This window comes from Gavia stellata, chromosome 9 (assembly GCF_030936135.1).
Source record: "Gavia stellata isolate bGavSte3 chromosome 9, bGavSte3.hap2, whole genome shotgun sequence".
Classification (NCBI taxonomy): Eukaryota; Metazoa; Chordata; class Aves; order Gaviiformes; family Gaviidae; genus Gavia; species Gavia stellata.
This window is the reverse complement of record NC_082602.1, coordinates 36163518-36451875: the sequence shown is the minus strand read 5'-3', so window position 1 is coordinate 36451875 and position 288358 is coordinate 36163518. Positions and strand designations below refer to the sequence as shown.

Sequence of the window (288358 nt, the reverse complement as noted above, 5' to 3'; positions counted from 1 at the left end):
TTTTCACACACTCTCTTCACTCAGCAGCAAAGATAGCAAAACACAATTGTTATCTTGGAGGATGACATCTGGGAAAACTAGACACGAACATTTATAAAGAAGTAACTCGCATCTACCCTAGAGTCTGATTTGTTGACCTAAAGAAACATTATGAAATCTGGAAAGTAAACTGGTTTTACGTTTTTTTTAACTACCAAATTTTGAGAAGTGTATTCCATTCCAAACAAGATAGTAAAGAAAGGGCCCTGCCTTTCATATATCTTGGAATACATAGCTATTAGTAAATAAGATCAGTTTCATTATATAACTACCATCCACCTGAACGCATTCTTTCTACCTAGTTTCTTTCCTAGGAAAAACAAAGATAGGAAATTAGATTAGGGGAAGCATCAAACAAGGAGGAAAGAAAAAAGGGAAATGAATGGTATGAAGAACTATCAAAAAGCAAGGTAACAGTATACAGTAAAATTGGAATCTCATAAAACTTTTCTAAGTCAAGACGGGATACTACAACGTGGCAGTCAGCTGTCACATCAAGCAGCTTAGTCAAATTACTTTTAATGATGTATGTTGTATGGGTATTTTTGCATAGACCTACATATTAAGCTGAAAGCCAAGGGTCCCAAGAAGATAAAAACATGACTCTGACTGGATTCAGACATCTACTCCTTAACCATTTAAGGTTCTAGGAAAAAACCCACAGTACATAGGAAAATGAGTATGTGGGAAAAGAACATAAGAAAATAATACAGTCTGCGGCTAATTAGCTGTATTACCAGATTTGTTGCCTTCTTATATAAACTCATATAGATGAACCAAGTATATCAACTTCAGCAACTGCAACGATATATGCAGCTGCCTTGCACTAAAACTACCTGAAACTGTTTTCACAGCCACAATTACACTTCATAAGATGGTCATTATCTTTTAAAACTTAATACTGCAAAACTAAATTCAATACTACAGGGCTTTAGAACTGCTGTTCTTGTCCATTCAAGTACATTTCTCTTCATTTGAAGGTACCAAGAAAGTAGTAAATAAGATATAACAACTACCTGACCTTAACTTTTAATTCGGTTGTAAGTGTAACTTGGAGCAATTAAGAGTAAAATCCAGACCATGTATTCTACTGCCAGAGCCTCTATATTATTTCTATCTCTGGGAACAATGGGGCCCGCAGCCCTAGTTTTTAAATGCCATATCAGACAAAGTTTAATCACAGATAATCTTTAGAAATGACGGAAAAGCCAACCCATTTAGCAGCATAGTATACTATCATGTGGGAAGTCTAGATTTCATGAGGACTATTATTTCTGGTCTGTTTGCAAACTAGGACAAAAGATAAGGGAGATTGGTCGTACAGACATATTACACCCTATACAGCATAACTACATCCACAACAAAGTAGAGACAAAGAAAAGATTATTTTAAAAAGTAAATAAAAAAATATAAAAACTCGTCATAAGTAATTTTATTATAGGGCTGAACCTGATTTCCACTGAAATCAGCAGCAATCTGAGATCCAAACTGAGTTTACAACAAAATACAACAAGGGTCAGCAAATATTTACCCCAGGACACCATACGGTGCAATTTTTAAACACAGCAATGACCTAGGACACTTCTGCTATAAAAAAATATATTTATTTTAAAAATAAGTTGACTTTTAAAAATAATTTGTTAGGAAAACATCAGTTAGCATAAGGTCACATTTGGCAATCCCACATAATCACAGTTGGAAGCATTAATATTACACATTTCAGTGTGTTATGTTTTCCAAAACTAGTTTTCTTTGTAAAATAAATTTGCATAATGGAAGGTAAAAATCTTGATGTATTTCAGTAGCAGTAAGTTAACCACCAAAGACAAACTAATTGCTGTGTAATGTTTTCTAAATCTATTGCTTATGTCACCAAAAAAGTTTAACATTTACAGTTGTTTCAGTATTTTACTGTAACTTAGATACAGGAACAGTGACATCTAGTGGCAATTTAGTTTGTAATAAAGTATTTTCTAAACAGTTTATTCATATTAGCTTTAAATATTTTGTAAATGTCAATCCAAATTCAAAGTTATATATTGGCTGTATTCGGTATTAAACAAAATTACCCACCTGTGCAGCAATACCTATTCTGCCGGTATTTAGCATTCCAATTGCATACTTATAACCTTGTCCAACCTGTCCCAGGATATTGGTCGCAGGAACCTAAAGAATAAAACCACTCAATTATTCCTCTTCTATTCTGCTTTGCAACTGCTAGTACGGTTCACAGGTGAATAAGTGTACATGTTTTATTTAACGTACCTCATAAGTGAAGGCACAAAACATAAACCAGATATTTGAGTCCTAGAATATCTGATTAGAACATTTCCTGATACATGTGATTATAAACTGATGATTGAGAAAAACTATCAAAATTTAAGAAACCCAAACCCCCTCAAGACTTCTGTGAAAAAATAAGGATGAAAAAGTTAAAATATGCCAAACAATCAGTTATCTCTAAGGAAAAAAACATATTGGGAATTTAGTTAACATTCTTTCCTTGTATGTGCTCAAGCTCCAATTATATAGAAATGATGCTTCAATAGCTAAACAACTTACAATACCTTAACATTTTCAAATGTTACTGGGCAGGTAGAAGACGCTCTGATTCCAAGCTTGTCCTCCTTCTTCCCTACATGTAGTCCCTCTGTGTTGCGATCTACTATGAAGCATGTAATTCCCCTGTATCCCTAGGATAAATTCAAAATTAATCAAGAACTGGTTTTTATACTAATATCACCAAACAGTGGTCTAAATATCTCATTCCAGTACTGAAATTTTACACCTGCTTAATACTAAATTAACTAAATAAATCGCTGGCACCATCATCTGTTCCCTCTATGTCGGCTAATTATGGTTTAACAAAGGCCAGAGATACCTGCCTATTAAAATATTCCATGTGGAAAACACAATCAGAACAACCTTAAAAGTTCTCTTGGTAAGACAGGGGACTGGTATTATGTAAAAGAAATAGACAGGACTGCAGTGCCTGTCTGTACTGGAAATCACTGGGAAAGCAAGTTACTGCTGTGCACTGAAGTTACTGCTTGCTGTTGGAACACATCACAGTCAAACAATGGACTGCAAGAAGACATAGGGTATCTATAGACTAAAGCAGTCAAACAAATAATGGCCCTAAACCCATGTCAGATGATTCTACAGGATGCAAGATTTTACTTAAGCCCAATTACTTCAGCTACTCTTCTCATGGAAGGCTGCATATACACTCTTCCTTTTAAGGTTGTCCAAAGTAAGAGCACTGACTGATGAGACTGGCGTCACTGGGAACTGTGTTTGAATATTGAAAGTGCAGTATAATTGTAAGTATTATAACAGACCTCATCTAAACCCAGAATTGGTGCACACATTCTCCTTGTGATTCCAGTTTGCAGAACATTGATATCACTGTCTCTTCACTTTAGAGAGGTAGTGGGTATATAATTAATAAAGGAGTCTGAAATCATTATGATGGTTGTTATCAAAAAGCTCAAAGAGTTGATTTGGTATTCAGATAATGATTTGGACAGGTCACTAAATAATGCATGTGACAACACATAGATTGTATAGCCACTCTAAATTCTGGCATCTCCTACATACAGGCTTACAATCTTCACATCTTTGAAGCCTTACACTAGATTCTTGAAGTACAGAACGGTGATTCCTGATACCTGTCACTTTCTCTTTCTCCCTCTGTGTAATTCTTATTCCCAATTCTCTCTCCTTTCCACCACTCATTCTTGCTTCCTCAGCACCTCCCCCAGCCAGAACCACAGCAGTGTCTCTTATGCAACATACTACAAGGTCCATGAGAGAGAAATGCGAGGTGTTCCTGGCCATGTCTCCATCTCTTCCTGTCCCTAACATCCACAGCACCTCCTCTCACTACGAGGGTGACACTGAGAGGCAGGAAAAGTCCTGTGGTTCTTCTGGAAGAGTTGCCTCTTGTTAAAGAGAAAGCTGCGCTTTCAATCTCAGCTCACTGACAGCCCATCTCACCAAATGGGAGCTGCAAGCGCAGACTGTACATTTCAGTACACAATTCCACACTGGTCTGTTCTCTCATTATTTCTGACATTAACTGTTATTTAATCTTTGAGCAGCATTGACTTTTAATCTCCTTCTTGAATATTTAAAAGCAAATTTCTAACTTTAAGAAGAAAATGCATTACATATTTTTAAAATGTTACACTAATACAGAAACAACTCCAGATATATGGCAATGCACAGCAATTAACAAATATAGAAACTGGCTTATTAGATATATTTTCATTGTATGTAGTACTCAAATCACCCACCAGCTTATGAAGAAATGAGTAAAAATTCAGAAAGCGACATGATGTTCGAGTGCTCGATACAATGAAAGAAAAACACCTCTTCTTATTTAGTCAAAACCTGAAATTTTAATTTTAAAAATAAATGTCTTCAAGTTAAATTCTTAAGAAATAGATACTGGAAGAAGTTTGAAAAATGAATAAAAGTTTTAAACAATTCAGTTTTGCATTTGATTATCACTCTACTGTACTGGTACATTTTAAAGCCTGCAGCTGACTTTTCCGAAGCTACTACCCATACCCAAATTGCTGACAAAAATTGAAACATGCATATTCAGCTATGTATTTTTTTTACCTGAACATACTTTGCTGTTGCATTCTTGTTAGTTTTCCAGTGCATGTAGCCTAAGCTCTATTTTGCCTTTTAACAACAGCAACTTGTCAGTTAAGTCAGAAGAGTTGGAAAGAGTTAGACTATCTGTTCTTCATTACTCTGAATAACACCAATACATGCTGTGCTCTTCATCTAAGCAATTATGGTTCTGACATTTTTATTTTCCCTAGTGGGAGGAATTTATTTAATTGCTCAGCAAGTTCTCCATTTTTGTTGGGAAATATTTTAGAGGTTTGCTGCCAGCGAGGAAAAGGTTCAAAGAATATTAACCTTTAACATCAGATAATTATTATAAAATCCATAGTTTCATATATAATCAGCTGTCACTGAAATGCAACTATTCTTTAGCAACTTACTAAGGATGGATCTGTATTTGCCATCACAAAGAAAACTCCCGCGTGTTCTGCTAAGCTAATCCACATCTTTGAGCCATTGATAATATAGTAGTCTCCTTTCTTTTCAGCCCGAGTCTTCAAAGAAAAAGCATCACTGCCAGATCCAGCCTCCGAAAGACAGAAACTGCCTATCTGTCAAATGAAGGGAAAAATTAATTTTATATTTACTGAACATATTGGCACAACATATAACCAATTCTGCAACAAAAATAGTTATAAACAAGCACAAGTCTCTCAAATTCAAACATTTTAAACTACTGCATCAAAGTTACTAAGTTTCAGATATGGAGATTAAGAATAGAAACACTATATAATTACATGTCTCTCAAAGTCAACTGCTTTAAAGTTCTTTTCCACAGTAAATTAAATTTTAATGAAACTAATAAGTGCCTTTCCACTTTCACCTCTCAGCTACTGATGACAGGATGTATCTATATCACCAGAGATCTCAGCTCTAACCAGAGTTTCAAAGTTCACACATATTTTCCAATGCTGTAGTCACTCATTTAGTTACTGAAAAAACCCACCCCACTAACATTACTTAACTGTTAAAAATTGTATTATAGTTTAGTAAAGTGAGACTTTGACTCACTGTATCTTTAGCAACTCTGGGCAAGTAAGTTTTCTTTTGTTCTTCTGTTCCATATGTGATAAACAACTTATTTGTTAGTGTATTTTGGAGTTCACATAGAAGAGCTACAGCTGGATCAACTTTGGCCAATTCTTCTACCACCAATATGATTGAAAAAAATGAAGCTCCAGTTCCTCCATATTCTTCCCCAAGCTCAATACTCATCAGCTGAAATGTAAAAGATGCAAATATATCAATATGTTAGTTCTTGTCAAAACTTGTTAGTCCAAGCTGATACTTAAACCAAAAACTACAGAATGTAAGTATTTCCAGATCCTTCCCCAAAGACGTGTGTTCCTTCAATACCCTTAACAAACTAACAATTCTTCACAGAAGTGGATAGTCAATTCATGCAAGAAATAACTAACGTGCAGTATACAGGCCAATCATCACCCTAATTTGGTTACATTTTCCAGAACAATTGCCATCTCAACAGAAGTCTAATATTTAGAGTTGTTGTTTTATGAAATGACATTCTAAACACAGATAAGCTTTAGGTTTGATAGCAGGAAAGGCTAAAATTGAATCCAGGAATGATCAACAGGATATCTGCAACACAAATCCTTGCGGTTGCCCAGTAAGGACATAGAAGACTCCTGATACCCTTTCCCAGCAACACTTATCAGAGTCATGGCGGTTCTAGCATCCTATGCGATTACGCTTGTCCAATTAAAAAAAAAAGGGGAGGGGGGAGATAAGGAACTCAAAGATACAAAGAAGAATGTGGTACGGGACTGGGAGAGATGGAAAGAATATTACAGGAAAAGATGGAGTGATAATGCAGTAAAAAAAAAAAGAGAAAGTTGCCCTGCTGACGATAAATCCAAAATTTGTAATGATTCATTAGTTCATTTGAATTATATCCCTCAATCTTTCAATCTAAAAAAATGAAAAGTACACAGCTAGAAATTCACTAAATGATGTCACTTTCTGAATAAAAGATTAAGTAAAAGTGTGCAGACCCCTTGTTCAAACAATCCCTGTATTACAGAGTCTTCCATTTTTGAATTCTCATCCATTTTTTGTACCAAAGGTGCAACTCGTTCCTGAGCAAATTTTGTCACTGCAATGAAGAGAAGAAAGAAAGAAAGTGTGTAAGTATTCTAACACCCTTCTTGAAGATCAATGTAACAGTAATATGGTACTTCTGACAGGCTATGCATGTATTCCCTGACTCTCCCAGACAAGTTGTTAAAAGGACACAAAGCTGCCCGAGAGAAACTAGGTAATGTGCCACAAGGCTCAATTATCATTTCTTTCTGAACTCAGCTACAACTCTCTAAACCAAAACAAATACTTCCTATAAATTCAGAAACTTTGAAAGCATCTCAGCAACACTTACATAATGTTAGTTGACGAAAAAGATTATAGAAAATATTTGAAATACACCCTTTGTTTTGTTAGCTGTATCTTACTCCTTTATAAATTAAACCTGCAGTTTGGGAAGATGGTCTCAGGCTTTAACTATAACTATATATGCTATTTTGAGTGCACAAAGTCCTATAAATAAGACTATTTCTGTTTAACTGGAGCCTTTTATAAGCTCTCTCCCAGATGTGCAGGTCCTCACTCTTTCACCTTTGCTCTGAGGATTTCTTCTGAAACACTGTCGTCTTCGTGCAGGCCTGGCTGCATGGCAGTGGCAGACACATCACATCTGTCACCGTTCTGGGTATACCTGAAATCTCTGAAAACCAGCTGGAGCAGTTAATCGTAGCTGAACTAAACACTTTAGGAAGGGCACAAGTCAATGCCAGGCAACTTCACTTCTATGACAGCAACAGTTTTAAACAGTTAATATTTATTTATGCAGAGTAAACCGCACTGTGGTATGTGGAACTGTGCTATGGTAACATGGAAAAAGAACATTACAGTCTTCTCTTGTGAACTAAAGCAGTTTTAACATGAACTATAATTAAATAATCAAATTTCTAAGCTAAAATTTCCCTTCTGATTAGATATTTCTGAATTTTAACCACACAGATAATAGGTACCCATATTTTTCAGCATCGTCTCCTCTTCGGTGAATGTCTGAAGTGGGGCACAGACAACTCCATCACCGGCGAGATTTGGCACGAGTTCTGATTTGGAGGACCTGAAGACATACGGAGAAGCCCTCCAAGGAGCCAAGTACGCTGGCAAATTTCTTTTCAGCTGTTGACAATAAATACAGAACATGCAAACAGTTAACAGAATTTGTATTTGTATACAGACAACAATACACAATTTAATCAGTGTTTTTATTCAGTAAATGAATAGGAAATATAACTTACATTCAATGCCTAGTTTGAAAGTTTTTGAGAAGATACAAGCCCCCCCAGTGTCTTAAAAGAAAATATCCTTTAATTACTCTTCTTTTAACCCCAAACAATTTTCCTTCTGGAATTTTGCTAATACAATGTAATTCTACAAAGTATTCACAAACATTAACTTTAGTCAATTTTAGTGTTTACAGCAAATAAACCTTGCTGATAGTATTTATTTTTATAGATGATTTTGCAAGTCTGCTGCAAGATTCATAGTAGTAAGTGTATATTTTGACAGAATTAATATCTTCACTAACAAATATGATAAGACTAAATGTGAAATAGACATATGAATGTTTTTTACAGAAGACCTGTCAACTTTAATGACAGACTTAGCCTTCTCCCTGGTTTTCTAGAGGCCAGCAACTCTTGTTTTTAAAGCAATCTGATAGCACTTCATCTGGATTATCGGTATTTTGCTGTGAAAGGGCATAACTCTTAATATCACTGTGGATTTTTGTATTCAAACTGAGTTCTTATCCACCACTTACTGATTTTCAGAATGAGCACGCATTTCATAGACAAAGCCCTGGCATTTGAATGCCTCTGTATATTTAATTTCTATACAGTTAGTTTAAATCCTATAGTTAGTATGTTGATAGTACTATGTAACTAATAATTAATGTGTCTTATTTGGCTGATTTATTAAAAACATACAGGAAGGAACTAAAATTGAGTAATTTACGCTTAACCTCTCCCCATTCGTCCATGATACATAACAATCTCAAATGATATCAAGAAGCATTGGTTATCCAACCAAGAGAGCAGAGGTATTATAGAGTGTTTTACTATAGAGGGAATGGCATTAAGCATATATGGCAAAAGTCACAAAAATTAACAGAACAGACAGTGGCTTTTGGGAGCAAGCTATGCACAGTGATTGTCAGGTGGGTGGAGAAAGATACCATGAGAGGTAATTAGTTTTGTACCTTGGAGAACTATAAACCAGTTACTCAAGTAGGTAACAGCAGGCTTTAGAAAGGAACACGCTTGGTTTGAAAGTTAATATACTTTCTAACCACAGAATAATTTCTTAGGATTTTTAAAAAAGTTTGCATAATGAATATGATCTGGCTTAAAAATTAACAGGCTAACAAGCTAAACTGCTGTAAAATGTATTCCTGAAAAGCAGTATTCAAAAAAGAAAGCACAGTTTGACTGACTGATCTCAAAAGAGGCAAGACAGAAAAATGACTTTGCCCTCATAGCTCCCCAAACCCAACTTACTCTGTGGCTAGCATCTACAGATCAGATCTTTGCTACGGATATCCGTCACTACTGCTATGTCAGTCTAAAGCGTGGAGATATTAATGTCTTACCAAGACAACTGCTGACAGAAACCCCCATTAGAGACACAGCTGTGCCACAAAAATAATGTCTATACGAGCATATGCCTGCCAACATACATTTTTGCCAGCACACACCCTTAACCCCACAGCGAGCAGACCGACTGACTGTGCCGTAACCAGACTGCTATTTAGCTCACAGAATGCAGGATGATTTTGCAATGCACACTGTGATAGCAGCGTTCCTCAAAAAATGGCAGAAAGTTTGGGGTCAGGAAGGAAAAATTCCTTTGATCCTTCTAATAATTCACCCTCTTTCATGTTGGCTTTCAACACCTGTCATCTCCCTGGCTGAAGAACTGATGTAAAACAGATCTACTGACTCCTTTTGTCTCAGAGACAAGATGCATAAGACTATTACAGTAAGGAAACGCCGGCTTTAGCACAACCAGTCATGTATGACAAAAAAAAAGTAATAACAAGTGGCAATATAGAAAACAAATATTGCTGTGAACATTCAATGTTCATTCACATTCAACACCCCTGGTCAAATAAAACAAATACTGACTAGTGAGGCTATTTCATGAATACAAAGTTTGGATGATCAGCAATAGCTGTAACACTTTCAAATGAAGACTAAGTTACTGCAGTTGCCGTAGGTCTTCACAGAAAAATAAAGAAAGAGTTGCTTTAATAGAAATAAAATCCAAGGCAACCATGTTCTGGAAGCTGTCAGTCAGGAATGGACTATTTGCAGAACATCCAGCTATGGCAGGGTCACTCAACACCCAGATCTGTAAGTCTATTAAACATCCACTTGCCTAAGTCCATACTCTTAACAAGGTCTGAGAAGGAAAAACCTAAGTATATACACACAGAGACATATATATTTAACACAGCATGCTTCCTGAGCAGTTATAGAATTATAAATCACACATACTTCCTGCTTCTTCCATTACTTTATTTCCAAGTACAAAGAAAAGAACATTTTTCTTTTACAGTGGCACAACCAAAGATGAAGCACTGAGAATATTTCACCAGTACTGACCACGAGCTGTCAGGAAAAATGTACGGTGCCTTTTTAAGAATACGAAACTTTTTGAAAAGCTGCAAGTAGGTATGCTCAGTAGGCAATAACCCAGTACTGTTGAAACAACTGGTAGTACTCTGGGATTACCTCTACTTTTGTTTGCTGGCACCTGACACTTGGATGTAGAATTATCGACCACGCAGGTGAACACATCACTAAACGAATGCAGAGGGCTCTGCCCCATCCAAAGTGGGAAGCACAGATTTTCCAGACTAAAAAATACAGATTTTTCTCACGTGCTTTCATGAAAACGGGAAGCTGGACAAGCTGGATTAAAAGCATTTCAGCAAGGTCAAGCACAAGTGCACAGGGCTGTATTGGCTGAGGTGACCTGCCTATAGCCTGGCCAGCAAGTAGAAGCTTTGAAACACAGTAAACAGCTCGGTGTTTGTTACAGGTTACAGCCATTACAGCAGGCCTGCTCTTGGCAGCAATGCCAAAGGTTTTGAGATAGCTAGTGCTCACAGTAACTGCCCCTTAACTCACTTCCCCTCCCTCTGCTTTAGTAGAAACCACCCCAGGCTTTCCCCCCTCCCCAGAGCTTTCACTTGCAGGCTTTTTCACTGCAACCAACCCAGTGTTTTTATTCAGTAAATGAATAGGAAATATAACTTACATTCAATGTCTAGTTTGAAAGTTTTTGTGAGTGGCAGAGAAAGGTGTCCTACTGCGGCAAGAGAAACAAAGGCAGCCCCCAGCGTAAATATACAGACACGCTTTGATAAACGGTTGTTTGATACCTGATCGAGATGGCGCTACAGGACAAAAGGAATATTCATAACAAGGTTACCTTGAAAAGTCTTAAAACCAGTAGGATGGCCCCAAGGGACGGGACCTACAATGGCAACACCCACACGCAGAGCAGCAACCCACAGGTATTACATATTTCACTCCAGAGTAATACCACGGTGCAGAAGTGATTCGGTTTTGACTTAACATTTAGATTAAAAAAAAATCAAGTCACTACATTACCGTTTACATTTTTATTCTCAGAAGTCATGCAGTCATATAGTATTACTAACTTTCAGATAGTTAAAGTGCACATATGTTACTCAAATGCTTTGATACTGCTTCATGGCTTTTTTTTTCTCCTCTTTTTCTGTAGGTAAGGTAATGATTTACATTGCTACAAGATTCAGACTGCTTGCCCTGCTAAACACATGTATTTGAAAATTGTTTTCTGGGTTGCCGATAACATTGATTTTTCTGTTTATCTCAATTCTTACCTCCACCTCAGCTCTTTTAAGATTAGTTCTTTGGGTTTGCTTCTGTTTGTTTTACAATCTAAAATGAGATTTTAATGCTGGTAGAGCTGGCAGCAGCATTAAGTTATAAATAAAAAAAAGGCAAAAGCAATATATTTTCCTAAGCTCACTTTGCTTTCCTTGATGACTTCCACTCCTGTATCTGTCCTAGGTGGCTTCCAGACAGCTCCTATTTCTCAGCAGAGAAGCTCCATCACAGGAAGCTCACTTGCCCTCACTTACGGGGTTGGTTTTCTTTATTTCCATTGTCACAACACACCCACAAGCTGCTGTGAGGAGTTCCCAGGTCAGCAAGTCTTCTCACTTTGCACAGTAAAAGCATGTGTGGCACAAACCCAGGTTTTCTGCTTGTTTCCTTTGTCTTTTGATTACCCCTACAGTACCGTAAGTCTTTTATCTGTTTAGATAAGGAAAAGAGACATCAAAGCAACTCTGCTGCTAGAACTGTGCTGTTCTCACAGGCACACCAGCCCCGGGCTGCTCCAACCACAAGCCGTTTCACAAGACGTGCAAGAACTTTTCTTATCAAGAAGTTACCTAATAGCACCCCTCCGTACAAAAAAAGGCCAGAGAGGGGGAGAAGGCGAAGAGGCCTTTCCAAACCCACCCTCACCCGCTGCAGACCTGCGCTTGAACCGGCCGAGCAGACCCCGCACCTCGCCAGCTCCCAGCCCCAGCGAGCGGCTCCCCGGGGGCCGCGGTGGCGGCGGGCGGACGCGCCCCCGGAGCCGCCTTCGTCCCCACTAGGCCGCAGCCCGTGGAGAGCGCGGCGGAACGCGGCACCCCCCTCCCACGGTTGGGACCGGAGAGCCGCGTAACGGATACGCGGGGGCCTCCTCGGCAGCGCCGCGCACACACGGCCCCGACCGCGGCGCTCGGCGGCCCCTCAGCAGCCTTAACCGGCGGTTTGAGGCGAGGCGAGGCGAGGCGAGGCGAGATCCCCCGGCGCCCCGAACCCCCGCCCCGCCACTCCCTCAGGCGCCCGGCGGCCCCAGCGTCGCCCTGGCAACAGGCGCGGCCACACCCGCAGGCTCGGAAGCACCGGGGGACGCCGGCACCCCGGTAGGAGAGGGGGCCCACCCCGCTCGGGCGCCCCGCTTCACCTTCGCGCAGCTCCTCAGCCAACCGCCCGCCGCCGCCATGTTCGCGCCCACCGCGGCCCGGCCCCCGGTCCGCCCCCGCAACGCGAGGGCCACCGCCCCCCGCCCGCCGGTGCGCGCGCGGCCCGACGACCGGCGGGCCACGCCCCCCGCGCGGTCTCGCGAGGCTGCGGTGGGCCGAGCCGGGCTGCGGGAGGCACAACAAACATGGCGGCGGCGGTGGTGGCGGGTGGCGGCCGCGGTGCCGGGCGGCGGCGGTGAGTGGCGCCCTCTCCCCGCTGTCCCCCCGCTGTGAGGGGGCTCGGCGGCAGCGCGGCCCACACCCCCCCCTTCCCCGGGGCGGCGGCGGTAGCCGTGACATGTCTGCCCGGCGGCCGCGGCGTCCCCGCCGGGGCCTCCATTTGACGTGAGGGGGGCCGGGCGGCGGGGGCACCTCGCCGGGGGCGGCAGCTCTCGGCTCCCCACGCGGGGAAAGGCAGGCGGGCGGGGGGAGCCGCGCTCGCCGCGCTGCCTGGCCGGGAGCAGGGGGCCGGTTCAGCCGGCGCAGCCCCTCGGCTTCTGCCTTGGTTTGAAGCCGGCAGGGACGCGGGTTTACGCGGAGGTCTCCCGTGGCCGTGTCGCTTCCCGCCCACGCGTGGAGGCGGCGTGGGTCGGGGAGAGGTGGAGGAAACGCGGGGCTGTTCGTGCACTGTCTGCGTGGGAAGGAGGTGGCGGAGCAACCGTCCGTTTTCCGTGGCCGATGACAGGTCGTGGGGCTCGGCCCGGCAGCCGCCAACGCTGCGATTCCTCTTTCCCTTCCCACGCGCAAAACTCCTTGAGAAGGAGCAGGAATGGTTTGGATCGAGTCTGGGATCCTTCCTCCTTCGTTATTTTAATTTTAAGTCATTTGCACGGGAAAAGATGAGACTGGGGCAGAGAAATCCACACCCCCCCCTTTTTTTTTTTTCCTTGATTCCTTAAAAGAAAACAGCATGCATACGTGTGCTTGTAGACATATTATTTTATTTTCTTATAATTACTGCAGTATGAGTTCTTACTGTGGCTGTTAAACTGCTGGTGTTACTGTGTCTGAGTTGTTTTCTTTAGCAGAATTCTTCAGGCACAATATTTATAATGCCTTTCCTCCTAACACATCCTATGGCGCTTCTTAGACAGTAAACTAGTACGCATCAGCACTGTAACTAACGTTAAATCCAACAGTCGTGCCTCTGTAGGAAATGAATAACCAGTATCCTACCCGTCAGTGTATAAAGCTGGAGAAGATGCGGTTATCAGTGCAGAGAATGTTTTGTATTAATAGACCTTGAGGGACATCTGGTGCGATCAGCCCATTCGAGTGCGTGAAACACGAGCTGGTCTGCTCAGGTTCTAGTAATTAAAATTGCATTTACTAGTTTGCAGTAGTGACATAGCAAGCATCTGATCTGTATCCTTCTCCCCTGAAAAAGGGAGCTGCTGGTTGTATAGCTATAAAAAAAATACTGCGTAAAATCACAGAAAGTTCTTTTGTGCATACAAATGTAGAGGATTGAAGTGGTTGTTACATTGTGGCAATCTACCTCCAGTGACAAAAAAAAAAAGATAGATGAATGTTCTCAAATTAAATTGGTGAGGTAAGGAAAGGAAGCTTTATACAGTTGATCCCCAAACTAATGTCTTTTCCCCAATCAGATTTTTAAAAATCTGTGTAATTTTCTTTAAAAATTAAATGTCGTTATAAAAGTAGTCAATCAAATAAGTTTTTGTGCCTTACATAAAGGATACGCAGATTCTTCTATGAAAATAAGGACCTTTAGCATTGCTTCATGTTGAACCATTCAACGTTTAGAATGGTTTAATTTTAAATTGTTATTATTATAATTTGGTGAAAGTTGCCCCGGTCAGTACTCTACATTATGTTGTCCTACGTTTCTCTTCCATGTCTTTAATTCATATCCTCATATCTTTATTTTATTGCAGGAGACACCAACAAATGGAACACAAATTAACTTAAGCCTACACGAGGCTGGTGACAGCTGAAAGAGGGTAGGGAAAATTGATGTGTAAAGATGTGTTCAAAACTAACTTAATGGTGATTATAATGAAATAGGTGAGCACACTTAGGTATGATGTGAAAGAACATACTCATCTAGATGCCAAAAATGAACTAACACATGTAAATAACTTTGGAAATACAGGAGAACGTGTTTAAATGTGGTCTTGAACTCAGGAGTTGAGTTTTTGTAGGTCACCTAATGTTTTGTTTAGTAGCTGTTGGAAAACAAAAAGATATTCTTATTGAAGATGTAGCATTATAAATAATTTCTGATTATAATCTGCAGGAATAACAACGTGACTGACTCATTGCCCTCTTTCCAATTGAATCCTAAGCTCTGTCTTTACAAATTCATTGCAAATTGAGACTCTAGAGGTTTGTCATTTACAGTCCCAGAAAAGAGCATGACCAATGACTTCTAGTGAATATTTTTATTATTTCAATGCAAAATAATGAAATGGATTAAGACTTTTATGCAGGATAGGAAACGAAAATTTTGGGAGAACTATGAAATACTGCTTTCTATAAAGCTTCTTTCCATCTTTGCCAATCAGTGATATTCAGTTGGTTTCCCAACATTACAATTGCCATAACTGACTTAACCAACTCCGGGATTTTTTTGAGCCACGTGTTCACCAGAGAAACTACTCAAATGATCAGTGAGATAGAAGTGGCTTTCAGTGAGATACACGAAGGATTGGATGCAGTCTTTGATAAGTTTTTGCTGGAAGTGTAATTGTTTTATTAAAACTTACAGCAGCAGAGTGTTAGAACCAATCTTTCAAAACATATATTATTTGTCAAGTTTCTTTCTTAAAACTCACAGGGGTTGGGAAGAATAAAGGACTTGCATTTTCTTTTTTTCCTTCCAGAGAAAGTGGAGAAGCTGTGCTCTGTGCTTTCTATCTGACCTGTTGGGAGTACATTTTGGAACATGTTTGCTACTTAGCAGGGAACTAAAATTCAGGTATGATCCATTTAAAAAAAAAAAAAAAGGCAAGTTGATTTTTATTACTATGTCATTTTATCCAATTTGATACTGTCCTTATGTTAACTGTTGCTGAAAATGGTTTCCCCAGCAATACATATTTGGTGATCTTTAATGAGTTAAAAATTATTAAAATAATATTCTTATGGTTGTCAATTTGTGCATTGAGTCATGTTGTATGGTAAAAGTAATCCATCACTTAAAAAAAAGCCCCCAAACCAAACTTGTTTTTATGAATGCATTCAAATTAAATGACACTTGTGTTTTGAAAATATTTTTCCTTCTAGGCACAAGAGGTTGTAAACGTAAAGAGTGAATATGGGCGAAAAGAAGCCAGAACCTTTGGACTTTGTAAAAGATTTTCAGGAATATCTTACACAGCAGACTCACCATGTAAATATGATTTCTGGATCAGTTAGTGGAGACAAGGAAGCAGAGACTCTTCAGGGAGGTAAGCTGATTTCAGTGCTGTCAGATTTTTTTTTTTTTTTTGAGAATGACTGCACTAGTTACATTCCAGATGGTTATGCAGACTACTACAGTTGTGTAGAAGCATTTCTGATAGTCATTTTCACATCACAAAAGATGCGTACGTACCTTTGTTTTAATCAGGCTATGTTCTTACAGTTCTGTGTATTTAAAGACCAAGAGCGTAGAGAAGCAAAAGCTGTTTGGCACAGTCTCACAGCATGATAGATAGTATCCCACTGATTCTTGATTGAAATCTCTGTTGCATTATTCACAGCTGGGACAGAAGGTGATCAGAATGGTCTGGATCATCCTTCTGTTGAAGTTTCACTGGATGAAAACTCAGGAATGTTAGTGGATGGGTTTGAAAGGACATTTGATGGAAAGTTAAAGTGTCGATACTGCAACTATGCCAGCAAAGGAACAGCACGGCTCATAGAGCATATCAGAATTCATACAGGTATGAAATATTCTGCAGTACTTTGCTGTGAGGCATTGTGGTATTAACTCAATGTTGCGATTTGCATGTGAGGACTTAGCATCTACAAGCAGTGTGGTAGTTCTTAGAGTTAGTCAACAATTAGAACTGGTTTGGGGTTTTTAATAGGCTATGTTTTTGAAGGTGTGCCATGTACCTATTTAAATTATGCAAATTCCTACTTACATTTATTATTGCAGACTACTGAATTTGAAGTACCTATATATGGGAATAAAGTTGAGCATGAAAGCATCAGTGTCAGTTGAAGGGCCCTGAATGTAACTTTTAGTTTTTTCTTGCTAATCAGAAAAGTGAAAAACATACATGCTGTCATATGGAGATTTATAGGGGCTTTTCTTCCTCTATTGTTTAGCTATGAAAATATTCCTGTTTTGTACAACATTCTGGATGTGGAAGTACAAAACATAGTAATAAGAATAAAGTTTTCTTATTGGTAGAATATTCAAATGTCAGGGCATATGATCAAATAAGTGATAAATAACAGTAATTAAAAGAAAAAAAAGTACTTACTGTGGCTTGCTTAAGAGCATTTGCCACTGTGGGTTTATAAAGCTGAAAAGCAAAACTCGCAATAAAGGTTAGAATATTCTAAACTGTTCATGAAGTCAGGTCTGACTTCTTGGCAAATGAGAGAAAACAAAGAAAAGGTCCTTGTGAAGTCTGACTTTGGTCCCTGTTGAGTATGTTACACCAATACAGAAGACTTTATGGCTGTTAACTAGAGTAATAAGAAAAAAAAATGGTATTTCGCAAAGAATGGAAGTTTTTTACAGGTTTCCAGTCTGGTATGGGCCATCCCCAAACTTTTAAGTGTAGCATTTCAGGGGTCTTGGCTAGGTGGCATTCTGGGACTCTCTGAAGGAAATGCATTGTTGTAACTGGGATGTAATTGTAGCTCTCTTCATGTGCTATTATTGTTAGTCAGAGTCTTGCTTTGCTGTGAACCATTGCTTCTACACGGTAACTCCCAGGAAGTATTTTGGGGAAGTCAGTGCTCCTTGCACTGGCCTTGCAATGTTGGTTTGTTTCAACAAGGCGTAATGGTATAGAAAATGGCAACCAACTAGAAATCAAAGAGTTCTGAGGTTCAGACTCTGAAGATCTTGTAAATTCTTCTCTTGTGCTACCATGAGCTATCTCTGTGTGTAGCTGTTGCTGTTTTCAGATTTCCAGTGGAAATTTCGTGTAGTTCAAACAGTGGATAAAATACTGTGGCTTGTGTACCTGCATTTGACACAGTGTTAATGCCATGGCTTGCTGCAGGTCTGCAAAGCAGCAATGTGTTTTGGAGCATTTTTTTGTCCTGTTTTTCATAAAGATGTTACAGGTTCACCTACCATTTGCCTTGTGATATGTGGACAATGAGATGTGTTTTTCTTTTAACAGCTTTACTCTGTGCAGTGCTATTTCTGAGCTTGTGAAACGAGGGTCATGTAGTGAGAGAAACTGTACCGCAGACTTAGGCAGTTCACTGTAGCACTTTAGGATGACTTTTAAATGGTACTTAAAGACGTAGAAGTAACATCAACTTTAAAATTTCATGTCTTTTCAGTAGCATATAGCTATTGCCATCTAAAAACTTGCATCCCCAAGCCCACAGTTACTACTGGCCAGTTGTCGACATGAGCAGATGGACTGCTAGAGCTGTGACGGGAAACGTAAATTGCTACTAGAAGATGTTGGTATTGTGTGTTTGCTAATTCTTGAGATGTTTTTGATGGCTTTGGTGTGCATGGGGCCCCTCAAACAGAATGACTGAAATAATGTGTTGTTCTTTAATATCAAATGTAATAAATTTTAGACATACTAGAGAGCAAAAAACCAAATCTTCCTTGTTTAACTATCAAAATGTGGGTATTGGTATAGTGTCAGCATTCCTTCTCTTAATCTAGGAAGTTGCCTACCTTTTGTGTACTCTCAGATCTTAGGTTAAGAGTTCTTTTCTGTTTTCAGAATGCTTTCTTGTCCTGCTGCTGTGTTAGGGAGTAGAGGTCACTAACTAGCTAGAGGTAGCAGAACAATACCTACTGCAGATTATGAGCATTTCAGCGTGGTTATAGCATAATGTATACAAAAGCAAGAAAGATTCCGACCAAAAACTGGGATGCTGAGAAATGTCCTCAAAAATCTCTCGCCCAGTGGTCATTATTGAGAAGCAAACATTCCATGAGCTACACAAATCTGGTTTTTATGGCAAAGCATAATACTTTGGGCTTGTGCCTTGACTAACATTTTGGGTTGTTTCTTATGGTTGTAGTATATAATATTGTTAGCATTATACCAGAAGAACGGAGTTTTACGTGTGGGATGATTATTGTCTCAGTGCTGCTGCAGGTATTCCCATTATCAGAGGGTATATGCATGACTCATTTGATCAAAGAAACTTTCACAAAGGTGCTGGGAAAAGGTAGCCAAATCGAAGGCACACATCACTCTGCTGCAAAGTCATGCAGTCTGAATTATTTCTGTTTCAGAAAGCTAGCTAGCAGTGAGAGAGGGATACAGGGAGTGTCAGCCTACTGCGTATTGTAGAGCTTCGGCAATTTGGACACACCTTCACGCAGTCAACGCTTTATAGCCACATTACCGGTTCAAACGTGTCTGATGCCTAATGAAATACCAGTGGCTGTACAATGATAACAGTTCATTTCCATATACCAATCTGTTCAGTTTTATAATATAGATGAATCTCAGGCTGCCAGAAGCCTTTTTGTTTTCCTGTATAACTTCCCCTTTGCCTTTTTACAATATATTTAATATCCTTAATTTTAAGACAGCACTGCATGGTGTCCTGATGGCAACACCATTTTGCCATTACCTTAATGGCTCTTCAGAAAGCCCCACTTTGTTTCTTTGTACAGGGTACTCCAGAACATGGAAGGGTTTTTCTGTTTTGTTTTGGTTTTCTTGGTTTTTTTCACTCAAGGGCAAGGAGATCCAAGACCTGAGTGTAGTTCTGCTCAGAAGCATGGTGGGGAAGCATGGCAAAGGGCCAAGAGATTGGATTGCATGGACTGTGAAGGCTCAGGGTGACTGAAGCAGCATTAAAACAGGGAAGTGATAGCTGACTAGCAGCCTCCAAGCAACTAAACAGATAATGCATCCTGGATAACATACAAGTGCAGCAAGGAATCTGCCAAAGTAATTATGACCCAGGCATGATCACGCAACCGTTATTAAGTGCAACTTCCTGCAGAATTAACTTCATGCTGAGTCTGACAGCAGTGTAATTAGTAGTTCACCAGCTGTGTTGTATTAAGGGCGTGCAACATGGGATGCAAATCTTTAAACTGGTTACACAGAGATAGAATTAAATAAGACTGTTCAGACTGACAAGTTCTTCATGAATGCAGGGATTTTGTCAGTCTTTTTACATCGTTGTTTGTACCAAATCTCCAGATCTTTACACACACACGTGTGTGTGCATATATATTTGAAAATGTGTATATATATATATTTTACATCGTTGTTTGTACCAAATCTCCAGATCTTTACACACACGTGTGTGTGTGCATATATATATTTGAAAATGTGTATATATATATACTTACGGAGAAATAATGATTTCTGTTGGTGCAAATAAGGTACTTGGGGGTAGCACAAAAATGCTTTCTTTCCTCTTGAAGAGCCAGTGATGCAGGGAGAAAAATTAATCTTCTATTCAGTATCCCAGGCTGTGATTCCAAACTGTGGGATGCTCAACATGGGAAGGGCTTTCTGTATCAGTCACGTGCCATCTTACGGGGCCTGTGCAGTGCTTGCAGTGTCATAGTGGTCCTCGCTGCATTCAGATCTCTGGCTTTTACAGTTGTTCTAGGTGAATTTTGACAGCCACAAAACAGATATATTGCCCTGTATTTAGAATAGTAGAAAATGCTTCAAAAAACCCATAAAGGCTGAAGAGAAGGAGCCCACTCACTTTTTTTTTTTTTGAGTTTGTGGTGCTGTGTGGCAGAAGAATCAGTTGCACAACAGTGATTTAGAAACTGACCTCATGATGTTTCATTTCAGCACATGAGCATGCATCGAATCCTTCAGGCACTTCTAACATTGCAGACCTGGATCTAAAAACTCCTAAAACATCAGTCTATGAAAGGAAAATCAAAAGTCCCAAAGTATCACATTACAAACATGTTGGCCTGTAATTATGTTTGAAAGTTTTCTAAGTACTTTTAAAGGTGTTTTTTAACAAGTGTGAATATCTCTAAGTATCATATAATAGAAGAGCAAAGTTCTACCTATCAGAAAAGAGAATATCTGGTACTGTCATGCCTGAAAGAGCACATAATTGTCCAGGGAATAGCTAGCTTTTGTTTTCTTTGATAACTTTTTAGCCACAGGACCCTTTTGCAAAATTTAGTTCTTGAGTGGATGCATGTGTACATGGGTCATTTTGATAATAGTTCCAGTATGTTTAACAGTAGGAACGTTTGGAAGATATTGAAAGGGTACCCTCCCTCAATGTTTAAACACAGTTATCATTAAGAATGATTAGATTTTGGTGGTGCAGATGTTCCTGTAGCCAACTGTTTATGTGCTTTATAGGTGAGGTCGAGTTTGGATCCAGTTAAGAGCACCACACAAACATCCTTGCATTCAGTGCTTGACATCGTTGCTGTAACTCCTGGTCAGGTTATGTGTTATGCTAATTCTTGTCACATTTTTTTCTTATGCTTATTAGCACTTGGGTGGGGCAGAGGTGTCTAAATTTACTCCACTCTTCCACCAAATACCCAGCTAAACTCAAGACTCTGAAGCTGAACTGTTTGATTAGCAGCTCCCAGTTAGCTACCTTCTGTTCCATGAAAAGCCTTTTTCAAGCACTCTGAGATGCTGTAGTATAACCTATTTTAATTTTCCAGGTGAGAAGCCGCACAGATGCCATTTGTGTCCCTTTGCATCAGCTTACGAACGTCACCTGGAAGCTCACATGCGATCGCATACTGGTGAAAAACCATACAAATGTGAATTGTGTTCCTTTCGCTGCAGTGACAGAAGCAACTTATCTCACCACCGCAGACGCAAACATAAAATGGTGCCTATCAAGGGTACAAGGTCTTCCCTAAGCAGCAAGAAAATGTGGGGGGTTTTGCAGAAGAAGACCAGCAATTTGGGGTACAGCAGAAGAGCATTAATTAATTTGAGTCCACCTTCCATGGTGGTTCAGAAACCAGACTACCTTAACGATTTCACTCATGAAATCCCAAATATCCAGACTGAAGCATATGAAAGCATGACAAAAACAACCCAGAGCAGTGGGTTGCCCAGAGATCCACAAGACCTCATGGTAGATAATCCTTTAAACCAGCTCTCTACGTTAGCGGGACAGTTATCTAGCTTGCCACCTGAAAACCAAAATCCAGCCTCTCCTGACGTTGTTTCCTGTCAAGATGAAAAGCCTTTCATGATACAGCAGCCTGCTGCACCTGCGGTAGTTTCAGCTGTGTCAGCAAATATTCCTCAAAGTTCATCTCCAACCAGCCCAGATCCTCGGCCTACACACAGTCAGAGGAACTATAGCCCCGTGGCAGGTCCCAGCAGTGATCGCAGTGCCCACACCAGTACTCCCAGCATAAGTAACAGTCAACCAAGTACTCCGGCTCCGACCCTTCCGGTTCAGGACCCTCAGCTTCTGCATCACTGCCAACACTGTGACATGTACTTTGCGGACAATATCCTTTATACTATTCACATGGGATGTCATGGGTTTGAAAATCCTTTTCAGTGCAACATATGTGGGTGTAAGTGTAAAAATAAGTATGACTTTGCTTGCCATTTTGCAAGAGGCCAACATAGTCAACATTGACTGAGAACATGCTTTTATTTAGTTTTTTAACATATTACAGTATATTTTTCATACTTGCTGAAGGAAAGCTTGCACATTCCCATAAGGAATCTTCACATTAATCAATTCGACAAAGGGGGCAAACTTATTTCTATGTTGTCGTAAAACTTGCCAGGGAATTTTTGTATAAGATGTGGCTGTTATTTTATATGTAGCCTTTCAAAAAAGCCGAAAGAGTGCTATTGGAATCCAAATGCTTTGGTTGCTAAATTGCTAAATTTAAGTTGCTTGCACTTAATCCCAGTAAACATTCTACAAATGTAGAAGCAGAGCGTGTGTCCTGAAACATAGGATGCAATTATCAGACTATTTACTAGGCAAGACAAAATGTATTAACCATAAAATATGGAAGGTTACTGCAATGACACATACGGTTACTTTGGAGACATACTTATCCTTAAAAACTTGCTACTCCAAACTGGAAAAACAAACAGAAGCAATTTTCACATACAAATTCAATTTGATGTAAAACTTGCTTTAATCTGATGAAGGTTACTAATAAGTTTTTGCTTAGTATAGTCTAAACTCTTCATGCTAGGGCTCGAACACTAATTTAACTATTATTTTTAAAACTCATCACAAAACTAGAAGATAACAGGTTATTGTGAATGAAACTCTGGTAGGAAAAAAGAAAGAGTTAAAAGTTTGTCATTCACTAGTTATACAAAAGAAAAATTAAATATGACACCTTATTTTAAACTACACTTACCATATTTTACATGTCATTCTTTTTAAAAGGAGGTAGTTTTTAAACAGTCATAATAAAGAGCTTGTAGAACTAATATATATTCCGCGAGATTTTTAACTGCCTTAAACTAATTTGTACAGATATTTAAAATTTGCACAATTAGACTTCTGCCTTGCTGACAGAAGTTCTAATAGAAACAAACAAGAAGTTTACAAATTAAAAATCATTTGTTCAGTTTTATCTCGGGCCAAGCTACAACTGATAGGTTGCCTGTTCGTTTGAAAGTTGTATAATCTAACTTGTTGTAAACTTCAGCTAACTTGGAATTCAGTTTGTCTTGTCCCCTCTCCAAATGTGTTGTCCTTCTGGTGTGCTGGAAATAAGGGGAAGGGCTTCTGGGCTTTCTGAACTCTTCATGTAGTGGGCAAAGGAATACTGGCTGACTGCATTTGAAGTCATTGTGATTAAGAATTGTAGGTGGCAAATGGTAACTAAAGATGTACATGAAGTCCATTGCACATGTTTTTTTTTTTTATACTGTACATCTTACTTTAGAAGCACCTAGGCTAATGGACAGGCACTTTAATACAAACTTAAATGAAACATCCTAGCAAAATTAATGAAAGCTCTTAATGTGTTACACAGGAATTTGTAAGAACTGTTACTTTTCCCGTATTCAGACATGCACTTTTGCCTTAGTTTGTCTTACCTGTGACAAATTAAAGCTTCCCTTATGTATTCCCCTTTTACTGTCAGCAAAATATGGCAGCAAATATGTTTTATTAATCAGATCTTCCTGCTTTTAACGTTCTGCAAGTCAGAGGTTGGAATCTGAATAGCAAATGTTTGGCTTATTCAAATTTATATTGTTATGGGAGCTAAAGCTTCCTGAAGCCAGTAGAAAAACTTAACAATGACTTCAGTGTAAGATCAACATAGGAAAACCAGCCTTCTGAGAATTTTAGCTTTAGAAGTAATTTTGACTTTAATGAGAAATTTGGGAACGGAATGTGTTTCTTTCTACCTAACTTACCTACTGTTGGATTTTCTGTGCTTAAGTAACCAGTTGAAGGAACTGGATTCTTGGCTGCACATGGTCTTGTAGTAACGAGGTCAAAAATATGACAGTGAAGTATTTCCAATGTAGTGAAGATGAATGATAACACACTATCACTCCTAAAAATGTTTTTGGTTTCAAGCCTGGTTCAAAATCCATTTCAGTGGATTTGTTAAACAGAATGTAATTTCCATTTTTCATAAGGACACTCTTTATAATTTGAAAATATCTCTTTGTTACGTTATACTTCTAAAATTTATTTTATAAGTGAAATTGCAACTCTGTGTGCATAAAAATAGAGAGTCCTTTATTTTAAGGACTTAAAAGTTGACTGAACTGGAATCCAGTTGGAAGTTACTGCTCCTGTACAGGTTTTGTAACGTGATGCTTCTAGTCAAAGAATAATGTAGAAATGATAGCTCTCTTTTGATCACGTATTGACACATTCTAAAATCTAAGTTTGGCTAAAATACGATACTAGAACAACAGACGTTACTGTTGAAGACCATTACAATTAGTAATTTATTGAGGTAATTTTCCTTGCCTTTTGATAGGTGATGTAAACTTCTATTCTGGGGCTCTAGCAACTCCAAGGAAACTTCTGAAATGGCAGTGCTCCAAGGAGCACCTTCCAGTACTGAACAATGCCGATCGCAACAGCCAAGTTCTCCTTGGTGTGCGGCTTCAGCCTTTTTCCCCTCAGTATCAGTAGGGAGATTCACTCCAGCGTGCACAAATGTTTGCCATTTCATCCTTCCATGCCAGTTACGCGATTTCTGATCCATTAGGACTTTCATTGGCAGTGCTCCTAAACATTATAGACTTTTCTTTTTGTGTCGGCTTGTGATTTGGTGATTTAGAAAAATGAATTCTGAACCATGATGCCCCTGAATGAGATTTTAGATGGGAGAATAGTTAGGTCACTAATAGAGGTAGCTGGTAGCAAGAGGAAGCCCGCGTGATCTTACTGAAAAGGGGCCCCCATTTAGGAGGAGATCCTCTGTTGTAGGGGAATGTATGTTCTTAATGATAGAACTCAGTATGAAAAAAAATCTAATCCCAAACCTTGAAAATTGTTATTTAGCCGTATTTTAATACCGCTGACTTGCTATCATTGTTTCTGCTTTGAAGTACCTAAGGAAAATAAAACATCTAGAAACCGTTGAACAGTGATAAAACTATTTTTCCTTTTTTCCTTGTGCAAGCTCCTGTTTGCAGGGGGGGTTCTTAGGCAGCAGCAGGCTGTGGTGTTCATCCCTTGGTTCTGCAGCCAGAGCCGTGGGGTGGATCCCTGCCAACGTCCTAGTCCTTCACAGGACTAGGATTCTTCATTTTTTCAGCATAATACTGTGTGTTCAGTTGTGCCAAACAGTACCCTGACTACATTTATTTCCTTCTGTCTACTGAGTAGGTTTGGAAGGTGTCTTTTCCTATTAGTTTTTCATCATTTTGTACGTACTATTTACTATCATTTAAAGCCAGAATTAGTACTGGAAAATCGTTTCAGAGTACAATCCTGATGATTCCCTTGCACAAGCAGGCCTTACTCGGAATCAGTGAGGGATACTTGTCAGGAATTGTGGGATTGAGTCCTTGGTTAGTAGGACTTCTCATATTGACATCTCCATGTGCTACACTGCACTACCTTGTGGGTTTTTGTTTTTGTTTTGTTTGTTTTTTTTAAACCCAGATCCTTATATTATAAGGTGGTGGTTAGCATTTTAACTTGTATTAACAGGGAAGTTTGGGAATGAGCTGAAATTTTTCCATAGCTTGACTCTGTTAAGTTCTGTAGTTGCAAAACATTAACTTTGTGGGTTTTTTGTTTTTATTGTAATAGATTATTTTATAGATTTGTTGACATTTTTAACATGCACTATTTATAGTACTCTTAATACAGACTTATTTTGAGACTGAATATTCCAATGAACATGCAAATATTAGACTGAAGATCTTGGTAGATTATGTTGGTTAATACTTAAACCAATTGTGAAGCAGCTAGTAGGGAAAAATAGTTGTTTTTTCACAGACACAATGTTTAGATGAAGCGGATTTTGACATAAAATGTTGATTGGCATATTAACATAAAACTCAGTGCTGGAAGACACATTCCACAGTGTCTCCTAGCAAAATGATCTGTTGCTGTTTGTTTTGTTCCAGAATGTTTGGGGGGGTTTGCTTGTTTGCTTTTTTCCTTTTTTTTTTTCTTTTTGACGAAGGGAATGTAATTTAGAAGTCTTCACTGGCAAGTTTTCTATTAAAATTAAGCTTCTTTGAAAATCTACAGCAAATGGATGTTCTGCTGCAGGAAATCAGTTCCCTGCTGAAGAGTTATTCATCAAGCAGTCTTTGTGTATGTGCTTCTAAGTACCTGCTTTGTTAATAATATGTATTTCAGTGTAAAGAGCATATTTTGTATGCAAAAATGAAACCTGTTAGAGTTGTAAAATAAATTTTATTGTGTAGTGAATGTTTTCAGATTACAAGGTTAATTCTGAAATAACTTGACTATTATCTAGTGTAGTTCATGTTGTGAAGCTTTGCTTTTGTAAGATATGAATAAAATAACACTTTCTAATTAAGTCTCATGTTAATTCTTAATTGCATATGCTTCAACAGGTGGAACCGGTGAACTAGCTGTGGTCTAGATGCGGTAAGGAAGGTAAGCTTACCTTTTGGGTAAGCAAGGAACAGTGCGTTTATGGTTTAGTCTGCTGAAGCTGAGAATACTTAATTTTAGAGCTGAACCAGGACACACTCTAATTCCTTTCCACTGTTAATTTTTTGCATTTGGTCATCTTCCAAGTACTTTGTTTCCTCATGTTTCATTATCAAGAGTGCTTGTATGTCTGAAATCAGAGGTTTTATCATGATGAGGTGGTTGTCACTGCATATGGAACTTCTATGTATGTTGCTAGGTGGAGGCAGCACCATATTTTAAGTTCCTTTGGACATCGGAGTTAATCCTACACGCATGCATATGTGCACGCAACTCAAGAGCCTTAAAAAAACCTCAGCTGGAGGCTCTGGGAAAGCTGATCCAGCTTGAAATTAGTCCCGCTGTAAGCAGGAAACCGGACTACATGACTTCTAGGTGTTTCTCCGAAGCGAACTTTTCCTGTGAGTCTGTGACATTTAAAATCTAAGGATGGTTTCTTGTTGGCTTGATCTTCAAAGTCAAACACAGTGCACTAGACTGTATTTCTCTTCCGTAATATGGGGAGAGGAGTTAGAGAAGGCACGAGCCTCCAGAGGAGAAAGCTGTATCTCTCAGATGTTTTCAGCTGTACTGCTGAAAGAGTACTGCATTTTAAACAGTCTCGACTCTTAAAAAACACCAACATTCTCTGTCATCATTTTAAAATATATTTATTAACTACATTGGCTGCCTCATGTTGGAATGAAGAAATTACACTTGTAGCTGGGTCAGAACATGGATTTTGTATGCAACTTTGGTTTTTCAAATCACTTCCTTGCCGCAAGTCTTGCAAAAATTCTGCTTTGAGTTTGTTGAGTTCTTCTGCCAGGCTTTTCATCTCACTTGGGAGTATATTTTTATCTAAAAGAAAATTAAAGCTGAATTTTTAACTTCATGCTTAAAGACAAAATTTACAGACTTTGACTCACATTCTACAAATAACTGTGACCAGCCTTCTGAAGGCAACTGCCTCAGTCATGCCCGCAGGGTTGGGATTCCTTAACAATTTACCCTGCGGGAATTTCATCGGTTTAGTCTTGCGTTGCCAGCTAGCACCTAGAACACGCTACCCGTACCTTTTGCATCCTTCATTGTCTGAGAGATGATGCGTCTGCATGTCTGATCAGCCTGGTGGACAGTACTTGCTGCACAGATGGCTCGATCTGCTTCCTACCCAGGGTGCCCAGCAGAAAGGAAGAATACACGCAAACATATGAAATTTGATTTAGGCTGTCATGAGCTTTTGAAGTGCTCTTTGAAAACAAGTAACGCGTTAGCAGCAACTCAGAGCCTGGCGCAGTGCGCACCTGCTCCTTTGAAGTGGGAGGCAGGTACGTGTGCCTGGGTGCCTGCCAGACACAGGCGAGTGTGACGTTAGGAAGTGAACATTACTTTCCTCAGTGGGATGCGAGAGCTCCAACAGGCATTCTTTTTACTACTCTAGAACATATAACGGTATTCTTATTTCTCAAGATCTGGCATTTCTATTTTTCTTGCCATTAAATATGTTGGCTGGTCAGTGGTTTAACTTAGTAAGGTGCCAGAAGTACCCACTTCAAACAGGATTAACTTTTCTGTGGATGCTTTTGCAATCAAGAAATGCACTAGCTATTTCTCAATTTCTGGCATCATGGGTGTTCTGAATCCAGCTCAGGAATAACTAACTTAACTCATTCACCATCAGCTGAAAGAGCTGTAACTGTGAAGACGAGCAGTGCTACCTTTTGCTCAGTGTTTTCCTCATTTTGCTTCACTGGATTTTCCAAAGCAGTGGCCAGCAAACGAATTATCTGCTCACTAAGAAAACAATCAAAAGAGTAAATCACATTAATCAAACAGTTTAACTGAAGATTTTTCTTTCATCACAAAAAAAAAGCAAGTTTTCAGTTAAATTTATGAGGCAATCAGTGAAATAATCTTTATACAGCAAGTTAGATGAAAAAGAATTGGAACTAAAACTACAGCCAATTACTTCCAGTCTTAATGTTTCGGACATTTTACATAAATTTTCAACAACAGTTTAGAAGCGCAGTTAAGTTTGAGGTTAACTCTGCAAAGAATGATGGCTGTGAGTTCCCAAGAACTGGCGTGTAATTGACTGGCTTCCAAAAATCGCTATACGGAGTACTTTTTGCATGCTGTTTAGCTACAGTAAAAAGCTTCCACCCGCGTGTTTATGAAAACAGAACTTATTGAAAACCCCAGCGTCGATCCAGTAGCATACTTATCCTCTGAAGTGCAATCAAAACATTTCAGAATGAGGCTGTTCTGTTCCCAAGTGTTTTTCTTGAGATCTGGCATTTCAATTTTTTTTGCCATTAAATGTATTGTCTGGTCAGGTAACGGATGACTTCTTAGACGGTTTCTCTGCAAGCAGCATTCGAGTGGACACTCTAAAAATACCTGGCAGAAGCTCAAGGAATCTAAAAGAACATAAACAGACAATTTAACCTTTAAACTACTCAAGTAAGAATTTCTGAGAGCAATATGCATGAGAAAGGCTTTACGTGAATGAGGAAATTCTACACTAGTTCTGAGCCTGAAAAGAACACAAACCTAAACAGAATACAAACTATTTTACCTTCGAGGCTGCTCGAGTAGTAATTTCTGAGATCAACACACAGAAGAAAGGCTTTAAGTGAGTGAGCTATTGCTAATAATACAGTAATAAAGTTAAGTCGATGCTTACTGTACTGCAGGAATGCAGCGATTAACAAATACTCCGCAAGAGTACTTAGAAGAACGGCGGTTAAAGAAAACTGAATTCCCAACAAAGCTGAAAAAGCTCTTATGCATAGGAGCAAAGAGTAATTACATTTGCGAGCCAGCTGGTACACCTCGTTTCTCATGCTCTGATAATAAAAGTTGTCATCCAAGATCAGGTAGAGCGGCCTAGACGCGGCTGCCTGTGTCCGGTAACGGCCGGCGCCACTTCCCGCGGCGGAGAGCAGCCCCTGCCCGCGGCAGCAGGCCAGGAAGCGCTCCCAGGCTGGCTGGGCGGCGGCGGGGGCCGAGAGCGGCCCCCCGGTGACCAGCGCCCGCAGGAAGCGCTCCAGGCACTGCAGCAGCTCGCGCCGGCTCTGCTTCCAGCGGGGCAGCTGCGGAGGAAGGCAGCGGAGGGGTGAAGGCCCGCGCACCCACGCCGCCCCGCCCCAGCTGCCCCACCGCCGCTGCTGAGCTCCCCGCGGCTCCCGCGCCGCCGCTCGGCCCTCCGCCGCCCGCCCGCCCTCCCCAGGCCCCGCTGCGGGGGCACCGGCAGCGGCAGCGGAGCGGGGAGGCCCCGCATGAGGGACGCGCCGCGCTGCCCGGCAACGGCCGCCGCGCGACCAGTAACGCCGCTGAGCGGCGCGCCTCGGCTTGGCCAATGAGAGCAGAGAGCGCGCGGCGTGGAGGAGAACGGCACTGACCAATGGGGACGGCGCCGCCGGCCCCGCCCCCGGCTCGTGCGGGAGGAAGGTCTCCGGCGGGATGAGCTCGTCGTAGGTGAGGAGGGCGCAGGCCCAGCCCGGGCGCTGCGGCAGGCGGCGGCGCAGGGCGCGGGCCAGGGTGGACTTGCCGGCCGCCGGCAGCCCGCACAACACGCACAGCCCCACCCGGGCGCGCCCGGCGCCGCCCTGCCGCTCCTCCGCCGCCGCCAGCGCCGCCAGAAGCCCAGCCGCCGCTCCCGCTGTCCGCCAGCGGTAGGCCGCTGCTGTGCGCATGCGCGGGGCCGTGGCGGCGGGAGGCCCCCTGGCGGGCGGGTCGCGCAGGTTGCATCACGTCGGCGGCGGGAGCTCCAGGGAGCAGCCCGAGCGCGTGCGGGAAACAAGCGGTTTTACTCACTTTTATTTTGATAATAAATTCAATTATACCTTTTAGCGAACCCAGAAGCGTCAGACGGCTGAGTGATCCCGGGTGTGCCCAGCGGTGGTGTTTGTTATGATCATAAAATCAAGATACTACTAAGTGTGCTGACCGTGATGGTTTATTTTAACTTATATTAATGTAATATTATGCTTGTTAATAAGTTCTACATGACAGGAGTATTTAATAACAATCTAAGATTCTGAGGAATTAAGGAAGATGACGCTTCTTTGGAAGACACTCCTTGCCAGTGCAGATTTTTGCCTGCAGTATATTTTGGGTTCTTTTGTCCAGCTCTTTGGTGAAATGGCCATCTAAGGGGTTAGAAGTATTTTCTTGGTGAGGCGATTCCGTAATTCAGTCACGCTTTTTGCTAGTTCATATTCCCAGAGTTCGCATGTGAACGTGGCCAGGGTGTGATGCGCTCTCCGATGCACAGATGAGCAGCAGACACAGCTTTGTTCTTGTCAGTGAGTTTTTCTCACCATAGCAGCTGCTTTGCTATTAGTTGCTGTTTTGACAAACTGTGTAACTCCATACATTTTCTTTTAAACTGGTACTGTTTTCTAATTGTCCCAATTTAGAATGACGAAAATTATCTGTTGCTTTTGTAGTGGAATCAAGTTTCTAGCAAAAATCTCCAGCTGTAATAACCAGTAAACACTAAAACACTGGTAAGTTGTATAATGTATTTCCTGATATACCACATTTTCTGTTACAAGAGAGATGGCGTGTTTCTTTTAGACTCAGATACGTTCTCTGCAGGGTTTCTTTCCATTGCTAGTCTCCCTGTATGAGGTTACTTTATAAACTACCTGCACTGGAAAGTCACGCAGCTAGTAGGTAATGAGAGGTGGGATCCGGATCCCAGCTTTGATACGGTCGCACACTGGAGATGAGGCTGAGAGCAAGGCACAGGAACTGTCGGCCAGCCCAGCGTGCAGGGTCCGGCTGCCTTCAGCAGGTGCCAGGGAGGTCCCCGGCAGCACGCTGCTGAGGGGACGGTCTGGGAGGTAGACTGACTCCAGGCTTCCCAAGAGGTCAATCTACATTTTGACAGCAGCATATGACTAGAGGTGAATAAATTATGCCTGTAAATAACTGAATTTACTTCTCTTTGGCCTGCAAGTCAGGCTACGCTTCAGAATAGTCCTGTTCTCTGATGCTGTTACAGATTTAATCTAACAAGAGTTACTTCAGGCTTCTGATTTAAAAAAAACAAGAGGTGAGGTAGAAGAGGCACAAATACAGCCAGCAGCAATTAGCAAAATAATGGGATGTACCAAAATCTGCTTTCAGTGCCTCTTAGCATCAAGTCTTTTCCAGAGGTACGTGCTTTCAGAAGGCGTTTTGGCTGCACAAGGAGAGGACTGGAGGATTGCAATCTTTAATTTTTTTCAGACCAGTTACTGGTCAGAACTGGTTGAGGGTTCCCAAGAAACTTGTCAGACAGCTGGTCGAGGTGGGACTGCGGGTCGGTGAGGTCCTGAAGGAACTGCGGGAAACTGGGTTTGTACTGGCTGCCTGGAGTGTGGAAAACACATTTGGTGAGGTATTTCATGACTTCAGGCAATTGGTATTTCTAAACTGGTTCTTTACCATTTTTAAACAGTTGCTAGCATTTATACATATATTCTGCTCTCTCTGCTCCTCCCTCTCCCCAATAGCATTTACATGTCCCATTATGCTGTTTTTTATACAAGCAGTAAAACAGCATTTCTCCTTCAAGCATTTAATCTATTTTCTCTCACGTGATGCTGCATGAAAAATCCCCCTAAGCAGGACACGAGACATTCGGAACTTCACTTACCACGTTACAGCAATGTAAACGTAGCAAACATGTAAAGAAGGTTTTAAATACTACAAACCTTGGACCAGGGAAATGTGATACGGTAAAAAAATCAGGACTTGATGTGGCAGGCTGGAAAAGATGTCGCAAAAAATCAAATTAATAAAAACCCCAGATTTCAAAATTTGGCTAACTATTCAGTAGTAATGTTGTGGTATTTTAGAACTCATTTTCATTTCCTGTGACATTCTTCATATTCTCTTGCAACATTTTGTTCTGATAGTTTTCGTTTTATCAGAACTAGATCCACAGCCTGGCTAAGCAGTTTCTGTGGTATTTGTCCGCAGAATTCGGAGTTCAATCTTTGGCTGCTCTGCTAAGTAGCAGCCTGTTCCATCCCATAGTTTTCACAGCCTGTGTTGACCAGGCAGGCAATAAAGTTCATACTTTCCCCAACAGAAATCCTGTCTAACACATTATAAATTAAATACTGGGAAATTCAGATGGTTTCAATGTATCAAAAAGGTACGAAGTCATCAGTAACTATCTTAGAGAAAAGGCACTGTATAATTTGAATTACTCAACATGAAATAATGCAAGTATGCATCTATCTTACCTGATTATTTCTTGTGTTATGACTTGGTCTGTTATTTTGCTTTGGTTGCTGCACATTGTTATCCCTGAAATAGAAACCACGTCATCAGGCGAATCCCCATTTGGATTAGCTACCATCAGGGATGTGGTGGTTGCCAAGGGACAAGGCTACAGCTCAGAGATCTGGATTCTCTTTCTGATTCCACCCCTTCCTGGCCTTGGCAAATAATTTCAATTTGCTAAGCCCCTGTGTCCATGCAATACAGTTATCAATAACAATTAGGAAAGTGTAATGTATTTTGGGAAAAAATGCTTGAGAACTGACAGCTGGAGTATCTGGATTAAATGACCTAATAGCAGGGTACTGGCTATTAAACTAATTACTACTACTAATAGCAAGGACGTCTTGTCTTTTAGGAGGTTTGGAATTTTTATATAGATAAAGTGTCTAACTGGCTTGCTAAATTAATCTGGAGCATGCTCTCAAGTGATGAAATATGCATTTGTAGTAAGTGAAATACCTGTGTTGTCTTCTCCTTTTCCTGCAAAACTTTCTTTTTATTGCATCACGCTTAATTACTGCTAGTACAGTAACGATTACTATTGGCAACACAAGGAAGAAAAAAATAAGCAGACCATCCCGAAGTGATGTATCTAGAGAAAAAGAATTGAAATCGTGTAAAATAGTAATCTTGTTTAACCTCATATTAAAGCATTTTGTCTGCTAAAAATACGTTTCTGTTGTAAAAATGACGATCTTCAAATTATTATAGATTACAACTAGTAACTCCACTGAAATCTATAAAATGCTGTGATCAGAAAAGCAGGATTTGGCCTTATGTTATCACAAGTTCTTTCTGCCTTACCCACCCCATGTTGTATGATATACAAACTTTTTCCTTTTCCATCTATTTTTTCAAGAATTCTAAAGCAGACACATTCATTTTGTATCTGCTTACCCACAACTGATCTGCACGTCCTCTTTGTCTTCCTAAGCTATTAATAAATACAAAACATCTGCATGGTCTGTCAGTGTGAAGGCCAGCCAAATCTACTCCATTTTCCCCTTGCAGAATTTCATGGCTCTTACACGAGCCACCTGCTGCTGGCTGCATGCACCTCCTTAACCCTGCTTATTTCTGAGGCCCTTTCCACGTATAAAGGCTGCTGGTTTCATCCTCAAGCCATAGTCTTCCTCTATGACATCCATTTTATCAGAACTCTGTTTTAAATACCTAAGTAAAAATATCTAAATATCTATTTAAAACTGTAAGTTATGTATTGCTTTTAATTTCAGTAATTTAATGTATTGCTTTTTATCTCGGACAAAATAGAAGTCAAATTTTCCCTTGCACCAACTTCCTCGATGTCTGCAAACCTACGCATCAGATAATAATGTTTGTTCTTCAAGTCAGTCCATGATTACGTGTCCCATGCAGTAGAAAAAAACAGTTGAAAAGAGACTGGGAAAACCCCCTGTCATTAGTAGATTATTCTGTCAGATACTGGGGGCAGAATGAAGGCCAGTTTTCAGTATCTTACCGATGTGAGCTGGACCACTGTCAACACTGCCGCCGTAGCCTGACTCGTTACAGAACGGAGGTGCCCATCCAGAATTGCAGTGGCAGTTCCCGTTGTTGTTACACACCTACAGTCAGTACAACAGAGATTAGTCAAACAAACAACGCCTTTCTGGAAGGGGCCACTTTCAACCTCCAGTATATGTTTGGAGTTACACATTAAGAATTGCATGTGGAAACGAGAAATATTGCATAGTACTGCTCGGGAATAAGCTCTCCCCCTCCATAACATCCAAAACACTGAGTGATACTGATACCAGACGTTAATCCTCCATAGAAGTTACCCTTTGTTTTGTAATTTGCCTGCAATAGATTACAGTCCAAAAAACTTCCCAGTTTTACAACCTTTGGACTCCATTTTGATTTTTCACGGAGACATATATAAACTAGGCTGTTTATTTATGAATCACTAGGCTGTCCTTCTCAAAGGAATGTTTTCCTTTTACAATTCAACAGCTCAGTAATATTAGAAAATTCCCTAGGGAAATTCAGAAGAAATGCCTTTCAACGTTAGTGCTGAGAGGTTTACAGTATACTGGCAACATGAATTACAGATAAAAAAGTGGACTTAACTTTTAATACAGATCAGAAAAAAGCCAAAGCCATCTGGCTGGTTATTGCTTTTGTGCAGGGGTTTATATGCACCTATATCTGTCTTGTAGAAACAGGGCATGAAAACACTATCTACTCACCCCATTATCGTTACACTTCTGCTTTACATCACAGCTGTAGCCCAGGTGACTTGCATCAACACATTCAAAATCTACACAGGCCTGGAAAAAGTAATTAGTGTCTTTCAAACACAAAACTTCACAAAATCATATCCTTTTATAAATAGATTATATAAATGTATATGTTTACAAGTCTACAGCTTTTACTTAAATGTCAAGAAAAAGGGCTGATACAACATTCGGTATTTCACAATTTTATAGCTGTATTTGTCTGGGATTTTCTTAAGTATGTGAATGCATTTTGATGGAGTAATTTGAATAACTGATAATGTAGTTCACTGATTTGTAGCATCCCAAGTTTTGAAGATCTAATTAATCGTATGTGTATATCTCAAAAAGCAGATTTTTTTTTTATTATATTATGGCATACAAATAAGAGAGCTATGTAATGCTTTTGAAAGTTAAGAACTTTCCAGTTGGTGGAATGTATTCTGGAATGCTGCTGTGATTCATCTTACCTTCTTCTCTCCACAGGCTGTTCCATCATGCACTTGAGCAGGATCGGGGACATCTGATCCTAAGTCAAAGTCAGAAGACCAGCATAAAACCCCAGATGCGTTATTGACAACACTCCAAGCAGGAAGATTTTGAAGACTAAGAGATGTGCACTGGAGCTTGCCACACAGACTATGCCTGAATTGAACAAATGACACTCAGGGACAAGGTGAACATAGAAAAAACCAGTATCAGTGCAAATACACCATCCAGTCAAACTTTTTAGCTTGCATTTCAAGGAAATATTCTTTTAAATCTCATGCTCTTGAGAGTTTGTAACAGAATATATTTTTTACATTGCCGATTTTAGGCTTAGCTTTCATTTGCTGGTGACTTACTGAACAGGACATTTCTTGTACATTCCACCTCTCATTCCACAGTTTCCAAACCTATCTCCTTTAATATTCGCTTTTTCAAAGCATACATCAGGTGCTTTTCGTGCCCCTGTACAAAAAATAGTGAATCTTAGTAAGCCACTGTGCTGTCTTAAAAATATGAGAAAGAAAAAGAAAAATCGGAAATGTCTATTAGGAGACTACAAGTCTTTTTACATTGAATTATAAACATACCTTTTCCATATATAGATTCACATTGTGAATCAAAACTCTGGCATACTCCATAGTAGCAATATGCCTTCATGTTGTCGCATGGGTAACCATTCATGATATAAACGTCATCTGGACAGTAGGCATTGCTTCCATTGCAGTATTCAGGTAGATCACAGAAATCCATTTTCGATCTGCACTCTGCTCCTGCCACTTTAAACTAGAACCAGAGAGGAATGCCACCCTACTTTTATTTTGCAAAAGCAGACGTTCCAACATGAAACAATGACAACTGAGAACCTTTTGTGATTTTAAGGAAGACAAAATAGTTTTTCAGATCAGTATCTAACAAATATCCAAAACTTCCCTCAGTTTCATATGGTGCAGCTATAAAGTTTATGAGCTCTGCTGGCAGAGGACTAGGGTAGATCGTACAAATGCATACACAAGTACAAATGAAAAAGCAGTCGGCTATCATAGACTTTGGAGAAGCTTGGTGTTGCGTAATGGAGATGACTCCTACTGAGTCCCCTGATTGCTCCTGCCTCCTACAAGGGATAACGCAGAGATGACATTCCATTTCTAAGCTACTGGCTGGGAGTCACTAGACAGAAATTCTCTGCTTACGTGCTCTCTACTGGTGAATGTAGTTTGATAATGTGAAAATATGTCAAGAGTACTACAATAGCTCTTCGCAAACATTAAAAAATACTAGTAATTAGTATCAATTTAGCTTAATAAATCATAACCTACCTTGCAATTTTTGCAGCACAGTCCTTGAGCACACTGTGATCCAGGCGTGAGTTTGCAGGTTGCAGCATCACAACAAGGGTTAGTACATTCCTGAAGAGCAGCCATGGACAAGGGGACACAATGTTTTTACCTCCCTATATAGCTAGGAAAGCACATCACCAAACCAAGTGCACAGACAAACCAAACCTTAAATACACTGTCTCTCTTGCATGTTCTGAGGTTGACATTATACCGTTTGGCTGTATTTTTTTACTACAAGTCATCAGAAAAACATCTGTTTTGATGTGTTATGGTCCAGGGGTATAGGACAGGTTTACACTTTAAATGGACACTAGAAGAAGCCCAACACTTTGGTTTTTAAATAACAGCTCTTATCACCCCTTCCCCCACCATATTTTCCCACTACACTAGCAGTTTGATGTAGAGAAATGTGGGTATCTTTTCATGATGTAGAAGGCGGCCTATACAATGGAACCAGGGTTTGCAGACAGCCTTTCAATTTATTGGTGTCTTTTTTGAGACACCTATTTTCTAAAGAACAAGTCAATATATCCCATTCATTGAGGGACATTTTGACAATGCAGATATGACCAACAAAGGAATTTTGTTGTGGGCTAAGCTTAAGGATTACAGTTAGGAGACCTGTTAGTGCTCTATAGATAAGCAGTCTCTCTTACGTAACAGAAATATCCATGTTGCTAAAACCAGCACAAAACCCAGCGGCGTTTCCACACACTCGGCACTGAAATGCACTTCTTTCTTAAGCATTGGCTCAAAGTTCTGTGAAGTCCAGTAACCCCTAACTGAGTTCATATCAAAATCAAAGTATGATTGTAGGCTTTTTCTAAAATTTGTCTTCATATTGCTTTCAAAAATGTAAATTTACAAGGAAAACTCCTCAGGTTTTAATGCAAATCAGGTATACCAAAAGGCCAGTATTTTACAACAAATAACAATATAATATAATATAATATAATATAATATAATATAATGTAATGTAATGTAATATACAAGTATCCAGTTGAATTTCATTCATTACCTGCGGTTTGCCACAGTCGCATTCTTCATTGTTATCAACCACATTATTACCACAGACAGGTTCTTTGTAAATATTACTTGTTTTGGGAGGATTTCTAAGGCAGTTTCCTCCTCCATTCAGAATAAGCTTCTCAAAATCATCAGCACTGCAGGTGCTGAAATTCCTGGATCCACTGGAAAGCATAATATTTTTTTTTATTATAAATATTTTGCTTACAGGAAAATATACAGCTGAAGCCCTTAAAATATTGTCAATCTCTAATAAATACCATGTTTCATAACGTTAGGAGATCATGAGATACTTCATTTTTGCTTTATTTTGCATTAGAGTACAGTACTAGAAGATAAAAATACTATGTATAACATAAATGCAAGTACTTCAGCAGCCAAAGAGACCATCAGATTATCCATTCTGGTGTCCTATATAAAAAAGGCCTTAGAAATTCCTTGTCTGTAATGAGTCTAAAAATGCTTGATTAAAAAGTGCTTTCCAGACAGACATTCACCTTAACTTGGAGTCCCTAAAAACTCAGGAATGCATCTTCTTATAGTAGTTTTGTCCAGTGTTCAATTACCCAGATTTATTAATACAAATGTGGATAGATAAAATAATACGATCTTTTTCTCTTAAGGGGAAGCCAAAGAACAAATGTACTGAAACAAACATAGGCCTAGAGGTTTTGTTTAAATTAACTATTATGAGAATCTGTGCGAAGGATGCATGTTTGCACAAACCCAGTAAAGCATTCTCAGCAGGGGAAAAAAAAAGCAACACAATATCATTAAAAAAAAAATTAAGAAAATACAAGTAAGTTTTTAGGAATGCTACAAATAAAGAATGATTGGATTGGAAAACAGGTAACATTTCAAATAAACTAAAATGTTGTAAAGACCTAAGTCAGTGAATTCACCTCTGTGATTAAACGTTTCAAACAACTCCCCATTCACAAAAGTTCAAGATTCATGGGAGTTTCACAGCGTATAAGGCATAGTCACTGCAGATAAATAACAATTATTAAAATAAAATACTGGAAATCTTACTTATCTGTGCTGTGCATAATATAGGATGCAGGACACCTTTTATCGTCATGTTTCATTCCGAGATTATGCCCCAATTCATGTGCAACTACTGTAGCATGACGTAACACATTGTTATGATTCAACTAATAAAGAGAATCAGTGTTAAAAAAAATTGTGAAACTAAAGAAAATACTATGTTTCTACCTACTGTTTTATTCAAGCCACAAGTCTCTCAGAGACTATGAAGAGAGAATACTAAATTGTATTGCAAAGTGAAAGCAGCAAGAACAGACAATTTGTCACTTTTTATTTTCAGATAGGGCCAGATTCTGCCACTCTTTCTATTCCTTCCATTAGGATCATATTCTGAGTAATAACACAGTTAACCAGTGTGACAGTGTGCTCTCCCCTTCCCAACCTGACCTTTTCCTGTAACCCCGCTCAAGCGATAACCACCAGCAGCAGTCGTGATGGATGCATTCGGCTCAGAGTGGATTTGGGGAGACAGATAACAACACAATAGCCAAGTGCTAATTTATGGCAATGCGTCCACCTAACCACAGTGCTGGTCAATGTCCAACTCAAGCCAGACTTGGAAGAAACTAAAATCTGTCGTCAGTATGTAAACATGACTACGAGTCAATCGTCTTACCCCCATAACTAGTGAGCAGCCCAAGAGCCCTTTGAGCTCTCCTGCACAGCAGCGGGCTGCACACCAGGATCTCCCCTTGAATAGGGGCGCCTCTCAAGGTTACTCCTCGAGGTTGAGAGATTCCTTCCACAACAGATTCTTGGTAAATGACTAATTGCATGCTGAAACTTTGAAACCTAAGCTAAGTGACATAAAGGATTGATTGCGCATATATAATCCTTTAGACATAAACTATTGACCAGGTCTGGGACTAAGTCTGGATCCAGCTGCACCTAGACTCTTCTCTGAGGAGTTTGGAACGCAAGGGGGTCCTTTCTGAGCCTCATGACTCAATGGGAGGGTCTCCCTGACAGTTTTGTCTGACCCTGTCCTCTATGCAGTAAATAATCAAGTGTACCTTGCCATCAAATCTTGTTAAACCACTGTCGCATTTACTATTGAACATTGTTAACTCACTATTTTATATCAATAAAATATATTGTTGCTTCTCTCCTGCGAGTGAAGTGCACTCTCTCTCACTCCATCCGCGACAACCAGTCATGACACTGATTTCAATGGAGTCTTCAATGACAAATGTACTGTTAAAGAACAGAATCTGCTTCTGAGATTGTCCATGATGTTGTGGCATCCATATTTTAAGGACAGGAACCTGTGGAGATACTGGTTCTGCCCCCAGGGTGAAGGAGAAAAAAATAGTTTCTTACTAATTTTGCCAAATTTAAAAGTTTTGCCTCTTAACAGCTTTATTGTGGGGAATTCCCAACACTTGAGAATATAGTGCATTATGTTCACTGTCTATCCATGTAAAGAGTTGAAAAATATACATTATTTTGCAGCTGCATTCCCATCCCAAAGACACTGGGGTTATGAACTTGAATGGTATGAGGATGGGCTTTTCTTATGCAACCTTGAGCTAGATGAATTACAAAAGGTGATAAAAAAATTGTTTCAGGACTAAATCAGCCAGGTGGACTGGAAGTGATGAAGAAAGAAATTGGGAAATGCTTTTTTGGGGTTTTTTTAATATGTAAGTATAAAAATATGCACAAATCTTTACATAAGAAACCCAATGAAAGAAACCATACAACCAAATAGGTCAACAAAGTGCACATTATTTATGAGGATGTTCTGGAAGGTACCCCTGTGGAAGCAATGTCTGGCAATAGCAGTGTCTACAGCTCTGGGTTTTGTAAATGCACAGGGGAAAGCCTTCAATTGTTCAGGTACCTCTTTATCCCACACATCTAGGATAGTTTAGCAGCTAGTGATTGCTTTCTTCCATTGTGCTAGTTTCTTCCATTAACCACAACATTATGTACTTACAGTGCTGATTGACCCTCCCAGGACTTGCGAGCAGACAGTACCCACAAAAGCCATTCCAATGGATCCACCATAAGAACTTCTCCCTCTGCAACAAAAGCAGTTTGAAGGTGTTGAAAGAGGGGCTGAGACTTCACAATTTCTACTAAAAGACACTGATGAATTTGAAACAAATATTGCACAACAAAATTTGGTCTTCTTGATGTCAAGAAGAAATTTATCACCATATCAGGGTTTCACTGTAATTAATAATGAATATCTGAATAATATAGCTTGAAAAGAATGATCAATCACCTAAGTCTGCTGTGTCAGTACTTCTGAGTTCACAGAATCACAGAATGGTTGAGGTTGGAAGGGACCTCTGGAGGTCATCTGGTCCAAGCCCCTGCTCAAGCAGAGCTACCTAGAGCCACCTAGAGCTGATTAACTATAAAGAATTCATTATAGTTTCATTTTCCAGGTTAAAAGAGTTTGGAAGTTGAGTGATTTTACTCCAGTTATATTTTCATTCATATACAAACCCCAAATCATATACATTATCAACACTGGCAGTGTGGCTAGTTTTTCCACTGAATGAAAACTTACATTATGAGATGGCTAACATCACTTCTTGATCGTTTAAGGAGATCTTTCTGTCTCCAGGAAACGAATCTACTCAGTACATCTCCAGCTGAACCATCCATTACAGGTATGTGGTTTGTATCTGTCCAGATCTCTAATCCAACCAAAACAATCTGGATGTTTAATGCTCTATACATCTGAAAAAAACATAGTAATTACTGTCCATCAGTCTGTTCCAACTGAATTATGAAAGCTTACACCACTGCTAATGAATAAACAAGCTGAACATAGTGACTGAGACATAACTTTAGTTTCTTTGAAACTAAATGTATTTACATTTATAAACTAAAATATATTTATAAATCATAAATAAAATATTTATATTTATACTGTAAAACTAAATAAGGAAAGAATATATGACTGAAGGCAATCTACTTCATGAAGGTCCCTAAAACATATCTTTCAGTTGGAGAAGTTGGAAGGACTATGTTCATTCATTTCCTTAGCTAATTGTCTTGAGGAGAAACTGGGAACAGATGATCAGAGAGCTTATGGAATTGTTCACAGTGCTGACAGTTTGCTTGATAAAAAACTACAAACACGAGAAATACTTGTCCTGGAAATGTAATAGGTACTGGAGACCTCACGTTCCTGGAGCAGTCAAAGTGTAGGAGCACACAGAAGTGGTTTAAAAACATCTTGCATCTCTCCCCTTGCTTGCACCTCTACAAGACTTGTGCATAGATTCATTATGTGCCTTAAATGTGTTACAAATACCCGTAGGGCTTCCAAATACAGTTTCAGAACTGCATTAGCTGTTTTTTTGAAAACTACGATAGAGTAGAAACTACTGAATCTAGGCAACTTATCTGACCTACCCCATCAACATAATTAATCAGCTCAACTGTTTCCTTTTGCACTGCAGCAGGATCAGAATTCTTCAGCAAAAACTGTAAAACACCATATGAGAATGTCAGAGAAAAAAATTAATGCATTAATATAATGTATTTAGCATTGGATGAAATCATTACCCTGTTGTTATCCACAACCATAAATAATTCCACATAGCTCTTCTGTGGCAAGACAGCTCGCTTCTTCTGCAAATTAGAAAGCACAAGAAGTTAACATAATGAGTTCAAGGTTTTTCACTTACGTTTCTCATGATTTTAATGTCACGTATTTATAAAGCAATGATGCATTTTTCTAATGTGTCCTCAAAAGTCAATTTGCCTTAGATTTCCATGTAAATATCTGCATGTCAGTAATTCGTATCTGGTCAGACACTGGGATGCACGAGCTGAATGGCAGCTTCACGCCTTTCACATCATACCCACAATTATCGTGGGCAGAGCTGTGCTCTTCTCCTAAAGGATTGCTTCAGGCTCTCTTTAATTCCCATTGTGCTGTTCTTCTGTTTCAGGATTTCCTTAGCAGTACTCCCACCAGTCTGGGGTCCATGAAAATGAAGGCAACAAGGAAGTGGCCTGCCAGACCAAACCCAAACCCACCTGCAATGATACCATGCCAAAGCAAGAGCTCTGGAGACCCTTGGCTGCTTGAACAGGCTGAGGAGATGGCTTGGACTACAGCTCTCAAGAGAGAAACAGAAAGGTATTTACCCTCAAAAGCTTTTCCCTGCTAGAGGTACTGTTTGATAAAAACGCGTATTTCACAGACTGCTTCACAAACATCATCTCGTGATGAAGGCTGCCATTCGGCACACCACATTGGAAGGGGATATCCTGCATATCTTCTAACTGGTAAAACACGTGTTCAAATGTGCTGGATGTGTTGAGCGGCTCCATTCCATACCATTTGCCACCAACGTAGAGAATTCCTCTAATAATCATAAAAGAATGAAAAATTATTCCACAATTTTTCCCTTGTGGTTATGACTAGGTGAGTGAATGACAGCTGGATACTTAAAAACTAGAATTGTTCATACCATGGTGTTGAAATAAATTACTATCTTATATTATCTTAATATAGGGGGTAAGTTCAAATGCCTAACAGGATCTCAAAAGACAAAACAGAACTTATTTTAGATACTCGATCGTACACAAGTGTGGGCTCCTTTAATTGGTTAGCAGGAAAGCCAAATTGTTACTAAATGAGTCTGGATTGTGGGTACAGAGCTGATGCAAAGGGTCTCTTTTAGTCCTTATCTCTAGACTCATTCCTAGCCCCATGCAGCTAAAGTAGCCTAGCATTTTAGAAAGATATCTTCTAAGACAGGAAGAGAGGCTAAAAGCAATCACCAGGGTGTTTATGGGGGCAACAGCAGCTAAGCATAAAGATATTGCATTTGTCCATGGCTCAGAAACACCCAATACGTGCCCATTTGCTGTACCAGAATCTTTCAGAAGCCTATTATCTTGTTCTCCAGAATCTCAAAACTATATTTAGAACAAGAATTCTCTAGTTAATATCTTGTGAAAGAAGATCCTCAAAAATGTGAGTACAAGGTAACCGAAGGATTTGCGTCTGTGTAAGTTTGCAGAACAGCCAAAATGAAATATCTGTTCTGCGTAGTGAGATCCAGCGTTACCTGAAATACCAGTATGTTGACCGTTTTATTCTTCACCTAAAGAGATGCCAGGAAATGTCATTATTTATTGTGAGTGGCATCTCACTGTGAGACTATACATGAAAAATATGTGGGTGAACTTTATCCCATTTGCCTCTTCCTGCTTGTGAAAAAAACATCAAACTGAACAAGGCTACTACAACCGACAAATATATCCAAAGCCCAGCTAAAGAGCCAAGCTTAGTGAACCCAGGGGAGCATGGACACGCTCTAAGCACGTTCTGAATATCTGCACAATTTGCTGTGCATGCCATCTCATTTTGCCAACTCACACAGACTGATTCTGCGGGGAGAACACCACAATCTTCTATGCATTATTCTGGCCCCTTTATGTTTCTCAAATAAATGTAATTTTCTTGTATTTGAAACACAAAAACATTGTTTCAAATTTGGTCAAAACTTTTTCCACAGAAATGGTTTTTCTTTTGAAACATGTCCATTTGTAAGAGAATTGTTTGCAGGAGTGTGTTAAGTTTAGCAAAAGCTTCATCAGCGTTTCTTCTAGAGAGGTACCTCTGGTCAAGACATTCACATCAAGTAATAGAGGCCCCAGTTCATGCCCATGTTCTGTTTATATTTGGATTATGCTCTCTCTCATGTAATCTTTTTCTGTGAAGGAATTTTGGAAAAGGGGAAAAAAGTGGTAGTTGAGGGAAGATATAAAACCTCTAAAGAGTTTCAGCTTCATCAAAAGGCGAAATAGAAAAAAAAAATTGCAAGATAGGATGGTGTTTTCTCTCCAACTGTATGATGAATAGCAATTGTTTTTTTACTGTTTTACTTTGGTACTGCACAGTGAGTTATCCTGAAGTAAAAAGCAAGAGGTAATACCTAAGGCCATCGCATGTGCTAAGAGCAAGCACTGAGTCAGCAATTCCTTCAACAGTGCCATGGTAATAACAGTGTGTCTGAAATGCAACAAAACCACATAATTAATAACAAAATAAGGTTGTTACCTTCAAATGCAAACTCATTTCCTAACCAACCTTTTTATTTGCATGACATTAAGGCTGGCTGTTACAAATTTACGGAGTTCCCTATTCTAAAAGTAATCCCAGCCGCCTTGGAGTAAAATGTTACTGGACAGGAGTAGCTACAATAGCATTTGCTCCCTTGGTTCTAGAAAACAACCAGCTTTTTAGTTTAACCCATCACCATCTTTTAGCAAAATCTTTTAATCTACATTGCTTATCTTGTTCTTAAAGAGATCCCTCTCAAAGGCTGCTCTCTCTCCCATGCACAAAGCACCCAATTAAGTCTCACTGAGCTTACATGCAGTGGAAAGTTGAAATTAAATGCAAAAGCATTTGTAAGGTTTGGTTGATTCAGGACCTCAAAACTATAGAGCTTTGATGCTGCTGTTGTATCTTTAATTGCATACTATGCAAAGGTGACCTAATGAGGTAGCTCAAATTCAGTCTTGGCATGATGTCCTAGCATCTCCTTTCACACCTCAGAAAACAGTGATGCTGTATCACCATAAACTGCCCACTCCCTCATAAGACATAGAACCTTATGTTTTGTGTCAGTGGTAACTGTTAAACAGAAATGCTACTAATGTGAAAATTCACAAAAGCCTCTTTCCCAGCAAATAGATTTTTCTTCTGTAGCTATTTTATGTGCATCAATTGCATTTTTCCCTCCACTGCCAAAAATGTGAGCAATTTTCTCTGTCCTATTATAGAGATACAAAGACACTGAGAATTAATAGTTGTGCATTCACTTTTGCGTTGAACATATATTTAGAAGCATACACATCCTTGTTGTCATCCTCAGTTCTATCAAATTGTTAGTATGGCTTCAATTCATAAAGCTTGGCCTACCTGGTTTGAGGAAACTCTTACACAAAAGGGGAATTTTATTATGTACAATACCTTGTTTTTTGATTGTATTGCCTCCAGTTTCCCATCTTCCCCATATGTATAAAGCATAAAGTCTTCGCTAACAAGCTTTCTGTAAACAAAAATAAACTACTGCTCTTTTAACAGTCTAGAAAGCAAGCAATAAGTCAAGAATCCTATTAAGTACTACATGCTGTTAGCAGCACACTCATGCTAAATTATTATTAAAATCCACGGACATGAAAAAAAATACCTCAAAAATTAGCTGCATTATTTGGAAAATGTTATTTTGAAATATTTTAACTAAAATATCCACAGAGTAGGATCTGAACAGGCTATGTTATATCAGGGCCTGGACTATTACAGGCTCAGGAATGAGGAACAACAGTAACAGACAAATTTCTTCAAGTACAACACCACTAACAACCCTCCCCTCCCTGCTAGGAAAGAACTAATTTTTAACTGAATTCTGATTTTCCATAAGGTTTTCCTGAAATCTACTATCTTGTAGTGCTAATAAAAGAATAATCAAAATAAATTTCTGCACAACTAGAAAAAATATTATTCCCTTCTATTTGCAAGCTAGTACCGTAACAGAGATGCTACTTAACAGTCATTTTGTAATTACTACAGTCTGCCATTTAAATGATTTCTTCTGAATTTTTTCAGTATAAAAATACTTTTCTGTAGTTTTATACTCTGCATACTATATGCAACTAAATCCGTGGATGGAATGATTTCTTAGAACACTATCACATACTTATTTTTCTTCAGTTTTAAGAGGTATGTTCCATTTCTGGTTTTAATTGAGTAAGAAAGATTGTCATCTGAATGCTCCTGAAAACAGAACAAAAGATATCACTGAATTAGGTGATTTTCTAGTCAGTTGTGTCAGTTCCATGTTTTCTTTGACAAGAGAAGTCCAACTACTGTATATGTCTTAAGTATTTACCAGATTTACAAAACACACATTCCTGACCCTCACCCCTTTCAAACTCTCACCAGCACATTCTACATTCTTTCCTATGGAAAGTTTAAATTCTACTGAGCTATGAATTTTCATGTAGAAGACAGAATGAAAAAGTACACCAACTACACAGGAAATTAAATATGTCTGCCATTAGAGATTTGTAGAGGGAATGTAAAAAATACACTCTACAAAAAAAAGAAAATTTAAAACTTGAGCTATTAAAAGAACAAAAAAAAGGGTGTTAGTACAGCTAAACCTAGACTACCACGCTATAGCTCTATGGTCCTCAGACGCTAGTGGAGAGGAGGTAGATACAGCTTGGATGAAGGCGGCCAGACTTGGTTCCCCAAGAAGGGCATAGCGCATGTATGCACTCTTTGCCCAACTACCACATCACATTTTGTGACACTCCTTATGTAAATCATCGGCAGCTGGATGAACGACTCACAGATTCTTCCTTCCTTAATCAGTTTGCACAAAGATGACTAATGCTATTTCATTAACAGTTACTTCAGTAGTGGAACTCGATATCTGGAACAAAGCTAAGTTACCTCAGAATGGAAGAATTAAGGCTCAGATCTTTCTCTTTTAACTCATTCATTTAACCTGTGCGACTCTTTCTACAAAGTGAGCATCAGCCCTTTAGGTGCTGTGTGGTTGAAATCCTCTGGTTATCCAAAGACAAGGTACAATAGGCAAAAGAACATATACAGCATGGACGTCAGTTCAAGTTCGAGTTCAACATCTAATCTGACTTAGAGGAAATTGAAATATTCTTCATGTTCCTCCCCACTTCTGTCTTACAAGGCTGTTAACAGGACTAGAAGTTGGAAAGGTGTTAATCACAGACCTTTGTGGCAACAAATTTACTCAAAACTAGTTGAAAACACTAGGAATCTGAAGAGATAATGCAGGGCACATCTCTTCACAAAAATAATACGTATATACCATACATTGTGTGTGTGCAATATAGGACAGTGTTGTAAAAAACAGCAACATCAGAAGAAAAAACTCAGATAGGATAACAAACCTCGTGAAAAAATGGGTGATGTTTCTCTCTGCCTGTCAGACTTCGAGGAATAATTATTTCTAATGTAGAAAGTCTGGATGTCTGTTCAGAAGATACACCTAAAAATAAAGTTTGACATTTCTAAAGAATCAGAAAGGATAAGTTATACATTATCCAGCACAGGACCCAACTGCCCATGCTTAGTTTGGTCTATTCTGTCTTTGCCAGAGTTCTTGGGTTATGCTGGGAAAGCCACAGAAATCAACGTTTTCCTTCATGGCCAATGTACTCTGACTGTTTAAACTAAATATATGTGGCCTCATATATTTATTTTCAACATAGAGATATATTTTCAACATGCAGAAATGCTGTTTTGACTGTATTCAAGGTTAATGACTACACCACCCCAAACACAACTGATATAAAGTGTTAAAACCTGCAAATTCAAGCAAAAGTTTTCTTAAACTGGATGTCCAAAACTAGCTGGCAATCTTGGCTTTAACTCTTAGTCTTAGTTACTTACATTATAACTGGGATAATAAATTTTGGTCATTCCTTCACATAGACATTATCAAAACAAATTAACTACTGTTTGAAAAAACAAAACAAACCCCTCAACCGATATGACAGTAACATCACAGAAAATCCCAAGAACAAGAAAAATTAAAAAAAACCCCAACCCTCCTGTATTCAGTGCATACTTTGATGAGGACATAGTTTAGGAATGGTCAAACTGATTTAAAAAAAGGTCACCAGATTAAAACTGGGGTCTTCTGGAGCATGCAAAGAAAAACTATCAAATGATTTAAACACAATCTTAATTCTCACATATTCGAACCTGGATTATTAACTTTGCAACTTTGTCTATAATTTTTTAAACATTTTTTCTTCCATGACCTACACGTTTAACCTGATGTACCGCAGACAATTTATGCAGCTACCTTCTCTGTCCACCCATCTGTCCCCTCACAATAATTTTTGAAGTAGCGGGCCAGTTAAAATCAACTGTGCAAGAGCTGCTAACATCTCAAATAGAATTAAGTTCCTTCACACTTTGTGAAATCACCTCGTTGGCGCCAGGAAAACTATGCTGATCCGTAAATCTACAGCAGGGCCCTCTAAGAGTGGCTGATGGTATATAGCACAATGATTTTGAATGGTGGAGCCAACTTTGCCAGGATGTTTCAGAACTTGCTAGGCAGAGACTTGGAGAAAGTTGTATCTCCAGAAGACTAAATTCAGTCCCTAAATACTCTGGAGAATGTTTTTGACTGGTTACAGTGCCATTTGCTGTGGTCTCGCCTTCTAGCTACTGTTAGGTCCTGCACTTGCTCATCTTCTCCCTCCTGCTCACATCTCTAGTCTTTCTGTCCTTTCCTTGATTAAATCAACTCCTTCAGCCCTCTCCTTTCGTTTAAATCCTTTTACTCCTACTTCTTTCCCCATTGCCCTGAATGAGGAATACTTATAGTTGTCCTCTGGATATAATTCTGCAGCTGCTGTGTCCATAATCTTTGCTCACCACACTGCCTCCTGCCATTGCCTAACACTGTGTTTTGTTTGTTCCAGTGACAGTCAAACCTTTGTAAAAGGTTTGTAGCCTTTTACACTGTATCAGAATTATCTCCAGAACATCATGCTAATGCAGAAAGCTAAAGATAAGAAGTCTGCCGAGTATCTGGTTTCAGGTAAACGGTTTTATAAAGACAAAAACAATCTCCAGTGACTTTTTTAAAAATTGGCTGAACTTGAATTCATCTTCCTCTGCCCTGTCTGCTCATCAGTCTGGTTTGAGTATTCACTTTGGTTAACAGAGACACAAACATTGCTTTTAAACAGGTTACAGAATCAACAATAACATGGGTTTTAATAACAAAAGTGTTAATTTTTCTTTTATAAGGAAACAAAAAGATTTCTTCTCATTTATAGTAGCACAAAGTCACCCTCAGCCTCCTACGTTTCTGTTAAAGGAATTCATAATTGCAAAGAAGCCACAGAATCACCCATTCAAAGCAAGAAGGAGGATTCTTCAGTGTAATGATGATCTCTAACTATTCGATAACATCAGGATTTTTAAAAGCTAGGTGCAGGTTTAACATTAAAGACTGCCACTGCAATCAAAATGTGGAAGTTGCTATTAGCAAACAGGTCTGCAAAGAATATCGGCACTCGATATCTACTTCTGACTTTGCTCTTCACCTCTGATAATCTTATTGTCTGAACCACAAAAACCATTCTGTTTCATGAGTTAAGTGTATGTTGAACTAACAGTGGAAATGCAGTTCTAACAATGTAAATTTCGACATCTGAAAGCAGGAAACCATCTTTAATGCATGTCATAAAAATATCACTTCTAAGAAATATTTCAGGTGTTACATCTAAATCTAAAATCTGAAGCCAAACCATAAATGGAAATGAATTAAGGAAGAACTAAAACAAAACTGTAGGAATTCCCCTCACATTAATGAAGAGTGAAATCTTTTTCTCCAGTCTCTACTGTTGCTGAGACCGACAGTAACTGCAGTTGTCACAACCAGTGTCCTGTATGGAAGATGATGTATTTACATACCTACTACATCCTGGAGAAAAAAAAAATCAACACAAAGAGCTCAACTATAAAAAGCTTCAACCTGTAATATTTTCCAGACACTTCTTTTCTTGAGCAAGATTTTCTCAATTAGCAGGTCAGCTAATAGCCTAACACCTGGGGAGAGCGGTGACTCGATTTGAAAGGTGTGCATCATTACGATCAGGACCGGAAAGTACAAGAAAACTTGGAGAAACTTTCTGAATACATAACAAAACTGAAAGCTTACCTTTTATCCAAAAAGGTTTTCCAGTTAAAGTTAGTCCAAAAGTGAACAAAAATAGGCTGTGTTTTAACATCACGAGACTTCCTGGAGAAACTACTACAGTATCTGAGCAGACACTGTGTACCTGGCTGTTAGCTGCTCTACACAGGAGAACTAGAAGAACGAGAACCGTCTGCTCCGAAGGTAAACAACAGAAAAAGTACTCCGATACTTCATCTCTTCTAAGGAAATGGGAAGTAAAATTTAATCCATTAGGCTTGCAAAAAAACTGGTTAGTCAGCTTAACGCAAATAAAAAGCAGCACATTCTTAAATGCTGATTGGAGAAAGAGCACTAACCCATGCCAGGATCAAACTGGCTTATTCTAAAGGACTTTGACACCACAGTGAGATCATATGAGATTAGAAACATAAAATACTGCTACCAATGGATACAACTTTTAGGATGTTTATACTGGCTACTGTCAGCTTGGTAAAAAACTCCAGTATAAAACAATCTACTTTCAGAAATTTCAGCTTGTTCTTTGTTTTCCATTTTTTCATCTTTACTTTAAAAATACCAAAAATACAATGCATATGAACACATGGAAATCCCACAAACACACAGAAATCCCCAGAACAGGGATTTTACCCAGTCCCTTCTATGTTAAAAATAATTCTCCTCACCAAAAGTCTGTAGTTTTGTGCAGCTCATCGCTCTTTCAGGATCAGAATAATCTTCCAAGGCACCATGCAACCACATTGTCACCAAAAGCAGAAAATAAACGTTTCTAAAACTGGATGAATTTGCAACGCATTTCAGAAGTATCAAGCACATTTAGAAACTCAAAAAAGGAGACTGATACAACAGTTTTTATACTAAAACATTTACATTAATTAATTTTAATTAATTAATTAAAACAGAGCAAATCCATTTTTTCTGTTGCTAGTAAATCACATAAACCCATGGCCTAAGTGGGAAAAAAGCAGAGATGCCCACTGCATTTGTAATATTAGCTTGTACCAAGCCTGTTCAAGTCCGTCTTCCTATTTTCACAGACGTAATAAACGCTCCTCAGCCGAGCACGAAGCCGAAGAACTCGATATCCGCGTTCCCTGGGTTTACGTCTGTACCGCAGTGTCAGGAGCACCTTTCCCCGACTCCAGAAGCTGGGACCCTACTGAAAATTAAATGAACCCAATCTTTTATTTATAGTCTCTCTCCTATGTGGTACACTATTAGCATGCAACTCGGGAGAGAGAATTCCGTCGCTCCAAATTTTACTGTTTTATCAACTTCCGTAGCACTGACATACTTTTAAAGCTTTTCAACCCCTCCGACAGAGCTTTATTTTATTAGAAAAAGGACTAACACTGGCATTTGCCCACGCTGTGGGTGTTATTTCGACGAGACCGCCCAGGACTCGCCGCTCCCCTCCGTGTCAGACTTCGCTCCCCGTGGGAGGGCGGGAGGCGGGGATCTCATCAGCCCGCACCCGCCGCCACCCCTGAGGGCCGAGGTGGGGCAGTGCCCGCTGCTCCTGGAAGGCAGGCTCCGGGCAGGGGGGAACACCCGTTTACGGCCCCAGGGCGCACCGACCCCTTCCCGCCGCAGGCCCGGGGTGCTGCCGGTACCTCAGGCGCCGCCCCAACCGCGCATGCGCAGAGCCCCTGCCCCGCCACCTTGCGCAGGCGCCTTCTGCCCGGCGGCGGCCGGTGTCGGTTGGCGGCGCCGTCTCAGCCGCCGCCGCTCGGTTCCGCCCGCGGCGTTGCGATGGCGAGCGGCTGCGCGGCGGAGGAGGCGAAGGCGGCGGCGGACCCCGCCGACGGCCCGCAGGAGCCCTGCTGCGTGGCGGCGGGGTGCTCCTGGCCCTGCGCGTCGCCGGACGGCCTGGCCCGGGCGCTCTGCCTGCGGTGGGACGCGGGCGGCGGCGAGGCCAGGTGAGGGCGGTGGCGGAGGGAACCCCCCGCCGCCCCTGGGGGCCCCGCCGCCCCGCTGGCTCTCCTCATGCGGCTGCGGCCAAGCGGGCGGCGTGAGGGGGTGCCGCGCTGGGCCTGGGCGGGAGGGCGGGCGGCGGGGCGGGAGCGGGCCTGGCGGGGCAACGCGGCCGTGGCGCTTCCCCCCGCAGCACCGAGGCCGTCGTCGTGGAGAGGCGGGCGGGCGGCGGGAGCGAGGCGCCCTGCGTGCTTGACCTGGAGTGCCGGCCAGCCGGCGCCGGGGAGATGCTCTCCGTCGGTATCCTGAGCGAGGCCCGGAACATGGAGGTGTACGTGGGCGAGGAGTACTGCGGGACCGGCCGGGGCGAGAGCCTGGGCGCCGCTCGGCCCCCGGGGTGAGTGGCGGCCGCGGCCTTCGCGGGCACCGGCGGTGCGTGGAGCGGGGGGCGGAGGTCGCCCGGTGGCGGGTGGGGGGGCGGTGTTTGCTCCTGGGTCCCTAACGCCGTCTGGCCCTTCTCTTACTGGCAACGTCGTTCTCTGTGTATCTGTAAGGTGCGCCTACCGGTAAAGACCTGATGTCTGCACCACGCAAGCCATCCGGTTTGGTCTTTCTTGAAGCTCTGTGCAAAACCGGTGAAGGGGCATAGGCACTGCAGTCGCCTGGGATAACCCTGGTGTACTCCTCACAGTTACTGGTGACTTGCACAAATGCTGCCTCTTCGATAAAGATATAAGGCTGCAGTTCTGCTAGTTACCTTTTTGTTCTTTTGTAAGTAGTGAAACGTTTAATTCAGTAAGTTATAAAGTGCTACTCTGAAATTCTGTTGCCTAAGACTACAGAGGGAGTTAGGGAAGGTGCAACTTCTCTGTATTGTTTAATCTTTCTGGACAAGATATCTGGTTGTCTCTTCAGCAGTTCTCTTTTAGCTTATCTTTACTAAAAGATCCCTTGTCTTTGATATGTAGTCGTCTCACACTTTAAGAGCAAGAGAGGAAATAAAAAAAGGATTTGTTTTCCCCTTCAGTACTTCCTTCCATGTTTTGCCAGGGGAATTAAAGCAATGTCTTCTCTTTTGTTTTTAAGTCATTACATGGCACATCTGCTGCTTAATTAGCTAAGTAAAAACAGCCGACTCAGAGCCTCAGGGAAGATGTGTGAATAACGTACTGAACTGCAAAAGCTTCTCTAGTAGATAATGTACGTACACATACAAATCCTTTTTTACATACATATCCAATTCAAGTTGCATATAAGCATTAAAACTGCTATACCACATTAGAAATACATTCCAGTCAGTCTTGTTCCTTATCTCAATATTTACTGATATAGTGTATTTCTACTAAAGAAAAAAGTACTTTATACAGTGATGTCACAGCTCATTTATTTTATTTTTCTAGTGAAACTGAAAAGGTTACTTTATACAGAAAGTACCTTAAATTCGAATGCCCTGCAGCCTCCTGTAGAATTAAGGTAGGGAGTTGAACAGAATTGGTTTACTTTTCTTTGTCTTTTTAATCACTTAGTTGACTAAATTGCCTCGCTCTTAGTCAAATTATTGTTTTTATGCACTTCATGTAATCACTTAAAAATGTGTTAGACAGTACTTTGTCTTGACAGCAGAGTTCTCCTTTTGAATTTTTATCACAGTTTTCTTTTTAGGAAGACTTAATATGAGAAAGATAATAACCTCTTAGAGGAAAAAAGACTTAATAAACCAGATAAATTGCAGGTAATCAACAGTCACTCTGTAGTTAGAACTGTTAACTCTGATGCAGTAAAAAAACCTGCTCTTAAGTGCTTAGAAGATCAAGGCCTGATTTATCTTTGGGTCATGCAGGCACCTCTGTTCCAATCAGAATTTTTTGAAGAGCAATAGCAAGGAGAAATTGGCTTAATTTCCCTGGAAAAGAGTTCAGCATTGTTTTTCCCAAGACTCAAAGAATAATGCATTGTCCCATACATGCGAAGAAAACATGAAAGTATTTTTTTCCTAACCAAAATTTTTTTTTCCTTCTTGCAATAGCTTCTCTCCATTGGTGAGAAACAAAGAGTACTCATCAGTAAAATAATTGTACAAGTGAGAACAGTGTCTGCAAAACTAGCAACTGATTTTCCTTCACTAGGCTCAAGCATAGATCTAGACAGAGTGCAAACTATAATGGAATCTATGGGATCTAAGTTGTCTCCAGGTGCTCAGCAACTCATGGACATGGTCCGATGTCAGCAGAAAGTAAGTCATTGTGCTTTTCCGTGAACATAAATAGTACTGATCTGTGACCTTACCTTCTGTAACAGTTAAGCGTGTTCTAAATTGATTTGGTGAAAAAGATTTTTGATTTTTTTTTTTTAACCCAAACACTTTGTGCCATTTTAATCCTGGTTTAGCTATTGCCACCCTTAGATAAGGAGTGCAATGAATAAAGATTGTGTACTCAAAGAATCACTGTGCATACACCAAGTCCAGAGTTAAGAACTCTGCATCGTCATAATTTTAAACTCCCCTGCCACCCTACTCTCCTTTTGTTCGTTTCTATTGTCACTGCTTGTCAAGGATAGCGAGCATGTTCTCTGTAACATTTGGGGTGTAGGTAGATGGGCTGATTTGTCTCCTTTATTATTACTAAAGGCATGTCACCTTCAACTGAAGAGGACGTGTTCTTACAGACCATATATTTGATTTAGATCCTAATCCTGCCAAGCAGGCTATTTTAACAGAATCCTGAATCCGTCTGATGGGAATAATGTTCAGTCTTGGGGACACAGCATGGTAAAAATGAAGTCATTAAAACTGTTTTGTTACTTAGAGACTGGCAAGATAATTAACACATAGTATGTACAGGAAAAATCTTTTCCCTAAGAATATAATTCAGGACTATTTTAAAAATGTTTACATCACACTAGTAGAATGCTGAGTTATAAAGTATCTATTATTATTGTATTATTTCCAGTGTATTTTAATACTTAAATATTAATCCTGTTGTTTTTCTTCCCATCAGAACAGTTTACCTCTTGGAGACAAACTTAATTGGATCTTTAGGAAAAATTCAGACTTTGGAGATGACCACGCAATAGATGGATTGCGCAGTGCAGCTATTCAGGCATCACTAGATCAATCAGCCAGTGAACCTTTGTCTGTTAAAAATCATTTAACAAGTGAAACAGTATATGAAGACTTAAAAATAAGTTGTGATCGCAACATACAGGCACCTGAAAGAGGGAATACTTCTGATTCTGAAAGACTTACTACCCAGCAAAATACAGTTGACCTCAGAAATTATTTTAAAGTCACAGGATCTCTGCATATGCAGGAACAAGCTAGTGAAACCCCAAATGCAGCTAATCCACAGGTGCTTCTTCCTTTTCTCCAAAACTTATGTAGTCAGGTAAATCATCTTCGGCTAAAAGATGGCGATAGGCGTTTTGGTAAAAATGCAGCGACTAAAGAGGAAGGCATTCAGTGTGTTGGGTAAGTTAAGTTTGGTACACTTATTAAACTAGTAGTCTGACTATTTATTGACAAGTTTAAAAAATAAAATACATAATGTAAGCGTTCTCATTAACAGCAAGTGAGTCTTAAAATATGTGGTTTTGAAGACTGTGTGGTGATGAACATGATTACAATTTTTCAGATGAGCTGCTTGAATATAGGAGCTTTTCAGAAGAAATCACGACATCATTTATTGTTAACTAAACTGCTTGTATGTTTTGCCTCCATCTCACCATTTATGATTTTTAAAAAAAAGTGGTGTGGTCCTTCTGCAATTTCATGTACATTTAGTTTGTCTCTCGTCTGTTAACTACATTTTCATTTTGACTACTTCTACATCCTAAATTCTTCTTTCTCCTTTTTTCACACTATGTGCTATGATCTCTCTGCTGTACTTAGTGTACCTCATCCCACCAATCTTTCCTGTCCCTCCTCATTTGTTGGCGTTTACAGTGCAAACTTCACAGTGGTAGTAGTAGTAGTGCACGCAGTTTGATACCTAAGGAACAACAGTGGAAATAGTGAGATGTAGGAATCAGGGTTCTAATAGAGCCTGAATATCTCCAGCTCCTGGGAAAGTGTAGTATTTTTAAAGAATGCAGATGCAAAAATAAAGAATTGCATAGTTTGTATAACTCCTGAAACACTTTAGCTGAGAAGAATAAAGCCTGCCATACTGACAGAATTTGAACTCCGTGTATACTGTTGAGTTGTGTGGATTTTGTTATACATAACTAAGTTGTCTAATGCATAATTGAGCCTTTGGAAAAACAAAGTTGGAAGAAGATGACTATATACCATAGCATGTTTATAAAAAAATTCTGATATGTAAAATGTGGCAGGCAGGCAAGGTATTTTACTTGTGCTTAAAACTTAATTCCATCCAAAGTTTATTGTCTAATAAGTGAGATTTTACATTTAAAAGAAGTTCAAGTGCCCAGGTCTCTATCATGCTCCTTGTTATTAAGAAATAGGTTATACTTACTCTTGTATTTGCTCTTTTCACAGAGTAGAACAACAGCCTATTTGCTCCTATTTGGAAAAGATGATCTCAAAAAATATGGATCTGATGGAGAAGAAACTAATGGACTATATTGATTGCCAAATTCAGGCTCTTCAGACACATATAGATAATAAAATGGTTCTCTTAATGGACTTGGTTCAGAACTCAAAGCCAAACAAAATTTCACAAGCGCACTATGATTCTAACGAGGGGTTCTCTAATGGAGAGAGATAGATGTATATAGATATAGGACTTCCAATGTAAGTACTTTAAGGGCAATTATACTTTACAAAGCTTAGTATTTATGGAGTTATAACTGTAAAGAACCTCAGTGTTGTTGACTTGCATTTTGTTACTGTAATTCTATCCACTATTGTACACAGTTGTTAGTTTTATGAAGTATCTTAAGAATGTGGTTTTTTACAAAATTCTTATATTTAGGATGCCCTTTGTGGCTTATTTATTTAAAGAGCATTGCTAAAAGCCATATGAAACACAGTTTCCCAGTTTCAGTTTGAACAATGGAGAAGTACTCTAAATAAACTGAGTTACAGCTTATCTTTTTACCTACGTGTAATCAGCTCACTTTTTTGTTGTCTCTATTTTTGATGTGCAGTGTGTTACTAGTAGAACAGATTGTGGTTTCTTTGTGCTTTTTGGTTTATTTTAATGGCACCCCTGTTGAAGATGTTTAGTACTCCATCTGTCAGAGGAAGGGTAGTACCGGCACTGCCTAACTTAGACTGTTTAAGGAGTCAGATTTAGAGAGGCAGGCTGACTTGAACCCCAGCATGGCTTTGAAAGCCTTGCTGGCTGTACAGGCAGCTAAGTTAGGCATCTAGGCTCCTTAAGTGATACCTAAACCAAGACTGTCATTATACTTTTCTCCTTCTAAATTAATTGAGGCATGCAGGAACAACTGAAATGAGTGTATACTTAGTAGACCTGTATTTATCCGTGTTTCATTATCCTAAGAAATGTAAAAGTACTTCATTCATGGTTCCTGTCAGGGGGACCTTGTTGCTGCATAGACCATGCTGGGGTAGGATCTGCTGCATTTCACCAACCTTAGGCCAGAGAAGCAGCCTTATTGCATCATATTTACTTTAACCTGTTGATCAGTTCTGCTGTCATCTGGGGAGGTAGAAATGTGACTCGAAGTCCCTCTTTTATGGAAGGTGGAGCGTCATACTTCATTCTGTTTATGACTCTTTAAATGGTGCACCCCAGAATTCAACTTGGACTGTATAGAAAGTTAATGGTAAACTCCAGAAAGACATTGAGGTGCTGGAGCATGTCCAGAGAAGGGCAACGAAGCTGTTGAGGGGTCTGGAGCACAAGCCTTATGAGGAGTGGTTGAGAGGGTTGGGGTTGTTTAGCCGGGAGAAGAGGAGGCTGAGGGGAGACCTTATTGCTCTCTACAATTACCTGAAAGGGGGTTGTGGTGAGGTGGGTGCTGGTCTGTCTTCCAAGTGACAAGACAAGAGGAAATGGCCGGAAGTTGCATCGGGGGAGGTTTAGATTGGATATTAGGAAAAATTTCTTCACTGAGAGGGTTGTCAGACCCTGGAACAGGCTGCCCAGGGAGGTGGTGGAGTCACCATCCCTGAAGGTATTTAAAAGACGTGTGGATGAGGCGCTCAGGGACATGGTTTAGTGGTGGACTTAGCAGGGTTAGGTGAACGGTTGGACTTGATGATCTTAAAGGTCTTTTCCAACATAAATGATTCTGTGATTCCTAAGTTGGGCGTGCAGGCATCGGTTGTATTCGGTGTCTTAAAATGCATTGAGTACAAGCTATTGATGGGGAAGCAAGTGTTGACTGAACAAGCAGCATAGGCATGTATAATAGAGTATCTTTATATGGTCTACCTAATATTTTCTTTTTCTCCAGGAAAACTGATGTCTTTTGAAGACTGTCAGATCTTGATGGTAGCAACCTGCAGGAGTAGATTTTGAAGAGAGGATAACTTGCTTTGAACAGACATCTCGCAGTTGTCCCTCAGCTTAACTCATGCCAGGTGCAGTTTCAAAGTGATTTCAAAAGATAGAGATTTCTTTTTTTTTTTTGAACAAAAAAGGACCTAAATTATCTTGTACTTTACAAGTCACTTTACAGGTGTAAAGTTAGCTTTTAGATGCTTTGTAAGAAAGACCCTGAGGTAGACACTTGTATTCGTTTTCAACTCGGTGATTTAAGATACAGTACTAGGTTGAGAGTTTTGTAATTACAAAAAAAGTTGAAATATGTTTCCAAGTATTGTTGTATTCCAAGGCGCTCAGTTTATTGATTTTTTTGTTTGGTTTGGTTTTTCTCCCCTCTTGCCTCTTTGGGTGTCAAATCTGAATAGAAGTTGATGCTAATTCAAAATATCCTGAAATAGTTAATACGAGCTCTGGATTTTTTGGTAGCCATATCCTGCTTGGTGTTTGATGTGGTATTTTAGTATCACAGCTACCACAATGATAATATTTGAAATCAAAACCACAAATGAAAGCGTGTAGAAGCTGTACTGTTGCAGGTTTGGGGTTTCTTCAGCATCTGCTTTAGTGAGTGATTCTGTGTAGAGAAAAAAAGAAAGTGGGATGTTTGAAGTTTTGAATACCATGTCATTTCAGTTAAAATGAAATAAACATTTTTTTCAGATATTTTGGTTCTGAGGAGTTGACCTACACCGCTTGCAAATTCTGAAACTGTAGTACTGAAGAGTTGTAAAAATTTGTGATAAAACAATCGTGCAGAAGAGCATCGCAACGTTAACAAATTCTTTGGCGTCACTGCAGCCAAGTTTCTGCCAAGCAGTGCTGCCATTATATTTAGAACCGGCTAGATGGGGGAGACGTTGCTGAAGCAAAGCTGGGCCAAAAAGAAACTCGTGTTTCTAACCCTGTCCCTTCTAATGGTTTACTAGCTGGTCCTTGGTAAAATTCATTATTTTTCTGTAAATTGTGAAAGATACTGTGAGAATTAATCTATGTTTTATAACACTTTGTGATCTGTTTGCACTGGAATCCTTTCACATTATAGATGTGTCCAGTTTCTAGCATATGCATGCAAAATCTTTCACTATTGAAATAAATGGGAACATGTTTAAAATGCTGCTAGAGTTGAAAGCGGTTAATAATTATTTAAAAAAGGAAGAAAATGTTTATTAAGAGCATGATTGTTGCTAAATACTTCTTAGATCTGACACCTGAAAGCACATGGCACAACATGCGTTTCTCGGGTGAAGGTTTGTGCTCAATAGAAGTTAGAACTATGGGTGTAGTGGCAGTTACAATACAAGCCCTTTAAAATAGCTTTTTCATATTTTGCAGTCTGTTCTACATTAGCTCTTGGTACTTGTCTAGACTACTGTAGAGCAGAGTGCAAATTGTGCTAGAGTATGTCAGATTGGGGCACTAAAAAGCTTAGTTGTCTTTTAAACAGCTTTGCAGTTCTAAGTTAAAAGCATGGAGCTTTTGATTTCTGCTCCAATGGCCGTCCTTTTCACATTTTTCTTCTAATAGGCAATACATACAGTGTGAGGATTTAACCTAGCCTGGAGTAAGTCATCTATGTTTATCATCTGGCATAGCTTTTCTGTAGGACTACCAAATAAAACTGAGTGAAATTGAGTGGACTGTTGGAAGATACACAGGTTATAACAAAGCTTGACTGATTTGGAATGTGCTTTTTAAGTAGTCTCTGGCTTTGAAAAATGAGCCCTGGTCCCTCTGTATGCGTCATCAAAAAAATGTTACACTTGAAAATCTGAAATCTCTTGCCATTCATAACTTTTTCTCAATACATAGTCAGATCCTGCATACGCTACTTTTGTAACGAGGAGTGAGTGCTTCTTTTTCTACTTCAAAGAACACGCCTTAATCCAAAAGGCCATCAGTTTGTTGGTTTAAAAAGTATGTCTGATCTCGCAAAACAAGCTTCTGTGGAACCTGTTGCTTTGATGCCATGTTAGTTCTGAACTAGTGTAATTCACTTATTTCATTAGTGGAACGAAGGTAATGGATTTACACCAAGGAAGGGCTTAACCAGATTCTTAATTTATGTATTCCTCTTACCTGAGTGATCAGCAGACCTGAGATCTCTTTTCAGGCGGATGGGACCTACTACCGTATTAGTTTTCCATGCGTACGAAGAAATAGATCTCTTTTGCCTGGAGATACAGCCTTCGGTACAGCGAGAGTTTGCATTGTTGCTGTCACAAATTAAAATATCACACTGGAGATAAACTGATGGAAAGCTCTGCAGGAACCTGAAGGCATTAAATTTGAATCTTCCATAGTGTTCAAGTGGTGGGTAGGTTACCACAGTGTCATCTTTATTGCAGCTGCAACAGAATTTACAGATGTGTTAAAGCAGTCCACTAAAATAATGATTCTTGCTAACTACTGTTAACTAACCACAGCACTTCACTAGGGCATTATTTTTACACATGGGCGTACAGTGATGTGCCTTTTTCCTCTCCCTAGTAATGTAATGCCTTTAAATGTCTATGAAATTTAGTTTCCAACCACTGCCTACTAAAGAAGGTAAGTGGAAGAGAGACAAAAATAAAAACTATGGTTGACATTTAGATTATATTTCCTCACATATTAGGAGACAGTCATAAAATAATTTAGGGTCTTACCCACTTCTGATTAAGTCGTATGTTAGCGATACAAAATCAGGTTGTGGAGATGCTATACAGGTATCAACAAACACCAGAAGATTTGGGTCCGTGGAATGGAGACTGACTTGAGCAAAAAGAGTTTGGTTCAAGTCTACATAATACGGGGACTGAAGTACAGGCTTGGAGAACGAAGCGGAGTCATAGAATGACATGCTAACATTGTATCTTCCCACAGCAGTTGTGTTTTGGATTATATTATTTTTTGTGATGTAAATGACTTCTAAGGTTGAATTGTTTTCCATTTTGCATTTTGCAATAATCTGTATGCTCTTTTGACGGGTGATAATGTTCCCAGTTGTAGAGAGAGATATGATGTTGGTGTAAGTGATGCTGTGACCTTCATCCTGTAACAGGAATCACATGAAGTGCTCAGTTGTGACTATATGAGCAGTGCAGTTGAAAGCAATTGTACTGAAGTTACAAAGCTGCCCAGCTATGCTTATCAGAGGCTCAAGATACCTTTGAAATGTGAAACAGGTTGCAACCAAAAAACCATTAACAACCCTCCATTTTTCAAAATGCTGAACCAGCCCATGCAGCAAAAATACTGCATGGAGTGTGGAAAGTACCAAAGCTATGCTTTGGTCACCCTTACCAAAACAATGCTCTGAACTAGATCTTGGGAATCTTCATGTTTTGGGGTTTTTCCCCTTTCCTTGTGACCCCAGGGTAAGTGCAAGCTGTATCACTTGCAGAGAGTGTTTAAGTTGTGTACTTAACATTGTGCTACTTCTGATAACCTGGGTAGGAGAGGGAATGAAACATTTGGGGTTAATTTGTGTGGATCCTCCTGGACTTCCTTTGAAAGGCTCATTGATTATCGGGATCTTAAAGAGGAAAAATGTTCTTTCTACTTCAAGACTGGAAACATGCAATTGGATGAGCTATGTGAAAGCAAATCTGCTGTTAACTTACTCACATGCTATTCATAAATTGCTTTTACAAGCTCTAGTCATTCATAAGCTTGTATTAGCTTCACATAACTTTTTCCCCCCTTTACCTTTTTAGTTGTTCCACAGCTGGCTAATGGGAAGGAAAAGGTCACTGAATCTGTTACAACTGGACTGCAGGATGGATCATTCAGTTGTAGGTGAGTTTCATTATAACCAAGGGAGGCCAAATAAGACTTGCTCAGAACAATTTTCATGCTATCTGAAGAGCATGTAAGGAGTGCTGCCATTGAAAGAGGGGAAAAAAAAAAAAAACAAAAAAACAAAAAACGTTACCACAAACTGTGCTATGGTCATTTCTCAGTTGGTCTAGATCCTGTTGCATGGTTCTTGATTTGTCAGTCTGAAATGGCTCATGGGTGTTTGAAGTCATGCAGAAGTCAGAACAAAAATTCATGCTTGACTTCAAAAATGTTAGATAAGCAAAACCATATAAAACTCATGCTGAAAGTTTAATTTTAAACCCAGCAACACAGAATGAATTGCAGCCTTTATAAAAGGGAAAAGGAGTCAAAGTGCTAGTGCAGAATGTAGGGTGAGGAAATTGATTTATGCAGACATCGAGGCTTTAGAGGCTCCTTTTCCACCTCAGTTAATGAGAAGATGGGCATACAAACATATGGAACCAATAAAGAAAATGGTCCAGCTCTGGGGGAAAGGAAACCACAACGCACCTAAACCCTGTTTGACTAACCAGTGCAGACCATTTTCCTGAGTATCTCGGGGAACAAAAACATTTAAACTAACCAGTCAAAAAAAGTTTTATCTTCACATCTCTAGGGTGGTAACTGCCTGCTTTGTCTGAAAGAAGGAAAACCTCAGATTTTCAGTGGTGCCGGCCAGAAAAAGGACCAAAAAATGAACAGGCTTTCTTTTGCAGATGGGTCAGGTAATAGCTTATGCTCTATAGGTGAGACTGATGTGGGATTTTTGTATGTAAAGAGGGTTAATGACTACTAATAAAAAGGCTTAAATCCTCAGTATCAACCATCAGTTCTTTTCGATATTTATAAGGGAAGGGAAGAATCACATGTGAGAATAAGAAACAGCATCCTATTCATGTAGCAAGTGTACTTACTGTTGGGTTCCATGGGACCTGGCAGCGGAGCACTGGTATACTGAGCAGAAAATCCTCTGAAGGAGTTGGCATAGTCTGTAGACAACACAACTGTCATAACATTTGAAGAAGATTCAAATGTGGGCTGAGCACGACCACATACTTTTCCTATTAAGCCAGTGTTAGTGGTGGGGCCATCATAGACTGCTGCGAAGTCAAATCGGCAGGTTTGGTCTAGTTCCAGGCTGTAGACAGGAAAAAAAGTAATTACAGGGAAATCTGACTATAGAGAACATTGCTCATACTGGATAGAGGATCCAGTGCAGATAAAGTGTCTAATGAATTCCAGCTGACTGGAATAAAAGAATGGAGAATAAAAGAACACATAAATAAACATTATTAAAACCAAATGAAACATGGAAAACCCTTAAAGGCAAGAAATTCTAATAAGAGCTTGATTCTGCTCCCATTGAAATACAAACATTTTGCTGTAGCTCTCAACAGAAGCTGGATCTGCTATGTTTTTATAGCTCTGATGCTGTATATATCGATTGCTACTTATTTACTAAAAATAACCATACCTTCAAATACATATTTTTATATATATATAAAAAAAATTTTCCTGTATCTTAAAATAAAGAGATCTTAAAATAAAGAGCTCTTAAAAGTGTAGGGTTGACTTATGTGGGTCTCTGAAACCTCTTGTGAATGTCACCAGAGGACATCTCGTGCCCTGTTTTGTCAATCTGCATGTGAGCTCATCTTGGTGCTTGCTGCCCTTGATGAAAAGCACCAGCTATACTGTGGTGGGTGGATACCTCCAGAACAACATCTCTGTTCCTGAATCAGCAGGTGGACCCTGGCTGGGACTGGTGAGAACATACACAACACTGTGCAGAGTTCATCATCTGAGAGGGCAGTGCTCAAGGTAAGGATTTCCTATAGAATTCTATACGTTCCATACTGAATTCTTACACAACATTCTGCAGTCTAAGTATCTCAAGAAATGTTCTTGAAGATACTGCTCTTTGAGTTCCCTTCGTCTTGAGGCTTTTCTTTATGTGCCGTGTCAGCTGATGCAGGGAAAACCAAAAAAGGGCTACCAGCCCACTACATGTGGGAGACCAACCCTGATAAAGAAAAATACAGGTCAGGGAAGTCCATGCTGGTGTGGTTTCCTTATGCCAATGCATGCATTAGCATTTACACTTGGAAGTACTTAAGCCAGTGCTATGCCATCTTCTTTGCCCAACGGCCAGCAATACTGAGGAAGACGTACTTTGGGCAATATTTGCTTTATTCTTCTTTTGACCCTTAGTTCTAAATGGCAATTATAGTGCACATGATGGGTTTTAAACATGTTCCTTATGTAGCAAAAGCTTTATTTATACTGATGGATGTAAATTCAGATCGTTCAGGCTAGCTTAAAATGGACCTAAACCTCCTAGCTAGTCAGCAGAAATGCTTTCTGCGTTTCACTGACTGGCACTCCAGTAGCTATAGGGTAATGTATAGTGATGTGGAACACACTGCAATTACTTTATCATAAGAGTCAGCAAAGCACGTTTGTTTTCAAAGTGTATAGATGTTCTAAAAGTTTGAAAGTGCTTCTGCTTCCTGTGTTTAAAGTAATGTCTTTAAACAGAATGAAAAAAAGAGTAATAGGGCATTTACTCACAAAAAATCCTGGAACTGTAAGTTTATCTTTGAGTTTTTTGCTGTTTGTATGTGCCAGACGCAGTATGTAAATTCAGGGTAAGGTGCTGGGTAGTTGGGGCTGGTAAATGTCCCATTGGGACCGGTTAGTTGTCCCCCACAATTTTCAACTTCTGAAAAGAAGAGTAGATAGATAGGTAACATAATAGTATATATAATAAGCCATAAAAAATAAAGATCTAAAGTTATGTAACTAGCAGGATTGTTTCTTGAGGATTCCATTCCTTTGGAAATGATAAAAGGTTCTAAAGATAGAACTTCTACAGGGAATTTCAGGTCAAGTGGATGTTACAAAATGAAGTCTGTTGTCACTGTGGTATATCTGTGAGGCACAGTGTAATGGCTGTAGATGAGTTAGCTTTGATACCGTGAGCAATTTAGTTATATCTACATTTTGGGTAAATTAGGTACCAGCTTGAAAAACCTGGTAATGGAGATGCTATACCAACCAAAAGAAACCCTGAGAGACTTTATATTAGAGAAATCTGTGAGGCCTTAGTCATGATCGGTACGGAAGTGCAAAATCTTCAAGTTTGAGAGAGATTTTACTTGATAGACAAAGGCAAGATAAAATCAAGTCAGTGGAAAGCTCAGAAAGAGGAATGTAGATGGGAAATAGGGCACAATTTTTTGGCAGCAAAGTTAAACACTGGAGCAGCATGAACTAGAATGTGGTAACTACTCCGTAAAATTGAAGCTTTTAAGAGCTTAGTACCATGCCCCTCGGATCAGCAGAAGCAAAGGAGCTGGTCGCAAGCTAAGACTGATTTTGTCCAAGCTATTCCTACCTTTTAAGGAAAAAAAGTAAGGAGCTTGTTGAATGAAAACCCTCACTGACTTCTGCGACCTGTACTCGGCAGGAGTTCTGACTAGATGGTCATATTCTCTTTCTGGGTAAATGCTATAATATTTGCAAACTGAGTAAATTTAGTAGAAGCCTTCAAGTAAAAGTAGAGTCCCATAATGCCTCCTTCGCAATCCTTTTTCTGAGTAAAATTTAACTTTTTAGGCTCTCTGCAAGTGCACTATTATTTTGCTGCCTCCTTCCTTTCACTGATTTTTCCCCACGCCATTCTCTAAGGCCTGAAGAACTGAGTGAAACTAATTAAAGATTCTGTTAATAGTCTCTAATTGCAGTCCTAAACTTTCCCTTAATGGGAAAGTTTCTTTTAAATGGTGCAATTCAAATGGTATTTAATCACTTACTTGTTTCTGGTGAAAAGAAGTAATAGAAGACAAAGAAGTTTCGTGTGAAAGCCACGGAGTTTGTTGTTATGAGAAAAGTTAAACTGTCTGAAGATGACTGAAGTACTGGGACTGCATCAGTGCCGTTACATACTTGTCCAAGAAGAGGTGAATTAGTTGAGGGACCATCATATATTTTAATACTTTCTGTTTCACAGCTTGAAGAAGGAGCAAATCTATTGAAAAAACACAGAGAGAACTACCTAAGCTCACTGATAGGTATACAGGCTCATTGGAGTCCACAACACAGATTCCATACAGAGAAATACTTGGAGGCAATATTTTCCTGTGCAGTATTCTAATGGAATGAAGCAGGACAAAAGCATCTGGAGGAAATACTTACTTAAAATAGGAGAAAACGAGCCTAACTGTTTGATTTGTATTCCTCTGAATTTGCCAGACACAGTTTGCGTTTGCGTTTAGTTCAATCATTAATGCTTTGTTGAGCTCATGAAGTGAAGCACCGCAGCGAGGTACACCTACTGAAGAACAGCAACAACAAAAACCAGCTTGCAAAGATACCTCTCAAGTTTTCTCTTGCAATAATGTTTCATCCTCTGCTATGCAAAAACTCTGGGACAGCCCATTGTGACACAGACATGCAACATTTTTTTTTTTTTCATTTATGTTACTGCAGTTTATGAAAGAAATAGTAAAAGACTATTAGAAAACAGTTTTTATCCTCATTTTCCTAGTAGCAGAGAAAAGGGGAGTTAGGGCAATACATATCACAGATTAAGCCAATGGCAAAAAGGGAAATGCCAAGTCGTATAGGACACCTCAGCAACTCTTCTGCAAGGTTGGTCACCACAAGCACCTCAAGCTTCCCGTCTTCCTCCTACACTGAGTTCCTAAAGGCCATTAAATCCAGTTCTGAGGTTCCACCCTTGACTTAAAAGGATTTGTGAACCTATGCTCAGGGAATCAAAAAGGCTTTTCAGATTTGAGCTTCTGCAGGACTATGTGTGGGATTACTGTGTATTTACCGCTGCGTGCAATTCTGATCCTGCATCTCGAAAAGGGTACTGCTAAATAGGAAAAGCTTCAGAGAATGGCAATGAAGATGATCAAAGGTTTACAACAGCTTCCAGACAAGGAATAAGTAAACAGACTGAAGCATTTCACGTCAGCAAAGAGATAACTAGGGGGGAAAGGAGGTGCTAGAGCTCTGTAAATTCATGAAGAGGGTTAATATGAGATACTCTCTTCTGATACAGTAACTCAGTGGCCGGGAATGAAACCAACAAGTTGTGGTTTTGAAACAAACAAAAGGATTTGGCTCTTTGCACATGGATTTTTGCTGTGGGGTGATGTGGATGGTAAAATTAAAACATAAACCAGGTCAAATCTATGAAAGAAAAAGTCTTTGGTAACTATTAAACACTTCCTTCCTGTTTCAGAAGTCCTGAACCATGTTTGTTGGTGACTGTGAGAGTATTCTGGGGAAGTATTGTGCAGGCTTGTATCTCTATTCTTGCCTGAGGATCCTCTGTTGACTGTTACTGGGTTCAGGATGTGGGGCTAGCTGGGCTTTGACCCACTTCTTTTATGAAAAAAAACCCAAACCACCTGTGGTTGACATCACTAACAGCACTTAGTGAATGTTCATAAGCTGTGAAGTAGTTGCAGAAGTGGTCATTGTATAGGAAACTTAAGAGGAAGTTTATAACCCAGTTTGAGCATAAGATCTCCGTTCTACTTTAATATTAATCTAAAACTAATCGTCTAAAATAGCAGGAAGAATTTTCTATACAGTTTATGCAGTCCCAGATGAAAAGATCAGGCTTTCTGATGAGCTCTGGAGGGAAAAGAAAGGTTTAGGAGAGACCTTCTTTGTCACATACGAAACCTCCCAACTGTAAGAGCATTACAAGGTCAGCTCTGCAGCAATACTTCATCATCCCATAGTAGCTACCCACCATTAATCAGGTAAATCGCTGACCTGAGCACAGAGTGGTGATCCCAAATCGAGCAACAAACGAGACTTTATTGCGTCTGATTGAACAAAGGAAAAATGAACAAAGCTCTTTTAAAAAGCAACCCTTTCCCAGTTAAGTCACTTTATTCCTGTTATTCCAGTACAGTATTAATTTATAAATGCAAATTTCCATTCCAGAGTAGGATATCTTAAAAATGAAGTTCTTAAGTTAAAAAATTGCCACGGGGAGTCATATATTGCAATTTTTTAAAAATTTACCATTTTTAACACTTGCTGGCACATTTGGGTGTTACTATCGTGCAGCAGTACATTAAAATAAGATGCACCTTTAGAGATATGTTTTAATGTTTTTCCCTTCAGTTACCTATAAAATACCTATGCTGCAAAAATTAATAAAATCTCACAGATGAAAAAAAGACTAGATTTCCATACCTGGGGATTGTATTGATTTGTCTTCAGCGAGAGCTACAGCAGCTACGAGAGGCAGGAGGAGGAACTGTCTGAGCGCCTGCATTTTGACGGCAGCTGGGGAGGTTCGGCTTTTCTAACTTTTATACCTCCTGCTATTTCATAATCGTCTTGTATTACACGGTATCACAGAGGGCGGGCTTAATCTCTCAGTTACTGTTTCTTTTTAACAGATATAAATGAGAAAGTAACAGGTGTGCCCATTTTTTTAATAGGTACTGCGTGGAGTAAGTTTAACTGTGCTTTTGTCAGCTCTCGTGGGTTCAAAGCACATTTTTCAGTTGATTTCACTGAGCATCTGTTGGGGTGTGTTGGCGTTGGTTGGTCTGACACGAAGAGGAGTGTTCTGGAAGAGATTGACAGACTCCCTTGGGAGACACATTCAGCAGTTTGCTCTTAGCACTGGTCAGCGGGAGCTTAGTTTTTCCCACCTTCATTTTGACACCTATCCCTTTAGGTTACACTGGGTAAATCATTCCTTGTCCTTGCTGAGGATTCCTCAGGCTGTAAAGTGTGACTAACATAATAGAGTTGTCATGAGTAATAATTTCCTATCGCTGAAACAGTCATGGATGAGCAAGGTGAGATTCATGTTAGTCACAGATTTAAAAGAAGAGGATTGCACTGCAACCGCTTTGCAGATAAAACTTTCTTAGTCCCACAATAGAAGCTGCAAAAAAAAAAAAAGGAATCAGCCTTTCCTTCCCGAGGTAAGGAGACAAGCACAGTCCCAAGAACCTCAAGTCCTTCTAGCATGAGTCTAATGAGTATCCATTCCAATATATTTACGCTACTTTGTGTGTCTTTCCATAAGGACCAAAGCTCTTGAAATCCGGAGTATTTCCTCCTGCAGCAGCGGATACCCAACCTTTGAAGCTGCTGGAGGTTGTGGTAGTGCCAGTGCCGCAGATGTGCTGTTACCCTGACCTTGACGCGGTACCTGCGTGGTGTGTGAGCAGCCAGGGCTCACACAGGAGCCTGGCTGTGTGATTCTTTCCAATACAGAGAGCGGGCATCCCACAGCTGTGCAAACAAGCGTTCTTTCAAGTGTACTAGAAAAGTCAAAATTGCAATGCAGACCACCTTGAAACACATCCAGGTACTTTTGTTTCATAAAAACAGGGCTTTTGTACAAAACCGTTCTTTCAAAAAACAGGGGGTTTGTACAAAACCATCCTTTTAAAAAACAAACTGAAATATGATGCATCTGTAAGAATCACAGAAGGACAGGGGTAGGAAGGGACCTCTGGAGATCACCTAGTCCAACCCCCGCCAGAGCAGGGTCACCTGGAGCAGGTTGCACAGGAATGTGTCCAGGCGAGTTTGGAATATCTCCAGAGAAGGAGACTCCACAGCCTCTCTGGGCAGCCTCTTCCAGGGCTCTGCCACCCTCAAAGGAAAGAAGTTCCTCCTCGTGTTTAGATGGAACTTCCTATGGCCAAGTTTGTGCCCGTTACCTCTCGTCCTGTCACTGGGCACCCCTGAAAAAAGACTGGCCCCATCCTCCTGGCACCCACCCCTTCAGTATTTAGAAGCATTGATAAGATCCCCCCGCAGTCTTCTCCAGACTAAAAAGACCCAAGTCCCTCAGCCTTTCCTCATAAGAATCCTATATTTCTAATCTCAAACCTTTGAAACAATTCTCTCTGATTTTTAACTCACTTCAAGGATTGTGAATGCAACTCTCTTCCATCATGACAACGTACTTACACTGCCTGTAAACACGGAGGCATTGAATACATGTATAAAGATGTTGCATAGCATTTGAATTCCCTTTAGCTTCTGGAAATGCTAAATTTGCATTTACTCTGTATAGCCTTTCATTTCTTAAACCCACACACATACTTGCAAGGAATTTTCAAATGCTAACACCCATTTTGTATGCATGTAATGTGTGAACTGGTGTGTGGAGCCCTGCCAATCAGTGCTGTGTCCATCAGAACCAAGAAAAAAACACTTACGGCTATGATAGCCTGCTGATTTACTCTGGTACTTATAGGTTAGTAGTCAAACTGTTTGGAATTACTTGTATACGAATGATTAGGAAATTTTCTAGCGCTGGAGTTGATATTAAGGGACTGGACCCCTAAGCAGCGGCCCGGTGTTTCCAAAGGGCTGAGCTCATGCTCGTTTTTATAGCTGGCTGGCAGCTCCGTCTGCACGGATAAGTCTGTAAGCAGCTGTGCTGCTGCTGCTCCGCGTGCTCGCGCTACAAATCTGAGTGTTCAGACGGGTTTTAAATCTTGTGTGTTAAGCCCGTGTTCAGACAGTGATGTGTTCGGATGCCAGGTGATGCCGATATATTAACGGCCCGCTTTGAATTTCCTCTCCTGCCTCGAAAGAAAATGGCCAGCAAGTCTTCACGTAAGTTCTTTAAGGTGAGAAGAGTACAGAAGGTGTTTTAAAATAGCAGATCCTCAGAACAAATTAGCATTTTGGCACAAAGGAACAAGGATTCAGCTGTTGTGACACTGTTACTTACAGGCACTTTCACTGCCTGCAGCCGAGTGCAACAGCAGGGAAAATGTGATTTCAAGCACTTTAAATCATTACCTGTGAGAAGCAGAGCAGCAGGGTTACGTGTGTGATGGAGTTTTGTATGAGCTATGTGTGATTAGGACATACTCTGGCTCAGGATGGGCGTTACTGTCCTGCAGGATGAGGACTTTGGCTGTGAGCCTGTTCAGCCAATGCCAAGGTGTGTGAATAATTGCTGGAGGTGACTTAGAAATTAAATCTATATTTGCATTATATTATTATATATAATATTATTAATACTAATAGCATTTATTAATTCTTACGCATATTCGCAAATTACTTTGCCCTTTAACGTGACAAGGCATAACCACCAGATACGAGGTTTGATTTGGAGCCTTCATGGGAGAGCTGCCGGATTTTAACATTGGAGAGCTGGCTAAGTTACTGGTGGAGAAGCTGAGTTTCAGAATGACTCTAATCCCTTTTTTGAAGGGATGAAGCATAAAAGGAAAAGTTGCTGAAAAAAGTGGATTTTTTATCCTGTGTGGCACAGCCTCTAGACATCCTTATGCAATACAGAGCATCTCGTTACGAGTTTGAGTAATCTGCACATACTCGCCATACGGAAACTGAGTATTGGCCTTAAGGATGCTTTTCACAGGCCAAAATCATCAGATTATCAAAATTTAATCCACCTCTTTCCCTGAGATGACTGCTGTACTCCTCTGCAGTCGACAAGATCTTTTTCTCTATTATGAACTGAAAATTATTAATTCCCATTTTTTTTCACTAAGTCATTCCAAATAGGACGATTTAACATTAAAGTGCAGAAACACTTTCTTGGCTAAGAGTGATATAATTTGAACAGGCATTGTAAGAAAAAGGATGAAGCAAATGCTTTAATTTAGTAAGTAAGTGTAGATGTAAAATTTTTTATAGTTCTAATCTCCAGTAATAAAAACTGACATATGGAAAGATTATAATAGTTTATAGGTATTGCAGGATTACATCTCAGTACACGTCCAGTATTTTTTCCAAGTATTTTTGAGTTCCTATCTAAGATAATTGCTCAGACATTATTGGTTACAAGGGATGCATAGCCTTGGATTTATGCCTCTTTGTGAGCTCAGAAAGCAGCACTGTGACGTGTGCGTCTGTAAGGCGGGTTAATCTTCCCTAAATGCTCAGTATTTGAGCTATTTGGTACAATGGGGAGAACTGGAAGAATTGTGAGAGGGAAACAAAGTCTTGATGAGAAAAATCAGCCAGCTGATCCAATTACTCTTTGTCACTGAGAGTATTTACTGAAGTTTAGGCTTTTACAAATCTGGAATATAGATTCAAAAGATCTGAAATTAAGGAACACAAGTACAATTAAGACTAAAATACCTTTAGATTTACACCCCGTAGTATAATGTATTTTTAGAGATTAGTAGCAGATGTGCAACACACTGATCATGTATGTAAGCGATCAACATAATGTTCTGGTTAGAAGAAGCATTATTGGGGCTGTTATTATTTGGTGCGGATGATAATAATGACGTCGTCACTTGTGCTTCTTTTGCCTCTCCTCATATAGCCTGGGTAGCGTTGGAAAGGATAATTGTATCTGTTGCATGCTAATATTCTGCACTGCAGGCAAACTCTTGGGTATATGGGACCTCTGAACCTGAACTGGACAATCCTCTTGCCTGGTGAATAGTAGTTCCCACAGGTTGGGTCCCTTACGCACCTAAGAAAAGAAAAAGGAAAAAAACCACATAGAATTGTCAGACAAACATTGCGACATGGTCACTAAGCCCATTTGTTTCATTGGTTATGAGAAACTTTCCTTCAGAGATTTCTAACTGTGATGTTCATCACAATTTACAGTGCAGAACTCCTGAACACAGATGCAACTATATGGAATTTAAATATCTATGTTGGTATAGTATGTAACACAACATATATAAATATCACACTCGTATGTAAATGTATAAATGTAAAGCACCCGATGGAATTTTAAATATGTGAGAAAGAGTTACTGTGTAGGCCTGTTGTCTTTCCAAAGTTATTTTTTACTTCAACCTTAGAATTTCTGAAGAGCCATGAAGAAACAATTCCCTATCCCAAATCGACCTAAACCCCTTTCATCAGATGCTTCACCCTTCTGCAAATTTTTTATATAATTTGTGAAATACCTTCTGAGAATTTATACTGATTCTTCTTCCCTAGTGGAATATTATAGTGAATTAAATATAAAAAGCCAACTAACAAGACTGTGTGGTATTGTCCTAATAGCTAGTTCATTTAAAATCCTGCTGCTTCTTGCAAGCGGGTAACTCATATGTGTTTCAGGACTGTGTATCTTTGGTGTATGTATTTGTTGTTGTCCAAATGAGGTCAACCACATGTGAGGAATTACTTTGGAATGGTTGTTGAGATACTTTCCTTACCCTCTTCTGACTAAATCAGATGCCACAGTCGTAAAGGCATGAGGATTTGGAGAGACCATACGTGTGTCTGTAAATAGGATCAGATTTGGCTCTGTGCTGTAGAGGGTAGCACCAACAAACAAATCCCGGTTTGGCTGAGCATAGTATGTATGGTGAAGCCCTCGCCAAATTTGAAAGATGGTGAATCATAAAAGGCAAACTTGACAATAAATCATCTAAATGGAGTTTTCTGGCATGGAGACTCTACAACACTGGGTATTGTTTGGGCACCAGTGTTCCTGTGTGTTTTGCAGTTGAGGTTTGGCGAGAGATTGCGTATTTCTGCTGTAGAAGTTGCCAGAAACGGATCCTTCCGCTGTGTTGGGATAGGTCGTGGCTTGATGGGCTCTGAGTTTAGAGCTGCAAAGTATGGCTGAAACCTTTTCCTGAATGTCACTGGAAAGTCAGGCGAGCTAAGGGGTAACAGGGCTCAGCTCTCTGTGCTGGGGGGATCCCGGGCCACCCGAGGTGGCCCCACCGCAGGTCCCAGCTGAGGACATTGCCGAGTTGTGAGACAGTCTGCAGAGCCGTGCAAGATGAGAGGTGAGATTATTGAGGATCGATTACTGTCGATTCAGTTGTTAGCTCAAGGACTCAAGAGTCTATGCAGTGGGTGGCCCATGTCAACTTCCCGAGTCCTGGCGTTCACAAAGCCATCGGGTGGCATCATCCAGTAGCAATCTCTAAAAATACTTCTGAAATTTTTTTACACAAATAACTTCGGTAACGTCTTGGCATGCGACAATTTCAAACCCAAAGGTTCCTACCAGCCTCCTTGTGCCACAGGCCTCTGCATGACATGTGAAACATGGCATGGGAGTTGATCCCAGGCGTGTGTCGGGGGTTGTTCAGGTGTCTGTGCCCTGCACGGCAGCGTCTGGCATCGGTGTAGGGTCTTCTGGTGGTCACTGTTGCGAAAATTCCCTTTCCTAACTCTTAATCACTCTTTAAGAGGATGAAAGTGTATTAACTTTGTTAATATATGTTAGTTCACACTATAGACTGTAATGTAATGAGGCAGTGGAATTTTACTGGAGACTCTGGTGTTGTTTATGCTTAAGTAAAACAAACTAAAGGACGGCCTGGCCCTGGAAAGAAGGACTTTGCTTCATGGAAGCTTAGGGCTGTCCATGGAGGATTGCCCTGGACAGCTAAGATAACGCCAGCATCCCAGCCCCTCTGACACGTCTTCAAAACTCTCCCAGCATCATCTGGTGTCATAAATCAGTAACTCCAGCAGGATTGACTCCAGGGACGTCTGGATCAATAGACAAGCAGCAAGAATGCTGCAGAAATAGAGCTGTTTTGTGAAGTTTTACTGTGATCAGTAATCGGTGGCGTGGGTCTGAGTGATTAGTCAAATCATGTTGTACCTGAATGTTTGAAGGGTGCAAGAACCCAGTGTAAAACCACGTTCGGGGTGCCCCGGTTTGGCTGGGACACCTCATGCGCATGAATAAATATTTACCCTTGCAATTTTATACTTTGCATCCCAGGCCTCCTCGGTTGGCACAGGCCAGTTAAGAATCTCAGTAACATCACCCGCATGTATTTAGGCAGATAAGTCAGGTTTTCTGGAGAAGAAGAAATTTAATGTTAATAAACCATAGGTAAGCATAGAGTAAAATGCAGCAAGTATTAAATAGTAGTATGTTTTGCAAATGCAGATGTGGGCCTTGCTGCCGTACCTGGAAATAGCAGCTGAGTGGAGAGGAAATGAATTTCTCTTTCTTTGACGGTGTACCGTTAAAAGCTCGTTACTCCCTCCTACAACTAACCCCCAGGTTACACAAGTTAGTGCTGTCCGTGGTTAGTGCTTCTCTCGTGGGAAGAGGGTGAGCTCGCCGCGATCACGAGCTGTGTCTTCGCCTGCCAGCCCTCCAGAGCACACGGGCACGGGCTGGCCAGCAGCCTGGCAGGCTGTGGGCAGGTGTTTTAAATGTGTTTTCGTCCATAAATGGTGCAGACACAGGCCAGCTCGTCCCGTTGACGCTTGCCACCGAGGATGGTTGGGCTGCCAGCCCCTGTATCGGTGGCGTGTGGTCCCTGGGTAAGCTGTGGCATCCCCAAGCTCTCTGCCTGCTCCCGGCCTCTCCCGCTTCCCCCTTTCTTCTGCGCTCAGATGCCCGCTGCCATTAAACTGCCAGGCTTTCCCAGCTCACATCTCTTCCTCAGCGTATACTGCCCTTAGGAAGAGAAGTCATTAAAAAGACGAAAGAATGCCAATACCTTACCTGGGCTTATAGGTGCTGGGTCTGGTTTTGGAATGGCTTTTAATGCGGGGGGAAAAAAAAAAAGAAAAAAGAAAATAAGTGAGACTGAATGAGGAAAATGTGTGCTTTTACACAATCAATTAATATACATTGTAATCAGCTGAATGCGTTGAGACTGGGAAATGTTAGCAGCAGCAGTTCTGAGAAATACAGTTGTCATGGACAAAGGGCTTGTATTAAGAAAAGTGTAGGGGCTTGAATACTAAAAATGACATATCACTAGCATTAATGGGAACAAGATTTAATTCTGTTTATTCCTTTATGTAGGCAGATAGTCCCATGCTCAAATGCATGCTTTGTGTCTGAAAGTTCATTTTCCTGGATGTTGTCAACACAAGTATGTGTGTTTTACTGAGGCAGCCGAGTGCCCTTTACCGATGTGTGGCTGATAGGGCCAGACTTTAAAAGAAAACCTTAGTCTGCTATCTGAGCATCTGAGGCAGAATATTTGCAATTAGTGAGCAGAACTTGCAATTCAAATTTTTCAAAAGATAAATCCCATTGTACAAAACTAAGGTTCAAACCAAATACCACTGAATACGTCAGAAGGATTCCCACTGACCCAACTTCTAATGGGGATGCAACGTTGAAAGGGCAGGGTGGCTGATTTTCTAGGGGTGAGAGGATCTAGAGCAAATCTGAATTTATTCTGGTGTAGTGTGTCTACCTCAGCAGTTTCCCCTTCCCTAGTGCAGGTATTTCTCCCATATTGATACCAAGAGCATTTTTCATCCCTTGATTTGTATGGGAGCCAAAGGAATCATCCCCCAAGTTAAATACTAGATCCACGAGGTTATGCACACAGTGGAGACAGGGAGCCGTGCCAACACATCATCAGATCACAACTTTGATAGAGGACTAAGGATGTAAACCAGAGTGATGCTGCATTACTCACAAGTGGTAGTGGCTGCTGCTTCAGGAGTTGGGGAGACTGATAGAGCAGATGTGTTTGTTACTGTGAGAAGAGAAAGTATGAAATTAAGCATCGTCCACGTTTCAAATACATTGATGACTCACGTGAAAAATAGTAAACTGCTCATCATGGTTCAAGAAATGACCAGAAATAAATACCTGGTTTTTCAGCCGTTGTGGATTCTGTTGGGACTGTCAAAGAGAAAGCAAAAGGCACGCTTCAGTAAGCGTTCCATTACTGTGTTGTCAAAGCAAGGACTGTTAATGGGGAGGGAATGAGTAGTTTACTCCCAGGATGAGACATCAGACCAATTCTGCTAAAGCTGAAGTCCTACGTACCTGCTGCTTCAGGTGTCGTGTTTTCTGCAGGGGCTGATCCGAGGCGGGAGAGAAAACAAAACTGCAGGTTAGCCGTTGTCCCAGCACTGGGCAGGCGCGAGGTACCCGAACCACAGGAGACCCGCACGTCTCATTTGAGCGGATCGGCCACAGCACCTGGAAGATGCTGCCGCTGCCCAGGGCAGGCGCTGGCAAAGTCTGCCCGGAGCGTGAGCAGCCTCAGTGGGAGGAAAACACATCCCCGCATAGGCTGCCTCTGCCACGGCCTCCGACAGACTCTGACCTGCCGCGTGAAAGGCCCTGGAAACCTGGGGGATGTTTGCTAAGCATCAGTTTGGGTGCCGGGGGGTAACGAGATAAAGCTATGGTTGATACCGTGCAGTGCCCATAGCAGTGCCCTGCACTGCACCGATGGTGGTGAGGTCCGTGCTGCCGCCTCGGCGGGCGTTGAACCTGGCCGTTCCCATGGGAAGCGCAGCCCGGTTTGTGCAGGGGTGGGGATGCAGCTTTGGGAAGTGCAGGAAGGCTGGCTTTCTTGGAGTGGGGTGATCGGGTGCAAATCTGAATTTATTCCGGTGTAGTGTGTCTGCCCCAGCAGTTTCCCCTTCCCTAGTGCTTCCATCAGCGCAGGTATTTCTCCTGTACCGATACAAGCCCATTTCCCTCCTTTATTCTGTATGGAAGCCAAGGGAGAGCTGATTTGGATTTGATTTTGGATTTGGAAGCTAACGGTTAAATCCATGAGATTATACACACAGTGGAGACAGAGAGCCAGTCAATACATGGTCAGAACTTGGGCAGACAACTAAACATGTAAGCCAGAGTAATGCTGTATTACTTACAAGTGGTAATGTCTGCTGGTTCAGGAGTAGGAGAGACTGTTACTGTGAGAAAAAAAAGATGAAATTAAATATTGTCTGCATTTGAAGTGTATATTTTTGCCCTCAGACCCATAGCAGCAACCTCGGCTGCTTGCAATATCACCCGAAGCCACGTGAGTATCCGGGAAGCGCTTGGCCGCACGGCTGAACGTAGCCTGAGTATCGCTGTGTTCAGCTGTGAACACACGGGCCACGGTGACACAGCCGGCGTGACGGTGTGCGTCGCCTTGGGAAAACCCTACAGCGAGACCCTGAGCTTGGGCAGGGGAACAAATCACGCAGCTGGACAGGGCACGGCTCTGGCAGGCAGCGTTGCCGTGCCAGGAAGGCAGGTAGTCCGCTAAATCCTGAATTGAGACTGAAAATGTGAGTGCTGACAGTTAATTCCTCCACTCAGTCTGGGAGTGCTGTGTGAGCCAGGGATCCTGCTGTCCTTGGTGGTCTGACAGTACCTCTGCTCAGCACGCTTCAGGAAGTGACCAGAAATAAATACCCGGTGTTTCAGCCGTCGTGGACTCAGTCGAGACTATCAAAGAGAAAATAAAAGCCACGCTTTAGTAATTTTTCCAATACAGAGCGAGCAAAGCATAGACTAACAAAACGAAGCAACATTATCATTTAGGTGTAATTAGGCCTGGTATAACGAGATCCCCAATCCAACTACATTACAGCAGTTGACCCCATAATTTGGCATTTGTGTAAACCAGCTTGTGGTATTTCCACCGCCCTTGAGGGTGGATGGAAACCGCGTGTGTGGTTGTGTGTATCTCCACCGAGGCAAAAGAGCTCAGTGCGGCAGGACACCTCTGTCCACAGATCCCACCAGGAGTTCGTGTTCACCTGAGCGCCTGGAATTCTTCGGGGCTAATGATGAAGTAAGGGCTCTCTCACCTCGGAGGGTTGTATTTGACTACAGCCCAGATAAACAAACAAACACCGAAGTACTCCATACCTGTTGTTTCAGGTGTGGTGAGCTCCAGAGGGACTGTCAGGAGAGAAAATAGAAACCATCAAAAGAAGGAAAGCCGCATCGACGCTTTCAGTTATAAGGTGAGACAAGCAGCAGCACAGTCAGGGCTCTCCCCAAAACCGTGACGGAGGTGATGCTTTCTGAAGCCTTGGAGAAGGCTGTAGGTGTTTCTGCCATGCCGTTTTTGCTGCCACCCCATGCAACGAGTACGTCTGTCGACAGTGGGGCAGAGGAGCAAACCTGGTGGGGACAGGTACGATTTCTGTCCTGCCTCCTCACCCAGGCTGAAATCCCGTAGGAATTGCTGTTTGCAGTGGAGTAGCTCCACCACTGCAAGATCTGCCGGAGCCTGGAAGATGAGCCGTCCGGAACCCCTTTTTAAATTAAACAAATTACATGCAGCTTGGGAAGGTTAGTTGGGAAACAAACATTTTGTTCTGTAAATTACTAAAATGTTTAAGCAAGTATGACTTGTGCTGCAATACAGCCTCTTGATACATCGGAGGAGAAATGGTTTGCAGTGCGTGGACTATGGTGGACTGAGCAGGACTGAGTGAATTAGGAATGCAGGCTGATCGTCTGAATGTGATTTGTCCTTAAATGCGTCTCCTGGGTCTTGCAGCTTATGTATAGCACATCAAAGATTCGTTGCAATTGTTTCTCAAAGAATTGTTGTAATTATTTGTCAGTAACCATCAACTAAGACAATGCATGGTACCAGAAAAAGGGGAGAGGAGAAGAAATAAAAAAATAAAATCAAAGTGAATACATGAGCCTCTTCAGAGGGGTAGTAGAAGCCTTATTCACGTCTTTGGGAATATGTATGTCTCACGGCTATTGTTATTCCTTATATCGTTATAATACAATATGACAGCACAGCATGAGTATCTCTTCCCTATAGGATCTCACTTTCTCTTGGACAGAAACAGCCGAGTGCACAAAGATGCAGTGGTCTGCTAGCCTACACTGATGTCTAGGATCAGACACACCACGTTCACCTAGTGCCAGAATCTCCATCAAAACAATTTCCTTCTGCATCCTCGGCTGGCAGGAATTTTCTTCGTTTGCCTCAATAAACTTTATGTTCAGATCTTTGAAAATGAGTACAAATTTGTAAAGAGAAGAAAATACGTTTATAAAACTGCAAGTCTGATACAAATACTTTGACGCTCTTGGGCAAATAGTCTTTGTCCCAAAAGCAGATTCCAGGCTGGGCTGCCAAAATCTATGGGTGGTCCTCTCGGGAGGAAAATGCCTATAGCCCCACTCTTTCCTCTCTGCTTCCCCCAGACCTAGGTTGAGGAATCCCTTGTTGGAAGGACGAGATGTCCCCAGGATGTACAGAGCCTGTGGGGACTGGTCCCACCTGTGACCAGGGTGCCCCTGGCCATCCTTCTTGCCTCTCATCGGCCTCCTCTCTCCAGGCATGGCCAATGGCAAGGGTCCCCATTCCCATAGTGGCTCCAGCCTTGCGCCAAGCTCATCTTTCACCCATACCAGCTTGCGTGCATGGCTTAGCAAACTTAGCTCACATGAAATAAAATGGAAGAGGTGAGTACCTTCACAGATAACACCAGCGTCTTCCTTGTGGTAGCAGTCATGCGTGCCCAGCCCCCTGTGAGAGCACTGGTCCAGGGAGGACTCATCCCCTCTGCACACCACGTTGTCCAGGAGAATATCTCCCATGCCTTCCCCAAAAAAGGCATCAATTTTGGCTGAGACAGCATTTCCGCAGCCCAGCTGCCTGCACACAACTGTGGCATCCTTCATGTCCCAGCCATCATCGCAGACAGTTGCCCAGCTCCCGTTGTGAAAGACTTCGAGGCGTCCCGAGCACACGTCCCCTCCGTTCACCAGTCTCAGGGACATGTCTTGGAAAAGCAGAGGGAAATGCATGGGCACTCAGTAGCCTCCGAAATAGGCTTTCCAGGTGCATTTATCAAATAGCAAAAGCTGACTTTGTTGTGTTGCACAGAAAGTGGCAAAAACATGAAATTAATCTTATTGTAACAAGCCACATTGTGTCAGTTCATCAGCTATCATAAATCCTTACTTTCACAGTGTGCCATGTATACTTGGGAATACATATAAAGATATTTTTTTCTCTTTCGGGCTCTGATATACATGTCCGTAGCTAACATAACTGTTCCTATTGATACCAGTATTCTTTAACTCTCAGATAAACCTCAAGTATCTCAGAAACTCATCTGACATGCATTTACTTGCTTTGAAATTTTTACCTATAAAATTTTTGCCTTCCTACCAGTGCTTAAGTTACTATATAAAGTATATCAGCTGTGAAAGCTTTGCAGGACCCATCTAGGGAGAACTCACCAGCTGGAACAGGCTCCGTTGTGACCAGGGGAGTAACTGGCTCTGGGAAAGGAAACAGAAAAGGGAATTTGTAGTTTTGCTATAGAGGATGCTTAATAATGTTCTGCAGTTATTATGCGGAAAAAAAGAAAGCAGTAGTGCTATAGATCAACCCATTCATCTCTGGAAGCATCATCACCAAAAGGGAGAAGGCTGCAACCCCTTTTTTAAATGTCAGGTGTCAATGGTTGCAGTTCCCTTGCAGGTGTAATCTTTAATTGTTTTAGGTGTGGGACATACTCACCAAAGAGACACATGTCTGCTTGGGTCACGTCTTTAACTCCACTTGAGGTCTTTACTAAAAAACCTAACTCTATTAAAAATTTGCTTTGATTTTTCCCCAGGGAAAAGTATCACCAGGATAAGCTGCAAACCAGCATTCTTCGTGCCAGGTCTCCTCCACAACCCCTTTCAACCAGTTACGTTTCACCTCAGTCATTTCAGTGCTTGCCATGTGGATGAGCTTTGTCCGTGGACCACCACTTGCCGTGGCACCGGCCGCACAGAGGCTGCAGTGACCCGGGCTCTCCAACTGCACACGTGTTTCCAGTCAGAATGCAGAATTGCTGGAAAACTGGGAATTCATTTGGGAAAAATCCTAAAGGAAGTTACTAAAAATAATTTCTTACTAAATACAAGAAAAGGAAATTTGATTTACTAGTCATAGTTCATAATTTATGGGAAGTCAGGACTAGGAGGACTGAAATATAATAGCGATGGTGTAAAATTATCATTCAAATAGTAATTCATAAAGCAGTCAGGTAACAGAGTAGGAAATGGCATCAGATAAGATTGATAATGATGTTCCAGGTAGCTAAAGGATTTGAGAATTAAAAATTAAAACACAAACCTGTGTGAGTAAACCGCATGAGTTAACAAAAAGAAAAAATGTGGTAAAACACAGCGATTCTCATAGGTCTTAGTTTCATGCCTGAAACAATTCCACTGATGGAAAGAAGTTGTGCATCAAAATCCCAGCTGCAGGCAAGCTTGCGTTGCTCAGGGAGCAATAGTTTACGAGAGACGTGCTAGCGTACCTGCGCAAATGACGCCGGCATCCTCTTTATGTCGGCAGTCGTGGACAGCGATCCCTCTGTGGGAGCACTCCCACAGGTTGTCTTCATCCCCTCTGCACTGCACCTCATCGAGGAGGATGTTCCCAGAGCCTGGACCAAACTGGGCTTCAGACGCAGCCAGCAGAGCTTCTCCGCACCCCAGCCTCCTGCACACCACCTCGGCGTCCGCCAGCTCCCAGGCGTCATCGCAGACCGTTCCCCAGCTGCCGTTGTGATAGAGCTCGACGCGGCCCGAGCACCTGCCGTCGCCGTCTGCCAGTCGCAGGGACAGAGCAGAGGCATCCGCTGCGGAGAAAGAGCCCGCGTCGTGCCTCAGTGGCGTTTATCCGCGGCGGCGGCACAGCCTGTCTTCAGGCCAAGTACCACCCCGGTGAAGACAGGAGCAGGTAGCCCGCAACGTAGGGTGAGCTCATCCTCCCCTGAATTCCAGTTGTTGTAGGATATTACAAATGCTTGAACCCATCTTTCTACGTGCAATACCCAACGGACATGGACATAGTCCTCTTCCACAGTGTGCTGATCTCTGGGGAAAATGATCAGCTAGCTGCCGCCTCTCCCCACTTTGTGCAACAAAGGGAAGGTTTTCTACTCTCTCTTTACCATCGTTCTCATCTATACTGTAGTGCTGTCTAAAGGACGAACACAAATACCCAGAGCCAACCTTTTCCTGGGGTACCTTGCAATCTAAGGGATATGGTTTGGGTTTGTCTTTTTTTGTTTTTTTCTTCCTTTAAATAATGCCTGGTTCAGCTTCTTTTCCCATCCTTGCTAACCCTCTGGCATAACAGATGGTTGGCACAGCATCATTTCCCCAGAACGGCAGCAGAGCTATTTCTACAGACCAGGCTCATTTCTGAGAGCTGGGTACTTACAGAATACTCCACACATTTATCTCACTTTCAGAGGGAAAGGCTTTTAGAGATCTGAAGTTCCAAATTAGTTTTATGGGCTTGGAGTGTATTTTTCTTTCAGAGAAAGAAATCGGAGACACTGCCGACAACGAAATTGAGTTCCTCCTAGTTTGTGGCCATCATAAACTGTACCAAGTATACACACCTGTCTTACTCCTTGGTGGGTCGGTAATTACGAGGTTTTCATTTTGGGACATTTTGCTGTCACCTGGCAGCCATTTGTAACGAACTAATGCACATCCATTCAGAATGAGAGCCGTGTTTCCTAGGACTCTCTTTCTCCTTAATTCCTTTTTGCTGACCATGATCAAAGCTCCTTCCATCCGAGTACCATGCTTATCACTTACTTCTGCAAAAGTTGGCTGTAAAGAAATGCCAGCAGCAATGTCCTTGGCTCACTTCCCAAGATCTAGGTCTAAACTTCTGCAAGACTGCCAAATATGATTTCAGGGAGGAAAAAAGATAATGAAGACAAAAGATAAATAACCTGTTGATCCAGGCATTGAGTATTCACCAGTGATGGGGAAAGGTGTTAAATACAAAGTTTAAGAACTGGACTACATTAGCTACCTAAATCCAGGTGGGAATAGTGAGAAAGAGGCAGGTTAAAAATTCAGATCCAGATCTTGACTGGAATTACAGGCAGAAATAAATTTGTTGTGATTCAGTTGATATTAAAAATGGCTTTACTGGGAGGGAGGCATCTTCCCTATGAAAGTTTCCAAGTAAATGAAGTATTTTATTAATCTGAAGTATGAACATCAAGCTGAAATTTTGGGGGGCACTTTTTCAGAAAATAAAGGACTGATTAAGTAGCAGTCCCAAGAATCTTTAATGGTTTCTTGTGGGGGTGTCTACAGACAGATGAAAGGCAACTTTTCACTTTCAGCAAATTAATAAAATAATTAATATTTGTATCTCTTCAAAGTCAATGCTTTGTGCTTAATTAAGTGTAGAATATAATCAAAGGAATCAGTAAGCACTTGTTTTCCTGAGACTTTAACACAAACAACAGTTTACCTGCAGTATGTACAAATGAAAGTAATGAGATTATTATTAGTTAGAGCTATAGAAGAGCCTTTTTTTCCCTTTAACCATTGAACAGCATGCCTGTTACACACAGTATGCATAAATAAAATGAAATTGTTTGCTCAAATACTTGGTTGAGTAGACATAGGCAAAGCGCTTAATGCTTGCGAACACTAGTTCCATAGTAATTCTTAGGAAACCGTATATACACTGTGTATTAGGTTCTTTAAGCCTGCATAATAGTCAACAGATCACTCATTTAAGAAATTCAGGTTCAACTTCTGAAAGCCAAGCAAATAAAAGTAAGCCTTGAGGGACCACATTCATTTCTGTTTCACTGGTGTGTGCAAAGAAGTGCAAATTTCTTTCACTCAGCTGGAATAGAGCCCAGTCGGAAGAAGTAAGGCAAGCAGCAAAATCTGATCAAAGCTCTGTAAAATATTCTTTGAAGTAGGAAAGTTTTTTCCTTTCTGTCCTTTTGAAAGTGAAATGACTGGCAGGAAAAGGGTAGAACACTGACTGAAATGTCGTCTTCACTGCGCTGATGATTTGTCTGTTCATTTCTAAGACAACATTTGTAGAAATTAGGGCGGATAGATCCTAGATCTTGAACATGAAAATACTGTTCGAAATGAGGTTAATGGGTGGAGCAGTAAGCAAATCTGTATTACACTTTCTAGTGCTGCTACCACTGGCATTGAGTCACAGCTCCGAACTTCTGACAGCATAGATAAGGCTGTAGAAGACAAGCAGTGTTAAAAAAAGGTTGTAAAGAGAGGAGATACCAGTTGCCTTGGTAATTGTTTGTCATGTTATGCAGCATCTTGGACTAACAGATGGTATGGGTGTTAAACAGCCAGCCACAGCTACCGTGCGGTCATGAGACGCTCAGCCCTTGCCTCTGAAACTGGAACGGTACGGAGAGAGTGGCAGAAGGAAAGGCAAGATCTGTGTGCTCTCTGGAGGACACAGTGAGAATTCAAAATTATCTTCATAAGCTGAATAAATGTCAAAAATCAGCAAGCTCAAATTCAATAAAGACAGGTGGAGCGGGCTGCTCATTGGAAAGAGAAAACCAATGCACGAAGGCAAAATCATCCTTTCAGCTGGCACAGATGGACCATGGAAAAACTGGAAGTAGGAAACGTTAACGCTACAGTGAGCCAGTCCAGTCTCTGTCTGGCTCACAGAGTGATACACAGGAGCTACTTACTCTCCTTGGCACTAGAGACCTCAGCTGCTCAGTCAGTGATTGCACGTTTAAGAAAGATAGAGATAATGGGGAGAGCTTGGATGAATGAATCAAGAATATAATAGGCTTGGGAATCACGAGCTCTGAGGAAAGGTTTGAAGAGCTGAACTGAGTTTATGTGGCAAGTGTCTTTCACTATTCTGAAGAGGAGTCTAAAGAGGATGGCCGCCAGTTCCTCCGCTCCCTGGAGCCTATAGAGAGCTAAGAGAGCACCTGTAGGCACTACAGAAAATGTTCATCAATAAACAAGCTTTGAATATAGTGTCCAACGCATTTTTTTGTGTGTCTTGAAAATATCTGTCAAGTTCAGAGGCAAAGTACACACGGTCATCTCCCCTGATGGGGATTTGCATAGGAGTTTAAAGCCTACTGGTGCTATCAATTTCTGCTTCATTAGAAGAGGAGGTAGGGCAGCGTGTGGTGGATAGGAAGGTCCCAGCTCAGCTGATGGCTGATGCAAAATGGCCCTGTCTGGTGAAATTCTGGTTTTAAGAGTTTTTAATACCAAAGAAACTATTTCATAGATTCATGAAAACAGCTTGTTCATTAAAAACTTGCAAAGTCTCTCAGGTTCGTCTCCTAACCACCAACTCTTTGTAGCTCAGGGACTTTCTGAGCCCCAAATGGTGCCTTGCGTGGTGATGCAGGACACAGACGTTTTTGCTGCTAAACAATGCAAAGCACACAGGTTGTATCTGACTCTTTCTTACCTTCACTCAGTGTAGATAGTGATGCCGGAGTTGTTAATGGCTCAGTACTGTGTGTGACGGGGCCAGATGTGATGAAGTAATCTGTTTCTGGGGCAAAATAATCTATTGAAACTTTGAGGGAAAAAACAATAGGAACAATGAACAATAATGACCAAACAGGAATATGAACCAGAATTAAATTTTTGGTTAAAGTTACGTGGATTTGTCATTCTGCTAGAAAAGCGTGAAAATACAGGAAGCTTTGTTTCAGAGAACAAACATGGACTTATCCCTTGTACTTCTACATGAGTCTCTATCACCACATGATAAATAAATATTCAAAATTTGGATTTTTAGGCTTCTTAGCAACTGGAAAATGAAGCAACGTGTTCTTAGCCCTCTTTATTAAAACCTCATTGCATATATTCTCCATACAGTATGGCTTTCCCTTCGCTCACTTAGACTCAAAATGGATTTTCAACTATAACTTTGCCTTTGTAAGCTGTGCTTAGGATTCCTGGTGTGGATACTGCCTCAGTCTCTTCACTTATTGAAGTGGATCCAAAGGAGGAATACAGGACTGTTGAAGGGACTGTGAAAGAGTTGAGGAAATACATTATTGGAGAGAAACATCAATCTCCTTGGTGAGACAGTCCAACAGGGAGGAGTGGGAACCAGCTTCTGTGCTGTGTCAGGTGGTGGCATCTCCATCTTTAGGACTGGGAAAGAACCGTCGAAGATTATTGAATCTTTAAGGTGAAGATGTTACAGTCGGATTTAATCATTGATGCTTCCCACCATAAAGTATCCACTTTCGCCCAGACAAAAGCACTGATATTTGGGCACTTTTGCTGATGACTAAATTATGCAAAAAGTACAAGCAGCTTAAAGCCCCAAATTGTTCATAATTACATATTTCCCAAACTTTGACAGCCCAGTATTTTAGAAATGAAGGTTTTAGAAGCTGGATTCTTTCTTCACTGAGGTGATTAATTAGCAGTTGACTGATCTTAAACTTTATACAGTTATTGTAATCCTACCAATGTAATCTGTTTTAAACAAACTTAAACACTACTATTATTATTAGATTTTACGGCATAGTGTCTGTTCTTACCTTCAGCAACTGTGGAAGAGATTTCTGGAGCTGAGGTACCACCATCTCCTGTAAGTGGGGTGGGTGAAATGGATGATTCTGCTGTATTTTCAGAGGCTGTGAGAAGGAAGAAACATGTAAATGAGAGGGAGAGAGCATTCAGGTAAGGCTGAATGACTGAAATCAGTTCTTGATGAATTCAATTGCCTTTGGGCTTTGTGGCAAAGGGAGTCTGTCCACATCCACTGACATGGCTTGGAAATGGATCTTCATGTTAATGCTTTGCATTACAAGCATCAAAAAAGTTTCAGACTTCTCTCACTGAGAGTGAGAAAAGCAAAAGGAGTGTGAGAAGCAAAAATAGAAATGAGTGTTGTAATTTGGCAGTACCATTTATTGGTATATAGTTTCCCAACACTGCAACAGGGCGTGCTTTGTCAACTTTATTAAGAAGTTCAGAAAGTGAAATAACCAAGGATATTCTGGCTGTATAGAGGGAAATGGTTATTACAGCTATTCCCAGCTTATCTGACTGAAGGTCTTTCTCCCAGATGTACGATAGTCATTCACAGAATCACAGAATCACTACGGTTGGAAAAGACCTGTAAGATCATCAAGTCCAACCATCAACCCAACACCACCATGCCCACTAAACCATGTCCCACAGTGCCACGTCCACACGTTCCTTGAACACCTCCAGTGATGGTGACTCCACCACCTCCCTGGGCAGCCTGTCCCAATGCTTCAGTGTTTTCAGTGTTTCCAGTGAGGGAGACCAGCTCTCTCATCCCCTGCTCGCTGGGCTGAGCCTGCAACATCTGGGGCCACAGGTTGAGAGAGGCTGAATCTGAGCTGAGGAATCCTCAACAGGGAGTACAGGACCTGCCGTTCGTCCTGGACTGGCTTGATAAGAAAGCCCAAGCCTGGAGGCTTATAAATTGTTTGTAGGTAATATTACAGAGAGGTAATCCAGATAGGTAATGTTGCAAACAGTGAGAAACACAGACTGGGTGGCTTTTTCCTGAGTCATGCTTCTTGAAGAAATAAAAATAAAAATAACGATTTCCTTCAGATTCCGTGGTTCCAATTCTGCACCGTTCAGCTTGCTTTGAAGCAGGCATTGCGTATACCATTTGCAGCTCCTGACTGGAGTAGCGGTCGTGGTGTTAGTGAGAGCCTGCCCGTGCTGCCAGAAAGCCAGCAGGTTGGTACCAAGCAGATGAAATTCATGGGCAAGCATTAGCTGCGCTGAGGGATGGTGATTTTGCAACATTTCTTGGCATCTCCACTGACGTCCCCTCCTAACCAAAACTTATAACCGCGTTTTTCCAACACGCTGCGTGTTGTGCAAATGCTCTTTACCTGTCTGGAGCGTAGTCAGGATTTCTGATGTCCTGCTTTCCTCTGTGACGGCGGTGGAAGCAAGGGAGGTGCCTGTGCTACCAGAGGAGGCTATAAGGATGAGAAATTAAATGGTTGCAAGTAGCAATTAAAAGCACAAGTGTGATTCGAGGAGCTTGTGACTTGCTTTAGGTCTCAGGCTTGATAAAAAACTGCGTTATCAGTCTGCTACGTAACTGGAGAGGCAGAGGTCCAACTGTGGGAGATGAGTGCAAATGCCTGTCTGTGCTCCTTAATGTTTCCGGAGTTTTTATGAATCTTGGACACAAAAAATCACAATGGTCTGGACACTTTTGCTTTACAAAATTGTAAGTGTAGTATTTATAGCTACAAGCTATAAATCATTAAATGCATATATTATTATATTAGTATTATATATTATTATAGTATTATATTGTAGTATTATAGTATTATATTATAGTATAGTATAGTATTATATTATTGTTATATATAGTATTAATCATTAAATGCATATATTCCTGATATGTCCTGACAGCCTGATACTTTTAAAGTGAAGATGTCATAAGAAGGTTGTTCCTTCACAGAGATGTTTAATTTGTAGCTGTCTGCTATGAATATTTTACAGATTTACATGGTCACATCTTAATCCAGCTGAAAAACCCAAATTAACAGAATATTTGTTTTAAGTAGCACTTGCTGTTCTTACCTTCATAAACTGTGGTTGGGATTTTGGGAGCTGATGTGGCATTTTCCTCTGTGACAATAGTGGATGCAGAAGATGTAGCTGAGGCCAAGAGAAAGTTGAGGAAATAAAAGAGAAGAGGAGAGATTGGCAGCAATTAGGAGTGAACATGTTAACTGAAATCTTGATGAAAGTAAGTAGATTTCGGCTTTGCAGGACAGTGAGTCTATGCATAACCCTTTTTTTTTTGCTGAAAAAAAGACTTTCACCTTCATTTAATATTTAGTAATGAAGACAGTGGATATTTCTGACTGCATTCTTTTACTAGTAGAGATGCAATAGTCATTTGGAAAGATGCAAAGTGGCCGTTGTTAGGCGAAATAAAGAACGAGATTTGTCTTGTGCTTTGGAATTGACTTTCAGCACCACGTGTGCCTCACCTTCCTCGAGGGTTGTCAAGGTCCCTGGAGCAGACGATGTCTCAGTCCCTGCTGGGCTTGAGCTGGGTGCAGAGGAGGAATCTGCGGAGGTGGCCAGAGGGTGGGGAAATATGTTACTAAACAAAAACACCGCCATGTAAAAGAAAAGACATTTCAAGGATCTGTGAAATCATTAATACTTCAAGTTTTATGGAAAAGAAAGTCAAATCCCTGGACTTAACTTTTGGTAACGTGGCTCAGAAGAACATCTTCCAATTAGTAATTATAAGTGGACTTGGTAGTAATTATAAGTGAACTTGAGAGACTGATGCAACCGGTCCACCTCTCAGCAGGGTATAAACACACCTGATTTCCATTCTACCTTCGCCTTAACTTAAGAACCAGGAAAAATTAAGCAAGATTATTAAAAGAATTGAAGGTGAAGAAAATATCCAGGTAAGAGTGCCTCAGATGAACTGATTGTAAAGATCTCGCCATACATACATGCAGTCTTGGTAACTGTATATGCAGGTAGACTTAATCACATGCCCATTTTCCCTCCAACCACATTTTCCTATGAAAATGAAGATGGTGTTGGCCATTGGCTCTTCCAAGGCTAATTACATGCAGAGTTATTAAATATTTTTACTGAATTTCCAGTGTTCCTCCTGTCTGCTCTAAACAAATTGCAAATACTGCTCAAAATTTCCACACATGACATTTGCAGTTTGGTTTTTTCCCTTGCCTTTGCCAGCAGAAGTCAGGGGTTCTGTGGTAGATGTCACAACAGTGCTATCTGTGGAAAATGTTGATGTAGACATGGAAGTTTGGGGCTTCTTTGAGGATGCTGGAAGTTAGAGGAAATATATTATTAGAGAACTGTAAGAATGGTCATGAGAACTGAGATGTTGGTGAAATAATTTAAACATCAGGTTTTGTGCAGCACTGGGTTAATGCACCAGACCTTAAACTTCAGGTAGCTCGAGTGACATTTCTGTCAATTAAGGACAGTTGTAAATGAACTTCAGAGATATTTGCCAGTGCACAGAGTATGCAGCAACAGTTCACGGCTACTACAATGTGTTTTTGCAGGTTTAAGTCTTGAGAAGAAATTATTTTGGGAACCACTCTTTCACTTCTGAGCTGCATATGATCAAAAACTGCATTTTAGCGTCCACTCCTCTGTGGCTGTGCATTATGAAAAGCATTAGTAATTAACTCAACACTTAAAAACCCCAGGAAACATGAGCAAAATCTGCACTTTAAGGTTTCCAGGATGCTATGATTATTTCAGGAACAATAAAAAAAAAAGGAGTCAGAAAATTAGACCTGGAATGTTAAGACTCGCCTTATGTTTTCCCTAATTAGTAGTAGATGAGTGGCAGATATGGTTCCTATGAGCAATCCAAAGAACAGAAATAATGTTACAGTGAATGAACAAATAGTAATTTGGAGCAATAACTAGTAATTTGGAGCAGTAGCTAGCAATTTGGAGCATCTACCTTTCTAGAATGCTGTCTGCCAAGGAGCTGTAATCACGTGATTTTTGACTTAAAAATTAGTCTCTGAGCATTTGGGGAGACTGTGAAGAGCTAATGGACTTATGTCTCAAAAGCCCTGCCTTACCTGTTGGTGCAACTGTGGAACGTGCCACACCTGTGAACATGGAAAAAAAGCAAAAATTTACTTTTATTGTGCAGTTACTTATATTGCTTCAAAATAAGCTGCTTCTAGCTATGCAATCTTCGATTTCAGTTATGTTTATGACATAAGTGTTAATTTTTATTTTCAATTCAGATGTGCCTGGTTCACATCTGGATGGGCTTCTATCTCCTCTTAACTGGTTGCCTTTCTTATCCTGGGAATGGCCTGTAATCAGATGTTAACTAAAGTGATCCTGAACTACCTTCTTTTCACCATTTTCCTACTCAGTGCTTGCTGCTACCAATCTTGGTATTTTGTCCGCGACATCCTTTTGTTCCTTGATCACGCAAACCAGCCTAAATACAGTGAGCCTCCACATGCACACAGTTCAGCTCTAGTCTGATTTCCAAGCTCTACGCTGATGTTTCTTGCATTTCTGGTCAACAGGAAAATCCAAAGAGACTTTTAGGTGCGCAAAGCTTATTTTTTTTTTTACCTGAACAGATGACGCTGACATCCTCATGGTGTCCACAGTTATGTGTGTTCCAGCCGGCGTGCTGACAGTCCCAAAGGTAAGATTCAGTTCCTCTACACCGCACATCATCCAGGTGGATGTCTCCTCTGCCAGGGCCAAAGTAAGACCATCCCAAGACAGAAACAACTTGACCACAATCAAGTTGTCTGCATACAACACTGCCACTGTTCACAGTGAAGTGATCATCACAGACTGTCCCCCATTTGCCTTGACGGTAAACTTCAACCCTCCCAGCGCATCGGTCCCCTCCAGACACCAGTCGCAGTTGTAGATCTGAAACTAAAGCAAAAACTGACAGGTAAACACCTCAATTTGTTTATTCACAGGACATCTAAACTTCTTACGTCTAAGCTTGCATCCCCATCTGTGCAGGGATGGGCTGCCCAGCGTTTTCGTGTCCCCAGTACCCAGGGCTTACTGGGGAACACCTGCAGCGTGCAAAGCCGGGCAGGGAGCTGAACAGCAGAGCCCAAATCAGTGCAGTTAATTCAGCCCCGTTCACATGGCTCTGCTGCCTACAGGACCTGATCTATCATGGTAAGTTATCATTGGCCGTGCTGGTGAGATAGCCAGCTCACCCAGAGCTGGCTCATGTCACTCTGCAGGTGTGCCAGGTATGTTCTCACTCAGGAGCATGGCTCACCCTCTTACCTTTGGGTCTGAGTCTGTCTTTTATCCAGTTTGAAAATTTCTCCCATAGTAAGTTTTGACCTCCAGTTGCTGAGCTTCCCAGTGAGTTCCACCAGAAACCACTTGCTGTGGCAGATAAGAAAACATACTGGCATTGATGTAACATATCACAACTGTAGGTATATTTTATGTTTAGCTATGTGTTGATACAGAGTTAGATACAGTAAGTGTTGGTATGTATGTGGTATGTTTTCAAAGCAATTCTGCGGTTCCTCCCTGTGCCTGTAATGACATGTTCATTCCCTCATAGTTCAGTGGAAGATGACTGTAGAGGACCTTGTTTCATGGCAGCACAAAGAGCAAAGGGATCTGACCCCAGAAATCCTCATGTACATCCTTCACCTCCGGTGAAGACATGAGCTTCTGGGATCTGAGCTCTGCTAGATTTCACTGGGGCAGTAGAAAGGGTTACTTACCTTTGCCATATGTGATTACCACAAGAGCAGGGGAGACTGTGGACCACTTGTCTGTGCAGACCATGACAGTTTTGGCTGATAGCCCATGTTAGCTTAAACCACTCTCTTTGCAAATGCCTGCTCAGGTCTGCATGGGAAGCCCAACTTTATCTAACTCTGCAGTGAAGAATATTCTATATACTTCTTAAGGTATTTAAACCTGTATGTTTGATTAAACTAGACCATGGCATCATGGTTCAGATACCAGGGAATGAAATGGTCTTCCAAAACAGGATACAAACCTGTGGTCTGATTGTGTGGTTTTGATAATCTGTGGTTTTAGTCACATAAATACCTTTGAAAATCTACTTATATTCACTGAAAGGAAAAAGGATTTAGGCTGCCAGGGGTCAAAGCAATGTTTTCAAATGGCAGCTTTTTAAAAAAATATCCTTGCTCTTTCAGAATTAGCATGCTCTGAAGAACTGTGCCTGATTCAATCACTAAAATCAGGAGAAATTTCATTTGGGGATTTTTTTTTTTTTTTCAAATTGGCATTTGATCTTCAGACACTCACTTTCATAGACTTTTACTTCAGTGATACTAAAGTCTTGGGTTTGCAAGACAGGATCCTAAGTGATTTTTCCAGTCAAAGTTAATCCAGTCTACATCAGGTCAAATCAAAGACAAAAGTGAACCTATGGAATAAGGACAAAGATTATAGGGTTGCTGAAGTGCTGGGATTTGACCACCTTCTTGAAATGCAGCTTAGTCCTCTTTGACGCTGAACTTCCCTCTGGATTGCCTTTGCTCTTGTCTTATAAATAATTCAACATAGCCAATCCCTTAATCTACACTCCATGAATTACCTCTTTTTTATAAGGGATTGACAAGACTTTATTTGTGGTGTCCACGCTGATAATTAAAGATCAAAGTATCTCATTCAAACTAGCAAAATTATAAGGAAGGTTTGGGGTTATTGTTGTTTGAAGTTTGAAGGAACATGGCAATGCAGTGAAGTATATGTCCACCTGGGTCTGGAAGGCTGCTCTGTGTTTCTTTTTATCTCTTTCTCCACATTTTAAAATGTACAGTATAGAAGAATTTAAATTAAAAACTAGAATATTAGAAGAAGAACATTTAGAGAACCACTTCCCCAAACTATTCCCTCACAGAAGAGAAACAAAGAAAATATTCTTCAGCACCTCCACTTTTCGAATATAACTTATGGATTTGATCTGAATCTTTGAATTAGAAGAGAAATTAAACCAATGATTTTATGGTACAAAGCTTCTCAGCATTATTCTGGGAGACTCTTTGCCACCACTTCCTAGCAAGCCAGTCTGTATTAGTAACTAATTCTGTCTGTAATATTTCCCTGCAAGCATGAAGAAATTTTAGACACAGTACCTGGCTCAGATAGCAGAGTAGTACTTAACAGCAGCAACCAAGTGAGGCTCACTTGAAGGTCCATTTTCATCGCGGTTGTCTGTTCTAACCCAATGCAGGTTCAGAATTTATACTAAATGAGTTCTGGTCTATACCAAAGGTGTGTGCTGTGCAATTTGATCTTTCTTCCTGAGCTTCCAGATCAATGTCAAGGAAGTGATTTACTGAGTATTTTCATTTCACAGGGTACATCCAGACATCCGGATAAGCAGATCCAGATCACAGCGCTGTTCCAGACTGGCTACTGAGATCTTCCCAAACACTGCCCAGGCACCTTTGTGGCCGTGTGTTGATGATGTGGTTGTTCCAGGAAGCAGTGATTTACTTTTGGAGATTAGGCTGTTTGGTAAAGATTCTCATACCACCAGTTAAGTTGGTTTCCAACTTACAACCATACTAAACCAGATTAAATTGCTGTGAGAATTGTGCCAAAAGAAGATTAGCATCCTAAAAATGTCAGGAAAGTCTCAAACAAATTCTCTCTGTCCGCTATAGATTACTCCTGTAAGAAACGGTTTCTATATTTTTTCATATTTCTCTGACTCCTTTTTAACCTGGGACTAGATCCCTCCAGCATGTTTCAGATCTGCAGTTCTCTCTCTCTCGCTTGCAGCCTACAGAGCAATAAAACGTCTGTAAGAGATATTGGCCAAGGAGTGTTTGGGTAAGAAGAACTGTTTTGTGGGGTAAATAAGTGGGACTAAACTACAGCAACTGAAGAAACGGAGCAAGATAGGGCCAGAGGGTGCTAAATTAAGCTAAAACTGTGCAAGCCAAGGAATCTGTATGTAAAAGCAGAGGGGCATGACCAGCTGCCATGCCCGGTTCTGGGGAAGACCAGTATAGACTGAAGTCATGGGACCCTATGCAGTGATCTCCATCGATTTGCTGTAATCCCCAAGAAAACGGTGAGCACTGATGAAGCACAGTAGGGAAAAATCTAAATAATCCGTATAAGCCATGAGGTTGCCGAAGGGAATTAGTCATCTTCCTTACTTTACAGTAACTGTAAATGCTGGACAAGATGAAGACTCCACTGACAATTTATGCCCTGCTCTCCATCTACCAGTTTCACAGCTGGGATGTTTCTGATCAAACTAGACGGAGGTTTTCCCCTTGTCTTCAAAGGACAAGCACACATGCTATCTGACAGTCCTGTGTGTTACGACCCTCATAAACATAGACTGCACAGAGCCTAAGGAAGTGGAGCCTTTCTCTGTTAGGACCTATGAAATACGCTTTTGGCTCTGTGAGACATTGCACAAAAGAATCAAGGCACAACATATTTTTCAGGTGAAGGGGAGAAACTAAAACCAAGTTTTTATTCTACTGGCAAGAGATAAGTGATCGTAGGATGAGAGGCAGAAGGTATTGTAGTGCGAATATATATACAAATCAATAAAGGCTAGGAGAAAGCGTGGAAAAAAGCCATTGTGAAGAGGAAATATACAACAGGTCATGCTGGAGATTAACCTTTGCCACCTGTTTTCCTGGTATCTTTTCACATTAGGTGACTTGCATGAAAAAAGGGAATCCCACCTAGAAAGGCCATCCTATACAGCTGGAAGGATTTGCCTCTAGCAAAGCCACGGATCCAGCAGGATCCCTCCAGCCACACAGTCTTTTCCTTGGCATGAGGTGGTGGTGTCAACACCTCTGTGGCCTCTGATACCCCAAAGGATGCCTCCAGCTCTATCTCACTCTGTACATCAGGGAGAAGATGGCTCTCAGCTAGAGAGAGAAAAAAAGCAAAGCTAAATTTTCTTAGCTGATTTAAAAATGAACATCAATTCTTTCTTTCCGCGAATGCTTTTCTTACTTTCTTAGCACAGTACGATGTGTGATTTCTATCTAGATATCCATGCTCTTACCTTCACAGTACCTTCTTGAGCAAAACCAGTCATGTCAAGTACCTAAACTGCTAGTTCCATGTGTGTGTATTACTTGAATTCAGTGTCATTTCCTGAAGTGACTAAGTGGGTTTATGGTAGATCCTTATCAATATATTTCTATCCACGTAGCTCTAAGCTGGGCCTGAACAGTACGGTATGCACCAGTTTTCTTTCCTGACAGCAATTAAACTATTTTATGCAAACATTTTTCACTTTTGAATGAAAAAGAAAATCTAGAAACAGTCCAAAACTCCAACTGAAATCTCATTAAGATTTTATTCTCAAAACAACGACAAATTAATTGTATCTTGTGATTTGGCCCAGATCTAAGTGCTCTGGATTTAAAGATTTGGATCTGAACAACATCACATAGAAGGCTCAGAAGTCTGATATGCATGTGCCATTTCAGTGCAATTCATATCCATCTTATAATGGAAGTATTTCTTCTTCTGCTGCTGGACTTTCAATAATATTCTCTCTAGGAAGTGTAAAATCCTGTAGAAATAACTAATGTGTCAGTCTGGTGACTCAGCCAAACAGCAAGCTCAGCAGTAAAGCTACTTGTCCAAGAAATTCCATGCAGCAGGAGCATGGGTGGTAATGGAAAGTGGGGACATAATTCATATTATCTAGTCGTAGGCATCTAATCTACTTATAAACTAATTCTTAATCAGTGGCATTTCAGTGCATCTCTATTTGGAGCCTCAATGTAGGGATAGGAAAATATGGGGAACACGGCTGAATGCAAATATCTTGAATATGAAGAAGCATCAAGATTCGCTTTTTCAGCATTCCTCAGTCTCTTTTATTAAACAGGTGTCAAAGAAGACATTAGTCCCAGCGAACATGCGGAGGGCTGAGGACTCCAATATCACTAGCTCTCGCCTAGTGAAGCTGGATCTCACCTTAGGTTATTTTACAGCATATCTAAGAAGTAATGGTGGTAGGTGCGAATGCTAGCAGGGGCAGAAGATTTGTACAGCTAATCTGTAGTGATAGGTGACAAAGAATGACCAGCCTCCACATTAAACATTGCAGCTCCCGTCACGGACATTGAAGGCGCCATTGGAAAGGAGGTGGTAAGACTTCAGTCCAAAGCTAAGCAAGCAAACTAATCCTGTGTGGCAGGAACCAGCAGTGATGACAGGCAGGCTGACCTTTGTGGTCTTGGAATAGCTAAGCTGTTTCCCAGAACATCTTCTGAAAGAAATCTATCGAAATTTGCTCATAGAAAACAAACAGCTTTTATGCTGGAGGTTGGGCGTTAAGCTTTCCTCACGGATTGCTGGAGCTTTGCCACAGTGGCAAAACTGCCTCTCCCTGGAAATAGCTTCTTCCAGCTTTTTCTAACTACACATGAATTTCAGTGTGTATTTCGTATTTGAAATATGAACACACAGAGGTCTGTACACGCAGAGGTACATATATTTGTATACGTGACATATTCTCCATAGGACACCTTCTGCTAAGGGGCAAGTTCTCCATGAAGTCATGCTGCTCTGCAGCTCTGACTGGGCAACTTCTCCAGCATTTGCAAACAAAAGTAAGCTCACCAAAGGCATTTAATTATTATTCTGTAAGGAATTATTATGGAATTATAATTTCCGTAAGGAACTGGGTCTAACATCGTTTAAGGGGCTAAAAGCATTGGGAAAATGCAAAGCTGTTCTGGAGGCTCCTGCCACTGGAGGGCAGCGAGGCACTGTCCTTAGGGATAAGATGGTCTAACAAACGAATTTTGTAGGGTCCATAAAGAGGCCTCCACTTTAGCAAATGCCGTTAAAAGTAAGCAGAGGTGAAAATAAACATATGCAAAAGAGACAGCTACAAACAGCAGGACAGTTGTTTCCATTCCTCACCTGTCTCCTGCCAAGTTGGACGATGTGTTTCTGCCCAAATGGAGATCAGGAGAAACTCTGGCCCGCCTCAGGCATCCATCTATTTCATCTTCCCTTGCAGCTCTTCACTCCTTATCGCTTAAAGAGGTTATAGACCAGGACAGCTGATAGCTCTCCTATCTAATGTTTGTAAAGAATTTCACTGAAGTATCTTTGGAGGAATAAACTAGGGTCTCCTATATGTGTATTTCTTGTATGAATACTTATTTGTATTTCTTCTTCCCTGAAGTGAAAAAAAAAAAAATTACTTATGTGTGTGAACTCACAAAATGGTGCACTTTTTTCCATGCTATAGTAATGTATTCATTATTTATTTAAATGTACCTACTGCACTTTTGAGAAGATTTCTTATGCAACAAATCCCATTTTTTGCTAAACCCGTCCCATTCCCAACAGTCTGGTAATGGCCATGTCTAGTGCCCTGCCATAGTGGAGGTGTTTGCAGTGCCCTGCAGAAACAACCCCAGCAGCTCTCATCTAGTGGGGCTCTGGTGATGGACCAGCATGCCAAAACCTGGATCCCCACAGAAGTGAACTCATCTGCCCCTTCAGGGCTGACCTGGGGAGACAAGGGAAATATGTCTCTCAGGTCATGAAACACCATTGGTAAGGACATGCTTAGCTGTTTTAAAAAATAGTTAAATATAATAAGGACAAGCCAAAACATTGATTTTGGAAGAAATGTCATGCACTGTTTCATCAGTTTTATCTTTTGTTTCTAAAAGCAGAGAAGAAGAACCAACTTCAAAGGAACTTTTGGGACCCTCAAGATGTACATGTAAATGAAGGTTCCTTATTTCTTCTACTTTGAAAAACACCTGGAAACAAACATGGGAATGAAATAACACGTTGCCAAAGAGTGGCAAGGTGGAAAAGGCACACAAGGAAAAGTGAACAAGCAGAGGAGCCAAAGACTGCCTTTTTTCTACTTTTCCCAGCCCCAATCCCGGCCGCCTCAGGGCAGCAGAAATTGCCTGATAACAGCAGTCCTTGCTCCTGTGTACACCCATATCTCTGCACGCCTGAGGTTAGCAGAGGGCTGGGTGCAATGTGTGTGCAACAAAGGATGATGAACAGCTGTTGTACAGCTTTGTGGTATGAGTCGCGTTGGGAAATGCAATATTCTGTTGAAGTTTGGAGACCCTGGGTGTGTGCCTGGTTGCTTGCTCCTATTAAGGCCCATGATGTTGTGTATTCACTGCTGCGGTTACCCATGCCACCTGTATGAAGCTGTGTAGTGCCCTATTATTTGTTGCTTAGCTGTCCAGACATATACTCAGTTATAATTAAAATGCGTATTCTTTCAATGCATTCTTTTTTCATGTTTTCTTTCTGCCAGCCATTCCGCTAAATTCAACCCCGATAAGTTCTGAAGTGAAAAGTATTTTTGCACGCTGAAGAATGTATAGAGAAAAGGGCAAAGCCCAGGTGAAGTAAATCATGTCCCCAATAACATAACCTTCCAATAGGTTCCCTGCATTTATGGTGAATTTATTGGTAAAGCGAAGTGGAAACTTTACATGTGAAGCCATCTTCTGTGGACAAAACTGAGTACTGAGTGCTGGGTCCAGCTTCCCGGTCCCAGAGGAGAATTGCCTTGGGATAAGGATGTCACTGCCCAGCCTCTGGAAGCCCCAGTCCACCCCTGTGAATCCTGCGAGGGCAAATCTTTGTCAGAGATGAAGGCTATGCCAATGTAAATGGGTATCGGTGATCTTGGCTCTGCACACAGTAGGACAGGTCATTTCATCCTGTTACCCAGCTAAGGCTTTGTGTCAACACAGGTTGCTTATCTTGGCATGTGCTGCATTCTTGCAGCTCTTCCTGCTCTTCACGTTCACGTGGACAATGGTATAGTCTTAATAAAGAGGTTTTCTCAGCTTCTAGCAAATCCCTTCGATCTCAGCAGTACCATGGGTAGGGGTCACCCAGAGTACCAGCAGTGCCGGTGACTGTCTCCTGCACCCTTTAAGCATTTGTTATTACAAAAATGGAAGTGGCCTTCTAGTGCATTGGGGGTGCCAGGGGGTCAGGTGTGACTAATACTGCCTTTAAATGTCTTTTAAGTAGATTTTGATATCAATGCAATAAGAAATGGGGATTGAAGCACACAGTCTAACCAAATGCTAACTCTGTCAAAGTCTGATTCCTTCAAGAAATAAGATCCATTTATGAAAGCTACATTTCTATTTAGAGCTTTTTCTCCTGAAAGTTTGAGGAAACCGTAACCATTTCTCAGGATTTTGATTCAGAGACATCTCTACATAAGAATAATCAATACACTACCGATTAAAAAGTGCAGAGAGACAACACAAAACCCAGCACACAAATGGCCAAACCCCAACCCAATCAACTCCCAAATTAAAGTCATCAAAGCTCAAATCACAGAAGAGGAGAGAGGAGTACGCTGAGCCAATGTTTCTACTGATTTTGATTAATTGACTACATCTGATACTCCTTCCTATGAGTAGGGTTCAGTTAAGGAAAAAAATTGATTAGGGAAATTCACAAATGCTTCACTGGAGAAAACACTGGGAGCTGTGCCTGCGGAAAACTCAAGGAATTTTTTTTATGCAGTATGGCAACCCTAGTAGAGGACTGCAGCAGGGCCCTTGCATGGTTCCTGCTGTCCATCAGCCTCAGTGGCACCTCCAAGAGAGCAAAGAGAATGGGTCTGGCACTTCGATTTTCCTCAGAAAATTGACGTAGCAATGCTCTGGGTCTTGATTCATAAGGTAGCTGAATATAATAGATGTAGGTGCAAAGCTGCATCAAATTTTGATACATATTTACTGGAAATAATAATGATAAATAGAACTGATGCTGACCTAGCTTTGTTTTATTAGTTACTAATGGAGGATGATGAGTAAATAACAAAATAGGGAAGATGAAGTAGTAGAGAAAATAAACAACAAGAAACAATCAGGCTAACTACATCAATTAATTAGGAAAACTTTCTTCCCTGCTTGAGTCCTCAGTGGCTCAGATGTAAGAGGAGAAAAGTGCACATAAGGAGATGTGTAGATCTGTTTTGTCTCTACACTGTTATTTTCCACAGTGCAGGCTTGCACGTGTAAGGCTGTGCAGACACACATGCAATAGGTACGGGAGCTATTAAGTGACCAGCAACAAGTGCTTCAGTGGGACATCTCGGAGCGGCCCCTTCCCCTGCCCCACGCGCCTCTCTGCCCCAGGGAACAGCGCTGGGGGGGTGGTGGGTGTGAGAGGTTGGCAAGGCAGGACTGTGCTCTGCACAGGAACTATGCGAAAAAGCAGATATCCTATTTAACTGTGAGATTTGGGGCAACTAATGCAGTTAGAGACTTGGTATAGAAAAAAGACGGATGAGTAGTGAACAATGTTACGCAAAGGAAGAATTTATTACTTACTTATGGTATCTTATAACCACATCAGTCAATACATGTGCCTTAGGTATGTACGGAAAACATTTCTGACTATCGCACCTCCATGTATTAGGGTGAATTGTGCTGGATCTCCAGTCACAAAAACATTTCTGCTGGATCAATCTGCTTGTAATCAGGCTTATTTTCAGTTTATTTGAATACCTGATTGTTTCCAAGCATGAGGAGAGAATTAAAGCACAAGCCTGCTAGATTTCCAGCAGAATGCATATAGAGTGAGATTAATGCAGGAAAGACTTCTTGTTAGACGGAGAATATAAACATATTATTTTCTAAAGAATGTTTTGATGTGAACAAACAGCACTGTTAGCTAAGGTAAAAAGGCATGGGGTGACGGGAGAATAACACAAACACTGCTTCTCCGAGGAGCTGTGCTCTCCAAGAGAGGAGACTGTTAGGGGTGCAATGTGGACCAAGTATATCTCTGGAATGGAGGACTCCTGGCTCCCTTTTCTGATTCCAGATTGTAGAATGCTGTGTCAAACAAGTCAACAAAGTTTGTCTCACAGTTTTCTTACTGGGTGCATCAATCCTAGTGGACTCTATAGAGGGAAGAGAATAGAAACAGTTTGTATTCTGCAACTTAAACTAAAGATCAAGAACATTAGTCACAAAATACTCAGCCTTGTCAATCTCAGGTGATTAGCAGATGAAATCACCGAGACTTTGAGTTTGTAATAGATAAAATTAATTGCAAAAAAAGATTTCCTCATCATTCCTCACTGAGAAATACAGTTGTCACGGAGACTGGCGATCTGTACAGTGAAAGTGCCTGCTGAGATTTCTTGTAGATGCCTCAGCAATTTACCAGGCTTAAAGGTAATGTACATCTTCATCCCCTTTCTTTATTCTGCAGACCCTGTACGAACAACCAAAGAGAAAAGTGATGAGTTGAGCTGGCAAATAGGCATGAGATTCATATTTGCGAGGTCTCAAATAGTCCACAGAAGTGTAGCAAGAAATTATTTTGTATCACAGGCACAACTCCTAATGATTTTTCAGCTCTACTTTGAAAGGCACCTTATGGGAAATCCTTGAAATGAAAAAAATAAAGCAGCAAGTACCTGAACAGACAGCATTGGCATCTTCATTGTGGCCACAGCTATGTCTTGACTATCCATTGTGGGAACATTGCCACAACATAAGCTTCATACCCTCAGCACTGCACATCATTCGTGAAAATAACTCCAGAACCTCCCCAAACTGGGCAGCTCTTGATGCTGAGATGGGCTGCCCACACCCAAGCTGTCTGCACATGACCTGGGCATCGCTAATATCCCAGAAATCATGGCAGACTGTTCCCCAGTGTCCTTTGTAAAAAAGTTCAACATGTCCCTCACATCGATTTCTGCCACTCTGCAGCCACAGAGATATTTCTAGCAAAGACAGAGCAGAAGTAAATTACACCCTGCCCTGACTCTAACCTTACACTTGTGCTAGGTGCAGGTCTGCATTGCCAAAAGGACAAGACTTGAGAAAAAGCTATTCTGCAGAAAAGGGCCACTCATGCAGCCTGACATGGTACTTGGAGCAGGCCAACATCCCTTGGGTGCTACGTGGTACTTGCACCACAATTAAACAGTAAGATACAGAGGCCGGATTTTTGTAAGAATGACAGAAGTGGCCATTTGCTCTGTGCAGGTTCACTGAATCTTTGGAGTGGCACAACACTTTCAGGAAGGCTGGGTTCCCTGGGAACGACTTCTAGAGAGTCTAAACAGGCACGTGTGAGGGACACTTTGCTCTTCTGGGATGAATTTCTGAAAGTATGTCCAAGATTTTCATCTGCTTGCAATGCGATTTGCTAAGCAGTGAGATAGGCTAAGGGAGCCTGATTTTCATTCAGTGGTAAGTTCTTAATTGCACACCTTACACTCTTTTTCAAGGTGGTTTCCCAACATTTGAGTCCTCTATAATCGTCTATATCATTTGATGAACTATAGCGTGGAACTTTTCCATCCTCTTTGAATAAATGTTATCTTTTTCCCTTTGCATCAAACAAAAGTAAAATGTATTTACCAGTAAATACCCAATTCTTAGAATGATCAATTAAAGAAATGACAAGACTCACCAGATGTCCTGTCTCCTCTAGAAGCTGTGGATTAGAAATATGAAAATACGAACAGCATGAAAATTGTTATCTTAGCAGCTTCAGTTGTATTTCAGAAGAAATTAATTAATTAATTGCCAGCAGCAGAACAAACACTACAACAGACCTTTGCGGTACCTGGTGAGTACTGGTGAGAACTTTGTACCTCAGTCTGCTCTCTGTTAGTGGTGAGAAGTGTCTCTCTTATATTGGCTAATTTGTTCTAAAACTAAATGACTTTTTTATCAGCTGTGTGTACTACCTTTATCAAGACAAAGATTTTAGCTTGTGTTGAAAAGCCGGGGCAAGAGTTTATTCTTTAGGAATGGCTTCTAAGTTTAAAAATAAAAAACAAAACCAAAAAACCAGCCCAGTTAAAAAAGATATTCTGGAGTGGCATGGGAAGGGTTCAGTTTGAACACACACACACACACAAACACACAGACACACACACACACACACACACACATCTGGACATCTGTGCTACAGCTGGTGGTGTCTGATTAGCTTAGAATTCTTATGGGAGTACACCCCCGTGGAACCCAAAGTGTGAAGTGTTTGCCAAGCCACTTCCTCCTCCAGTACCTTGCACAAAACATAACGCATCTCCTTTCCACGCTCCCATCCATGGTGCTGACTCGCCACTGGTAGCATATTCTGAGCATCAGACCAGAAGTCCTTTCCCCAGCATGCAACACCAGCTCTTGCTCCCAGTAACCACCTCTGAAGCATGTGGAGGAGAACCAAAAGAGGCAATGGGGCTCGTGATTCACTTCTGCTTTCACTGTGCTTCTCTTGTGTCGCACCCTGACAGCTCTGCTGGCTTTGTTGCCATCAGCCTTGTCTCAGGCTGATGATTAGATTTGCAATTTACACAATTCACAATTGCACATAAACAAAATCATGCTGAATGTACCTGAGCAAAGCACACTGGCATCTTCTCTGTGCCCACAGTTATGTGTTGACCATCCTTTATGAAAGCATTCCCACAGGCAGGCTTAATTTCCATGGCATTTGCGCATCATCCAGGAAAATGTTCCTTGAGCCTGGAATGAAATGTGCATTTCCCACTGCAGAGGGATTTTCAACATCCCAGCTGTCTGGACACGACCTGCACATCAATTATGTCCCAGAAGTCATCACTGACTGTCCCCCAGCTTCCTTTGTAATAGACCTTGACGCGACCTTCACATCTGTTTTTACTGTTTATCAACCTCATGGACACTTCTGTGAAAGAGAAGACTGAAGGAGATGAGACTTTGTAGGATGCCAAACCACTAAGTTAAAATTCTGGTGGCTACTGGATTCTCTCCTGGCTTTTGCTCTGCAGGGAAGGTGGAGAGAGCAATGGGATTAGTGCCAGCAGACCTAGTGTCATTGTGGGGCAATTTGCAATCACTTGGTTTTTCCTGGGTCACTCTTTGAACCAAAGACCCCCTGCTTGGGCCAGGGAGATGTTCACAGTTACCTAAATCCGGTTTTCATTCCCAGCTGAATACTGGTTATGAGATTAATAGTAATGAAAGAACTGACCTATGTTAGATAAACACTAGTGGGTATTTATCTATTGATATATTAACACTGAAGTATTAAACTTAGTAGAGGCAGAATCAAGGTTTTACTCATAGAAACAAGGGTGACCACGAGATGAGGTTAATCAAGCCAAAGCAACACAATGTGACCATGACACTCTTATAATTAAATTCTCTTTTCTCTTTGCATTTTAATATCCCCTAAGGGCCTTTGAGTTTCATTAGAAAGTCGAAAAAATCTCTTAGATTTTTTTTTGTGTGTGAGGTAACTACTCAACAAATAAAATTATTAAAATACTGTTTTATTCAATGCCTTTTCTTTTTTAAGACTTTGGGCTTTTCGCAACCTGGTCCAGTGAAGAAGTTTTTCACACACAAAACGTCCCATCCTTTCAGCACTCTGGCAAAACAGATATACATTTCAGTTTTGATTATTAATTCTCCTTAAAGATTAAAAATCCATGGTTAGCCTCATGAAAACTATGTAAATCAGTATTACTGCTTTCATTGTGGTCAAAATATACTATCTTTTAAGAAGTTCTTCTCATGCATAAACTACTGAAGAAACTAAACAAGATGTAAATTGGTAATAATTTAAACAGGAAGTTGTTTATGCTAGGGAAAATTATTTCAAGATAGAAATGGTTGAATAAATATGAAATTGAAATTGCCAGGTATTTCAGTTCCCATAGAAGCTGTGAGAGGAGGAAATAGACAAAATACACATTTTAGCAATCACAGTTTTTGTAAAATTAACTATATTTTTAGAACAGGTTCTTCACCGAGAGGGTGGTCGGTCACTGGAACAGGCTCCCCAGGAAGTGGTCATGGCACCAAGCCTGTCAGAGTTCAAGGAGCATCTGGACGATGCTCTTAGTCATATGGTTTAGTTTTAGGTAGTCCTGCTGGGAGCAGGGAGTTGGACTCGATGATCCTTATGGGTCCCTTCCAACTCGAAGTATTCTATGATTCTATGATAATACTTCACCTTTCTTTGCAAAACCTGTTTTTGTTTCAGAAAGTGTTCAACAACTGGCTAATTAAGCTCTTTGTAATACATGTGTTCTGAAGGTGGCAAAAATTATGAGCCATGAGATTATGAGCTGACTTTCCTTGCTAGCAACTTGAAAAACAATGGAAAACAGGATAAGATTTTGCAACTTTTTTACCATCTGACAGATATTAAAAAATGTTGCCAGGGTTAAATTTGGGCAAGAACCTAGGGTGGCCAGAATTCTGAGCATGGCACTTCCTTCTGCAGAGGGATCTGACACAGCCCTGGTTCCTTCTTGTTGTTCCCTGCCCCTGGGCTGCAAGAGTCCTGACTCTAAATCTTCTGGTTTTGGTTTATCCTGATTATCTCACTCAAATAAATAATCTGCAGGCATTCAATAGAAGCTTTGTCAAGGTGTGGCATGTGGGATTAGGACCTTAAGTTCATGAAAAGTCTCCCATGTGAAAGCTTGTTAGTTCTGTAAGGGCAGAATGTGCCTCAGGATTGCTTTTTGCTGCTCCTCCCTAGTCTTGGTAGTAAGCAAATAGAATGGGTTAATACAGATTACAGGTGATTAAAATGATGTGAAGGTAGTATAAAAGTATTGGATGGACTTTGAGTGGCACTGATTAAAATGCTCTAAAACTTTTTGAATCTTAGCTGGATGGAAGTTTGCAATGCCAAATATTGATCAAAAAACAAAAGAGGGAAATTCTCTGTGTAGGGAAGAGCCTTGTTACTGGCAAGAGAGCCATAATGCTGTTGAGAAAAGGGTTTTCTAGTTCAGGGGAGCACTTTTCAATTTGACAAAATTAAAAATTAATTGTAACTCTTCCTGATAAAACAAAGATATCAGCCTGTACGTAAGCAAATGACACTGGCATTGTGGTGGCTGTCACACTTCTCTCTATACCACCCCCTGTGAGAACATTCCCACAGATAGTTCTCATTCCCTTTGCACTGCACATCATCCATGACAATATTTCTTGGGCTGTGAGTAAAGGTGACATCTCCTGAAGATGATACAGCATGTCCACAAACCTGCTGGTTACAGACATCTTCTGTATCACTTATATCCCAGAAATCATCACAAATGATCCCCCAGGTTCCTTTGTAAAATATTTCAACATGCCCTTCACACTGGTTCCATCCATTCACCAACCTCACTGCCACTTCTTTGAAAGAAAAAAGAGAATTTCCCTGAGCCTGGGCCCTTCGTGGAAAGACAGAATCAGAGACTTATGCAGGTTGGAAGGGACCTCCAGAGGTCTCTGGTCCAGCTCCTGCCTGAAGCAGGTCCAGAGCAGGTTGTTCTGGGTCATGCCTATAAGAGCACTGAATATCTCCAAGGATGGAGATCCCACAGCATCTCTGGACCCCTGTTCCAGTGTTTGACCACCTCATGGCAATAAAATTATTTTCCTTTATATCAAGGTGGAATTTCCCAGGTTCTGACTTGTGCCTGTTGCCTCTTGTCCTATCACTGTGCACCTCTGAGAAGAGACTGGCTCCATCTTTGCATCCTCCCAGTAGGTGACTGTAAATGGCAATAAAATCTCCCCTTCACACTCTTAAGACTGACCAAGCCCAAGTCCATCAGCATCTCCTTGTACATCTGGTAATCCAGATTCCTGAACATCTTGATGACCCTTTGCTGGACTTGCTGCAGGATGCCCTTGCCTCTCTCGTACGGGGAAGCCACACTCTTGTACTGGACGCAGTGCTACAGACTGTCTAATCAGTGTTGAGTAGAGGGGAAGGATCACCTCTTTTGACCCACTGGCAATGCTCAAGGCGCATACTCTTGGCTCATGGTCAACTTGTTATCCCCCAGGAACCCCAGATGCTTTCCTGCAATGCTGTTGTCTCTCCAGCTGGCTTTCTGCCTGTACTGCTGTACTTCGCAGTCTTTGCTGATACTTATTTTCAAAGATATTTTTTCCTAGGAGGAATTAAGGTAGTACAAAGCAGGTTAGAAGAGAGACTTCTATGCCATTCTCATTTCACCAGTTATGTATGAACACGCATTTTCAACTTGCTTAGATGTTCCTGCTTTTCAGGGTCCCTGGGGCAAGGCCATGCTCCTAAAGCACATACCTACAAGAGAGGGATATTCCTGAATAATCCACTCTCTGCATCATGGGATCCACAGCAGTACTGCTCTGAGTAAATGTTAGGTGTGAACTTTCATGTAACTGTGTGTATACAAAGTCAAGCCTAATTTATCCCGACTTAATGTTTAGATGGATGTAATTTGGGGAAGTTCTTGACTTTATTCTCTGTTAAGCACTACCAGAATAGAAAAGCTGGTCATCTGTCTGGTGCCTGTGCTACACTGATGTGTTATTTTACAGGGAAGTCACACCCAAAATGAAGACAGCAATGTTCAGACTTTTCAGTTAAGATCCATCAGTGTTTTTGACTGCACAAATTCCGTTCTAAAACATCAAAACCTGTTGATATTAAAGGTAATGACACAAACCGATGTTACTCCCAAAGCTCACAAAAACCTTGTCACAGACAAACACCTCGCTATAAGAACAGATCTGCGGACACTGGTGTATCCAAAGCAGTAATTCAGACCTAGGCTGTGTCTAAGCTCTAGGCTGTGACTGACCTGCAGCTCACCATGCTTTTACCAAATGCTTTTACCTGCTTGGTGGGGTCCCCTTTCAGCGTGTCATTATATTTTTGTCTAAGCCCCTCCAGTACACTAAAGAAAATTACTTATCGTTACGTATTTTTTCCCACCATACATTAAATACAATACAATATATGTGTTTTCTACATTAATTAAAGCGATAATTAAAATATCTTGTGGCATCTTCAGTCCTCAAGCCTGCTAAACGCTCATGATGTCTACTGGTTTGAGTGGACTTTGACACAGGTTACAAAATTTACCAATATTGATTTTAGAGGAAAACAGAAGAGAGAGGGAGGTAGTGCTGAATAACATAAGGCACAGTACCTGACCCCTGCAGACATCTTCCGTGCAGCAGTAGCATCCGAACAGCGGTCAGCATGGGGCTCATGTTAACCAGGTTCCCTATAACGCTGATAAAACGTTTCAGAATTTATAAACATGTAGATTTAAAGGGGTGTGCTCTGCAGTTTGACCAGCCTTCTTATTTCTTTTTAAGTTAGTGGTTTCATACAATGGAGATACTTTTAACTTTTAAAAACATTCTCGTGATTTTTTTTGGCAAGGGTTTGTTTATAATACCTTGATTTTTCGGTTACCTTACTTATTATTTGAAGCCCTTCTCTTCTATGGGACCAGCGGTTAAACCCTCCCCTTGGCATATCCGATGGCAGCCACCGGCCCAAGAGGAACCAGCTGCATGCAGCCAGGGAGAAAATTAGTGATGCCAAGTGAAAAATGATGGCAGACTTTTTCCACCTCTCAGTTTCTCCGTTGTCCCGAAGTCGAGCTGGGGGTGGCTGTGTTCCCCCCTCCCTTCACAGACCAGCCCCCCCAGGCCACATCCGCGGTGGTGGCTCTGCCCGGGGTCCATCGGGGTGGCTCTGTGGGCTGAGAGGGTTGCAGGGATTTACGGCACCTCTGCCCTGGACTGCTTGTGCTATGCAGGAGCCCAGACAGAGCGAGTCCCAGCAAGGAAAGCCCCATTTGGGACACCTCTCAGGGCAGGGGTACCACGAGCTGGCTGAGGTCTTAGCCCCATGCTCCCATGGCTCACACATCCAGGTCCTGAGCACCAGAGAGCTTGCAGCTGTAGGCATTACCAGGGCAAAGGACTGCCTTATCTGCTAGGAAACAAAATGCTTTTTTTCAAAATGTAATGCCAGAAACCCCTCAAGACTGTACAAATTCTAGTCTGTATTTCAAACAGTTAATTTTCAGCTTGATCTGTAAGTGTCATCCCAGCTGTCATACTTCACAGCCTTCGGGAAGCATCTCATGTGACGCCTGGATTAATCCTTGCAGTGTTGGCAGAGAGTAGTCCACTTGTCCTCCTCAACAATGCATTCCTTAGAGAAATCCAACGAACTTTTATGAAACAAAGAACGCTTGTTTCACACTGGCAAGGCTCAGACCAAGTGTTTACATGCGGTGTGCAGCTTGCAAATGCACGCTGCCCAAAGCTGCCCAGGAGCTCGAAAAAAACCTGAAGAAGCAGATTTTGGCCACCCTTCTGCAACGGGGGCTTCACAGTTGGCTTTCTGAGCCTGCAACTAGGGACGGCAGGATCCAGCATTTTGGAAAGAAGGCCTGGCTTTGCCACATTAGTATGAAGTCATGCTCCCTGCCACCTCTTTGCATGGGAGAACGGAGCCCTCATATCAGCGTAACTCAGTTTTCATCATATCTCATACAAAAAAGCTCTGCTTGACTCCAGGCTTAGCAATGGAAGACGGTGGTAACTAATGCCAAATGCTTCAGAAACGCCTCGACATCACTAGCTGAACCTCTATATAAACCTTTTTAACCAGTTAACTGCAGCAACCGAGGAGCCCTCAAGCTGGGGTCCTTTTGTGCTAGCAGCTGGTCAGGCACAGAAGTCAGTCTTTGTACGGAGTGCCTAATTCTACTCAGTGCCTAAATTAAAGAGCAATAAGCAGAAGTGAGGAGGGAGATAAGGAAAGGAGTAACAAGATCTTGACATGTACCTGGAATTTATCTGCATGGTTTTGAAGGAGCAGGGATGAGAGGGAGGGAAAAGAAGAAAGAAAGAAAGAAGTCATACAAGACCTCTACTAAAACCATAAGAGACTTCATCCCCATCCCAGTAGCTGGGTTTCTTTGCAGCCTCTGAGGCTACCAGGCAACAGTCATCTGACTGCAACTGTTCAAAACCCACATTTTATCTATTCTATTTAGTCACTCACAGACCCACAGAAAACTTCCTTAGACTCAACAGGTTTGTATGACTATGTCTAAGGACAAAGTACCGCCCTCACAGCCTTCATACAGAAAGAGGAGGAAGGAGAAAAGCTATCTCTCTGAAACTTTCAGTTTCTCAAAACTGAAAAAAACCCACAAAAAAATAAGATGACGGCCATTCAAACTTGGCAGGCTCTTTAGAACAGCAGCAGTCCAATTAATTTCTACATCACAGCCTGTGACTAATTCACTTATTTCAGAAAGAAGAAGGAAAAATCTGCTTGGATGGGTACCAGGTGATTCAGGGCAAAAGAGTTGATTCAAGTGTTATTCTAGGAAATGAAAACAAATCTCACTCTCAGTGACCCAGCTGGGTCACTGATGAGTTTCCTCAGCTAGGCGTCATTTTGTTAAAATATGCTTTTTGTGTCATAGTTCTGGAGCCTGAGATTGAAAACCTCCCAAAATACAAAAGCTACTGTGATAATTTAATCACCTTAGTTTTTCCCAGCTAGATATAAACTGCCAAACAAATAAAAATTAAATTAAAAAAACCATGAAAATAAAACTACCAAAATAAAGAAAAACATATGAATAAGGAAAAATCTCTTCTTCTTGTAGCATAAGGCATTTAATAGATATTGTGCAAAAAATTGTGCTTGGGTTCAGGGTTGATGGACGGCAAAGGACTGCAATTCTTTTTATCTTGAACAAACAAAGGGCAGCAGTGGGTCAGCCTCAAGAAATGCATTTGTCGTTTCCTCTGAGTTTATTAAGCGCAGTGGACAATTCAGCAACCCAGCTGCGGTGGCTGTCTGCCCGATTGCCCGTTCAAGGTAGATTCTAGTGCAATCCTGTTAAAAAAGCTTGCCCATAGTTGGTGAGTTTGATGGAGTCATTAAAAAAAATAAAGTGAAAGTGATCTCCAGACTATATTCTTTTAGTTATTTAACTGGAATTTGGTGCAAGCATGCAGTCTCAGGCATTAAAGGACACCTAAGCCAGAACTGTGAGCAGAAGATTATGCTTAACTGCTTTATTCAGCTTGATGTCAATGAGTATCTGTGGGCTTCTATGGCAAGGCATGGGGAGAAAGTAGTGAAAACAAGAAAAATTGTGTTTCTTACCCATACCCTGCAATCCCAAATTAGCTTTTTTTAGTCTCAATCTACATAAGGATTTGTTATTAACAACTGGAAAATGAATCAACTTGCTAGCTATGAGATACAGAAACAAAACAATGTTTATTTATTTATTATATAAAAATAGAAATATTTTTATAGTATGTTCCTGGGAAGGAGGACTGCAGAGTTGAATTATCTGCTTCATACTCCAAAATTAGAATAGGAAGATAAACAGAACACCAAAGCACAGGAAATTCAGCATACAAACAAGCAAACAAGAACTTTGTTTCTGAGCTTTGCTTTAACCCCAATGCTGGCCAAATAGGTTGCATGATAAGATTGGGAATGGCATAATGACAGCAACCTATAGAGTCTGCACAATTTTTTTACCAAAAAAGGTGTCTGTATTTGAAACCAAATTGCTATGGATCCATTCTCTTTCCATGAAAAAAACCTTCTCAAGTGCCACTTCCGGGGAGTTGTTCAGGGATGTGCAGTTTTGTTGGAGTTATGAAGGCTTGCAGCTATGTGGTCTGGCCATACGTGGTGTAAGTCAGTCACTATCCTCTCCTAACACAGCTCATACTACATAGGTTGACACTTGCAAGGGATTTTAGCACGATGTTGCAAACAACAGGTTTAGTTGGTGCTGAGACTGGTGGTTGAATACATACTACTGAGTGAAGAAGTACATACTACACAGTTGAGTAGTGACAGACAGACTAGGAAGAAATTAAATAATCTAATACCAAAGTCAGACAGTTGTTCAAAGCAAAAACTTACCAAGTGATGGTTGGTGTGTCTTCTCTGAGGGTGGAAGAGGTGACAAGCACAAGCCTAACTGCAGCCTCCAGAAAGCTCATTTAAAAAGAGCGAAGGCAGTGGCCTCCACACGCTCCTGGTTCTTGACATCCTTGTGTTTGCAGGCACCAGCCTTCACTATATGGTTGGCGTAACGCTGGTCCCACACAAAATGAATAAACAAGAAAACAAAACAAAAGGCCTAATAAAGAATTTTAGTTTACATTTTGGCTTTAATTCCCTGTATTTTCAACTAGGACATGAAAGGAAAAAAAGCCCAGACCTTGCTTTTTATGTTTTTATGCACCATTGGTAAATGTTTGTGTGGGATTTGGCTGTTTGCAATTCCAGCATATTTCAGCCTGATTTATGAATTCACACAACACACTGAAAGGCTGGGTAAGTCCTGAGAAGCCAAACTCCTCACAACCACAAAGCATACAACCATGGGAAAAAAAGAAATTAAATAATTTTATTGTGATCAGCAATCAAAAGTATTAAAAATTGAACAAATCTCTTCCTTCTCCAAAAGAGACATGAAATGTCTTCCAACATTTAGACGACGTTTTGGTGAGACCTGAAATGTCTTCCAAGAGATTGAATCTCTTGGATGAGATCTACAGTTTCACTTGGTTTAGGACACATGTCAATGGGAAGGCTTCCAACTGATTTGACAAGCCTTTAGATCAGATTGTGTGGTTCAGCCTTAAATATTGAAAACAAAACACCTTTAACAGCTCAGTCTGTTTTGAATCTGGATTTATTTAATGTAGAGAAATGAAAACTTAATGGAAAAAACATCAATCTTCAAATATGTAAAATGGACCTAAAGGAAAAGGGGAGAAAATGACTCCCCATGGCCCGGAGGGACACAGCAAGAACTAATGGGCTTGAACGGCAACGGTGAAAATTGAGGGTAGGCACTGTGAAAAGCCTTTTCAACGGTGATACTGATTTCAATATTGAGTCCCATTAAGCATGAGAAGAGATTGCCTAAGCAAGTTAGGGAAACATGTGTTGCGAAGATGTTGGGCTGAGGTGGTGGTGCTGAGGGTGCAGAGGAAGCTCCAGCTAATGCGCTTTTGGATGCTCTGGGTGAGCAGTGGTGCCCGTGGCCAAGGAGGAGGTGGCACAGGGGTGGCTGGCACGGAGGGACCTAGCAGCTGTGTGGGAAACAGGCTGTGGTGTTCATGGGGACAAGGACCACAACGTGGAGTGAGGAGACCAGGGCTATAGTAGGGATCTCCGGAGCAGGAGGTGTGTGTCATAAGGAGATAACAGAAATGACAGGAGAGAAAAAAGCAGCGGTAGTTACACTAAAATGGCTGGGGAACTTTTTCTAGACCTCTCAGGGCATGATGATTTCTGTGCTCTGTTGCTCCTTATCTTTGCAAATACGTCTACCATAGGTGAGGAACCAAGGAGCCTTTCAAGGCCTTCCCTGTGAGGTTTGCACATTTGTTTTACCTTTGCTGCCAGATTTCTTTTCATTTTTTACCCACCATTTACAGTTTAACTCCATTAAAATGCCTTGCTGTAGCCACACACACAGAGGCGTGCCCAACACTCGTACGAAACAGAGGTACCTCACACCTCTTCACAGTGCTATGTAGAAGTGTTTCAAAATACAACCGATGGGCAGAAAGTCAAATACACGGAGAAACACACTGGCTGTAGAAGACAGTTATTCCTCACTGGTGCGTAGGGGAAGCTCCTGTCACCTTTCCTGAAGTCCCCACCTTTGGTGATGCCGGGGGAACAGCAGCGGATGCGGGGTCTGCTTGGATGGGAGAGGATGCTCAGGGACTCCATCAGCCATCTGCTTTGGAGGGAACACCGAGAGGGAACACAGGGATGGGGGAAATGCAGATAGGCAGGTCCTCGGGAGTTCCCTGAACATCGTGGGGGGGGGACTGTGTGCTTTTGTGTGTTACGCCCGGGAGAAAGGAATGGAAGCCAAAAGAAAAGGCACTTCCGAACCAAGAGTCAGCAGTCTGGCTTCCTAGGGCCAGATACCTTCTGTAAATTTGCATGTGCAGAAAGAAAAAAGAATTAGCTCATTCCTTTTGAAACCTACATTAAGACATTTAAAAATTCCCTACGTAGTATTTCAGAAGCAGGGACCCAGTCCACCGCTTGGTGGATTTTTAATCCAACAGACCACGCTCTTCAACACAGTGAAACATTCATTTGTATTTTAATCATGACATTAATTTGAAAGACAAAATAGAATTATTGCTTTGTAAACATTCTCTCCTTTGATTTTAAATAGCATTCCTTATATAACAGATTACTTTAGCTTGGAAATCTCTGCATTTTATAAATAAGCACAGATCTATTACTGTTTCAATGAGAAATTTAGCGTTGAAAACAATACTCAGAATAATTAGAATATTGTATAGCCACCATTCCAGATGCCATGGTAAGATCAATTTTTACACTTCCTTTCCAGACATGACCTATTACTGCTCCCCAAATTAAATCTTCCTGCCTTTTAATAAACCTTGAAATATTTATTGATGCCTCATTCATATTTTCTCTCCAGCTCACAAAATTTTGAGGCATTAGACAAAAGGTCTTAGAAGGATGTGAGATGAGAATTAAAGAGGAGAAAAACGATACAATGATTGTACCAAACAACTTGTGACATGAATGTTGACATTATTTCTTAATCATTTAAGCGGTGTTAGGATTACAGTTATTCTAAAGCATTGTAACAGACTAGGATTCATTGTAGATAAAGATATCACAGCTTCTTACAAATGGCACATACGTGACTGTCCTCACTGAAGCATTTTGGCGGCCGATATTATGTGACGTTTGCCCTGTAGTTATTCAATGGACGATGCTGAGCTTTGATCTCACATTATCCCATGTGAAAGCTGTTTCTTCAGTGCAGGTCTTGCAAGGAAACCAGCAAGGACAAAAACGACAACTGCCAGGATGGCGACAGCAGCAACCACTGGCGCGAGGGGATTATCAGCAGCAGCGGGAGCCGCCTGGGGAGGAGGCACAGAAGAGTCCAGCCCTGCGAGTGAAGGCGGGGAGGGTTGACCTCAGTATATTAAAAATCAGGGCACAAAGAGCTGCTGCGTTAAAAGGGATGGTTCCCAGATCGGAGTCAGAAATCAGCTAACTTCTTACAGTTCCGTTGCTTTAAACTGTTTGAACAGGCTTTATATTAGCAGGGATGACAACTTAACTAGGCAAACTTCACAAGCAGAAGACAGCTGAGGGAATTAAATATTTCTCAAATAGGCTGGGATTTTGCTCCCGGCTGGCCATCACATTACACAAGCAGACTGGAGTTAATTCGTTCAATAGAGTTATAGCACTAAAATGGGTTACAAGCTACCTCTCCTTCGGGACAGCCAAAGCAGTTACACTTTTTATACATGCAGGTGAAAACAGGGGGTTTGCAAGGTGTTGAAAGAAGAAGAGATTTGTAGACATTAGGGTCAGCCAAACAATCCCTTCCCTTTTATGGGGAAGTTAGCAAAAGCAGATTTCAGTGACAGATGTCAAAAACGCGGAGCTATGGCTTTTCTTGAACCCCAAAGTAGTCTTAGAGTAAATACGAGAGAAATTTATTTGACTTTACCGGTATTCCTACTCTGACCACCCCCTTCTCGACGCTGAAGCGGTCCGACAACCACATTCACTCTTTCCTCGGCAGAACTTGCATCTCTCTTGGACCGATTAACACAGCCCCGGTAGCAGCGGGAGGAATAGTCCCCCAGCCTGCACACCACCAGCTGACACTGCAGGTAGACTGACGTATGGCGGCTAATGAACTCAAAGGCATTAAATTTGAACCGAGCAAAGTGGCTGTAGGGGGAGTAGTATGTGGCATAGGAAGAATCTCTAACACATCTAGAAAGAAATGAAAAAGAGAATTAGTCTTCGTGGGTACACGCATGTACATTCTGGAAAAAATATGATAGATTAAAACAAAATTATATCATAGCTAGGTACTAAGAACACAATGGGATAAAACTGCAACTTTCATAGCATAGTATAGACTTTTTAAATATAGACTTATTTAAGTCCTATGAAGCAGCTAGAGCATTAGCAACTCTTTTTTTTCCAAGAGAAGGAGACTAGAAGTGGTGAAGAGGGGAGAACAGACTCCTACTAAAATCTGCACTATATGAGGCATAAAAAAATGAGTCTAATGCTTGACCTGTTTTACTAAAATATTGACCACCTAGGATGATAGATTCCTGCTGCCAGTTTTCACTATTTCATCTCATCTACCTCACTCCCACTACTTTGAATTTTGCGTGGATGAAGTAAGTGAAATGAAATGGTAGTAAGGTCTAAATGCAATTTCTTATTTCCAGGTTCATACTGTAAAAATAAAAAGTCAAAGACCCCTTTTAACAGTCTCTTGAAAATGAGATCTAAACAAATTCATATTGGTTCTACTCTTTTAAATAAAGGCAGAAAGGGTATTACAGCTATGCTTCTCGTGACTTGAGAAAGTTCTTACCCATTCTTGATTATATCATAGACCAGAGTGTTAAAGTCATGAGGATCAGGTGATGCCACACATGTGTCCACAAACACGATCAGATTTGGGTCAGAGCTGTGAAGATAAGCTTGAAGGTACAAATTTTGGTTCAAGTCAATGTAGTATGGAGAGTCATGCACTTGTCGCAAGAATGATGAGGAATGATAAAAAGTGATGTTCATGTCATATCTTCCAAACTGATTTTCGTTCACGTCTACAGTATCCTCAGCAACATACATTATCTGCATCCATTTGTTCTGTAGCATTTTGCAGCTGATATGTAAGTGAATATTCCTTTTCCTCTTGATTATGTACCCAGAAGATGTAACTTTGATTATGTTGGAATAGTTGATTGTATCATCGTTCTCCTGTTTAACATGTAATTTGAAATGAGGAATTGCATTTTTGTCACGTTCCATGTTCTAAGCTTTGAGAGAGTAATATACAATTTGAAAATGTAGATTCATCTTAAACTCTTTAAACCAAGAAGTTTGATGTTGGTCTTTTCTGCTCACACATTGTAAATAAACTTGCTGAAATATGTAATTAAACAGAAATCAGTGGAGAAAAACTCTTTGTTAAATCCAAGGCAGAGCCAACTCATTGAACATCTGTACAAAACACCAATCGTGTAGTACACAGTCATCCCAAACCTGCATGGCACTTACAAAACTACATCTACTTTAAATCATGGAAAGTTCATGTAACTTCCTCCCATGCTTTCCTCCCTAGAAGCTCGTTTCTATTAAGCATGGGGATTCCCTAAGTCTTGGAAAGCTAAAGCACTAAAAACCTCTGGGTTTCACAGGTTCACTGTGCACCACAATGGCCCTTTCATGACTCTTTTCAAAGCGGGTCCTGCAATTCAGTGTGCAAAATGGTGAGCGTACCTCTCGTATCGTCCCACAGCCATTGTAGGGAATGTTGAATAAAACCTCATGTGACGTGATTGTTGGTTTACAGCGACTGTCGTTCAGGGTGACCATCTGCGCCGAGTAGCCTTGAGACTGGAGATAGTCTCTGCTAACCACTGCATGCATGTAGTCTGGCAAGCACAGAAGAGCTGGTAGAAGAAGATACAACGTGTTAGTGGCTTCAGGAATTTGTTAATGATTGAACCAAATGAATTAATTGAACCAAATGTTGGTTTTGTCTTAATTTAGAAGATAGGCAGTTCACACACCAACCCGGCATATTTCATATGCATCATTTCATTTCCCTAATATCTTTAAATATACACAAATAATTATTTTGCAAACAAAAGCAATAAACAGGCTTGCCCATTGAGAAACACCAACCAGGTACTTACTAGTGTTGTGATCTGCTGGAATGGAGGAGTAGTGAGCCTGAAACCCTCTGAAGGTGTATCTAGAATCGCTGTGAAAGCGAACGGTCATCATGTTTGAAGAGGATATGTACGTGGGAAGGGAACCAGAACAAATTCTCCCAAGAAGCGGGGAAGAGTGTGGAGGCCCATCATAGACTTCAACGTAGTCATACTGGCATCTGCCGCTTTGCATCCTGGCAAACAAACGTCAGCACCTTGTCAAATGCATTTCAGAAACTCTGATTTAACTGTCTAACACGTGATAAAATCTTTCAGCACTTAAAGTTACACAGCAGAGGTTTTACTTGTTTTGTATGTAGCTGTAGCAGAAAATTGCGAGCAGAAAATACTACAGTAATCCAGATTTTATTCTGGTCTTCCAACTGCTGGATGTTATTGAAAGTATCTTTAAAATTGGGAAGGTTGCCCGTTTCAAGTAAGTTTTCAAACTTCTCAAGTAAGTTTTGACTTAGTTATTTGACCAGGGAATCAACGTTTTACTTACGCAATATCTCTAAACATGAGCATAACACGGAAATTGTTCTCTACTTGTATTTCCCACACGCAGTCAGCGTTGTTTGGATAACTTCCAGGGTAGAAGGGACTCTGCAGCATCCCAGAGGAATTTGAGATTGAGCCACCACAAAAATAAGGTGCTGCAGAAAGAAATGGAAGAGAACTTACAGTAACCTCTACAAAATTGTACTTGAGCTGTACGTGTCTCATCCGCAGCTGCTGAAAAGCAGGTTTCACGCTGACTGCAGGTGGTATTCTGTATGACCCAAATCAAAACAAATATTTGTTTTTGCTTTAGGTTTACTTTCATGTTGGATTCGGGATTCCCTGTCACATCCATGGTGGCAGACCACCCTCTTCAGGCTGGGCTGGTAACACCTTGATGTTTTCTGCTCTGGTCTCTCCTTTCCGCAGTTGAGGTCTGATTCTGGGAGGTGTCATGACAGTCAAAATGGAAGTAACTTCCTGAACAGACAATATCCCCTCGGTTACTCTGCTGCTTCTCTTTATTCCCCTAAGGACTTTGGGGAATAAATAAGTTGCAAGTCTTCTAGGAAACTCTGCAATTTTATGGTCTCAGACTGAAATAAGCACTGCAGGCTGTTGGGCCAATTCTTAAATATATCTTATTTCTCCTATAAGCGTAGCTGCAAAAAGCTCTCATGTTCCTGCCAGCACGAATCCTCGTGTTAAACACACAGATAATCCTAAAAGTTTCCTTATCAGAAGGTGAGCACAAGCTCTGAACTTAATTCCTACAAGATGTGACATGTAAAGGCAACAAATCCCCATATTATATTCCTGCACAGGGACACCCCAACGTGCAGCACACTCCTCTCTGCCTCAAGATTTTGGGATTCTTGGGCTATTGCAAGCTTGGGAGCATCAGCTGTACCCAGACACTGCCCCTTCCTCTGATCAGAGTGGACGGGCTCTCAGGCACCTTCACTTTTGTACTATTTTCTACTGTGAATGGTCAAGCTCTAAACCTTAAATCCGCTTTCTAAGGCAAAAGTAACAGGCTAAAGACCGTAACAGCTCTAGTAAGCAGAAGAGCCAAAAATTACACATTGCAATACTTGAACACCACCCTGCCATTACTGACGTATGTGGTTAAAAGTTAGAGATTTAGACAACACTTCCTAAGCCTTGACCCAGCTGAGGAGCCTAGCGAGGAACTGGCTTGCCCACAGCCAACCAGCATAACTGCAAAATAAGCATCATTAAAATGCAAGGGGATATCACAGCCTGTCTAAGAATTATCATGTAAGTTTAAAGTGATATTGCCATAGAAAAAAAAAAATCAAATTAAAAAAAACACAACAGGGATACAGCCCACAAATAAAAAAGGTGAGACGAGCCACAGAAGAGCATTACCTGATGGAGGTGTCGAGGTGGCCAGAGCAGCTGTGGGTGTGGAGGAAAAAGAGCCACAAGTGAGACGTGTTGCTCAGGAGACAGGTGCTGGGGCACAGACATGACCCCACCTTGGGGCATAGGGTACCACGACGGGGATCGCAGCGAGGAGGGGATGAGGACATGGGGGGCTGGGCACAGAGGGCCATGAGCTCCACAGGAGAGCCGGTGGCCTCCGCTGCCCACGCACCTGCACAGATGACGCTGGCATCCTCCACGTGCCTGCAGTTGTGCACACCCCAGCCACTGTGCCTGCACATCTGGAGGGAGGGCTCGTCCCCGCGGCACTGCACGTCGTCCAGGAAGATGCTCCCGGAGCCGAGGCCGAAGAACGCGTTGCCCGGGGCGGCCATGGGCTGGCCACAGCCCAGCTGTTGGCACACCACCTGGGCATCACTCAGGTCCCACCGGTCGTCGCACACCGTCCCCCAGCTGCTGCCGTTGTAAACCTCCACGCGGCCCTCGCAGCTGTTCCTCCCACCGGAAAGCCGCAGGTGGGCACCTGGGACATGGCACATGGCACCAGGTTGGGGTCCCTCCAGCCCAGCACCTACGGTCCCCACCTCCCTGGCTGTTGTGGAGATTTGGCCACAGTGACCATGAGCTGGGGTGGTGCAGCCCCGAAGGGGCCAGGGGAGGACAGTGGCTGAGCAAAGACCCCGGGCAGGTGGAAGGCAGATGCACCGTGTGCAGGGACCTGCTGGGGTGTCTCTGGGAGCTGCCTGGGGGCAGAGGTGCTCAGGGCACTGGGGCATTTGCAGAAAACTCTTTGTACACCTTGAGTGCGGCCCATCCCCTGAGGGGCACCATTCATGCACCCTGGAGATGTCACGGGCAGAGGGGAGCAGCAGCCCTATGCCATGCAGGTGCAGGCCAGCAGGTCCCCCCTCCTCTCCTCTTGTGCTGGGTTGGGGCTCGCTGCAAGGCTGGGAACAAACTGGGTGGGCTTGAATTACCTGTTGTGTACGGCTGTTCAGCAGCAGGGCTTGGATGTGCAGCTGCAGAGAAGAAGAGAAAGTGAATGAAAGGGCAGTGAATGGAGCAGGCTTGTGGCAATGGATGGCCATGGAAATGGACATGGACATGGGCATGGACATGAACTTGGAAATGCAAGGATGGAGCACTAATGGGGGATGAGACCGTGGGGCTCTGTCCTGCCATTCCCCATCCAGACATCAGCCTGACATGTCCCCAGTGCTGCCCCATCCTCCCCGCACCGTGATCCCGCAATCCTGCTCTTTGCCACTGCACTGAGCACCTACACCTGAGAGCCAGGAGAGCCTGCTGTGCCCTCTGTGTGCAAAAATGGGGCTTTTGCATGACACATGCATCCAGCACCAGGCAGTAAAAGCCCCCAACCTCACCACGCCACCCCAGCTCTACCGAGGGAGGTAAGCCCTCCCACTCCCAGGGGAGGGCACGGAAACCTGTCTGGTGGGACCTGCGGGAGAGCCGGTGGCCTCTGCTGCCCACGCACCTGCACAGATGACGCTGGCATCCTCCACGTGCCTGCAGTTGTGCACACCCCAGCCATTGTGCCTGCACATCTGGAGGGAGGGCTCGTCCCCGCGGCACTGCACATCGTCCAGGAAGATGCTCCCGGAGCCGAGGCCGAAGAACGCGTTGCCCGGGGCGGCCATGGGCTGGCCACAGCCCAGCTGCCGGCACACCACCTGGGCATCACTCAGGTCCCACCAGTCATCGCACACCGTCCCCCAGCTGCTGCCATTGTAAACCTCCACGCGGCCCTCGCAGCCGTTCCTCCCACCGGAAAGCCGCAGGTGGATGCCTGGGGTGAGGCATGTGGAACTGGGTTAGGGTCCCTCCAGCCCAGCGCCCTGCAGTCCCCAGATGGGCCCCTACAGCAGCAGGGAGCCTGCATGGCTGCTGCAAGGCCAGCGATAAGTCTGGTGGGCATGAAATACCTGCTGAATACCGCCAGTCTGTGGTGGGCACTGGAGCTACGGATGCAAGTAAAAATTTGGTGTCAATGAAAAAGGCTCTGTACACATTCAGTGCATGTCATGCACCCTGAACTAGCCCATCTTTAAAGAGCCCCTGTCCTATGGCACTTCTTGTCATGCAGAGGTCTTTCATTCAACTGAAATGACCATTGTGACTTCTCTGTTTCACACAGCCATCTCCTCCCTAGGCAGGAACCACATGCCTATGGAGGTTTAATTTGCATTACAAAACATTTGATGCAGCAGCTCTCTCTTTTCCAGTCACATCCCAAATCCCAGAGCATGTCTAGGAAATAGCTGTATCCATGCAGGAACTAGAGGGGCAAAGGCAGAATGATCCCCTGTCACAATCCCCCAGCTGCAGTGACAGAAAATCCCTCCCTGAAGAGTTTCTTTCACCAGCAATGGCTACAGAGGTCCTGCCCCCAAGCCTCAGCCCTCCAGTTCACCAGCTCTTCTCCATGCTCCTCTTGCATCCTCACTGGGGACTCGGATGCCAGGAATGGCCTAACTGGAGTGGCCCAGGGATGGGAGACTCCCTGCAGTGCAATCAGGTCTGGGAAGGGAGATCAGAGGCACTAAGGAGATCAGTGAGTGACAGTGGACAGGTTACCTGATGTGCTGGTCTCTGCTGTGGTAGCCATGTGTGCTGTGGTGGTCGTCTCTGTTAGGGAGGATGTCTCCGCTGGGGAGGACGACCCTGCTGGGGAGGATGTTGGTGATGTGGTGGTCGTCTCTGCTAGTGAGGATGTCTCCGCTGGGGAGGAAGACTCTGCTGGGGATGATGTTGGTCCTGTGGTGGTTGTCTCCACTAGGGAGGACGTGTCCACTGGGGAGGACACCTCTGTTGGGGAGGATGTTGGTGCTGTGGTGGTCGTCTCTGCTAGGGAGGTCGTCTCTGCTATGGGGGTGACTGGCGATGTGGCGATTGTCTCTGCTAGGGACGTCATCTCCGCTGTAGGGGCCGTTGACGCTGTGATGGTTGTCTCTGCAAGAAAGGTCATTGGTGCTGTGGTGGTTGTCTCCTCTATGGACGTCAGCTCCGCTACGGAGGTTGTGTCCAGAGTTGAGGTTGTTGGCACAGTGGAGGTTGTCGGTGCTGCAGTGGTCTTTCCTGTGAATACGGAAGAAAAACATTTCCTCTTTGAGGAAATGTGGAAAACTGCAATATATATAAAACACCTGAACAACCTGTTGTCATCAGCCATGTCTCAGTTCATAACGATCTGTTGTTAATACAGGAGAAAATAACATACAGATGAACTACCTTTTCTTAAAAAGTAAGGGGAAAGTAAAATCAGAAATCAGCAAGGTTGCAGAGTACTCAAAATGGATGGGTATTTGTAAAAGAAAAGAATATTAATGGACCTAAACTTGAAGGAAAACTTGAAAAATACAGAAACAATGCAAAATGAGTTGTCAAGCTATGGCAGTTTGGGTTGTGACTGTGAAATTACTATTGCTCATAATGAACGCATTAAAGCTTGTGATAAGAAGATGAGTTTCACCTAGCCCCAGTCCTCCCTGATCCTCCCTGATCATCCCTGCCTATCAGACATAGCTTTGCCTCTAATTTTGACTTGTTTCCTTATTCTTTTTGTCACTGCTGTGTGATTAGATGGAATAAAAGTTCTGCATCTTGCAATGCATATCTGATCCTTGGGTTTTTTAATTGCTTTGCATGGAGTGAGCAATCACCGTTTGTACACTACCCTAGTGAGAAAAACGTGAGTCCACGCTGGCTCTGCAGGGTCAGAGGAGTGAAAAGACAGAGCTGTTGGAAGATCAGACTGCTGCCCTTCCAAAGATAGAGAACTCTTCATAATAAAGTAGAAAGAAAGATTAGACATATATCTGGTATAACTTTCCACCATACGTCTTGAATGAACGAAGTGTTATCTCAGGAGGAGTATGTCTGCGTAGCCCCATGCTGACCCATCTATATTGGGTGCAATTTATAGCAAAAGTATTTAGAAAAGAAAACTGTGACAGCACCTGAGCAGACAACACCAGCATCTTCATAGTGGGCACAGTTGTGTATCCTCCATCCCGAGTGCTCACAATGCGACAAGAAGACCTCATTCCCGCTGCACCTCACATTGTCCAGCAGGATGTCGCCTGAGCCTTGCCCAAAGTAAGCACTTCCTGGAGCTGCAATGGCCTGGCCACATCCCAGCTGCCTGCACACAACCTGGGCATCGGAAAGGTCCCAGAAATCATCACAAACTGTCCCCCGTCGTCCTTTGTAATAGAGCTCAACGCGACCTTCGCATCTGTGCCTTCCATTCACCAGCTGGAGACGGGGCGCTTTGGGAGGGAGGGAATTGAGCACAAACACACTCAGACAAATAAGGTGGAAGTGACCTTAAGAAGTCGCCTAGTCTGTCCTCTCGCCCCATCGTTCCCAGTAGGTGCTTGTCTAGCCCAATATTAAATGCTTGTGAGGACAGAAGTGATACAGACCTTTTTTCTTCCTCTCTTCTAGACCTCAAAATCAGCTGTACATATTTTATGCAAGAAAGGAAATTCTTTGATAATAGGAAAAGCATAACAGGAAAGCAAAGGAGAGAAAAAGAATTTAGTATCTGAATGAAATCTAAGTAAAACTGTATTAAGAAAACAGCACTTCATTTTTTTCACTTTGCTAATAGGAAGAAAATGACATCTTTTAAGAACATATTTCATACTTATGTATTTCTTTTATCCATTGTTGTCAAAATGTTTCATGCTAAAGAACAAGGAGATGTAGCAATTTGCATTGAATCCTACTGGAATTTAGGACGTACAGCACAGCTTTCCTGCCCTCAACCTGTGTATTACTAGAAGCACGTATGTGTAGCACTTCTACGTGGTGTACAAAGCCTCTGCTGAGCTGGGTGCAGGGGGGGAAGCAGAGCAGTGGCTCCTGCAGATCGCTGAGGCTTCAGGGAGGCAGCAAGATGCAGCCTGGACAGCCAAGACCACGGCTTTTTCCTAAACTTATGCTCATGGGGCTGCTACAGTGCTGCCATGTAAAAATTACCAGGCAGATAAATTGCAATTCACGAGATATTATACACTACTGAAGGACAAGAAGCAGCACACTACTTTTTGCTTAAAATGACGCCAGAATTAGGCCAAATGAATCCTTCAGAAAAACTGCAGAATTTTAGAGAAAACAATAGCCGTTCTTTATTTTTCTCCCTGGTTTATGCAATTTAACTAGAATTTCTCTTCTTTCTCTAAAATTTTAGCAGAAATTTAAGGACCTAGAGTCCACACATCACAACCAAATCCTGTAGATTTTAAGAGTAACTTTAGTGGAAGAATTCTGGTAAGTGCTCAACAGAATGGGCAATAGTCTCAATGGGATCATAAAAATGTCAGTACGAATCCAGTGGCTTTATTTCTTATATGCCAGTAAAATGTTATTAGAGTTTGAAATAAAGAAATACCTAATAACCTATCATGTATACATCTGATTACTGCATTCATTCAGGAAAAGCCCACCCGCTTTCCAGTTTGAGTTAACTTGTTTAGACAGTCTGCAGTGAACAGTATGAAAATCCTGATTTTAGAGATCCATTTTTGGTGAAGGAGTTTATTAAAGACTTTACCACTAAGTGTAAGTGAGCAAATAAATGTTGTAACTTAAGATCTGAAGTATTCACACTTTGAAAATCAAAACATGCACGCTGCACTTGTTATAGTTTGCATTTCTGCCAAATACGTATTTAGCTTGTTATTAAACACTGAATAAGTCATTCAAAGCAAAACAAATCTGAGAAGTTAACAGCTCCAGGATTTCTTCACTGCATCTAATTCTTTGTTGCTGGACTGGAAGAACAGTCAAGAGAGTGTCCAAACGAAATTTGTCCCTATTTGTACGCATTTAACTGGCAGTTCAAAGGGAGAAGGTACGAAAGTGCCCCTTGACTTGTATCTGATTTGTTTCTTCAAATATTTACTTGGACATTTTTGAACCACACTCATAGGATTTTTGAGAAGTGAAACAGCAAACCTGTCAAAAAGCCAGAGTGGGATTAGGATATTAAAGCTGATTGAAAACAGTTTTATTTGCTTTCATTCAGGGTCTGTCATCACTGAGAGCATAACCATCTGCTGGGCATGTAATTAGATAGGTTGCGTCCTGCCTCACACTTTAAAGGTGTCAAAAAGACAAAAGCCTGTGATTATACAAATACAGCACTTACTCTGACCCAGGAGACAGAGGCCAGGGCTGGGGAAGGAAGCCAAGAGCAGAGAGAAGAACTGGAGCAGCAAGAGTGAGACGGCTTATCACCGGGCAAGCAGAGGACAGATGAAGAAAAATGGATGAGGTGGATGATGGAAATATAAATTATCATAACAGTATTTAAATAACTAGTTAGAAAAATAATCTACAATTATTCTAGGATATACACAGAATTATTTAGCTCAAAGTCACCTAAGTCACTTAGGAGATAGAAACTAATCATGTAAGGAAAAAGTCAATAAACAAAAATTTGAACTAAAAGCGTTTCATGTCTTCCATTATTTTTAGATGTCCCTCATTTATCCACAGTGCTAGATTATGAAAACTAACTTCTTGTTATATTTCGTTAAATTGTACATAAAATCAGGAAGAATCAAATAATACAAACAATATTAAATATATAGCATAAGTATATGTGCATATACTCTGGAATAAATACACATTTTAAAAAAATAAATAAATTCTTCCATAATTCTTAGATGAAAATTTCTGGAATTGGAAAAATGAGTCATTCATAACATACTCACAGACACAAATATCACAATGATACAAGACACTAAGACAAGTACTACCCTGTGGCAGCAAAATGAACTCCACTAAATGGTTTAAATAATTCTTATCATTCACTATGATGTTTAGTTCTTAATTTTAGTAAACCAAAACTGTGCTATCTCTTTCATCCAATTTCCCCTTCAATCTTTTGCCCAAACCGATACCAGCACGAATGTGATTTCTATCCACGGAATCAATGGAGAGGACCCCAAAGAGTCTTTAGGGGGTTTTTTTATGCACCCTGGAACAAGTCTAAATGTTTTACCTGATTTGGTCTCCAGAACTGCTGTACCTAGCAAAAGTAGCCATGTCAAAATCATAGTGGTACCCATCTCATCAAGTGCTGTTGATAGAAAGGACCGTCAGAATATATAGTCTCTATTTCTGAAGGGGAGTGGCTCTATAGGTTTCTCTTTCTCCAGCAGAACAATAAAACAACCATAGTCCTATGATCTGAAACAAAAATATATTTGATTTGTTATTCAAGATGTTGTAACTTCCTGGATTTTGCAGAAAGATACTATCTCAAGAGTAACATTTTCCAGTGCCTGGAAGGAAATATTATGTTACTATAGGTTTCACAATCATCTCACTGTATAAAGAAAATGAGCTCCTGTCCAAAGATACCTTTCAATTCTGGCTGATGAATCTCAGTATTTTTCTTTTGTGGGGAGATTCCTTGGCAGGTCTGGGGAAGGTAGTGGAATCCTGAAACATAAATGAGTTTCCTCCAGCAAAGTAGTAAAAGAGCTTTATAACTTGTTTCCAACTGGCGAGGCAAGTCTCCCTGGGGGGCCATGAATTTCTTACAGCTTTGGCATACTCGAATAAAATAAGACTGGTGGCCCTGTTCAAGTGTGATGGGGGGGGGTCTGAGCATAACTCACCAGAACATTGGCTGTTGCTAAATGCAACGTGAAGATAACCGAGAGACACTTAATTGAGACAGTTGCGTCCTATCAAAATTGCTAGCTCCACCACACCATCAATTCCTCTGCCATCAGCAGCAGAGCCAACAACAAGAAGGTTAAGGTAGGAGGTGGCTGCAGCCTCTTGGTGGATGTAGGAGCCACTGAAGAGGCAATGTGGTGGAGATGCGAGGAAAGGAGAGGAGGCAATCAGTGGTCCTGGGCTGAGCTACCAGTCCAGGACCTGGTGAAAGAGAGTTGGAGTGACAGCAAAAGAAGTTGACTTGAAAGAGGAGTGAAATATTGTTTGCTAGTTTCCTTGCTTAAGAGCCACAGCTGTAAGCAGAGAGGAGCTCATACCATAGCAAGTGATAACTTTGCCTCAACACATGGGTAATTTGCTCCAGATAATTAAGGAGAGAAACAGAGCCAAGCCTTGTAAGCAAATCACTATGAGATACCTGAAGACCCTTGCAGTTGAAGTCAACACCTCCAGCCCCAATATGAACCCATTCCTTTCTGGCACTGTTAAGTTCAAGTCAAAAGTCTATTCACTGAGAGAATGTTAGATTGCAAGAAAGCGTCAAGAGAATCAGGGTCAGCTGATAAGTTTTTGTGAAAACTGTGCAGAAAAATCAGTGGATTTTATGCATAGTTAAGTAAATTACATAGGTTGCAACTTAACTTTATTCTAAAATGTCCTTTGATCCTTTGAACGATCAAATGGAAAAAAAAAGGTTCAGATTTCCATTAAGAATCTTTCTTAATATATTCCTTGTTTAATTTTGCATAGTGACAATTACAGCTGGGTCATTCTTTGAAGAATGAATCCAAAGCTTTCCCACAACATGAAATAATGCTTAATTCTCATTAACCACTTTCTTGCCAGAGTGGTTACTTTCCTTTGCTTCTGTGTTTTAACCATTTAATGAGAAAAGGCTGATGACCAGCCTAACACTGAAGAGCCAGAATATCGTTCTTCATCTGATTCCTACCTCTATAGCCATCATGGCTTGGATGGCATTATCAGGAGTTAAAATATGTGGCACAATTGTTGCCATATACAAATTTATTGCCTCCAGGGGCAGTCATCAAGGACGAAGAGTAAAGTCCAGGAGCCCAAGGCAAAAATGACTTAGCAGATCTTTCCACAAAGGCCAGCATTATTGGAGTGGAAGAAGGAAGTGCAAAACACAAGAGGCCAAAGATAATGTTGGAAGCCTTGAAAGTGAACATTGAGAAGGGTAAATATGGGGTTTTTTAATACAAACAACCGCATTCGCACATGAACGAGGAAACGTACACAAGACCTGGTATTCACTATTCATATTCTTCTGGTTTTGACATCTTGGCAAGAAGCAGAAAATTCCAGTATATTTGACTGACCAATCAAACGCTGCAATCAGTGAAGCAAGACTAAGTGATGGATAGGAATTCTTCTCCAAACTCTTGAAATAACTGAAAAGGGTGGAGAGGAAGGGGAACACAAAAGTCATTCCCAGATGGTTCAAGCGAAAAAAAACCCCAACATTTCAAACTATCCAGATAAATGAACAACGCTAATAAATTAATTCTTCCCTACGTTCTTCACTAATTCATTCTTTACTACAAACTTCAAAGATCTAGATATTTCTAGAGATCTTGATTATCAGACAACCTTCACAGTAGGAATAGATAAATGCTATGTTCAGATTGATGTGAATTATTTAATTAATGCAAATACCATACAGTACATGTTCTCATCCTTCCCATTGGCTAGGTAAGTCTCCTGCAGTAACACATTTTTGTTCTCTAGGACTTCTTCTGGCAGCTTGAAGTGTTTCTCAGCACATTACTCTGTGAAAGAAGCTTCACCGAGCTTTGAAAACACTTTCTGTTCTACTGACTATTGTTAGAAGACTTCTGCAGACGTACTGGCTTTTGTGAGGTGCAAATGAAAACCATTGAAAGGACACAGAATATTGATCAGCTTTCACCTGTGACTATAAGAAAGTGTCTACACTGGAATGAGGGTATCCATAGACTTCAGCACAAAGAAACGATAGTCTGAATCCATGTGTTATGATGCAACGAGGCAGCTTAGTCTAATTTATCGGGTTCCTTGATGGCCTCTTGGGCTCTGTTGCCTGTGTCATGTGAAACATGTCATTGCAAATCGATTTGCATTTGTTTAATGGTGAGGATGCAAGTGGATCAGAACCGTCTACCACTGAGAGTCCAATCCATTTTATTTACTGGTAGAAGCTTTATTGCATGTGGTGGGGCAGGAGGTGGGAAGGAAGTTTCTTGGCAGAGAGACGATTCACCAGGCACAGGTACTTTGGAACATGACCCTTTCCTCATCACCAAATCCAGTTTTCTTGAATCCTGCATTTCTATAATGCTTGCGGATCAAGGAAGGTGGCAGGAAATGAGGAGGATGATTCTGACACACCAACTACTTGAACAGATTAGCGGTGTTTTCTACTGCAACATTTAGTAAGGAAACCACTGGACTTGGTACTTCTACCTTGCATTCTGATACAAACTTGGTATATCTCCACCTGGGATCCCTGGCACATAGTATGAGAAGACTCAGCTCTGAACAGTACCGGCTTGTTGAAGGTTGGAGGCACCAACATCCTAGGCCTAGGATCTTTCTGCTCATCTGATCACAATAATATTCAGAGACTAGGAGAAGTAGAAAAAATGCCATCAAGCTATGTCCTGAAAAATGGTGGGATAGCAACACCGCAGCAGCAAAGCCCCAACAAGAGCAGGGGCAGAGGAGAAAACAGCAGGTCTGGGAAGAGCAGAGGGGAAGGTCCTCTTCTAGAGAGGTAGGAAAGCCCAGGTGCAGGAAAGTCTTCACTGTGCTGAGCAGGTCGCTAGACTCCTCCAAGCTTGGACAGTCTCTGGTCTGCACAATAGGACTAGATAGATGAAAGGCAGGTCAGCCTCCTGGGTTGCTCTGCCCTTCAAAGGTGGCTGTAGGCAGAGAGCAGGGGAGGACCCTTCTCAATGCTTGTTCCTCATGTGTGGACAACAAAATTCACTTTCACTCTCTGTGGGCAATGCCAGTCCCTCCTTCTATGGTCGCTTCTCCACAGTGTGGAGAGGTGATGAGAGGCCTGCCTGGGGTCACCAGGAAAAGGCAGCTTGAAGGAAGAAATGGTACAGACTATAATGATGATTCCCGTCAGAGCTGCCGCATCCCCCTGGTCAGGTCAGGGTGTTGCCCTAGAGTAGATCTCACCTTCCTTACACGTCACTACTTATTTCTGGCTCATCTCACACATGGTACATTATACTGTTCCCAACGAGATTTCCTCTTTCACAGCTGGCTAGAAAAGAGGAAAGTCTGAAGAGGAGCATTTCTCAATCAAATACCAGTGACCTTTCCACCTGTAGTAAGTATTATTGTCTTTATTTTGTTTTTGCATGGGGATAGGAGACAGGTCACATTTCCTTATAGCAACTTACGTACATTCTCTCTCCCCCCGCTCCCCCCATTATAGGTGTAGAAATGCGTAAGAACAAGAGCAGAAACCATTGCTTGGCAAAGTCACTTTGTCAGAAGCCATGTTCTCCAACCTGATAATGCAATAGCTGGGAGTTCAGACCATAGGTGGTATGTTTGCAAGCATAAAAAAAGAAGTATTGCTCAAAACCCAGATTTTATTATATTCGTCCTCTATACAAAATCTAATTTTCTCAGAGAAACGTATAATTGTGAAGAACCATACCCCCAAAAATAAGGAATGCTGTACAGGTGCAATTCCTTATGTGCAGCCCCTGTGCATTTTCACTTATGTCTCATTATTGAGATATTTTTACCACAAAGAAACATTTTTCTTGGACTACTTTCCAGAATATCTCATAGTGCTACACAGGTGTTGTATCTACTTATCAGCAATGGCAAAAGAAGTCAGTTCTTCTTTCTCAAGTTACCTAAATCAGTCTTCTCAGATGGACACTCAACCAGGAGCTCAACTGAGATGCTCTGAACTGTCCAGCGTCGAAGATGGTAGCTTATTTGGATACTGGGATGGAAGAAGTAACCTTTCTTTGGACCTTAGATATACTTGGACTTGAGGATTTTAAAGCCAGGCTCCTTTACAAGTTCAGTTCATGGTAACACTGGGTGTTATCTTGATACATTACATTCTTCAATCAAGATCTGGATGGTGGAATAGTCAAGTAAGAGTTACCCTCTACACAGACTGCAAAACCAAATAGTGAAGCAGATGGATGGTGAAAATATCTTTCCACCTGCAAGTCTTGGGTTGCCTCTCACATTATCTGGTACGGAATGGGTTCCTGCAGTTTACGCTTCAAAAGAAAACCTCCCACAGTAAGAACAGCAGCTACCAGCACCATGACGGTCACAGCCAGAGGAACATGGGAGCTGGCAGCAGGCACTGAGCTCTGAGACTCCCCTTCCTCCTGAATGTCAGAAGCCAGGTCTGTGCATAAAAGAGAAAAAGAGAGGCTTACATTTGTTTTCTTGAGCTAGTTAATCTCAAAGGTAATTAGGCAAAGAGAACTTGAATTAAAATGTTGCAATCTGGATCTGACCAGAAACCAAATTGCTTTATTGCACATTGTTTCACAAATGATCCTGTGGCCATGCCAAACAAGTGAAGATTATGGCAACAAATTAAAGTGCAACTAAGAATTTGCAATAATTACACTCTAAGACCATAAGATGCTGTTTTCTTATAGTGGAAACAGCAGCTACAGGACACTGGGAGACAACATTTCCAAAGGGACCTACAGATCGCTTGCTAGTAAACAAGAGATGTGCCAATCAGGCACAGACACCTTTGAAAAATGAATGTAAATCCTGCAGGGAGATGAGTTACATCTCATCCCTCTTCCCACAGAACTGAATCAATTGCCATTTGACATGTTGAGAACAAATAATGGGTCGAAACTATGATAGAAAGGAAATAGCTTGTAAATATTACAAAACAATTTTATAAAAATTAATTTTAAAAAATCCCCATAAGAAGTATAGCAGTTATGAACAAACCAGCAAAGGCATATTTCAGAGCTGGATTTTGTGTCTGAACTAACACACAAACATACAGTAATAACAGGGTCCTGTGTTATTTAAGTTATTTAAGCTCACCAGCGTTCCTGTTCTTGGCGTGAGCTTCCCGGAGTTGAATGGGTCCAATAACAACATTCCTTTTTTCCTGGGAAGAACCTGCATTCCTCTTGAACCTACTAACACAGCCTTGATAGCAGCGGGAAGAGTAGTCATTGGACCTGCACACCACCAGCTCACACTGCAGGTAAACTGATGGGTATCGGTTAACAAACGAAAAAGCATTAAATGCAAACCGAGCAACATCGCTGTATGGTGAATAGTGAGAAGAGTAGGTAGGATCCTTAACACACCTGGAAAGATACAAAATGAACAGATTAGCTATTGTGAATAGAAACACTATTACACTACCTCTGTGCAATATCTTCTGCGTTTAAATATAGAACCAGAAGGTAAGAGTATAAGAGAACTCAAAAGGATAAAAAAAAGCATGTTTTTAGCAAGAAGAGAAATTAAGAGACCAAAAAAAAAAAAAAAAAAAAGAGGTAAGAGCAGCAGTGATTTCTACCACAATAATGGGTACAGCACAGAATTTTCATAGCTCAACAAAGCTCACGTAAACATGAATAGCTGAAAAATAACTAGTGGTTCTGCTGGTTCCTGTGTTTCAGATGAGCATCTGGTTTGCATTTGCAGGATTATCTGTTTGCAAAGAGACTCCTGCAGCTTGTTGCAGAAAGAGAAAGGGCCCTTTTAAACTCTGGAAGGACAAAACTAATTCTAATAGATATCTTTTTTGGGAAATGAACATGGTCTTTAGTCCTTCAATGTTTGTAGAGTACCTTGCTTGAGGAATCTTGACACCTGACAGAGATCTCCAGATGTTTCACAGAGCAAGTTGCTAGATTAACTTTCCTGTCAATGAGTTTCGCTTCCTGAAATTACTAGCCTTAGAAGTGACCTGACTTAGAGCCTCGACATTCTGGTTTAATTTAACCACCATGAAAAAAAATCACAATAATTCACCCACAATTGTTACCCCAGAATATTTCAAAGTTGTCATTTATTTCTATCTCAAAAAAATTCCGTTGTGCTCATTTCCCTAATAAAGACCCCAAGGATTTTAAGTCCTCTCATTCTTAGTTTATTTTATACTACAGTGATATCCCAACACACCTAATATTTATAGAAGGATATTATTGATTTTAGATTCAGTAAATACATTTGCTTTTGATGCAGTTCCTTGTCACATGAATAAAAATTAACTGGAAAATGATCAGAACCTGTTTGCCCCATCTCCCTGGTGAGTGTCCTGCTCACAAAGGTAGAGAAACCTTCTGAGTCCTGCTTCATGAATATGCGTTTTTATAGAGAAAATCAAAAGAAACCCCAACAAGAGGCAAACCTCTGTAGGATTCAGATAAAGTGTAAAAGGGAGGACATTCACCCAGCAGGCAGGAGGCACTGTGTCACTTCATTCGCCTGACTTCCAGCTTAGCGGTAGGTTACTACACTGCTATGATTACTGATGTCAACACTATACCAGGAGGCAGAGAGATTCAAATCCCACCAAGCACAGAAGGGAAATAAATTAGTATGAGCCTTTCATTCCTGGAACAAAATGGGACACGTTTTTGCTTCTAGATCGCTGTCAGTTTTGCATTCCTTACAAGAGTCCACAACTTTTCCATTTCAAAGCAAAAGGCACATTTTGTATCAAATCAAGCAACATGGTTTAGGTTTTTACAACAGCAAGAAAAGGCTAAAGAATTTCCTTTCTTTTTGAACAGACTGTTTTGTATTCTAGTTATGATGCTGCACGGAACTATTTGCAAAACTAATTCTGAGATACAGAAACATAGAGCCATTGACATCCCTATATTTCCTGCATCTATTTCAGAAACAAGTTCAGATCTCAGTTTCTACACTGTCTCCTTGAGTGAAATCTCAGTGCTTGACTGCAACTTCTGAGTAGCACTTCTTTGTCATATTATATTTTATTCAGGCTTTGCCAAAAAGTCTTTCTTAGAAGTATATTTGTATTGAGAACTGCAACCAATGTACACTAGCCCTAAATCACCTCTTTCATAAATTAAGCTCTTTCAGAACTATGCAAACAGATACTTTTTAAGTAATTCTTTAGAAAGTCCTTACCCACTTCTGATCAATTCATAGGTCAGTGTTCTAAAATTGCTAGGATCAGGTGATGCCACGCATGTGTCCACAAACACCACCAGATTTGGGTCAGAGCTGTGAAGGGAAGCTTGAAGGAACAAATTCTGATTCAGGTCAACGTAGTATGGGAAGTCATGCACTGGCCACAGGAAAGATGAGGAATTGTAGAATGTCAAGTTCACATCGTATCTGCCATACTGGGTTTCACTGACATTAATGATGTCATCAGCAATGTACATTACTTGCACCCAGGTGTTCTGGAGCATTTTGCAGTTGATGTGCAAGTGAAGGTCCTTTTGCCTCTTGATGATGTAACCAGAAGCAAGCACTTTTATCACATTGGAGTAGGTGATCGTTTCATTGTTGCCCTATTTGACATATTAGAGGAGTACAAAATTATCACATGTAGTCATGTTCACAACCTGTACTATAAAATTCTGTATGTGCCAGGTCCTAGTATTAGTCAGAAAGAACATGTCATACTCAAAAGTCCTAAGCATCCTGGATGGGATTGTTCACTTAACTCTCTCCTATACTTTGTTCTCTAGAACATCACTCTGAAATAGATACAGGAATTACCTAAACCCTGGGAAGGATAAGTAGGAATGTTTAACAAACCTGAGCCTCCAGAAACACATGCTTCTTTTCTATGTTTTGAATACCTGTGGGCTACATACAACACACTTTGCAATTCATGATAATTTTTGAAATGTCTATTAAGTTTCCCTGCCCAGACTTGGAGAGCTCTCCAAAATATGTTGACACTAACCTGTCTACGTGTACCACAGCCATTGTATGGAACATTGAATATAACCTCAGTCGATGTAATTGTTGGTCTACAATAAGAGTCAGACAAGCTGATGTTCCACACCGAGTAGCCCTGTGACTGGAGATAGCGTCTGTCTACAGCTGCACGCATGTATGTTGGCAAGCACACAAGGGCTAGGGAAGAAAATATGAGTTATTAGTGATTTCAGGTACTTGATAATGCTTGCATGTTACAACTTCAACAAATGCAATAGCTGCTACCATTTAGGGGAGAGATTTCATAAGCCAAACCACTTAGTTTTACACCTTAGACTTAGGTATGAATAAGCAGCAGTCTCTGACAAACTTCAGCTGACCTTCAGTTACTCTCCTGACAAAAATACACAGCTTACAGTAGGCTTTTGCTGAGACCTTGAGCCTGTATCACCACTCACACAAAAGTGCTAAGAAATGGGAGTTTTTCCTGAATATGAATCCAAAAGCTATTGTGGAAGGTGCAGAGCCAAATGTGCACACTGGCCTGCAGAAACACTACTTGGGTGGGAGGGGATCCTAAAACCATCTCCATGATGGTTCACTGAGTTCGTGACATGAAAAGCAATGATCCCAGGGAGAGTTTGGTCTTTGTTAGAGAGAGAGATCTGATGACAGGGACCTACAGGCAACACACAGCCTCTTGGAAGGCAGCTACAAAGACAACAGAGCCAAATGTGATGGTCATTGTTTGTGCCTGGGGAGGTTGTGACTGCACATTAGATAAACTTTCCCACTGGGACTGCAGGACAGAACTGGAACAGGTCACCCAGAGTAGTTGTGGCTTTGAAGAGTTCATCCTTCGAATGTTTCTAGACATCAGCTAGACAAATTTGTAATGGACCTGACCTGGTGTTGGCAATAGCTATGCTTTGAGTAGTTGTGGGACTAAGAAGCCTCCAAAGGTCCTTTCTAACCAATATTTCTATGATTTTATGAAAATCTGTCAACAAAGGTAGAAAAATTGTATGAATACTGAGGTGATGAGAAGAAAGATTAATTTAGACTGGCCATCATAGGAAACATCTAAAAGTGATTAATTTGATACTTGAAGAGGTTTTTTAAATGAAAAAATAATTATTGTCTGAAAATTATCAGTCAGTAACCAGCTATGAAATTCATATAGGAATATCATTTATGTAGGAATTGTTCAACAACATTAACAAATACTTATTTAGCGAATAAAATCAGGGTATAAAAGCTTCTGAGCAAAGAAAACATTACAAACGGAATGGAAACTTACTGGTGTTCTGGTCTGCTGGAAAGGACTGATACTCAGCATGAAACCCCCTGTCAGAATATCTGGAGTCACTATGAAATCTGACAGTCATAAAGTTTGAGGATGATGTGTACGTGAGATCAGAACTAGAACAAATTCTTCCAAGCAGAGGAGAAGTATTGGGTGGCCCATCATAGACCTCAATATAGTCATTCTGGCATCCACCTTGCAACCTGAGGAAGAAACATGAATATATAATAAAATGCATTTGGTAAACTTCGGTTTTTAAGTGCTGAACAAAAAATAAACTAAGATACTGCACTCACACAATTCCCATTTAAAATTTATAATTCACATATAAGCATAGGAAATGTACTTGGGAACTGTGGTTGGAGCTGAGATTGAGGAGTCGTTTATTGCCCAAGCAGGAAGTGGATTACTTACTGAATACTTCCAAATGTGAGCATAATGCGGAAATTATTCGTTACTTGTATTTGCCACAAACAATCTGCATTATCTGGATAATTTGAAGGATAAGAAGGACTCTGAAGTGTTCCAGAGGAATTAAAAAGTAAGCCACCACAAATATACTTTCTAGCTGAAAAAAAAAAAAAAGACATTAAGATAAAGATGTGATTCATTTAAATTTATTTCTGATCAAATCTCCAGAGAAACCGAACAGTCGAGCTCTTCTCACTCAGGCTACAAGTGTAATGATCTCTTCAGCAAGCTCTGACTCTCCCTTGCTATTTTGCATTTGGCAAGCTTAAGGTGAACATAAGTGTGGGAGAAATCAATAGGTGCTGGCCCAAATAACAGAGAAAAGAAGACTTCCCACAAAATCAAAACAGCCTGAAATGCACCCCCCGTGACAGAATCCGAGAGGCAAAAAAAGAAATATGTAGGATTTGAACGCTAGTACCAATAATGATTTTTTCCAAAACTACTACAATGTAGAAATGATACAACTCCAACTTATAAACTAATAACTAATACACCTGCAAAGTAATGCATCGGAAAGAAGAAATAGGCATACACACCTGGAGTAGTTGGCGGTGGAGTGGAAACAGTGGTTGTGCTTGTGGCATCTGTTGGGGAGGAAGAGAAAGAAGCAGGTGAGCACCTTGTGGATGAAGGAGCATGGCTGGGATTTCTCCCAGTGCTGGGGATGCTGGTGCCACCCTGTCCGGAGGGCGAAAGAGAGCTTGGGGGTCTCAGCGGGGTGGTCGTCCATGGTGGGAGCAACAAAACCCACAGTCTTTGAACACGTCTCCAACACACGCCTAATTGTGGCCAACAAGGGCCACTTTTTGAAAGCAGACTGGTATCGAGGAAGGAAAAGCGATGGTACCTGAGCACACAACACCGGCGTCTTCGCTGTGGCCACAGTTGTGGACGCCCCAGCCGCTGTGGCTGCACTGAAAGAGGGAGGACTCACTCCCTGTGCAGTGCACATCGTCCAGGTAGATATTGCCAGTGCCTTGTCCAAAGTAGGCACTTGATGGTGCAGAAACAGCAAAGCCACATCCCAGCTGCCTGCACACGACCTGGGCATCGTCCAGGTCCCAGCTGTCATCACAGACGGTGCCGCGGCCCCCGTCGTGGTAAATCTCTACGCGCCCCTCGCACCGGCTCGTGCCATTCACCAGGCTCAGGGAGGCACCTTGGAAAGGAGGAGACAGGCAAAAAAATGAGAAAACACTCTAGCACGGAGACACCTTCTCTCACTGGGGCATTGGCAATGCTCTATGAGTTTCAGGCCACCAGGACAGCCACTGTCGGCTTAATCGGGCTCTGCATTTCCTTGGCTCTGCTCTCCCGTGGAGAAGACCAAACCCCACCCTATGAGCCACTATCCGGTACAGCCAAAAGTAGTGGCCAGAAAACCATGACAAAATCAGACCCACCTGGAGGAACGGATGTCGTGAAGCTGGCTGCGGTCGTGCTTGTGGCATCTGTTGGGGAGGAAGAGAAAGAAGCAGGTGAGCACCTTGTGGATGAAGGAGCATGGCTGGGATTTCTCCCAGTGCTGGGGATGCTGGTGCCACCCTGTCCGGAGGGCGAAAGAGAGCTTGGGGGTCTCAGCGGGGTGGTCGTCCATGGTGGGAGCAACAAAACCCACAGTCTTTGAACATGTCTCCAACACATGCCTAATTGTGGCCAACAAGGGCCACTTTTTGAAAGCAGACTGGTATCGAGGAAGGAAAAGCGATGGTACCTGAGCACACAACACCGGCGTCTTCGCTGTGGCCACAGTTGTGGACGCCCCAGCCGCTGTGGCTGCACTGAAAGAGGGAGGACTCACTCCCTGTGCAGTGCACATCGTCCAGGTAGATATTGCCAGTGCCTTGTCCAAAGTAGGCACTTGATGGTGCAGAAACAGCAAAGCCACATCCCAGCTGCCTGCACACGACCTGGGCATCGTTCAGGTCCCAGCTGTCATCACAGACGGTGCCCCGGCCCCCGTCGTGGTAAATCTCTACGCGCCCCTCGCACCGGTTCCTGCCATTCACCAGGCTCAGGGAGGCACCTTGGAAAGGAGGAGACAGGCAAAAAAATGAGAAAACACTCTAGCACGGAGACACCTTCTCTCACTGGGGCATTGGCAATGCTCTATGAGTTTCAGGCCACCAGGACAGCCACTGTCGGCTTAATCGGGCTCTGCATTTCCTTGGCTCTGCTCTCCCGTGGAGAAGACCAAACCCCACCCTATGAGCCACTATCTGGTACAGCCAAAAGTAGTGGCCAGAAAACCATGACAAATTCAGACCCACCTGGAGGAACAGATGTCGTGAAGCTGGCTGCGGTCGTGCTTGTGGCATCTGTTGGGGAGGAAGAGAAAGAAGCAGGTGAGCACCTTGTGGATGAAGGAGCATGGCTGGGATTTCTCCCAGTGCTGGGGATGCTGGTGCCACCCTGTCCGGAGGGCGAAAGAGAGCTTGGGGGTCTCAGCGGGGTGGTCGTCCATGGTGGGAGCAACAAAACCCACAGTCTTTGAACACATCTCCAACACACGCCTAATTGTGGCCAACAAGGGCCACTTTTTGAAAGCAGACTGGTATCGAGGAAGGAAAAGCGATGGTACCTGAGCACACAACACCGGCGTCTTCGCTGTGGCCACAGTTGTGGACGCCCCAGCCGCTGTGGCTGCACTGAAAGAGGGAGGACTCACTCCCTGTGCAGTGCACATCGTCCAGGTAGATATTGCCAGTGCCTTGTCCAAAGTAGGCACTTGATGGTGCAGAAACAGCAAAGCCACATCCCAGCTGCCTGCACACGACCTGGGCATCGTTCAGGTCCCAGCTGTCATCACAGACGGTGCCGCGGCCCCCGTCGTGGTAAATCTCTACGCGCCCCTCGCACCGGCTCGTGCCATTCACCAGGCTCAGGGAGGCACCTTGGAAAGGAGGAGACAGGCAAAAAAATGAGAAAACACTCTAGCACGGAGACACCTTCTCTCACTGGGGCATTGGCAATGCTCTATGAGTTTCAGGCCACCAGGACAGCCACTGTCGGCTTAATCGGGCTCTGCATTTCCTTGGCTCTGCTCTCCCGTGGAGAAGACCAAACCCCACCCTATGAGCCACTATCCGGTACAGCCAAAAGTAGTGGCCAGAAAACCATGACAAAATCAGACCCACCTGGAGGAACGGATGTCGTGAAGCTGGCTGCGGTCGTGCTTGTGGCATCTGTTGGGGAGGAAGAGAAAGAAGCAGGTGAGCACCTTGTGGATGAAGGAGCATGGCTGGGATTTCTCCCAGTGCTGGGGATGCTGGTGCCACCCTGTCCGGAGGGCGAAAGAGAGCTTGGGGGTCTCAGCGGGGTGGTCGTCCATGGTGGGAGCAACAAAACCCACAGTCTTTGAACACGTCTCCAACACACGCCTAATTGTGGCCAACAAGGGCCACTTTTTGAAAGCAGACTGGTATCGAGGAAGGAAAAGCGATGGTACCTGAGCACACAACACCGGCGTCTTCGCTGTGGCCACAGTTGTGGACGCCCCAGCCGCTGTGGCTGCACTGAAAGAGGGAGGACTCACTCCCTGTGCAGTGCACATCGTCCAGGTAGATATTGCCAGTGCCTTGTCCAAAGTAGGCACTTGATGGTGCAGAAACAGCAAAGCCACATCCCAGCTGCCTGCACACAACCTGGGCATCGTCCAGGTCCCAGCTGTCATCACAGACGGTGCCCCGGCCCCCATCGTGGTAAATCTCTACGCGCCCCTCGCACCGGTTCCTGCCATTCACCAGGCTCAGGGAGGCACCTTGGAAAGGAGGAGACAGGCAAAAAAATGAGAAAACACTCTAGCACGGAGACACCTTCTCTCACTGGGGCATTGGCAATGCTCTATGAGTTTCAGGCCACCAGGACAGCCACTGTCGGCTTAATCGGGCTCTGCATTTCCTTGGCTCTGCTCTCCCGTGGAGAAGACCAAACCCCACCCTATGAGCCACTATCCGGTACAGCCAAAAGTAGTGGCCAGAAAACCATGACAAAATCAGACCCACCTGGAGGAACGGATGTCGTGAAGCTGGCTGCGGTCGTGCTTGTGGCATCTGTTGGGGAGGAAGAGAAAGAAGCAGGTGAGCACCTTGTGGATGAAGGAGCATGGCTGGGATTTCTCCCAGTGCTGGGGATGCTGGTGCCACCCTGTCCGGAGGGCGAAAGAGAGCTTGGGGGTCTCAGCGGGGTGGTCGTCCATGGTGGGAGCAACAAAACCCACAGTCTTTGAACACGTCTCCAACACATGCTTAATTGTGGCCAACAAGGGCCACTTTTTGAAAGCAGACTGGTATCGAGGAAGGAAAAGCGATGGTACCTGAGCACACAACACCGGCGTCTTCGCTGTGGCCACAGTTGTGGACGCCCCAGCCGCTGTGGCTGCACTGAAAGAGGGAGGACTCACTCCCTGTGCAGTGCACATCGTCCAGGTAGATATTGCCAGTGCCTTGTCCAAAGTAGGCACTTGATGGTGCAGAAACAGCAAAGCCACATCCCAGCTGCCTGCACACGACCTGGGCATCGTTCAGGTCCCAGCTGTCATCACAGACGGTGCCCCGGCCCCCGTCGTGGTAAATCTCTACGCGCCCCTCGCACCGGTTCCTGCCGTTCACCAGGCTCAGGGAGGCACCTTGGAAAGGAGGAGACAGGCAAAAAAATGAGAAAACACTCTAGCACGGAGACACCTTCTCTCACTGGGGCATTGGCAATGCTCTATGAGTTTCAGGCCACCAGGACAGCCACTGTCGGCTTAATCGGGCTCTGCATTTCCTTGGCTCTGCTCTCCCGTGGAGAAGACCAAACCCCACCCTATGAGCCACTATCCGGTAAGCCAAAAGTAGTGGCCAGAAAACCATGACAAAATCAGACCCACCTGGAGGAACGGATGTCGTGAAGCTGGCTGCGGTCGTGCTTGTGGCATCTGTTGGGGAGGAAGAGAAAGAAGCAGGTGAGCACCTTGTGGATGAAGGAGCATGGCTGGGATTTCTCCCAGTGCTGGGGATGCTGGTGCCACCCTGTCCGGAGGGCGAAAGAGAGCTTGGGGGTCTCAGCGGGGTGGTCGTCCATGGTGGGAGCAACAAAACCCACAGTCTTTGAACACGTCTCCAACACACGCCTAATTGTGGCCAACAAGGGCCACTTTTTGAAAGCAGACTGGTATCGAGGAAGGAAAAGCGATGGTACCTGAGCACACAACACCGGCGTCTTCGCTGTGGCCACAGTTGTGGACGCCCCAGCCGCTGTGGCTGCACTGAAAGAGGGAGGACTCACTCCCTGTGCAGTGCACATCGTCCAGGTAGATATTGCCAGTGCCTTGTCCAAAGTAGGCACTTGATGGTGCAGAAACAGCAAAGCCACATCCCAGCTGCCTGCACACAACCTGGGCATCGTCCAGGTCCCAGCTGTCATCACAGACGGTGCCCCGGCCCCCATCGTGGTAAATCTCTACGCGCCCCTCGCACCGGTTCCTGCCATTCACCAGGCTCAGGGAGGCACCTTGGAAAGGAGGAGACAGGCAAAAAAATGAGAAAACACTCTAGCACGGAGACACCTTCTCTCACTGGGGCATTGGCAATGCTCTATGAGTTTCAGGCCACCAGGACAGCCACTGTCGGCTTAATCGGGCTCTGCATTTCCTTGGCTCTGCTCTCCCGTGGAGAAGACCAAACCCCACCCTATGAGCCACTATCCGGTACAGCCAAAAGTAGTGGCCAGAAAACCATGACAAAATCAGACCCACCTGGAGGAACGGATGTCGTGAAGCTGGCTGCGGTCGTGCTTGTGGCATCTGTTGGGGAGGAAGAGAAAGAAGCAGGTGAGCACCTTGTGGATGAAGGAGCATGGCTGGGATTTCTCCCAGTGCTGGGGATGCTGGTGCCACCCTGTCCGGAGGGCGAAAGAGAGCTTGGGGGTCTCAGCGGGGTGGTCGTCCATGGTGGGAGCAACAAAACCCACAGTCTTTGAACACGTCTCCAACACATGCCTAATTGTGGCCAACAAGGGCCACTTTTTGAAAGCAGACTGGTATCGAGGAAGGAAAAGCGATGGTACCTGAGCACACAACACCGGCGTCTTCGCTGTGGCCACAGTTGTGGACGCCCCAGCCGCTGTGGCTGCACTGAAAGAGGGAGGACTCACTCCCTGTGCAGTGCACATCGTCCAGGTAGATATTGCCAGTGCCTTGTCCAAAGTAGGCACTTGATGGTGCAGAAACAGCAAAGCCACATCCCAGCTGCCTGCACACGACCTGGGCATCGTTCAGGTCCCAGCTGTCATCACAGACGGTGCCCCGGCCCCCGTCGTGGTAAATCTCTACGCGCCCCTCGCACCGGTTCCTGCCGTTCACCAGGCTCAGGGAGGCACCTTGGAAAGGAGGAGACAGGCAAAAAAATGAGAAAACACTCTAGCACGGAGACACCTTCTCTCACTGGGGCATTGGCAATGCTCTATGAGTTTCAGGCCACCAGGACAGCCACTGTCGGCTTAATCGGGCTCTGCATTTCCTTGGCTCTGCTCTCCCGTGGAGAAGACCAAACCCCACCCTATGAGCCACTATCTGGTACAGCCAAAAGTAGTGGCCAGAAAACCATGACAAAATCAGACCCACCTGGAGGAACGGATGTCGTGAAGCTGGCTGCGGTCGTGCTTGTGGCATCTGTTGGGGAGGAAGAGAAAGAAGCAAGTGAGCACCTTGTGGATGAAGGAGCATGGCTGGGATTTCTCCCAGTGCTGGGGATGCTGGTGCCACCCTGTCCGGAGGGCGAGAGAGAGCTTGGGGGTCTCAGCGGGGTGGTCGTCCATGGTGGGAGCAACAAAACCCAGAGTCTTTGAACACGTCTCCAACACACGCCTAATTGTGGCCAACAAGGGCCACTTTTTGAAAGCAGACTGGTATCGAGGAAGGAAAAGCGATGGTACCTGAGCACACAACACCGGCGTCTTCGCTGTGGCCACAGTTGTGGACGCCCCAGCCGCTGTGGCTGCACTGAAAGAGGGAGGACTCACTCCCTGTGCAGTGCACATCGTCCAGGTAGATATTGCCAGTGCCTTGTCCAAAGTAGGCACTTGATGGTGCAGAAACAGCAAAGCCACATCCCAGCTGCCTGCACACGACCTGGGCATCGTTCAGGTCCCAGCTGTCATCACAGACGGTGCCGCGGCCCCCGTCGTGGTAAATCTCTACGCGCCCCTCGCACCGGCTCGTGCCATTCACCAGGCTCAGGGAGGCACCTTGGAAAGGAGGAGACAGGCAAAAAAATGAGAAAACACTCTAGCACGGAGACACCTTCTCTCACTGGGGCATTGGCAATGCTCTATGAGTTTCAGGCCACCAGGACAGCCACTGTCGGCTTAATCGGGCTCTGCATTTCCTTGGCTCTGCTCTCCCGTGGAGAAGACCAAACCCCACCCTATGAGCCACTATCCGGTACAGCCAAAAGTAGTGGCCAGAAAACCATGACAAAATCAGACCCACCTGGAGGAACGGATGTCGTGAAGCTGGCTGCGGTCGTGGTTGTGGAATCTGTTGGGGAGGAAGAGAAAGAAGCAGGTGAGCACCTTGTGGATGAAGGAGCATGGCTGGGATTTCTCCCAGTGCTGGGGATGCTGGTGCCACCCTGCCCGGAGGGCGAAAGAGAGCTTGGGGGTCTCAGCGGGGTGGTCGTCCATGGTGGGAGCAACAAAACCCACAGTCCTTGAACACGTCTCCAACACACACCTAATTGTGGCCAACAAGGGCCACTTTTTGAAAGCAGACTGGTATCGAGGAAGGAAAAGCGATGGTACCTGAGCACACAACACCGGCGTCTTCGCTGTGGCCACAGTTGTGGACGCCCCAGCCGCTGTGGCTGCACTGAAAGAGGGAGGACTCACTCCCTGTGCAGTGCACATCGTCCAGGTAGATATTGCCAGTGCCTTGTCCAAAGTAGGCACTTGATGGTGCAGAAACAGCAAAGCCACATCCCAGCTGCCTGCACACGACCTGGGCATCGTTCAGGTCCCAGCTGTCATCACAGACGGTGCCCCGGCCCCCGTCGTGGTAAATCTCTACGCGCCCCTCGCACCGGTTCCTGCCATTCACCAGGCTCAGGGAGGCACCTTGGAAAGGAGGAGACAGGCAAAAAAATGAGAAAACACTCTAGCACGGAGACACCTTCTCTCACTGGGGCATTGGCAATGCTCTATGAGTTTCAGGCCACCAGGACAGCCACTGTCGGCTTAATCGGGCTCTGCATTTCCTTGGCTCTGCTCTCCCGTGGAGAAGACCAAACCCCACCCTATGAGCCACTATCCGGTACAGCCAAAAGTAGTGGCCAGAAAACCATGACAAAATCAGACCCACCTGGAGGAACGGATGTCGTGAAGCTGGCTGCGGTCGTGCTTGTGGCATCTGTTGGGGAGGAAGAGAAAGAAGCAGGTGAGCACCTTGTGGATGAAGGAGCATGGCTGGGATTTCTCCCAGTGCTGGGGATGCTGGTGCCACCCTGTCCGGAGGGCGAAAGAGAGCTTGGGGGTCTCAGCGGGGTGGTCGTCCATGGTGGGAGCAACAAAACCCACAGTCTTTGAACACGTCTCCAACACACGCCTAATTGTGGCCAACAAGGGCCACTTTTTGAAAGCAGACTGGTATCGAGGAAGGAAAAGCGATGGTACCTGAGCACACAACACCGGCGTCTTCGCTGTGGCCACAGTTGTGGACGCCCCAGCCGCTGTGGCTGCACTGAAAGAGGGAGGACTCACTCCCTGTGCAGTGCACATCGTCCAGGTAGATATCGCCAGTGCCTTGTCCAAAGTAGGCACTTGATGGTGCAGAAACAGCAAAGCCACATCCCAGCTGCCTGCACACGACCTGGGCATCGTTCAGGTCCCAGCTGTCATCACAGACGGTGCCCCGGCCCCCGTCGTGGTAAATCTCTACGCGCCCCTCGCACCGGTTCCTGCCATTCACCAGGCTCAGGGAGGCACCTTGGAAAGGAGGAGACAGGCAAAAAAATGAGAAAACACTCTAGCACGGAGACACCTTCTCTCACTGGGGCATTGGCAATGCTCTATGAGTTTCAGGCCACCAGGACAGCCACTGTCGGCTTAATCGGGCTCTGCATTTCCTTGGCTCTGCTCTCCCGTGGAGAAGACCAAACCCCACCCTATGAGCCACTATCCGGTAAGCCAAAAGTAGTGGCCAGAAAACCGTGACAAATTCAGACCCATCTGGAGGAACAGATGCTGTGAAGCTGGCTGCGGTCGTGCTTGTGGCATCTGTTGGGGAGGAAGAGAAAGAAGCAGGTGAGCACCTTGTGGATGAAGGAGCATGGCTGGGATTTCTCCCAGTGCTGGGGATGCTGGTGCCACCCTGTCCGGAGGGCGAAAGAGAGCTTGGGGGTCTCAGCGGGGTGGTCGTCCATGGTGGGAGCAACAAAACCCAGAGTCTTTGAACACGTCTCCAACACACGCCTAATTGTGGCCAACAAGGGCCACTTTTTGAAAGCAGACTGGTATCGAGGAAGGAAAAGCGATGGTACCTGAGCACACAACACCGGCGTCTTCGCTGTGGCCACAGTTGTGGACGCCCCAGCCGCTGTGGCTGCACTGAAAGAGGGAGGACTCACTCCCTGTGCAGTGCACATCGTCCAGGTAGATATCGCCAGTGCCTTGTCCAAAGTAGGCACTTGATGGTGCAGAAACAGCAAAGCCACATCCCAGCTGCCTGCACACGACCTGGGCATCGTTCAGGTCCCAGCTGTCATCACAGACGGTGCCCCGGCCCCCGTCGTGGTAAATCTCTACGCGCCCCTCGCACCGGTTCCTGCCATTCACCAGGCTCAGGGAGGCACCTTGGAAAGGAGGAGACAGGCAAAAAAATGAGAAAACACTCTAGCACGGAGACACCTTCTCTCACTGGGGCATTGGCAATGCTCTATGAGTTTCAGGCCACCAGGACAGCCACTGTCGGCTTAATCGGGCTCTGCATTTCCTTGGCTCTGCTCTCCCGTGGAGAAGACCAAACCCCACCCTATGAGCCACTATCCGGTAAGCCAAAAGTAGTGGCCAGAAAACCGTGACAAATTCAGACCCATCTGGAGGAACAGATGCTGTGAAGCTGGCTGCGGTCGTGCTTGTGGCATCTGTTGGGGAGGAAGAGAAAGAAGCAGGTGAGCACCTTGTGGATGAAGGAGCATGGCTGGGATTTCTCCCAGTGCTGGGGATGCTGGTGCCACCCTGTCCGGAGGGCGAAAGAGAGCTTGGGGGTCTCAGCGGGGTGGTCGTCCATGGTGGGAACAACAAAACCCACAGTCTTTGAACACGTCTCCAACACACGCCTAATTGTGGCCAACAAGGGCCACTTTTTGAAAGCAGACTGGTATCGAGGAAGGAAAAGCGATGGTACCTGAGCACACAACACCGGCGTCTTCACTGTGGCCACAGTTGTGGACGCCCCAGCCGCTGTGGCTGCACTGAAAGAGGGAGGACTCACTCCCTGTGCAGTGCACATCGTCCAGGTAGATATCGCCAGTGCCTTGTCCAAAGTAGGCACTTGATGGTGCAGAAACAGCAAAGCCGCATCCCAGCTGCCTGCACACGACCTCGGCTTGGTAGCGTCCCCAAATTATCTTTTCAGTTAATGAAAGACTATATACAGAGACAACTGAGGGCACATCTGCCATCTAGCAAACTGATTTTTTATACATGCAGGTTTGGATTAATATTCTGTCTGACTAAAAAGAATAGTTTGGATTTTTGACTAATATTTGAATTTTCTGTGGTAATTCTTAGTGTGTATTTGCTAGCAATAACAGACAGACCATGCTGGGAGCTAAATCAACCCAGCATTGCACAGACTTACTGTCTTCATAATAAAAAGAAACAGTCAAAGTTTACAGAAAGACATGACTGGGTGGGAGTAATGTAGAATATTTGGGGTACATCCTTAAATCTGCACTTCTAATCTGGAATACCCGCAGTATTTTTAGCTGTTGAACACATGTTGTTTATCTGCAATTGGTTGTTTTCTTTCTGTAAACCTAAATGAGCAGTGAAAAACATCGAAAACAAGCATAATAAAAACTTGCATAAGGCATACATTTCATATCTAACAGGAAAAACATATTCATGATTTTCAGTTAAAAATAAAGTAGTGACATGCTCTAGCCATGGTCCATGGTCTGATGCAGTATTTTGGAAGTGTTGTATATTTCTCAAGCCTTTTTTTTTTTGAGTAGCAAACACAAAATACTTGGTAATTCCCACACATTCAAAAAATGACTTTATACAGTGAGACAGATATCAGACTTTAATGTAAAATGAACAGAAAACAGCCATCACTATATAAACTCCTTCACTTCGAGGCTGGGTCATGTAAACTCTGTTGGGCTTCTTGATTAAAATATATATTCCTGTAGTAGGGGAAACTTTTTTTAAAGCCAGAGTAACTTTCAGTAAGTAATGGTTCATGCATTCTTCAAAATTGCACAGCTTGATTTAAAACAAACAAACCCCAATGCCCCCTTCAACCCTTCCCAACAACTGAAGTACTTTTCTTTAAGAAGTGATAAGGGTTGGAGTCACACTGTTGAGTTTATATACCACATAGTTTAGTCAAATCATCCCTCATCTGAATAATACTCTGTAATTCATTGTGGATGTGAGTCAGGCTGCCTGCAAAAATTTCAAACTCTGATTTGCTTCTGGTGTCACTTTTTGGCTTCTTTGTTCTACTATGTTATTTTTCTAAATGTATCTTGTTCTGATTTCCTTGGTTTAGTTTTTGTTGCTCTATTTTCTATTGTTACAATTCAAGCATTTTGTACTGTCTTTTTGAAAGCAGTGGACAAAATGTGCAACACACTCTATACCCTTCATATTCCCAGGGATATGATGGATGTTGTTTTCTTATTTGTAGTTGCAAAGAACAGTGAACAGACAGGTGTCCCGGTCACAAGAAACTCCTAGCAGGAGCATAACACTTCAAATTTCTTCCCTGAAGGAGGAGTGAGAGTTATGCCTTTTTTAAATTTTATTTTTTTTTTCCCTTGCTCTTGCAAGTGTGTGAACCTGAATTAAAGCAGGGAAGGCACCATGCCAAGGCGAAGCGAGAGGCTGGCAGGCATGACGCAACTCAAGAGGTGTTTGCTGGGAACAGTAAATCCAAGAATTCACCCCTGTAAAGTATCGATAGTGTTCAGGAAGTCCTCAGCAATACTAAATACTGGTTTCTGAGAAAAGCCAACCTACCTGAACACTGTTCTGATTTGCATGTGTAAATATGCAGACTGGATTGTTACAGTCTCCAAGTTTTTACTCCATGTACACGAAAGTCTCAAGGGCGCAGCTGTGAGCAAAATGCACACCTCTGGGACTTCGTGATACCATACAAGATAGGAACTCTGCCTTACTACTGTGCTTCCATTAAATTATATAAAGTTAAATAAGTATTGGGTGGCTCCATGTGCATCTGCAAGGTTGAATTTGAAGTCTTTTAAAGCAAATATACATTGCAGCCAAAGAAACTATATTCCCTCTTAATTCCATACTGAAACGCACAGATTTATAGAAACAAAGTCTTTGAGTAGTATTTTAATAGTAGTATTTTTTTTTAATTTGGTTTAAACTATGCTACAAGACACTACTGCGAAAGGGTAAGAGCAATATTAATTTCATTGCACTAAATTTACTTCAACATGAATAATAGTTAATCATGATATCGATTGGTTCATATTTTTAATAAGACAACATGATGCTATCTAATTTCAGTCTATCTTCTAATCTTTGCACAAAGTTGATTACTCTAGCATGTGAGTTACATGTATGGAACCAGTGCAGAGGAGTAAGACATCCCCTTTTTCCTACCTTTTCTGGAAGAATGTTCTTTAAAGATTTTAAGTGGTTTACCTGTGGTGGTATCCAGGAGTGCTGTATTTAAAGGGAATAGGAATAACCACAGCAAGTTCTTGGTGGTACCCATCTTGTCAAGAGATGCCAATAAAGCAGAGCATCAGAATTTATACTCTGCACCTGTAAAAGGGTGAGGCTCTCAAGGTCAGTCTGGCCCATGGTATGTCTGATTTCTTATGCAATACTTTTATGACTACCTGATCTTTACCGAACGATTATACATGAATGGTAAAGTTTCCATTTCCTGGATAATTTGTGCTGCTGCCCTTATTATAAATTATCTTAACTGTATCTGCAAGCCCAGCATTACCTTTGGAACCAGACTGGTGAATCTATGAGTTTCTTTGCCCCCACTATCCCAATTCTATTTATTTACTGCTTTTAGTTAATGACTTACTTAATTAAGCAGACTGTAATGCATGGCAAGGTGAAGCAGCAAATTCATAGCAAGCTTTCTGATAAATCCTTCAGCAGAGCACCTTAGTCTCATAAATGTTTATATTCCTGATGGTTTCCACTTGAAATAACAGGCTTGTTTCCCTGTTGCTTGTACACAAACAGCACATCATAAATGGGTTTATGTCAGGTATCAAAAGTAAATTAACACCAGCTATTTATAACATACCCTAAGTGGACCTCATCTGGGGGCCTCTGTTGAGCTTGCTCTGCTTTACCAATGTCTTCCCTCAATTTTCTGCTATGCTCCTTAGCTGAATTTGCCAACAAGACTTCCTTCAATCCTTTGAATCACAAAGATTATAAAAAGGGAAAGAAGTATGGGTTGAAGTAAAATCAAAAGCCCTGTTAAAATGGTTTCCTTGGTTGGTCTACGTGAAGTCTTAATGGAGTTATAGATCGCTTAGGGCACAACAGCCCATAGTCCTGTCCTACTAATCTGTTTGCTGGAGTCACTGCATTGCACTTCCATTGTTTCTCCTCATCTGATGAGGAGAAATACAGGCCAGCTAGAAACAGGCCAATTGTTGGTCTAATATTTTATTCATTACACTCCCCCCAGGCTGTACCTATCTGTTCATATTGGCTACGATACAAACAGCAACCAAACCGCAATAGCTGCTGTAACTCAAGATTCCTGCTGGTATATTCCAACCTTCTTTCTGCAGAAAAGCACAGCTTGGGTCTAGAGACAAAGGGAATAAAGAGTCCTCTTTCTGCAGAGGTTCACAGTGCTAGAATAGAGGAAGGAAAGACAAAAGGCTGGAGTCCAGAAACAGGATCAGAAGCTGTCAAAGCAGTTCCTGAGAAGAGCAAACAAACTGGAGGACAATGGTAAATACAACTGATTGTATTCATATGTTAATAAAGAAATGCAAGCCTGAACATTGCTATTCACAGCTCCACTGTTCCTGACTTCCTGACAAAAGCAAAAACAATACCATGTGCTCAGTGGAGTGATCACACACCATCATTGGGAAGGGGCTATGGGGTCATAATCCCTCCTCTAAATTCTTGAAAAATAGGACTTTTGTACAGACCAAGGAGCCCAAGCAGCTGGAAAGCAGTTTTGCAGAAAAGGACCTGGGGGTCCTGGTGAACAAATTGATTGTGAGTCAGCAATGTGCCCTTGCAGCAAAGATGGCCAGTGGCATCTGGTGCTGCATTCAGAAGAACGTTGCCAGCAGGTCAAGGGAGGTGATCCTTGCCCTTTACTCAGCACTGGTGAGACACACCTGGGGTGCAGGTTGCAGTTCTGGGCTCCCCAGTACAAGAAAGACATGGACATGCTGGAGCAAGTCTAGCAAAGGGCCACTAAGATGATTAAGGGACTGGAGCATCTCTCATATAAGGAGAGGCCCAGAGAAGAGAAGGCTCAGGGGCATCTCATCAATATGTACAAATACTTGATGAGATGGAGTAAAGACAGAGCCAGTCTTCTCCGTGGTGCCTCGTGGCAGGATGAGAAGCAATGGGCATGAATTGAAGTACAGTAAATGCCATTTAAACATAAGAAAAGAGAATTTCACTGTGAGGGTTGTCAAGCAGTGGAATAGGTTGTCCAGCAAGGTTATAGATTCCTCCATTCTTCAAGATATTCAAACCCAGCTGGACACAGTCCTGAGCAATCTGCTTTCTCTGACCCTGCTTTGGGCAAGGGGATGGACTAGAGTGTCTCCAGATCATCCAGCCTTAGCTGGACTGTGACACCGTGAATAAAAAATTTATGGATGACACCAAGGAGATTCAAGAACAGAGGAGGACTAAATGCGCTGTGGTTAAATTTATTCACAACAATTACATCTCCTAGCATGGTTCTTTAACACAAACTTGGCTGTCAGAGTTCTTGCCAGGCCTCACCAATTCCAGCTTCCTGGTGCATTTCTGATATTTCCAGGCAATGTTCTCTACATTATATGAGGGCCTATATCTTCAGGTTTGATAACAGGCACCTTTGATTTGCAGCTGCTAAAAAGCCAGCGTCCTCTGTACAAAATACACCTTAGATTGCCTCTCCTTTCTATTGCACGTACTGACATCAGAGCAGCAGGAAGTTTGCTGCAAAATAAAGTACCATAAAAAACCTCTAAATAACCGCATGTGTGAGGCTGCATTCCTGATAGCGTATCAGCAATCCGTTGCTGTTCGCATCAGTAGGAAATGGAAACTATTGCCTCGGCTCTTGACCACATATCACTGAGACAGAATACATGGGACAGAGTTTGTCTTACCATAATACAAAAGATGTCAGGCACATGAAACCTAAAGAAGTTTGTCTAAGAAAATCAGCCTCATTTAACTCATGACACCTTCTACCACAGGTCAGCTGTCTGCTGGAACAAGTGTTCACTAAATTATACTGTTATACTTGGATTAAAGAAACAAATGTTATCTTTTCTATGCAATTTCAATAAAAAATGCAGGTCCAAACTACCAAAGACTGAATTTTTCAAACACAGCTGTAATTTTTAGTGGCACTTAAAGACTGTAGAAAGTTCTGCCATCTCTCTTGATCAATCATTTTCTTTCAGTCTGAGAAAGAAAAAAATTAAAAGATTTTACTTACTATAATACTGTGTTCTAGATTCATGTTTTTTTTCTGCTGTGTGCTTCTTGCAGGAGGGAGCTTGAACACATCAGTCTTCACACTGATCCTTTGAACGTGCCCAGGAATGCTCTGCGGGACTTAAGTTCTTAGATATGTTCCCATTCATTTCATGTTGTACACAGATGGGTAATACCCCATCAGGAGAGCACCCAGTATTTCTCAGACTTTTACTCTTAGCCCGCTTTGCTTTGTCCCTACAACAGGTTCACTTGTAAGTCTAAGAAAGTAGCAAAAATAAATATCAGAAATCTTATGAAGAGCTATATACAGGTGAAATAAATCTGTACACCATCCGTACCTAAGTCTAATGTTTGGATAGTGTCCTGGTTGGGTAGGGTCTCATATCCCCAAAACAATCTGGAAAAGCTAAAGAAATTTCGAATCGAGAATTTGCAGCAACATCACATTTCTTGAACGCTGTTCTCCATTTTGAACTGATTCTTTCTGCCTGTAGCAGAAAAGTCAATAGCCAATTTTTAGCTTGTACGTAACCTCATTGTCACCTCCGGTTGTCAGCACATTTGCATTTGAAATCTGGGAACAGCCATATTGGATAGCGTAGAGTGATTTTTTCTTCCCTTGTTCAGACTTAATCAGGCAGAAATACAGAGACTGTATACAGCCTTTCGATGGTTTTCTTGAGGCTGGGCATTTCAGGCACCCTTATTATTCTGCATATGCCTATGTGGCAGCTGCTGTTCAGCTAGGGGGCTGACTGCCCCTATCTGGTATGTAGAGTTGAATATACGCCCTTAATCCTTTTGTAGAGCTGTTTACACTTCTTATTAAATAGTATACGTACAAAAAGATTAACACATTTTCTGATATATTCATAAGTACCTCTCTATAAAGATTTCAAGTGATGCATTACCAACTCCAACGGCAGGCCACACCATTTGATTTGGTCATGCCAATCTTGCCTCTTTTACTGTCCCTAGAAATTACCTCCTTATTTTAATAGTCACCCATTTCATGTTATTTTCACCTCTTTTACAGTTTTACTGCATTTGCTGCATTCTCATTACTCATGCCCCTATTTGATTTAAATTCTTCTGTAGATCTCTAGTCTGCTTATCTCTAATTTCTGAGCACTGCCTAGCTTGCACCTCCCACATTGGGCCTGGTAGTGTCTGGTAAGATTGCAAGACCTCTGGCAAAAGTAGGATAAAGCATGCAAGAGATGGCTGGCAACACCTAGTCGATGGCTGAGCAGAATTTCACAGTGCTTATAGTTACTGACACATAATTCATACATTTTTGGACACCCGTGCTTTGTGAGCTTCCCTGCACTATCTGCCAGTTTCAAGGAACTTCCAACATTTGCAGACCCTGGACAAACAGGGTCAAACAGAGATGATTTGGGAACACGTAGCACAGCTGTCTTCTGGTGATATGCCTGCGATGTGGGATGTACCAGTAGTCTTCAAGGATGGAAGCCAACCTGCAAGTCACTCTCCCATCGTATGACCAGACCTGCACTTCTCTCCTGACATGATACTTATGCATTTTGGTCACATAATGAATAAAGGTCCTCAACAGTCAGAACAGGGGGTTTCTGGCAGGGCGTTGAAGGGTTTCTGGAAAAGAGCATGACTACAACCTCAGTGAATGCTTCTTATGGGCCATATCTGCTCCTGTCTTACACTACCCTGCAGCTGCATTCTTTCCTACTGCTTTATATCTGATCCTCAAGCCTGGCTTTTGCCTTCCAGCCTCTTTTTATACTCCTCTATTCAAACCATCCTTAGTTCTTTGAAGCATTTTTAGTAGAGTGATTTTTAGTCTTCAAGTAATGCCAGTTTCCTTTCTAAGCTTTACTGAGATAGAATATACCAGATGTGGGGGAGCCTGAGGCACCTGGCTACTGAAAGAGAAGGTGTGAACCGAGAAGACAACTTGGCTCCGCGACTTCCAGCTCTCTTCAGTGTTACCTTCTGTTCCCCTTCACGCCCTGACCTTGCCTTCAAACCAGGAGAAGGACCAGCAGGAAGGAAATGATGCTGCTAATTCCCAAAGGGAATTGCTCAAGGGAAGTCACCACTTCATGTGCAAAAATACCCAGATGCATGAAAAGCCACATGTTCCCAAAACAGGCAGTCATTTAGCAGTTTCATGGTGTTTACTCCCAGCACCAACCCACTTGTAATGTGTTGCTGAACTCTTACGCTACTTTACAGCTGATACAAACTCATAAACAGCAAAGTCCTCCTACAAAAAGCTAAAAGTGTCCTGTATAGACCATTTTGTCTAAATGCTTTTAACCATTCCAGCTCCTTTCAAGAATGTGTTTCCATGTCTGGTTTTAGGTAGCCTCCATATTTTTCCCTTTGTTCTCAGAACTTGACAACAATAGCATATTTCTGAAGCCTTTTAATGACCCTATGAACTTTGAAAATATATTTAAAACTAATTCTCTGGCCACAATGTGATATCTTTGTCAAGGACTTTTTATTCATCCTTTATATCTGCCAGAACTTGCCATTACACAAAAATTATCTTAAAGCAATTTTTCTTCTGAGTAAACATAGAAATGCAAAGAAAAAGCTGAATTAAGCTACTTAAAAATTAGTACATTTTATTTACTTGGAATGTTATTGGATTAAAAAAAAGTGTAGCTACATTTTTGATGTGTATGGTGTTTAAGAAAATTCAAAAGCTAATAGAGTAAGAATTCCTTTTTGTGACGTAACTGTGGTACTGGACTCCAGTCCCACGTCTCATCATATTTTTGTTGCAAGTATATGTATGTGCAGAGAAACACCTGTGGTTCCAAGGGAGAGAAAAAACACATTAAAGTTACTTAATGCTTTTAATCCTAAAGAAGCCAACTGAATTGAAGGTCTTGATTCCCAAAGACAGAAGTCTACAGTGCTGGTTTTGGTGATTTCCCCACTCAGCCCAGCTCATGCAAGGTCTTCCCAAAGATTCCCAGACCGGTAGCCTGGACAGCAGACGTCTACACTGTGCTGCTCAGTGCCGTCTCTCTCCAGGAATTTTATCTTCCTTCAGAGGTTAAAAACCAGAAGAAACAAAGGGCCATAATGGAAAAGTCGATTACTGCTTTTAGTTTTTCTCTGCTCAAGGCCCCAAGCGTTTATACCTTTCATACAAAGGTTGTGCACCTTGATTTGTTATTTAAAGTAGAACTACATTGTTGTTTGTATCTAACATATTTCTTAACACTTTTTAGTACTTTTTGTTGCATATCTTCCTTGCACTAATCAAAGATCCGAAAGGATCGAGCAGTTTCACTTAGGAATGTGTAGTTTCAATAGTTAAAACCTGCACCAAAGCAAAAATTATCAATTGAAAAAAAAAAATTCTTCATATCTCCAGTGTAATACCCAGTGCAACGTGACCTAGTTTTCTGAGCTGTGTTTTATTTTCTCTGAATCACAAATGTAGCAAGATGGAATGCAAAGTGCAGTGTGTGCCATTTCGTCTTTTCTTTCTTTTTTTTTCCCCACGTAACTGGGCAGATCATTTCTGCCAGACTGCTTCTTATAATATGAGGGGTGCCCTACGTGTGATAATCTGAGGCAACAGGAGCACAGTGTTTACTAAATGAATGGGCAATGACAAATACAAATACACCTCACCTCTTCCTCTCCCTACCCCCCATTACTAGGCATTATATAACAATTTGTAGACAGGGAAAAGAAGTTAGTGAACTTTGCCATACTACATGAAGTCAATTTTACACATATATTGCTGTATTAGGTATTGCACTATGTATTGACATTGAACTGGGAGCCAAGATATGTCATTAAATGAAATATTAGAATGAGCAACAAAACTTTACCAATGTTTAACTAAGCAATGTGCATAACTCTTGTGCTATGAATAGTCTCCCAAAATCTTTGTAAATTATCGAGGTAGTTAAATGTTTGCCTTAACCTCTGCAAGATCAGGCCTCCAATACACTTCTCAAAATCCATTCCGAAGATATTTGCTGAAATGCTTACGGCTCAACTGATGCACTCAGTTCATAAATTTCACAACAAGGGGGCATACTGAGGGCAACATACCTCAACCTCCACATTGGAAAACTCCCCAAGGCCAGACCAGACTGTGCTATGCCTTTCTACAGAGCCTGGCACAACTGGCGCATGACCATACCAGCGCCAAGCAGTAGGTTTTGTTCTTTGGCATAAAGAGAAAACACAGCACTGCCCTCGGGAGGTCTGAGCAAGTGATGAGGTCTCCTGGCGGTGTTTGTCATTACATAAATAACAGCTAAGTGTTAGTTTAAAGAAGAGAGCCTAGAAGTTGGCCGTAGCATAATGCATGGGCAGGCACTGGCCACATTAGCTGACTGCCCAAGCGCTCACAGCCTGCTGAAAAGGCTAGGCAAGGCTTAGCTGCCTCACCCAGTCACTTCAGACCTTGCAAACTTATCTTTGTTAGATAAGAGGAATTTTCTATTGATCTATTTGTCTAAAAAAAAAAATGGAAGGAAAAAAGAAGGGGGAAAGGTGATGGAGTCATCTTCTTAAAGTGAGGTGATATAAAATACCTTCTTGTGGCTTTCACTGACATTCAGTTTAATTAGATTGATTGTAAGCTCAACTGATTTGGGCCAAGAACTGTGCGGATCTATAGAAATGTTTAAAATACTCGCAAAAGATTCTGCATTGTGTTTGCAAGTTATCTGTTATAAGAATCTTGTACATCTTATCCCTATGACCTTTTTTTCTTCTGGAGGATTGTACTGTGCTGCAACTGCCTTTGACATTGGCGTTCCCTGGTTAACGTGAATACAATAATACAATGAATCTACTCTGTCTTGTCGTAAGGATGCATGAGTCATCCCTTAAAAAAGAGAAAGACAATAGCCATTGACTTATTCCATTGTGCCCTTTGCAGCTGCCACCCTACAGTGTAGGAAGATTGGTATAGTTTTGAACCAAGAACCTGAGCTAAGAATAGTAATAATACAGGCTTTTACTGAACTGACAAAAAACCTTGAAAGAGAAATAAATACTACTAACACAAGCATTTTCAAATGAGAATTAGCAGAGCACTTAAGGAAAGAATGATTAAAAAAAGAAAATGTAAGAGTAGATATTAAAGCTCACAGTTTGTATCTACTAAGAGCGCTTCAATGAGTACGCTATTTGACCTAAAATTTGACATTTGCTGTATAGACGGAGGAGACTCACCGTACATAATCAAGGAATGGTGGGGAAAACTTCAGACCTTGGTGCAAATATGGCAGCGCAAATATCATTATAGGGATGCTCATATCTTTTCTATTCATTCACCGGTATTTAATAGAGGGGGAAATTATGGAGATATTTGGGGTTTTGCTGCAATTAGGTAGGTTGCAGTCTTACGATAACAAAAATTTATTATAGCCCGTTAGCTAATCCACATACTTTGGTCTTAAACATTAAGTACTTGTGAATCATTAAACTTTCATCCAGTTCAGTCCTCAATCTACGTTATCTTTTAGCCCTCCTCTTCTTCAGAAACCTCCCACAGAAAAATTTCCTCTGGCTGTACGCAATTACATTGTCACAGTGGTAATGCGACAAGTCAAAAGGCATTGAAGTCTGATCTAGGTTTTTCCCCTTGGGAAGTTTTAAACATGTTCCAAATCCAGAGGCTGTAACAGTAGGTCGGTTTGCCTGCTTACAGCTCCAATTACACCTGAGTAGGTCAGCTTTGCTTTCTCCAGTGTCCTAAGCTTTTAAATGTTGCAGTAAAAGTACCAAAGGTTTGTTGACTCAGGTGGAGCTGACCTGAGAGCAGCCATTGACGTCCATTTCCACCTGCCTTGACCGCAGTCCAGGGCCAGCCTTGATCACAGGCAATCCAGCGCTAAGGACGAAAAAGGCACTTTCCAGAGACATCAAAGCAAAGCTGCTCTGCAATGAGGGCTCCGATGAGGTGGGCTCCGTTGCCAACAGCATTGTGCTCTGCCTCTGCTGTACCCCGTCTTGTGCCGCGGTCAGCAGAGGCGCAGCAGGAGAGCAGCCAGCTCATGCAGGCAGCCGCAGGCAGGGGAGAAGGAAGCACAGCACTTCTTCAAGGCACCAACTTCTTCAAAGATCTTTCTAGAAGCTGCCTCCTGATGGCCCGGCAGATGAGGATCTCCCAGTATCTCAGTCCAGCATGTACCATCCACAATATTTATTGCTGTTCGGGAAAACAGGAGGAGAAGACTTGCAGTTGGCTGACGGCTGTGTTGGGGTTTGGCTTCTGGAAGCTGCAGTCGGATAGCCAAGAGTGATGCCGTGTCAGTTTATACAGCGGTTTGTTCTTCTCAGAGCCCAGTGATGACCAGACATTGTGTGCAACAGTTCCCTGAGGGGACAAATCATGTCACCTCGACAACCCCCATGGCACTGACCCAGCAGAGCTGTGCCATGTCCTGAGGAGGAGTCAGGGATGTTGCAGCCTGGAGCAGGAGGGTTGCAGCCAGGCATTCTTGCAGTGGTATCCTTTTTGCCATCCTGCAATCGCCAAGATGTTTGGGCCACACAGCTCTCCAGGAAGGCACTGTTAGCCCCAGTGATGCTCAGTTGTTGTTGCTGCTAGTTGTCTTTTTTTCCTGCAGAAATGCAAGCAGATAAATTGACACCTTCGTCTGATATGAAGCAGAGTTATGGTATTGCCTAAAAAAGATATACTGGCTTCATTTGACCTTATTTATTGGCAAAGAAAAAACCCCCAAAAACTAGACATGGGACTTTTAAGTTGTTTTCCAGAATTGCTTTTGGCTGACAGTGAAGTACTAGGTTAGGCTGTAGCAATAATTATACCGTCATGGTAATAGTATAATAAGGATTTGTACGAATTTTACAGAGGTGCCTGGCTTAGGCAGTAGGTCATAGACATAAGCTGTTACACAGGGCTGATCTCACAGCAGATCTGGACCACAAAAAAGATCTTCCTGGATTTTTCCAGAACCCAGGTATATGATGTTCTTGTGTTCTTGCAGGAGAACCCCATATATGACTAACATGTTGCTTGGAAAAATGTCTTTATTACAGATGCTGCCCTTCCAGACATCAAAACTCTTGACTTCAAATGCAGAGACACTTTCAGGAATCAAGACAGAAATACCACGCTAGAAACATTGTCTTCTTGATTTTGTAGTTACGTAATTTATACTGGAAACCAACCATGATTGAAAATAGCTCAAATAGCTCATTTTCTCAACAAGAAGGACCTCCCTAAAGAACTAGTCACAAAATACTCAGACATTATGTATGAGGATTCATATGCAATCGGAAGAATAATTTTTCTCTTTCAGTTGTGTGTGATTGCCTAGGTATTTTTAGCTACGTAAAACCTTCTCCATTTGAAACATTTCATTATTCCATGAAATTTTTATGCAAAATTTGATCTCCATCTCAGAAAATAGGAAGTGATAGAAAACAGGACTTAAAGGAAGGCTTAGGAGAGTACAACAGTAGTACTTGCATTCACATATTTTGCCTGCTAGCACTGACTGCAGTGGAAACAGAAAACATTACAGGGCAGTTTCAACAGTGCTAGTGTTGCCTGAAGGGTAAATACATACATTGCATCACACTGAGATTTATTGAAGTACCTGTCAGAGGTACGCAGATGGGCTCTGTTACTGGGTATCACACAGCACACCTTTTGTGATGTACTCACACTGCCCTATGGAAAGGAAGGACTCCTGGTCTTAAGTTTCCCACTGAAAAAGTGGGCAACAAACTCATGTTTGATGTGGAGCAAGAACTGGCCATCTGGGATCACCACAACCCAGGCTGTATTTTTCACTAGCAGAGTCAAGATATCCATCTCGAGAAGGTGAAGCTGATGATTCAGATACAGTGTTAAGATTTGAGAGCCTAGTATTGCAGATGGCAACTAATTTGAGGGTTGTCATTGGGCTGTAAACTTTCCCTGGTCTTCTGGCTTCCTTCAATGCTGAGTTGTTATGTCAAGCCCACCTCTTCTCACGAGGTGAGCCATCACCACAGAAAGACTTTCATGCTTGGATTTTAATCTTGAATTGTCAATGAAATTGCTCAATGCAAGGAAATTACTCAATCCATCAAATTACTCAACCAATGTGATTAGCTGCAGGTGTTTACCAAGGCTTACATGATCTGGTATGGAATTGGTTTCTTCACTTTACGTCTCAAAAGAAACCCAACAAGAGTGAAAACAGCAACCGCCAGAGCCCCAACAGTGATAATAAATGGTGCACGAGAAACATCAGTTGGAGCAGGAGCTGAATTCATGTTCTCCTGGATGACAAAAAAGTCCAGCTCTGGGTAAGATGAGAGGACCTGGTTACATTTGATCCCTCATCTTGTTATCTCCAAAACATTAAAAAAAGGGAAAAAAATGGCATTCTAGATCAGATTTAAAGATTAATCACTTTCTCGCACTCTGATACATCCAGATTCAGGTTTATATTAGTAGAGCTTGTTTATAGAACTTAAATATTTCAGTCTTACCATTAAGAAAACAAAAAACTAACAACAAACAAAAAGCTTAGAGAGCACAGATTTGTCAGGGACGCTTCCAGACCGGCTTTTCGGACACGGCAGCTACAAGTCGCAGGCAGTTTGGGAACAGATGAGTTCCACAGAGCTGCCTGTGCCCTGTCTCATCAGACTCCCCGCAGAGCTGCTGAATTAGCATATTTATTAAGTGCTGACGAAGACAACTGATGTGAAGTGGGATTAACAGGCATGAGTCAGTAACCACATTCCTAATATTTATTGTAGAGCTGCTGGTAATCCAGCAGCAGCATAGTTTCTTTCAGAATTAAATTGGCTTTTAAAGATGCTATCTGTCAAAGGAGACAGTTTTATTTAAAAGCAGGTGTATCCCTCTTCTCAGCACCAGCTTCCTGAAGCTGTATTGGGCCAGCAACAACTGTCACAATTTCTTGGCCAGAGCTTGCCTCTCTCTTGGACCTAGTAATACAACCTTGGTAGCATCTGGAAGAATAGTCATAGGCCCTGCACACCACTAGTTCACACTGCAGGTAAACCAATGGGTTGTTACGAATAAACTGGAAGGCATTGAATGTAAACCGGACTATGTGTCTGTAGGGTGAATAATACGTAGCATAGGTAGAATCTCGAACACACCTGAAAAGAAACAAAAAACCTCTCATGAATGCACATTGCAATCAGTCATTTACACGCAATATAACACATAACATGAAAAGTGATTTTTTAAACATGATGAAAATGGTTCAGAAACTTGCAATTAGGAAAAGCAACATGCCCTTCTTTCGCAGCATTGAGCCATGTTACCTCCCCTCAGCCTGTCGTGTATCGAGATACCTGGTGTTTGTGTGGTTTTCTGAAGGTGAATTATCCTTGCCTGAGATATGTCACTGTTACCTCTTCAAAAATAAAAATATGTGGTGAACTGACCATAGCCATTTAGTCTATTTGTCATTTTAAGCTGGGGTTGTGTGTGTGTGTTATATTTTAGGTCAATCCATCCCCTTTCCCCCAGTAAACCCCAAATGCCCACGTTCATTAATAAGTTAGAAGCTGACATTAATGTGTGCTGTATTCACACTATTCCATTAAAAAAAAAAAAAAAAAAAAAAAGAGCTACAGGATTTCAAAGGCAGTTCTATCTGTAATTGTAATGCATAAGAGCTTACCCATTCCTGATTATATCATAGGTTACTGTCGTAAAATTGTGGGGAGTGGGCGATGCCACACATGTGTCCACAAACAACACCAGGTCTGGATCAGAGCTGTGCAGGTAAGCTTCAAGGAACAAATTCTGGTTGATATCAACATAGTATGGTGAGTCATTCACTGGCCACGAGAAGGATGCAGAATGATAAAATGTAAGGTTTACATCATATCTGCCGTACTGAGTTTCATTGACTTCAAAATTGTCGTCCGCAACATACATTATTTGTGCCCATGTGTTCTGAAGCATTTTGCAGTTGACATGCAAGTGAAGATTTTTATTTCTTGTGATTACAGAACCAGAAGAGGATCCTCTAATAATGTTGGAATAGGTTATTGTGTTGTTGTTTCCCTGTTTGGCATATAAAATAAAATGTGAAATTAATTCATACAGTCAGGTTTCCTATTAAGCGTTCTAAAGTTTGCTGTATCCTTACAGCAATGTGCACAGTAACTGCATTATTTCCCAGAAAGTCTGCTGTGGAGAAGTCTGAACCTCGTAATTTCTGTTCTGAAAATTAGAGTCTGTAATCTACCTGTAATATTCAGTGCCTATAATGTGGGCCTAGAAAACTACTCACATCAAATGCAGACATAACTGAATTAAATACAACCTATACAATGCTGTGAACATTAAATGCCTGAAGGGTCGGGTCCTGAACAGTATTTAAGCTGAAATCTGACTTAACAAAGGGTTGGTCATATTTAGTAAGAGCTTTGAGACCTTTTTAACCACGACATTCAGCTTGGGACCTTGAAAATGCCAAGTATTTGCTTCCTTCCACACTTTATTCCTTAGGAGATCAGTAACAGGCTATGAGTGAATGCTCTGGCAGCAGGCGCAGGAAATACGAGTGTTAATAAACCGTATCCCTCAGGAGATGGAGAGGCAGCCCATAATCACCAGGACACTTCCAGTCCCTGCAGATGCCAGTATAGCTTTCGATTTGTGCTGGTTTTCCAAATGAATTCTTCAGTTTGAATTTTTACACACTCACAATATTTGCATATTCTGTCGAAACATTTAAAGTCCTACCTCTCTCACTGTGCCGCAGCGAGTGTACGGTATGTCGAATATAACATACTCTGATGTAATGTTGGGTTTGCAATAGGGGTCGTTCAAGGAGAGATTCCAAGCAGAGTAGCCGTGTGACTGAAGGTAGTACCTGCTCACAACTGCATGCATGTAGTCTGGCAAACACAACAGTGCTAGCAGATGGCAAAGAAAATGTGTTACAAGCTCATTGAAGTGACTGAAAAAGGTTGTACTTAAATAAGCAGTATCTTTTGCAGAAGCAGAGATTGCAGAAGGAGTTCAGAATCCAAACCATATACTTGCATCTCTATGAAATGCTACAGATTTAATTTAAAATATCATGAAATGGGTGATTCATTGAAGGCGTACGACAAGATGAACAATCAGTGAATTAGTAAACAATTGAGAAGCAGGTTTCTGCTTTAAACATGAACTTACTAGTGCTCTGATCTGCCGGAGTGGAATAATAGTCAGCCTGAAAGCCTCTGTATGTGTATCGAGAGTTACTGTAAAATCGGACAGTCAGCAGGTTTGAGGAAGATGTGTATGTGTGAAAATAACCAGAACAAAATTTCCCAAGGAGAGTAGAGGTATGGAGTGGCCCATCATAGACTTCCACATAGTCAGACAGGCATCTGCCACCTTCCATCCTGGGGAGCAAACATGACTATGTAGTTAAATGCTTCATTTTTTTTAAAAAAAATTCTTTTTCCTTTTTTAAACTCAGATTAACTGTTCATAGCAAAAGAGTACATTTCAGTGATATGACTATCAAGTCTTTGGAACAGAAATTACAGCCTTTAATTTCTGTCTCATTAGATGCCAGCCACAATATTGACTAAATAAACAAAAATTAATACATTTCTGGTCTCAGACGTACTAAAAGCTTTCAAAAACATCCTTGAAATCAAACAGCTATCAGCTTAGAAAGTCCAGGATCGTCTTCCCAAGTCATAAACTTTTACTTACTGAACATCTCTAAATGTGAGTGTGACACGGAAGTTGCTCTTTACTTCTATTTCCCAAACACAGTTGGCATTGTTCGGATAATTTCTGGGGTAAAATGGACTCTGTAATGTCCCAGATGGAGAGGAAAGCAAGCCGCCACAAGAATAATCTTCTGCGGAGAAAAATATGAGAAGAAAAATATAAGTATACACCGTTTGAGGTTGCTTTTGGAATATGTCTATGTAGAATTTTTAAGTCTAAAATTTAGAAGCAGTGAATTCTACCAGCTTCAATGGTCTTTCTATTAGGTTCATATATCATCTGAATGCAGAATAGGAGATGTTAAGCACAACGAATAGCTTTTATAATGTTAATCTTCCATGTCTGCACTAGCAGGGTACGGGTATTTGCCATAGAACTGCACAATCTTTGAGGCTGGACCTCTGGAGGTCAGCTGTTCCTTGAAAGAGAAAAAGTCACAGCTGAGCCTAGGTCACCTCTATTACAATTGCTAATGACCAAAGGGAAGGCAAAAAAGGATCAAAATTATTTTGTTTCCGAATAAGAATGCTGACAAATATCTGATTCATAAACATGAAGACCTTATGTCACAGTCAAAAAATTCTATGAAATTTATATATAGATCAGTTGCAGCCTACTCAAATAACAGAGGAATAGAGATCTAAGAATGTTTAGAAGTAAAATAAAGTCATGGATTTCTAGGATAATTTTCAGTACAAGCTCAAACTACTCCGAGAAAAGAGAAATGTGTAAATGGACACCATCTTTTGAATTATATTCGAAATAAGAAAAAATAGACATTTACTTCTTTAAACCTAAAGAATGAACAAGATACCTACTGAGGTCTAAGAGATTTTCAATTTTTATTTTCAGCTTCTAGCAAACATGAAAAAACCCTTTTCTCACTGACCTAACATTTACTATGTGAACAATTAAACTTTCAAAATATGCACTATCCTCAAATGATGTGCTTGAACAAACAGCTGAAATAGGAATTAGTGGCATAACAATACTTATGAAGTGGTGGAAAACAATGCTTCCTAAGCACTTGTGAAATTCCTGCTTGACTGCAAAGAAATAAATGATGACAGTGGGTGTGGAATCACCTGCACTGCGATTTTGGGATAATTTGAGGCATTGTTGTTTTGCTATTAAATGAAGAGGAGTATGCCCGAAAATTCTGAGCAGTAACATTCTTCTCATTGGCTACAACCAGGACCAAGCAATTCCTCTGCTTGTGCTTTCGCACACACAGCCTCAACACACACACATGAGCCTTTCCATCGGGGACCCCATCTCACATGCTGCAAACCTGTTATGCCTGAAGATCAGGAAACAATTTTCACTGCGACAGTAACTGAGAACAGGCAGAGGTTGTCCACAGAGGTGCTGGACTCTCCATCCTTGGAGAGAGCCAGGAGCCATCTGGACATGCTCTTGGGAAGCCAGCTCCAGGTAACCCTGCTTTAGCCAGAGGGTAGGACCAGATGTCCTCCAGAGGTGCCTTCCAACCTCAGCCATCCCGCGATTCTGCGATCCTGAGCAGGGGCAGGAGGTAATCAGACCCCTTAACCCCTCTGGACCTACCTGAGGTTGATGACATGGTGGGCGTTGAGCTGGAGCTACCTGGTGCTGCAGGGAGAGAGCAGCAGGTGAGTGAGCAGCATTTTGCCCAAGAGGAAGAACTTTCTGGGAGTCACCCCTCTCCAAAAGGGCTCCCGGGACACTGAAACCCCACACCCACAGTCACCACCTGGACATGTGGCAGGTTCCTGTGGGGCTGCACCTCAAACCCTTGTTCCTCCGTCCCACCAGCCCAGAGCACAGCTCGCTTTCAGCGGGTACAATAGCTCCCGTCAGCAGGGCCTCGCGTGCCAATGGAGTCTTTGTTAATCATCAGGATGATGGGACAGAGTGGACCCTCAGCAAGTCTGCTGGTGACACCAGACTGGGAGGAGTGGCTGAGTCCCCGGAGGCTCCTGCTGCCATCCAGAGGGACCTCAACGGGCTGGAGAAATGGGCCAACAGGCACCTCGTGCTGTTCAACACGGAGAAGGGCCAAGTCCTGCTGCTGCCTAAGATCAACTGCAAGCAGCAGTAAGCATCGTGGGCCACCCGGCCAGGAAGCAGCTCTCCAGAAAAAGCCCTGGGGGTCCTGGTGGACACCAAGTTGAACTCGAGCCGCAGTGGTTTAGCAGGGGGCGTTGGACTAGGTGACCTCCAGAGGTGCCTTCCAACCTCAGCCATCCTGGGATTCTGTGACCCTGAGCAGGGGCAAGAGATAACCAGACCCCTCAAGCCCTCCAGACCTACCTGTGGTCAAGGACACGGGGGGTGTCAAGCTGGAGCTACCCGGCGCTGCAGGGAGAGAGCAGCGGGTGAGTGAACAGCATCTTACTTAAGATGAAGAGTCCACTGGAAGTCGCCCCTCCCCAAAGGTAAACCTGGGATACATAAACCCGAGACCTGCAATCGGCACTGTAACCTGGTGGGAACAAGCGAGACCAGCCTCAGCCATCCTGGGATTCTGTGACCCTGAGCAGGGGGCAGGAGATAACCAGACCCCTCAAGCCCTCCCCAGGCCCTACGTGAGGTCAGCGACACGGGGGCAGTCCAGCTGGGGCTACCTGGCACTGCAGGCAGAGAGCAGCAGCCGCTCTCGCTCCTCAGTGACTCCTCAGCTGCAAAAAGGAGTTCACTGCACTGCCTGTGAACTCATTGGCCCTCTTTACTTTCGGGAAACAAGGAGTAACCACGAGCGGGAACACTGGCCTCTGCAGCTGCAGCAACGAGTGTGCCACGAACAAGCAACTCCTCTGCCTGCAATAAAGGCCAGAAAAGTCAATGACGGTTCAGTGGCACCACTGGCGGGGCTGGAGAAAGCCCTGTCCCTGCCCATCAGGCAAAGAAACAGTGTTCTGGGCGCAGTCTGGTGGCAGTCCTGTCCACAAAGATGCCCCCGGGCCAAAACACCTGCCCGTGGGGCCACGGGGTCTGGATGCCCACAGGCGTCAGGAGCCCTCGGAAGGCCCTCAAGGAAGAGTTTGTGCTTCTGCCCTGGCAAAGGGTAAAGGACGGCTCTGGGCTTACCTGCGGTGCTGCTGGAGGCGGGAATCGAGTAGTAGTGTGCCTGGAAACCTCTCCGGGTGACGCTGCCGTCACTGCGAAACAGGACGGTCAGCTGGTGCCCGGATGACCTGAAGACGCGGTGGTTGTTCCAGCAAACGGTCCCCAGGAGCGGGCCCCCGGGGGACCCGCCGTCGTACACCTCGATGGCGTCGTACCGGCAGCTGCTGTCTTCCAGCCTGCGGAGGGAGAGGAGGGTCTGTCTGCCCCGTAGGCTGTGCCACCGCCGAGCACGAGTGCCGGCAGGAGCCGCAGGGCTCAGGCAGCCGGAGCCCGTTCCCGGCCTGGCTCCGGGGCTCGGGCAGAGGCGGCCAAGGCCCCGCGGTGGGGACGGAGACAGCCCTGAGCCCACAGCCAGCGCTGGGCACCCTGCCCACGCCACAGCTGCCACCCCGCCGGACTCACTCGACATCTGAAAACTGGAGCTCCACTCTGCGATCCGGCTCCCGCAGCCGTATGCGCCACACGCAGCGGGCGCTGTTGGGGTAGGAGTTGGGGTAGCCCGGGCTCTGGAATGAGCCGGACCAACCCTGAAGCAAGCCACCACAGGAGCTGGTCCCTGCGGAAAAGAGCAGGGCCCGGGGATGGGCAGAAAGGTCTTGAAATCCCATCGCCAGATGCCATCAGAGAAGGGCACGGCCACCAGCAAGGAGGTTCTGCCGCAGCCCCACAGATACCCTCTGTCCCGCGCACACGGCTGCGCTCCAAAGCCTCATCCGTGTGTCCCGCCAGCCTAGAGCACAGGTTGTGCTCGGCACGGGCAGTAACCCCCCTTGGCGGGGCCTGGCCATCCAGCGGGACACCCGGGGCAGCAGACAACCAGACCCCTTAATCCCTCTGGACCTAAATGTGGTCAACGACATGGGGGCAGTCAAGGTGGAGCGACTTGGTGGTGCAGGGAGAGAGCAGCAGGTGAGCAGCAGCATTTTGCCCAAGAGGAACAACTCTCTGGGAGTCACCCCTCTCCAAAAGCCAGGCTCTTTCCAGGGGTGACCAGTGATGGGACAAGTGGCCATGGGCTCAAAAAGAAACACAGGAGGTTCCCTCTGAACATCAGGAAACATTTTTTCACTGTGACATTGACTGAGAACAGGCAGAGGTTCCCACAGAGGTGCTGGACTCTCCAACCTTGGAGAGAGCCAAGAGCCATCTGGACATGCTCTTGGGAAGCCAGCTCCAGGTAACCCTGCTTTAGCCAGAGGGTAGGACCAGATGTCCTCCAGAGGTGCCTTCCAACCTCAGCCATCCCACGATTCTGCGATTCTGAGCAGGGGCAGGAGGTAATCAGACCCCTTAACCCCTCTGGACCTACCTGAGGTTGATGACATGGTGGGCGTTGAGCTGGAGCTACCTGGTGCTGCAGGGAGAGAGCAGCAGGTGAGTGAGCAGCATTTTGCCCAAGAGGAAGAACTCTCTGGGAGTCAGCCCTCTCCAAAAGGGCTCCCGGGACACTGAAACCCCACACCCACAGTCACCACCTGGACATGTGGCAGGTCCCTGTGGGGCTGCACCTCAAACCCTTGTTCCTCCGTCCCACCAGCCCAGAGCACAGCTCGCTTTCAGTGGGTACAATAGCTCCCATCAGCAGGGCCTCGCGTGCCAATGGAGTCTTTGTTAATCATCAGGATGATGGGACAGAGCGGACCCTCAGCAAGTCTGCTGGTGACACCAGACTGGGAGGAGTGGCTGAGCCCCCGGAGGCTCCTGCTGCCATCCAGAGGGACCTCAACGGGCTGGAGAAATGGGCCAACAGGCACCTCGTGCTGTTCAACACGGAGAAGGGCCAAGTCCTGCTGCTGCCTAAGATCAACCGCAAGCAGCAGTAAGCATCGTGGGCCACCCGGCCGGGAAGCAGCTCTCCAGAAAAGGCCCTGGGGGTCCTGGTGGACACCAAGTTGAACTCGAGCCGCAATGGTTTAGCAGGGGGCGTTGGACTAGGTGACCTCCAGAGGTGCCTTCCAACCTCAGCCATCCTGGGATTCTGTGACCCTGAGCAGGGGCAAGAGATAACCAGACCCCTCAAGCCCTCCAGACCTACCTGTGGTCAAGGACACAGGGGGTGTCAAGCTGGAGCTACCCGGCGCTGCAGGGAGAGAGCAGCGGGTGAGTGAACAGCATCTTACTTAAGATGAAGAGTCCACTGGAAGTCGCCCCTCCCCAAAGGTAAACCTGAGATACATAAACCCGAGACCTGCAATCGGCACTGTAACCTGGTGGGAACAAGCGAGACCAACCTCAGCCATCCTGTGACTGTGTGACCCTGAGCAGGGGGCAGGAGATAACCAGACCCCTCAAGCCCTCCCCAGGCCCTACGTGAGGTCAGCAACACGGGGGCAGTCCAGCTGGGGCTACCTGGCACTGCAGGCAGAGAGCAGCAGCCGCTCTCGCTCCTCAGTGACTCCTCAGCTGCAAAAAGGAGTTCACTGCACTGCCTGTGAACTCATTGGCCCTCTTTACTTTCGGGAAACAAGGAGTAACCACGAGCGGGAACACTGGCCTCTGCAGCTGCAGCAACGAGTGTGCCACGAACAAGCAACTCCTCTGCCTGCAATAAAGGCCAGAAAAGTCAATGACGGTTCAGTGGCACCACTGGCGGGGCTGGAGAAAGCCCTGTCCCTGCCCATCAGGCAAAGAAACAGTGTTCTGGGCGCAGTCTGGTGGCAGTCCTGTCCACAAAGATGCCCCCGGGCCAAAACATCTGCCTGTGGGGCCACGGGGTCTGGATGCCCACAGGCGTCAGGAGCCCTCGGAAGGCCCTCAAGGAAGAGTTTGTGCTTCTGCCCTGGCAAAGGGTAAAGGACGGCTCTGGGCTTACCTGCGGTGCTGCTGGAGGCGGGAATCGAGTAGTAGTGTGCCTGGAAACCTCTCCGGGTGACGCTGCCGTCACTGCGAAACAGGACGGTCAGCTGGTGCCCGGATGACCTGAAGACGCGATGGTTGTTCCAGCAAACGGTCCCCAGGAGCGGGCCCCCGGGGGACCCGCCGTCGTACACCTCGATGGCGTCGTACCGGCAGCTGCTGTCTTCCAGCCTGCGGAGGGAGAGGAGAGTCTGTCTGCCCCGTAGGCTGTGCCACCGCCGAGCATGAGTGCCGGCAGGAGCCGCAGGGCTCAGGCAGCCGGAGCCCGTTCCCAGCCTGGCCCCGGGGCTCGGGCAGAGGCGGGCAAGGCCCCGCGGTGGGGACGGAGACAGCCCTGAGCCCACAGCCAGCGCTGGGCACCCTGCCCACGCCACAGCTGCCACCCCGCCGGACTCACTCGACATCTGAAAACTGGAGCTCCACTCTGCGATCCGGCTCCCGCAGCCGTATGCGCCACACGCAGCGGGCGCTGTTGGGGTAGGAGTTGGGGTAGCCCGGGCTCTGGAATGAGCCGGACCAACCCTGAAGCAAGCCACCACAGGAGCTGGTCCCTGCGGAAAAGAGCAGGGCCCGGGGATGGGCAGAAAGGTCTTGAAATCCCATCGCCAGATGCCATCAGAGAAGGGCACGGCCACCAGCAAGGAGGTTCTGCCGCAGCCCCACAGATACCCTCTGTCCCGCGCACACGGCTGCGCTCCAAAGCCTCATCCGTGTGTCCCGCCAGCCTAGAGCACAGGTTGTGCTCGGCACGGGCAGTAACCCCCCTTGGCGGGGCCTGGCCATCCAGCGGGACACCCGGGGCAGCAGACAACCAGACCCCTTAATCCCTCTGGACCTAAATGTGGTCAACGACATGGGGGCAGTCGAGGTGGAGCGACTTGGTGGTGCAGGGAGAGAGCAGCAGGTGAGCAGCAGCATTTTGCCCAAGAGGAACAACTCTCTGGGAGTCACCCCTCTCCAAAAGCCAGGCTCTTTCCAGGGGTGACCCGTGATGGGACAAGTGGCCATGGGCTCAAAAAGAAACACAGGAGGTTCCCTCTGAACATCAGGAAACATTTTTTCACTGTGACAGTGACTGGGAACAGGCAGAGGTTGTCCACAGAGGTGCTGGACTCTCCAACCTTGGAGAGAGCCAGGAGCCATCTGGACATGCTCTTGGGAAGCCAGCTCCAGGTAACCCTGCTTTAGCCAGGGGGTAGGACCAGATGTCCTCCAGAGGTGCCTTCCAACCTCAGCCATCCTGGGATTCTGCGATCCTGAGCAGGGGCAGGAGGTAATCAGACCCCTTAACCTCTCTGGACCTACCTGAGGTTGATGACATGGTGGGCGTTGAGCTGGAGCTACCTGGTGCTGCAGGGAGAGAGCAGCAGGTGAGTGAGCAGCATTTTGCCCAAGAGGAAGAACTTTCTGGGAGTCACCCCTCTCCAAAAGGGCTCCCGGGGACAATGAACCCCAAAACCTGTATTCAACACTGTAACATGGCAGGACTGAGCAACACGGCTGCGGTACCACCCGCCCCAGCACTTGCTCGCGGGCATCACCACTGCAACACCATAAAGACCAGCACCAAACCTCTCCCACAGAAGAAGCGGCTGCTCAATCCCAAAGGATTCCAAGTGACCCCACCTCTCCCTCAGTGTCAGGGACGTTACCCAGGGTCTGTAAGTGCAGCCCATGTTTGGGTCTTGTGCTCTTATGGTGACAGAGCTTTCCAGAGGCAGAGCACCCCAAGGAGAAGAAGGATTTAAACAGAAATCTCTGGTTACCTGTTGGCGGAGGCACTGTTAGTCCCGAGTCTGGAAGGAGAAAACCAGAGGGCATGAGGCATGCAGACCCCTTGGCTCTTCTCGGAGCACATGCTATAAGCTCGGAGCACATGCTGTGCTCAGAGCCTCACACAAACTCCAGACAGGTTTTCTTCAGGAAAAGGACACCAAAACGCAAAAACCCACCTGAGCATATGACAGAAGCGTCCCCGTGATAACAGCCAGAGTACTCTTCCTTGTAAGGGCAGTACCACAAATACTCTTCAGAGCCCACACAATTCACCTCCGTCATCACATACGGGTACCAGTTGCTCGAAGGGAAATAGTGCATCACACCAAGAGGCGAGCCGCAGCCAAGCTGCCTGCACGCAACCCGGGCATCTTGCATGTCCCACCGGTACCCACACACTTTAGCCCAGCCTCCAAAATAGAAGACTTCCACGTTGCCTGCGCATCTGTTCGGCCCACCGGTCAGCTGCAGCAACAGCTCTTTGGGAGACACAAAACCCTTGGTCAGGCCAGCAGTGCTCTGGGTTCCGGCAATGATATTTGCTGACCGATGCACGAGAAAGCAGGCAGTGCCGGTGGTCCAGGGAGGCCCACGGGTCTTTGCAAACCAGCCCCATCTTATGTGCACCCTGGGAAAGCCACGGGGGCCAGGTGGGTTGGTGGGCCTGGGCTCTCAGGTTTAGCCCCCTGCTTCCCGGTAGAGCGACGGGAGAGCACAGGCTCCCACACCCTCCCTGGGCACGGCTGCCCCTGACACCCAGGGGCATCCACCCGCAGCACAGCGCAGGGCCGGCAGCCCCTTCCTGGGCTCCCACACCGGGGGACGGAGAGGCTGGGGCAGCAGCGGGCGTGCACGTCCCTGGGGCCACGATGACCTGGCCAACAGACTCACCATCAGCTATGACTGGAACTGCGGAGGAGAACAAGTAGAGAAAAACACATGGAGAGCAAGCGAGTTAGGAGAAATCGTTTGGGAGCCATCAGCGTGCTTTACCCTTTCCCCAGTGACTCAAGTCAAGTCCCCAGTGAAGCACAAAAGGGACAGAAGGTCGCTTTCTTCCTAACAAGGATGCTGGCTGCTGGGGGGCAGAGCCATCCCCAAAATCCCGGCTCCCAAATAACTTTGTTCTCGCGCACACCCTCGGCCCCAGCATAAAGCAAACGCTTGACCTTTCTCGTCGTACAAATTACTTCCCAAGAATAAATACGATGGTAACAATGTAAAGCTACCACTATCACATAAAGCAAAAATCTGATAAATTCTACTTACAAGTAGTGGCCTCAGGTGTTGTTGGGGGAGCTGTACTTGTTGTTTCTTCTAGAGAAGAAAAAGAAACATACATGATACCATATGGGGAGGTCAGCAAGGGAAATGTAATTTGAAACTTCCCCAAACACCATTCCAGCCTCTAGCAATTTGTGGCTGACAAACTTTAGATCCAGGAGGTTTCTTTCTGGTTTAGTAGACCTCAGCAGTTTTTTCCTCCATTAATCATCAAATCTCTTGGTGAACCCACCAAAACCTGCAGCTGGCCCAGACAGCGCCAGGCGGCCCCCAAGTGAGAAGAGTCTCTCTCTGTTTGCTTTGAACAAGGTATCTGCTGGTTTCACCTGGTCTGATGAGAAGTTCATGGCTCCGCTTCTTGCATGAGAATAGGCTGTGAACAACTGTCTCCTCCTCCCTTTCTCCATACCAAGAACGACAAAGCTACCCCAAAAATTTTAACAGAAAGGAAGATGACAGAAAACGATCTGGGGAGCTGGTCAGAGCAAGTCCAGTGAGGAAGGGAGGCTGCAGATCCCATTATCTTCCTTCATTTTACACAGCTGTAGACAAAAAGGGGGTCTCCAAAAGCTACCTGTGACAGTTTTTGCTCACATTCCCACCACATTTAAGCTACTCTCCTTCCCTTCCCCTTCCAACACCGCTGATTTCATCCATCCCTTGCTGCTAAGCCCAGCTGGTGGCATAAACTCTGAGTCAGAGAGGCGTTTTCCCTGTCAAGCTCCTGTACAGGACACTTGATGCAAAGCCCTCCAGGTGGCACCAACAGATCAGAGGTGTCCCATGGGACAGGACTCTGGCATGCTGAGAAAGGTGATCTCCTTCCTAACGTTTCATCTAACCTAGAGAGTTATGTTTTCTGAGATAGGGCTTTATGGGATTATTCAAACCCTGGGGGAAGGACAGCATATGGACCACCATTACTGGAGTACTGCGTTCAGCTCTGGGGCCACCAACATAAGAAGGACATGGACCTGTTGGAGCAAGTCCAGAGGACATCCATGAAGATGGTCGGAGGGATGGAGCACCTCTCCTCTGAAGACAGGCTGAGAGAGTTGGGGTTGTTCAGCCTGGAGGAGAGAAGGGTCCGGGGAGACCTTCTAGCAGCCTTCCAGTACCTGAAGGGGCCTACAAGAAATCTGGAGAGGGATTTTTTACAAGGGCATGTAGTGATAGGACAAGGGGTAATGGCTTTAAGCTGAAAGAGGGTGGGTTTAGATTAGATATTAGGAAGAAATTCTTCACCATGAGGGTGGTGAGGCACTGGAACAGGTTGCCCCCAGAAGTTGTGGGTGCCCCAACCCTGGAAGTGTTGAAGGCCAGGTTGGACGGGGCTTTGAGCAACCTGGTCTAGTGGAAGGTGTACCTACCCCTGGCAGGGGGGTTGGGACTAGGTGATCTTTAAGGTCCCTTCCAACCCAAACCTTTCTATGGTTACCCTTCTGCATCAGGGCTGACAGCTCTCCAAATGTCCTCTCAGAGAAATATTTAAAAGGATTTAAAACTGGTGAGTTTGGCTGTTTAAAAACTGGTTTCAAAATATAAATGGAGTTGTTCCAGTGTTTGACTTATTTTAATAATTGCAGCTACTGAAAAAGAACTGATCTCTGTATTGTCTTAATCACAGTGTCACTATATTACTTTGTAAGAATTGCAGTTTTGAAAAAGATGAGCTGATGGGCCTGGTAAGATGAGAGCAGGCACGGTAGAGCACGGAAAAATTAGGCCACAGGATGAGGTGACAGCACCAATCCTATAATCAAAATGCATAAGGGCATTTTACAGGGGCAGTGAGGTCTTATGCTGTCTCTGTATAGGTCATTGGAAAACAGTCTACAAACCTGTAATCAGTTAAAATTTGTCTGTTCAAACCATGGATAACTTTCCTCTGTGCTTTCAGATAGTCAGAAACTGCTGCATTTATACAGCCTCCATTTTTCACATTATTATCCTGAGGTTTTGGCCCAAGCACTGGTTTGTTTAAGCTCTTCATTGCAGCAATGACTTGCATTCTTTCTTGGAGAAGCGTGACATGTACCTACAATTCTATGCTGCATTTTAAGTGCATGCATATGCTGCCATAGATAGCCTGCACGGGTACGTTTCAGCATCTGGGAGCCCAGGCTGAAGGACACTGAACCCCTGACTATACTGGTAGGTTGGCTACATCGGCTACGACGGGACTAGAAAAGTTTTCAAATGCAAGCATCAGCTTGGAGAGCACATTTATCAATGCCAACTCTACAAACAATGTACATTTTTATATAACTTTTAAGTTACCTGTTGTTAGAAGCATTTCTGCTCTAGAAGCTGCTGGTGTCCAAACTGCAGATGCTGTCGTCACAAGCAACCAAAAAAAAAAAAAGGTTGAAAGAACATCACATGAATTAAGTAATGCGGATGGAAAGTTTGCATGCCCAGGATCCCCGGTGACACTGACAAAGGGATGTCTGCTGATTTACAAGGGAGTAGATTAGGTCCAACTGCTGTCAGCGATAAAAATCCTGCTGCATGGACAGCCTGAGACGTGGGTATATGCCTTCACTGAGTAATATCATGTATGACAAGGCCTGTAACATTGGCCCTTAAACACACAGTTCATGTATTTAAACTGATTTCTGGATGTAGAGGAAGATCCTAACAGAGAGATGTGTCATTTATTCAGCAGGTAGGGAACTTTCTGACACGTCCCACCACACTGCTCCTCACTCATGCAAGGCTTTAAATCTAAATTAACTAGATGATAATGAAAGGATTAAGCAGTAACTCAGTATTTTGCAGTTCAGTATGAACATTCCAGCTTAGTTTTTGGTGTCACTAAGTGTGCCTCAAATATTTATGGAGGGACTAAATAATAAGAGCATTAAAAACCTGAGCCCATAAACAGCCCTGAATGGTTATTTCCTTCCATTGTGTATGCAGATGTAAGGGAGAACACAGAAAGGGAAAGCAGGATTTTGCTTTTGGTTCATTAGTCCAAGTCAGGTTAATGTCAGAGCCTTACATCTGAAAGAGGGAGGGATGGAAAGACAGCAGCTATGGCAAACACTTTTGATCTTTTTCCATTCCCCGCCCCTACACAAAGAATGCAACAGCAGCTGCTTAAAAAGAAATGCCTTGTTTCTCACAGCACCATGCTGGCACTCTGCTCAGCCAGGGAAGCCTCACCTGAAAGAGGGGAAAGTGTTTTTTGAACACAGGAAGAGCACTTTACCCTGTTTGAAGCATCCTCCCTCCCATCAAAACCACCGATATTTGTATCAGTCCCCAAAGGGATGAAAGTGGCTGGGCAGATCACTGCCTCTGCAACCAAATCAAATTACACTCATAACAGGAATTAGACTATGGGAAATGAGAATAATATAAAGTTACAGTAATTCCTATTATATTCTAAAATTACAATAATAATAGTAACAGGGACATGTGCCATACTTGTTTTACCTAAGGCACTCTGTTACTAAACACCAGTGTGTTAGTCGTAACAATATACTTAATCAAATACAAAACACATGGTTCAAAGTGCACCTCACACTCTTTGAAACAAACATGCATTTCATCCAGAAAATACATATTATTCTTTAAATTCATTATCCCAATACAAACATTCAGAAAATTGTATCATTGATTTTACAGTATATTCATTTGGATTTCCTTTACTAGCCTCTTTACAAAGAATGGTGAGAACAAAAATTTAAATTCATTAAGCAATTTCAATAAAGGCTTTTGAATTAATCGGTATAACGATCGATTTGCTCAGCTTATAGGTTTGACCTGGTCACGGTTTTCGAAAGAGCTAAGCCGTGCTGCTAAATCCTCATTTACCCTTAAATCTCAACATTAGCCTGATGTGAAATATAGCCATGAAGGTGATCAGAAGTGAGACTCTTTACCTGCATCCACCTGAATTCGAAGACTTATCATTACCACCCAAGACAAGATCATGGTGGCAGCCATCTCCTTGGAGCTCCTGATACAGGAGGGCACCAGAATTTATAGGCAGAGACGCTAAAGGGTGTAGCTCAGCAGCCTGATCTGTCCCTTCAGTAAGTCAATACCAAACACATTCCCTCACTGCTCTTACTTCCCTAACTTCCGTGACTACATGCTTGATTTGTTACCCAACATTTATAGCTTCCTGGTTCTACAAGAAGACACCACCTTACATATTCCTCAGAGAAGGTAGAGATCAGAAATGGTTGCAATGGCTGCTATTTTTCCATCCTGTCCCTCTTTCAGCTGTGAAGTTCTGTTGCTGTCACTAATGTAACATGTCCTTTTCTTGGATTTGGGTCATGCCTGAGCCAAAGTGGCTTTTTAAGTCTGTGTAGCAGAGCCTTCTTTTTTGTGACTGCAGATGTGGAAGGGTAAAGGTGTGGTGGGAAAAAAAATCGAGGGGCTCATGGAGACCCTTCTGACTGGCCTGGACTCCCCTGGGGAGAGACCCACCAGGTGCTGGGAGGGCATCATGCAGAGACAACCCTCATGTTGCCAGTCCCTTAAAGTTGTTGTGAAAGTAGTTTCAGGGACTGAGTCAAGTATCACACATAACTTACTGTCATGTATTTCTTAAATATTAGTTACACATTAGTTAACTTTCTGGAGGTAGAAGAGTTTGGAACTAGGATGCTGAGTTGCCTTGAATTCCCCTAGACTGCTTTTATCAGTATTTCTGTCCTAATAGACGTCACAAAAACATGCAGTAGAAAGGAGTACATTCATCTTTTTCTGTTGTCTCCCTGTTCATCCTTCAACGTGCTGTATTTTCACCAGGGTAGCAAGACTCGGACAGTATGTTTAAGCTCTACAAGTCCTCTACTGCAAATCTGAAACCACCAAAGTCATCTTTTGACTTTTGTCACAAACTCAAGCCAAAATTCACACACTGTTCTTTGTTAAACTGCACAAACCTTCCCAGAGAACAAGTAGTGTAAGTCCGGGGATAGGGGCAAGTATAGAAAATATGGGAAAATTAATCCCAAATTCTGTATTTCTGAAGCTCTTAAGAACTTTGCAGATCCCTTGACACAGTCCTCCCACCGGGATTTACAAAATATTTAAGATAACAGATAAATAGTGGGATCCAGTGGAACTCTACAATGGATTTTTACAAAGAGAAACTATATTTCAGGTCATGGTCGGGTTTCAGTGGATCCAAGTGCCCATCAAAGAACCTGCATTTGTACAGCACTGCTAAATCTGGCAGGTTTTGAACAGTATATAAAACTGCAGAATCACAGAAATATTTAGCCTGGAAGGGGCCTCTGGAGACCATCTTGTCCAACCCCCCGTTCAAAGCAGGGTTATCTTCAAAGTTCAATCAAGTGGCTCAGGGTCTTAGTTATTCTTGTAATGCAGAATTCTGCATTTTTTTCTAGACAAACTGTGCAAAAACTTCCCGTAGATAAAAATTTGACATGCTGGTTGATCCTGCTGCTAGTTTTAGATGGGTTTGGATTCATTACTGATTGGTAAACATATTACTTCTCAGGAACTCAAAAATGTGTTTCTTGTGCCTCATGAACCATGCAACGCATCTGCCCTGGCCCGGAACAGCCAGCACCCAAACTCAACCTGATACAGCAGAGGAGAGTCAAAAGACGATCAAAAGGAGAAAGGAAGCACAAACTCCATCGTGGGAAGGGAAAAACAAAGAAAGGATTACTTTGTTAGACATGCAAACAGTTCATTGACTCTGTAAACATGGGTAGTCTCCTCTTATCATGGTTTTGAAAGCCAGATGGAAGAAATGGTCATTCGGAGGGCTTGAAGGAAGTAAGGGAGGTGGTTTGGTAAACAGGTTGGGGCAGCTGTTGCATATCCGGAGAGATGAAAGAAAAGCAAAAACAGATTAAAAACACTGAAAAGTCAACAAAAGCTGTTAATATTTGAATGGGAAAGGAGAACATGTGAGACAACTCCAAAGATTAAGTCTGAGGCAAGCTCAGGGTGGCTGGTCCACACAGGCCCCAAGAGGTTGCAATGGCAAGCATCACTGCATGGCCATCCCGCTCGAGGAACCAGCGTTCACTGCATGGAGCCCAGCACCTCAGTTCCTCTGTCCCTGGATAAAAAGAAAACAAGTGTGGTGGATTGACCTTGGCCGGCTACAAGACGCCCACCCAGCCCCTCTCTCATTCCTCCTCCTCAACAGGGCAGGAGGAGAAAACAAGGTGAAAAAGCGCAAGGGTCAAGATAAGGCCAGGGAAATCACTTATTGTCACAGGGAAAACAGACTCAACTTGGAGAAAAATAATTTCTTGCCAATTAAAATAGATTTGGATAGCGATAAACACAGACAAATTAAAACACCACCTCCCCCATTCTCTGTTCTCCCAGGCTCAGCTTCACTCCTTCATTCCAGACCCCTGTACCTCCCCTCTCCCTGAGCAGCACAGGGGGAATAAGGGGAGCGGGGCGCTGCGGTCAGTCCATAGCAGTTTGTCACTGCTGCTCTGTCCTCCTCACTCTTTTCCCCTGCTCCAGTGTGGGTCCTTCCCATGGGCTGCAGCCCTTCAGGATAAACCTGCTCCAGCGTGAGCTCTCCAAGGCCACAGCTCCTTCGGGAAATGTCCCCTTGCTCCAGCACAGGGCCCTCCCTGGGCTGCGGGGCAATCTCAGCTCCGGCACCTCGAGCACCTCCTCCCCCTCCATCTTCTCTAGCCTTGGTGTTTGCAGGGCTGTTCCTCACACCTTTTCTCCCGAGTCCTCATTCCCTGCATGGTGTTTTGCTCTTTCTTAAATATATTTTCCCAGAGATGCCACCGGCGTGGCTCGGCTATGCCCTGAGGTGGGGCTGTTGCAGAGCTGGCTGGAACACACCAAAGCACCAGAGATGTTGGGTCAGAGATCAAGACACTAGCTGGCACAGGACGAAACCACCCCTTCTGCTTACCGTACTGGATTGCATTTGCTTCATTTGTAGTGGTCGCTACATGGTCCCTGACACTGCAGGGAAAAAATCCAAAGAGCCAGTGGCAAAACCATACCTTTGATAGTGACCTGTCTTTTGCACAAAACGACCTTTCTTCCTGCCAGGCAGGATGGCTGATGGGGGGGGGTTGTTTGTTGACTCTTAGCTCATTTCGCCAGGACTGGAACTTGGTGAGAGTGTATACAAACATTAGCTTCAGTTTGGGTCCGTACTTTCTTTAGAAGTCAACCATGCGATGAAGTGTTTGTCTTTTGGGTGGGAGAAAGGATGCAAGTTGTCCACACCTTTTTATTAATTATTATTATCGATCAGTTCCCACTCATTTCTTTTTCAATTGATACCGTAATTTCTATCGCAGCATCAAACGGCACTTCCCTCACATGGGACACAGCAAGGGGAAGAAAGCACATACCAATCACTCAGCCCAAGCTGAGATAGCCTCCATGGCGCACACCTTCCCCTGGTCCCTGTCCTCTCTCCCCATTTGTTCACTCTCCTTGCACCTCTGTCCAAATCTTTGTTTACACAAGAGTCACCAAAGCAAACTGCAAGGCCAGAATGGTTTTGTTGTATAATGAAATCAAGATTTATGATTAAGCTATGTTTGCTTGGAACAGTGAAGATTAGTTAATTCAGCCAGCAACCGGAGACAGCCATGCAGCTTGGTCATGGGAATACTGGCTTCTTTCCTCGTACAGAGGCCTCCTGCCACCCCTCTGCTGCACTTGCTTCCAGTAATGGCCATTTCTCAGTAGCCATTAAGGAACTAATGTGTACGAGTAAGGTGATGCATCTGACAATTTGTAAACAACAGAATATGGTGTCAAATTGACTTTCCTTGTAGAAGACTTCCTTGCACTCCTCGGTTCCCGTCCTCTCCGGCTGCTTTGTTCAGCCATACAGCCCTTTAGCTCGTACTCCCCAGCTTCCCTCAGCACCACTTCTCCAAGCTTGTTCTTCTGTTCACCCCTGGTTTTCGTGTTACACAGCTCTGGCTGCGTTCACTATGGATGTCCGAGAGCCCATGCAGAGCTAGAACAGAACTGATTAAAGATCTCACTTGATTGCAATGTACCAGCAACAGAGAAGTCACAGTTGTGGACAACTGCGTGGACAACTGCATAGACACTGCTGTCCCCACCACATGGCAATGTGCGGCTACCACTCCTCTTACTCACCCTCTTTCTCGTGGCCTGCTGTTCCTTTCCCAGCCCTTTCCTCTCTGCTCCACTGCTGGCTCCTTCTTCCCCAAGAGGAACGGCATTTAGATCCACACTCCCAGCTCATAAGAGGGCACTGTGCAGGACAGCAGCGAGTGTGTGGCCAAGACCTGTGCCTACAGCTGAGAGTATCCAAGTAAGCAGGGGAGGACAGCTCTTTGGGAGAGTCAAGAGCTGTGTAAGGAAAAAATCCCATTGATCTTATGATACTCAGGATCTATGACACTTTCCTGAACCGTAACCATACCCCTGGCTGGAGTGAATACTTTTGAAAAATGGGGAGGAAAAAGGCTCATCACAAATTCAGGTCAAATTCGGCGAATACTTTCATTTGAGCAAAACGCTGAAGTGTGAAAAATTTCTGTTCTGTACCTGTCATAATGAAATGTTTCAAATAAAGCTGTTGGAAGTTGACCCAATCTATTTTTTAAAGCTTAAAGAACCTGAGAGCAAAACTACACTGTTCCTTTGAGGCAGTGTAAGATTGCAACTGATAAATTTATTATTTACCAGTTCTATTACTGAACTGCTTGCCCATGCCTGAAAGAGACGTTGAATTGTTGAGGAAGAGAGGGCACTTGGGATTATCTGGGAAAGATACTAGGCAGAAGGTGATGAAAGACATGAAACTTGTGCCTAGTCTCCATTTCGTGTTCCTGTTGGTTGGCCCCCATCTGCTTCCAGCTCCTCTCCCTCTCCCGGACCTCCACTGCCTCCAACCCACCCCAGCTAATGAACACCACCAAGTGAGGCACGCAAGCTCATTACCACACCTGAATGCAACAAGATCCGTTTACCAAAGGTCTGTAGGAGATAACAGAAATCAAACGCTTTTACCTTACAATGAGGGGACATCTTGCAGAGCAGGAACTGTTTGATCCCCGTTTACTTTCTCTAACAAACACCCCAATATATTGTACAGCTTGTCAGAGCACGAGTTACTCCTTATATGAACATACACTCTTCACTCCTTAAATCAATACACTCCGACCTGCAGCTGGTAAAGTTAGATAAAGGCTCAATGGCAAAGGAAAAATAAATGAAAAATGTAATCTCAGAGAATAACCTTATCACTATGAAGTCTCAATACCTAAGGTTTACATAAACAGTTATTGGAATAGACCAATAATGAGACCTAGAGCAGGGACTAGGACTGAGGCTTGCAGACTTCTAAGCAACATTTAGCCACTGCTAACAAGCTGCTCCTTATCCTGCAGTTCTTTGTGTCTGGCACCATGCAGGTAGAGAAGCACGGAGACCTCTCCTACCCTGGCCAACTGATAGCCAAGTGTTTAGATTGGTTTTCTGGGATGAGATAGATGGATTGGACGCCTTCTCACCTTGGGCATTTCCTTGCTGAACAGACTAACTCTTAAGCCATTTTAAGATGGGAACCACCCAAAGCAAACGGCTTCTACTTTCCCATCTGCAAGTAGCCTCATCCAGTCATAGCGCACACGGGACTCACGGAGATCACCCACCATTTCAGACCTTTTAGGCAGGTACTAAATGTCTGAGTCCCCATAATCAAACTTAAGTGCCTCCAAAGTTGGTCACAACTGATGCCAGCAACAGATGGGGAAGGGCAGCTCAGCCTCCATCCATCCAAGATCTCCCTTGAATCTTGCCTTAAGCTTGTTGAACAAACTTGTTCTAATACCCAACAAAACAGCAGAAGTTGAAAAAGCCGAGCTGTGGCTTGCAGAAGGAGGATGGATCTTAAATAATCTTTCTGTTTGCTGAACACAGAAAGGAAAATAATTAGTAGAATGATCCATTAAACCACAACCTCATAAAATTTCACTGACAAGTAAAAATGTTATCATAAACTTAAGGATAACCAGAAGTGTTTGATAGATATCACAGCTTGAAAATTTATGTTTTCTTGCAACCAAGCACTCCAAAACCAAAGTTGGTGCTAAAGTTCACAACCTGTCATGAATTGTTTCACCCCCAATACTGACAAAACATTTTGTTTTGTCATTAAATAAAGTTTAACACTGCTTTTACGCAAATATTGACAATGCTCCCACATTGTTTATGCAGTGGGAAAGTAAAAATGCCATATATTATTAATGCATACTTTTGCCTATAAAGTTTGGACAGCTTCCTAAACAATCCATGCCACCTAGTTTTGAAGTTAGGGCAACAGTTTCATGAAATCAGCTGAACTGGGCTGGTCATTGCTGGTTCTATACTTAGCAGTTATGCCTCCTTTGCCCAATATGACTGGTAATTGCACCAAATATTTCTGCCATCCTGAAAAAATAAATAAGCCCACAGACAGAGGAAAAGTCAAAGCCAAGGGCATTTCTATCAAAAAGGAGGGAGACTGTACCCATAAAGACATTTAAAAGAAAAAAAGGAAACCACAAAAATATGCTTCATGAAGGGAACAACTGTTTGACCAGCACAAATACATGACTGAATGCTGCAGTTGTGTCCTTCTTCATTATTGTAATGTGTTTTCTGAAATACCACATAGTACTTGCCGAGTGTCCTCCAGCCTGGAGATTACTCAGAGCAATATTTGGAGGCAAAATTGACTTCCAACAAAAAAAGCCAGAAATTCAGACATTCAAGGCTGCACCTGGGAGTCTCCCACTCAGAGAAGCCCAAGCACTTACCAAAGCCATGAATGACCAGCAGGACCCAAATACAGGTCCTTGCTTTGAAGGACCAGCCCCTGGCCGTGGCTCCAGCCTGGCACCGATGCTCTCGGTGGGGACAGCCCCAGCTCTCCTTACCCCTGCACTGCCTTTCTACAGGGGGTTTGGGATCAGATTAAGGCACTGTTCTCTGCCTTGGGTTTCTGTGCCACTTCCCATTCCTTGTTCTTCAGAGTGACTGCACAGTGTCTGGGAATAATTTTCTATGACCTTTGTTTTAAATACGTTTATTGTATTTCTTCGCTGAAGCAGACTCTCCTGGAAGCCCAATTTCTCTGCTGTGGCTGAGGGTTGGCAAGGGTCTGATTCAGAAACAGAGAATCCCCTAAAGCAGATCCCAGCCCCATTCCCCACAGGGCAGTCGCTATGAGAATTGCAAACACCGTTTTATAAAAAACATACAGGCAGCATATCACAATAATGAGGTGCCAGGCAAAATTCAGAGGCAAAATCCTCCCAGAAAACCATGTTTCTTACCAACACCCAGCCCCGCCTGACCCTTCGAGTAGGACTTGGAGTCCCAGGGGAACTCCAGGGCGGTGCCACCCCACCAGTCATCTGCCCAGTATCGTGCTGACCTACTTCACTTTCAATGACACCTGCAACAACAGGGCATCTTTGCCAAGTTCCCATTCAAGATCTACCACAGAATGGCTCAAACAACATGAAAAGGAAAAAAAAGAAGTCATAATAGGATGCATTTTTGTAAATACAAGGCTGTCCGACTCCTGCAAAGCCCACCCCAGACTGTACATCTTGTTGCCTTTCTGAGCAATGCTTACTTCCATGGAACCACCTATATATGCTTGACTTGGACATCAGCTCATCTTAGAAAGGCTGTATTAACCCTTCTGAGTTCTTGTTGCCTGGGAGAAATGCAGGCAAAGAAAACAGACTTAAGAAAATTCACTGCCATAAACCAAATTCTAATGTAGGCATCCTGATATCCAGAAGCTAACCTCTCCCGAAAGACTTAATTCTTGTTCAAAAGGTTAATCTTTTTGTTAAGTGTAAATGTTTGGTAGGTTGCTGGAATTGTTTTCACGTAATGAGTGCAAATGTCAAGTTTTAGTAGTAGCAGCAGAGTTAACGTAATATAACGTGCGGATGTAATTTTGACCAAAGGGGTTTGCACAGGCAATTATCGTATTTGAACGTAATAATTAATGGTTGATTCTAAATAGCAGGATTTACAATTACATAAAATAAGTGATTAATAGCATGTTATAGTTATTTGATGGTTATATGAAATTTACGTACAGATTTCCCTACAGTAACATCTGGATATCATGACACCTAGATCAAGATAGGTAAAATAAATAACCCTTTCCATTTTAGCGATAAAGCTTCTACCACTTGATTTCTCTTTAAGCAAGTCTAGCACTTCCGCGATAACGATGAGAAAGTACACGTTGCCTTGTTCAATCTTCAGTTTATCTGATGGCCAACACTGCGTGGTACAGCTGCAGGGGAAAGCCCGTTATGTATAAAGAGTTTCTAATATGGGAGATTGTGTGTGTGATGCCCTAACTTGTGAGGGAAACAGCTGCTGAAAAAGTGAGTCAGAGCTACAAGAGACCAGTTCAATCAGCACAGACAGCCTGCAGAAGTACCTAAGAGCAGATCGACTACCAAGAAAGAAAACTATCCCACCAGCAAACATGGTACTTGCAGTAATACGGATAGTATATTTTTATATATATCTTAGTATACTGTATGTCATTTAATACAGAAGCTATGTAGAACTGAGCAGTAAATGCAAGATTCTTTGATAACGTTTTACTGCTGAGATGATGTGAACAATGAGGAATGAGACACAAAGGCCTCCCTGTTCTCATGAAACACACGTAAAATAAAATGTGCAATAGCTCTTCTTGAAAACGTATTAATAATTCACTGAAAAAAATAATTGTAAATTGTATTATGCATCCATCAACTTATTACTACCCATCTACATTGCATCAAAACAGTACCACTAAATATTTCACAGAAACAAGATAAGTCTAGTTGGATGGTGCTAAGGACCAGTGGGCTCAGTGCCACAGATACACAGGGTACGCAAGCGCCGTGAGCCAGCACAGCAGCTCCTGGAGCGGGGAACTGGGTGCCAAAACCGGGCTGGAATTTCAAACCCTCACAGGCTGAAGCCAGAGTTAAAGAATAAATATTATCTTATATAAAATCACTCCACTGCTAGCCACAGATAAATGAATTTTCAGTCTCTCCTGAGTTGCTAGAAGGTGCAGCTGGACCATTGCGTGTGGCTGCACTTTATTCATACGGCTGCAAGTGATGCCCGCTGGCCAGGCACTTCACTCCGAGAAGGATTTAAATCAACTGAAAAGAGCCCGGTAATGAGGACTGGTATGGAAAATGTGACCCGAGATTAAAAGAGATTGAAATAATTGCTGAGGACAATTGTCCTCTGTCTTCAGAGGAAAAAACCCCAAAGGGAGGATGTAATAGCAGTCTTCAAATATGCAATAAGTTGCTGAAAAGAGGAAGCAGGCAACGTGCAATGCCCATGCTTATAGCAGACAGGGTAGGTAGTAAACCTTTTCAGTAACAACCTGAAAGATCATTCAGTGTCAGGAAAAAACCTAACTGTACAGCTGATGGGAGTCGGCGTTTTATGTCTGAGGTTTACAGAAACCTCAGACAGGATTGGTTCAAGTGCAAATGACTGGGCTGCGTACAGGAGATGCATCGCCTCTCCAGCCATGTGTGCCATGGAGATATTACGTGTGGTTGGAGGAATATCCCTCGTGACTTGTCAGGCAACAGTCCTGAAGTTGTTCTGCTGTACGCAGAGGACTGAGCTGGTGACATGAGGCTCCAAATGAGAGGGAATGGGAAGATATTTAAAGCTGCTCCCACTTCCTACCTTGAGTTGTAGCAAGAGCGGAGCTGTAGTATCTAGCATTTCTAGTAACAAATCAAATGACACTACGAACATCTGTGGCATGGGATTTGATTTGATCTTACTCTGTTTGTTCCTCCAGGACAGAAACAGTGTCGAGCAGAGAGCTTTGGCAGACTAGCTTTTAATAAACAAAAATAAAATAAAATTCACTCTGTTCCTCAGGCAATAAAGCAAATTGAGCAGAGGAAGCCCTTGCGCGTGGCGGCAAGGTTGGCAATGTGCCTCAGTGCTTGCAGGAAGCCGTTGCACAGGCTGGAACTGATCCCAGTAGAGCTCATCCTTCTGCCCAGCACTCCCGCCTTCTCTTGGGAAGCGCTTTTTGGTTAAACGTACCAAAAAACCCACGTAGATGAGGATAAATGAAAGCGAAACTAATAGATTGTAAGAAAGAGATAAGATGCGTTTCATAGCTTCAGTCGAGTATTATCCTTACATTAGCCTGTGTATGTAATAGTAACATTTATATGGTTGTAAACCCTTTTTTGTAAAAGGGTTTACAACCATTTACAGTTTACAACTGTTTTTTCATTGTTGTAAACCCTGCTTTTCGAGCAAGATACTGTCTCTGACCACGCTTTCTCATTGAGATGTGAGGAAATGGACCCTCATTCTCCAGTTAATTCCAGGTGTGTTTTATTACACCTTTGTTTTGCACCGGAGGGTGACAGCTAGAGCTTCTTTTCTGTTACATTTGCCTGTTTCTGGTTGACTTGCAGGTTTGGGGTTTTTTTCCTATAGGAGCAAAGCTGTGCAGGATTTTAAACCAGTCACAGCATCCTGAAACTTTCTAGGTTCCCAATGCAGACTGTCAACTCTCCTTCCTTGCCAGACACGTGAACTTGCCCAAGGTGCAGACAAAACCTACTCTTTCCTTGCCAGATCTGCCCAGTCCCTCAGAAAGTTGGAATCAAGTCACGAGAACACCTTGCAGCTCTTCTTTCTGAACAGACACTCAGTTCAGGCTTCCGTGGACATCTGCTTTTCCCCCCTTCTCCTGCGAGTGGTCGCCCCCGCTCAGCACCGCTGTACTCAGCATCAGCAGAATAATCTTGATAATAAGCTTGATAATCACAGCGCGAGGTCCAGGCGTGGCACGTGCAGCTTCCACAGAGGACGGCGTGGAATTTTTAGCTTCGATTCGCCCCCTCGTGGACTTGCCTCACTGGAGGTTCTTCCAAATACCAGTTTCTCCTGGAGATGAGCCCCATGGGCTGCTGCTCCTCTCTCAGCTTTCGGGGGCTTTGGGAAAGGCAGACACAGCAAGACCCCACAGCTACCGCAGGGACACAGCCTAAATCACAGCTTTCTCAACCAGTAGCACCTCACATCTGTATTTTCCTCTGCAGAGCAGTGATCTGCACCATTAGCTCCAGTTTAGAGGGGAAGGGAAGGCTATGCTTCCACTGGGAGCAGCCACAGCCCATGAACAGGAGAGAGAAGACATGCGGCAACGCCGCGCATGCCGTCTGCCCCAAAACTCCCCAGGGACAAGCAGGACAATGCAAAACTTCGCTTCTCGTGCAAGTGCTGCAAAAGAATCGTCAGCTGGAAAAGGTCTGAGTTTGCGAAGTTACCTCGGAGTTCAAAAGAAAATGGGATTAATTGGTCCTAAGTAACGGTGCTTCAACTCCGCACACTATGGGGCTTCAAATGACAGCAAGGGAGCACGGAAGAAGAATCCGAAGTCCAGGGTGAGATTCAGTGCTGTGATAAGCCTGTTTGTTTTAATAGCAGTTAAAAGCACAAACCCAAGAAAAAAGCAGTGAATGTGAATTAAAATTATGAAAGGAATGGAATGGAGGAAGAGAAGGAAGACTGGTCCGGTTTTATTAGTAAGATGGACCAACTGCTTTAATTACTCAGGCAAGGTGGTTTCATGTATCTGTACATGAGTCTGAATAGAAAATCCTTTCTGTACTAAAAAAAAAGAAAAAAATGAACTGGCATGGTTTTCCGTAACCACTTTTCATCTCTATCTGCCTCAAAAAAATTTCTGTTTATCAGACATTCATAGGAAGTTGCTGCGTGGAAGAGCTGGACCATTCGAGCCGTGTCTGCGCAGCGAGTTCAGCAACAGCAGGTACGGAGAAAGCACGCAGCTGCCATCGCGCAGCGCCCTAAGCCCACAGACTGCTGCAGCACAGTCCGTTTCCCTCAGATACTCACAATCCAAACTTTCTGAAACTCACTGTGCTCCCTCTGCATAAACACTGAAAAGGAACGAACAGAACAAGTATTCAGTTTTCCTCTCCAGCATGTTATGCAGTATTATTTCCAAGCTACTAAAGTTAATTCTTTCCCAAATTCAGTGAATTTGACTCCCATGCTTTAGCTCTGACTCATTTTCTCTCTAATCAATTCCTAATTGTTATCCACTTCCTCAGAGTTTATGGGGACAGAGACCGCAGTACCATGACTACTAAACAAAACCATGAAAATGGGCGGAAAACTTGCCAGAAAACGCAGATTAAATTGATGAGCTGCTCTGGTAGCTTTCTCCCTCACTTGCTCTGTCCAATTAGTCGATTTACATATGCACTGGTTTTAGCGGTAATTTTGTGCAATAAATAACACTTAACAAATCAGGTTATCGCATGTTCAGAGTAACGGTGCAAAGAGGCTAAACTGGATTAACTCCTGGGGCCCGGTGGGTCCAGCCCTGGCTTCCCAGCATCACGCGCAAGAGAATGGAGTTTGGGGGTTGAGGGGAACAACGTAGACGGAGTGTGTCAGACACCTGTACAGCACAGCCGGACACGCAGTGCTGGATGTGCAGACATAGAGCGTGCACACGCTAAGAACGCAAAGTCAGCAAAGCTTTCTGCTATGTGTTTCTATACCGTCGACAATGACGATGCCCTTCACATTACAAGCAACGCTACCAATCCCTTCGCCTCCAGATAACTTTATGCGATGCTGGCTGAATTTGGGGATCCGGACGGGAGGTTGCCAGGCTGAGGTTTGCATCCTAACGCCAAGGGTACAGCAAGATGAGGCAGACCTTTAGCCGTCGCTTCTCTGCCTGGCTCCTTCCTGCCTCTTGGGGACGTTTCTGCCTCTCGGCGTGAAGAAAGCCTCACAACAGCTCGCTGACATTTAACTTCAAAGTCTGACTTAACGTCAGCCCAGGGTGTAATTTTGGTTTCCTTCCGCTGACAGTCATCAGCAGTGCTAATGGGGAGGGAGTCAGAGCAAAGGGAGGGGGGAAACTGAGTAAAGGATGCCAAGTCACATCCTTATTTTCTGGCTGGAAGAGGAAACGGTGCGAAATAACACGGGAATTTAGGAACAGCAGGAATAATCTCAAATATAATTCGATCAAGGAGATCCCTGGAGCCTCCAATGAACATTTCTTTATTCTCACTCTAAGGATGAAAAGGACTCCTGCACTGACCTACCACCGCAGGCAAATAAATCCTCAGTGTCACTCGTCATTCACTGCTCCAGATTGGTGACCACTAACTTCTTGATCACCACTATTTCTCCTGGATATTTGCAACTGCAGTTTTAATCATCTCTACAGTATTTTTCTAATATACAATAAGAACATGTATATAATCTAACACCCTACTAGATGTCTCTCTCACTGTAATTTGGAAAGATGTAGTTTTAAAAACATCCTCAGATTCCTTAACATAAATACAAAGTAGTTATGGGAAGTGGGGGGGGGGGGAAGAAAAAAAAAATAGTCCTCTGGCATTGAAACCACAGGACCTTACTGCTTGGCATATAAGCCACAGAAACCAGACAATTGTTAGTCATGATCATTTCTTTTACAGCTCGAGACATTTCCCTCATGGAATAAGTGAACTAGCTTTTCAAAACTACCTCTGAGCGCAGCCACACGGAGCCATCCACACGGAGCCATCCACTCGGCATCACATACGCCACAACTCCAGTTTCCATTTCAGACATTCCAAAATACTGAAAATCAAGCCAGAATGTTCAATTTCCCTGATTTAGTGTCCAGCACTTGCTCAAATTTCCAGGAAAGTGATATTTATACAAACTGTGCCAAAGCTATTCTGTACAAAGTATTTTCAGTTGCACTTTGGAAAGAACTGTGTGTTGAAGCAATAAAGAATAAAAACCATTCTAAATCTATAGCCCAATAATACATCAAAAATACACGCTAATTAATTGTATCAAAGACAAACTTTGCTTCTGTGTCTCTGCTTATCAGTAATCTTATTTTAAATACTTAAAAAACATTTAGAGACAATTTTGATTGTAAGAAACCATCTGGGTAGCTGCAAACATGGTTGGATACTAGAAGAGTAAATTCTAAACCTTTTTCAGGATATGCATGCGGTTCTGGATATCTGATGCAAAGAAATTAATTCTGAATTTTAAAAAAAAAAAGATAACTCAGAAAACCACTTTCAAATAGATGGAAAATGACTTGGCTGCAGTAAGAGCCCAGCTCGCATCCCGCTAGATGGAGCTACGGGCCTTGACTACACAGCCTAGAAATCCCATCGAGTATCACTAATCCCAGTGGCGAAGGAAAACCATTTACAGAAGTCAAGTTCATTTGCCTCTTTCCTGTCGCACGCGCAAACCCGAGCCGTTGTCCTGAGGCACTTACGCCTTACAGCAGTATGTAAAGCACAGGCATAAAGATGTGCTGTGCGAGGGACAGCATCAGTAAGCCCAAAGTAGCTAGCTAGAAACCAAGCAAAAAAAATTAAATGGTGTTGCATATAAAGAGACCATAACAACAAACAATAGGAACAGAAAATCAACCAGCTCTGTAAATTATGCAACTACTTGCTTTGAAATAAAAAGGCAGATGAAAAAGAACTTCTGTTTTAAACACAATTTCCTGGCTTTGGGGCTTTAGCTTTATTTTTACTAGTCGGGTTAGGTGCAGAAGCAGAGCAGGTAGGTGGGATTCTTTAATTCATTTTTGCTGAGACCTGTATGTCACCACAGCATGCATTACCCAGGGCATGGATGGTCTGCACAATATAATACCACTTCAACAGGAAGCTGAAACATTAACAAACATTGGTAAAATGAACTTGCAGTGCAAATGTACTACAAAGCAACTCTGAAAGATCATTCTCCTTTGCATCTTTCATGCTAGAAAGTATTGTAGACCTTCAGCGCTTGGCACCATAATATCTTGGCAGATTTTCAGACGCGTGATTTACCACAGTTATGGAACATGTAAATCAGTAACGAGGTGTTCAGTCATGTCAAGTGTCAATACGCTGTATAACTGCATAAATTTATAGTGATCCAGGTGAGTAAGGGCAGGCACTGGCGCTTGGGGATACAGAGGCTCCCCAAATTGGGATAAGCTGGCTGAAACAGAACTGAAATACAGCTGGTGGGAGAAGGAGCATTGTCAGGGATCTAGGTCTAGAGGATTTCTTGCTGTAATTGCATGGAATACAGCCCTTTCTTTAAAAATCATAAACTGCCAGCTACCCAGTTGAAGAGTTTTACTAAGAAGCAGTTTCCAAAAGAGCAGCATGTTTAGAAATGACAGTCACCGAAACTTGTCCATAGCCCTGGGATTTATTCTCTGAGATAAATATTTCAACAGAGAAAAGGAAAAGCTGCTTAGCCTATTGTTTACCCAATGAGTAATTACACTGTAATTAAATTTGGTTGATTGTTGTCCTTCACAATAAGACAATCCCATTGTCTTACTGTGACAAACCCAAGCTTCAAGAGCATCCATAAATATATGAATAAAGATTAGTCTCTATGTTAGAGGAATGCCCAATATCCTAGTCAAAACCAGGTCCTACCATACACACACCAGCACTCAAGATGATTGCGAATAAAACAGCCTCTTTGGAAGAGCTTAGGGCCAGATCTACGACGGTTACATACATCCTAATATCTGAACCAGAATGGTATAGGATCTGTGATCCTCAGTATGACAATAGTGGGCAAACAGATTTCAGGCATTGGTGAAGCTGTAATTAAAACCATAAGGAAAATGTATTACCATCTGGAAGACAGGCAATCTGCAATAGCCAATATGACAAATTCAAGCCAGCCGTGCTAAGAAAAGCAGATGCGCAAGAGTGCAAATACAAGCACATACTGAAAAAGAAGTGTTTCAGTTTATGATGATAAAAAGGAGACCATCAGGACATCCTTTCAGGCAGATGTGCTGTTCAAAGAAAAACACCCCACAAGGGGAAGTAAAATGAATCACTCACAAGAAGTACTGTTGAATTCTTTTAATAACACTAGGAAAATATCATAGTATTAAAATCCTGCACGGGATCCTCAAAAGGTTATTTTGGTTGGGATTTCTTTGCGTTTATAAACCAAACTTTTTTTCCTCAATTGTGTTTTCTTTTAAACCAACTACTCCTTTACAATGGTATTTCCAGTTAAAACACAGCTAACTTATAAATACCTGAATACCACAACACACATTGTGTGCGTGGGTTTTGTTTAAATCTTAGCGGAAATAATGGTAAATCTATTCAACACAGGGAAGCAAACGTCGATTTGTTAAGCGGGGAATGTAACAGCCAGTAAAGAATACACTGCATACATAATACAGAAGGAAAAAAACCTATTATCTGGAGTATGTGAAATTACACTGATTTTGCACCTTAAACCTATTAGAAGTTACTCTGTTGGCCAATACTAATCCACTGAACAAGCAGAATGTTGGTCAGAAGTCTAACGTTTCCTGTACCAGCACAGAGAGAATATAAGCAGTCCAATGCTGTTAAAAGAAAACATGAAATCCAGCTCATGTTTCTGGTTAGGGATCGATTTCTTCAGGAACTACTGTTAACATAACATCTTCATTGCCCCTGCGTACAACCATGTTCAACGTACTGTCCTTTTTAATAATGTCACTGACATCACTGGCTGAACTTATCGACTGTCCATTGATGCTTATAATCACATCGTTGTCCTTCAGGCCACCACTGAAAATACAAAGCAGCAATGTATTATTATAATTGCCATTTTACTGTCTTTACAATATTGTTTAAAAAAAAAGATTGCTGGAGTTTTCCTATTTCCCACCCAACAGCAGTTGCACAGAGACACCGCGGGCATGCAAAAAACAATCGGAATTTATGAAGCGGTGAAGATAACAATATAACGCAGAAACCTCAGAAATCGGACGGAGGTACAAGTTTGATGGATCCCATATTTCACTGTCTTCAAAGGAATTCACTATTGCAAATAGAGCAGTAATCCTGCAATAAGGATCCTAGATGCTGACTCGGTAGAAGAGATAGAGGCATATTTTTCTTTTAAAACAATTGCAACAAGGTGCTCATTTTAGAGGGGCAATTTTCCAAGTTTTTATTCACGTATGGATAGCAAAGCAATTTGAGTGGCACTATGTGTTAACACATGAGGAATTTCAGTCCCGGATCCATGCTGCTCTCCATGCATAGCTTATTGGCAGCCACTTCACCCTACCTTCATGTTTTAAACTTAAGCAGAATAACACAGGCAGCGATCTAGCCCAGTCACCAAAAATGCATGTGTGTCCTACCCCTTGCCCGCCTGACTGTAGCCCCCAGAATCCCTTCTCCTGACCTCAGCACCCTATGCAAACAGAAAACAAAACCCTCCAGACTCCAAGCGAGACGGGGCAGAACTGGAGCCGGCACGGCAAGGCTCCCCTGCCCGGGGCCGCGGGTCTCTCCCCCAGCTGGCTGAGACTGCTGCCGGGACCGAGAAACGGGGTGGTGAGGGATACCATCGACCACAACGTCTTGCCCGGTCTTGCACAACAATCTGGCTCCAAGTTATGGAAATGTTAACCAAGTAACCAGATCAGACATGATTCAGCCCTTCAGCATAATCCTTCTTCAGAAAACCACAGAGCAGTCATCGGTCTCTTCCGCCTGCAGAAAACGTCTTACATGAGTGTCTCCTGCAAGCAGGATGCCTTGGCCAATGTTTGCAACAAATCTGGTTGCCTACTGAAGGCATGGCTTAGAACGTTTTCATGGGACAAACCATTCCGGATTATCTTGGTCTCCTATGCAGCTTCTCCTCTCGACTCATAACCAGGACAGGTCTTTGCAGAACTGCTCTGATCCGCTGCCCAGCAGGTCTACACAACGTGCACTGGAGAGGAAATCAGCAGAATGGGGAAATCCACAGGCAAGGGGACTAGGACTGGGGGAGACAGAGCAAAAGTGGGCTGCATTCTAACTGCCAGGCCAGCCTTGGGGTGAAGCGCCCTGATTTGAGTTTGCCTTCAAGTTACGAGGCTACACTGCGTCTCTTTTCTTCTACCTCTCCAATGTCCTTCTCCTGCTCCCCACTAACTATTATCTGTACTCCCATAATGATTTTTCTGCACCTTCAGATTGGACCTGCATGTCAAGGCAGTAAGTTCAGTGCCACAACGGAGCAACCACATTATTGCTACGCTAACCTCAGTTTAATTTCACATTGCAGACACGCAGCAGTATTCTGCACGAACAGCGCTGCCAACAAGAATTATCTACACAAAGCAGCAGTGACTTAGAAAGCAAGCCAGACAGCTAACACTGTATGTCTTACAGTGGCATCCAAACTGTAACAAAAAGGTATCATCCAACCATCCTCACAGTCTCCCTGAGAGATAACGTATGCCTGCTCCAAGCAGCTTTCTGCCTACGTGCCTTTGGTGCCACAAAGGTTTACTCTTACTCTTCTCTTAAATGATCTCTAGTTTCAGAAAATGAACAAAGTTTCTTATTTCCTACCCTGGATTACTAAGCGGTTTTGTATTAACCAAACTCTGAAGGGAAAGCGTCTCCTGCAAAAGCCAGCCAGACCAGCGCTGGTGACCACAGACCAGATGCTGTGCTTCAGCCAGGCATCTCGTGAAGCGAGGTACCAACCAGCAGGTGAGGTTCTGAACAAATGCTCAATAAAAGGAATAAATGAGCCAGCAGTGTGCCCAGGTGGCCAAGAAGGCCAACGGCATCCTGGCCTGTATCAGAAATGGTGTGGCCATCAGGAGTAGGGAGGGGATCGTGCCCCTGTACTCAGCGCTGGTGAGGCCGCACCTCGAATACTGTGTTCAGTTTTGGGCCCCTCACTCCAAGAAGGACATTGAGGTGCTGGAGCGTGTCCAGAGAAGGGCGACGAAGCTGGTGAGGGGTCTGGAGCACAAGTCTGATGAGGAGCGGCTGAGGAAGCTGGGGTTGTTCAGTCTGGAGAAGAGGAGGCTGAGGGGAGACCTCATCGCTCTCTACAACTACCTGAAAGGGGGTTGTGGGGAGGTGAGTGTTGGTCTCTTCTCCCAAGTGATGAGTGACAGGAGAAGAGGAAATGGCCTCAAGTTGTGCCAGGGGAGGTTTAGACTGGATATTAGGAAAAACTTCTTCACTGAAAGGGTTGTCAGACATTGGAACAGGCTGCCCAGGGAGGTGGTTGAGTCACCAACCCTGGAGATATTTAAAAGACATGTGGATGAGGCGCTCAGGGACATGGTTTAGTGGTGGACTTGGCAGGGTTAGGTTTAGGGTTGGACTTGATGATCTGAAAGGTCTTTTCCAACATAAATGTTTCTACGATTCTGTTCTATAATACGAAGAAAAAGACCAGTTGGCCCAAACCAAAAACTCTTCCCAGTAACGTGATTCCCGACAAAGCTCTCACATGGAAGAGTATCTCATGCCAAGAGAGGATTTCACCCCCGATGGAGGCATGCCAGGAGAGCTGGTGGGTTTGCCCAACACTGAGGTGCTTGGGCCGAGATGGACACGTCTTCACAAGGTGGAAGCAAAGCTTCTCCCTTGCTCTCCTACAGAAGTGACCAGCAGGTCCGTGGGGAGCATGCACAAGCAAACGTCTTTATTCAGCACTGGCATTGGTACAACAGATGTCTTGGAAGCAATTGCTGAGAAAAATGAAAATTGAGTTTTCACGCCCACTGAATCCTTGTCCTTTCAGCCGGGAACGCTGACAGGGCTTTGCTGCAATACCCTGAAAGGTTCGCAATATTGCCCATCGGGGACTGGACTGAAACCACAAACCGATTTCCAGCAGACAACCTAATAGCTATCAGATGGTCGTAATTTTGTTAATTTAGCATAATCAAGATAGCCAGTTAAGCAGGGAACATTCTCCATCATTAGCCCCTTAAGTCAGTGGCAGTGGTTTTGAGAAAAAAGTAGTTCAACTTACGCTTCAGCTGGTGTTTCTGGAATTACTTCAATAACATAGGCCCCAGAGACAACATCAGGAAAGTCTTTATGGCGATCCTTCAGCTCTCTAGCTTTGCTGGAAAATGAAGAAACAGCAGCAAAAATATTTTGACAAGATGGGAAAAAAAAGTCATGCATTTTTACTTAGTTAACTCACTAAACATTCACTAGCTGAGGTATTTTACACATGCTGACGTGACACTTCACAATTCACTTTAACCCTTAAAAATATTTCAAGAATTATTACACTTTTTGCATGCATACAGCTTTTTAATGCTCATTTCTGGTAAAGACAATAATTTCAATAGGTACAGAGGATCTGAGTTAAAACATTTCAAAACTTAGTTGTTATTTTAGAACTAGAAGATCCTGAACACCCAAAAAAACCCCTTCAGTTTTCAATGCTTTGTTATACCTCTGATCCTGCACATGTAGAAACTTCTGGTTATTTCTACAGGACATAGTATCACCTGCTCCTGAGCCTTTTCTGGTTTGAGTATGAATAAGCAAGTCCACGCAAAAGCTTCATTTTACATTAAATGAACTGCATAATGAAAATAATTTTATATAAATGGAAATATGCATGTAGCTGCTGCAATTCTTGAAAATATACTGTCCTGTTTTCTCCTCGACCCTCATGACAGCACAGGACAGATGGTAACAACACAAGTAAAGCCCCGGGACAAATTAACTATCCCTAACTATTCTCTTCTGTAGCATTAAGGAAAAGAAAAAGCCAGGGAGTTGTTTAAAAACTAGCTCATAGGGTCTACAGGAGAGTTCAACCATGTAGCAGACGCAGAGAAAAAGGCAGCAAGTGACCACCAGCACCTACAGAGGCACACGCTGCTGGTTCGAACCTCCTGGTTGTTTCTGCAGATCATGACCTTGATCCAAATGCGTGCAGTGACCACGCTGCGGGAAGGTGAGGAACCACCACTTTTACTCACCTAGGAGTTAGAGACATCATCCGAATGCCAATGTATTTCTTTTTGGTTATAGCTTTTCCTAGAAAAAGGAAAACAGGTCTTGATCAATTGCTCTTACCAAAAGAGAGCCTCAACGGCTGTTGACTTTCTGTTTTATTACTATTTTCATGTTTTTCTCTTTCAAAGTGGTGAAGTACAGTACCTTTAGCTTGTCTGTCATGGGATTCAGTTAGGAACTTTTTGATTTTATCCGATGGGATAGCAAATGAGATCCCTGCTGTAACTTTTAATGTGTTAATTCCAATGACTTCACCATCCTGGAGAAATAAGAAATTTTTATTAGCAAATGTGAAACATGTTGAAGAGAAATGGATGGTTTCTTCCAAGCAATCACAAAGACAAATTCACACAACATACTCCGTAGCTGTTTTTCAATTTTCTAAATGGTTTCTTTAAGTCTAATTTCTCTGAATCATCTATTGACACAAAACTATTCTACAATTTTGGAAAACCAATGTCAATATTCATATTGCTACTAGCAGGGGAGAGATCAGAATTGGGCAGCATGCTGCTTGCAGCAGACAAACAGCATATTCTACAACCAATTTCAGTGTGTTTATTTCAGCAGGCACCTCGTGAAGCATGGCACCGACCGGCAGGCGAGGTGCTGAGCAAGTATCACATCATAATATAAAGAAAAATGACAGTTCACCAACAATCAAAAGCTTTTCCCGGTAATGTGACTCCAAGAGGAAATTTCAGATTAAACACCTCTTGACGCCTGATGATTCGAACACTTCTGAAATCTCAGCAGCTTCCTTCCCTCATCTATCCCAGATAAACCACAATTTTTTAAAAGGAGATGACTGGTGCTGAAACGGGACTGAGTCGGGTGAAAAAAAATCGCCAAATCTCCAAGGCAGAAACTCTGACTTGCTCTTTCTTCCAACTTGTGCCGTCCCTTGTGGAGGACCACTGCCTCTCCTCCGTTCGACCCTGCGTGCCCCATCTGAGAGCTCTCACGCAGCAGCTGCCTTTTGCAACCTCCTTCAGTTGGTTCCTCTTGGGGTCATCCACCACTGCTGCAAGGTCAGCTCTGACTATGTTTTACAGTATCAGCAAATAAACCCTAGTACCCTGATAAATACCTGGGTTTTTCAACCCCCTCAGTGTGATTCAAAATAAAGGGGTAGATAAGTTTGTGGACCATTAAGCTGAGTTTCAGTATGCAAAAAAAAAAAAAAAAAAAATATTGCTGGCTGCATGGTATACAGTGAGGGCAAATGCCTCAACCTTAAAATGTGCCTTTTCCTTTTGGAAGGCATGGGCAAAAAAAATTGGGCGTTACATTTGCTCGAAACTATGCAAACCGTAAACACCTTAAATATTGAAATCCAAGCAGATCTTGTGATTTGCCAACATAAACTCAGACAAGCGATTAGTAAGAACCATGTGAATTTTGTGTAGTCAGCCAGATATCGAAAGCTCCGAATCACGTTTCTGGTGTGGGGTTTTGTTTGTTTGTTGGTTTGGGTGGGATTTTTTGTTTTGCTTTTAAACTAAAAAGTAGAAAGTAATAAGCTTGACACTAAGCAAACTTAAAAGAAACTCTTACCAGATTTACTAGGGGTCCTCCGGAGTTTCCATACTGAAAATAAATGTATGGCAAGAACATGTTTTAATGTCTACCTCTTCATTCATGGCAAGCAAAACACAAAAGAAATTTCTGAAATATTTCTGTAGTAATTTTTTCATTGTCTATTAAATATGTGCAATAGAAAAGTCTTGACATCCAAACCCATTAACTACACTTAACATCACCCCTTTTAGCTTTGCAAACGCTTAGTCCTTCTTCTCTTGCCAGAGAAACTTAAGAAAGCCAAGGTTTTTCTTTTGTTTTAATAGTACCACACTAGCAACTTACAAGATTTTAGGACAGCTCTGGGAGCTGTTAGTGAAGATTTCTTACAAGGCCAACAGTAGAAGTACAAAAACTATTGTTTTGCCTTAATGCAGAAACAAACTCGAATCCTTAAATGAAGCTTGGCTTCTTTTTTAGAAAACATGAGGGATTTCGAAAAGATACTTATTTGTCAGAGAATATTGCCTCCTCCCTTGTCATTTTGAAGTGAAGGCAGATATTGTACTTGGTGTGGTTCCTTGGAGGATTTTTAAATAACACTCAAGTGTTGCTGCGGCGCAGATGTCCATACTTACATGGATGAAAGAAAAGCCAACTGCGCTCACTGTTCTTAAGAACTATATCTATCACTGGTGACATTTTCAAAGCAACTATTCAAGAAATTTAAGAGCCGAAGGGGACGAGGGTCAGAGCAGGACGTACGTTGATGATGGCATCGGTCTGAATATAGTCCATATCGGAGTTGCGGAGCCCCAGCTCCTTCCCTCCACGCTGGGTGGTACTAACGATCCCTGTAGTCACGGTGTTTTGAAGAGAAAATGGACTTCCAATCGCGACCACAAATTCTCCTGGCCTCAAGTCTGCAGACTGACCGAGCAGAAGAACTGGCAATTTACCCTACAAATAAAAATAAATTGAAAAAGAGAAGAATGAAGAAAAATTCAGGTGTTGTCTTTTAAGACACTACTACACCAGTAGAACAAACTCTAGAGGAACATGAATACATTAACAGAGCAGAGGAAAAGAGAGAGGCTTTTATCCCTTGGGGATTTTGCCTGTTCTGTTTTCTTTGAATATTTCACGTGGCACGGTACAGAAACATCTCAATGAGCTTCTGCTGTAAACAGTGGGCCCTTAAAGACCGTAGGAGTACTTTTTCCACAACAGGTACCCATTAAATCAAAACCAATTCAAAGACCAAAGAAATATTTACGCTCTGCTGTACAAAGCAAACATCTGATGATACTAAGAACGAGTTGTTTCCAACAGCTTCTTGAAATAATTAGCCAACAGCTGCTGAAGTAAAAATAATGTATTGTTTAAAAGTGAACACTAGAGAGTCATGAAAGCAACAGCCGAAGTGTATCAAGCATGCACATGTATAGTTAAAAGCATTTTATATTCTCATAAGACACCAGCTAATGTTTCATCTTACGTTTTTTTCAATGGAGTACCTCTTCTGAACAATTATATTGCCTCGTACATACACTGACGTCTTCTTCTGAAGATGTTTGCAGTTAAAGACTTTATGGGATTTTTCTATTATGACAGTAGGGGATACCATTATATTTTCCTTTCAAGATCTTATCTCTAACCATTCTAACTACTGTATTATTGAAGACATTCCCACTGAGACACAAAACATTCTTAAAATCCAGCATCAACAGACATCACTGCAATTTACAGCAATTAAAAAAAAAGGGAGGGAAAGTTGGATCCAGACACCCTTGCCAATGCAATGGATCAAGGGAAGCGAGTATGGTTTCTCCCAGACATGTGGTATCTGCACAGGGACTGAACTGGCTGGATAACAGATGAATCAAACTGGACCAATAGCCCCCGCACAGCAACCAGAAAACAGCTGGGATGTTCCTAAGACCTCCCACTCACCAAGTAATTAAGAAGGGTATTCTGAAACAGATCACATTTCAAATAAATACTTTGCCTTTATTTATCACCTGCCTGTAAAATGCACACTGAGCTCCATTTCTCCTTTGCTTTGCATTTTTAAAAATCAGTCTTTACTCTTTCAGTGATGTTACCCATTTTTTTTACTCCCTTTATGTTTATTCTGTTGTCCAAATGATCCTGACCCTCCCCAGGTATTCAACTACATTTAATCATGTCGCTAGACTGTTTCTATTAGCATCAATGGACCTGGACATGTATAAATTCAGGTTTCGACTTAAGGATTTGGAGGATTAGGAGGTTACTGAACCCGAAATCAAAACAAAAGAAGTCTGCAGGGAAACCTAACTTTAACATAGCTTTCCTCCAAGCTCGCCCCACTTCAAAATTCTTTCCTTCGCTCAACAAACTCAGCCCCAAAAGGAAAAAGGCATTAGTACAAATGTTCAAAACAGGCCAGTGATTCCAGACACAGTGGAAGCCCCACCTAGAGATTAACTTAAACCAATTTCCAAGGGGTGGGCAACATGGTCACTTTATTAAAAACCAGGGTACCTTCAAGGTATTCTTGAGCTGTGCACCTAAAATGGAGGTACAAATTGGCTTCATACTGCTTCTTGTAATTCATTCCTTCCGGAAAACTTGTAAAGGTGCCTTTTTCATCCCATACCTGTTCCAAAGCACACAGATTCATCTGCCTATACTTGATGGAATCATAAAGCTATATACTGTGTGCTCACACAGCAAAGAAACAAGGCAATATTTAGTATGCCGTGATTATTTGTGCAGATTCTCAAATTAGCGATAATTTTGTTTCAGAATTTAATAGAAGCTGAATCATTACTAAATTTTGGCAAAAAGCAAATATTCCGTGATTAAATTGGAAATCAAGAGCTAACTCTTTAGGGGTCTTCCGTCACCAGCAGTTTGAAAGCCTGTATCGGTAAGTCACCCTTAGGGACAAAAATCCACTAGTATATATAAACTAACCCAAATGCCCATCACTTTGTATTTTTCATCTACAGTTTTATTTCAAATATCCTAGGAGATACTCAATGTCTGTAAAGCACAGAGTGAAAAATAAAGGCATCAGTCATCACTACATGCTGCTGCAAATACAGAAGTTATGGTTTTAATATTTAACAAGCCTGGTCCTGTGTTTCCTTTATCCAACTTTGTTACAATTCCACCAGCAAAATTTTACTCAGATGAACAGATTGTTTCAATAAAACTCATTGCCAAATCCCAGACCGGATAAGATGCTCGATGGAAACTTATCTTTCAGTCTCCAGACAGCAAGAAAATAATTAACCAACTGCTTGTTAAACAGAATCAGTTGGAAGAGCAACAGAATAGGCACCACAGTAAGGAGAAAAACATTTCCCTTTCTAATTATCTTTCAGAGGAAAGTTTTCACAACCAGCAATGCCCTACTATGAAATATTAATTATCCACGGTCCCTATCAGTGCCGCAGCCATAGATAAACCCAAGCAAGGCTACGGTTTAATTCTGAGAAGGATTCAGCGGCGATACCCAGTTTCCCCATCGTGTTTGCAGCATGGCAGACAAGCAGCAACATCCCAAGGCAACAGTGCTGAACAGTTCATAATCTCAGACCAGAGCGCTGACTCCAAGGGACCTCTCCAGTACAGCGGGGAAGAGGCAGCCACGATTAGCTGTGCTGGGAAGCATGCAGTACATGCAACACAAACAGCCCCATATGGGTATTGTTTGGATAGAGGGAGCACCCTGGCCCTTCCTTCTCTCGCCAGATGCTATTAAGCTTACGTAGCACGTGTTTTCAAGATGTCGTTGGTCAAGAAGCACTGCTTTTCCTTATTTTAAAAAAAACAACCCAAAAAGTGTTGTTTGTATCCCAGTGCACTGAAAACAGATACTTTCTAGAGAAAGAGGACATTTATCAGCAAATGAAACATAGAGAAGCAAAAGAAAACAGAAATCTTTTTTTCTTCATTAATAGAAAAAAAAGATTGGTTGTGTACAAAGTTAAAGATTTATACAATGTGCCTGAGTCACAAAAACAGTCACGAAGCCAAAATCGCATTTGGCAGCAGAAAGAAAAAACATGAACAATCTCTGACTAATACAATTACTTTTGATTGTGCTGAGTTTTCAAGCCTGTGCCTATACTAGCTAGGCTTCAGTTCAAAGTCTAACGCTGTATGGATTGGCTGTGGGTCATCCGTGTGATTCAACACGCCTTCTGGAAAGAGTTTGGCTAACTTTTCCTTTGCTAGGAACAAAAATCAGTTGCAAAAATTGCCTTGCTCTGCACATATTATGAAACACAGCTTTGGAAAACGCATTCTCTATGCAGTACGTTTCTACAAGAGATATAGCCTTATGTAAAATACATTTGTAGTTATCTTGAGACAGTGTAACTAATGCATTTGATTTGTCATATTCTGTTAGCCAAGAGAATGAATTTTGACCTGTTACATAGCCGCATGTCATGGGGAGGGGACGGGAGGACCACCCGCATGGGTTGTCTATCACACTTAAAGAACAAGAAGGATGCTGAGCACAGTTGAAGAAGAGCTCCAAGGTCTGTGAGTCTATGCGGTAAATGAAAGTCAGGGGGTTTGCATACTACTTGAAATGCTATTCCTCACGATTTCGCAGCATGGTGCAGAGCGCACTAACAGCACTGCATGTAAATACTCTCATTAGTGCCTCTACAAGTAAATGCCATGAAGAATTAGTTATGATGAATATATGCATTGTAGTAGCTTTACATTTTGGGGTTTCTCTCTAAAAAAGCTTAAAAATAACATTGCCACATTCAGAACTAAACTTTCCATTATCAAAAAGCTTCAAGTCTTTATTTAAGTTGTAGAGGCAGTTTTGAAGTGAAATCAGTACAAAGCCAACCAAAAGTGGAGTGGGAAGCACACCCTTCTGCAGTCCACAAGAGGAGTGCTGGAAATGCAGGGCAAGCACTTACAGCAGTGATTGTAACCAGAATCGTATCAGAACACTCTGCCTGTGCCCTCACACCCTTCCACTGGCAAGCTCTTGCCTAGGATGTTAAGGCAGTCCTTGTAAACCAAGTTTAAGTGCTTGGGTCTAGGGCCCTTAATAACTACACTTAATAAATGGGCACTCTTCAATTTTTACCTAACATCTGATAGTCATCAGGATGATGTAACTGCTGTTACAACTCGTGATTCTCTTCGGTTAACTATAGATTTGCCACAACAGTTAATTAAAATCCCAGGCAAACGAGCATGCCTTGCAGCACAATGAACAGGGAGCCAGAAATAGGCAGCACCTAAACCCAGCTTTCCCAGTGACTCACTGCGTGACCTCGGGCAACACATAACGTCTTTTCGTTGCCTCCGTTTTTCATTTGATGAAGCCTGGGGCTCTGCTGGGATCCATGCTTACTCAATAAAACAAATCTGCAAGCAGGCATTCTGCAAGTACACAGAAATAAGACTAAACATGCAAAACCCTAAGTGGCACATGACTCACTGTTTACACCCAGCCAGAGAAGGAGCCATTAATTAGTGCTAATATTTTAAGCCTTTCTCATCCCAAAGGGCTTCAGACATTTTTATGTATGGCTTTGACTCAAACCCTGGATAAACATAACTCCCACGTAACGCAGAGCTGCACACCACCGCAAGAAACGGCTTCACCCAACGATAAGATGCAGCTATCCCATGGATGGGAGGCAGCAGCTCGGCATGGGAGACTAGGACAAGTGTAGAAGAACAGCATCATCAGCCAGGAGCCAGATGTTCACCTGATATATATTAGCAACACGAGTCAGATAAAATAAGCGAAGCCTTGACAAATCAGCTCTGAAACTAAAAGGGGAGGCAGCACGTAACCACCACCGGGCACAGCGAATGCCATAGGGAAATAAAAAGCAAGAGACAGACGGCCATAACCAGAGGGTGTTTCGGTTGGAATTTTTTTATCCATGAAATAAGTGAATCCCTTCTCTGCTCTGTAATCCCCTTTGTTTGTGGAAGGAAGATCATGAATTTGCAGGAAGCAGTTCAATAAACTGATGAAAAGGAGACAAATGTTCTGAGTTCAATTTGTGTTAAATAGCGACAGATTTCCTTCATGCTTTTTATTTTTAGGTGGAAAAGAAACAGATGCTTGTATGGTACGCTAATTCAGCTGTAAGTAACTCTGGCAAAACATGTAACTTCCCTGGGAATTGCATTTCTGTTCTCATTAATGAAACTATTTAACTTTTCAGAATACGTTACGGCAAAATAAAAACACAGGCCATGAGCATATAAAAAATGTAGAGCACCATCTACAATCTAGAAACTGCTTGACAAATTGCCAAAGAAAACGAAAAATCCAAGATGAATGCATTACAAGCCTCCAAAAGTATTTCATCTATAGTTAGAAAAACAAAACTGAGTCTCCTTATCTAAATACGGAGCATGGGAAGCTTGCAGAAAAAAAGAAAAAAGGATGAAGCGTTGTTTTGCTATGTCACCAGGATTTCAATTACCTAGAAAGATATTGCTATTCTCCCTTAAAATAAAATAAAATACCCTGGTGCTGGCAGACCCATGCTGGAAGTGTGTGAGCATTTTGTTGTGCGTGGAGCTGGACTGGCACATCGTCCCCGCAGCGAGGGCTACTAGGAGCTGGAGATGGCAGGAAACCACTGCTGCCTAAACTGATGAGTAAACAGGAGTTAACATGCAAGCTTTTTACAAGCTATTTCGTTTCTATGGGTCCTGAAGACTTCTGGAACCAATATGTGGGCTTCCTCAAGCTCTCGAGAGGAAGCAATGCAATATCCAGCGACAGATTTCAAAGTAAAATAGCATTTTAGAAAAGCCACTTACATCTGGTATTCAAGTAGTTTGCTTTTTCAAAATGTGGGCTATTAAAATATTGATACATAAACAGGAAAGTTTGCTTTCCTGCTTCCTCCAGTTTGTACACACAGGGGAAAAAAAGCAAATCCCCTCTGACCACAAAGATACAGACGCTGCATTGCCTCACGAAACCACCAAAGGAATGAGGGCAGAAGGTCTTGTTGATTTAAGTGTCAAACTAAGCGGTTATTAGTAAAATGCAGGAAAAACCTTGAGGAAAAGGGCTGAAATACCACCGCAAATTAGAGATCGGTCACAAACCCACGACTGCTGGATCACTTGGATGCCAAATCCTGCCTGGGATGCAGAAGCCAGGTACCTGGTCACATTGAGGAACAAAAATCTTCAAACCCTGGCATGTTTTCCACGACATAGGTGCTATTTCAGAGTCAGTGGCAAGTGTCTCATGGCTGGTTTTTAAGCCTGTAGAACGAAGATGCACCTCAAAATAAAGCCATTCGCCACGCTCCCCTCTTCTGTATGCGCTGCCAAACCATAGGCACCTGCCACAGAGAGAAATTTCTCCAGGGCAGCGTCCAGTTTCCAGGGGTGAAAGGGGTCTCCAGGTAAACATCTACCTCCACCTTTCACTACTTTTGGCTTTGGTTTGGCTGAGGGCACAGGGCTCTTTTGTAACTCTACCCTCTATTATTAACCCTGATGTTGCCCATTAAACGACCCCTAAAATTTTCTTTCCTCCTTCTGGTGTTTACAGTTTTCAGCAGCTGTATCGCACACTGTCATTTACAAGGTCGTTATTTGTCTTGAGATGGATTTCATAATCAAGCTCTGCCAGCGCAAAAGCATCTGCTAGCTTTGGAGTGTTGTGCAATAGTTTTGACGGGTTTCGGGCTCACTGCAGTATCACGCGTGCCACACAGGATGGATTACTTCACCAGCCTCTGCCAAAGTCCAAATTTTTCTAGGGAAGTTTTATAAATTTTACATGTTCATATCCAAATTGTCTGCAACCGTTTCTTTCCAGTATTGCTGTCTCCTCAAAGCTGTTTGCATTTGGAAGGATAGTTATATTGCATTCATGTTTACCACACTTTACTCCAATCTTACCTCCTACTTTCAACACTTCAGCAAACTGTTGTGTCTCACTACGGACACAAGAAATACAGTTTCTTTCAGAGACTGCAAAAATAAGCGTATTTTAGGATTAGAACAGCAGCTCCAAGATTTTGGTTCCTCATTGACTGCACTATGTTTTTCCATAGAGAAGAATTTAATCAGGGAAATGGTTCATCCTTACTGCTGCCCAGATTTTACCACCCTCTTTCATTTCCTATTGCACTCAGCAAAGCCAAATTAGTTCTAGTAATGTCTTTGGCCAGATGTTCACACCTTAAAGAAAAGCAGCATGCAGGCTGCTGCAAAACCTGAACAGATTTAGGAATACCAGCTGACAGCCTGAACTCAAACTTCAAGCCCAGCTCTGTTCCTAACCACAGAGGCATTCTTCACCCTTCAGATCCTGCCTTAACGTGCCACAGAAAAACAGAAGAAAAAAAAATTCTGCATCTTTGATGTCACCTTCAAATAATTTATTCAAAAGGACGAACTTCACCTCTTACTTCAGAAAAATTCTTAGGGATGGTTTTCATGCCATATCTAGATTTTTAAAGGGTTATTTGTACCACCACATTGACTTCTTTAGTCATCAAATACATTTAAACTTCAACAAATTACTACCTCTGTGATTTTAAAAAGCCTTTCATGAATCTGGATGATTGCAAGGCATTTCAGTACAAAAAGGAAAGCTCAAACACTGAACTTGAACGGATGGATAAAAATGTCACAGGAAAGTTCATTCTGAAAATCAACTTCTCAGCTGATTGTGTTTCCATTTTAACTTTTCGTGAACACTTAAAATTTTGTGTTTCTAACTGTCCAAGTGCAAAGCATCATCTGTCCTACAAATAGAGGTGCCTCAGGCCTCACCTTGGATTGGGATTTCCCAGTGCCATGTCACTAAAGCTAGCTGGAAAACTGGTCTCCCAGAAAAAAAACAAGTGATACAAGAAGTTTTCCCCAAGTCTTCTCAAATTTATCCTGAAGGCACAACAGGCAGGGGCCGGGGGAATGACACACAAGGTACTGGGTTGTACAACTGACAGGACACTTACCGAGGGTATGTCAGACCTAAGTTTATGTCCATATTCTATCTAATTTAGAGCAGAGATAAGAAATTTGACCTCCTGCTACCCAGATGGATGTGCTAAGCTGACATCACGCGAGGAAGACAGCGGGGGCCTGCCTGCCTCCTTCTGCAAGAGCCCGGTCTCCAGGCACTGAGACGCTTCCCAAGGTTTCATTAAAACCAACCCTTTTTCTCATAGACAACTGAATATGAACAGATTAGTCCTTCCCCTCTCCACCCCCAAAAAGAAAAATGTAGCTGATTTGGCTCTAGATAGCTCTAAGACAGAACTAGTTTCCTGCCTTAAAGAATTTGCAAATATATTAAGTAGGTTGCAACGCTCATAACCTGAAGCTTGTGCTGTGTTGGCCAGCTTCAGAAGACAATACACCAAGCCAAAGGCACACCCTTGTACCTTGGAGTTAATAAGCTGTATACAGGTAATTATGAATTTTTGAATAATTGGTTTTAAAATGGTAAAAGCTGCTGCGTGTTAGCTCAAAAATCATATATTCTTTCCTGCTCCATGACTGAACAATGTAAGAGGATAATAACCTGGAACGATAAACACTTGCAAACGACCAGCTGATGTGCCACTTGCAAAACAGGGTCACAACTACATTCAAAAATTAAATTGATGGAAGACGACAATGACTGTCATTTAATTACACAGCAGTAATTTTTTAAAAAGAAGAGTATCTGCCTTCTTGCAAGTCATAACTAGAATTGCCAATTCCAGTCCTGTTCAGTGGTGGTTTCCACTACAGGCAACTCATCTGGCTGCATCCTCTTTTTTCCAAGCTGCTTCCAGTCTTCCAGGTTCTCCCTTCCCGCAAGGAGCTTACCAGGGAAATTTTGGAGCCACTTCTTTAGGCTCCAAAAATAACATACAACTGTACGCCTGCTCTCTAAGTCCTCAAAACAATCTGTCATATCAGTTCAACGTCTCCTCTCATTGACTTACCAGCTTCTTCCTTCTCTGAAGCTCACCTTCCCATTACCTTAAGTCCTTTCCTTCACCACCATTTTCTGGTCTACTTTCCCCACCACGTTGTGCTTCCAATTTTAAATCACTTTTCCAGCCGCCCTTCACTCCCTGCCATATGCCACTCAGCCTAACGCTGCCAGTTCTCATCCTGGGGATCTTTCCCTGTGCTTTGTTACTGCAGATCTGCTTTTGCTGATTTTAATATGAGAAAATAAGCGATTGGTAAATGTGTAAATAGGTTACCTCAGGAAAACAAAGGAAAAAAACAACATGGCAAAAAACATTCTTGGTATTGTTAAGGTTTTCTGCCATGTTGCTATTAAGAAGCTTTTAAATAAGAAAAAAGAAAGAGCTTTCAAATGACAAAGGTGGCAAGGGAGCAGCAGGAGCACTTCACATCTTAGGTCATCTGCGTTAGACGTCTGATTTAGTCATGAACTCTGGCACAAACACTTTTGGCCTCGCTGGGGAATAGGTCTGAGCTAAAGCAACACTGCAAGATCTACAGATTTTTGAGTCATGTGTTTCAAATGAAACATTCTTGCCCGTTAAATTTGGAGGTCATTAACTAACAGTCCAAACCAGGGAAACCAATATGAGCAGCACCCCAAGCAATCACATGCATCTAATTGCATCTACATTACACAGTATTTCGACACAATATTCCACTTGCGCTACGCTGTCGACGTGTGCAGAATGGTGTGATAGCTTTTCTGCTGTTGCCGGAGGCAGAAAAATGCTGACAGCCGTACGTTGGATATGGAGGAAGACTATGGATGGGAAGTTGCATTCCCGTTTGTTCAGAAAACCACTTGCAGTGTCAGAGCATCCTTCCAATCTGGTTTTAATTTGCATGTTCAAGATGCTTCCTAAGACATTTTCCATTTTAATATCTACATCAGTGTGGTACAGCCCTTCAGAGGGATAAACGCGCCTTCTAAAAGCAATTTGTGACTTCAGTATAGGCACACAAGAAAGACTAATACGTCCCTCTACCCACCACAAAGGAACAACCCCCATTTCTTCTCAGAGGGAGAGAGTTACGTTAGCCAACGTGTGTGTAAACCAGCCAGTAAACGATGCTGTGGTTTATTTTGAAGATGCATACAAAAGTGCGACGTACTTGCTTGCGCTACGCTGAGAGGTGGTAAAATTAACCACTACCAACCACAGGCTTGCCTTTTAAAAATGTGTACCCCCCTAGCTCAAAGACTCTCTATAACTCAGATCACTAAACTACTAGCCTTTCCTTCAACCATGAAAATTAGCAACAGCTTTCGGAAAGAAGGATACTAAATTAAGAGGAATAAAACGTGTCTTGCTTTAATGACTCACCTGAGCATCTATTTTAATTAGTGCAATGTCAGCTTTTTCATCAACATCTTTAATTTTAGCTTCATACGTTTCACCGTTCTTCAGTTCTACCTTCACCCGGTTTTTGTTGGTGACGACATGGGCGTTTGTCACTATCAGTCCATCTTCTGAGACGATGAACCCTGAACCACTGGCAACAGGTATCTCCCTCTTCGAATAAGGAAGTCTGGAAGACATGGGAAATAAATATTTATTGCTGCAAAAAGTTGAAAGATCACAAATCATTTGAAATAATACACAGCCAAAAAGAGTTTGGTGGTTTTAATGCTTTAAGATATCTGCTGTTACTTACTATCATTAAAAAGATAATGCACATGCATTAGTTTAACCCTTTCTTTTTTGCTGGTACTCTTAAATTATCTTTAATTCTGAAGCATGACAACTATTTATCATCTCAAAAACCTCTTTGCTATTATATAGCATCAATCAACATTTCTGGCACACTGGCAGCTGTTTTCAAGAATACAAAAATCAAAACTGGGCATCTTGTTTACTTGCGAAATAATTCAATGTGAACCACAGCAGGAGCTATCTTCTCCACCACATCTGCAATAAAATTGTATTTGTGCCGCAGGCTATTAGGATGTTCTTGGCCTGAAATAGAAACAGAAAACATGTCATGAGTTCTTCAAGTGACAGGAGAAGGGTCATTGCAAAACACCTGCATTAAAAAAAGCTCCAAGTGGGTATCTTTCCCCTCCTTAAAGTCATCTGCAGCATAACCCTTGCCCCCAGATTCCCCTTCTGCCTCTGTGCACAGAAGAGGCACCGTGCTCTACCATTAGGACAAACGGATCCAGGAAACCTTCTTGTTTCAAGCACACGTAATTGAGCCACGGGGCAGCAGATCTGCGGCTCCAAGCGTGGCTGCAGCCGCAGCCCGGTTCAGCACGCCCCACTGCTGGCGGCTCCCGGGGACGAGGCACTGGAGGAGAGCGGGGTTGAGTCCGTCTCCGCACTGCCCCGCTCTTCCTTTGTGAAAGGGATTTTGTACTCGGATGCCTCCGTTTCTGCTCTCACCTCTTTTCTGGACGGTCTATTTAGCTTGTAAGGTCTTCTCAGATTAAACAAACGGGCTCTGTTCCTCTGCCAAAATACGCCTGCTTAGTGGTTTTTGAAGTCTCATACCGCTGCATTTGTAAAATGCTGGGCACAACAAGGTCCTAACCCCAGCGTAAGCCTACAGCAACTGCTGTGAAAGTTCACCCACACAACTTGAACCACCAGTCTCTGCCCAGCACCTAAACGTGGATGCACATTACATATGCTCTACACAACATACGCGAAGGCATCCTTTCCACTGCAACCACCTGTGGTCCATCAACTCCACAGAGGAGCGGATCCCACGTACTTTGGAGTTACTGAACCACCCTCAAGGCTATAAAATAGATAGGCGCGCACAGAAAACAATGGGACCAAACAATGGGACCGCAAAGCTCTGCATTCCTGGGCAGTGCTGTAACACAAAAGCTCATGGTCACTGAGTATTCAAGAGAGGTCACTGGGATTTTCAAAAGCAACTGGATACCAAACTCCTATTGTGGCCACCAGAAAACCTGTCTGCACCATCAGATGCCTGAAAATCTCTGGAAAAAAACCCACAATTCTGACACAGCTTCCCCTTCTCAAGTAGTTCAGGGACAAAAGTGTTGGTTTTTTTTTTTAAATTGGGAGCAACTAAGCAATTGGAACACCCCAAAGAGTTATTTTGTATTTCCCTGGAGGCAAGAAACACCCTTTGTTTTCATTAGTCTTCCCATTTTATCTGATACATCCATCTCGTGTTACAAAGGCACAAGCCAAACCTGCAATTGACTTTCAGATGAGACTGTGCTGTGCTGCTCCCATCCATCCTTGCCATTTGGCTTCTAAATCCATCCAGAGATTAATGCAGTAAGCAGCTTGCGGATGCTGTAAGTGCTTGTGACGTGTAACAGGGCGATTTATTTGCAGAACTGTAGAAGGAGACACAGGACTATCCTATAAAATCATCCCAATACCAATTCCTGAATGACCGTCATTATCTGAAAACCAGACTGGAAAACTATGCAAATTTTTAAGTACATACTGGAGGCAAAAACTCACAGCAGGAGATTCAGAGGAATGATTTGGCAGCAAAACATTGCTGCTTTTAACGCTAACCAGATACTGACTTGATTCAGGGGTGAACAACGGGTTTCAGGTGACTTACCAATGCCAACTAGCATACACTGCCCTCGTGAGAGGGGGGAATGCTCAACCCAAACACTATCCAATCACTCAAGAACATGTTTTTTCCCATTTATTCGCTGTGAAGCATCTCGAGGGCTTTTAAATGCAATCAATCATGAACAGCCGCCACAGCAGTAACCACATAATCCGCTATGCAGTTTCACATCACAGTTCAGAGACGTTAATCTGCTTTATGAAGCAGGAACGTTCATCAGGAAACTTGTGTCCTCAACCTGCTGTTTTCCACAAAAGCATTCTGTGCTTTGTCTGACTTACGCGTAAGCTGTTATCCTTGGATTTTTATGCCAGAAAGGCATAAGGGCTTGCTGACTGACGAACATCAATTTACAGAAGGATTTACGTTCTCTTCTTTAGAAATATCCAGTACCAAATGAACCACGTCATCGCCATAAAGCTGGCAACTATAATGGGAGAGTTTTGGAAAACGGGTAGGAGAATAAGAACTGCTGTTTGGAAGTATTCACTCACATTAAATAGCAGCTTTGACAGATTATCAGATTGGATTTACGTGATGTTGGGATAAAACGTCACAGGGCACCGCTGTATCCATCAATATGCTTTTTGAGCACTGTTTATAAAACGATTTCATCCCAGTTACAATGCTGCAGACATCCAAAGGTCACAGCCTGCCCTTGAAAAAGAAAGCTCCCACGGATGAGGGAGCTGCACGGGAAACACACAGCTTTTTTTACGCCTTCCATCTTTTTGCATTTAGCTAATCAAGAAGAGAACGGATGCCTAAGCTGTACATGGTGAGACTACTAATACTTCACCTCAGAGCTGCCTTCGCTTTGAGTCGGAGGCTACGAATGCCAAGATTTCGGAAGCGACAGTATTTTGTTGCCTATAATCCGCCTCCTCGCGCAGTCCCAAACTAAGCTGCACAGTTAAAAGGTCAAAATTCCATAGTCTGAAAAAGTTAGATAATAAATACTGATTCATGGCATACTGACCTAAAAAGCTTACAACAGCTTGCCACGCCTGCCTATTGCTTATGTATTAGGAATTCTTGCATTGTGTAACACCGTTTTGCAACAGCTCTTGAACAACTGCCCACTTAAATGGAAAACATACCTTTTTAAAGCAAATAAAAGCCAAAGTACCATTCAGATGAATTCATTGATGAAAAAATTCCTATCGACTGGTCTCTACCATCATGCGACGACATAAAATCTGAAGGCTGTAGTAAAAGTATTAATACGTGGAAAATCTCTTCTATCGCCGAGAAAAAGTATCATGGGGGGAAAAAAATGAGACCAACACGGACACGTGTGCACACATACCATTTTCCCATTACTTAAATACTCAATGCTCACCACAGCTAGTTGCTCTTTGGAATTACTGAGCAACGCAGGTGAGAGCTAAGAGGTGCACTTATCTTTCCTATAAGCAACCACCACACCACCATGGAAAATTTTATCTTATTTAATCACCAGTAGGCACAGGCTACTATGTGGAAGCCTAAATCGCCATAAAAACGCCAATAACAGAAACCTAATATGAGCAGATGCTCATTCCTCAACCGTCATACGGTAGTTTCCAGCCATCACCAGCCACTGTCGAAGACAGAAGTGAAATTCAGAACTTCTTACGAGATACTTTCCTCTTCTTTCTAACACACACATTTTTCCAGCTGTACTGATAGCTCAGGGTTTTAGTAGAAAATACACTTTGAGGAGTGGAACGGGTATCATGCAACATCCTCCAAGTTTTCAGGTTTACAGAGCTGAAGACTGTAGTGGTTTAGTGGACTGTGCTTGACTATTAAGCAACAGAAAAAGTATATATAATAGCTTTAAGTTTCGATTGATGATATGGTTTTGACTATTTAATCCCCCCTGCCTGTGTATTCTGGTACATACATCTAACCACGTCCATCCTGACTTACAGGTACCCTATGAGCAGGTGGGTAGCTCTTTAATTCCATACTTAAATTGGTCCCCAAAATGTAGATTTCTCTGTTAAAAACTGCTTCTTTGGTATAACCAGTGTTGAATTCAGGAGAATGAAGTTACCCCAATTTTCTGGTCTTTTTCTTTGTTTCTTTAAAACACAGCCTTCTGGAGTTGTGTTCCTAGTAGAGTCTTTTCACTATTTTTTTTTGGTCTGTTTTGTGTTTGGGGTTGGGTTTTTGGTTTTTTTAAAACATTGAAAGGTAGGCTTGAATAAAGCTCTAATTCCTAAATACCTTCAGGCTTTATGTTCAGATCTTTGCAGACTGTCCCTCTTTCTATTTATATGCTGTGATTATTTGTGTTTTGTAATGTTTTTATTGAACTATTGCACAATGCCCTAAGTGCCCATAAGCATGGTTAAGAAACCTTTATTAATGACCTTATGAAGATGATTGTTGTGAATTCAGTTAATGATCAAAAACTGAGTTGAAAAAACATAAATAGGTTACAGCATGAAAAATTCCTAAGGCAACTAATTCTTCAAGGACTTCAAAGATGTCCTGGCTGTCAGCCCTCAAATGAAAAGGAAAATCTCTACCAACAGACATTAATAGGGCTAATATCAGTAAACAAGCTGCTAGGAGGCAAGACAGAATACCAAGCCATGGAAAAAAAGCACACCCGGCTGTAAACAACTGAAATAATTTGGTTTCAGAAAGATGAGCCAAAAATCATATTAAGATCTAGGTTCTGATTAGGTCATTATTCACAGTGGCATTGATGCTTTAATGCTTACATCTCATACATGCTGCTTTAGTAATATTTTGAGCTAAACTGAGAGGGTGCTTTGGAGATAGACATCTCATAGAAGTAGCCTCTCCCCTTCAGCTGTGAAAACTGTCTCTGCTGTTCTGGAAGGTCTTCTCTCAGCGTAGGTCCACCTCTCATGAGAGCAGCTCTTCACATAAAGCTTTAGGCACATGATAGTCAGAAATTACCTTTTTCCCATCCAGCTTTCATGTGTTTTCCCCCTTTCAGACCAGGGGGTTCTGCTCTCATCCATTAGGACCAGCTCAGCTCGCTGCCCATCATCTTCTGCATCCGCTGCAGCTAGCCTGGCTAAGGCATCCCCAACACTCCCATGTCTCCTTTCCACTGTCTGAAGTTAGAACCAAGACAATTATCTCATTCCATGGGACTTTTTATCCTAGATACAGGGAGAGGAAAAAAAGGCACACCCCAGCAAACACCAGCAAGTCTCTCCCTCCCACCCTCACTTGATGTGGCCACACCAGATAGCCTCATGTCCCAAGGCAAAAAGCTCAGAGTTAGTCTGGAATTAAGCCTTCAATTTCTTTAAAAACAGCAAGAAACCTTCATTCCCATTAAGATTAAAAAAACCTCGTAACTTCCCATGAAACAGTAATCATCCAAGACAGCTGCAACTACCAGTATTTGTAATTTTATAACTGTTAAAGAGGACGCTCATAGGCAAATTGCAGGGAGGGTGGAGCAGTGGAACACAGTCTCCAGGTTCATCATTAAAAATTCTTCGTGTTGGAAAAGTGCAATGCCCCAAATTAAAGTATCCTTTGGGTTTGCTTCATGCTTGCACCTGAGCAGCGGCACGCTCAGCCGGGAGGGCTGTTTCGCCCCTGCCCCGCTCTTCAGACCCAGTGTCATCATCTCAAGTGGGGGGGTCCGGGGTCTGCTAACATCAGGGTGGTGCCTGCAGAAGAAAATGGGGCTTGCATCCAAGGATCTACAGTTAATCTATCTTTTCCCATTAACTCCACAATGATCATAAGTGATTCTATGAAATCCTTGCCCGGTAACACAGAGTATGAGCGGAGACACCGCAACCTGCTGAAGCTTATGGGCTAACGAAATGCATTAAGGCACCCAGGTTGCTGAAAATAGATGATTACTTCCTCCTGTACTCGCTGCTTGCTTGACGTTATATTCAGATACACAATCGCAGGTACATCCGTAATTAGGGCCTGAAAGAACAGCTTGGGTTTGGGTTTCTCTGCAGAACAAAGCCAGAAGGGCTCAAGCACTCACGAAACCTCTGGGCTGGCAGAATCGGTGACTACTAACACAAGCCACAAGACTGTAAAGTTGTACTTGGAGAACTTCCACCCTCCCAAATAAAACTCCAACGCTGGCGTTTGTACAAACTCCCGTTGGTGTCATATAGGAAAACGTTAAACCTCTGACGCTACTATGGAAACAAAAATTCCAGCAAATGTGCTTAGCTCACACTGAAAATGGTGGTATCAGCAAGCTCCGCTGGAGAGACGCATGGAAAAAGTGATGTATGGGAATCTGCTGCCACCCTTTTTTTGTCAATTACATAAAACTGCAAGCCTAAATATTCCACTTCCTATTCAAGGATAAATTGTGTAATACCCCAAAAAGGGATATTACGCAATGAAACCACTAAGAGAATAAGAAACAACATTCTACGTATCATAGATGATTTGCTTAACTTTCAGATCAATGGAGGGAATTTTGGGCGGTCTAAACCACGGCACCTTGCTAATAAACTTACTCTTACATCAGTTATTTTTTCCCCTGTATAATCACAGATTTCTGAGAATAAAATCTGTATTACTGCGACGTCCCTAAAAGCAAAAATATTTTCATAGTGCTAAATAATGGAGACATTTCAAGCATTTTGTTCTTCCAAACTGCACAAATCTTGTATTCACTTAAAATATTTCCCGCAGCAAGAACCACTGCGAGATTAAAGTAAGGATTTAAAGTAAAATTGCTTTTTGGCACGAATGCAAACTTGCAAAGGGAAAAATAAGTCCATTTTCATCATCATAATATTTAGATGATCAATTCTTTCTTGGCAACCTTTAACAGGGGCTCTGTCACGTGCACCAGAGATCTTGCAAGTAACAAAAAAATTCGTATTTTCCCTGCTAATCCAAAAGCCTGAAACCATTTATTTTAATCACCAATTTTAAACAAACCAAAAAAAAAAGCTGCCAAGCTAAACAAAACAGGGAATCTATACAAAGTTTGCAGAACAAAACAGCTCTCAAATTAATGATAACGCAAACCAGTTTTCAGACCGGCGTGTGGTCGCCCATATAACATAGCGCTTTTGAGTACAAAAATGAAGGGGAATAAATCACACGTTTTAATTGATATTCTCAAGAACAAAAGCTGACTTTCCCGATTTTCAGGGAAAAGGGTGTGAAAGAGTAGAGAAATCCCACCAAGCAGCTGCTGGTGGTGCAGAGGCTGCTGCGATGCACTGGATAGCTCGGTCTCTGCGTGCATCCTATTCCCGCTACCGGCCCCAAATTAACGCCCACCCTGATCAGAGTTTAAGAGGGTAAGTTATGGAAAATGCAAAAGTATGAATAAGTAAAAGCAGATATCGGTAACACGTGAATGACCAGGCTACAAGACGAGAATGACACATAGAGAGCTCTTCTGCACTTATAAAACAAGATTATTAATTCGTAAAGCACAGAGTCTTCAAAGAACTTTGGTCCAGCCTCTTCGTATGAAACAGACCTCTTTGGCCTTCGGTCCCAACATACTTCAAGATTTTCTTGCCACCGAAAGCGGTCAATGGGCAGTGTCCTTGGGCAACGTGCCTACAGCCTTCTTGTAGGAAGTTCCTATATAACTTCAGATATAAAACTTAAAATTTTAGCCAAACAGGAACTGCTCCTACCACTTGTCTACAAGGCAGAATAAGCAGTAAGTGAATCAGATACAGAGTGTCTTCTGTTGCAACTCAACTACTGAATTGCTAGATAGACGTCAAACGCTTGGCACGTTGTGCAGAAGGAGGAACGCCAAGGACGCGTGCATCTCGGTCTAAGCTGTGTTACTCAGTCTCCATGCAACTTGTGAAAAGTAATTTGAACCCCCAGTGTCAGGTTTAACTTTAAAATGGGCATAACCCCTATTTTATCTCACGGGAATAGTCTCAGGCTTTAACAACCCTCGCAAAACCTTACAGGGAGAAAATATGTACATAAAAAACTCCCAGAAATGCCAGAAATTCTTCTATAACCCAAGTGCACTGGCTGCCCCTGCAAAAAGTCGGTCTCACAATTATCGTAGCAGTGAGCAAAAGCAATATGCTTTCAAGCTGATGAGGCTGTAAAGCAATTTGGTGTTAGCAGGGAGGGCAGGCACCCAGAGCGGAGCGACAGCTCCATCTAACACAACAGGAAACTGCGATTCCTTCTGTAAACACCAGCGGTGAGGTGGGAGGAAACCCAACTTCTGCACAAACAGCCAGGCTGGAGCCCCGGGCCGGAGGAACGCAGCCCTGCGAGGAGGAACACGCTGTTCCCCGAGCAGCATTGCCATATTAATACAATGCCGAGCCCGGGCTCATCGGAGGAGATGACAAATTAATTGCAAGTCAGCAGCCCGCTGACAAAGATGCATGGCTCCGGGTGGCCACGCCAGCAGCGCTCCCCGCGCTCGCGATGCCCTGCACGGGTGCGCCGGTCTGTCCGGGGGGGATGAGGGGGGAAGGCAGGGTGCAGGCAGATGCTCAGCCGCACGCAAAAAACGGTGCAGAGCGATTCAGGACAAGGGCAAAGAGTGCTGAGCTCGAAAACATCATTAACGGTAGTCCTGTCTGAACTGGAAACATTCAGAAATGTAAGTCAGGTAGTTATGGAAAAGAGTCTGCCTGATTTCCTGCAGACAGATGAAAAGAATATTTCAGTCACCAGGTTAAAGCAGACGTGATAGTCTCTTCTCTGCAAAGTCTGAAAACGTAACAGATGAGTCAGGAATAATTTCTCCTCTCCTTTTTCCAGCCCTGCTCGGTTTACATCCCTTCCAGCTCGGGTCATCACCCTGCTTTACCTCCCAGCTCCACGCGTCGCAGGCAGAGAACCAGCAAAACATCCCCAAACTGCCTATTAGGTAACAACGACGTGGTAATTCCTGTATCCTATGTGTAACCAACAGCTGTCTGATCTTGAAAATTCCTCTTAACGTTATAAAACCATTAAGGTCTCATTTTAAGTATGTGAGAAACTCACGCACGGCATCTTTAGAAGAAATCCCTGCTTAAGAGAGACTTAGTTTCAACTTCCAGGAACCCTGGTATGAAGACAAGAGGGAATAAACACAAGTTCTTTTTTTCATGCTTTTTAAACATTTTTTTCTCTAACAAGAAACCTAAAAAAAGCCTCTTAAGATGCAAGCCTAAAAAAAGCCTCCCAAGATGCTGCTTCTCTGCAGCTGGAGAAGGCATTGATTTCACTACTTGGCTGTGGCAGGACTCATAGTACAGTGACACAGAGGTGAGACACAGAAGGACCAAATCTATAGAAGAAACCTCAAAACAGTAATAAAACACACACCCCTCCAACTCTGGGGCTTCAGAATTGTGCAATATAGTTAAGCTGGATTTATGTATTGTAAAAGCCACAATATCTATACCTTGAACAAATCCCGCAGCCTCTGGCAGTTATTTTCCACACCCGTCTTCAGAATCACTCTAAGACCATCCAGATTTGGCTTAGCGTGGACATCAGAAATCAATGGGTGTTTGGGAAATGAAACTGGATCAACGCAGACGGTATCTCTGCCATCCTACGGCACTGCCACTGGTGAGACAGCCACCGTCACACAGCGCCCTGCTCCGCTGCACGTACCGTTTCTCCCCAAAGGTTAAAAGAAGAGCAGGTTTCTATTTCACTCTCTCGGATATGCATATTTTTACGATATTTAGAGTTCTAATTATTATATCCACTGCTCCCCTATCAACCTTATCTATTTACATAGTGGCTTTTTTTAGCTGCACATCTATTCTGCTTTATTTTATGGATCATCTGAATATTTTTCGTAGCTTATTTTTAAGTGGTTTCTGCTTGCCCACTTTTACTGTTGGAACACAAAAGAAAACAAGGGTTGGCCAAGCTTTACCTTTAGAGATAGAGGTCTACATACAGATCGCTGAAAGAGAATGGGCAGACATGCCGAACAGTGCGTATGTCGTCCTGGAAAAAGGAATGAATCATCTCTTTACCACCACAAATGTTAAGTATGAGATTCCTGGGGGGTTGTGTTTATTTTGGGGGTGGGATGGTGGGAGGCGAGAGAGCTGTTTGGGTTTCTCTTCCTTACTCCTGCTCGGTCCACCCACTTCTTTCCTTCTCCAAAATGACTTTCTGCCGATGCAGATTGACAGATCATCGATGCTGTTTGCAGAATGAAGCCAAAACTGCAGTCTGCAAGTTTAAGAAATAGAGTAATGGAAAAGAAAAGTAATGGAAAATGGAGCGGCAATGCTGGCAAGGGGCAGAAAAACGAGCAGGGACTCACACAACCTCAGTTCGCTCTCAGCTCTGCTACTGGCGTACCGGCTGACCTTGAGCAAAGCTCTTTATCTTTTATTCCCCTGCCCTAGATTCGCTATCTGTAAAATGGGGTAATGACATTGGCCTCTGGAAAAACGTTGTGAGCTTCTCCTAATGCTCTGCTACATAAACTATTTCAAATTTTAGACCATTGGATAACTTCTATGCATGGTTACTGGATTTAATGTGCATTATTTTATCTGTCAGTTGTTTGTCAGGAAAAATACAGGCAAATCCAATTGCTATCAGAAACAAGAAGTGGTTTTTTAATTTGATGAGCTCCATCTCATCAATACTTCTGGTAACAAGCCTGTAAAACTGGATATATTCGCTGCATATCTGTCTCTCCCATCTCACCAAAAAGGCAGCTTTACAGGAGGAGGGAAATGTAAAGACTGAGAAACCCTCATAGAATTTGATGGGAAAAAATGACGGACACAAGAACAAGGTCTGGTTAACTAGTAACACAGAAAATTTCAACGGCGTGCCTATAGCACAGCTCTGCCGTGACACTCAGCCCAGGCCCAGCACCGGTGCCGCTAACACGCCGCTGCTCGCGCCGACAGGACCAGCTACCCTCCCGGCGCCAGCCTGCAGAGTTAGCGTGCAGTAAAAGCACAGGCTAATGGATCTACTCACACGTTACAGACAGCTATGTATTTTTTTGCAGCGCGTGTGCACACGTATGCACACATTTTTGTCTCCAGAAACAAGCTGCTGGCAGAGCACTCGCAACGAATTGCACAACCCAGCTGGCTTCCAGCCTTGTGCTTCGTCTTATCAGTGCACCAGGGTATCTGATATTAACCCAGAAATTCAAGAGCTATTTGTCTGGCTGCCGAATTCATCTCCAGTCACTAAAACATGGTAGCCGAGATCTTCTCAATTCACTATACTTTAAAATAAAATAACTAGTCACCTGTGTCCTATCTGACAAGTTTAAGATATTAGAAGTCTCCTGTTGCCTACAGATATGAGGTCAACATCATCAGTTAGTATAAGATCAATGCATTATTTTATAGCCCTTTGATACAGGGGAGTTGAAACTTATTTTTTAGTTATATTCTTCCCTCTGAGGCAGGCGAGCCGATTTGGGAATCACAATGACCTGTCTCCAGAAGGCAAAATAAAGTCTCTTTTTTTTTTTTTCCCTAAGTCCAGAACACAGCCAAAATAATACTAGATATTCACTTGGGCTCAGTTACAAACGCTGTGGGACTTGCCAAGCCCAGCCAGGGATCCCAGAGGCCCCAGCAGTTTATGGGAGTGAGGAATGACTTTATTGACAACAAAAGTTAAGTTCCACAGTACCCCAGTTTCTATTTCTAACGTTGCTTTCTTTCACTCCAAGCACACGTAAATTCACATTTGAAAAATATTTTCCAGCTTCTCCTATTTCTTGGACGGCAGAGTCTTTCCTTTAACTGCTCAGGAGACGCTGTCTCCATCACATCCAAACTCTACTTACTAAGGCTCCTGCTGCTTACTCATGGCTTTAAGTATTCCTGTCCAGTCCACAGGTACCTTTAAATTTCAAAGCCCAGAAGATGAAAGGATTGAATCTTTCCTTGTTCCAAATCTGTATTTACCAACTTGACTGTGTGAAGTCTAGAGACTACAGAATTACTGCCGGCTCCCCAGGAAGGAAATCTAGATGTGGAGAGGGGAAAAGGTGAGCTTCTTCAGACAAACCACTTCTTACAGTTCCCTCCTCTCAGAGCTGAATACTTGGCTTTGGAAAAGCTTTTTAATCCCGCACTTGGGAATTGGTTCTCTTCTGGAAATATGTTGCTATTTATTTCCATTGCCTTCAGCTGCCTCTTCCCTCCCTCCCTCCTTCCCCTTCTCCTGCTGCTGCAAGAGAGACTGAGGAAAATCAGAAGATAATGACTTTCAGACCACCCAAGCACAGCAACTGAGGGAGACGAAGGCAGCTAAATAATTAACAGCACCGGAGCACTCGTTTGCACATCCAGTTCCTTAGCACCCGGTCCTCCCAGGCCATTTTTAATGGACTCGACACGTGCCAAGCGATCTGCGAAACTCTCCCAACGTTTCTTCAGCACACTAACCGTGACGTGCCTGTTATTATCTTTCGGAAAACAGCTGAAAGCCGAGTTCGTAACAACAACATCAACCCTCCTCTCCATAAATATCTGGCTTAGCTCCTGACCTGCCCAGATTTCTCAGCTGAGTTTCTCGTCCTGCCCCGATTGTTCATTCCTGCAAGGCTCAGCACCGCCAGCCCATCAGCCCTCTCCCTTCCCCAGGCAAAGGGCTTCAGGCAGGTCCATCCACTGCTCTTTCCCACCCTCTGCTGCTCAGATCTCATTCTTATGCCTTTTTTAAAGGACTCGATTAATGACAAATGGTTTATTGACCGCAGAGGTCCTTTTCTTCTGCCAGATAAGTACACAGAGTCACTTGGATGCAATTTCGCCTGGTGCGTTTCAAAATACAAAGTCAGCCACTTTGCAAGAAACCGAGTTTGAGTGATGGATTTTTTTCTTGCTCCCCCATCTCTGGAACTATGAAATAATAATGGGATGGAGAGAAAGAGTGAAGCCTGTATCTGTTAGTGAGACACCTTTCTAGAGCTGAGGGTTACCCCTAACCTCACCTCTGCCTTTCCCCAAAGCAAGCAGTAATGACCTGCTTAACCTAAACCAGAAGAGCTCACATCAAACTCCAGATACGACATCACGGCGCGAGCACGCCTGTGACGGAGAGGTCTGAACCACCTGTGACCGATGTTCGAGTGCTGAGGGCTGCTGAGGTTACTGGGATACCGCATCAGACATAGTAAGCCTAATAAAAATACAAAACCCTAAAAATCCGGTTCAAAAAGGGGCAGAGGAAAGGTAGGAACTGAGAGCAACTACGAGTAACTTTCTTCTTCTTACTCTGGTTAAAGGTGAAAGGACAACTCCAGGTTAGTTTGTGTTTTACAGTGTGAAGAGCACAACTTGGAGAGAAGGGCACGCTGTCCTAAAACGCCTGCCAGCACCTGCCGGGAGAAGCAAGGAGGGGAAGGAAGACTGGTTTAAATTGTGTGTTGAACATCCCGAGCCTTCTTCCCTTGGTCAGCAGGAGGGATTTAAGAGCACCAAAAACATATTTGCAGAAGAAAAAGAAAACATCCTCCCGGCACCTTGAACCTCATCACAAGAATATTGAGGTCTCGTCGCACCAACCTCACTCCCGAGCGTGGGATGGTCTTTACACAGTCGTGGTTTCTGCTCAGAGAACATTCACCTCCTTTCCGCGCCTTTGTATTTTCATCGGTACTGACCCACGCCGCGCTGCAGCGGCACGTGCTTTGCAGGCCTGCGCTCTACCAACATCTCTCGTGTCCTTCACGGGAAGTGAATTTCTTCTGTGAAAGCTGCAGCTCAGCAGCCCTGCCCAGGCCGGTGCAGAAACAGCTTGCTGGTGCTGCAAGCGCTCGTCTGCCAGAGGTTTTGGTATGAAAAGCAGGGCTCCATCACCTGCCGGAGGCAGAGGGATCTGCCCAGGGCACCCTGGGCAGGCTGCGCACCGCCGGCAGGACGGGTACCGCCGGTTAGGGTTAGGCTGCCCGTGGCCACGCCGCAGGAGGGGAGAGCTGGAAAGGGCGCACCGCCCCAGCCAGGGACACAGCACTAATGAAAGGGGTCCAGCGGCCGCCGCAGTGCGTCACCCCGCTCGTCACCCGCCTCGCCTGACTTTAGCAGGGGCGAGCCCAGGCAGGGCGCGCTTCAGCCCTGCGCCCATCCCCTGCGCTCACCGTACAATTTAACCGACGATGTGTTTTCTGGCTAAAAGCCACAGCCGGGCTTTCCCCTCTCCCCTCGCTGCTCCCGGGGTTTCTCCAGACAGCCTGTTTTGCCCTTTCCGCGTGTCCGGCTCACCGAGCGAGCTGCGGCCTGATCCTGCACCCCAGAGCGCATCACCACGGTGCAGGAGACCCGCTCACCACCTCGCTGCCACAGGGCTGCACCCTGCCACCACCCGTCCCCTCCACAGCGCTTAGGGCCGAGCCTAGAGTACGTTCCGAGGCTTGTGAAATTTTTCTTGAGTTTTTTTTAAGCCTCACGATCCCCATTTTGCCCAGGCAAACATCCCCCTGCCACACACAGACCCAGGGCAACCTTCCCCTGCCTCTCCCGCACCCTCTCATAAACGCGCCCGGTATTTGAACAGATGCACTGAGTATCACTAAAAGCCCGAAGCAGCACCAGGAGTGGACTGTAGTAGATGAAAATTGAAAAAACCAGAAAGTTTTACTTTCTTTTATGCAATATACACAATATTGTATTTGACCAGCTACTAAAGCGATACAAAACGTAACAACAACAAAGTGCTTTCCAAACACCTTCTCTACATCCCCGTTCCCTCTTTTCCCTGGGCCACTGCGCTGTACTCACCAAATTATTTATATACGTATATGTTACTATGAAAGCATAAAAATATTTTACCAAAGACGACTCCATCTCTAGGTAGCAAAAGCACTCCTGAAAATAAGCTCAAAATAAAATTAAAAATTAGCAACTCTGAAGAGTCATATATTAGGCCATGGCTTTTCAAAACAGCCGTTCAATCTGCCTCCAGGGAACAGGGCTTCCCAGCCTACTCTCCATTTCTTTTTATTTTAGGTTCTTTACATATGAAAAAAGCTTGGCTTGCAGCAGTGTTTGCTCTGGTCTAGGGATAAACACGTGCTACTGGTCGGCTTCTCTAGCACCTTCCTTTTGTCCCTGGCGATATAGAAAATAAGCATCGCTCCAACCAGAGATGCAACAGGGCAAAATGATTGTCTGGACGTACACATGATGCATCTCCTGCAGCGGAGTTCTATATGCAGCCTATGCATTTTCTCTACAACCTACCGGAGGCACGTATTCCTCTCCAGCTCACACACAGCCCGAGTTCTGCAAACATACAGCAGAAAAAGCTGGGAAAACAATATTGGTTTCACGAACTGAGAATAAAAAGCACAAGGCATTATATTGTACTGGAGATCAGGAAACTCTAGCGTGAAAGCTTTAATTGTCCCCAGTGTCAGTAAATGCCAGTGATGTTCCACAGAGCACAAGGCAGCTTTGAAACCCCGGGGAAAATCAGGGGTACAGAAAATTGATTGTATTGACAGCCAAGTTGTCAGTTTGATCTGTAATGCTGGATCAGTATTTGGCCCAAGCTGAACGTATAGTCACTATACGTCAGAATATTCTTCTGCTGGAGCGATGATGGCTAAACCTAGAAAAAGACTGGCTTTTAAAGAAAGAACTGCAGAAATGGTACAACCTATACCAAAAGAACCAATCCTCAGTGAAACACCACTGACTTACTAAAGGTGACTCCCACTTCAGAAATAAAGGCTCAGTTCGTGCTGGTTTTTACGTATTACCCCCAAACGTGCTGGATGGCTTGGAAGGAACAGGCGGCCTTAGCTTACACGGTTTACGCCAGCCTGTATCAGGGGTGGCACCTTGCAAAGATCACCCCCCGTTCGTCCCCAGCGCGGTTTTGCCTGGCTGTGTCACATCCTGCCCTCATCGTTCCTGCGAGAGCGAAGGCTTGGCCGGGGTGCTCAGTCCAGCACCTCCATCTGCAGAGCAGCGGTTTCATAACCCAGCGACGCGTCTTTATAGGGTTTACAAATAATGAGCAGCCGTCCTGCAGCTCCGAGGGCTCGAGGTACGTCCCATTCAACTGAGTAATACCGCGGAAGGAAAAATACTACCGGTTATATTGTTACTTCTCGACGGCCACTCCCATTCTCCAAAAACCCCTCTCAAGTCAGCAGAAGACGCTGGTTGGAAGCATCCCCCTCTCCAGCAGAGCCGTTATCAGCGCGGGGAGCGCGCGGCTGAAGCTGCCAGCTCTGCCCAGGCGGACATGTCGCGCCCATTCGCCGCGCCCAGGTTTTAACAGCTTCTGCCTTCGCGGCTGCACCTCCCGGGGCATTTCTGTGGGACAAAGCGCCGGGACGGGAGAGGGCTCAAGCGCTTCTCCCGACTTCGCGGGGGCCGCGCAGCCGGACTCGGGCCCTCGCCCGTCCCGGCGTCTGGAGCTCTGCAGCCAGCTCGGAGCCGGGCACCGCTGCTCGGGGGGAGGAGATGTTTAAAGTGGGACATAGGGCTCTTCTTCCCCCCGGCTCGGCGGGCGGAGGCGAGCGCTGCCTTCCTGCGCTGGTCTCTGACCGAACTGGCACGCCGAGGCCGCGCGCAGGCCAGCCCCCTCCCCGCCCGTCGGCGGCGGAGCTGTCCGGCGCGGCGCGGCCCCTCCTCTGGCAGCGGGGCCCGCAGGGTGAGAGCCCCCACCACCACCCGCGGAGCGGGCAGAGGGCGACCGGGCCCACCCTCGGCGCCTGCCCCGGCTCCGGCGGGGGCGCCCAGCCCGCCTCCACCCCCCGCTCCCCGCGGCGGCTGCCCTGGCCCTGGCCCTGGCCCTGGCCCTTACCCTGCCCGCAGGCTCCGCGCTGGATGGCGATGACGGGCGGCTGGCGCAGGCCCTCGGCGCGGCGGCTGGCGGCCCGCAGCTGGCAGGGGCTGGCGTAGGTGACGCCGTCGCTGCCGCAGACGGGCTCGCCGCTGGAGCACAGGCAGCGCCCGGCGGCCGCCCGCTTGCGCACGGTGGCCGAGGCGGGCACGCCGCCGCCGGGCGGCACGACGCACTGGAGGCCCTCACCGCAGGGCGGGCCGCCGCCGGGCCCGCCGCAGGGCTCGCCCTCCTCCGCCCCGCAGACGCGGCAGCAGCCGCAGGCGTCCAGCACGGGGCCGCCGGGGCAGGAGGCGGGCAGCGGCGGGCAGCGCGACCGCTCGCAGCGCTCCGGGCAGGCGGGCGGCGGCGCGGCGGTGGCGGCGGCGGGCAGCAGCGCCGCCAGCAGCAGGCTCCAGCCCCACAGCGGCATCGCGGCGGCCGGGGCAGGCGCGGGGCGGTGAGCCGGCCCGGCGGGCGGGCGGCTTTAAGCGGCGGAGCGGGGGGGGGGGGGGGGGCGGCGCGGGCGGGGACGGCGGCGGGGCGGGGCGAGGGCCCCCCCGCCTCCCCCGGGCAGTAACACCCCCCCCCCCGCCTCCCCCGGGGCCGTCACGTCGTCGTGTGTGTCCGTCCGTCCTCCCCCCTTGTCTTTTTGGGGCGAAGCTAAACGGCCCGTCAGCGCGCGCAGCTCTTGAACTCGGCCTTGATGCCGCCCCGAAAACCCGACGGGCGGCTGAGGCGCGGGGGAAGGGCTGGTAGCGGGCCAGCGGGGGGGTGCACGCTCTTCCCCACGTCAGGAATTACGGGAAGGGCGATCTGAAGTGACCGTCGATAACATTTCTGCCTGATAAGACGACGGGTGGAAGCGCAGACGCGGGGGCAGGGCCGCCAGCCGGTCCCCCGCTTGAAAGAGTAGAGCGAGAGATGCAAATGTATGCAAATGTCTGCAACTGTCCGGCATCCCCGCCGGGAATGCCAGGCGCTCCCGCGCGCGGCGGCCTGGGAAACTCCCGGCTCTGGGAGCACCGGGGAGGCGGCGGCCGGCGCTGGACGGCGGCTCTGCTGCCTAAAGGCAGCGGGAAGGGGAGGAAGGCCGCGCCCGGGCCGCTTCTGCTCCCCCCCTCCCTGCCCCGGCGCTGCGCAGAGCCGCAGGGCAAGGAGGGCACTGGCCATGAGAAGGCTGATCAACCCAAAGACCAAAAACCCAACACCCCCGTCTTCCATCACCCCGCAAACGGTCTGCGGCAGCTGTGCGAGCCCCAGAAGCCAGGGACAGTGGCCTCTCGGCCACACGCTCTTCCAGCCCCTACAAGGTGGTTTGAGGCAGTTTCATTACAGGCGAGTACCTTCCAGGGGAAAAAACGTCGTTTCCAAAGCAAGCCGGGAAAGGTTTAACAAGAACTAATAGCTGGAAATGGAGCGCAGCCGATTTTTTAATTACCAGCCGGTTAAACTTTTGGACAGACTACCAATCTGTAGCTATTTATCTTAGAATCATAGAATCGTTTAGGTTGGAAAAGACCTTTAAGATCATCAAGTCCAACGGGCAGCAGGAGGAAATACCATCCGACGCAGACATGCCAGGGAGGACCAGAGGATTGTTCAGAAGAAGCATCGTCCACCTCATCTCTTATGTCTTTGCCCAAACATTTGAAATTTAAAAAAAAGCCAAGAAACCCACCACCAGCAACAAAAAGCCAAACCCAGTTTGGCTCATCTCTACTCCCAGAAGCACTGCCACAGGGTAGGCTGTACGGGAGACTTGGCAAAGCAGGGAGGGAGAGCTAGCAGGACACCAAAGGATGGGCAGCAGCTAATTCCTCCTGCCTTTCACAAACCATCGATCTAATTCCTCCTGCCTTTCACAAACCATCGATCTAATTCCTCCTGCCTTTCACAAACCATCGATCTAATTCCTCCTGCCTTTCACAAACCATCGATCTCTCTCCTGCCCCAAAGACTTGAATGTCTGCTCCAAAGACACAAAGCCAAGAGGAGGCAGGACCTCGGATGGGCTTTTTGCACGTGCTGCGTTTCTTGCGAGAACCATCCCTAGTAGTACATGGGATTTTTACTATTAATCTGTGACACAGCCCGGGCAGGCACACATCTAGGGTCACCGGCTGGCATTCGCCTCCCTGCCAGACTGCCTACAACCACGTGCTTTGGCTCCACATAAACTCTCTTAACCCTTTGCCTAGGAGAAAGGGCAAGTGCCCAGACTCCATAGAAATGCTTGAAAAGAGGAACTCTTATTAATACGGCACCAATTAAAGCTGCCTGGAGACAAGGCAATGGGCTTGGGCTGCCTTTGGAGAGAGATGGAGGCAGCAGACAGGGATGCTCGGCCAGGCGATGCCACACTCTCCTGCTGCAGGAGAGGAGTCTGCACGAAGCAGAAAGCGAATGATAGCAAAACTGAACCGGAAAGCACGGCACAAGGGCTTTCACCATCTCCCCCCGAAACGCCCTTCATCGGGCACCCGACAACCAAGGACCTAGTGAACCTTACAAACCCTTAGGCAAGATGAAATGCTATTGATTGTTAGATGAGCTGCGATTTAAGAAACGGAGGATGCCAGCAACTGCGTGGGTACGGAAGAATACAAAATCTTTCTTGAGGAAAAGTGGAATAATCTTTAGCAACCAGCCACCTGAGCAGGTGGAAGCAGCATCCCAAGGGTTGGAATGCAAACCTAATCGTTCCAGGGAATGTTATAAGATCTTATCAAACTGTGACCGCAAAACCACAAATATGCAAAACTTACTTACCTGCTTGGTCCGTACCCGAAGGTGGGAAACCACGTAGAACCCAAGGTTCCCAAAAAAAGCCCCAGTGCGAACCCCTTACATCTGCTGTTTTCCAGTAACTTCTATGCTGTGCAAGACGAGGGTTTTCAGGAGAAATATGTGATTTCAGAAGTGACCGAAGTAGTAAAGTAGTCATCTGGAAGAATTCACAGCAAAACTGCCTTAGTATTAAAATCATTACAGTGTTAAAAGGCCTAAGAAAAAGATGAAAATGTTCATAAGTTTAAATATTTTTAACGGGGTGTGTGTATATATATAAACATATATAAAAGATGGATAGATATAATGATAAAGTGTTTCCAAAGTATTATTTGTTTATCCATTACTTCTTGGCTACTTTTAATAAGCTTCCGCATTTGTTTTGGGTTTTTTGTTTTGTTTTTTTTCCCTTTGCTTTTAAATAAAGACAAGTCCTTAAGGAAAGGTGAACAGTTTTTAGTTTAAAAAAAAAAATACAAGTTCAGAAAGATCTTGTAAGCTCCTATTTGGAAGCCAGAGCAAAATATTCCAAGACCAGTGAATTACTGTGGGGTTTAGTCCTACCCCACCCAGAAAGGCTATCTGCTTTTCTGTCACATTGCCTTTGTCGGGCAACCTACTGTTATCTGCCACTGGAGCCGTATCTCCGTAGGTAGGAAAAAATTCCATGGGGTGGGAAAGCTCCTTGTTCAGTCATCCTCTCTCCATGGATGCTTGCGTCTTTTTTAGCTTGGTCTCCTTTGATACCGGTCATTCTGGGGAGCAAAGGCAAGGCAAGAAGGGAGGCTCAAAATGCGTTAACAAAAGCCCTTTTGACAGAAACCCCCTCAGAATGGTTATAATGCAGTAAGTCAATACCCTAGTTTAAAACCTAAATAAAATGAATGCATCCCTACCTCAAGAAAGGATTAATTAATCAATGAAAGTATAAAGTGTTTACTTAACTGCTCAGCTTATAAAGTTTGCAAAACTTAAGCTAAATTTTTAACTACTTCAAGAACTACTGCAAGTTTATAGTGTTCTCACGCAAAAGTTTGAAACACCAGTTGAGTATATTTACCTTTTCTGTGATGTAGGAATTGTTTTGCACAGTTCAGCCAGCACTATCAGCTTCAAGCTCTTTTACAGACTACTGAAAATCTGTAATACACTAGCCAATATCTTTTCTTAAATAAATAGCGCAGAAAAGGGAAGTACATTTGTTGATAGACAGTCAAGGGTTAAACACTGCAAGGGAAATAAAATATATCCCAAGGTTTTATGTGAAAACCGTTAATTAGCTGTTCACTTTCAAATAAGCGGACTAGTACTGAGGACCTTCTGCTGTTGTGTTTTTTGTTTCTTAAACCAGCTAAGGACGTGAACCTCCTATTGAGTGTTAAAAATATAATATTTTATAATATGAATTTTATAGGTTTCACATGGGTGCTCACAAAACTGAAAAAAACCCCGAAGCATCTTGCTTTCCAGAATAACTGAGATTAAGTCTTTGGGGGGTTTAATAACTTAGTTTACTGACAAATATATTTGTTAATTACCCATTTAATCTGCGTAGAAGTGCTTTGCACCTGAAAGACGCTATAAATTATTATTTCTCCCCCATCATACATTTTCACACAACATGGCTATTCAAGCCAGAAGACATTATCAATACTCAGAGAGGCCAAAAATGTGATCCGAAAAATACTTGAGAGACTTGCTGGTAAAATATTTCATCTCCTACTTTTCAGACAGAACTCGATGGTAGGAGGGTCCATCTAGAGATCAAATGCTACAAATTCTTCTGAAGATACGAAAGTTTGGATACTGCTGTCGGGGACCCAAAATTTGCCCCGACATTCAGCCTCAGCCCCGGCTCTCCGTACAGGTCAGGATGGAAGAGGTGTATTCCTGCAACATGACGGTAGGCTTTATATCACCTGTAACGAGAGCAAGTTTTCCTGGATGCCCATGGTGTTGCCACCTCACCCAGGATGTATCGTTCACTGCCTTTGACATCTCCGTTTCGGAAAGCAGCAAAGCACCGTGGGGTAAGAGCTGCTATCTCCAGTGCCTTCCTGGGCAAAGGAGGGAGCGAGAGAAGCGTTCTCCTTGCATCGCTGCTGCACATGGGGGCCGGGGAGGTGGCTTTGGACTAAGCATCTGGGCACAGGTGGAAAGGGTGGGAAGCAAGAAGCAAGTAAAGGGTGGAAAAAGAGTGCGCTTGGCAGGAGAGATAGGGGTTAATATCACAGTCTGGGGCTGGAAAGGTCCTGGCCAGAAAAGAGGGTGGAGAACGTTTGAGATGACCAGAATGCCTTTATTCTGAGCAAACTTGAACAGCTTGGACTCTACAGAAAGCTTTTCTAGGTTTATTATGACTGCGTTATCATTTGGCTTCATTCATTAATGGCTTTCTCCCAGATTTTCTGGGGAGAAAAAAAAGTACGGTCTCCTGCATGCTTTTGGCCAGGATGTAACACCCCCAACCCTCAAAAACCCAGGGCTTCTCTACTTTGTAGGACTTCGCTATTTTGTTGAACAAAGATTTACTCTTTTTTTTTTTTAAAAAAACCCCAAACTTTTAAAAAATGTATTCTGGATTCATTGCTACCTACAGAAAAAAAAAAACCCAGTATTTCAAAAAAGAATGGCTACAGACCAGGGAATTTAAAACTACATATTCTTTTCCAGATGTGAATTCAGCCCTGGTGCTTGATGAGAATAGCTGTTGGCATAGTTTACAAAATAAATGAATGATAAGGCCATCTTTTTAGAAAGCCTCGCAGGAAACCAAGGAATCTGCCCCAAGAAAAAAAAATTGCTAATCTGAACAAATTAAATATGTATTTCTGTACATGTGGGTTTGTTCTTTGGTGTCAGAGGGCAATACTATAACCAGAAGTACAAATATTACACTACAGGCAAAGACTGTAAAACAAGTCTTGAAACTTCATAAATTGCTTAAGATTAACTGTCAGAAAACAAAGGCGCTGCTTTGAAAACCTGTTGACACCCACCTATTGAGAACAGACATTACTTAGGTGTCCTGATGTGCTCAGTTACCATTAGGAGAATGGTGGCAATAGGAATGTCGGGCAACAGAGTGGTTTAAATTCTTAAAAGATGTGTTCACTATACCTATTGATATGCAAAATTACAGCGCAGACCCTAATTTTAAATGCAAATCCCTACTTACAGTGTCAAAGGTACCGCTTTGAAGGGCAATATTCAACTAGTACCACACCATTGCATAGTGCCTTTACAAATAAGTACCAGTTTCTTTTTCTCAGAGAGGTTGCACAGAAAATCTGAAGGCAAAAACCAAGGCTGACGTCTGGGACATGATTCAGTTACAGAGAAGGACTCACACTTAGTTTTTCCAGAGAGTAGCCGTCATTACTTCAATGGATGATCTGAGAAGTACTTCAGCAGCTTACTGCCTTGGAGCATCAAGTAGTTATATAGATTGTGGTCCAAAATACAGATGAATATTAAGACATTAAATAAAATTGGTAAAACTACACATAGCACAGAGCGCTTCATTTTTCTTTTTTATTTCATTTTAACTTTTAGACTGAAAATGCCCTGTCCAAATTTACCCTTCTTGCATTTCTTCCCTCTCTCCCATCCCAAATAAAAAATATGGAATCTGGCTAAGAACAGTAATATTTCTGTCCCACACCTCCAGAGTGCACATTTCAGTGTGCTCACTAATTTCTCCATCCATTCTAATACAGACTTCCCGTAAGGCCTAAAAAACCCAGCCTTTGAATATCAACATTTTCTACTAATACACCCATTTTTATGACAGGATATACTCTGTGATGCCGTATGCACTTTTAACTCATTTCTGTATAGAATTTAGACTTCTGAACCTGTATATGCAATTGCAAAACCTCAGAGTCAAAAAGTAAAATTATTAAAATGGCAGCTCAGTTAGGAAAGAATGAAGTTTCAAACCGGTTGGGTTCCCTCCTTCAATCTGTAGCCCAAATTACTTTGGTCTACCTCCAAACTCATACCTTTGTGTCGCATTACTTTGCCTACCAAAAGCCGCAGCAGATGCTTCCTTTCCAGCCCAGTGGTTGAAGAGGTTGCACTTGGACGAGGCGTTTTAAAGGTCCTTCTGCCCAGCTGCATCGTTCTGGATAACCGGTTTCCCAGGTACGTTCCAGAGTTTTTAAACTGTGGTGATCGAAATTCAGCCACCTCAGCTCAGGACCTCTTAGTACGGAAAGGTACTGCCTTACACTGCTAGACATCCGCATGTCTTTCAAGCAATAATTAATGCTTTGAGCACACACATTTTATACAATCATCTAACTCATACTAGCTTTTCATTCAAAAAAGGCTACTCTTATCAGACTGAGTATTTAGCTTTTAGCCATGGGTTTCTCTTGTACTGCTTTATCATAGGAAAACATCAGTTCTTTATCATTGATATATTTCATTAGTGCTGTGGTTTGAATTTTGCTACTTTGTAGTATGAAAAAGCAGATTCTCCAAAGTGTCTGTTCTTCAATTCCTTCTTTTACAACTATTTTTTACTGTACTCTGATAGCCTGTAATCGCTTTCTACTGTCAGTAACATCACGAGAAGCCTCACACTTTCATTATTCATTGGATGAGTTAACAGATTATTCACTTTTTTCCCTATAACATCATAGCTTCCTCAGGAGTAAACTGATCTCATAAACAAGAACAGCAGGGAGAAAGGGCAACTTTGTTTTCTCATCAACCAATTTGCTGCCATTGCTGTTCAAAGCTTGCAAGGAGCAAGCGTTATAAAAATCTTTTGAGTAGTCCAGTGACTTAACAACTGGAGTTTCCAAATTAATTTTTAAGATTCAGAAATAGACTGAAAAAGTAAATGCCTGACTCGGATCATTTTTAAAGCTAGAGCATGCCTCTAGATGGTGCTGACATCCTGTTATTCCACAAGCTTAAGGCATACGTCACTTTATTAAACTATATTCTGGACCATTACCCTTCGGCATTACCTTCAGGTATGTGGATTGCAGGTTGAGCAGTTAAATTTCTGCAAATTTCTTATTGTAATAGGGCGGGTTTAAATCTATAACCATAAAGAATAATTCAATTCCCTCTTCAGTAAAGAGGCAACAGCAAGTACATGGCAAATGAAAACGTGCAAGACAGCACGCAGTAAGAGCATCCAAGTCATTTCGGGGACCAGAGTTCAGGTCTCAACGGGCTGTGAAAAGTAACTTGAGATTTTTATGGAAATAATTAGAGGGTAAAAAAGTTGAAAGGTAAAAACAGAGATGCATGCGATAAGATAGATGAACTAGAAATGGTATTTTCAGCTCCTTTAAATGAGCTTGAGTTACAGCCAGTAATTGCGTTTTATACTGACATTTATTACTAGGAAGAATAAACTGTATTGCTGTACACGGATTAGAATCATAGGATGGTTGGGGTCGGAAGGGACCTTTAAAGGTCTCCAGTCCAACCCCACTGCCATGAGCAGGGACATCTTCAACTAGATGAGGTTGCTCAGAGCCCCGTCCAACCTGACCTTGAATGTTTCCAGGGATGGGGCATCTACCACCTCTCCGGGCAACCTGGGCCAGGGTTTCACCACCCTCATTGTAAAAAGTTTCTTCCTTGTATCTAGTCTGAATTCCCCCTCTTTTAGTTTAAAACTATTTCCCCTTGTCCTATCACTACAGGCCCTGCTAAAAACTTTGTCTCTCTCTTTTTTTATAGTTCCCCTTTAAGTACTGGAAGGCTGCAATAAGGTCTCCCTGGAGCCTTCTCTTCTCCAGGCTGAACAATTCCAACTCTCTCAGCCTTTCTTCACAGCAGAGGTGTCCCATCCCTCCGAACATTTTTGTGGGCCTCCTCTGGACTTGCTCCAACAGGTCCATGTCTTCCTTGTACTGGGGACCCCAGAGCTGGACACAGTACTCCGGGTGGGGTCTCACCAGAGCAGAGGGGCAGAACCACCCCCCTGGACCTGCTGGCCACGCTGCTCTGGATGCAGTCCAGGAGATGCTTGGCTTTCTGGGTTGCGAGCACACATCGTGTCCAGCTTTTGATCCACCAGTACCCCCAAGTCCTTCTCCGCAGGGCTGGTCTCAATCCCTTCATCCCCGAGTCTGTATTGATACTGAGGATTGCCCCGACCCAGGTGCAGGACCTTGCACTTGGCCTTGTTGAACCTCATGAGGTTCACACAGGCCCACTTCTCAAGCTTGTCCAGGTCCCTCTGGACAGCACCCTGTCCCTCAGACGTGTCAGCTGCACCACACAGCTTGGTGTTGTCTGCAAACTTGCTGAGGGTGCGCTCAATCTCGCTGTTTATGTCATTGATGAAGATATTAAACAGTCCTGGTCCCAGTATGGACCCCTGAGGGACACCACTCATCACTGATCTCCATCCAGACACTGAGCCATTGACTACTACCCTGTGGATGCAATCATCCAACCAATTCCTCATCCACCGAACAGTCCACCTATCAAATCCATCTCACTCCAATTTAGAGAGAAGGATGTTGTGAGGGACCATGTCAAAGGCCTTACAGAAGTCCACACAGACGACATCCGTAGGTCTTGCCTTGTGTGCTGATGTAGTTACTCCATCAGAGAAGGCCACTAGGTTGGTTAGGCAGGACTTGCCCCTGGTGAAGCCATGGTGGCTGTCTTGAATCACCTCCCTATCCTCTGTGTGCCTTAGCATAGCTTCTAGGAGGATCTGTTCCATGATCTTCCCAGGCACAGAGGTGAGGCTGACAGGTCAGTAGTTCCCAGGGTCCTCCTTTCCACCCTTTTTAAAAACGGGTGCAATGCTTCCCTTTTTCCAGTCACCAGGGACTTCACCTGACTGCTATGACTTTTCAAATATCATGGAGAGTGGCTTAGCAACTACATCAGCCAATTCCCTCAGGACTCTAGGATGCATCTCATCAGGTCCCACAGACTTATGTATGTTCAAGTTCCTCAGGTGGTCACGAACCTGATCTTCTCTTCCAGTGGGAGGGACTTTGCTCCCCCAGTCCCTGTCTTGCAGTCCATCTACTCAAGAGGTGTGGGAAGAGAGGTTGCCAGTGAAGACTGGGGCAAAAAAGTAGTTGAGTACCTCAGCCTTCTGCTTGTCCGTTGTTACCAGTTTGCCAGTCGTGTGCATCAGTGGGGTGCGCTTTCTTTGGCCTTCCTTTTCTGGCTGACATACCTATAGAAGCCCTTCTTATTATTCTTCATGTCCCTTGCCAAATTCAGCTCCAGCACGCCTTGGCCTTCCTGACCCCATCCCTATACAACCGGGCAGCATCCCTATACTCCTGCCAGGGTACCTGTCCCTGCTTCCGCTGCCTGTGCATTTCCTTCTTGCCCTTTAGTTTGACCAGCAGGTCTCGACTCAGCCATGCCCATCTCTTGCCTTCCTCTCCTCATTTCTTACCCCTGGGGATCGAGAGCTTTTACACTCTACGGAAAGCATCCTTAAAGACCTGCCAGCTCTGTTCTGCTCCCTTGTCCCTGAGGGCAGTTTCCCAGGGGGTCCTATTGACTAACTCCTTAAACAGCTGGAAGATTGCTTTCCTAAAATCCAGGGTCCTGACTTTACTCCATGCCTGACCCGTATCCCTCGGGACTGCAAACTCCACCAGTGCACGACCACTGCAGCCCAGGCTGCCTCCAGTCTTGATATCACCCATGAGCTCACTTGCATTGGTGACCATCAGGTCCAATATCGCATCCCCTCTGGTAGGGCTGTCTATTACCTGGCTTAAGAAGTCATCCTCAACGCATTCCAGGAGTCTCCTGGCTTGCCTACAGCTTGCCATGCTACTTTTCCAGCAGATGTTGGGGTGGTTGAAGTCCTCCAGCAGGATGAGAGCCAGCGAGCACAATGCCTCCTGTAGCTTGAGTAAGAAGGCATCATCAACAGGCTCCCCTCGATTGAGGGGCCTGTAATAAACAGCAACCACAAGGTTCCCTTTGCTGTCTTGGTCTCTAATTCTTACCCATAAACTTTTAACCTGCTCATGGCTATTCTTCAGAGACAGCTCTTCACACTCTATCCACTTCTTGATGTAGAGGGCAACCCCTCCGCCCCTCCTTCCTTGCCTGTCCCTTCTGAACAGCCTATAGCCATCAATAGCCGCACTCCAGTCATGGGATTCATCCCACCAAGTTTCAGTAATGGCAACTAGGTCATAGCACAGCAGCTTCCAGCTCCTGTTTGTTGCCCCTGCTGCATGCAACGATGTGGAGGCACTTCAGCTGGGCCGTTGGCCATGTCACCTTCTTAGAGAACACCCTTTACTTCCCTTGAGATATTTCACTGGTGCTCCCATTGGCTCCTATTACCTCAGAAGCCCTTGGCTCACCTCTGTGTGACTTCAAGTGTGCTCCAGTAGCCAGCACATCTCCGAGCAACAGGCTGAGGGCCCTCGCCAGCCCCTGTCCCTCTAACCTTGGCATGTCATCCCACAGCTTGTCACAGGCAAGCCTGATACTATCCCGCTCCCCGCTGAAGTCTAGTTTAAAGCTCTGTCGATGAGCCCCGCTAGCTCATGAGCTAAGACCCTCCTTCCCCTTTGAGAGGAATCCCCTCTGATGCAAGCCCGGTGCCGAGTAGGCCAACCCATTATCGAAAACCCCAAAATTGTGGGGGTAACACCAGCCACAGAGCCATGTATTAATAGACTGGGTGCGTCTGTTTAGTATCTAATTTGGTATACCAACGACCTTACCGAAATATCAACTCCATACTGCTGCAATCAAGCTGCTTTTGGAACTTAGTGATGTTACGATAAAGCTGAAAACATCTTGTTCAAACAGAGATGGGCTAACCAAAGATACAGTTATATACACATTTCACACCGACCCTGGCCTATGGTGCAACTGGTTAAAACAGAAGCTTCAAGACACTCAGTGCAGTGCCTCCTCTAGAAGTTGTATCTTACGGAGTAAAATGCATGCCACAGCATGCACATTTTGATACTAGTGTTGCTGCAGACGTGTACGTACCTGGAATAATTCACAGTCAGAAGATGTCACAGTGAAACTGGAATTTGGGTAACTGTGTACAGCCTATATAAAATATCTTATTCAATTACCGTTCTTTATCTGAAGCTTGCATAGTGTTGAGAGAGACCGATTAACTGCGCCACTTTACAAAAGGGAGAAATGGACTTGAGAAATGCAGTCACTCAAGTGTCATCATACTGTCTGCTGTACAGATACTGAGGTGCTTCCAGATGTCATATAGGTGCTGTTATTTCAGGAAAGCATTTCTGAGAGAGAAACTTTGTTACGCAACAGTATCACACCAGAAAAATGCATGTTACATTTCGTGGGTTCCCCCCCCCCGCCCTTTCAGATGGTGCCTGAGTGTTACCAAATGGTTAACTTGACATTACTATACATCACCTCTTCCCTTCCATTGATTAAAAAGAAACCTGATCGACTTCCCTTGCATAACATGTAAAAATTCCACAGAAGAAACAGAGAATAGTAAACCAGCTCATTCTGTTTGATTTCTTTCTTAGGCTACACAACCTGATCAGATTTGAAGAATTAAAGAGACATTATAGCTGGGTAAGAGATAATCTGACCCCTTATATGCTAAAAAGGAATATATTGTTCCGACAAAATATTTAACAAGGTGCAAGGAAACTCAGTCAGATCTTATTTTAAGTTACCCAAACTGATTTATTGACAATTTAAATGTGACATATTTACAGCACTGTTTCTAAAATAATTTAACAATTTTCATAGATTTATAAAAGTACTGATAAATAGGAGACCCTGACAATTACCAACCACAAATATTTCCCTATGCTACTGAACTACAACAGTAGTTCTCTTTTTTCTTTTTTTTTTTTCTTCCTCTTTTTATAAGTCCCATAAAGGAGCTGCTTTACCTCCACCCAATGTGTAAAATTGCCAATACCAAAATATAATAAAATGAACATGCAGTGTGAAAGCTGTACCAGAAAAGTGATTTCAGATGTTAGACTACAGTAAAAATATTTCAATGCAAAGTGTCTTCCACACAGAACGTACTTGTGAAAAAATAAGCTTTTAAAGAACTATTGTTTTATCTTTATAGAAGTTAAAGCCTACACCACTAGTTCAGACATTTACAGTAACTTCCAATTCTGTGCTAGTTTTCACATATATCTAAAGAGTCAAACAAAACCAGTAATTTACAAACACCGCTGCCTTAAGACAGTGGTTAGTTAGCTTATGGATAAAAAAACAAAGGTGCTGACATAATTTAAGGTTTTGAAATTAGATTATATTTCATTTTTATATGACACCAATTATTCTATCCTTGGATCAACAAATTATTCTGGTAAAGCCATCCGTATCTCTCAAGCAGGAAGTCAGTTTGGAAGTTGGAGAGAAGATGGACTTGTATGATATGTATCTTAGGTTACAGTAGACAAAAAAGTATCGCAAAGCTGGACAATCTGAATCACAATAAGCAGCAACATGAGATATTTGTGGGGTTTTGATTAAAGCAAACGTTTTTCAAAAACGATGACAAGTACACACTCAATCTAATCCAATACTTGAAATGTAAAGGTTCTTTTCATTTGCATCACTGAAGCCCCATAACACAGTGTACACAAACAACAAATACTCATTTTTTTAAAAACATATATTGCACAGCCAGTAGGTTCAATACCAGAACACTGGTATCCCTAGCACAAGTTTTCTGTTTTAAATAGCTGTTTCAAACTATGCTATTCAGAACAACTCCAAGCCAACATTCAAAACCATTAAGAATGGTTTGTGTACATAACTAATCCAAAAGTGTTTCAACAATGTGAGAAAAAACACAGGCACTTAAGATTATTAGTGCACCAAAAGTTATAGGCCACAATTGCATGACTATGAACAGTTCAGTACCAATAATGACAAAACTAAACGAGGAGGTCTTCCACTGATCAATATAGAAACAAGAACCGCTCACAAAGCACGGAGAAGAAAACCATCCTCAAAACAGTAATCAAACGATACGTTCAGACATTTAAGAAAAATAATTGCTGCAAAGCCTAATGTAACACAATATAAACCCTAGTTAGTTCAAAAGATCTAAAGTGTCCAAATTCAAAAGTCCAATTTCTCTTCTCCCCCCTCCAAGACACCATTACGTGCAGTCCATTAAAATCCAAATGTGCAAAAAGTTATAACCCACCTTTAGGAGCGCATCAAAAATAGGCTGACTATTCAAAATATTATTTTAGTGGAAATTCTACAGCACCATAATTAGAATTCCAAGGGAGTTCAGAATTCTTGTTCTGATAACAAATCAGTTGACACTGTTGATCCTAAAGAACAGAAGAAACATTTTGTGCATTTCCTGGTATCTGAAAGTCATGGAGAGAAACAATTCTCATCTATGCCTAAAATCTTACTGTAGTTCAAAATGAAATTAAATAATCACATTTGTTGGCAATAAGTTCTCCACAATATAGCATTAGTTGTAAATTTAGTAAATTTGCCACATTAGGAACGAAAAGTTGCTGGTACCTTGCTTACTTGCAGAAGTACTTTTTTGTTTTTCTCTTTTGTTTTTTTTTTTCCTTCTAAATTGTGCAGTTTGGCCCCTCCCTAGTAAGTGATTTACTATCAGGCTTTGAGAAAATGCATAAGGTCCATTTCTGACCCTCAGCTGAAAGGCAATATACAAACACATTATATATACACATGTGTGCACAGAAACACACACATACATATATATAAAAATCAGTGTTCCGGTTTTTTGTTCTCATTTCCTATAGTTTTCTTTGGTTAAAAGTCCGAGCAAGGAAATTAGAGGACCGAACAAATGGATCATTCTCCAAACACTTCCATCACTACACATCACTAACTGGAAGGCTTGCATCATCCAGATCCACAAGGCCAGGATCCTGTTCCTGAGTGCCATTTTTACTTTGGAGTTCCGAGAGGGCCCGTTCAGTCACTTTGGAAGCTGATTCTCTTGGAGCGACAGCCTGGATCTTGTAGCTCCCTGGCTTGGCCTTGGTAAAAGATTCGTGAAATCCTCGCTTCTCCAAGGCAGGGTATTTGGCGTGAGGGTTTGGGACCAGAGGGCTGCCGTGAGCGGCTGTGGAATGTGAGGTGGCTGGGGTTGGGACGGCAGAACGGAGAGCATGGTTGGGTTCGGAAGAAGACTCGGTATGCTCCTGGAAAAGAAGAGCATGTGTCAGATGAAGTCATTGATGTCATGTTGGAAAGATGCAGTTTCAGATTTCACTCTCAGAAAAAAAAAAAAAAAAAGGACAGAAAATACACAAAGCGAAGCATCAGCCACAGCAGCAGGAGGCAGGTGCTTTCTCAAGGCAGCATATTATTAAACCTGAGCTTACAGCAGTATGTGACAGCAACATCAGTTTCTTCATGTCAGGAAATTAAATTTCTCAAATCAAGCTCAGCAGCTCTTTAGACTTTATAATACAGTCCAGCAAACTGAAGCTCCTCATTTTACTAATATGTTAAGTAACCTTTTGAAGATACTCACTTTAAAGGCCATTGAAAGTGACATCTTTCCAAGAGAAAAATGTATTCAAACATATTCATATACATCAGGCACTCATATCCTAAATCCTGAAGTAATGCACATTTTACTGTTCCCTTTTCCTGGGGTACCAAACTCCCCAATTTGTTCCAGGGACCAAATGAAAACAGTAACTATTTTATGCTATCAAGTCTGCATAATAATTTTCAAAGATAATGGATCTAGAAAGAAACTGATCTTTAAGCTATTCCTTCTAATTGTCAAGTTATTTTCTTGTGTTTATTATTGTTAACTGCTAATCTGTTGACCTTTACATAACACTATTAGACTAATACTATGAAAATAATCTTCCACCATTTACTTACTGATAAAAACAAGTTCCCAGACTACCTAGGAATGATTTAGATGTCTAAAGCATAGGCACGGAATGCCATTTTAGATGTCCTAGGATATCCTGTCTGACCTACAGCTCTATCTCCAGAGCAAAAAAATTCCTCAGGTTCTGCATCGTTATCTATCAGTTCTGTAAGGATGTCTCAGATACCTATGGATATCTAAAACAGCGCTGGATACAGTGTTAAATGATATGATCAAAATGATGTGCGATGATGCGGTGAATACTTCCCTCTGCATGCATTAGGAGCTACAGCTGCTGCCACTTCTGCCATCACCAGTGTTAGTACATGAACTAAAGAAATCTGCAAACCCAGGTATGTACACAAATCAAGTCACTTTTCAAGCACATTTGTTAGCAAAAAAACCCATCACAGATGTGTGTCCAAGATGCAAATATACATCCTAAATGAAACACTTATTTTTTCACAGCTGTTTTCCAAGTTTCTTTTAGAATGCTATGACATGAATTCATAAATTTAATCATAATGGATCCTGCCAAGTACCACTGTATTTCTTTTTATAAATTAACTAATATTATTGGGTGAAGGAGCTGTGCAACATTTTTGGACTTCAGTTTTGTGTTCAGTTTCCGTGATGTATTTCACATTATTTACACTGCCTTATTTCATACCTGACTTGATACTCCACTTTAAGGAAAACATTTGCTTTAGGAGAACATATTATTCAGTGATTTACCTACTATTCTTATTATTAATAATTTTAGTTCAACAAACAGGACAAAAGTAAGCGATATTAGGACAAGATCTCTATAATAAACTTTTTGCTAAATCGAACTGAAGGATACTCAGATTTTACTACCCACACTGACTGTAATTTCACAGTTAAGAAACTATGCTGCTGTATTACTCCTAAGGTGTACTGCTTTGAACAGTGTACCAATTATACATTATAATGCTTCTACATTTGAACTAATAATTTCATGCAGAGACTTATAAGCCATGCAAATCAGGCTACAATATTATCCTTCTGATTACTAGAGTTAAGACGTGCATTTTTTGTGTGCACGCATCTGTATTAGTTTGTGGGTAGCTTAATTTAATTTTGCTTTTGCGCAGTTTCAAAAAAATGTAAAGTAAAATGGAAATATGAACTCTCATGCAAATTACTTCTAATACTTTCCTATTAAAATGACATCACATAACTTACGTTTAAATATATAGTATGCTTTGAAGTATAAATACATGTTTTTGCCATTCTTAATTTCCAATTATTTTAAAAGTAAGAAAAAACAGTGCAAACCTTTAAGTGAATGGTACAATTTATGAGTTAGTTTTCAGTAATGGTAATGACAACAGGTAGCATTATTTTTAGTTTTTTATAGTGCAAATTAGTCTCTAGTCCTAGCCCTCTGTTAAGAAGGCAAGTTTACATGAGAGCCCACATACGTGCTGCATTCACCAGTTCTTGATGTATACCTCTGTATACAAGGATTCGACAGCCTTCTGGCCTGCCGCATCTGGAACACAGTGCAAAGCTAAGATTAGAGTAACCTATACTTGGGGAAAGAAGAGAAGAGAGGGAAAAAGAAAGAAGTGATGCAGACAGTAATAGCTAGACTGCTCAGTTAGCCCCACAAAAAAAGCATACACAAAGTTATCTGCATATTTTCATTCCCCCAAAAAGCAACAAAATTTATGACAGGAAGTTTTATTTAAAAGCATGAAGCAGCTCCCAGCTGCAAAAAATAATTGAGAGCTTAGATTGAGTTAAGAGAAACACAATATCAATGCAAATGTGTAGTCAAAAGCCAGATTTAAATTATTAGATTTCAGATTATGGGGGTAATGATATATTCAGCTTATTACAAAACATCCCATAGCCAGAAAGTGAAAACCATAGCTTGCAACATCTGAACTGCAAAGTATTCCATTTGTTAAATCAGGACATACTTGGAGACACTGTGACGCTACAGTAATCTTCACTATTCACAAATTAATTTACTTTGTACATCTAATACAGTTTAAATGCAAGTATGTATGAAATGTTGGCATCCACACGGCTTAATAAATATTAAGATTTGTCACAGTGCCTCAGTTCAGTAATGCTACATGGTGTTCACGCTACATTTCCAACAGCAAAAACTAATTCATGCGAGCAGAGATCTCTTAGAGAAGTTACTTTAAATTTGAATCGGTATCTGCATGTATAATAAACTATCAACAATAGAGAATGACAATTTAGTAGTGAGAGTTGTTAAAAACAAATTAGGATATTGTCATTTGATTGCAAAACTCAGCAATTAGCAGAAACACCTTGCAGGAATTAGAAAGTTTCAATTTTACTTCCAAACTAGTAGCAGCATAGTGACAAAGACCATTCTGAACTCGGAAGAATTTTTCTAGGTTAGCACTTGCATTATCTACATGTTCAAGACAAAACAATGCACATGAAGTTACATATGTGTAAGGCTAAGATAAGTGCTCAATTAAAAACGCAAAATATTTTAGGCCAGTCTGTATGAAAGTTCATGCAAAGATACCACGTTACTACAGGACAGGACAGAGGACAGGCAAAAGGAAAAAACAACTAGAACTTCATGTGCACAAGTGAACATCAACTAATCACATTTTCTTGGAGGTTCAGAATAACATACAGAAGCTGCTGATCTTCCAGGTCCCCGCTGTGCTACAATGGCCCCAGAAATTGCCTTTATCCAACTGTGCATGTCTTCTGGACTGTCCGCCTGGATCAAACAATATGAATTATATTTAACATAATCAACTCTCAACTTTCCCAGTGTCCTGAACATCTGCATTAAAATGGCAGCCTTACCCTACTTTCGTAGTCTGTTATTTAAAGCCATAGGGACTTCCATTTCTTAACCCAGACATTTCTTAAAATCTTACCCTGAATTTACTACTATATGTAAATAGTTATACAAAATAATAAGCAAGAAACAAGTATTTTTATACTATTTGCATACTCTAGACTCAAATTTTTACATTTAGCAAACAAAAAAAAAAATCAAAGCACCCACAGAATTTCTTACAGGAGATCTGCTGACCCCTCTTAGCAGACTTTGGCCAATGACGTAACTTCTGTACTTTTCAGTCACTGTTGCACTTTACTTCTATGAGGTATTTACTGAAGAGTTACAGCAAAATAAAAATCAGTCTCTGTCGGGGGTCAGCTGCACATTTACTTAGAACAATAATCCAACAAAGATGCAACAGACTGACAGTGAATAACAAGGGTGTACATATCTGGGATAAAGACAAATAAAAAGCTAAAAGCTGTCTCCTAATTAGGTTGCAACTTTATTAAACGAGCACATCCAATCAGCAAGCAACCTCTGCAACATGTCACTTGATTATGTTCAGCTATAGGACAGCTCATAACTCAGCATCTGGCACCACTGCCTGTATTAGACTATACAGGCCTTTCTGATCCTACAAGAGAAACTGGAAAAGTATTTCCAGTACTATAAGCATCACATTCCCACAGAGCTAGGAAAAGCAAGTCTTTGTGATTTGTATTACATCCAAACATTTAGAAGGTGACATGGTAGGGATGCAGCGAGTAAAGTGTAAGTGGATACATATTACCAAATAGGTACTGAAATCGAAATGTTGCTGTGCTTCAGTAGGTATTTTAATGTGGCAACTAACTTGAATCAGAGAACTCAATACATAAAAATTCAGATTTAAAATATTGAGTTGATCCTACAGAATTTGAAGACCCGAATGCCAACAAAATCACATTAGGATTTATTGTTTATTGCTTTCATAACAGCAACTGTTACGTTGGTAGTGTATGTGGAATATTTCTTATATGCATCTTTCTGAAACATAATGGAAATCACATTCCCTCTGAAAATCACAGCATAGTTAAATACAACTTAAAAAGCAAAATAGCAGCGCTTCTTTGCTTGGACTATGGCAGTCTCATGGTTTTGCCCAAAGTTTAAAAAAGAAATTACCTGTACATAAAATGTTCGAGAAGTTGTTACAATTTCAAAGAGATTGTCTCTCATCATTATATCACTGCAAATGAAACACACGAAAATACTTCAACAGCAAGTACAACTTTCTATTTTAAAAAGACTCTAGAAGTGCAGAGAACCAGAGCATTTGTGGTCTGAAGACCTTTGCATTTCTTTATCACTTTACTGTTGTTTTTTTGGTAAATACCAAGTAGAAAAAGAAAACCAGCATCTCTTACTCATTTTAGTTCTAAGACTCTTTAGTTTATCAGTGACATATGTGCTCCTATATATATTTTAACTGGAACATTCTAAACCATATCATGTTAAGTTAAAAATACTTATTGTTCCAGTCAAATTTCTGTAAAATTTCACATTTATATTTTGTTATGTCTTCGCAAAGTATTTGTCCTAAGCAGTAGCCTGCTAAAAAAAACCTACTACAAAGGCAATTCATTCCTTAGTATATTGCCATTTGGTGGGAGGGAAACAGCAGGAGGAAGAGTGTTCTCATCTAAATCCAGACATTTAACATAAGGTAATGTCCTCTAAAAATTTAGAGATTACATAAGCAGAATAAAGACTCCTGAAATTGCTGCCTCGCATCAAACGGCACCCATGCATCTCTAACTCATGATTGCACGATACTCCTTTGTTCCACCCTTGTCCAATGCGTTGACATTCTACTGAATGTCACAAGTCTGAAACACTCACTAATGCAGAACCCTCAAAACCAGTTTCATGCACAAAACTACTTGCTGTCCTATAAGTAAAGAGTATCACACATGCGTACATCAAACAAAATTATTAATAAAGTTCTCCACTGTTTCCAATGAGCAGTCTAGCCACGACAAAGCAGTGTACTACATCCCATGTAACCGCATCAGTGCTTCTCTCCTCACCTTTGTTTGCATTCCTGAACTTTATGGACCTCCTTAAGTGGTATAACTCTGAGAGGTTCCTTTTCCTGGAAAAAAAAGAAAGGCAAAAATACTTCAGTAGAGTATATCTAACAAGTAGAATATAGTCAGAAAGCCAGAGGTCAGGACAGTTGACAGCAGCAGACTTATGTAAATGAGACTTTCAAGGCAGTCACTTATGCAAAAGGTCAAATAAACCAAAATTTAACTTGCTTTTGTAAGTATTAAACCAACCATGGCACTTGCAATGAAGAGAAGGCAAAAATCAAGAAGTAAAAAACCCAAAAACATTCATTCACCTTACCATAATGGAGACAACTACCCGTCTCCTTCCCCTAACTAGACCAGAAAATTGAATTTGGCCTCAAGCAGCTTAGTTCAGTAAAACCGTGATTATATTCTTTTGCTACGAAATGCTGCAATACAAGATGCTTTGTTAATTGTACTGCATGACACTGCTTTAAATAAGATTACTTGTATCCTATACTCAGTATAATTAAAAATAATACAAAGAAATCAGTCATACCAAAAGAGCAAGTATTCTTAAAGTATAAGAAAATTCTGTTACCTTAACAGAGGGACACATACCAAAACAACCACAACAAAAAAATCCCCAGAATCTACACATTTTTCAATTAAAAAAAGCAACATTTTTTACATTTTTGAGAGCAGAGAACTCAAATATATTTATACAGATGCAAAACAACAGCACCTCAAGATATCCAGTAAGAGTCATTTGAAGTACTGGTGAGCAGGCTGGCTGTCAAGACAAACTAACTTCAAGAAAGAGCCATACTTGGCTGAAGACCGCAGCTATTGGGAACTGAAGTCCAATAGAAAGACATTTTCCAGAATTAGAAGTCTGATGCTACACTAGCCGAACATGATCTCCATGCCATAGCCTTCTTAACCACAAAGGCACAAAAAGCAACCAATTCTGAACTTTTGTCCTCTCTTTGTATCACTCTCCTTAGGAACAGGAGATTATTAGGGAAAAAGAGATCCCACACACTGCTGAAAGAAATCATTCACCACTTGAAATCTTCAGAAGAGAGCACTTTACCCTTTTTGTGTTTGTAGGAGATAAATAAAAGTCTGATGGACATATGGTTAAGTTGTTGCAGGTGTTTTCTTCTTGGTGGGCTGCGCTCTGTGAAAGTTTTGCTCCTTCCAGTACAGATTAAATGTCTCTCCAATCTGTATGTTTCAGACAAGGCAGATCCTAATTATTTAAAAAACTATATGAAAAATTATTATAATGATTAGGTTTCCTAACCACGGAATTCCTTATAGTCCAGAAAAAGGACACTATATTGTCTACCTATTCAGTACTTACTTCCCTGAAAAGAAGAGGGATGACTCTCTTAAAATGGAAAAAAAAAACTAATTTCAGTAAAAATTGTGAAACTGGACCTACTTCCCTGTTGTCTGACAGCTGGTCAGTCCAGTACCTTCCTCAAACTGCAGCAAGGGGATATTAGCCTGAAGAATAGAGGACACTACAAGATTTTATATTGTTAAACAGAGTTAAACTGGAAAGGAGCATGATGAAACACTAAAAGTGTATGCATTTCTACCATCTTTGTAGTATACTCTCACACAGTACAAATCTTCACTGAGTCAGAATTTGCTTGTGAGCAATCTGCACTCAGTTTTTTTTAATAAAAATAGAGGGTTTATTATAGGCAATGAGTCAGAATTGTGTTATGCTGACAGTTTAACAAAGATAATGATGCAAGATCAAACTGCTGCTACTGTTGTATACTCCCTCATTAGAAGTAAAGCAAAAGTTCTCTTCAGAAACAGCCTGAAATTTGGGTTCTTGACATTTTACTTCTTACAGTTGGCCTGTAAACTCAATTTTCCTTAATTTATAATACTCTACAACTCAGACTCCCTTCCTTAGGTACAGTTTTTCTCACATTTAGTAAGTGTGGGATTCCTTTTTGGGGAAAACAGACTGTCTCCAGTACCAGCCACTTCATTTTTAAATAAAACCTGAAGGCACTTAACATTTGGTGAAAATTGGTCAAAAGGTTGAAGAGTGATGAGTAGGGAAGAAACCAAAACAAACTCTGTAAGCATTGCTTCTGAACAGCAGAGTTCTTTGCCTGTCTTGGCTCCCCTGGTGAAACAAGCGTGTGGGAAAAGATACCACCATTTGTATAATAAAACACCCCGTAATTCTAACTTTAAATTAAGAATTGCAAGATTACAGTTTTGCCTCTCCACATAACGATCAGCTGTTTCAAGAAGACAATTATATGTGAGTACAAAGTGACGTAAGATACTAATAGAAAAATCAGGGTGATTGTAGGATATATCCTATTACTGTTCTTCAGTGCCGTACAGAAAGGTTCCCAAACAGAAGATTGAAGTCTGAGTTAACAGCCATCCTATTAATTTTTTGTTCCTCCCGATCATGAAAAGTTATTACAGTACATGTTAAGAGTTGCAGGAGTAGCAGAGCACATTTTTCAAATGCAAGCGTATTTCTTTAGATTTTCTTGCAACTGTCACTGGAAAATAACACACTTACCAGTTCAGACTTGAAATATCCTATTGTGTTTTCATCTAACTGAAAGTATCTTCTCTTCCAGTTCTTCATCTGTTAAAGGAAAATAAATAAATATTTATGTATTTTATATATAAAATAAAAATACTTACATGTTATATATTATTAACGTATTTTTATATTTAATTATATTTATAATTCTAGTTTATATTTATAATATATGATGTTATACAATTCCTATTTATAATTATTCACCTTTAACACTTATAATTTTTATATATTACATATATTTATTTTTGTGGGATGTGTGTGTATATATATAGTGCCCCCAAAATAATTCTGCAAGACTCTACTCAATTATTCTTTTTTTTAAAACTGCAAAAATTAAAAATTCTAGAAGCTACTATTTTCTACCCTAAGAATTAACAGAATTATCTCCACTGAAACTGTAGCAACTCAGCAGCACAAATACCCCATAAGAAATGTTAAAAGACAGTACATTCAAGGTTTCTAGTTTATTTTTATCTAAAAATGTCACAAAAAGAAGCTTCATAATCCAAGATAAAAGGAGTCTGAAAAAGTAGCTTTTTCTAAACATTTTAGTGATTTAAAAAGCATGCAGACATTGAACTTCTGCCTTAATTTAGATGCTTCTAGTAAGCGAAATAAGGATCTCTACATAACTGTAGAACAGAAGAATTCCTAGTTGCATGCACTAACCATAATGTGAAAGTCTGTGTGCACACAACTTTTCCTCTCCAAAACATCTCCAACAACATAACACTGAAGAAAGTAATGAAAAGAAGTAATAGACAGAAGTTACATGCTACTGGAAGATAAGTTTTATCTTTAGCCATCCTTAATATTGTCAGTAGTGCTAAAGTTACTAGTAATTATGTCTTTTTTTTTTAATCATCTACTTGGTAAGTACAACTACCACCTTAGGACCTTTGCTCTTGATTAGTGAAACACACTGATCTCAAATACTTACCACTGCTCCTTGTTTTACACAGTAGCCAGCTTTGATAATAGCATTATCCGGGGGGTGCTTAGCAGTAAAATAAGGAAGGTGACTTTGTGACCGTTTCAAATAATTCCTATCACCCCCTTCACTGCACTCACTGATTTCTTCTTTCTAGAAAGAAGCAGGAAAGTTAGAAAAAACTGAGAGTATTCTGAAAGGTCAAAGAATAACTATACGAGTTGTAACAGGAAATAATTGTATCATCCCATGCTCACAAATCCCATTTCCAAGTTGTTTGAAAGGATAAAATATTTCAACTGATTTCTAGAGACAACTAATGAGACACTCTAAGGGCTCTGGTTGAGTACTTGCAAGCTCCATGTAGGAACTAAACTAAGAAAGTGCTGAGTATTCTCAAACAATATTGACAGACACTCAGTGAAGAATGGTACACACCTAAAAACAAGATACCTGCATGTATTTAGTGCAAACTCATAACATGACTTTAAGGGCAAAACACTAGAGGTGGCTACACCAAAGAAAAAGCTATTTCTAGGACCATAAGACACATCAGAATTCACCAAGTTTTCAAATGCAGTTCAGGCATATACATGTCATTTACATGGTATCAATCCAATCTCTAACTATGTTCAGCTCAGGGAACTTCCAGAAACAGATACAGGTCTACGTCTTTAACACTGCATAGAGTCTTCTTCCATGAGCTTGTCCAATCTCTCAAACTCAGGGAAGTTTCTTGCATCCTTGCCATCTTTTGGCAAGGAGTACCTTATGTTTTATTACTCACTGAAAGAACTCCTTCCTTTTGTTTCACCTGGTTACACCATTAGCTTTGTTTAAAAGCCCACAGCTCTCATACTGGAAAAGACAGTTTACACGACCCGCTCCTGACAATCGTGATATTGTAGAGCTCTTGCATCCTCCTTTAGTTATTTCTTTTGCACACGGAAGAGTACTAGCCTACTCAGTTGCTCCTCATATGGAGACCGTTCCACATGGACCAATCATCCTTGAAACCTTCCTCTGAACCTTTCCAGTTTTAGTTTAAGATGAGAACAAAACTGGACACAGTAATCAAGGTCTGGTCAACGACAGGATTTATACAGCAACAAAGATGTTTTCTATTTTGCTCCTTACTCTTTTTCGAGTAACTCCTAATAATTGTGAGGTTTTTCCTCCACTGTTACTGAACACTAAGATGATGTTTTCATAGTGTGACTGTAACTCTTACCTCTCACTGAGTGGAAATGGTTATCTCACAATCTAGTATTTTCTATAAAAGCTAGGACTGTTTTTTCCAGAATCCCTTACATTGCATTTATTTTCACTGAATTTTGCTTGCTATCTTATTTGTCCACACATGCCATTTCATAAGGCCCTTCTGCAATAGTTTCATCTGCTGTCATCCTTACTACCTCTAATAACATAGTGTATATATAATAAGCTGACTTAATCACCTCCTTTTTTGCCCACTCTTCCTGGCAGTTAAGACAACAGAACTTTGGCATTGTTAACATCAACAATTCATTTCCCACACACAAAAAGACCTTTTCAGCATACTAACCAAAATCTGTGAGCAAAAATCAATACTGAAGTAATTCTTTATAGTCTTGTATAATTCTCTATGATCCTCAAAAAAACCCAGTCAGCATCAATAAAAGGTACACATCAAAGTATAAGTCGTCTGAGCAAGGTGAGAAGCTGACAGCTATGTTGTGACACATAATCTATTCTCACCTGTCAAACAACAAAGCTTCCTCTATCAAATAACAGCCCACTTGTTTTAAGGGTATTACCTGGGTTGGTGTAATGATAGGAACACCGCCAACAATTTCTGTCCTGTAAGAGACTTGCTTCTTTCCACCTGGGCTTTCAGCTTGACGATTTGCATTATCCATTTGACAGAGAGGATCAGACTGCTTTGGTACCTGAAAGTGGAGTATGATAATTAACATAAGTTTTATGAAGACCTATAAAAGCCCTAATCATTACTCAAGGATTTTTAATTTGTCTTCAGCAGGATTTAACAAATGTTCTCTAATTGTAAAAGGCTAGAAATAGCTTACATGAAAATTTGTTTCAATGGCTATGCTTTAGTTCTCAGAAGGAATCTGGTGCCAATAAAGACATTTCACCAGGTGTCTTGAAATCTAAAAATCAATTCCCAGCTTTGCCATAAGTGCTATACTTGATCTTCAAGAAGCACTGCTAATTTGTACAAGAACCGGTTCTTTATTTTTCACTTGCTTTCAGTTACAGTAATAAGTGCTTTAGACTGGAGATGTCCCAGTGCCTGTAGAACTAGCACAGTAAGGCCATAAACACAGGGCTACAGCGTTGAGAGTTTTGTCAAATGGGATGCCTGACCAGTATGATGTTTGCACTCACGCTGCAATACTTGGCATGAAGACTGTGTGTACTGCCTTCATTAATCCTACACATATTGCTAAATTCTGTCCAAAGTGACCCTAACTCCTATTTCTAACTATCATTAACTATTAGATAATTTTCTCAAATGTGAAACTAAAGCAATCAAAACACCACAGGAATTTAATTTCGCCAAGAAGTGATTTGATCTAAATTGTTCACTCAAATTTCTGAGTTTGTGCAAGAAGTAAACATCTGTAACCCAAGAAATGCACTAACTGGCTACCTAAGACATTTTCATTTATATTCTCCTTTCACCCCTAATATTAATATAGTAAATTTAAAGTGACTTCAATTTAAAGTGACTTCAACAAGAAGAGATCAAGAGTCTCACAGCAAAATATCCTAACCAGCAACCTACTGGATATTTACACAGGACATCCAAATTCCTTCAGAAAGAAGGGGCACACAAATTGTCTTTTCACAGTGAATTACCATGCAAGACTGTGGCACATTCAAAACTTGAAATGGAACTGACCTTGACAAAAACAAAGCTACTTTATAGTCTGCTGTGATTCTAGTTCCTATGCCCAGGACTGCTTATTTTACCAAAAAAACAGCCTGCAAAGAAGTACAAACAGTCCTAAGAGCACAAACGTCAGCCTAGGACAGCTTCCTCCTGGCCAAGGGAAGGTGGCACCCAGCAGCGTGCTCAGCTGTGGCGTCAGGCTCATTCTCTCACTTCCACTGTCCCCTTAGCCTTGCACAAGGCCCGGTTTCACTAGCAAAGGTAAAAGCTGACTCCATTCACAGCCAAATCTGGTGCTGAAGGAGAAGACATTCTTTAAGTGCACACAGATCATGGACCTCAGCCTTTCAGGAGAAGGGGGTTGTAGCTACAGCGTTATGGATAAGTGCTTCAGCCATCACCAACTCCTGCTTAAAATGTTACAGACCAAACCCACAACCACCTTCTCGTATGAATGCATTTTCAAATAGTACTCATAAATAGGTACACAATGTACTAGACTGCAAAGGCTCATAGTTATTTTGAAATTATCAGCACTCAGAGTCCTAAAAAAATGCATCAAATCTCGAAGGATTACAATCTACAGCAAGTAATACTCACATGAAAATTAATAATTGAATGATCTTAATTATTTGATTAAATCACTGGCCATACTAAACTTCTGAACTGATTAACAGTTCAAAGGCTTGTTCCTTCAAAGACTAAAAATACTAATGATTTAACTTGCATTCTAAATGGCTGGTGAAACATATGATAAACCGCTTTCAGCCTAAACTCTAATTTGATGCAATTAATTCTTTATTCACTCTTTCTTGAACTGGAAACAGTTCAAGCTAGGTTGTGGTGTCTCCTCCTTATGGAAAAACCCAAGTGAGAAGGCTTTATGTTTGTTTTTTTTAATTTACTATTAGTAGTAACATTTTTATAACTCCAAAGAAAGGGCTACATTAAAACAATGGAAACAACTCACGGAAACACCCTTAGATAACCTAAAAACGAGAAAGTTACTGACAAAAAATATGAATGTGCACATCCATGCTCAGAACCCCTTCTTTGTAAGGGTATGCTGTCAAAACAGTTCATGCCATCGCTTCCCCATCACTTCACCGTAACTTCTGCCTCCTGAAAAGACTGAGGTAATACCTGGGTTTTTCTATCATGTGATAACAAGCTGTCCTGGTACAAACCAGGAAAGTAACTTAACACTTATCAGAAGAGTGCATTAATCATTCTTTGAATGGATGTTACCTGAAATCAGGAGAGACCCTTTAGAACACGGCATGATATGTTTGCTCATTATTTTAGTGCTACTTTAAGAAATACAAGCTTTTGACACCAGGCAAATGGATGTGTATCTTTTCATTGCTTGCAAGTGTCTTCTGGATATTTCAATTAATATTAAATGTGTATGGTTAATTTTAAATTATTAGAAACCATCATATGCTGTAATGAAAAAGATAATCACATTTTTGTCCCATTTCCAAAGCAAAAAGTAAAATAAACTCAAGTTTAGGTGGAGTTCTGTACAGTTTCTCCAAGTCTCAGAAAGCCAAGCCAAGACTTGTCTGTAGAGATAAAAAGACTACTCTAGCATAAAAACTGAAGGCAAAGGTTACATTTAAGCACTGCTAAATATCAACTAAACCACTTACTGTGATTTTGGTAGCTTTGTTCAGAACATTTACCCATTCAACTAGGTCCTGCTGATCATTGGCTTGTAGAAAGTATTTTCTCATCCCTGCATTCATAACTGTTAAAAACCATTACGAAAAGTTAACAACACTGAAATTTAAGAGCAAACTTAACACCATTATAAAAAGATTTGATTTCAGATGAAAAATCCAGTTGAAGTATTTAAGCTCTCTGATGCATTTCTTTTTAGAAAGTCATCTTAAGATACATATATCCACTTGACAGGCTTGCTTTATTCTAAAAAACCCTTTTTTTTTCCTTAATGTGCTCCACTTAAACGGCATCATACAGAATTTCTATTACATAGAAATAAAGCCTTGAATTTTATCAAAATTTTCTACAGCTCCTTTTCCCTTTTCTCAGTTTCCCTAAGCAACAAAGTTTTATACTTGGGGACTTCTACAATTTCTCCTTTTAATCCTCTGACCAGTATCTGTTATCCTTTTCAACAAACTCATTAACGTGACTGTGATCACTGGCTTTTATTTTTTTTTAATTTGTGGAAAAATCAGTATTAATTACTCAGTATATGACGCTCAGGACCAAACAACGTTAAAATAGCCAGAACATAAAACTTTATTTCACTTTAGTGACTTGACAGAGAAAGCATATTTTCAGTAAGTTTATATATCTAGCTGGCAACACCTAGCATACCTTTATCCAAAAAGTACCAATATAATTCTGTGTAACAGTAAAAAAATCATGACCAGGTTTCTCACAAATTCTAAGAACTTATCTTGAAATTAGTTTTAAGGTGAACAGCGACTAAAAACTTCCCAGAACTTTGAAGCATTGCAGCTAAAGTCTGAACAGACTTTGCTGCTCTACTTACAACATAACAGTTCTTCAGATCATCACTAACAGCAAACACATGCCAGAAACAGATACTTTTTTCTCTTCTATCATCTTTCTCCCCAAAGTGGATGGTTTGAAGCAAACTTTATTAGATGCAAATATAAATTCAAAATACAGAACTGTATTGTATGAATTGGCTGAAACAACTCCCGGTTATTTAAATAAAAAGACAATAAATGTAATTTTTTCCTCTAAAAAGCATCAAATATGCTTTAATAAATCAGAAATATTAAAAGCTTTCAGCCAGCATCTTGGATCATTAAGGCTTTTTAGAGCTGGCCCACTGACAAGAGCAACTTTACAACTGATGAAGACAAACACCTCTACACACACACATCTGCAGAGGAATCTGTAGATGGCACTGAACTGACACGCTAGGTACTAGTCTAGAATCCCTGAAGCTTTACACACAGGAGCGATTTACCATGTGTTTCATGAGCTCCAACACAGAGACTGCACAAGGCCGGTGGAGGTGCCTGCTCTGTGCCTCTCCAACACTGCACATGGCAAAGGACACCTTAACTAATTGTCATAAAACCTTCAGGCATTTTCAGTACCTTCTCTTGGGTGAATGCAGCCATAAAGAATTGTTATTCATAAACGGAGCAGAAGCTGATTCCAGTCTCTACACATACGTTTGCGAATGCCAATTGCTTGTCAAAAAATCTGGAATTATGGTAAATTCCGGACAAATTATTTATACAGATTAAAAGTTAAATTTCTTGTCTTCATAGCTGACAGGCATGCCATGTTTCTGAAAACACCCACTGTTTTTCATTAGTTTATTAACGCCTCAAAACTTTCAAACTTCTGAAGAACAGTTCTCACCTACTCTTCAGTAAGCTGCAATATGAAAAGCCACAAAAACACCTTATGAAGAAGCCAACATTTCCCTCATACTGAATAAGAGACAGTGAATACAAGCTATTTTTAAAAAATACACTACCAGCTGTATCTAGTAACAGAATTGCAGAACATTATCTTTGTTTCAAATTTCTGAAGAATGTACTTGATGCACATGCCGCATGCTAGAACTTACCAAAACAGAATTCTGCCTTTGGCCTTAGCTTAGTTGCATCGCTAACCTAGTAGGGAAATTAAGATTATAAATATCACTGTGCATACAAAATATACATCAGATATCACAATTTTTTCCCTCTTTCAAGTGGCTAAATTTGAAGATTAGAAGCATAGCAAGCTTGTTAGGTATAAAGATATACAGAGATAAAAAATACTATATAAAATTCAGTTCAAGCTGTGCAACCTGTGGCAAGAAGACAGCTTAAGCCATATGCTCCTATTCCTTAAGTTTAAGGATTCACTACCAGACAAAATGTTGAAATCTGAAAACATAACAGTTCTACTTGCATTTGGAAGTTATATGTCTCAACTGAACTAAAAATTCAAGGATGTTTCATACTGTCAAGGATATCAGTTGTATTTTGATTCATTAACACAAAAATAATAACAGGCACTTTTCTTCAGAAGTCTCTAAAATATTGCAGTGTTGGGGGGAGAAGAGAGGTGGGTGTCCTGTTTTGAGAGAGGCATTGACACTTTTACATTATAGTGCACTTATATCAGGGGTAGGGGAGAAGGCAAAGCAGGCTCTCACATCAAAACCTTTTTTTTTGGCCAGAATCAAAAAACACTCTAGTTACTACATAACTAGAACTATGGAAAGTTAGACAGAATCTCCACACAGGAGGCACACTCAGGCTGCCTTCAAAGGTGCACACAGGTACAAAGGCACAGGTGACCACCCCTGCTCCCCTTAAAGTGAGATACAAGATTTCAGATTTCTTAAGATGACAACTGTGAGGTGTGGGGCAAAGTAAGCATAGAAGAAGGAAACCAGGAAGGACATAAGCAGGTCTCCGCAGACATTTCTGTACTCATGATACAACCGGCATCAATGGTATCTTTTACAAGAATAAAAAAAAACAGAACAAGGAAGGTGGGAAGATGAAGTATGACAACAAGAAAAGCAAAGGAAATGAGAAAGGATGAGAAATGAGCAGAAAGACAAGAGAAGGTCAGTTATTTTTCTCCACTTATTTGTTAATGCAGTATCTGCTACAAATTTACCCATGGAAAGTTTCTTAGTTCACAGTTTTCTTTCAGACATATTTTGAAGTGAGTGTATACAGAGTGTAATGAACCAAGTATTTTCTAGAAATTTTTCTGTTCTATCTATTAAAGATCATTATTACTTGGAAATTTTCACACCAAAAGACTTATCTTCCACTTCATAAATGGCCTGTCTTTTCTCCAAGACTAACTGGAGTTCAAATACTCATAAAGAACTGAAACGTACAGTTCAGAAATATTAATTCTATGCATCACAAAGAGCTACCATTTGAAATCACAAAACAAACCTAGACACAGTAATTAGTCTGTTCTTATTTTAACTTGATACTATTGAAGAGTTTGTAACACTTCTCTAAAATTCAGAAGTAGCATACAAGCAAAAAGCTTCCCATGCGCTACATAATGGGCATTTAAAATTGACTAAAGTTGAGGCCTTCAGAAGCAGCCCTTGGTAGCTGCCATCAAAATTTAGCGTCTTCCATATTATCTTACCTTTGAAATATAGGTAAGTTTAATGACTCCAACAGGTGGAGATCCAGAGGGAAGATTCTGAAACAAATCATATGTTACAAAGTGAAACTAGTTTATTCTCATACCACAGTCAGTGTTTACGCATAAAAAGCAAATAACTCAATTCCACAAACAAAAAGAAAATCCTATGTGTTTTTACAGACAATACACAATGCATGCTCGAAACAGGATCTAAACTACTTGTTTATTATATACACATCTGTTAATCAACTAAAAACAGAAAGACTGCTAAGGAACAATACAAATACTAATTGTTTCAGAGGTTTATGTATTTTACTAGAGGAAAAAGGATTCTTGCAGGTCTGCATCCAGGAAATCCGGAGAGAATACTTTTTCCTTAACAGATGTTGGTGCCTTATGTATTTCGACCAGGGCAGGCGGAAGGGACAAGAAGTGACATTCATCTATTATGTCAGATACTTCAAAGGCCATCTCACATATTTTCCAACGCGGATTGAAAAAAATCATAGTCTTATCATTTAATGTTAAAGTTATTGCAGGGAAAGACCATGATACTTCCTAAAGTTGCACTTAAGCCTAAGTACATTTACAATCCAAAAAGGAGGTGACCATTGTTTTTACATCCTTGCTTAGCACACTAGTCTTAACATTTACATTACTATTCACAATCAGCTAGCAGCCTAGAAATACAACAGTTAAAGAACTGAGCATCACAAAAAATGGTTAACTTTTTTATTAACTGTTTCCGATAAAACAGTCTTCCTAATTTTATTCCTTTAAATAGAGCACAGTTTTCCATATACTTTTTTCCCCATTACAATTTCTACTTTCAAAATGGCCCTTTATGTTACAGTATCATTCTTCCCACTACAGGCCTCCCCGGAGGCCATAAGAATGGTATTGCATCTGCTCGCTGATCCTTTCCCCAGCTAAAGTGTTCTTCATTATTCTGTAGTGCCTTATGAACTTCTACATCTCAAAGAGGAGCCTAATGCTACCCACAGAGTCAGAAAGACAGACAAATAATTGGTTTATACTCCACTTATATTTCAAAGTTAAGAAGTAGGTTAGGTTTACTACAGACTGGTAACACTGAAATGTAATAAAAATAGTCTTCCCGTTCTGCCCAAATAAATAAATTTAAGTTTTACTTTATCAGAATTATTTTGATCCCAGCATACACCAGTTTTATAACCTTTATATTAGGATAATAATGTGTGGTTAATGGTGGACTTAAAAACATTATTTCTTTGAACGGCTGAATTGATTTTCACAGATACAAATAGAGCACTCCTATCAGCAACCAAGGGCCCAGTGAAGTTCTGCACACATGGTAGACTCATTCTAGGTAATGAGTTTCATCACTTCAAGGATTAAGAATGGTCTCCACACAGTGGCTCTATAAAGCTCTGTAGTTCTTCAAAACTAAAGCAGCAAAAGTCAAAAAGCTTCAACTTGCCCCTTGCAAAGCACCCTTTCATTTGTGCAGGAACGCTAACATTAAAAAAAAAAACAAGCCTAAACTAAAAGCTTTAAGAGGTGTGCACTGCAAATATCATTAGTCTTAAAACTTCCGAGGAACTGTAATTTCTATGGCATTTGAAGTTTTTGCCCATATACCCTGGTTATATCACAGGAGAAACTGAAGAAAAGAACTACTTCATATCACTCTGAGATCAAATGTTTGAAATCTCTTATTTCCAGAAATTATTTCTTTTTCCTCCTCAGTATGAACTTTCGAATGCTTCAGTCACAAGTCACGTTCATTGAACTACACATCGTTTAATTTTTTTTTTCGTTGGTTCCTTTGAACAGTAGACTTCTGCATTTTAGCTGTGGTCTTTCTGGCAGAATGGTACACGAATATTCTTCTGGCAGACGGTTGTCAGCTGACCTAGATCCTATGCTTTCACTGCCTCTGTACCCAAACCCTAAGCAATTATCTGTTCTCCCCTACACTAGAAAACACATTGATGGGTGTACATTGTAAAAGTAGCTTTTATACAAAGGATGCTCTCCATCATGATGGATACAAGCTTTTCGTGTCCACATACCATTCACGCTGTATTGAAACTGCAAGCATCATTAGAAATTGCTTTTCAATGACTGATTCAGTTGAAGTAAAGTAACATAAAACTGCTAACTGACCCATGCTATGCTAAGAAAACTACGTACTTCCACATAGGGTTTAAGGTGAATCAAAAGATGTGAAATAATGAAACTGGTATGTCATTTGGCTCATCTGGTTACATTATATAGCAATACCTAGTGCCTGTAAGAACCTGCAATGCACATTCAAGACACTTGATAGAAAACAAAATAAATATAGCACATCGTGATTCAAAACAAATAACTGATTTACTGTGGTATCAAATTCAGATTCCTAGCTGATCCCCAATTCTCCTGTCAGCAATTCACTGATGTTCAAGTTGTTTTTAATGTTTTACTACTAGCTGCAATTGGTAATGTTTTAAACAGAAATTATGTTTTTTTCTTTACAATATTGCACATATTAGCAAAGAAGAGACACCGATTTACAATGATTTCACATATGTAACTTCCCCCCTCCCCCACAGCTTCTAGGTCCCTAAACTAATATTAAACCCCACTTTTCTCAAGTAAATTTGTTAAAAATCTGAAAAAGTTTAAATTGATAAAAGCCAGATAACTAGTGCCAAGAAAATCTCACCTGTGGGTTATCCATGTACCACACCAGACTGTCTTCTCGTGTGTCCAAGATGAAGTACCGCCGCAGAAATTTTCCACTATTCTCATTTTCTTCAATATCTAGGAAACCACAAATGCGATTCTGACGATCCACATAAGGCATTTCTGACCCTGAACATCACACTGCAGAACAAAAAGCATAGAAGATAAGCACAGTTCCTCGTTACTAATTTTAAGACTGTTCTATACCTATCCACGACATTTTGAGCAGTTTCAACTAGCAGCTTAAAGAAATTTCTACAGAAGAATAAGTGAAGCGTAGCTGTTTCCCCCCCACTACCACCACTGAATTTTTAGATAGGTCTTTCTTACTTCTCTGAAGCGTATAGTTAGGATATCTAATACCCTAAATGCAAAGATACAAGTGGTAAATAGTAGATGAGCATCAAGACTAGCTTTTACAAGATCACTGAAGAATAATCAAAGATTCTCCTTCACAACTTGCACAAAGATGACATAATGCTAGGTTTACATTTCCTTCTCTGACACTGCCTTTCAGGGTCAAGAAAGGATCTTTGTCAGCAGCTCTACTGTCCAACATGATTTTTCATATTTTGCTTAAGCAAATTCAACAAAAAGGCTTTTAGAAACATCATTCAAATCTTTCTTTTCTCCTACAAAGAGAACTTCATGTCTAATAACATCTAATAACAGACATCTTTTCATCTTTATACACTAAATAGCCAAAATGAAGTTGTATGTGCAGCAACAGATATGTGAACACACTTGCTAGTCCAAAACTGAAATCCTCAATATCCACATGGTACTTAGTTTGAGGGTGGTAGGCTTTTTTTGTTTTGGGTTTTGGGGTTTTTTTTTTTTGCTTTGTTTTGCTTTAAGAAAAATAAAAATCTGTACTGCTGACCACCTATTTCCATTTTGCCTGCTTCACTTTTTAAGGCTCCATCTTACTGCAGGTTATTGCATCATTTTTTTTGCTTCCTTTTATTTTACGGGACAGTCATTTTACCTTAAGAGCCAGCCTTGTAAGACCAAAGATAAATTTGCATACTCATCTAAAAAAGGCAATAAACCAACATTTAAATATGATAAAAATCCGGTTGATGCCACTCTTCTCCAGAGCAGGAAAGAAACAATTCAGTCCTCTTCACATTTTCTTACAAAACTCAGAAAGAGTACACATCCAAAAATATTAACACGAGACAAAGAAGGTTTAAGCACTTCACACTTTTCATAACATCTTCCAGCTTTCACTGTGTAATATGGAAGTTTCTTTTTACTATTTCTTGAAATTGTTTTCCTTTACTATTTCCTTGCTTAAAGTTGTTCGATTTAAATATAGTTATATATACACATAATGAGGCAGACACCTGATAACTATCTGTAGCTAGCTATTGATACACCGCAGTAAAACATGATGTACGGTTAAGCACATTTTAAAGTGTTTATTTTGGGGAATCAGATATACAGATAAGCATACATTTATTTTAGTGGATCAGATATACAATCATGTAGATACATACTTGTATTTACAGCTGTCATTTTATATGACTAATTAGAATCCTAGTCAAATTTTGCTTCAACCACTCTGAGAAACAATTTTTAAAAGATGTATTATGATTTTAATACCATACTAGAAGAATTTCTAGTAAACAGTTTTAAGTCTTTTAACTCAATCTGTAAAATAGCCGACCTTTTTTGTGCCCAACACCAAACTAATCCTCTGGTGCGAACTCAAACGTTAGGTTTGGCACCAGGGACCACATCTAACAATCTCAATTCAGCAGCATTTGCAAAAAGTTGAAGAGACTGCAATATCATAGTGATGACGGACTGTTAAAAATGTTAGGTTTTTTTTAATATAAGCTATTAATTCTAAAGTTAAATGCATTTTTGTGTGTAGCAAAGTTAACACATTTTTGTTTGAGATGCAAGACGTTTTCTATATAGCTACAAGGTCATTGAATGTGTATAAGCCTTCCATTAAGCACTTCACTGATTTGTTTTTCTTTCCACCTCCAAAAAGTTAAAGAGTCTCCATATTTAAGGTATGCAATGATGGTTTAAATCTTCAAAGGCATAGGTTTGTTCTTTAATAAAGTAACAAAATTTACTAATGTAATCCAAATTTTATTGGTACATTCCTCAATTTAAATATCACAGATCTAAGACAAGTTCTGTAACTGAGTTATAAGTAACAGCAAAAACAAACACTTGAGCACTCTTAAGACAATGCCATGATCATAACAAACATTCATCAGTAGTTCACATGCTGGCTCTTGGGATCACTTTACACTGAAGTAACATCTCACTATAAACACATCTGTAGCTAGGGGCAAGCTTAAGGGTAGCTATCCGCTAAATTATACCTCTAAGCAGGCACAACTTGGCATTACACATTGTTTTCATTTAAATGAATTAAGAAACTTGTCATTTACCAGTATTGTCCTCAGTTGTGCCAGGTGGTCCCTCAACAAAACATACAGCACTTCTGGGACACAATTTCAGCTTAATATCAACAGTTTATGATACCCAGAAAAGCCTTGTGCCTAAAAAAGCAAATATTGGTGGCTGGTTTCCTGTTTGAGCAGGCTTAAGCTGCACTCTCTGCAGATGTGAAGAAAACGAAACAAGGAAAACTTGCTTTTGAAAAAACGATACAAATTGATTATGAGTCCTTGAATAAAACCAACCAAGTGTTAAAGCATCTATCTTTCAAAAAACCTTTATGAAAAATGAAAGGAGGATACTCATAACACTGCATTATGAGCATACAATTAGCTAAAGTTGAACTACTCCAATACTTCAAATTTTTTTTGAGGGCAAAAGACAAAATTCGGAAGCTCTCTCTTATTTGTCAATAAACCAATTTTCACAGAAAAAAATTCATACAGAAAAAATAAATTCATACAGATTTTCAATTTCAAAGTACTACTAGCTAATTTCTAGCCTACAAAATAATACTATTTGTCCTCTGATGAAAATACAGGATAAACAATCATTAATTTATACAACTTAAGTTGTATAACTGCTGTTTTCTTCAGATTAGTTCGAAATTCCTCATGACATCTACCAGACTGATGCTCTTAAAGAATAAGAGATAAAAAAACCCTGTAACTTTATAATAAAATTGAAATCAAACAAGAAATCGTGCAACTGTTTTTCAGTTTTAAAAGTCTGCTTCCATCATATTACACCTTGGCAAGATTCCACTGTAAATTAATACCAATTCTATTCAGCGTTCATTAACGAACCACAATTTGTAGTGCACATTAAAAAAAAATCAATTTGTGCCTTTCTTCCAGTTACTAAAGCAACCGAACACAGATGACAAAACCACCACTACGACACCCTTCCAGGCAACTCTACACTGACCAAAAAACCAACAAAAGAGGGAATTACCACATTACTTCTAAAGATTCATAAAAGGAATTGCAGGACTCCGACATTAATCCTTCAGTGTAGGAAATCTGGCTGGAAGACCACCAGCCTAACTATTCACCAGAACTTCAACTTAAAAGTGACTTCAGAATATGGATCCCATCTTACACAGATATGATTTATTTATCATGAAATTATTATTTCAGGTGATTATAAAACAAAAGTCTCCAAGTCTGTGTATGTTTTACAGCTCTTATTACATGCACATGTAGTTACATTCTGCAGCAGAATCTGCAGCACAGAACAGTGTAGTAACTCTTCTGCCCACTTTTAGAATCAAATCTTATAAAAAGATCATGAGCTCTTAAGAGAGAAAAGCTGAAGGCATCAAACCTGTAACAGATTACATACAACTTCATTTTATTTTGCCTTCCCTCCCCAGAGTTGGGGGGGGGGGGGGGGGGAGGGCAAGGGAGGGAGGAGACACAGGTCAATGACATAGCACTACTTCGGAAAAAAAAAATTCCCGTGGCCCATTTCCTCTCGGTTCTCGCCATAATCCACCAAAACCTAAAATATTTTTGAACACCCATTTTGTGCTGTATATTGACACTCATATGTAAGAATTCAGAAATCTCTCAGCTCCTTAAAATTCCTTCTCGGAGGGTTGTGTTATAATCCAAACAGGACGTCTCACTTATTTTTGAAGTCTTGCATCCCTCTTTCCAGTGGCAGTGTACTAATTTAAGTAGGTACATACCTCATCAGCCCAGCTTCTCTCAGATTTCCCCTCTCGCCTCTTTTCCTCTGGGGTATACCATACACCAACATTCCTCAACATTTATATCACAAACTGAAAGCTGCCTGGCCTCCTGGGCACCGCTATAAATAAAAATCACAGATCACCTTCTCCCAGCCCATAACTGTAAATGCATGACTGCACAACTAGAACTGCAGAGGCACACAAGCGTCTCGTTTTCACCATTTATTAAAGACTGCTTAAGCTCTCCTACATTAATTTCTATTTTTAGTTTCATACCAGCACCTGCTCTTGAGTTCACCTCCTTTGCAGTTTGGTTGCAGATATTTCAAGTACAAAGTCTACACAAGACCACTAAAGTGGCATGCAAGGTAACATTTCTATGGCCCAGTCTCTCCTTTTGACAGCTAATGCTTCATTTCCACAAGTAGGCATAAACCACGGACCGCTGGCTTACTAGAGAAAGTGGAACTTCATATGAATATGAATATGACCATGCAATAGGCTTTGCACTATCCACTTGAAAGCTTGATTAAGAAATACACCGAGATGAGCACTGCTCCTTAATACCTTTTAGCTTTATTTTACATGTGTCTTCCCCAAGCTTTATGTATAATTTTATTATTATTTTTATTTCTTTAATTTGGAGTTACACTTCTACTTTCTGCTCTATTAGTGTATGGACATTTTGAACTTTGGATTTAGCTTATCACAGGAGATGACTTTGGGGCTCTTTTTCTATTAGCTAAGAAGATTAAGAAACATACGTTACTACTTACTCATCTCTATGAAATGTTGAACAACGTTCATAAAACTACACTTGATAAATGTAAAATGATGCCATGAGTCATGCCATCCCTCCTCCCCATCCCCCTTTTTGAGCTCTACGATTTAAACTAGCTCCATCGCCAAGGGAAGCTAAGCAGTATCCCCAGCAATCTCCAGTCTTCCTTGCAGTTCCATGGACAGCTTAATTATTGAGCGCTCTTGGCTTTTGCCTAGGTAATTACTATCAGCTTCCTGCTGTAAATCAGCTACTCTCCAGTTGGTCGTCTCTTTTACTGGCCATTTACTCCATTTACTGACTCCCAAGGGCAAGGGATGAGTTCAGACTGTCCTGCTTATACCTCAAAGAGCACAGCAATGAAAGCTTTCCTTCTTGCGTACACTCAGGACAACAAAGAGGAGGGGGGCGGGGGGGGAACCCCAACCCTGAGACAACCAGCTCAGAACAGCCTCTGAAAACAAGTCACATAAATCTTCCAGGACAATTGTTCAAACTTCTTTATTTTCAACCCCTTGAAAACCTTCCAGAAGAGGCGGAACACTGTACAGATAATTTAAACAGAGACAACGTCTCTGTTCATCTTTCACAAACCCCTTAAAGCCACAATTTCCTAAGTACCCAAAACATGACAGGAAAACACTAATCCAGGAGCTGAAGAGTTGACTTGGGTACATTTCTGTTGACAACCGAAGATAATTTAGGATTGACTGTTTTAAAATGGCACACTGAGCTTTTCTATTTCCCAAAAATCCTTCACCAATTCATTTTTGTTCTGGAGGGCACAATAGACATTGCATGCTTCTGTTAAACAGAGAAGACACGACTTTGATTTGCTAGAACCGTATGAAACTGTTAGCAACTACATCTACAAATGAGAACTGGAAGTCTCTAGGATATGCTGCCCCCTAAATTTAGATTCCGTCTCTAAAGTGGTCAAAGAAGGAAAAAAGCAGCTGCGAAAGGTCAGTTTTCACCTGGAAGAGAATTCCTAAGAGTAAGAAGTTAATCTCCAAAATTAAAAGATCTGAAGTAAGTACCAGTAGCATTGACCTCTCCCATCCCTGAACAAACTATGAGGCATATCAAACAATACATCCCTCCCCCAGCATCTAACCCAGCTTTCAACCTGGCCACAATATAGAATCATCATTTGCACTGATGAATCATATAACAAAACCAGCAGTCTTATCTTGCACTTAAGTCTTACTCAGCCATCACTGTCTTCAAAATGCATCTGATCTGCTGTTTTCCAGGAAGACTTGTTAAATCAGAGTAAGCCAACTATTCCCTTCTTTTCCAGTGTCCAAACTGGAAAAGCAAGTCCAAACTATTCTATGATTCGAAGTCAAATGACTACAATTTTATTCCATACTATCTACTACTTAAATGCTACAGCATTAACCCTGGGTGGTTTCAATATCCACATATAACCAACATTTATTAAAGTATACGTTTTACAACAGAAATGCATCAAAGCAGCAAAGTTTGATATACCTCCTTTCAGTACAGATTGAATCCAGTAAAACCTGCAACGTCCCAAGACCCTTGGTATAATGATACGCCAATGAGAAACAGTTGGCTCAAACTGAAGCGAGAAACGACCGAGATGAAGTTAACCACAAAAGACGCATGCAATTAATGAACATAGACCACCGCCTCCCTCCCTGCTATGCTGGCAGTTAAGGTTTTTCACAGCCATTTCGGTCTGCCTCCCAACCCCAGACACACCGCTCACCAGAAAGCCGCAATCATTCACCATGGACGACGACATCAATCCATGCACAAGCTCTTCATCTTCAGGCTAAACTGCAGGAATGTTACCTTTGTCTAGGTAAAAATTTCAGTATGTTTTAGGCGAAGATTGGAGTTCTAAGGAAAATGTTCTGAAGCCACCTGAATCCATCATCCACTGGCCTATTTCAAATACTAATCTACAAGTTCCACGATAGAACAGACTGGTACTTCCTCAAAAACTTTTGCAGGAATTTCTGCAAGTGATGTTTCATGCTCTTAATCTAACCTCTTTCCTCCATTTTAAGGTATTTGCAATAGCAGCCGAAGGCTTTGGGATATGGTAAAATGAGGAAATGCACTGCACAGGATGCAAAATTCCTATCACTGACCTCTTAAGACAGCCAAAACAAAAACCCTCACCTTTTAATGGTTTTTGCCTAGCTAAAACAAGTATTTGACTTGTCTCTCTAAACGCACTGAGCTAACGCAAATAAAAGGAACCATCCTGTGCAATGAGGCCTTTATAAAAGACACTCTTGAAATTTATCTGTTAATAACTTATGAGTGATGACTAGCCTAGAAAGCAATAATGTAAAATAACAAAATTAAGAGACAGTGAAAGTATATGTTCAACCACGCAAAGTTTTTACAACACTCAGAAGTACAGTTTTCATCACTTCATATTAAGTCTAGGTAATACAAAGTTACTCAAAATGAGATATAACCAGAGAGATGAGTACAACAGAGGAAAACAAAATATAGTTACACTAATTCACTTTGACTTATCTCATAGAATCCTGAAAACAAATTATTAAAAGCTTATTAATTTCAGTTTCAGACTAGTTAAAATGCTTAATAATGCAGGTTCAGAGCTGATTATTATTTACAAATATTTTTGTGATTATGTGCCTTTTCAAAATTTTAAATATGTGCTGTATGTAAAACACCAAATATGGCAAATTAGGTCCTTGTTCTTGAAAACGCTTACATGCATTAGTCTATAGAAATTGTTCCATTCATGACAACTAAAACAAATTAAAAATTAAGCAGGGAATAAGCACATTACTTATTAGGATTACTTATTATTACTAGTTACTCATCAGTAAAAAACCTGTTTAATTTCAATTACTAGTAACTGTTTCATCTAGGCCAAGCACTCTGATAACTCAGATGCCACACACTGCCAGCTATTTCAAATTCAATCCAAAATCGTCCTCAAATATGAAAGGGCAGGAGTCTCAAAAGCATCCCAATGACTGTGAAGCACTAAGACTAGCTCCATCAAACTACAAATCCTGATGAAGCTTATTTGACCTGAGGAAGTTCCATATGAAAAGGTGAGGCTGGTTAAAAAAAGAAATTGCCACCTTTGAGCCAGCGTTGCTGATTTTAACTCTGAATCCCAGGTAAAAACTCACCAGCACAAACAAACATACACCTTCTTCCTGTGAAGTATGTAAAAAAATAAATCAAAATGCCAGCTGGTTAGGAAGTTAACAAGTTGAAAATATCTTCTTCAGTTTTCACAGAGTGCTCTCATATTGTTAAAGAAATAGCAGCATGTACATAAGAGTGTGTTAAATTAATTTTGAAAGTACCACTTAAAAAAAAAAATTATCTGCCTTAGTAGCACCAAAATGTTGTGCTGAAAACATTGGGTAGAAGCCAAACAGAGGGAAACTTAAAGAGCATTGCAGTAGTGAAAGATTACCTTTTACATACAGATCCAAAGGCAAGTTCTAAATTTAAATGCAAGAATACCACATTCCGGCTAATTCCATTAAACTGCACATTTAACATACTCTAAAGCCAGCTCTGAATAGCTCAATAGCTGCAAACTGCGATTTCACATTACATATGTCTACTAATAGCACAGCATATTAGAGGCCACCTGAACACAAATTTCAGACAACATTTAACAATTTTGTTTACAGTGAGCTCAGAACAAAGCAAGCATATTTTTTAATGCTCGTAACCAACTGTGGACTGTAAATGACTGATTTTTCAGTTCATTTAAAGTATCAAATAATGATAAGAACACTATCAGATTAATATTTGGGTTGAACTTTTTTAAAAATGTAAAAAGATTTAATGAAACCAAAGCACACAAAGCAAGTCACTGATTATCAAATTTGATTTTATAGAACTAATTTAGCGAATTCAATGCAGAATAAAAAAATGCAGTGGTTCATCTCCATCAATATTTTGGGAAGGAAAAATTGTTGCCATTAAGATTCTATCTCACTGTCATTTTAATACAGTGGGACTTCACAGTACAGACCACCTTCAGTTCATTGCACAAGCCACTATGCGGGCCAAAATTCCCGCTACTGCAAGGACTAGATGTCTCCTCCAGAATCTAGCTTACTTATCAATCATGTTAGTACTACACAAGGATTCACAGTGATTAGGACTAATCTCAGAGCTCTTCAGTAAGCCCAAGTTTAGTGAGAGTTCTTTAGGAAGACTAAGGCTTTGTCTGTCTCATGTAAGTGAACCAGTACTCATTTACAGAACACATGTCAGCTCCTGTTTACCATGGTGGGAGGAGAAAACTAAGCTCCCATCAAATGGCAAGGTTTTCAGGTCATTACCTCCCCCCCTGCCTTTTAATACTTGTTAAATTAAGAAAATAAAATCCCACTCTGGTATATTTAATAAAAGTCTCATCTGACACAGAGAGAAAATACATAATATTTTATATTAGATAAAAGTTTATCTGCCGTGATAGCTTTTGTAGAGTAGTGACAGCACACTAACACTTCACTTGAAGCACATACTTCCCTATAATTTATCGCACACAATTAATTTCCAGTAGTCTTCCCTCTTGGAAGCAAGTCGTGAGCCCAAGGAATTGTCCTCACATCAGGTACAGCCCATGCCTGGTTGCTGACCTTCTTCCTTACCTTTCTTCTCATTTGCGCAATGACACAAATACCAGTTTACTGCACAGCTGCACTGACACTGGTGCTTCTCAAAGCATGAATTATGATGGGTATGGAGAATAACAATGCTCCACCTACAGAGTAATTCCAATACTACCAGGAAGTCATCAGGCTCCTGGCACTTCGCAGGATTGCTGCCTGACCTATACACAGCAAGACGGAAATATTCCAGAAGAATCGCAAGTCCTGTGTATGTGCAACAACATGCCTTAAAATCCTGAATTTACCACGAGTATGCAACAGACTGGTTTTCAACATACTGTGCTGCAGCCTTCCCCCAAGAAGGGAACAAATGGACGTCCCAAAGAAATCCCACTTCTCCACCCAAAAATCTGTGCACTAGCACAAATTAGGAAGACTGTATAAATAAATTACAGCACCTACAGTGAACTTGATTTAAGTAAAAAGGTTAATGAGGAAAAAAAACCCCAAAGCCTTAAGTCCTGAATAAGCAGGAACACTTTTGAAGCAACAACCTTTAAGCACTGCTACCTAACTTTGCAGCACTAGTGCGTAATACAGGCACTGAGTGTACTAGCTACAGAAATAATTTGCCAGATGAATTATTAGTACAGCCTAAATTTCCATTTGATACTATAAACCTCCCTAAAGAGTTAACCAATATATTTAACAACACTTTTTGAAGTGCAGTTTTAAGAGGACTGCTCACTCTTACAACAAACCAGACATGTAACTGTTTTAGCACTTAACAGAAGAACACTTAATTAAGTCACTAGTCTGAACAAGTTCAAACATATTTTCTTGGACATGGGATGTAAATGTGGTGGGGACCAAAGCACTCGGAGAGCATACACATCAAAATAATTACATATTAAACTAATGAATTTATCACCTGTCAGTATCGAGAGACTGTTCCTGGGAGTGTTGACTCTCAACAATGAAAACATGTTTGCAAAGCTTGATAATTGCTGTCTAGTCTACATTTTCAGTTTATAGCAATGACAATACCATCTTACATTTCCCACCAGAAGGATTTTAAATCCAAAATACTTTTGGCTCTATGAAGTTACTAAAGGTGCTGCTGTTTAGAGGTGGCTGCAAATTCTTTTCCCCCTCAGGCGAGCGGGGAGGTAGAAAAGACGATCTTTTCTCATCCTCTTTCACATGAAAGGACAATAAATCAGACTGAATTTAAGAGATTCTGCCTATCATGCCAGCAGAACAAATGAACAAAATTGATAGCTAAAACATTTGGATGTAATGGTTAGCTAGAATTAAGAGCGTTTTCCAAAGAAGAGACCAGTCGATAGAGGAACAAAGACAGCTTTGCTATTGTTCCTTGTGTGGCAGAATCATAATAGAAAAATTTTGCCTGGTTCATTCAAGATTTTTAAGCATTGTTTTTATACTTTCTTAAATAAACAAAGCAATGCAGTGCTCCTTAAAGTTTTAAGGACTTGCTTTCCCTCTTTTTAACAACTTTTCCAGTCAAAACTTCCCCCCCCCCTTGATTTTTCTGATTTTACTCCTTCTGCCTGGAGCTTACCCCTAGCTTTAAACATGGGCAGTCTCCTAGACCTCTCCCTCCCAGCATAAGGGAGCTGTATGCCCCATGTTACTACCGCACCTGAACACATCAAAACCTGACTGATGTATCCTTGTAACACTTCTGCGATGCAGAGAGCCGCTACCGCTCTGCAGTTTCAGTATGAGAACGGAGGGACAGAGAAGCAGCTTGTCCCAGGCCACACAGGGAGCTTTTGGCAAGACAGTGAGCTGAACCTGTTTCCCAAGTCCCAGAGCAGCAACCTCACCATTGAACCACCTTTCTTCTACATAAAATACCTGAAACTATTCAGATTTTCAAGGCAAAGGCATATGTTCAAACCTGAAAACTGTTTAAACTGTTGAATGCCACAAATGTCTACCAGACCTGCAACTCCCTACCTGTGCAGATAACATCTGTTAAAAGTAAGTGGCTCATACAGTTCTGCACCAGAAAGCTTAATAAGTTCCTTCTCCAAGATTAAAGAAACACCTACACATTCTAGATGCTTCTGCAAGTCCCTGGAGGGAGAAAATGCTGCTTAGTGCTGAGACAATGAACCAAGCTTCCTTCCTCAACAGTAACAAAACCCTGCTGCTTTACCCAGCACTAACAGGAAAGTGTTATTTATAAAATTGAGCCATATACAAATATGTATCTAAATGTTTCTCGAAGTTAGTCTACAGCATGTATCAAGATGACCTTAGACTTACAAATTTTCAAAGTCCTAATTTCAGAGATCAGTGTAAGAGTAGAAAAAATTTTGAAACAGCTTAGCCATGTCTCCCATTCCAATTCATTTCAGTCATTCTGTGCATTAAAGTGTAACTTCAAAAACTGAACTTGAACCATACTTGTTACTCTGACCTCTCTAGCAGATAATTTTAAAGCAGCTACATTATTTCTACATGTGAGATAAGCTCACTAGAATTTTGATATTTATGTTTCTTATATAATTTTATAAAGCATTGAGAGCAACAGTTCTAGCCTTGTCTTGTTGCATTTAGGCTGAAAACCAAAAGAATACATGTACTGACTGTTGTATTTCTTGTATCATTTGTTTTTTAGTGACATCTACAGCGCTTGCTCCACTTTGTAAAAATGTTTCATGCTAAAGCCAGTTATCCAAATTCCCATATTTTGGCACTGAAGTAAGTTACTATCCTGTATTTTCATGCAATTATACAGCTGCACAAAGGTTTATTTGGCTCCAAACCCCATTAAATATTTTCTAGGAATGTTTCTGTTGTTCATAATTATCAGGGAAAAAACCCAACCATCTTTCAAGAAAGATACATGCTCTTGGATCACAAGCTATTGTTTAGACAAACACTAAGGTACAGCTGGATACAAGAAAGTGCACCCCATGGCATGCAAGGAAACCTCTCACTTGTAACATGCACTCACTTCCCAATGCTGCTGGTTTGCTGCATTTTGAAGGAAATACAGTTACTATGATAGCTGTCAGCTTAAATAACCAGGAACATTTAGTAATAAAGACATCGATGGAATTCTAAATCTACTAAAATAGATTAAGAATTTTGCAGGCCTGGCAGTTTGGGCTATGTCCAACGCTACACTGGAGACTATATTACAACTAGAGATCTGTTCACATTTCAGTAATGTCCTCAAGTTCTTTCTAATCTGTTACAGTCAATTAAAAACTGACTTTTGCACTTCCTCTCTTCTACACTAAAACTCTGACATACAGTCAGCCTTTATTATTCCTGCTGATATGGCTTCCTTGTCTTCTGAAATAAGCCACAGCTACCTGGAAAAACCAAGGCCTTTTCCTGCATTCAGGTCTTCTCCTCATATACATGCCTGCCTTATTCCCCCTGTGTGTGTGTCTTCTCTCTGTCACTCAGTTACTATTCCTGAGGAAGAGTAAGTACAGGGGGAGAGGAGGAAGAGGAAAAGCATTAAGGTGCTTCCTACTTTATTCATACACTGGTTCCTCTTTTGTCTAATCTCGAATTGATATGAAAGCATCTGCTCCTCTGAAACATTTAAACCCTGCAATATACCTGTCATCTTTTTCTTATTTCCACCCTTGAAATGCATAGCTATACAATGGAACATAAGGCCAACTGTAGTTATAAAACACAGAAATAGCTTAAGAAAATAAATTTCATCTTTAAAATTTATTAACTCAAAATTAAATTTTCTACACTAACAAAATAAAATCACAATGTTTAATAACTGCAAGAAGAACACAAGAGAGTCAAAAAAAGTTTTACTCTTTATGAAAAGCTGTCTCTAGCAGTCTAGTATTCAGTGATACTTAGCATACACAAAAATCCATGTATTATCTCTTGAATTATCACTTTCTGCAGCATCAGTGCTTACTTATCCCTGAATTAAAAGCTTTTCCTCCAAATATCAACCAGGCTAAGAATCTCTCTCCACCATGAGAGATTTCAGCCCACTTTTAGCACTCACTCATGTGACAAACAGGAAAACACCACTTACACGCTTCTCTGCTTTACATACCTGACAGTTTTATGTATTGTTACTTGTGTGACTGTCAAGTAAAAATAACAACCAGTAGCAGGAGACAAGACTGCAGAGACCTAAAAGGCAAACCCACTGATAAGACTTACTAGAATGCAGCAAGTGTCCCGTGAATTTATCCAACGTAGAGCCTCATGAGAACAAGTATAAAAGCTAAGGAAGTCTCCCTATATGTAGTTGGATGTATAGACCTTCTCAAGGACTATTGAATTTGCTTTAAAGTGGCATCTATAACTCAGTTGTGAAATAAACTGATACAAGACTTCACCACACTTTGTAACTACTTTCAAATCAAAAGTATTAAAAACCCCATCCTTAAAAGTGCAGTATAGTAAATTCATTAAGACAGAGTAACTCATCATAGCGCAACAAGCCAAAGTTGCCATGCACAGCTCCATCTCGGTCAGGACTGTGTTTGTGCTGTATCACAATGAACACAGCCCAAGTATAAAAAGGAAGTGGACAAATCAAAGAAAAAAAAAAACCCAAACCCTGCTGGATTCAACAGTGAGAAGCTATTCCTGGCACCTCATAGGCCCAAACTGTATGATCAAATATGGCTCTGTCTTCCAGTGTCATCTATAGGACTGGGTAATGGGAAGAGAACAGAAAATGTATATAGATATTATGGCCCCTTTTAGTAAAGTAAGCAATTTGTCAGAAGGCAACAAAAAAGCTGATGCCAATTCAGCTTACTATATGCAGGGATGTCTAGTAGTCTCTTTAGAAGTACTATGCTTTTGTAAGAAGGTGAAGCATGGAGAGATCTAGCTCTTGAGAATCTAAAAAAAAAGTAATTGCCTCTCAGCTTTACTCAGACAAGCAACACCGTTTTGCTCATGCCCAATACATAATGCTCAGCCTAACAAATTAATAACTGTTTCCCCACTTGAAGATAAACTGTTCTTTTTGCTTGTTTATAAACTAACACAGTACATCGATTAGTGAAAATTAGACTTTTTTTTAAAAAAAGGCCTCAAAACAGGAGCCTGTTCCCCAAAGAGAAATTGCTGTCCTCTTGATGTTACTTTGCAAACATTTTATGCAATAATATAATGTCTTTTATGAAGGTTATGCATTAGTTGCACCTAAGGGAACTGCACAATACATACATTATTTAAATCTGTGTTAAGTTAGCAGCGTATCAAATGCCTACCTGGAATTTTACACGTGCTAAAAACTGCAAATATGACAATATTAGTTACAGTTTAACATTCATTTATAGTCAAGTTATCCATTTAAAGACACTTTCCTTCAGTAAATAACCAACCCGGGTTACAACTAAGCTAGAACACACCTCGGAGGTGCGGGCTTGCATTGCTAGCACTGACAACAGCTTTCCAAAACAGCCCTCTTCAGAACTAGCGCCTTTGAAAGCTAAAAACAAACTAGCCACTAAATGTTAGCTCTCCCAATCACACTCAGCTCTCCTTGAAGCTGCAGCTTGAGATTTCAATGCCAAACGCGAGCACAACCGAGGGAGGCCCGGCTTGGCAGCCCAGCAGGCAGGGTGCTCCAGCAGCCCACACCCTCCCAGGCACCATCACTGCAGGGCTCTGCCCAGATAAGATCGCTCCTTCCCATCATGCTCAAAGACCGAAGTTGAGAAGAAGAGAGGAGAAGAAGAAAAAAAAAAAAAATATTACGGGTAATGAGATCATCCTCTTACCTCTGGGGATGTGACAGAGCCTTGACTGCTTTACCAGGGCAATTACGCCACGGCCTCCTATACACTGCCCCCGAGGTGAAACACGGGGAGAGCCCCCACGCCAAAGCGGCGGCTTCGAAGGAAAAGGATGGAAAAGGGGAGGGAGGAGGGAAGGGACGAAGCGGTTACGACCGAGGAGCTACACAAAGGCAGAGGCGTCGAGGGAACAGGACAGTGCCCTGCCCGGTCAAACACCGGACAAGCACGGAAGGAAGAGCATCAACCAGGCGCCTGCCCCACAGGGCCGGGCCGGGCCGGGCAGCCCCGCCGCCTCAGCCCCCCGGCCCCGCCTCAGCGCCCCCGCCCCGGGCCGAGCCACTTACTGGAGTCCAGGGCAGTCCGGGAGCCCCCGTGAGGAGAGCCGGGCCGCACGGGGACCCGCCGCCTCCTGCCGCGCTCCCCTCCCGGCCCGGCCCGGCCCGGCCCGGCTCGGCGCGGCGGGCGGCCCTTTCCCTTCCCGCCCCCTTCTCCCTCCGAAGAAACTTCACCGCCTCCCGCCACCACCGACCACGGCGACACCGCCGCGGCCCCCGCCCCGCCCCGCCGTGCGCATGCGCCGCAGCCCCACCTCCCGGGCGGCCCCGGGCGGCCCTCTGCCGCGGAGCCTTCTGGGATATGTAGTGCGGCGCGGGGGGCTCCGGCGATGCGCGCCCCTGCGGGGCAATGCCTGACGGGAGTTGTAGTTCCCCCCCCCCCGGCGACGGGGCCCGGTGCTGCCCGGGCCCGGCTCCTGAGGCGAAGCTGGAGATGGACGTCCCTCCATACCCAGGGGAAAGCAACCGCTACCAGCCATTGCACGAATACGTGTGACACCTCTTACAGTACATTTCTGCAGCTTTGCTCTTTGAACGTGCAATCACTTTGATTGTAATGGAGAGGGACCCGCAGAAGTTGGGCTGTGTGGAGTCCCTGCCCCACTCTCCCCACAGAAGGCTTGGCCCTTCAGGTGCTACCTCAAAGCTTTTCGAAGCCATCGGTCGCTACGGTTCTAGTGGCAAATAACAACTTCCAGTAATGATCTTTAAACAATTTTAACGGGAATTACCTTCTAAGCATATGCTGTATTTACCCTAAAATACTTAGTGTTTTCCAAAGTTGTAATAAGGGATTTATTTTTTTTCCTAGCTTAAATGAGTGATATCTCTGAAAATACAAACCATTTGAACTCAGCCGTCGCATGTAAATACCTCTTTGTTTCAAGCTGGCATTTAAACACCGTACTTCACAGTGAAACAAAAGCTGTAATCAGAGCACAACAATAAAGGCTGAAGTCAGCCGCAAACAATGCCGTACCATTCCCATGGCAACTTTTTCCTATCGAACCCTGGCCGGGTCACACACTCCGCAGCTGCGCCAGCCAGAAGCTTTTCAATCTGGACTCCATTCATAATTATTCATACATTTTTTTGATGATTTTCACTTAACAGTGTTTTACTGGAGTTAATGTAAGACAATTAACAGTAGCCGGCACCACGTCCCTCCCCTGCTTAGGTCCTGGTTTGACATTTCTCGTGCTGACAGAACTGTCGTGACTGTGGCAGCTCATTAAACGACTACAGGATGTGGCCTGCCATTGCACTGCGCGAGGAAAAGCCCTTTGCAAAGACGATGTGCCCTTTTTGCAATCAAAAGCTGTTTCATAACACACGTGCAGAAGGTGGCAGAATGAAAATGATGGCAGTCTACAGTCTGATATGCCTTAACTTTCAAATACTTTCTCCAGCCTCCCAAACAAGGTTTGAATAACCATGCGTTGTGATAATAGGGCTCAGGAAAGGAAAAAAAGAAGATGGTTACATTTAAAAGGGGGAATATATTTTATTGGAATCAGGTAGCACACCTCATATTGTAGTTTACTGCCGTTTCCATCACGGCAGACTACTACAACCTTCCTTTTGAGATGGCCTAATTCTTCCCATGTTTCCAATTTAGTGAGGAGACAATCAGGCATATAAAGAATTATCTTTGCTTAAGCTGAGATACAAACTTCTTAAAATAGCCAAATTCTGTAAGTTGCAGTGTTCACAAAAGTATGTTTACAAAATATGCATGTGGGGAAGTAAAAGATGAAGAGCTTATCCATTGACTGGTGTCAGATGGAGAAGTCAGCTGCCACCGACGCAGCTTTTCCCCCATGAATTACACAGAGAGTGCAGGTGAGCCCAACAGGTTATATGTCTCCACGCTAAACCATTTAGGTATCAATCTTTGATGTTCAAGACAACCTTATGTGTATAGAAACATAGTCATCTCTAATGCCTCGATTTAAAGCAAAACTTTCGGTAGGAGGCTGCTCCTAGTTCTAGTGTTATGGTATTGTACTGGTACACAGGCTACTTAAAGCTCAGCTAACCTCACTGCCTTCGAAGCAATTCAATATTTTCAGTATTCCTTTCTGTAGAGTGTGCAAATGTAAGAACTGAAAGAAATTGTGGTGACAAACAGGTAAACTCCAGATCTGAAATGATTAGATCACATGGATACTTGCCCATTCTTCTGCAATACAAAGTAGGTGTGCAAAGATTACGAAGGACAGAGTCTATTTTTTACCTACCCTGCAATGTCTAAACATTTTCAGGAATAAAGTCTGCACTGGCCTCTGCCCCATGCAATGCCACTGACTTCAATTTAGAAATTGGCTCAGAGCCCAATATATTCCAGGAGAATTAGAGACAGGCACTTATTTCCTATCCAGTTGTCTCTATTCATTGTTTTCAAAAGCTGGCAGGTACTCTCACAACAGTCTTCATGCCTGGGAAAAAATATTGGCAGGCCCCTTCTGTACCAATCCTTTACTCAGGAGCTGCTTGTGATTCTCATCACTGAAATGGGTAAGAGAGTTTGGACATTAATTCCTGCTGGGATTCCAGTTACTCAAAATACAGTTTATAATAAATAACATTTGGGGGGTGACCTATGGCAATATGCACCTTTAACAACATGTGTTTATTTCAGAAGGTATGGAATCTCCCAATAGAACATACGTGTATAACAGTAATACCAAAATGAGTAATATGTATGTCTCTCTCTATGTATATAGAGATAGACAGGTATAAATATGCATATCACATATATACCCTATATATGTAAATATACATCTTGCATGTCCTGGCAATGAAGCAGAAATATTCAACAATTCAAAAATATCCCAATTCTTAACTTTTCTAATTGCATTTTCATGATGGATAATTTTATCCAGCAGAGGAAGTTCAGCAACTTTATGCATACACAGAAATAAAGCACTATGAACAAAACCTCACTTCATTGCTCTAAAGAAATTAATTCTGCCTTAGACAAAACGGTTTTGTTAAAACTAACAGTTATGTTTCAGTGAAAAACAGGAAAAGGCCTGGCCAGTGAATTACTAAGTGTAGAGCAAAATGCTCTCACTATAGTCTTTTTTTGCGGATTCAATATTGCAAATTCCATCCACATGCAGTATGCCTCCTGTGCACTATTTTAAGAGGGGTGTTACTGAACTCAGTGGGACTACTTTTTTCTTAGAGGCTATGATCAGGCAAGGTCGTTACTCTGCTGACACCTTCAGTGTTAGCAACCAAGGAAAGCTTTTCCATCATTAAACTTTATCCCAGAGGATGAATGTCTGAGTTTTCTGCAATGACGTGGGATTGATTAGGTAATATTTATTACCTACTTAAATTATTAACCGTAATGTAGAGATAGACAAAAGTTCTCTAAGGTTCCTCTCAGTATGACTTGGGGAAGAACCCCGCTTCGTACATCAGGGTTGCCAATCGCTGTGACTTCAAACACATGAGCAAGGTGGACTCTAAGAATCAAGGTTGTCTGCTCCACCTCGGGAGCACACCCTTGTTCACCTCCAGTTATGGACAGTTTCTGAAGCCTGAGAAGATAACAACACTGATCCAAGAGCTATCACTAGCTAACGGGTAGTGAAGGAAAAATGTCCCCTGGATCGCTGCAGGCAATTAGCTAAAGCGCTGAAGAAGGAGGTTTCCCTACAACCATTGCCTTACAGCAAAACTGCGTGTGTGATGGGCACCTTGAGGGCAACACAGACAAGCCTCATCCCTCCACTTCTCCCAGGGGGAGGAAAGAAGCAGAAGCATTAAAATCCCTGCACGTATAAGCAGAGAGTTTAATTCAGAAGCTCTTTTAACGTGTATTTAAAATACGCAATTTAAAGCCTCTAAGTGAGAGCCAAAACTTCATCTCTTCTGGTCAAATTCTGTTGACAGAGCTTGGAAATTTAATCTCACATGGAGGTTGAATTCATTCAGCTTCAGCTGCCAGTCCTTGGATCTTGTTACTAATTTTATATTGAGGTAGAAAAGCACCCTAATGTAACTGCTGTGTATAAGTAATGATACACAGTGATGAAGTAATTTCTCAGCCTTTTAAGTACTCCATTTCCCTGAAAGTCATATTTAAACACTTAGAGTTCTTTAGCACTAGGGAGTTTAATATTCTTATGTTGCAGTTGTTTTCCTCACTCCTATGGGCATAGCATTATACTAAAATACATATGCATTTTTATTTTTCTTCCATCATTTTTAGATATAAAGCTTATTACTGAAAAACAAAAAGACCTTTTCCCCTGCTTATTCTATTTTAGCCCAAAGCCATTCCATGTTAAAAATATGTGAATTGTCTTTAAAATATAGTGTCTCTGCAATAAGAAATTTGAAATGTTTTCTTCAGTTGGGGACTATCTCTTTCATTCCAAAGCTTAAAAGACGAGAGCTTAATCTTCTTCAGAAAAGGGCGTATTCTGCACTGAAATGTATGCAAACTGCCCGGAGGGCTTTCAGCTTGCATGGTTATTGCAGTCACTTACTCAGCTCAGGACGGTGCTTTGCTTCTTACTGTCACTGGGCTCAGCAGCGGCATACCCTAGAGAAAGCCAGCACACAATGCTTTAATGGTCTTGGGATGACGATAGAAGGTCAGGATGCGTGAGTTCGCTTTCTGGCAGTGTCACAGATGTGATGCTGGGCTGCTTGCACCCTTCCTGTGCCTTTCCTTCAGCAGATATCCTTCACCAGATGCTGGTTAGCAATATACACTTCTCTTGTGAAGGGTTTGAGGTCTACATATGAAGGTATACAATACTGTAAACATGATTTAGTACTAGAAAAAGTGATGCTCTGTTGGAGCACACAGAATGTGAGACAGAGGCAATGAGATACACTGTTTTATTTATTTTTCACTATGCACTATATTACAGAGATGATTTACATTTATATTAGATAGTATAGTGTGGAGCAAAACAGATGGTTGAAGCTGTTCTCATTTGTACTTTTATCTGGAGCCATAACATTTTACTTCTCAGAGTCTTGGAGTGACAGTCTAAGTCTCAGTCCATGATGGGTGGCAGTATGAAAGCTTTCATTCAGTTATAGCAAGATCCCAAAGTACTTTGCAATGCCCTGCCCCTGGCACACCCGTCTGACTTAGCTGTGGCTAATAATTCCCATGCTGGGGAATCCCCTGGTGATGGCACTCTGGGTTTCTCCATCCGGCCGTGCCAGGCGGTAGGTCGAGGCGGTGTGCCAGGCGGCGAGAGTCCCACTGCTGGTGCCACCAGCCCTCGACCCCTCTCGTCGGTACCCACTTATGGATGTGCTCCTCCACCATGGAGTAGCCCCCACTGGGATGCCCACATAAGTGGCAGAGCCTCAGACCAAAGTTTTTAATAGGAAGAACAGCTCTGCAGGTGGAGATTGAAGCAGCAGCATCTAAAAATGTATTGTTTAACATCAGAGTAGTAACTACAGGAGCCCCCGGTACAAGGTCAAAAGTGCCTCAGCCCCACGACACAGAGCACAGCACCAGCACAAGCTCATTTGATAATTTCAGATGGGGTCAACATTTTTCCTAGCTAACTTTCTCCCTGGCAGGCGCCGTGCCAGATCAGGTATCACTTGGCACTCTGCAGCTGGCACAGAGGCAGTGTTAAAGCCGAAAGCTGGCACGAGCTCCAGAGAACACGCCGTGGCTCATTCGGCTGCAATGCAGTTGTGTGCCCACACAGCCTAATCCTGACCCAGCCTGTGCCAGTGGGGGACGTGGAGCTGTGCCACTTGAGGCAGCTGCGTCCCAAAGAGTACCTCTCCAGCGGGGCTCGGTCCCGCTCTCGGGGCAGCTGGAGGGTGGACACCCTCTGACATCCCTGGGGCTGGGCTGGGCACGTGGGTCATCTCTGCATGCACCCAAAAAAACGTTAGCCCTGCTCAGGAAGCAAGTAGTGCCAAGAGAAAGGCTGGTCTGGCTTCTGGCACCGGGGCAGGTCAAGGCACCGCAGGAGCCGTTCTTCTTTGGGAGCAAAATTCAGCGTTGCCTTCAGTGCAGAGGAAACAGCCCTTTCTGGCCCGAGACTGAGGGGCCAGTTTTGTGAGCCCTAAGGATATATGCTCGAAATGTGTTTTACTTAGTAAAAGCAAAGAGTTGTCTTGATTTCTCTGTAGGCAGGGAACAATTTGCAAGGCTGGGAAGCAACTGATGTTGGTGGCCATTAAAAAATGTACAAGAATTAAAGTGTATGGGGACCCTGGTTAACAACTAACGTCGTAACTTTTAAGCTCATAGAATAAAACACAAGAAGCAATTATTAAAGATTTATTAAAAGGTAAGGGTGTCTCTATAAAATCCACTATATTACATTACACAACTTCAAATAGATAACAAAAATTACAACTCTGTGCCTACATTTAAAAAGAAAAACAAAAACATTGGTTACCAGTTCAGAGTATCTAGAAGGAACGCAAAAATCTTTGAATGTTCAGATTTATAAAATGTGTGAAATTCCGAGGTTCTGGTCACATCCCCAAATTCCAGCTTTTTAGCCCATTGGTGTCCTCTTCCTAGGTTGTTCCTTGAGTGCTGTTTTACATCTCCTTCAGAAAAATTCTTCCATAATATCTCAGGTTGGTTTCTGAGCAGAAGAATCCTGTCATCCTTCTAGGACATTCCCATTTTTCTTATCTCATTGCTTCTGAGGATGTCCCAGTATCTTCCAGTGTGGTCTGCTTTTTATACTCCCTTTGTGTCATCCTGCAAACTCTGCTGCCTTCATTAATGTCACTTTTTATTTACATTGGAGGAAAGATTAAAACAGACCTTTGGGATTAAAGCAACTAGAAATTTTGGTCCCGAACGTAACCAAATTTCAATGTTTGTAACATCCAACTGCTCTAGTTTTTGACATAGGAAGCCAAAGTCTTTGCACATTGTGCACATTACACGAAGGGTTACTGATGTAAACTGATTGTGAATATTTTGTCATTAAAAGCTGCCCAATTCAGGTCTTACCAACTGAAAATACTTGTGTCTTTACTCCATTCTCTCTAGGATTTACACTTTTATTGAAGTCAGTGCAAGAATAAGGCTTTTTTAGTACATTCTTATGGTAACGGACGCAGTTATGACATTGTCTATAAAATCTTCTGTTGCCAACAGTACCTATCCAGAAGCCATCCTGAACTGATAACTCTTGATGGGGGAGACAGCCGGAGCCGGAGTCGGAGCCAGCTCCAGCCAAACTGAGCAGGGAAACGGGGTTTTGCACCGAGATAGCAGCCCCAGTGGCTGGGGCACAGCGAGTAACCCCC

General features: G+C 42.5%; 11 protein-coding genes across 16 annotated transcripts in view; 2 read left to right on the top strand and 9 right to left on the bottom strand.

The window, feature by feature from the left end:
- ACADSB (acyl-CoA dehydrogenase short/branched chain) overlaps positions 1-12822 on the bottom strand; it is a 19792-nt gene extending 6970 nt beyond the window's left edge. Inside the window, exons 1-7 of the mRNA XM_059821080.1 lie at positions 12784-12822; positions 7728-7887; positions 6696-6796; positions 5695-5901; positions 5064-5234; positions 2607-2732; positions 2113-2205 (exon numbers count right to left, since the gene is read on the bottom strand). Coding sequence (XP_059677063.1) covers positions 2113-2205; positions 2607-2732; positions 5064-5234; positions 5695-5901; positions 6696-6796; positions 7728-7887; positions 12784-12822 — 897 coding nt within the window. The remainder of the gene's footprint in view (positions 1-2112; positions 2206-2606; positions 2733-5063; positions 5235-5694; positions 5902-6695; positions 6797-7727; positions 7888-12783) is intronic.
- Positions 12823-15744: 2922 nt separating this feature from the next.
- On the top strand, positions 15745-22589 carry IKZF5 (IKAROS family zinc finger 5). The gene is made up of 4 exons (XM_059821355.1): positions 15745-15782; positions 16091-16254; positions 16549-16731; positions 21633-22589. The coding sequence occupies exons 2-4, from the start codon at positions 16122-16124 to the stop codon at positions 22574-22576; spliced, it is 1260 nt and encodes a 419-aa protein (XP_059677338.1). The 5' UTR covers positions 15745-15782; positions 16091-16121; the 3' UTR covers positions 22577-22589.
- A 5124-nt stretch (positions 22590-27713) lies between these two features.
- Positions 27714-30759, bottom strand: PSTK (phosphoseryl-tRNA kinase). The gene is made up of 6 exons (XM_059821373.1): positions 30466-30759; positions 29874-30156; positions 29283-29481; positions 28780-28855; positions 28135-28228; positions 27714-27919 (listed from the first exon to the last, which is right to left on the bottom strand). Exons 1-6 carry the CDS (start codon positions 30757-30759, stop codon positions 27714-27716), a joined length of 1152 nt encoding a protein of 383 aa, XP_059677356.1.
- Positions 30760-32346: 1587 nt separating this feature from the next.
- Positions 32347-51272, bottom strand: LOC104254807 (disintegrin and metalloproteinase domain-containing protein 9-like). The gene is made up of 22 exons (XM_059821237.1): positions 51203-51272; positions 48408-48505; positions 47168-47244; positions 46441-46519; positions 45398-45474; positions 43599-43818; positions 43011-43076; positions 42858-42929; positions 42004-42176; positions 41422-41506; positions 39468-39589; positions 38428-38599; positions 37389-37478; positions 36660-36855; positions 36429-36534; positions 36054-36228; positions 35557-35637; positions 34827-34932; positions 33806-33938; positions 33307-33370; positions 32770-32822; positions 32347-32425 (listed from the first exon to the last, which is right to left on the bottom strand). The coding sequence occupies exons 1-22, from the start codon at positions 51270-51272 to the stop codon at positions 32347-32349; spliced, it is 2394 nt and encodes a 797-aa protein (XP_059677220.1).
- A 1679-nt stretch (positions 51273-52951) lies between these two features.
- C9H10orf88 (chromosome 9 C10orf88 homolog) lies at positions 52952-58430 on the top strand. The gene is made up of 6 exons (XM_059821381.1): positions 52952-53118; positions 53307-53510; positions 54514-54586; positions 55140-55346; positions 56113-56582; positions 57612-58430. The coding sequence occupies exons 1-6, from the start codon at positions 52952-52954 to the stop codon at positions 57838-57840; spliced, it is 1350 nt and encodes a 449-aa protein (XP_059677364.1). The 3' UTR covers positions 57841-58430.
- An 862-nt stretch (positions 58431-59292) lies between these two features.
- LOC104253225 (CUB and zona pellucida-like domain-containing protein 1) lies at positions 59293-69700 on the bottom strand. The gene is made up of 9 exons (XM_059821372.1): positions 69619-69700; positions 67591-67756; positions 67209-67423; positions 65965-66115; positions 64308-64531; positions 63280-63452; positions 62238-62623; positions 61669-61937; positions 59293-60166 (listed from the first exon to the last, which is right to left on the bottom strand). The coding sequence occupies exons 1-9, from the start codon at positions 69698-69700 to the stop codon at positions 59991-59993; spliced, it is 1842 nt and encodes a 613-aa protein (XP_059677355.1). The 3' UTR covers positions 59293-59990.
- A 3978-nt stretch (positions 69701-73678) lies between these two features.
- LOC132317532 (putative DMBT1-like protein) lies at positions 73679-94216 on the bottom strand. The gene is made up of 5 exons (XM_059821368.1): positions 94153-94216; positions 93008-93319; positions 83380-83715; positions 80891-81852; positions 73679-73864 (listed from the first exon to the last, which is right to left on the bottom strand). Exons 1-5 carry the CDS (start codon positions 94214-94216, stop codon positions 73679-73681), a joined length of 1860 nt encoding a protein of 619 aa, XP_059677351.1.
- A 23546-nt stretch (positions 94217-117762) lies between these two features.
- LOC104256355 (deleted in malignant brain tumors 1 protein) lies at positions 117763-149994 on the bottom strand. Its single transcript, XM_059821366.1, is given in 29 exon segments — positions 117763-118048; positions 118668-119056; positions 119579-119751; positions 119998-120209; positions 120521-120671; positions 121909-121938; positions 122138-122449; positions 122904-122945; positions 123425-123736; positions 124525-125025; positions 125907-126218; positions 133916-134050; positions 134719-134990; positions 136792-137180; positions 137582-137754; positions 138857-139065; positions 139277-139422; positions 140140-140495; positions 140979-141362; positions 141918-142229; positions 142785-143096; positions 143580-143963; positions 144446-144869; positions 145356-145736; positions 146223-146563; positions 147119-147430; positions 147914-148297; positions 148852-149163; positions 149685-149994. Coding segments are annotated over 29 exon segments (8256 nt in total).
- A 14091-nt stretch (positions 149995-164085) lies between these two features.
- Positions 164086-175082, bottom strand: LOC104253085 (deleted in malignant brain tumors 1 protein). Its single transcript, XM_059821365.1, has 11 exons — positions 174881-175082; positions 174695-174724; positions 173326-173479; positions 172885-173099; positions 170475-170628; positions 170034-170248; positions 166944-167094; positions 166413-166624; positions 165975-166147; positions 164902-165290; positions 164086-164371 (listed from the first exon to the last, which is right to left on the bottom strand). Exons 1-11 carry the CDS (start codon positions 175080-175082, stop codon positions 164086-164088), a joined length of 2181 nt encoding a protein of 726 aa, XP_059677348.1.
- A 20837-nt stretch (positions 175083-195919) lies between these two features.
- On the bottom strand, positions 195920-231125 carry HTRA1 (HtrA serine peptidase 1). Its single transcript, XM_059821113.1, has 9 exons — positions 230675-231125; positions 214239-214338; positions 213706-213910; positions 203153-203347; positions 202424-202456; positions 201011-201125; positions 200830-200887; positions 199860-199955; positions 195920-196642 (listed from the first exon to the last, which is right to left on the bottom strand). Exons 1-9 carry the CDS (start codon positions 231123-231125, stop codon positions 196474-196476), a joined length of 1422 nt encoding a protein of 473 aa, XP_059677096.1. The 3' UTR covers positions 195920-196473.
- A 12022-nt stretch (positions 231126-243147) lies between these two features.
- Positions 243148-281126, bottom strand: PLEKHA1 (pleckstrin homology domain containing A1). 6 transcript variants are annotated; one of them, XM_059820949.1, is made up of 13 exons: positions 281090-281126; positions 265432-265592; positions 262743-262799; positions 261199-261244; positions 259265-259362; positions 256513-256644; positions 254726-254869; positions 253759-253827; positions 251202-251266; positions 250297-250360; positions 248971-249060; positions 247793-247867; positions 243148-245628 (listed from the first exon to the last, which is right to left on the bottom strand). In XM_059820949.1, the coding sequence occupies exons 2-13, from the start codon at positions 265570-265572 to the stop codon at positions 245299-245301; spliced, it is 1311 nt and encodes a 436-aa protein (XP_059676932.1). In that variant the 5' UTR covers positions 265573-265592; positions 281090-281126; the 3' UTR covers positions 243148-245298. The 6 variants fall into 6 exon arrangements, with proteins under 6 accessions (XP_059676932.1, XP_059676931.1, XP_059676935.1 ...); XM_059820948.1 differs by lacking the exon at positions 281090-281126 and adding an exon at positions 280728-280757; XM_059820950.1 differs by lacking the exon at positions 281090-281126 and adding an exon at positions 280728-280757 and having other exon boundaries at positions 245369-245628; positions 247763-247833.
- Between the last annotated feature and the right edge of the window lie 7232 nt (positions 281127-288358).

What these genes read in the sequence shown, in the direction of transcription:
- PSTK (XM_059821373.1), bottom strand. Translation starts at nt 30,759, where the DNA reads ATGCGCACAGCAGCGGCCTACCGCTGGCGGACAGCGGGAGCGGCGGCT. An exon ending in GATTGCACTTCAGAGGATAA is followed by an intron (nt 28,856 to 29,282) that starts GTATGCTACTGG and finishes TTGTTTTCTTAG; the next exon opens with TGAGCAGATAATTCGTTTGC. An exon ending in AGGAAAACACTGAGCAAAAG is followed by an intron (nt 28,229 to 28,779) that starts GTAGCACTGCTC and finishes CACCCTGGGTAG; the next exon opens with GAAGCAGATCGAGCCATCTG.
- HTRA1 (XM_059821113.1), bottom strand. Translation starts at nt 231,125, where the DNA reads ATGCCGCTGTGGGGCTGGAGCCTGCTGCTGGCGGCGCTGCTGCCCGCC. An exon ending in GAGGACCCCTAGTAAATCTG is followed by an intron (nt 201,126 to 202,423) that starts GTAAGAGTTTCT and finishes TTATTTCTCCAG; the next exon opens with GATGGTGAAGTCATTGGAAT. An exon ending in CCAGAAACACCAGCTGAAGC is followed by an intron (nt 196,643 to 199,859) that starts GTAAGTTGAACT and finishes TTGTATTTTCAG; the next exon opens with TGGTGGCCTGAAGGACAACG.
- LOC104253085 (XM_059821365.1), bottom strand. Translation starts at nt 175,082, where the DNA reads ATGCAAGATGCCCGGGTTGCGTGCAGGCAGCTTGGCTGCGGCTCGCCT. An exon ending in AACAGTGCCTCCGCCAACAG is followed by an intron (nt 173,480 to 174,694) that starts GTAACCAGAGAT and finishes TCTTTTCCGCAG; the next exon opens with GGACCAGCTCCTGTGGTGGC. An exon ending in CGCCTCCAGCAGCACCGCAG is followed by an intron (nt 167,095 to 170,033) that starts GTAAGCCCAGAG and finishes TTTTCTCCGCAG; the next exon opens with AAGATTATTCTTGTGGCGGC.
- IKZF5 (XM_059821355.1), top strand. Translation starts at nt 16,122, where the DNA reads ATGGGCGAAAAGAAGCCAGAACCTTTGGACTTTGTAAAAGATTTTCAG. An exon ending in AGCAGAGACTCTTCAGGGAG is followed by an intron (nt 16,255 to 16,548) that starts GTAAGCTGATTT and finishes CATTATTCACAG; the next exon opens with CTGGGACAGAAGGTGATCAG. An exon ending in GCATATCAGAATTCATACAG is followed by an intron (nt 16,732 to 21,632) that starts GTATGAAATATT and finishes TTAATTTTCCAG; the next exon opens with GTGAGAAGCCGCACAGATGC.
- PLEKHA1 (XM_059820949.1), bottom strand. Translation starts at nt 265,572, where the DNA reads ATGCCTTATGTGGATCGTCAGAATCGCATTTGTGGTTTCCTAGATATT. An exon ending in GGTACATGGATAACCCACAG is followed by an intron (nt 262,800 to 265,431) that starts GTGAGATTTTCT and finishes GATTTGTTTCAG; the next exon opens with AATCTTCCCTCTGGATCTCC. An exon ending in ACAAAGCTACCAAAATCACA is followed by an intron (nt 256,645 to 259,264) that starts GTAAGTGGTTTA and finishes CTCCACTTTCAG; the next exon opens with GTACCAAAGCAGTCTGATCC.
- LOC104254807 (XM_059821237.1), bottom strand. Translation starts at nt 51,272, where the DNA reads ATGTTAAAACACAGCCTATTTTTGTTCACTTTTGGACTAACTTTAACT. An exon ending in GCAGGGAAAAGCTTTTGAGG is followed by an intron (nt 43,077 to 43,598) that starts GTAAATACCTTT and finishes TCTAATTTGCAG; the next exon opens with AAGAAGCGAGCTGTCTTGCC. An exon ending in ATAACACAAGAAATAATCAG is followed by an intron (nt 32,823 to 33,306) that starts GTAAGATAGATG and finishes CATCTTTTCCAG; the next exon opens with CCTGCCACATCAAGTCCTGA.
- LOC104253225 (XM_059821372.1), bottom strand. Translation starts at nt 69,700, where the DNA reads ATGCAGGCGCTCAGACAGTTCCTCCTCCTGCCTCTCGTAGCTGCTGTA. An exon ending in CTCGTTTTCTCCTATTTTAA is followed by an intron (nt 67,424 to 67,590) that starts GTAAGTATTTCC and finishes TTTTTTCAATAG; the next exon opens with ATTTGCTCCTTCTTCAAGCT. An exon ending in AGGTCCCATGGAACCCAACA is followed by an intron (nt 63,453 to 64,307) that starts GTAAGTACACTT and finishes TTTCAATGGCAG; the next exon opens with CACTCCTTACATGCTCTTCA.
- LOC132317532 (XM_059821368.1), bottom strand. Translation starts at nt 94,216, where the DNA reads ATGGTCTGCACAGACAAGTGGTCCACAGTCTCCCCTGCTCTTGTGGTA. An exon ending in GGTAATCACATATGGCAAAG is followed by an intron (nt 93,320 to 94,152) that starts GTAAGTAACCCT and finishes CTTTAGTTTCAG; the next exon opens with ATCTACAACTGCGACTGGTG. An exon ending in TGTCAGCGTCATCTGTTCAG is followed by an intron (nt 83,716 to 93,007) that starts GTAAAAAAAAAA and finishes CTTTCTCCGCAG; the next exon opens with CGGATGCCTCTGCTCTGTCC.
- C9H10orf88 (XM_059821381.1), top strand. Translation starts at nt 52,952, where the DNA reads ATGGCGAGCGGCTGCGCGGCGGAGGAGGCGAAGGCGGCGGCGGACCCC. An exon ending in GCGGGCGGCGGCGAGGCCAG is followed by an intron (nt 53,119 to 53,306) that starts GTGAGGGCGGTG and finishes TTCCCCCCGCAG; the next exon opens with CACCGAGGCCGTCGTCGTGG. An exon ending in CAGCCTCCTGTAGAATTAAG is followed by an intron (nt 54,587 to 55,139) that starts GTAGGGAGTTGA and finishes TTCTTGCAATAG; the next exon opens with CTTCTCTCCATTGGTGAGAA.